Genomic DNA, 254,606 nt, shown 5'->3' with positions numbered 1-254,606 from the left:
ATATCAGTGTGTTATCAACATTGTTTTCCTCCTAGAACCAAAACATAGCATCATAGCAGACACTCTGAAGGAAACAATTCCATCCCAGCTGAAACTAAGACAAACGGCCATGATCCTGCGCCTTGGATTTGCTCCCAGGCATCAGGAGCTGCACAGTACTTGTCCTGTGTATGGCTACACAGGGCTTTTATAGAAATTACTGGTAAGAAGGGAACTGCATGTAAATCAGGAGGTACAGAGGTGCTGGAGAGAGGTATAAATGAACAACTACACAGCAGCACATTTGAATTACACAAGCGCTGTTTAAATAGGTTTGCACACATTTGAAACATTTTTTTTAGAGTTTTACACTAGGATGCTGTGAACTCCCGTAATTGTTTAATTTCTCTTTGATATAGATAGATGAAAAGGCTGTCTCCTCCACCGAAACCCTCTAAGCACTTTTCCATTGCATGTATCCATTATGCAAAACGAGCTTGACTACCATGTGACTGACAAATAAATTATGTATGGCTGGAGCGTCTGAAAACTTCCTAGTGGATGGAGTTGTGTTACATCAGAGCTCAGCTTCTCAGAAACTCCCATGGCTTCCCAGTGCTAATTAGCTGCTGAAGCTTGGCTATGACACAGCCTCACTTTCTTTGTTGTGACACGGCGACCAAAGCCATCATATTGGTAGACAGCAATATTAAAAGTGGAGGGGGACAGGGGAACAGAAAACACAAATTTCTAGTGGAAAGCTGCTGGTTTTCTGGTCTCTCTGCGTAGCTTTCATTTAAGGAGCAGTGCACACAGATGTCATGTATAATGCATGTTGGTTTTAATCTGTAAAGCCTCATGCTGTGTTGAAAACCCCATAGGAAGGTGCTGCTCATTCACAGGGCCCCTAACCAAAGCTTTGAAAATGATGTCTGCCTAAAACATGCAGACTGTTACCAGCACAGTGTCATGAATAAATGTACTCAGCTGCCTATTATGGAAGCTTCACTCCATTCTGAATTGTTGTCCAATGCTGTATCTCCACTTTGATGACCTTCTCTTTGGGCTGCTGGTACCAGGATACCTATGCACAGACTCTGCTCATTCAAGAGCAGCCATAGCAGTGACCTTCCAGGTTATGGGTCTGAGGAAGATGAAGTCTCACCTGCTGCCAACAACTACTTGCTCACATTTTTGTACATGCCTCAGTCTTAGTTACAGTTCTCAAGATCCACAGCCAATGGCTGACACTCTGGACCTGCCCCAAATCCCATAGCATTTATGAAGCTACATAGGCCCCAGAGCAGTAAAAACTTTTACAGCTTATCTCAAACTGAAAAAATGATAAACAGCCTGTTTCTGCAGTGACAGACTGAAAGCAAGGGCAGCCACATGGATCAGAAGGTCCCTGAACAGCACCTGCTGCTCAGAACTAAGTTTTGATGAGAGGAAGTAATGCTTCTCAAAGAGATTGCCCAATTACTGCCCAGGGCTTAAGATGCATAAAGAAGTAGGTCACAGAGTTTCCCCTGCCCAATTTCCAGGTCACAGTAATGAGATAAACGAGTGTGTCCTGTTCAGGTCTCTACACTCCACTATTATTTGATTGAAGTATTTTCAGTTTCTTAGAAAACGTCTCTTTAACCTTTCAATTAAATCTAATACTTCTCAGCAGAGAGAGAGAGGAAAAAAGGCCATATTTTGAATACCAAGCTATTAGTAGAACTTGGCTGAAACCTGAAATCTGTTCCTTCAGTTTAATGCAGTCAGATAGGACTGGGTGGATGTACACTAGGTCAAACTGTGGCAAGCCATTATTCTTGCATAAGGTGAATGTTGCAAGGCTGTTTATTGCTGTCATGGACATCCTCCTTGCATAAAATGAAAGGGAATGTAACGAACATGCACTACAGAATAAAGTTTTGACCTAAGATTAGTGTGGTTGAATCGGTTACGAGGCATGCTAAAGAGCCACCTTCTTCTGACATTCACTCGTAGCTAGGGTTAGGTGGAATCAGACATGGAGGTGAATCAAAAATCTCCAAAATGTTGTAATGAGTGCCATTAAAACAAAACCACACCTTCAGATTACACCCCTCCCTTGTCTGCCCATACTCAAGAGAAGATGGTATGCTCTTTGAGTTATTCTGCCATTTGGTGTGGGGCTATATGGTGCGTGTAGGAGCTGTCATTGGAGAGATGTCTTGTGAAGGAATGCAGGAGTCCTAACATCCCTCAAGCAGTTAAAATACTTAGAACAAGCACCATATAAGATTTTTTAAATATTTAACCTAAGGTATGTATAAAATGTGGTCATGAAAGACTGAATTCACAACTGCTTCCATCACTACCAACAACAATGGAAATATATTACTAGAATTAATTGTCTGTTCCCCTAGAGTTGCAAAGGCCTTTATGATATTTGTATCATTCTTTCCTCTGTAGAATGACATTACAAAGAAATTTGAAAATTACAAACAAAAGACAAATTTCTCTCCACCAGCCACCCAATCAAAGACTTTTCCTCTTCCCTTCCCTTCCCTTCCCTTCCCTTCCCTTCCCTTCCCTTCCCTTCCCTTCCCTTCCCTTCCCTTCCCTTCCCTTCCCTTCCCTTCCCTTCCCTTCCCTTCCCTTCCCTTCCCTTCCCTTCCCTTCCCTTCCCTTCCCTTCCCTTCCCTTCCCTTCCCTTCCCTTCCCTTCCCTTCCCTTCCCTTCCCTTCCCTTCCCTTCCCTTCCTCTGAATAACACCAACAACCTGGTGTTATCTCAGCCTGATCAGTTTACCACAAACGTAGCTCTTCAGAGCACTAGCTATGTTTTGAACTTTAAAATAAATCAGCCAGACAGAATTCAGAAAATATAAAAGGCTCAGTTTGGTTGTGCCAAGACACAGAGCAACAGCATAATCAAAACAGGATTGCAGCCACCATCTCCTTGAGAACAATGCTTTGACTCCCCAGAAGACTGTGTCCTTCACAAGCCACCCACTTACACATGAATGCAAATGAGAAGAGGAAGGCTTCTCTCCAAACTGCTTACAGCAAGTGAACTCTGTAGTGCATGGAAACCCAGTTCAGCAAAGCAAGTCAGCATGTGTGTTAGGCTGCTTCATTTCAGCAAGGCATTTAAGAATGTGCTTAACTTTAAACGTGTACTTAGCTGAATGGTTTTGCTGAGTGGGGATTGATGGCTAAATTAAGGCATTAAACATTAATGACAGAGCTGGGAACACAAAATAGTATGTAAATGAGGATTTGTCGGGACTAGAACGAACTGATTCCATGATGCAATCATTATATGATTAAGATCTCTTAGAAGATGTGTACCGATTAGAAAGGCTTAGGGCCTGCTGACTTGAGGTGGGTGACAAATCAACTGAGAGTCAGCTCAGTTGCCTTTAAAGAGCCTGGGGGGGAGATAGATGGGAATCTCTTTCACACAGCGGCTGAAGTGCTTAAATCTGTTGGAATGACTTTAACCAGAGCTGTTGCCCAGGGCAGCCCTGCAGTGTTGGCTACCAATTTCCTTCTGGCTAAGATGAAGAAGGCCCTTACCATGGCCATATTTCCAGGTGTCTCCATGTTCCTTGACATCAGGGACTTCTGGTTGCTCTTGGTCCTGCCATGAGTGGTAGCAGGTTCTACTCAGGCAGCTCTGTTCCTCTCTTCCTAAGAAACTCTGGTCTTTGCCAGTTGTCCTTCACACTCCCAGTGCCTATGAAAGGGTGGCCATGGAACTATGGTCTGTTCTTTACGCTGTGTGCTGATGACATCTGCTCTTTGTATTTCTTTCTTCTCAGATCCACTCAGGGCAGCTAAACCATTCACACAGTGACTCATGGAGATGGAGATGTGGATAAGAGCTAGCTGCCCTTCTGTCCACAAGTGACTGAAGTAATGCCTGCTGGAGAAAGCAACTGGTTCCTTTCTGCCTGACAGAAAATGTGTTTTTTCTCCTCCAAGTCTAAGCAGTATTTGCTTCCCTTATTCATTCTTTTTGTGATTTGAGTCTGCTTTGATGGCTCTGCTATAAACTGTGAAATAATTGCGCTGATTTTGCATGTTACAGTAATTTGAACAGAAACATTTTTTTTTTCTTTGCCAAAAAAAGTCACAGTGAGTTGTTCAGTAAAGTTCCACCTATCTCAGAGACTGGATAAACCAGCAGCTCTGCCATTAGTTCTGTGCCCAATTTACAGACCACCTGCCAGTGATCTCTGGCTGTGTTGGTGCATCAGAAATGTTTGTGCATAGTCAGTCAGTTTAAGAGGAAGGAATGGGATCAAGGGCAGCTTTGAACTATGATCAATGTGAAGTCCATTTATGGAAGGTTTGAGAAAAGAGAAAACATCTCCTTCTCAGACCAAACTGAATATACATCTTCACTGTGAAAAGAAGTGCTTCCAAACTTGAGTCTCTCCTTGAGTTAGAAGCCAACTAAAAAGTCATAGAAAGGATATTTGACATCTAGAAACCAGAGCAAAAAAGCTTTTATGCCAGGGGACTTACAATCTAAAGCATCTGAACCTTTCTTCTATGTTATAATAGAAGTGTTATAATGTTATAATATAAAATAAATGTTATAATGTGAAATACTACACTACTTCTTGATCACAAGGTACATTCCTAGTTTTGAAAAGCATACATGGCTTGTGTAATATGGGAGTATTACATACAGGAATCTGGACTTCCCATTATTCTTGTGTTCAGGTTAAAAATGAATCACATTGAACGAGCATCTCATTTTTTGTTTGTTTGTTGTCTGTTTTGTATTTGTTTTGTAGAACACTGGGAAAAAAGTGAATTAAAAATGACAGGTGAAAATATTCTATTTAAATAGCAAGATTGAGAAATAATTTTCTTGGAAGTGTTTGTTGAAAGCTTCAGTGTAATAAGTTTGATGTAATTAAATGATGATGGAGTTAGCAGTTAATCTCCTCTGAGAATGACTTTTATTATAACGAATAAAAATCCTGTCCCAATTGTTCTCTGAATAAAAAGCAAGCATTAGGTGACTGACGTATCTCCATCTTTCAACCATTTGAATTTCTCAGACCGAAGTGGTACATCAAAACAAAAAATGTTCTGTACGTTTAGAGTGAGAAATTACAGGACTAGAACTAGGACTAAGTATTCTTGACTTGTCTGTCTTTGGCTTTTCTTCAGCAGAGCACTCCTTTACACTGTAAGTAGTATATATAACCCTAAGAGGCCTTATAAAGAGAACAAGTATCTTTTTTTGTAGACCATCTGACACAGCTAGACAAAATATCGCTATCAGGAGCCTATATACATTTGTTGTTCTGATCCTAAAAAAGCAGCAAACACCAAGATGAATACAGGTTGGGAACAACTGCTCTGTTAGAATGAAAGCATATTTCTTTTCCCAGTACAGGAAATTGTGTTATACTGACACAGATTAGCATGTTAACATGCCTTTTAAATAGATTTATAGTATAAGTTTCCAAGAGAATAAATTAAAAATTAAATATTTGTTACAAAATCCCCTTTGACCAGTGTGTGTGCTTGTACTCCTTATTTTCTTCTACCATTCTGCACTGATATGAAGGAGTTCTGAATAGCTTTGCAGTGTGAACAGTTGTGGTGGGCCACTCTGGCCAGCCAACATCCTTCATTTACAGTCCTGATTTGTGATCCTGATCTTCATAGAGCCATAGAATCATTAAGCCTGGAAAAGACTTCCATGATCATCCAGTCCAACCGTTCACCTACCATCAATATTTCCTCACAAAACCATGTCCCTTTGTACAACATCTAAGACTTGTGCTCCTATAGCCCTTCACAGCTCCATTGCCCTTCTCTGGACACACTCCAGGGTCTTGATGTCTTCCTTGTAGTGAGGGGGCCAAAACTGAGCACAGCATTCAAGGTGCAGCCTCACCACAGCTGAGTACTGTGCCTGACACAAATGTATTCCTTATTGCTAAACATTCCTTGGGTGGACTACATAGAGCATTATAATCTCAATTTCAGTCTCTTTTAATCTCTTCTCAGACAGGAGAAGGCTCTGAGGAGACCTTATGGTGGTCTTTCAGTACTTGAAAGGGGCTTACAGGAAAGATGGGGAGGGACTTTTTATAAGGGCAGGTAGCAGCAGGATGAAGGCAAATGGTTTTAAACTAGAAGAGGGTAGATTTAGACTAGATATCAGGAAGAAATTATTTCCTGTGAGAGTGGTGAGACACTGGAATGGGTTGCCCAGAGAGGTTGTGGATGCCCCCTCCCTGGAAACATTCAAGGGCAGACTGGATGGGGCTCTAAACAATCTGAGCTAGAGAGGGTTATCACTGCCTATAGCAGGGGCTTGGAACTAGGAGATCTAATAGGTCCCTTCCAATGCAAACCATTCTATGATTCTGTGAATCTCTGTAGACTTCTTACTTCATCTGAGTGCTATGTGTAACGTGATGACCCTGTGGTTAGCACTGCTGGAGCTCTGCATGAGCAAGAACTGGGGCTGAGTATATACTCTGAATGTTCATTTGCATTCAAAGGGGAATTTTATGTAACTGTGGCCATAAACCTTTCATATTTATTCTCTATGAATATGTGATCTTTTGAGCTTTACTCCCATATGAGTGTGTGGGAATTCCTTTATGACTTACTCATGAGAAGCAAACACTTAATTTGAATATTCGGTCACTGAAAGGTAGTTCATATTTTTCTATTGACTTTGTTTGCATTACTTATTCAAAGCAAACATTTTGATCCTTGTGACAAAGCACAGCTTGGCAACATTAGTCTGTGGACAACTAACATCAACACTCTCCTTGTCAATTTAAAAAATACACCAATGTAGATCAAAAAGAAGTGTACATGCTATAGATTAAAGTTACTACACCTATTGCAGAAGAGGCAGCCCCAGATGAAATTTTCTGAGTGGGTTACAAGAGTAACAAACTGGGTGATTTGCAAACCTACGATTATTCACTGGAATAATCCATTCACGATTTTATAACGAGAATAATTCAGACATAATTCAGCTCTTCAAATGACTCAAGGCAAAATTTGCCAAAGAAAATCCTCTGGTGAGATCAGCACGTATGAGCTAGAGATAAGGAGATGGTTGCTTGGTTACTAAGTAGCAGTCCACCTGGAGAGCACAGCGCGGATGTTCATCTCGTAGTAGTACAGGGATGGTTTGTGAATAGCATCACTGCGGTGTGTTAAAACCTGAGCCATGGAGCTGGGCAGCCCCACTGAGCAGTTCCTCTGCTCAGGAGGTGCTGTGGCTGCAGCCAGCAGCAGACTGGTCCCCTCCATCCTGTGGGGAAAACAGTAGATCCACAATTATTTTAAGAGGCTTTTTAGAGAGGCTACCTAATATGCTATGCTCTCAAATGCACTCTTCTGCCCTCAGATAGACATTTCACAGTGATTTTTCATCTGCTTTAATATCTTCAATATATACTTGGATATTTTAACTTACGGTTCTTAAACCCTCCATCGTGCTTGTTGTTTCCCCAAAAGTCAGCTTATTCTTTTGAAAAAATAACTTGTGCTTGCCGAAATAAAAACATGGAGATAAATACTAAAGAACAAACACATACCACAGATTCATTTTTTTGTTCTGTTTTGCCAAAGTGAGTTTTTATAGAACTATGCTTTCACCGAGGTCACGTGTAACTTACCTTTCAGTGTATAAAGGATTGTCATAAGCTTCAATCCATACAAAATCACTCAGACCTGAATTGTGGGGTCTCCTCCCTGGGGATCTCCAGCAGCCTCCTGGCCATGGCCCTTTTCATAAAGAAATTCTTCCACATGTTAGTACAGAACTTCCTATGTTCAAATTTTAGGCCATTTTCCTTGTTCTATTGCTACACATCTCTGAGAAGAGCCTGACTTCATCCATTTGTCTCTCAACTCCCTCCAGATACTCATAAACATTTATCAGATCCTACTTTTTCCCATTATTGGGTAGAACAACCTCCAAATTAAAATTTAAAAACTATGTTATATTTACAAAATTCAAATGTTCATTTTAATATATCTTTTAAATTGTCAGATGTGTAATATGTTTTCACAGCTGCCTTAAAAATATCAAGTAGATAATGGATAATTCCCCTTTCAACTGTGTAACACTAGATTAGTATCAGAAGTATTTTTAATCATTTGAAGCCTCAGGGGACACAGAGAAAAATATTTTTAATCAAGTCTTTAATTGTTCTCTTAATTGAAAGATATGAAATATATTATTGGAAATATACAAAGCTTTTGTTTGGGAAGACAGACAGTTCCAGCTATGAGTGAGTCTTGGTAAACAGCATCATTGACATAGATTGCTCCAAAAGTAATGCTTTCTCTTAATTTCCATGGAAACTACAGCAGATACAAAGAGCTCAATAGCATTTCATATGCACTTCCATGCCAGATGCCATTGTGTCGGATTGTCCCTCTGCTGCCATCTGTCACATGGCAACATCATGTAATGGAATATTTGTAAGAATGTTCACTCTGTACTGCCATCCCACCAACATAGTAAAATAGGAGGCATTATTTTTGGAGCAACCCTCATAATCTGTGAGTGACTTCAGATAATCATGGCAAAATCTTTATGTTTCTGCAGCAGATGTCTTTATTCAATAAACATATTTCTTAAATAAATAAATAAATAAATAAAAACCAACCGCCTGATTTCAAATGCTTTGTTTCCATAGATAACCCTGGAATTGTTTTATTATCCACTCCATTTATGTGCAGTAGTTTATTTAAGGATGCAAGCAGTTAAGAAACTTCTCTATAAACTGCATTTAGCCTGACAAGAGTATTGTCAGTTTACACAGTCACTTCCTAACAAACTCTAGATAAAGTGCAGAAGGTTTTCTTTTCAGACATCGCACCTCAGTGGGAGGTTACCACCACACTCATGACCACAGACTGTAGAAATGTAACCTGGCCAAGTGAAAATACATAAATACAATGTAGAGTTGACCTCAATGCAGTGTTACCTGCCTATGCAACATCCATCGCATAGCTGAGCCCCTGATGTTGTTTTCCATGCAGCTAATTTTCACCTGTGTCGTATGGAGATGACATCCAGTCAGAATCTGATTTCACAGTGGAAGGAGACCTGGAGGGATGGATGTACCAGCAACCCCGTGCCTTATTCCTTGCTATGTGGGAGCAGGGCAGCAGGAAAAGGACAGCAGTGGTGTACCCTGGTAGCTGAAGGATGAAGGGGCCACCATGGCCCTTGCAGATGAGCCTCAGCTGCTCTGGAGGAGTGAATATCCACAGTGTTTTCTTCCCTGACTCTTGAGTCATGATGGTAGGTAATTGTAATAGTAACAGTAATTGTAATTGGAGGCCATGGTGAAGGGGGGTTCTCCACTCCACTTCTTCTGGAGGAATCTCCCATCTCTGAGATCCTCATCCATCCACTCCTGTTCCCATGATTTTTTTTCCTCTTTCCCATTCCACCGTGGGGTGTCTTTCTGCTTCCCTCCTTCACTGTCCATTCCTAGCACACAAACAGAATATCACAACAAAAGTGGATCAGGGTGAAACCTCCTTTCCCGCAGATTGCTGAAGCCTGGCTGGAAATTCACATGGACCTCCAGTAAGCATTCTGCTGAGGAACTCCCATACCCAACGGGCTGCCTTGCCAGCATGGCAATAAAGCACACCAGCAGCCACTGCAAAGCTTTGTGGTGTTCTGCCTTGTACATCAGCTCCTTCACCAAGTTAAAAATGTGGCAACACTGTCCTGGGTAAAGTCATAATTTAGCAGGTAAAAAATGAAGCCATATCCACAGACTTACTTAATACTGAGTAATTTAGTGCTGCCTCACAACTACAAAAAAGAAAACTTTTCTCTCCCTTAGTCTTGTGTTCAGTTATTATTGAAATTCTAACTTTCTTTTGGTCAAATTCTACTTTGAAAACAAAATTTAAACGAGTTACTTCAGTATCGCTTTGCAGAGGTCTGATTGATTCATTCATTTTTTACTTATGCACCAATGAATGGAAGAAGAGATGGCTTATATTAAAGAGTGGGTTATTACCTTCAGGGAGAAATAAAGGGAACTAGGAAGAGCTTCAAATAAGGGATGGATGAACACACTAATGACAGAGGGCTTAGTGTTTGCTGTCTACTAGTTTGAAAGAAAGGAGGATCATCTGTGCATGTGTGTGACAAAGCTCCTATGGTCTCCCAAATTCCAATTTGTTAGCTATTAGTGCATTCTAAAAAACCTTAGCCTTTGATAAAAGGATGGGAAGGAAGCTGTGCATGGATAAACCTAAAGCAATTTTTCATTATTAGTATTTTTTTTTCATCTATAGCATATAATAGCATTAAATGCAGCATTTCACTCTGTCTGTTTCAGTTGGTAGGCAGCTGCTCATGTTCTGCCAGTTCATCCTGTTCTTTTGTGTACTGTAATTATAAAACATCTAGCACTGTGGTTGACTGCTTCTAATAAATTAAAAATATCTGGATAAATAGGGAAGTGTTGTTGTCTACTAGGTGCAATATCCGGGTTTGGCTGAAAACAGGGAAGCCTGCAGAAACTCTCAAAGTGGAAGGGTTTTCCTGCGTTTTAACACTGGTGTAAATGACATGCTCTCAGCTCTAGCTGATATTCCTGAAGTGTAAGGATACGGGAGATTATGTTCAATCACAAAGGCAGTCAGCACACAACTTCAGACTTTGTTCAGTCCTCATGTATACTGCTGATAATTCTGCATATGAAAGTGAAAAGCGTTTTGCAGGGTAGTGAGGACTTATATTTTCATCTCAGTGCGGTCTAACCACAGACTTAGTAGCCTAGAGAAGAGCAATCTTATTTGTGCATTCCCCAGAAGCCAAGGCTCTGCTGCAGAAAGGACAAAACATCTGTGCTGTGACCAGTTTCAATGCTTGCCTCATCAGTGGTGCTGCTAGTCATGCTGCAAAGTCAGGGTGGCTTTCAGTCACAGTTGTTTCCACTGACTTCTGATAGCCTGAAGCAGCAGGGACCTGCTGTGTTTTTTCAGTCAAGCCCTTCCTTGTAAGCACCCTTTTGTGAGTCCATAGGGCTCAGGTGCTCTCAAGGCCTGCTTTTAGCCAGTCTTTCTGGATGGAGTGTCAGTGAAATTTGGATTGTTCCATATAGGTGCCTGTACAGAAACAGAGCTCTTTTGCATGCCTAATGATCTTTGTTTTGTATGTCCTGATCTTTCTGTGTTCATGTAACCTTCTTGGAGACCCTCTCATTGGAGAGAGAAACAACCTGAGGGGAAAAAAAGATGAGGATAAAGCACATTACACTAACCCTTACTAACAAATGAATGCATGCTCATGCATTCTTCAGATATCTGCTTTGTTATCTAAATATGATAGAGCTATAGACCAAGCTCAGATTTGGACCTTCAGTCTGTTAATGCTACAGCATTCATTCATGAAGTGGTTTCATTAGTCTTATGATGTTTTCCTAAGCTGTGCTGGAGTAGTGAAGAAGCCTGGTAAACCCTGTGGTGCTGGAGGAGATTGTCACCATCCAGTGCTGAAGGTGTGAAGCCAGCACATCTGAGCCCAATGTAAGGTAATGTTTTCTGCCCCTCTTTGTCATAAACAGCTTTGCACAATTCCCTCTCTCTCTTTTTTTTTTTTTTCTGGCAAGGATTCCTTTTCAATGGGTGTGCCAGAGAGATCTGAACAACAACTAGCCCATCTTAGTCATGAAATACTGTATTTTGCTGAGATGTACAGGTTGTATAGCTAAGACTATAAAACTTGGTGAAAATTCCTTGAAAAGCCATTTCTGCTCATGTCCACTTATGTCTTTTTTATTACTTTTTGTCTTTTATATTATGACATATATCTTTCTGCACTATATCATAGTTCAAAGTTTCATTGGAGGGAATAACACTTAACTGTTCAGTTGTGAGTTCTTGAAATGCAAGAGTTTATTTTTGGTTCTGTTTGTCATCCAGACATACATACATCAAATTGACTGATGAAAGTTACTAGTATGGAGGTGTATGGGAACTGTTGAATCACAGCCCGAACCACTGATCGATCACCTGAGGGGAGCACTGAGTCAGCTGCAGGAGCACAGGTGAAGGCAATTCACCTGCATGACCAGGAGTGGTGGAGTCTGGCTCCTCCTCTCCCAGACCCCATTTAAGGGCTGACCAGCACTGGGGAGGGATTTCTTGTTGGGAATCCCTCCTGTGTGGAATTCTAGGTGAGCCTCAACCTTCAGTGACTGGTGAACCCTTCCTAATTTACTGGTTGTCTTTATGCTATCTGGATAAACCATACAAAACTAAACTGTCTGCCTTTGCTATTTTGTGTGGGTACTATTGGTGCTATTCTTTCAGGGTATTTACCCTACAGGAGGATTCTCTGTCCTAAGAACAGTACTTTGAACAATACCGAAGCTATGTCCCTTCCCCAGGTTGAAAGGTTCAGGTGTAGTGCACTGTTGTTTTGGCAGAATTTTTATTTGAACTGTAGATGCTGCTGTTTATGTGCAGCAGACAATGTGAGGGAGGCCTAATGAAACATAAATCTTACACAGGTTATGTAGGTTTATGCTGTTCTTAGATTCTGAGGGAGTTCATTCCCAATTGATTAAGGTCTACCCTCATGGGATGTTCTCTCTCAAGCGAGGACAAAGCCAGACGTCGTCACCGTTACGCGAGAGCTCTGGGAGAATTTAGGACCCAGACCACTGAGTACTTTGAAAAACAGACTTGTGCTGGACTCATCAATTTAAAAAGCCAAAGAAGGAGGGTACTTGTCATAGCCTGTGGTGGTGAGGAGTGCTACAGCCTGCTGTAGGCACTGGAATTTCCTAAGGATCTATGGCTTCTTGCTCATAAGCATGGCATTGCTCTAGTCTAGACAAGAGTTGGCAAAAACACATACAGTGGGGAACAGATCACCTTCTGTGAGAAAAGGGAGAAAGTATTTGAGAACTGGAAGCAGCAGGGTGTGGTAGAAAGCCAGATCTTGGTGCCTGTCAGGAGCCCTGCTGAGCGCTGCGACAATACACTGACTGTGGGTTTGCAGTTTCAAACAAAGACAGAGGGAAACCTCTGAGAGTTCTTCCCATCACAGACCAGTAGAAGGTCTTTCTGTTGGAGGAGATGCTTGTAAATGTCCCTACAAGCTCTTCTGATGGTGATGACATTGTTGTACAGAGGTAGAACTATTTCATATAATCACTGCTAACATGCAAATCCTATTTGGCGCCATCCAGAGCTGGAGAGGGCTGTGAAAACTGCAGTGCTCCACAGGAACAATGAAAGTGGCCCAAAAATGATCAGATGAAGAGGGCAAGTCAGTAGGATCCACACAGTGCCCACTAGTGTAGACCGAAAGCAAATTTCAGGAGGCTCATTGTGACTAACAGTCACAATAAGCATTCAAATATCATACTGGGTAGCTTACGAGCTGGATTTGTCACTGTTCCCATAAAGTTAATTGGTACTACTTGCTGAGTGCATTCTCCCCTCCCACATAGATGAGGAATATAACGGACAGCAAATCACGCCTCATCATATTAAAAATATATTAGTTATGCCGTGCTTTCTGCAGGAACCAAATGGTCACCAGTTAAAATATGAGAATGTGATCAAAGGGCTATAACAGGGGTACTGCCACATAGTCGTCTCCACAGGCAGTTTTGTTATCTGGGATTTCAACTTCAACCTGAACTTGTCTCTTCCCCAAAGGGATGGTAACTTGTAGCAGCTCTACGGGACGCTGGATGGCCTTTTCTCTGACCAGAAAATGACATTTTTTTGTCTAACAATTTTAAATAGCATTTGCTATTAAAAAATGTGACAAGATGTCTGTTATTTCTGGTTTTAACTTGAAAGAAATGTGTTTATATAACTCATGATCAACTCAGGCTACAAGGTTCTGCAATGGAGCTTTCATAATCAAACTGTTTTGCTACAAGTTGGGGGGAAAAAAAAAAGAATTATCTTCTTTGTCAAAGAGGTTTAAAAGCTCATGTAACCTGAAATAACCAAGAGTGTTTTACAACCCAACAGCAAAAACACTTCAGAAATTGTTAAGCCTCCAGACAAAGTTAACTCTAAAGTGATGACATCACACTTTTATTCTAGATGTCAGCATCTCTCAAATGAATACACAGCTAGTTGGATGACTAGATAAAGTACATCAAGACCTAAAAATAGGAAGTAATGTGATAAATGAAAGATTTAAAAACAAAAAACAACAGTGTTTGGCTTACACAGTGAATTATGTCCCTCTCATTGTAGAAAGTATATAGTTTGGGCTGCACTTAGGTTTGCTGCAGAGAGGAAAGGACACGAGTGGTGAGATTCCCCCTCAGGTAGGAGGGAAGCTGGTGCCATTGTCTCAGGGTGAGCAGCCCATTTTCCTACATACCAGTCTGTGAGCAGCATTTCTCAAGAGAGCAGCTTAGGCACCAAGGCTCTATGGAAGAATTCTGGCCTCGTTCATAAGCTCTGTTCATTTCTTAGAATAGTTCCTGGTTGGGTGGTTTGGCCCAGGGTGACCAACGCTCTGCCAACAGATCTAGTCCAGGTTCACTTCTCAGTTTGCTCACTCTTCGTTATCAGGTTTAATCTGATCTTCACTCATTGAAAGCAACTGAAGTGGAAGCTACAAAATAATAGTCAGTACTGGGGTTGGAAAAATATTTTTCTAAGCAATGTTTCTAAATCATTTTGGTGTAGTACTGCCTTTATGTTGATTAACACTTTTTAATTTTTCTAATTAAACTGCTTTGCTTTGCATAAAACTCAGAATTTATCTGCTTTCTTAGGAAAAAAAAAAGTGCTGATTTGTGATTTTTCCTTAAATGGGCTGCATATGTTTGCACACAAGATGTCAGTAATGAAGGAGTCCACTAAATTTGCTTGGTGAAATTCTATCAGAGCTTGTGAAAAACAAAATAAACAAAAAAACAGCCTATCAAATAAAAATGGATTGACTGATGCAAAAGGAAGCACAGATGGAAGTAATGGGGTTTCAAAAGAGGAATTAGAGAAGATCGAGCAGAGGCTCATAAATCTGCAGCAGTTCAACTTTGCCAAGAACTGCAGTGGAAATCCTCATTAGGGTAGGTATTTCCACGCTGCGCACGCCCATGAGAGCTTTGCTCGGGCAGCCGTGGGGAAAGCATTACCTGGTGGTGATGGCAAGACCTGGCAATCAGCATTCCTGAATCCTGTTGGACCGCGGCTGCTGACTCATGCAGCGGCCTTGGGTTAGTCACTCATTGCCAGATAATTCGTCCTGACCTTGTCAAGCTGCCGTGAACAAGGAAGCAAAACAGACTTACCTTGGGCAATGATTGCAAACAGGTCTTATCCTGCCGTGCTGCTGCTTCCCCTGTGTCAGTGGATGAGCAGCACGGCAGAGAAAGGAGCTTTGGGACATGTTGGGTTGTTTTTGGGACAGGAGAATTAATGAACTCTTCCCTGAGGGTGGAAAACTGGGGGATTTTTCTGTTATATTTCAATAGATTCTTGCTGGTAGATTGGTCAGGGCTGATTTCTTTCCTGAGGTTTTCTCTGTGTAGCACCTCTTGAGCACCACCTCTGACTAATAACCCTGGGCTGGACTGTTTCCTGTTTCCCCACAGGAGACGGCAATCCTTCAGGAAATCCACCTTACCCTTTCTTGTGGCCAGACCCACTCTCAATCAGCTTGTGTCCATTCCTAATGAGTTTCTCATGCCAGGGTGAAATTTAGCTTAGCTAGGAGTATGTTAGGTTGGCTATTTGGAAAAAATTCTTCTCAGAGTGGTGAGGCAGTGGAGTCACTGTCCCTAGAGGTGCTCAAGAACCGTGTGGATGTGGCACTGAGGGACGTGGTCAGTGGGCATGGTGGGGATGGGCTGAAAGCTGGACTAGATGATCTTAGTGGTCTTTTCCAACCTTGATGTCTCTGATTCTATATGTTCTTTCACAGACTTTTCTGGCTAAGGCCCACAACAAAAATATCCTCATGAATCACTGTCATTCATCACATTACTGCATCCAATATTTCACAGAACTGTAGGGGTTGGAAGGGACCTCTAGAGATCATCAAGTCCAACCCCCCTGCTGCCAAAGCAGGTTCCCTACACCAGGTCACACAGGTAGGCGTGCAGGCAGTGCATAGAAAACTCAGCCCATATTTCAAATTACTGAAAATCATTCCTGGATGGCACTTTCTGGGTGCAGTTGCCCATATTCCATTACTGGTAGTGACTTCTACGTGTTGGCTGCTCGGGAGGATTTGCAAAGAGGAGTAATTGAGTGGCCATGCTGCAAAATTACAATCAGGTCTTTGGACTTGTCATCTGATATTGCTAAGCCAGTCTGTATTAGACTCAGGCTACACCTCATGAAGAGCTACCACTAAATTCACCCTGAGACTCTTGGCAGACGTAGGCAGCTTAGATTCAAACACAGTCAGTGAGTGGTGCTCTGATCCCCAGGAGGGCTGGAAAACGTTGGTTTGGGGCTGGTCTCATCTTTGCTCTCCTGAGCAGAGAAGGGTAAGTCATTTTGAGTGAGCCCTATGGTCACGATTTTCTATGGCTGTGACCCTTCAGTGATACCAGAAAAGGGAGTAATCCAAGAAACAATGCATTTACAATACACTGGTTGTGCTAGTAGGGTTGCAGGAAGTGGAGTTTAGAAATCTTTGTAGGTGCTGGCTCAGCCTGGCTGCATACTACGAGCAGCTCAGAAAGCTGTCTTGAACCATTGACACTTACCAACGAGTCAGATGTTCATTTCAGAGGTAGTTCTGTACTGGTAGCTCATGTCCTGAGCTGCACCAAAAGCAGCACTGACTAGAAGTCCGAGGGAGGTGGTGTTGCCCCTCTACTCCACTCGCAAGAGACCACACCTGCAGTACTGAGTTTAGCTCTGGGGCCCCCTGTACAAGAAGGACATGGAGCAGTTGGAGCTTGTCCAGAGAAGACTGTGAGGACAATTAGAGGGCTGGAGCACCTCTCTTGTAGAGAGAGGCAGAGAGAGTTGGGGTTGTTCAACTTGGAGAGAAGGCTCTAGAGAGACCTTATAGTGGCCTGCTGGAACCTAGAGGGGTCTACAATGGGGAGGGTCTATCACAGAGTATAGCAGTAGAACAAGGAGTTTTAAACTAAAAAATGGTGGAGTTAGATTTGGTATAAGTATGTCTTCACTATGAGGGCGGTGAGGCACTGGTACAGACAGTCTGGAGAAGCTGTGGATGCCCCATCCCCAGAGATGTTCAAGGCCAGGTTGGATGGGGCCCTGAGCAACTTCATCTAGTGTGGGACTGTATGGTTTTAAGTCCCTTCCAACACAAGCCATTCTGAGATTCTATGGTTCTTTGAACCCCAAAGCCTCCTTTGTGTGCCAGCAGAGATAGTGTGTTACCACATGATCACCCAGGGAAGCAGTTGATGTCCTACCTGTGAGGTCTTACACCCCAAAACACCCTCTAAGGAACCATCCTTCGTCCACGGGAGTAGATGCCTCAGTGTAGGAAGTGCCTTTCTTGTTTGTGCTCTGTGACTCTATTGGAAAACCAGGCTAGTGGAATATGCCTATTTTAATCCCCTGATAGTGTAGCAAGCCCTTATTTCCTTTGTGTTGCTTCCAGGCACAGCACTGCTTTGATAAACATATTAAGTGTTAGAATTTTTATACTCTTTTGGTAGAAACAGATAAAAATAATGATTCTTCTGAAGCTGGCCTGTTTGAGTTGGTGAAATGTTGAAAATTCCCAGTTGTCTTTGAATAGATGTATTTCAAAGTATTGCCCAAATACTTTGGAACAATATTTAAACCATGGCTTGTTTATGAAGTATTTCATTTGATGTTTGCAAAATATTTGATATCTGCAAGCTATTGGATTTGACACTCAGCTCATGTGGAGTGCTAAGCAACAAGCTTCACAATGGTAGGGCTGAAACTTCCCCGCTGGCAAAGGGTGAATTGCACACCTCTGTGCTTCTTTTTTGACTTTTCTGCAGATAATTCATGTAAGTTCCTAAAGCTTTTGCAGAATGGCTTCTAATCTTTGATAGATAAACCATTATGTTATCCTGCAAGTTGTAGTAAATTATAGTTTTATTCACAGCACACCTAAATCTCTTATTTACTCTTTGAAAAGGCCTAAAAGCAAAACTCCTCTTTCTGGAACTATTAGTGGGCGTATTTTCTGTCACAGCCAGAGTTTTGTATGTGTTACTTGATGAGCTGTGCAGTTGAATTCCTTTGAGCAGATCTTCAGTGGGTACTGCATATTCTTGCGGGGTCAGCAGGAGCAGTGAGCGGACATCTGAGAGCTGGATTCTGTCTGTTGAGTCAAGCCACACAAACTCTCAGATGGCCAAAGTGGTGATGGAAAAGATGTTAGTGATAAACTGTGGTACTGTAAAGACACGGGTATGCTGGAAGGATATAGAGGGACATGCCTATAGGGACACATAACCACTTTCCAAAGACGAGGAAAGCTAGGGAAAGTGTGGATATTGAGAAGCTGGAAAAGAGAGAGAGTAATTGAAGCTAGTGGGAGAGCATGACTGTACCCACTGTCAGAGTTTCAGTGCACCAAAACCAGTGTGCCTCACCCCGTAATGACACAGCTAAATGGAAAGATTTTGTTTCTTTTGTCTCCACCCAGTTAGATAAAGGTATAGCTAATGAAAGCTAGGTCACACCTGTCTTCTGGCATCTTTTCCTCTCTCATTATGTGTGTTACCTACCGAGATAAATTTACCTCAGCCATGGAGATAAAGGGGGTTCTTTTTATTTGTTTTCTGTTTGTCTTTAGTTTTAGAGGAAATGTTTCATATTTGAAAAGCAAAGATTACAAATGCCTTTATTCTCTCCGAGTTCAACCCTGGTTGGTGGCAGGATGGGAGCTGCAGAGCCTGTGCATTTGATCCATTAGAGAATAAAAATGTAAATAAAAACTTGTGCAGCATAGAATACAGCCCCCTGAAAACAGCCCAGTGAAATGAGGAAGTAAAGCCAGGGCTATCGTAGTCAATTTCATGTGATAAAAAAAAAAGATTTATGGTTTCGTTTTCAATATTTTCATATATCTTTAAATCCCTTTTGAAGGAATTTTGGTTTGCTTCAATATGCTTAGAGTAATTGAAGCACTTTAATATTTAGTGTGGTTTGTTCTAGACCTGCTTCTTTCATCAGTAGCTTCCTAAGTGAAATCCTTCTTACATCTAGTAGACAGCTCAAATCAGGATAATAGAGGTGGACCTACAGTATATAAGGGATGAAGGCATGGCTCAGCACCTTAAGGAAAACAAAAGTTTCAGTTAAGCTTTGAATTATCTGTCTTGAAGCTAAAGTCCTTGAATATACTGTGTGTTTAGATAGAATATTTTCTCAACTTCACGTCTCTAACAGAGCGATAAACATCCTACTGTTGGAACATTTACAGGCGCTTCATGCAACCATGCAGCGTTGAGTAAACTGCTGCAGAATGAGTTTGGCTGGGGAGAAGTGACAGTGCTTTTGTTCATTGCACAAGCTCCTCAGTCAGTCTGTCTGCTTGGGCTTCTGGAAATCTCCATGGTCTGATTCACTAATTCCTTACTGTTTGTTCTGAGACTGGGAGTAACTATGCAAACACAATGTTGATGCAATATTGTAGGGAGTATCTGGGCTAATCCCTTCCATACAGCTTCTGAACATGTTTGTTGTGAGCAAGGGCTTGGATTCCTTAGTGTCTTCTATCTTGTGCTGCCTGTGGGCCAAAATGGAGCTACATCCACACTGTGAAAAGAGTTTAGCTAGAAGGCTAGCATGGGGCCAGGAAACCTGCCTTTAGAGATCTGTGCCACTTTTTGTATGCATTTTGGGCAGCATCCATCACAGTAACATTATGTTCCTACAGCATCTACATCTGAGCTGGTTATCTCTCCCTTTCTGGTAAGTGTGAGAAACATCTGACCCTCCCTTATGAGGAAAGGAATTGCATGCCAGGAAAGCCTCCATCAGCTGTGAGGAGATACAAGTAATGTGCTCAGATGTAGAAGCCTACAGATCACTGGACATGGTCTTCCCACTCTTAGTTGCTGAGCAAGAAGCAGAGATTGTTACAAGAATTAGCTTATTTACGGTAGCAGAACGTGTGAAGCAAGTAAAAGCAGCAGACTTTCAAGTCCTGTTTTCCAGTTCCTGATTCAGCAGGGAGTGTTATGTTGTTTTTGGAGATGTTCATAAGGGAGGAGGATTTAATTTTTCCTTTAAGGACTAAGAGAGGAGTAGATGGTGGTGGTTAAGCCTTTTTAGGAAAGAGAAGGTTGACTTCTGTCTCCCTGCAGACACTGCCACTTTTAGTTGCAAAACAGCAGCATGGAGATCACAGTGGTTTTCTGTTTCATTTCCCATGACAGAACTACAGAGATATGAAAAATTCTCTAGAAAAACACAGCTAGAAAATTGTGTTTCCTGACATTGGCTGTTTAAAATCAATTTGTTAGGTGGATAGGGAGTTCTGGCATTGTAAAATTTGTGTGATATGATGCTTGGCTGAAGACAAGCAGGACAGAAGTCCAGGGGACTTGTGATGCTTCTGAGGGTGTTTTCTGCCAACTTTGAAAGGCTATGGGGAAGATTTCCAATGAATGGAAAAAGAAAAATGATGAATCTGAGGGGCAAGGAAGGATGCAGGGAACTGCAGGCTGGTTAGCTTAACCTCTAGCCCTGGAAAGACAGTAATTCTGGAAGCTGTGACAAGACACATGAAGAACAGTGGGTTTAGTGAGGGCAAATCATACGTGACCAACCTGATTGCCTTCTGTGAGATGACTGGGTCTGTGAACAAGGGGAGAGCAATGCTTGTCAGCAAAGATGTTATGCAGCACTGGCCCCAGCACTGACCCCAAGGGAGGCCACTAGCAACCAGTTCCTTACTGGATCTTATCCTCCAACAAACCTTTGCGTTCCAGCCAGCTTTCCGCCCACCTCACAGTCCACTCATCCAGCAGACATTTCATCAGTTTGGCTCTAAGCATCCTATGAGATACTACAGTAAAGGCTAAGCTCCAGTCAAGAGGCAACAGGCACATCTTGCAACAAAGGATATCCCAATCATAAAAAAAATTGGAAAAACAAGTCTCACAGGGAAGGTAGTAAGTGCTGGAATGGGATGACTGGACAGACTCTGGAATTCCTGTCCTTGGAGATGCACATAACACAGCTAAACAAAGCCCTGAGCAACCTGATCCGAGATAGCCCTGCTTTAGTGAAGAAACAGCAGATGAATGACAGGCAACTAAGCAGGCCACCTCTAATCAAATTATTTCGTGGTGTATATGTTTATACGTAGGTGTACAGGAGACTTTCAGAACCATGTCTAGCTTTGCATGGGAAGCTAGTTTGGGCCTTAATTCAAAACAGTCTTGTCTAGCTTTCTCCAAGAGAAGAGACAACGCTGCAAGAGCTGATGTTCTCATTCCCAGTTCTGTTAGGGAGCTGCCAGGATCACCAAAGCTACTACTGCGTGTAAGACTAATCACTATCTATTTGAGAGAAGAAATATGTATAAGGCTGTACAGTCCTCCTCTGAGGTCAGGTGTGGAAGCTGTTTGAGCAGTGGGAGGGTACCTGAGCTATTCAGCAGAGGAAAGGCTCTGGCACAGAGCTGTCGACCTGGGGCATATCACTCTCAATACATATCTCTGTTACTTGTATGTTTGTTGTTTGTTCCCCTGGCCCCAGCTCTAGCATTCAAGATATTAGGAGTCTGTGAAAAAATATTTCAACATGGCCTTGCCATGCAGAATCACCTAAGGAAAAATAGCAGCCAGGATAGACTCAAGGGAAACAGCAGAGAGTGGCAGCAAATAACCTCTCTGTGCTTGGGACAAGAAGCAGAAAAAACTTTAAGGGCCTGGACAGACATACAATATTTTCATGACATCGTCAGTATCCAATCTAAGACATCTACGTTAATTTTGTTTTCAGTGTTGCAGTTGAGATGTCAGTGGATAGGAAGACTCCACATTATGAGGCTGCATCTCTGTGTGCTCTTTTCATCTGTGCCCATTCTCATTCTGGCTCTTAAAGATGCATCAGGCAGTGTTCATCTGATCCATTCTACAGCACGCTATTCTACGCTGAAAGTCCTTTTTGTGGTGAAGGAGACATACGGGTATCTTCAAGGCCTGCTATCTCTCTTTTGATAGCATACCTTCAGAACAGATAATACAACTTCCTCGCAGTGTCTGCTTCTTTCCAGGTACTAGAAAGGAAGTGTGGGTGGCAGGCTCAAATGTGGATCTCTGTGCTGTATAAACACCAATGTTGAAGATTCACCTCACCCTGATTTTTCAGATGATAGGATCCTGCAAAGGTTTAAACTACTTTGATCAGCCTCTCATGACACCCTCAGACAGGCAGCCCCCACTCTTTGCTTCAGTGCCTGCGTGCAGGCTCCAATCCTGGCACCAGTTCTTGCCCCCATCCCATGCTGACCCTGACTTGCTCCTAGGCTTTCTGGGTTGGCTGCACATCCAGCTCTGCTCTGGCTGCTCCCTACTGAAGGGATTGACTCACCATTTGACTTGACTTAGGGTCTCCTACTTAGCTTTGGGCTGCCACTCCAGAAGTTTCCCACTGGTCCTCCATTAGCACCATGGAGATGTCACAGCTACTCAAAGGGATCTGACATGACATGAGACACCTCTGGGAGGCAGTTGAATTTTGCTTCAAGAGCTTGCATGGGAGCTAAGTATCTAAGCTCCTGTTACAATCAGTAGGGACCTACACCGAAGAACCAAGAGCTCAGACTCCTATGGCTGCTGTGGGAGTGCCTACACTGCAGTATCTCAGGTCCAGGCACCCAAATTTAGGCAAGCTGAATCCCAACCTTGGTGACTAAAAGAAGAATGAATGTATATGTAAATTTATTAGAAGAATATGAAAATGATCAGGCTTTGTGCTATCGTTTGTCATTGTCATCTGGGTTAAGGTATAGAAAGGCATAAGCCTGGTGGATGCATAAGATCCAATCTCTGCCTGTCCACATGAAAACACGTACTCCCTTGCATCATATCCTATTGTGTTATATTACATACACTCTCGCAAAATGTATGCCTTGTGTATAGTCAAATGGACCTACAAACACTCTAGATGAACAAGAATCCACTCATTATATAAAATATTTTTTTGCTACGCTAAACTAGAAATGTGGAGACATAAATAATTCTTAATATTTTGTCTATGGTTTTCTGTATTTTTTTTATTCTATCTCTACAACGGGTAAATGAAAGTATTGGTAATGTATAATAATGATATATTTTTTTCTGCACAGTCTCCTCTGCTCAGTTCTACAGTATTGTTACATCCTCGCCTGTTGCCATAGAAATGATTGATATGTCCAATCACAGCCTTCTTGCCATACCCTCATCTCTACATATTGTGTGCTTTGTTCTTTAAACCAGACTCTCACTTGGCTTTTTGATATTTTGGATTAGAAGGAAAAAAGATTGAGAGGGGAGAACTTTGGCGTCCAGGAGGCTGTAACTAATCCAAAAGACAAAGTTACATATATTAATACAGTGAGCCCGCATGATTTTACTGTAAGTCTTGTGACATTTGGTTCTTTTATTAACCTGACTCCAATAAGCACTGACTTTGGGAGAATGTTAGCATCCTTTCATGCAATATTGCATGCAATAAACAATACATGGATTCATAGCCAGAGAATTTGAAAAATCAAAAGCAAATCTGAAGAACTGTCTTTTTAGGTATGAGCTGACGTTAGGGGGGAATAAATCAGGGGTTTTGCAGCTTTGGGTTTCCCTCTTGAGAAAGCAGAACAGAAAAATAATTAGTCAAGATATTCCTTGACATGATGCAATGAGCAGCGAGCGGCCAGAACAACCAATTTAATTTAGTAATGTGGGCTGGCTCCTTCCAGGCTCAGATGTCCATTCCAGAGCAGTTTATCACCCTATGGAATACCCCAGGGTTGCCTTTGCTCAATTTCTGCACAGCTTCCCCTTCCCCCACAGCAGTGCCGGGGGGGATATGGCACCAGACAGAACTCCTTTTCCCCTGATGCTGGACAATAAGCCTTTTTTTTTCCTTTAATTCCTTTGCCTGCAGCCACATGAAGGCAGCTACTCAGTCCCTTGGCTCCACTATACGGGCAAGAAGACTTTCTGTTCATCTAAGGCATTCTCAACATGTGAGCATCTTCAGCTCTGGGCAAGGAAACCAACAGCAGCTGGGTCTCAGGAGAGGGTTGCGCGGCTTTCACTCCCTGCTTGCTGTTCTTGCATTGATCCTCAGCATTTGGTCCATGCCCCGATAGATGCTTTAGCAACAAAAGGGACTTTCCCGTGCAATTTCGAGCAGAGCTCGGAAGGACTACGATGCTGCCAACAAACCTCTTTCTCCACCTCCTGCCTTTTGGGGGTCTTTGTAGCCTGATGTTGCCTGTTCTATCAAATGCCACTAGGTGGCTCAATGCTGAATTCACTCCGGGCAACTACTTTCAGTGGGACGGATGGGGGGGAGGAATTTAGGAATTATCCTTGGGCGATGAGCACCACCCTCATTGCTTCTGTAATTTTCAGATCTCGGTTGCAGATGCTGGAGGAGGGAAAGGGGCATCCCAGCAAAAGAATGAAATGGGAATGAGCTCATTCCCTTTTCTCACGTGAAATGAAATGGGGAGTTTTCTCTTGATTTATTCCTTGAGAATTGGGACAAGGGATAGCCTGGAGCCTAGTAGTCCTCCATAGAATACCAGTCACTCTTTTTTTTTTTTTTTTTTTTTTCCTGATAAAAGAAATACGTGTATTGTTCTTTTCTTTTAACCTCTACCAAAGGCAACTGTTTGCTCATTAAGAGCTTAATTTGACCCGAGTTTACCTTGAAAACATGTAGTTGATGAGATGTCTATCCAACATACTGAGGAGAGACCTTTCTCTGGCCCACCACATGACAGAGCTGATCCCCACAAGCTTTTATGACTGACACCCTCCTGATCTCTTTTCCAGGCATGCCCTAGAGGAAGTACTAACTCTCAGTTTTCTTGCTTCTCTGCATCCCAGACTGCTGTTTTCCTCACATTCCCGTTTCCTTTTCCTCCTTTTCCTCCATGGTGCTTCTTGGGTTGCCCTTCACTTTGTGTGCAGAGCTTTATGTAATTTCCTGTACCAGGAACTCTGTACTCATCTCTTTTTCTCCTTTCCCAGACAGTGCAATCCACATTCCAAGAAGGCTGTGTCCCTTTCCTTGTCCCTTCACAGTTACTTGTCCATATAAAAATCCTCTGGCTTGGTGCAAGCCTTGTTTGGTGGTGACGGACAGGGCATCTCCCAGCACTCCCTCCTGTCTTCTACTTGGGATACTCCAGCTTGGGGTGTTCCTTGGGGAAAGACTGAGTTTGTCAGGGTGTCAGCACCTCAAGGGCAATGAGGAGGAGTAGAAAAGTTGAGATGGAAGCATTGTTGAGCAGGAAGGTGTAAGTTGGTGCCATCAGCCAGTTGTTTGAGCTGTGAACAACTTTAGAGATGCTCAGATCTGAAGCTGTGCTAAGCAGCTGGCCCATCCCCCTACTCTGGCTTTCCCATTCCCCTTTCCTTCCCTCACAGTCAACAGGGTTTTGGCCTGTGATACCCTCCCTGACATTTTGGATTTGATTAGAAAATAATCATATGATGTGCAGGCAGGCAAGCACAGAAAACCTATAAAGTCAAGCATATGGTTTCACAAGCCCTGACAACAAGTCAAATATCCCCTCCTTTTACCCCTCTTATGGGCCTTCAGAATTCCCCACTTAGAGCCATAGAAAGAAGTGTGAAGAGCACCAAAACACACCAGGGAAAACGCACTTGCCCGTGTCTGCAGCTGAGTGTGGGGAGGCACTGGTTTCTGCAAAAGGAGCTTCTGCTAACTACCGACAACTTAGATGTTAGTCTCAAAGTGTAAAAAAACGCTTCTTCTGAACTTTGCTTTATTATGAAAAAATGGCTGAGAAATGAATCTGAAAGCCCCACCTAAAGATTTGGCTCTCCCTTAGCTCCTGTCCCCACCAACACTGCTTGCCTTCTCCCCAGAGGGCTCCTCCTGTCTTCCTCATTTTTAGGGCGGAGGCTAATGAGCCTCCTCGGCCCTGGTAAGTCAGGATTAATTAACCTACAGATCCCTGCAGGCTCCCAACACCTGCTAACTGAGAGAATCCAGCCAGTCTCTCACGGTGCTTTTCGGCACGCAACAAGCTTTAGCACCTGGGATAAGTGAGGGCTGCAAGCTCTGCTTTTGCCTGGATGTTTTTATAAAGGTGGGGGGGAAAGAAAAAAAGGAAAATAAGAAAAAAGAAAAAAAAACCAACCACTAAACTTCAGAATATTTTGCAGGATTTTTTGGGGGTTGAATTTAGATCTGCAACCTCTTCCGCATGGGAGGGGGCGTCTGCTATTGGGCAGCTCTGTTTCTCGCCATTCCCAGGTTGGGGAGACACTTCCAGCTGACTTCTGCCTCTCTACTAATGGGCACCTCTCACTGCTGGCTGGTGGCTGCCATCTGTGGCAAATATTGTAGAGCATGTAGTCATTCATCGTGGGATGCAGTTATCTGATGCAATGGCTCTCCAGGGACTGATTCAGGACCACTATAGTAAGGATAGTTGGAGCTAATTGGATTTTTGTTTCCCCCAAGCTGGGTTTCCAGATGTGACACGGCAGCGTTGCTTTATTAACCCAGCAATGCCCACCTACACTCCCTGTTACAAAGGAATGGATTTCTTTTTCTCCCTTGTTGTTGAATCACAGCATAGTGGGGGTGCTTCCTGCCAGGTTCTGAGCAAGAGCCAAATGGCTGTCCTTGCCTGCTGGAATTTTACAGCAGGCACTGAGCAGGGCTGCCACCCTGCTGAATGCTGGCATTTAGTATTTCGGGGAAGACTTTCTGCTATCTCCACTTGTAACTGACTCGTTTCAGAGGACTGGGCAAACCAGAAATAAAAAATCCCCAGCAACATTCTTCAGTGACTCATTCAGGTGCACAAAGCCTTTCCAAATGCTCCCCCATAGCTAACAGGACAAGCATTTTGTCTGTGTTTTGCTGGCTCCCGTCCCACCAGAGCCTCAGCCAAGCTACTTGTGAACTGCCATCATGTAGCCCTCCCCTGCTCTGGCCTACGTGCTCCGCCCCATCTTTGTGCCAGCCTTGGTGCTCTTGGGCCCTCCCCACAGCCGTTCTGTCACCCTTATCCCACAAAAACACAGAACTGGTTTCCACTAGTGCTTGGGCTGAACGTGGCTGGGAAGCAGTTACACGGCTTTGGGCCATCTGCCCATACTGCTCACTGGCTGTTTGTTCCTTTCCACAACATCTCTTGGAGGGAGATGAAAGATGGAGGCTCAAGTGGAGAAAAAATGACCTGCTTGAGGTTGTCATATAGCAAACCTAGCCTCTCTCACAGTTTTGCTACATTTTTATACCCAAAGTCTCCAGGTCTCTCCAGCTGGCCCCCCAGTCCCTCTGCTAGTACTAAAACAGTAGTCCTTCTTATGACCTCCCTACCTGCCTTCCCACACAGCTCCCTGTGAAGCATCCTCCTAGCATGCTGTACTTGGCTTGCCTCAAGGCTGCAGCTCTTTAACTAGAAGATATGCTTCTGGCATTACTGGGAACCGAATTAAAGTCACGCTGGCAGCTGCCCTCTGCCCTTGTCTATTGCAATAGCTCAAGATGATGCCAGCAGCCCTCTGGGCTGCACTGTGAAGACGGCTGCCAGCAGGTCGAGGGAAGTGATTATTTTCATCTTTTCAGTCCTGGTGAGACATGTCTGCAGTGCTGGGTCCAGTTCTGGGCCCCTCACCCAGCACAACAGAGACAGGGACTAACTGGAGCGAGCCATAAAGATGATGAAGGGACTGGAACTGCAACACAAGGAGAGGCTGAGGGAGCTGGCACTGTTCAGCCTGGAAAAGAGAAGACTTGGGAAGGATCTCACCCATGTGCACAGATACTCAATGGGGTGACTAAATTGTCAGGCTAAACAATTCCTAGAGGCACCTTCCAGCTGTTCTGTGATCCTGCTTGCTGATCTTCATGCCCTACAGTCAAGTCCCTCTACCTTTACTCCTATTATCCCTCAACCATCTTGATGGCGTGGTGTTTGCCACTCCTGGGGGAAGTGACAAATTAACTCCTCTGCAGCAGATACTTAGAGACACCTGAGCAGCTGAAAAATGCACACCTGGTTTAGGAGTAGATGAGAAAAAAAGTCCTTCCATAGGGCATTAAATCCAGGCAAGGCATGTGGGATTCATCCCATCTAACTCTGTGCATTTACAATATAACCATTGACGTGTGAGTTGTGTATCTTAACTCCTTCAGAGTCAGTACAGAGAAACAGGCGCTTCTTGACAGTGATTTGTGTGACCTGTTTTACATCATATGAGATGAATCATGCTCAAGAAGTGCCTTTCTTTCTCTCTGATGGCTTTCAGCAGAGATTGTATGAAGAAGGTGAAGTTTGGACTTCCACACTGTCTATATATTATGACATTTAGGATGATTCCTATCTATGAAATTTGCACAGAAGTACATCTGCTATTGCTTAAAGTTTTACACATCATAAAATGCAGTCAAATTTGATGAACATCTCTTTGCCTCAAAATAGGACTAAACTGGCAACTAAAAAAGACAGGCAAGCCACAGAATGCTGGAAATGCATGCAAGCAATCTAGGAGAAGAATGTATCCCTTTTTCCTGCTTCCACCAGTGAGTATTGTAGGGGTACACCTCAGAAGTTGGAGTAATGGGACCTTATGGGACAAAGCTAAGGGCCCCAAACACAACAGTGCATATTCCTTGTGTGGCTGGGCTTCTCAGCCCTGAGTCTGTGGGATTTTAGGGAGCACATTAGTTGCTCAATCCATATTACAATCTCTAGGGTGAAAGAAGAGAATTGTAGAAAACTGCAACCAGGACAAGGTGTCCAAGTACAGAGATATCTTAGCTCCTCCTTTGAAACTCTTATCTCAGATGTCTTTGCATACACATATCAGGAGGATCTCATGAGGGCAAAAGATCTTCCCCTCATCACGTTGTTGACTGAACTTACAAAAACAAGCAGCAAGGAGGTAATGGCTGTCCTCAGCAGTGTTAGGCCCACTCTGGAGTCTCAAACGATTGAAGGACACTGCAAGATGACACAGCCTGTCTTATCACAGTATTTGAAGTATATAGAGGCAGCACAGCATCAGACTATGCTTTTTGAACTCACTGGCACACATCCGGAGAGTGTTGACAGAAATCTGATCAAATATGGCAGAAGTAGTTTGCCTATACAGCACGATGCCTGCACATGCTATAGGAAGCCAGATTGCATGAGCGTGCTATACATAAGCTGAGGTGGCAGTGTGGTGGGTGTGTGTGTAAGGTGAGCCTGGGTGCCTTAATCAGTCAGAATTGCTGCAAGGGTTGTGTAAAAAGACAGTGTAGCTGCAGATTTCATTAGGCAAAGTCCTCTTTGGGCCAGACACAGCCCCAGGATTTTTCAAGGGAAGTGACAACTTCTATATACCTGTATGCATCAGGGGGCTGGAACTAGATGATCTTGAAGGTCCCTTGCAGCCCAAACCATTCTATAATTTTTGTGACTCTATGATTTTGGAATACTGGGATTGCAGAAAGGTTTTAGACTGAGAAAGACTATACAAAGTCAATTGCTGAGAAAAAAGACACACAAGGAGTCATCAAGAATACAAGTTAGGAACCTAAAACTACTTCCTGGTTTAAAGGAAATTGTGACCTGCGATTTCTTAGCATTTGGATAAGACAGCAATATTTTTTTCAAAGTGCATGAGACCTCAGATAACTACATAAGATTTGATGACAACAAGGGTAGATATTATATTTTGTTCTGTAAAATAAAGTATGCAAACATTGGAAAATGCTGTATGATGCAAGAAAAGATTCTACGTCTAAATAGAACAGTATTACCTTGCCAGTGTAAAATTTAATCATAAAAAAATTATAAAGTATTTCTATCCTATGTTATTTTGGTGGTGAGAGGAAAAAATGTTTGGAATGCCTGACACTAGGGTCCTGGAACCTTATTTAAAACTGTAATTTCACCTACTTGGTACTGCATTTTTAATGGCATGAAAATATATCTACATATTATTTCTCAGGAGAGCTGAATGAATGACAAGGCTGAGCCTTCTTTTCCCTCTGCTGCACATGTGTCACCTTGCCATTGCACATTGCCACCTTGGCAAAACAAAGGGCCACTTCCAGTGCTGGTGTGATTCCATAGAGGTCAAGAGCATCCCGGTTGCAGGGGCTTTTGCCCAAAGTCTTTCTAAAGTTCACGTGCAAGAGAAAACTAGTTTGGAGAGCTCACATTCATCCTCAATGAGCAGAATTTCAGATCATGACAGTAGTAAAAATATGTCCTTAATCTCCTGGAGGAAATCAAGGACTTGATCAGAGAAAGAATAGCAGGTAGAGTTTGAGTACATCTGGCAGTATCCTGGGGAACTCTGCACAATGTTCTTTCCAAGTGCTTAGGAAATGACACAGGGAAATGTCCTTCTGCAGAAGTATGCATTTGCATGCTGTTAACGTCCCGCTGCCCTCAGTGCTTAAGCTTAAGCTAAACTGGGCCTTTCTCTTGTGGTGCACATCTCATCATTTGTCCTTATGAACTTCCACCTTTCTCAGGTAACTGTTCCAGTCTGGGCTCGTGAGGGCAGGGGACAAGAACAATCAAAGTAGCACAGAAAATTTTCAAGTGCTGTTGGGAAGTCATGGGCTGTTTCTACTCTTTGTATACATTTTCCTGCTTTTTCCATTTCAGAGCAAATTGAGCAGAGGACAGATTGCATATTCACCATTGCCTAACGGCATACTTGCTTCTGATGACGAATGCTTGTAGTAAATACACCAGTCTGAAGTGGGAAAAGTTGGTCAATAGAGCTGCTGTGAAATTTCACAAGGAGAGCTACACACATTTGCAGCAATTAAGTACCTTACCCATCGGCTTCACTTTGCTAGTCCGATGAGTAAATGTTATTTACCAAGTATTCCCAAGTATGCAGGACTGTGCAGCTGAAAATCTTAAAAATTAGCATTGAAAGGGCACTGACCAGCTGCCCAAGATTGATATTGCTAGCCTGATTTGTTTTCAGTGCAGTCTTCAGCATGTGAACTCACCATGCCAGATCCTTCTGTGTAATCAGCGCTACGACACCATTCTTCTACCTTGCTTTAGCTGTGCCCTGGAAGTACTTATTTCTTTCTGTCAGCTGTTAAAGGCAGTCAGCTTAGACAGATATCCATAATGCTTGCCATGTGTGGACAGGTGAAGCCCACAACTTTTGTCCTGAGATGATAGTTCTTTGTGAACCTTCTTTATTCAAGTGTTTCTTTTGCGATCAGAAGTTCCCCAAACCCTCCATATTTCAGAAGACGAAAGGATTGCATTGATTACAAAGTTCTTGTCCTAACGGCTATAGTGAGGCACTCCTGTGTCACAGCATCTCTGATATTTGACTTTCTCAAAATCGAATCACAGAGGGTAAATGCATTTTACAAAAGAACCACCTGGCCAGTCATCATAATTGAGAAGAGGAACAGAAATTGCCCTTTCAGGCTAAACTATAGCTAAACTCCTCACACCAAAACCTAGCCCAATACATAACATACCCATAACATTCAGCCTTTTGCTATATTTTGAATACAACATTTTGTTTTTAAGGAATTAATACCTGGAGGATTAACCTGTGTCAATCACCATCCCAAGGGTGACTAATACTTTTCATTTCAACCATCTATTATGACCAAAGGGTGTCTTCTGTTAAATGACATGCTGCATGGTGGTGCCTGAAGGCTTTTTCTCTTCCCATAGACCTTTCCCCAGCATTTCTATTGACATGTCAAGCAGCAGCTTTGTGAGAGCTTGGCTATGGAGTCAGAGGTAGCTCACAAATTTTCAATGCTATTTTGCCATCTCAGTCTTCCAGCACTCGTGTTTCTTGTCGCCTCCACAGTCCCTTCGGTGATAACACTGCTGTTGTCTGTGGGACCGCACCAGAAATCAGAACTGATTCACACAAAAGATCACTTCCTCTGGGGGTTGTTATTTCTAACCTGGTGAAAAACCCTGAGCACTTATCTTGCTCTGGAGATGGGAGATGCCCATGGAGAGGGCAGTGTTCTGTGGTGGGAAGCCAGCTATGAGGCACCAGGGAAGGGACGACAGGGAACATTTTAAGCTAGCTTTCCAGACAAAGCCAGAGATTCGTGAAAGTGTGGCCTCTGTGGACCTTGTGCTGTATCAAATGAAAAGAAAATCAAACCAACTAAGCCAATCATTTTTTGTTCCAAGTTTCCTTCAACGACACTGGGTTTTTAATATTTCATTTGCGAGGACAGCCAATTCTCACCTACTTTCTTCCCCCCCCCCCCCCCCCCCCCCCTTTTCTTTTGCATTTTGGTGATCATTCCCACTTCATTTTTAGAGTTACTTTCAAAATGTAACTCCCTACTGATTGTACAACATAACTAAATAAAAATCTCTTCAGCGTTCAAAATAAAAGTCACCTGGAAATCAAAGAAGAAAGCTTTCAAGGGGCAGACGTCGGTAGCCTTAATATTTGTTTAAAATATATGCTTTATACTTTAATTTCTATAATTTACCTCACTTAAGGCACAGTCCTCAAAGGTTTATGAATTCATAGGGAGTTCGCACAATGCATGAAATTAAGTAAAGGGATAAATTTGTAGGATTAAAAGCAGCTGTACTCAGAGCAGGAGCAATGTGGGACTTTATGCCCCCACAGGTTTCCTGCTGAAGTCTGCTTCTGGCAGAAGTGCATTGGCTTTCTGAACCAGCTCAGGCCTTGGTGACAGGATGGTTGTTAGCAGATCTGTCAGCTTTATGAGACAGATTTCAACTTTCTCTGCAGCAGCAGGGAGCATACAACAGTCTTCTTTCTCTTCAGTTAGTCCAGTACACAGAAATATTTCTGTTCCAGCTTTATGATTTTTTACCAGATTTAGGCTGGCTACAGGGAAAATGACAGAACCTGCTCCAACTAAAGATGTTCCGTGACTAAATGAGTTCTTCAAACACACTTGAATTGACTCAGAAAGTCTGTAGAGCTTAGTGCTTTGTGTCATGTCGTTGTAGCATCTCTGACTCAGCACATAAAGACTGTATTCAGACCCATGTCAAAACATGGCCTAAGTGTATGAGAATGAAACTCCGCCTACCTCCTCAAAAGCCTAGTGGACTTGCAAACTCAAATTAAACTACATATATGTAAGGTGCTGGACTATGATAGAGTAATCCAGCCACCTCCATGCTCTCCTCTTTCCTTGGTTCTGCTCTTTCACCGCACTGTAGGCACAACTGAGCACAACACAGCTGAGAGCAGTGGAGATGCAGGTCTCAGCAGGGGCTGGGGAAAGGCAGGCATGGATGGGACACATTTTTCCAAACAGTACAGGAAACACATGTCTAACATTTCATACTATCACCAAAATTAGAAGAAAGGGGTCTATTTCTAGCTCTGGTGAGCACCCCCAAGTGCTCCTGAGTGAGATAAGGGACATCAGGATGAGCATGTGGAGGAACAATGCTCCCTGAGGAGGTCTGACTCAGAGAGAGGATGTTTGGTCAAAGCTGCTAGGATATGGCTCAGGGCCCTGTATGAGAGGTGAGGTGCCACAGCTGGGTCACGGGAAGATAACCAGAAGGCAGCTGAGTTGCAAACACAGATAGCCTGGGACAGCTAGCCAAGCTCAGTAGTGGCATGCTTTGTGTGATGGATAGCAGGACCAGAAACAGCTGGCTGGTTAAAAACTCAGAAAGTGAGCAGTGTCCGAAAATATACCCAGGATCTTCTCAATTAGCCCAAGCACGCAACAGTATTTTTCTGCCAAGTTTACGCATTTTTGCCAGCTTTAAGCTTGGCTGCAGGACTGGAGTTGCCCTTCCTTGTCCTGTTCTGTTGGAAGGATGGGAGCAGTCTCCTCATATAGGCTGTAGCTTCACTGGCTTTAAATCTTGTGTGGGCATGTTCAGAACCAGATGCAAAATGCCCCAGCTATCTGATGCAAATTGGTAAACTTCACCCTGCTGGTTCAGATCTGCTCATCGATTTCTCTGACAGCATGACTGTCCTGACAAAACTTCATTTCAGCCATCAGCTCCTCATGTCCTACAGCTTGGATGGACCTCCAGCTATAGATGGACCAGATCCCATCTTCTTCCTTCACAGACAGCAGGAAGGTGTTATAAACACTGCGTTATGTGCCCTGGTTGTTTTCATACGAACACTGTCCTATGCCCATTTATGATATGGATAAAATTAGAGCTGCTGGATGCCCCAGTGCTGCACTGATGAGGTATCAATTTTTACAGGACTAAGGTTACCTTGTCTCCTCGCTATGCTGCAAAGCCATCTGAGGTAACACTTTCACCTGAAAGTACTTTTAAGGACATAGCTTCACAATACCTTGGTCTCTTGTGATAACTGGAGGAAGTCCTGCTTTCACCTTGCTGCCTACCACTCCTTCAAGGCAGGGTATTCACAAGAGGCGAAGCAAACTCCATAAAAAAATAAAAGGTGTGTTTTCTTTTTTAGTTCATATCACCCAGCTATCTGACCACAGCAGAGGGGAGCTGCTCTGGCACAGCTGAGAGAGCAGCAGTGACGTGGATCCCAGCAGGGGTTGTGGAAAGGTAGGTACAAATGAGGTGAGAGCCATTTCTCCAGACAGTGCAGGGGGCACATGTCTAACACTTCACACTATCAAGCAAGTCAAAATCACTCCCGTTTTCCAAATAGTGAAAGGGAGGGGAGGCAGGAAATGAGATGCCCCTGGGCTACAGGGTGAATCAGTAGTGGAAACCAAATGAAAATGCAGAACTTCCTGTCTCTTTACTCATCTGCTTGAATACTGTTGATGATTAAACTCTTAGAATATTAATGTAGTTGGTGACCTCTAGAACTCTGGTCAGAGATCAGGACCCCAGTGTATTAAATGTGGAATAAAACAAAGGCAACTTTAAAGAACTGGGAAAAAAATAATAGATGGTGAGGAATTTGCTTTGTGACCAGAAGTGAGTGCTGGGCTTCCATTACCCCACAGTGCCTCTTCCAGAAAGGAAGGAAGTTTCTCCAGCTCTACTCTGATGGATCCGTTGAGAGCTCACATTGCTTCAGCTGCAGCAACCTCCACAAGGCAGTGTGATGGCTGCCTTTGCTCCCCTGTACACAGCTCTGGCCCCTTGCACTGCCCTCCCTCTTGTCAGTGGATGCTTAAGCGGGTATGCAAATGAACCACCAGCCTGGGGAACTAAAATATGAAATTTCAGCGCTAAAATTCAAAATTCATTTCCTTTCCTTGCTTTACTATGAGTAAGCCCTAGCTCACCCCACAGCCGTATGAATGCTGATGCAGGGGACAAGGTGTCAGAGTATGGGAATGGATGGCCAGGGACTGGGAGGCTCAAGCTGTCTCTTTCAGGGATGCTCAGAGTGCCTGGGAAACTACAGCTCCCCTGCTACCTCCACTTCTGTGAGCACATCGAGCAGGAGGCAATGTAACTGTGTCTGCGTGTCACAGGGAGCAGCACACTGGCCCCACAGCTCTTTCCAGCTCAGTTCTGAGCAGCTGGAGCTGACTGAGAGTTCTTGATGCTGGTACTTAGTTTGTCATTAGGAAACAGTCACTCGCTGTTTGAGGAGGGATGGATGGATGGATGGATGGATGGATGGATGGATGGATGGATGGATGGACACTATGCATGGGGCTGAAATCACCTTTCCATGGATTTTAACCCCATTATGGTTTCTGATGGCCATACTACTTCAAAGAATCACAGAATACTCCAGGTTGAAATGGACCCATGGGGACCGCTGAGTCCAACTCCTGTCCCTTTGCAGGGCCACATGAAAGATCAGACAATATGACTGAGTACAATATCCAAATGCTCCTTGAACTCCAGCACTTGGGGCTGTGCCCTGTGCAGTCCGTCCTGCACCCACCGCGCTGTGGTGCAGCACTGTCCCTACCCCAGCTGCCCCTGCCCTGACAGCTCCATGCCGCTCCCTCGGGCCCTGTCGCTGTCACACAGAGCAGAGCTCAGCGCTGCCCCTCCGCTCCCTGGGAGGAGCTGCAAACCCAGCAGCCTCAGCTGCCCTTCATGTGTCTTCCCCTCTACAGCCCCCACCATCTCTGCCTCCTTTAGGTGTCCTGGTTAAACTCTGTGAGGAAGAGCTAAAGCACACTGCTCATTTTCTTCCCAGTGGCTTTAAGTCCTCATGTAACCTTTACGCTTAACAAACTGGGCAAGCTCACCATGCTGGAGAAGAGCGTGATGAACATGTGAACCAAGTGGTTTTGGCCACAGCCAAAGAAGCTTCTTTCTCAAGAAAGCAGTCCCTTCATCCCTCAGCTTGTGCAGGGAGGAAAAGGAAGGTGAGGCAGCACGGTGCTTCTCCCTGGGAACCAACAGGAAGCAGTCACGTGGCAATTAAGGACTCACCATAGGGCGATATCAGCATGGGGCTGAAATCATCAGCACTTCTGCTTCCTTATCAGTCTTCTGGTAGAATACTAGAACTAAGTACAAAAGTCATTATAGTAAAATACAAACTCAAAGCAGCAAGAGGCCACTATGGTGGAACCGCATCAGGAATGCGAGGGCTGCTCTGAAAATAACACTTCTTACTTCACTGGAGTGAACTAACACTTCTTACTTCTTACTTCACAGTTGGCTCACGACTTCAGAGGCAGATATTGGTGGGATGGCATCAGAGGTTGAGCCCTCCTGTCAACACACTGTAACAATGTCATTGTTGGGACGGGGCAGAGGGACAGTCTGAGAGAATGGCATCTGGTATGGGGGTGTGGATGAAGCAAACATGTCACTGAATTCCTCCATGCAGAGAAAAAGGCACCCACTGACGCTCACTGACTCTTGCTGAACACTTCTGGAGACCAAACAGTGGATGTGAGCACAGTGAGAGGTGGGTGGTGCGTTTCAACAGCAGTGATGGTGAGAGTGGGTCACCTCCACCAGTGCAAACTGTTGCAAGTGTGGCATGTTGCTGGCAAAAATGCATACCTAGTGGTGGTGGCTATGTTGAAAAGTAGTGCTTTGTAGCTGAGAATTTCCTCTATCAAACAGTGCTGTTGAGTTCTTTGTTATAGCATGTCATTTCCACAGAAATAAATGTGAGGCATTACTTTCAGAGAGACCTGTGTTCGTAAGGGAAAATGTATGTTTGGGCTCAGTTCTATAATACTCACCATGAGCATGAGAGAGGTGTCACACTGGAGGAGCACACAGAGATAGCCTCTGGGGTAGCATTAAGAGAGAGATCATGGCATTCTGACAGATAGATGCCATGGAAATGTCATTTTTGTACTGGACAACAGCAAGAAAGGGGAGTACTGGGAATTATTAGGAAGGGGCTAGAAAATAGGGCAATGCCCTAAGACTGTATGCAACACCCCATGCCACAAACAGGGCACGGAGATCCATTAAAGCTCACTGCACACCTCTGATCCCACCACCCCTGCAGAGTACACAGGGGTCTGCTCCCCAGCCTAGCTTTGCCATCATGGCAACAACACTCAGTGAAAACGCAGCACACCATTAAAACTGTTACGGTAATTTCACCTCACACTTTCTGCTCAACAGGTTTGCTCTGTTTTAAAAGCGCGTTTCTGTGATACTTATAGCTATGTATATGTAATCCTGTGGTTAAAGCCGAAGAGACAGGAAAACCTTGGTTCCCACAGGAAACACGCCCCAACCTCTTGCAGGCAGGTAACATTTTTGCCATATCAGTGCGATAAAGAACTTCAAGGGGAGCTGAATCCTGCCAAGGTTTACACCTGCGTGCGACTGCTTGCTCGGGAGAGGTTACTGGGAGTTTTCCACGTGATGCGGGTGCCGCATCTCCCGCGCGGGCAGGAGGCCTGAGCCAGCGCTGCCGGGCGGCGAGGGGCGGCCGGGAGCACGGAGCCGAGAGGGGCGGCTCGGCCGGGTGACGGAGAGGCGCCGGGTGGGCACGGCGCACAGCGGGAGGAGCGGGGCCGGGGCAGCCCGGGTCGGCCCACACCGCCCACGTCCCCGCCGCGGACACCCGCGGGCAGCCCGGGCGCTGCCTCCGTCGCCCGTGGGGCGGCTGTAGGCCGGGCGAGGCTGCCGGTCAGGGCTGCGGGTCCGTCCCCGCCCCGGCCCTCGCCCTCTCTTTCTCTCCACGAATTTACCCAGAAGTGCTTTGGTGCGGGCGCGTTTCCGCCGGTTTTTCCTGTTGGAGAAGGGAAGGGGGAGCTGTTTTCTCTCTCTCTCTCCCTCCGCTCGCAGTGTATTTTGTATCCCTTTTCTCCTCCTCCTTCCTCCTCCTCCTCCTCCTCCTCCTCCCCGGCTATCTTTGTCTGGCTCGCAGCACCCCGCTCCCGGTGCCCGCCGCCGTTTCATGCCAGGGCAGCGCTCCGGGGACGGCTCGGAGGCGGCGGCAGCTCCGCCGCGGCGCTGGGCGTGAGCCCCCCATGCGAGAGCGGGGCCGCGCCCGCCGCTGCCACCGGCTGCCGGCGTGAGCCGCGCCGGGCCGAGCCGTGCCATGCCCGGCCGCGGGGAGCACCGCGACGCTGCCACTGGCTGCCGGCTCCGGCGCCGCTCCTGCCGCCGCCGCCGCGACATGGTGTGAGCGCCCGCCCAGGCACCGACCGACCGACGGACCCAGGGAACCGGGACACCGCCGCCTTCCTCGGGGAGCCCGCTGGACCGCAGCACCCCTGCTCCCTGCCTCCTTCCCTCGCTCCCTGCCCGCCTTCACCTCCCGCCCCCCCTTCTCCCCCCCCCCCCCCCCCCCTCCTCCCACCCGGCAGCCATCCATCCATCATTCCCCCCCCCCCCGCCAACCCCTCCCAATGCTGAAGAGTTTCAACCCGCCGGGGCTGGAGTGAAGAAGGGAAAGGCAAAAAAGGAGGAGAGGAGCTCCGCGCCATTCGCATCGTTCTCGGGGAAGGGGGGGGGGCGGGCGGGCGGCCTCGCTCTTATTTGACAAAAAAAAACCCCACACACAGAAAAAAAAAGGAAAGAAAGGAGGAAAGAAAAGAAAACAAAAACAAACAAAAAAAAACCCAGGAAAATGGCGAACGATTCTCCTGCAAAAAGTCTGGTGGACATCGACCTTTCCTCCCTGCGGGTGAGCGGCGGGGCGGGGGCCCCCCCGGGGCCGGCGGGGCGGAGGCCGGCGCTCCACGGCGTTGCGGCCGGGCCGGGTGCGGGGTGCGGGGCTGGGGGTGGGGGGGACGGGGGAGCGGGAGTCGGGGAGCGGCGGTCGCGTGGGGGGCGCCCGGCGGGGGCGGGCGGGGGGGAGCGCGGCCCTGGGCCGCTTTCCTTTGTTTGCATGCGTTGGCATGTGCGTGGAAAAGCAGGGCGCAACAGCTGCACGCCGCCGGCAGCCCGGCTCGCTGCCTGGCTCCGGAGCGGGCTGGCAGGGATGTGGCAGCGGCCATCGGCTGGCAAAAAAAAAACAAAACAAAACAACCAAACGTGACCCCGCTTCTGTTCTGTCCCTCTCCCGACCCCCTGCCCCTTCCCCTTGCAGGACCCCGCCGGGATTTTTGAGCTGGTGGAAGTGGTTGGCAATGGCACGTACGGGCAAGTCTACAAGGTTGGTGGCGGAATTTCTGTTATCTCGGTGTTGCTGTTTTGTCCAGACGGGAGCCGGGTCCTCCTCCGCCCGGCTGATGATGAGGGGTTAGGGTGACAGAAAGGCTGTCCTTGTCACTGCTGCAGCCCCTGACAAGTTTGCCGGTCTCTTGGCTTTGCTTTCAAAAAGGTGCACCCGTCCTGAACAGCTTAACAGCTACTCCCCCTCCCCCCCAAAGAGGAGACCAAACCGCTGTCAGTGTGTCCGAGCCTTAGAAATAGCTCCTTAGGCTCATTCAGAATTATTCAAATCCTCGTGGAAGTTACATCTGCTGCCGTGACGGGAAACAAAGGCTCTGCCCTTGGTGGGAATTGTCACCCAGTTCCTTGTTGGGAAGCCTTCACAGGAGCCTGGCGTGCTGAGTGCTGTTCTGACAGAAGGGCACACAATGGCCATCGGATCAGCGATGGAAGCAGGGAGAGTTATTTTGTGAAAATCACAATTCCCAGACGAACCTGTTCGACAAGTGTATGCCTTTAAAAAACAGAGTGCCCATGTGGGTGTGAAACTAGCCTACTTTATTTTTTATTTTTTATTTTTATTTTTATTTTTTTCCCCTCCAGTGTTCAGTCAGTGGAACAAACAAATCTCGAGATTGCATGACTTTGCAGTGTGTGGTAGCGACCAGGATGACTAATTATTCACACAGTCTTAATACTTGGCTGAAGATGGAAAGATCTCGCCTTGAACTGTGTGGAAATGCAGGCAGAATGTGCAGAAGGAGGGCGAGATAACTGGAAGAAGCTGAACATGCCCAGCTGCTTGGGGTTTTTTTTGTGCTTGTAGATAAGGCAGTGCGATTTTTAAGCATCCCTGATGGCGAGATGCTGCTGAAAATGAAACACACGTTGGTTTGTTTTGAGGGCGTGAACCTCAGCCTTTGTGCTGGAGCAGGCAGCGCGCAGCATGCGCGGTGCGAGTGGTGGGATGGTCGGGCTGCTGCTCCAGGCACGAAGCTGGGATCCCGGGGCTGAGGGAAGGGGCAGTGGGTTGGGGCGGTGCTCTGGCACTGCCTGCTCTCGGCAGGCTGGGTTTTTTGCTGCAATCCTCCTGCTCCAGAGCTTGCGTCACCTGAAGCCTTTATGCAAAAAATCGTAGGGCACAAAGGTGTGACTTTAGCCTCTTCTGTTAATGGTTGCAATTTAGCGCTTTGTTTCTCAGCTTGCTTGTTAGTGCTGTGACTTAAACCAACCATGACTTCGTTACTTAACTGTCTTGAGCCTAGAAATTGTGAATTTACTTCCTCCTAACTGTGCTGCAGCTCTCCCAGTAAAGTTACTATAGGAACCACCCTCAGCACGTGTGCTTGTTGCTGTGGAAGAGCGACCAATAGCCAGAGGTGCTGTGGGCATCAGTGGCAGAGGCTGCAGGTGGCTTCTGTTCTGGCCGTGATCTGTGCCTGTGTCTGTTCAGATTTCCTCCGGCTTTAGAATCAAGGAATCACAGAATGTTTTGTGTTGGAAAGGGATCATAAAGCTCACCCAGCCCCGACCAGCCGTGGACAGGGCTGACCCCCACCAGCTCAGGCTGCCCAGGGCCCCATCCAACCTGGCCTTGAGCCCCTCCAGGGATGAGGCAACACAGCTTCTCTGGGCAGGCTATGCTAGGGCCTCGTTGCCCTGAATAAAGAATTTCCTCCCTCCCTGTTTAGAAAGCAATGAAACTGTTTCCTCTTGCTTAGTTACTGAGGACATGGCAGCCTGGGCATCAGGCGTATGGGAAATGGTTAATACTGGTATGCTTGCAGGAGTTGCCAGATGTTGCTAAGCTGTCAGGTGTGAAAGTTTGGATTTGCACACCCACTTCTTTGCTTTGTATGTATATATGAGAAGTGTACGCATAGCAGGATAGCACAGCAACAAAAACTGTCCTTTTTGTGATTCAGACTCAGTTCCTTTCTTCCTCCCAGCACCTCAATCTGGGAGCCCCACTCTGAGCCCCTCAGCCTGATTCTCTGTCACCAGCGGGCATTGGCATCACTGGCATGGCTGTGATGTCACAAGTGCTGGCAGCAGGATTGGCTGGCGAACTGCCACCTGAGGACGACGGGGGCAGCAGCGACGTTATTTCTTTGTCTGACCGTGCGGCACCAGGGTGGCACGGGCAGTGCCCGGCCCTCTGGGGCCGGTAGGCTGGTGGGAGGCCGCCCTGGCCTGGGGGAAGGCCACACGTGGGCAGGCCTTTCCCTTCTGTGCCTTGGCTGGGTGAGGCCTGGTGAGGTGATAGCTCAGCTATTTTTTTAACTCTGTGTATGTCTAGCTGTATATGTACACCCCCACAAAATAAAGAGTTTGGTCCCTGGCTGCCGCTTGGTACCTGAATGCTGCTCTCTGACATAGAGCAGCATGGACCCCCCTGGGATTTTAAGCCATTTTTAAGTGGGTTGGCTTCTTGGAACCTGCAATAAGGTGGTCAAAAATGCTGAATTTTGGACTGCTCTGCTTGGCATGCATAAAGTTTAAATAATTTTTGTTGTCACAACCCTGCTATGTCTCTCCTGTATACATGGAAGTGAATTGGGACAAAGATGAGCTGAGGATCCCAGGTCTGTGTTGCCTATAGATCAGCATCAATCGCTAGGTGGGGGGGAATGTTTGATGCATCCCTGTGCAAAGCTGGGCTCTGAAGCTTGTCATTGCAAATCCTGGGCAATGGAAGCCCAGCTTGGAAGCAGTTTGCTTTTTTGGAATTAGTTCAAAATCCGTGAGCAGCAGCACAAAGGGAAGAGGGAAGTTTTTCAAACTAGCGTTTGTTTTAAGTTAGACAGCAAGTGGTTAAGTTGTGTGGGATGCAGTCAGCCGAGTTACCTTGAGGTTGCTGCAGCTGCAAGTAGCCAGAGACCCCTGGTAACTTCGCTCTTGTAAAGAGCCAGGCTCTGACATTTGCTGGAGTAGGGAGGAATTTTCCCCTCCACTCCACAGGGTGCTCCTGGGCAGTGCTGGCTGCTTGGGGATGCCCCTTGCAGCCCTCCTCCAAGCAGTGGGGCAAGGGTTGCCATGTACAGCTCTGAACTGCAGGCAATGGGGGATTTTGCAGAAAAACAGCAGTTGGGCTTTTGGTGCCTGTTGCTGTCTGGCAGAACAAAGGCTGTGCAGGCAGTCTTGAAGTCCTTCCTGCTTTATCACAGCACTTCAGTATGACTGTAACTTGGGGCCAGCTTGCCAAGTGATTGACTCTGTTAAGGACCCTGTTTTTCATCTTTTGCAAATGGTGAAGGAGCATTTTCAGCATTGCTTTGATTATATTTTATTTTTCCTCATGCAACGGTGAGCTTAATCTGAAGTTTTGCTCCCATGGAATGAAAATGCACCCAAATTTTACCTTGAGATAAGATAATGTGGGTATTTGCTTCACTTTTCTTTTTTTCCAAGCAAAAATGTGCATAAATTAAAGATGTTGATTGACATTGTGCAAATTTTAAAGACTGTACCATCTGATCATTCACAGAGGTGCAGGGCTTATTAATATCACTGTTAAGACTGAACCAGGTTGACTTGCTCAGTTGCTCTTCATTTTTTTACGTGTGTATATGTTTTTAAGTCAGCTGGACCCTTTCCACTAACTGTTCTGAGTGTGCTATCAGGGCTCTCATGTAGGCACCATAATTCTCCCTTAGAAATGATGGGGGAAGGTGGCTGCCTGGGAGTTCTGACATGTGTGTCAGGGGTGCCCTGGAAAACTCAGGATTAGGGGTGATGCTCCTGATTGCCCCTAACGGAGTCTGGTGTGTCTCTCCAAGAGCCTCATAATAGTTAATTCATAGTGAAGGCTTCTTTTGTTGATTTGTGTTGCAGCCTTCCAAAACTGCATGTAAATGATGTGTATTGTCTTAACTGCTGGCGCATAAAAGGAAATGATGTAAGATGTGATCGTTTAAATGCTGATTTGAAAATAAAACTTGGATAAATATTTTCCCACACTAAGGATACTCTATTTTTGATTTAGTGGACTTTCTGTCCTATAAGGTGGCTGTGTTGGGGTAGGAAGAGAGGACAGTGGTTGGTATTCTGCGTGAAGTCAGTTGATTTTTTTTTCCCTTCTCCCCTTTCTTTTGCTGCCAAACAGCCATCATTGTGGATTGAAATGATTTTGTTAAACATGAATACAATTCCAGCCTTATCGCTATAAAGACAAGCTGTGCTGAGGAGCAGTGAGGTCACTGGCTTTTAGGAACTGGTCCAGACCAGCTCACTGTGAACTTCTCCCCTTCCTTCGCTTATTTTTTGGGATATTCTGTTGCAAACTGGGAATTTTCTTTTGTCTGGTTCCAGAGTAGGCTGGAGAAGTGGCATTTCCCTGGGTCCTATGGTTAGATGCAGCCCTTAGGCTTCTAACTCCACCGTCCTCCCAATTGACTGAACTTGAGACCAGTTCTTCATCACCCAAATCTTTCCTAATTAAATATTCAAAAGCTAGACAGGTGGCCGGCAGGGATCACTGATACTTATTTTTACTTTAAAAAAGAAAAAGGGAAAAGAAAGCAACCTGCCAATTGTGGGTAACTTCATGTTCCTCTCGCTCTTCCTCCCCCAACCCATCTGTCTTTCTGTCAAAGTGTCTTTTTTTTTTTTTTTGTGCACCTTGTCTTAAATCCAGTGGCAGACTCTTGGGGCAGGGGCTCCATTAACGTAATTAGACCAGGTTCCAGCACTCTGGGACCTGGATGTACACAGTGTTTCAAGGTGATGGATTTAACAAAATGCAGCCCACAGTCTTGTGCTGGCTCATAGGGAGGGCCTTTTTTTTTTTATTTTTTCAATTTTCTGTTAGAAGATTTCTCAATTGATGTGTATAATATCAGTGCTGAAGTTGTATTGCGTTCTCTCTCCTAGTTGTTTGTGTGCATGCACTTCCTTTTTCCAGCTGAGTTGTTCCTGCTGCCCAGCTTACCCCTGTTGACATAGGTATGGGTCATGCTAAATGCTGGTAATGGAAATTATGGTGACTTGTTATCAACTTCCAGGCAGTGGGGCCTCCATGGCAGCATGCAGAAATGCATCTTTGCCTCTGAGGTGATGACAAGTCTGTGCCTCTTGTCCTGGGGGATAGTACAGAGGAATTTTCATTCCCAAATAGGGTCCCTTGCTAGAAGAGGCGCTCACCCTTTGCATTTCCCTGCCTTCAGTGTATATGTTTTTTAGTATACATTTTTGGACCAGAAGGCTTTTCTAATGTGGCTGTGTATATATTTCTGAGTATGCGTTATGTTCCAGGCATTTTCTTTTCAAGTGGTACTTCATTTGCAAGCTTGACATCAGCCTGGTAGGTTATGTACCTACTTTGTCAAGGTATATTTTCCATGGAGGAAAGTGGCATTTTTGTTTATCCCTTTACGCATTTTTGATAGTATGCTCTGGGTCCTCCAGAAGTATCTCTGTTTGCCTTTGGCTGACATTGATATTTAAGCTCAGTAGCATTGCCTTGCACAGTGTGAGCTTGACTGTATTCAAAAGTTACAGTAAGATCCTTATCTATGGTGTTATTTTAGATCCCTGTCCAACTCCCACTGGAGTTAGTGGAAAGAATTCAGTTCACTTGAACAAGAGCTGGATTTGGGAGGGGATCTCATATCTTTGCACAGTTTTTTTTTTATCAAATACCTTAGGTTCATAGCATTATGGGTTTCTGATTGTTTCTCAGGTTGGCACAAGCTCGTGGGCTCTGTAAGTAATCAGCTACAGGAAAGGGGAGGGAAGAAAAAGCAGCTGCTTGGGAATTTTGAGGTAACTCTCGATCTAGGAAGTGTGGAGATTTTCACATTGCATCTCAGTACAGGCTGGAGTCACGACAGTCCTGCGGCCAAGTAAAAGTTGCTGTTCTGAATGTGAACAGTAGCTGTGATCTGGCCTCGGTGGCATTGGATTTCATGTGATGCTAACTGGGAAGCCCTTGAAAATCACCACTGAGGAAGGCTGAAATCCCAGCAGCTGGGAACTGGGGGTGCCCACTTTTGCAGAGGACTGGAACCATCGCTATGCATAGGGATCAGGTGGACGTGAGAGAAGCTGTGGTGCCCTGTCTCTGGAGGTGCTCAAGGCCGGGTTGGATGAGGCCCTGGGCAGCCCTGCCCATGGCGGGACTGAATGGTCTTTAAAGTCCCTTCTAATCTAAGCCATTCTGAGATATGAATGGAGTAGGCTTGTCTCCATTTTATTTAGAAACTGGTGCAACTGACTCCAATCTGAAGTTCCCTGTGCAACTCAGGGGAGTGGGCATGAAAGGTGTTTGTTTTCTCCCTGGCATTTTCCCATACTCTCCTCCTGCTTGATCTTGCCTCCAGTTGATAAGTGGGAAAGCTTGAAGAAAAGCAATATAGTGAAGGTGAATTTACTAGTGAAGGGAATTGGAGGCTGTTGAAGGAGATGCTGGTTTGAATGTTGAGAATGGGATTAGTAGACAGTTACAGCTTGGTAAACAAAGGTACTGTAGAGTGAGGAGAGTGGTTAATATAAGAAAAAGTGAATAGGATGACTTCACTGTCAGTAGAAAGACATTATAAATTATATGTATTTCTGTATTATGAAGCAGATCAGCTTTTACCTCTGGTTGCTTTCACTAGCCAACCAAGCTTTGGGTTTATGTGCACCAGGTGAAGGTTTATTTACAGATATGTTGGTGCTGACCAAATCTCTTTCATGCTACCTAGCTATGTTGTGTCCATGTTCCAGAATGAGAGATGTCTTTCTGAGGAGGTGGTTTAACATTGCTAAATGCTCTGTTCCCATGAAGCTGCACCTCCCTGGGTTGCTCTGCCACCATAGGTGTCACAGTAGGCATTCAGGCAGGACACTGCAAGTGCCAGCAAGCCCTAGTAATAAAACAACTAATGTGGTAAAACGCCTTGCGTGGATGCAGTTCTACTGGTCTTGTAGAGCTTATCTGGTGCGTCTCAGTCACCTCCCTTTGGAGCTGTCCCATTGCATGTCGATAAGAACTTCTCTCTGTGCAAGGATCATGGTGACTCACGGGTTGGTACCTGTTGCATGGGCTGTGGACACGTGCATCCCAGAGAAGGCCTGCACTGGGTTGGGAACAGCAAGGAGAATCATTAAGTTTTAATGGCTGGGGTGCCCTTTTTATTCTGTACCAGTCTGTGATACAGACTTGTTGGCTCTGATTTGTGCACATGGCAGCTTGACATCAGGACAGCAGTAAAAGATGTGTCTTAAGAAGGTGAGAGTGGTAGCAGCCTGGAATACTCGGTTGTAACAAATCTGATCTTTATATGAATGATTTGGAAGCTGCCTATGCAATGGTCTGCTCCTGCTGATTCACCACAAAATTGATGCAGTTTCTGGGGAGATTTTTGCACCTGAAACTGTTAAAACTTGAAATTTTAAAAATACAACAGTCATTTTTAGTTAAGCCTTGGTGGTTCCAATCACATCTTCCCAGGATTTTGTGAGAGTAGCTGTAGGGGGTGACAGCAGATAAAAGTTCATCATTCTAATTTAAACAGTAAGCTCAAAGATGAAGAAACCTATTGTAAAACCAACCCCCTGCACTTTGAGGCATCTCATTGTTTTGGGTTGCTTTGTTTTCAAAACTGGAAAGCAGAGGTTAAGGTCCCTGTTTCGTAATGTGTTATGGTAACGTGTTCTGTGCCAGACTTGGTTTTGTGTATTCTTAATTTCAAAGTCTGGGACCCCAACAAAGTGATTGCAGTTCATTATTTTTCTTCATTTTTTGTTCTTCTTGAGGCAAGCTCTATTGAATACCTAGAAGGGGGAGGCACAGCTGTGCTGGTATTACAGGGCTGTTGTCAAGAGGAAATACTTAAAGCTGAGTTATAAACCCTTACATGTAGGGGTACAGGAAGAAAAAAAGGAGAAAGCTGATAGGCCCTTGGCTGTAGTGCTGCTAGCCTATGCAACTGCAATAATCAAACCAATTCTTAGGGGAATTGGGATAGTGGTGTCTGAATATAATGATGAGGCATTTCCTGAGTGGAAGCTTTAATTGAATTTATTTCGTGCTTCTCCAGGAGCTGATAGTGCTGTGTATCTCCAGTTATTTTATGGTGGCCTTGTAGGCAAAAAATGCGCTCTGTGGTGTGAGGTGCAGATGTGCCTGACCTGTTGTTAATTTACAGCTTGCTTCTGTGCACTGGGCTTGGAGTGTTTCTTTTGAAAGGTGCTTGTGTTGGTAGGCTGCCTACTGTCTTTTCGATGCCCGAATCTGAACTGTGAACTCTAGGACTCATAGAGGAGAGAGGCAGATCAGGTGGATGGTCTCTGGAGATACATACCTTAGGATGAGATAAACTGCTCTTCACACGAAGCTGCCTGTGCCCGTTAATTATAATGGGAGCCTAGGATGAATGTCTTAGATGCATATCTTCTGTATGTCTAAGGTCGGACAGATTGACCCCTGTCTGTACCATGCATGTGGTAGTTCCTGCTGTCTGCTGTCTTTGAGGGTGCACAGTACAAGGGCAGATGCCTTTAGTTAATGCATGAAAGGGAATGAAATGTAAAAGCCCTCTTTTTCCATCACTGGAAAGGAATCATCCCTTTTCCCACAAGACTCATAAATAAGGGACCTGTTTTAGCAAATGTCTACCAGGAAGTGAGTGTGCTTACCTTGCTATCCAACTCCACATCTATACAAAGCCAGGGGACTTGAATTCTGGCAGTACTCCTGCTGTCTTAGACCTGCACGAAAAGGGTTGATTCTGCAGAACTTCTCAGGGATCTGGCTGGGAAGAACAGTCACTGTGAGAAGTGGGCAGTACCTTGTGTCTCTTTGTGTCCTCCGATGTGAGCACTGACATCTCTTCTGTTCAGATGGATTACATTGCTCTGAAGGTTACTGTTTTTCAGGACAGAGTTAGAGAAATACTCTGTTTTGATGATGTTGATAAGGGCTCTGGGATCTGTGCTGGTTTTTTTTTTTGTTTTGTTTTTTGTTTTTTGAAGGGTGTTTCTTGCAAGTTATTTTTTCCTATCAAACCTTTTTTAATTATTATTTTTTTAATTGCATTGCTCTCTGTAGCTGTAAGCTTGGCTAGTAGGATTCAGTCTTGTTGTGAATTTTATTTTTAAATCTCAATCTGTTGTAAATCTGAGTATCTTTTCTCTAATTAACACTTCCTTTTGGAGGCAATATACGTCATGTTCCTTCATGGAACAGAACAGCAGACATTCCTGCACTGTTTGAGATTTCAGATTCTGCACCATTTGTTAAACTGAGCCACCAATTGCATGGCAGTTCCTGGTTATAAACACAGAAGGAAGTGGAGCTCTCCAGTGCTTTTTCTCTGATATCAAAGCCATCCACTGTGCTTTGCTTCTGAATGAGGATGTGGGAGGGAAGTACAGCAGGGAACTGGTGAAACTTACTCCCAGCCACCCAGGAAATACATAGCAGACATAAGAACCGGATCTCTGGATGTGAAGTTGCGCATACTTCAATCACATGGGATCCCTTCTTTGTCTTAATGATAGCTGACCTCTGCTTCAATGCTTGCCCAGGCCTAAAGGAGGGGATGTTCTGCATGCTGGCCTTCAGGTGTCTTAAAACACCCAAAGAAAGGCCTACAGGTTCTCGGGCATTGGACAAGCAGATCTTGTTGTCCCCCTGCATGTCTTACTCAGGTTTGCAGTGGAATTGCTATGTGCTGCCTTACAGGTGTTGGAGTCTATATATGTTTAAATGGCATTTGCAGGAAACCCTGAGCTGAATTGCTCACATTTAACTGTTCTGCTGTCTGTAGTGGGGGTGGGGCAGGCAGTAGGATATTTTACCATGACTAAATGACAGCGTTAATACCTTTAAAATTGGTATCCTGATGTTTATGAGCAGATACCACATTACAGTGATAGCTTCAGGGGCTTTCTGCTGTGTATGAGAGCTCTTGGTTGATTTAGAGAGCAAATAAATAAAATTTGAAAGCCAGCCTAAAACACAGTCATGCATGCTAAGCTGAAAATGCGAAGTGTTGTTATACCCTGAGCTTACCTTGTACCAAGAGTTAAATTCTGGAGCGATGACAAGTGAATATCAAGAATATGTTTCAAGTCATGTGAAAGAAATGTGAGTTTCTAAATAACTTAAGTATTAAAAGGGGTAGCTGGGAAAAGCTTTCCTTAGCCTTTGTGGAAGTCTTATATGGCAAGGAATGAAAATCTTTAATATTGACCTAATTTTATTTGTATTTAAGATCAAAGAGCTCTTGTGAATGAGTTGCTTGTTTCATATGTCACTGGCTTTATGGTTTTATGAATGGCTGGAGGCAGTAAATCAGTCCTGAGTAATGCTACCTTTCCTTAAGTTTCCTCTGAGGTAATGGAAGAGCGCTCTGGTTTCCTCCTCAGGAATGAAAGTGTCTTAGTTATTGACCGGACTGCTTTCTGGTTAAGTTGCTGAGTTTGGACATGCCTTCTCATGGGTGGAGCACAGTGGCAGTGCTCGTATTTGACACTGGGATGGGGGAAAGAGAAGTGGGCAACAGAACTGCTGCCACTTCAGCTCAAGTCCTTGCTGCATTCAGGGTAGCATCTGGGACGTGACTTCGTAATCTTTTGCTGCTGTGTACTTTCTGCTTTTTTAGTAATAAGTATGTAGTCATTGCGTGTTCTTGATGTGAGCAAATCCATTTTGTGTCCATAATGTGGTTGCACTGGGCTGTGTGGGGAAAATGTCTTACCCCTCTTAATATCAGCTCACTCTGCCATGTGGGAGAGGAAGATCTGAAGCTCTTGTTGCAGGGTGCCGTTGTCCAAAGTGTTGTCTGGTTTGAGATGGCACATAGCTGTGGTAGGTGGGAGTAGCTGTGGGCCTGCAGAGCCACTGGGTGCTGGGGGGTCTGGAGCTCCTCAACATAGCAGCATGCAGCCTGTGCTCCTTGCTAGGGTAGGCCTCCTCATTTTCTGAACTTGTCAGGAGCTGGCTTTCAGTCAAGACTGGCTGAAATGTCCAGAGGGTGTTTTCCCTCCAGGAGTTCTTGGTTTAAAGCTCCATTAATTGTACATCAGTTGCCATATGTGTTATGATAATAATTAAGAGAGGAAAGGACTAGATTTATTTTGGTAAACATTTCACCTAGTAAAAATTTAATAGCTTGTCTGCCTTCAAAAGCTATTCCTCTTTTTTCTGTATGGATTGGGTATCCAACAGCAGTGCTGAGCATTTACCAGGGATGCTCAGCCCCGGGATTTTCTGCAGGGCACAGATTGCTGGGCTGAAATCTGTGGGTTTCTTTTAATAGTGACTGTGAACAGCTTTGAAGGATGATAAAAACAACACGCTGCAATGACTAGGAACTTGAGTCTGAATCACGTCCATCAGCAAAAACACCTAGTTTTGGGAACAACTCTGTATGATGTCAGAAAAAGTCTTGTGAGGGCTTGAGCCAGCCCTTCTTCTCCAAATACTTGATTTCATGATTTGGGTTTTTTGAGGGAAATGTTCTGAATACTTCTGCTGTCTTAGGCCTATGGGAATGATATCCTTAAGAAATCATGCCTATGATGTAAGAGGCATAAATGTCATTCGGGAGAAAAAGAGGTGTGATGGAATAGGAGTATGGTAAAAGTAATGCTGCTTCTTGCAATGTTTAGGTGTATATTGGTCTGGTTTAGGGTATTTTTCTGAAGCTAGAAGAACACTGTAATGGTATCGGTCTGGTTCTGCAGTTTGGGAGTTGCAGCTGTGGACAAAGGCTCCCACAGTTTTGGTTGGAGTTCTCTTACTGGACTTTAAAGAAAAGAATATTCTTTTTAGAAATACCAGCTTTCAGGAGTGCCTCATATATGTAGGATATCTTTAATTCTTTAAAAATAATTAATTTTATTCTCAATTTTTGGCTCTTTTTAAGTGGTGGCAGGCTTCTCTCCCTTTGGATGATTTGTTTTGTCCTTCTTGCTCTTCCCTCATACTCACGTGCCGTGGGTGAATTCCTCCTGCAGTTTTCCCTTCTCTAAACTCTACACTCATCTTTTGCATTTCTTCCTCTAGGCCTGTTTGTGGCTTTTTCTTCTTCTTTTTTTTTTTAATTGGCATGAAAGTAGCTAAGAAATAGAAGGGATATGGTAAAATCTGTGACCTCTGGTACTGGCTGCAGTTCTGTCAATAGGTTTGTTTGTTATTTCATTAATGCCTTTCTCCACATGCATTCTGGTACCTCCTTGTTGGTTTTCTTTAGGCAGTCTCTTACCCTGGCTTTCTGAAGAAGTGAGATTTATAGAAGCATAGAATCATTCAGGTTGGAAAAGCCCTCTCAGATCAAGTCCAACCCATTCCCACCATGCCTGCTAATCGCGTCCCTTAGTGCCACATCTGCCCTTTTCTTGAAAACCTCTAGAGATTAGTCACTTTTTTTAACCCTGTCCTCAAGAAGTTTTCAACCTCAGGGCTGGCTTCAGCTGCCTTTTAGGGCAGAGGTCTGACATCCTTGTGTGCCTCAAGACAAAGAGGTGCCAGGGTGCGAGGGATGCTGGCTGCTCTTTTCATACCCCTGGTTCACAGAGCTACCAGGATGCTCCATCCCAGGGCCGGAGGTGGGAAGTTTGTGGATGCTGTCTGAAGGACACTGAAAGTCTTTGTCTAGACGCAGCAGGCTGCCCTCCCTTGGTTAAGTTAAAGCCTGGAGTGCTTAGTGTGTGCTAACCTCAGGTCTTAAATCCAGGGCGAGACAAGCCCCTGACCTGGTAGTGGGCGAGGTGAGGATTTCTTGTCTTTGCTGTCATCTCAGCGGTGCCTGCACTCCAAACTGCTCAGGAGCAGCTGTAAGAAGTGGATGTCCTTTCTCTTGTCAGCTCCTGTTTGAATAGGGGCTTTTTCATGACACACTCTTGTTTACTCATGTTTCTCTTTTAAGGAAAGCAGTTAAACGAGGCAGTAACCACCAGCAATTGACTGCTCCATTAAGCGTGTCATAAACCAGACCCCAGATCTTGAGCTGCTCTTTGTTTCTCTATTTTGGGGGAGGAGGGAAGGAAGGCGTAGCACAGGACGAAGGTTTGCTGTGATGCTGCTGTATCAGCAAGCCCCCTGAGTGCACGCACCTCACAGCTTGCTGTCCTCTTCTGACTGCTTCTGATCCAGGTGCAGCCCAGCTGTGGGAATTCTGACTGCATCCACTGCTGAAATATAGGATTCTACCGAATTGCCAAATGGACTTGTGGGGATTTTTTTTTTTCTTTCAACAGAGCTGTTGGATAGTAGTGTGAGCGCAGGGTGGGAGCAAAGGATTCTGTTTAACCAATTTATGGAAGGATGTTTAGGACAGGTGTCTTACAGAGTTCTGGGAAACTCTTCAGGTGAAAACCAAACCAGAGCACAAGACCTCGCCAGCTCTGAATTGCCCCTTTCAGCCCCCAGCCCTACCTCTGCAAATGGGTCTGCTTTTTGATTTCAGAGAGAGTGGCTTCGTGTTACTTCTCTGGATAGTTCTGCAAAAGGCATTTCTAGAGAGGAGCCTCATTACACACTTGCTGAACAAATTTAGTGACAAATTTCACTTTCTTGTGTCTCCAGACTTGTGAAAATGAACTCACTCATGACTTTGTCGAGTGTGGGTTGAAGCGAAATCTTCTTGAGCTTCACTGCTGATTGTGCTGCAGCTGTTTGTGTAAGGCATCTCTGTCTAAACTGGGGGTGGCTGTTAATTTTATTCGGGAGAATGTTTGCGCTGCTGAGCTGGATGCACTGCAGCTCAGCTGGCTTGCTCTGAGGCAGGGCGTGGCAAGTGAAAAAGGCCTTCTGTCAAGGAGACAAAAAGGAAAGGCCTATTTTAGATTTGAATACAGCTCCTTTTGGATAACCTTCCCTAAAATTGTTTCCTTCTACAGCACATGCGCTTCACCAGTGCTGTGTTCTGTGAGGGCACTGGGCTGTGTTCTGTGAGGGTCCCGGTCTGTTTTGACTGCTCTGTTTTAAACCATTTGGGTGCTTCTGGCTTTCTAAAACGTGACACAGTTTGTCGAGTTTCAGCTCCTTTAGGTATAAAGAGCGGCCTGATAGCTCCGTGAGACCTAAACAGCGATGTGTAAATCTACAAGGGATACATGTGGGCAGGGCCTCCAGACCAGGGACTTGTGCCTTGCTGCAAGAAAGGGGGCATGAAGAACAAGCTGATGTACATCTCCTCTCCAGCACTGTGTTTGCTGTGTCTTTATGCAGTCCCTCAGGTGCTGGATGATATGGCTCTGTGTCCTGGTAGCATCCGGTAACAAATTACATGGCTGCAACTTGGAGCGTGCTCACATAGCCTTATTTCAGAAAAAACCCACAATTGTGCATGTTCTCAAGATGTTTTTTAAGATAGCCTCCTTCCTTCCTCCCCCCACCTCCCCCTTTTCCCCTTACCTCCTCTGCAAGGAGGTAACAGTTGTGGGAGGATTGAGCCAAGTCTGTTTTTTAGGTATTAGGGGTTACTTAGAGGAGTTTCTGTGGAGAACACCATCTGGACGTGGAGATTCATTTGCTGAGCTGATCCCAGAGGAAAATCACTCGAATGTGGCGTGTTTGTGGACATTGCTGTAGGCTGAAAAAGGATTCATGGGAGGTATAGGCTTTATATGGCTACTGTAGGACTTTGTGTTTCTTGTCAAATTAACTGGATGAAAATTAGCAGGAATGCCAGACAAGTGGGCATACCTGGTTTTTTGGGGGGGGGACTGGTACTAACTAAGTAGACAAATCACTGTTGCTTGCTCCTATATGGCAAATTCAGTAGTAATATTGGTGCTTAAGTTCTTGGGAAGCAATTCCCTCCTCTGATTCCATCAGGAGTTGGTGAAAGTGGGTTGCATTCTTGGGAAAAGTATAAATTTGAAATAAAAGAAGCGCATAAGCACATTTCCATCTCAACCCCTTTCAGTGTTTGGATTGCCAGAGCAAACTATGAAGAGGGGACTCTTTTGCCCTTGGATAGGAATCCTGTTTGTCCTGCTGTGTTTCATGTTCTCAGTGTGGGGCCTGGTTGCTTATCAGAGTGGGGGCATGAGGTGTGGGGGGCATTGCACTGTTGGGGCCCTACATTCAGGCACCAGGAGGATTAAAGGGCATGCTCTGAAAAGAGGCTGCTTCATGTTGCTGATAAGTGGTGCTGGGGTGGGGGGAGAGGAGGTTAATGCCCCTTTCTGCCCAGGGCCTAGTTAAAGAAGGCAGTCATTGAGCTAAAGTATACATCCACAGTTCATTTCTGTTTGAACTGAAATTACCGAGCAAAGAAATGCATCCTGGGAACAGATTAAGCCATATACTGGGAAAGAAGCAAATTTCTTTCAAGCTCAGTTGACAGTGGCATGCTTAAGGGTTTTATGTATTAAATATTTGATAAATCTGTAGCAGACTTGAATTCTGCTTGGTTTTAATTACTTTTGATTTTTAAGCCTGCAAGATCCTGACATTTTTCTTCATCTTGCCTTTTTCCTGCCCCCCACCCCCACACTGATCCCATTTCATCTGGGAATGAGCTCTCGGTTATAATAGGACATGGTCACGTCCCAGCGATGGGCAAAGCAGTCCCTGTGGAGCTGGTGTTAAGGTTGAATTTCTGACTCAGGGAGGTCCGATGTCACTGAAAGCTCCACTCTTGAAATTTATTGTATCAGAAGTATTTGATTAACTGTATTCTGTTAGCACAGGTTTTATTGCTACTTCCTATATTTTATTAAAAACCTATTATTAAAAGCGCCAGCATGTGTATTGTTTCTAATGAACAGTTTCTTTCTCTGCTCTTGGCTGCAGTTTGCTGTGTTAGCAGTCAGAGCATGGAAGATGGTGGGGTGGGGAGGGAAAAATGGGAGGGAGGGAGGGGCAAGCGTTTGCTCTCCCTTTGAAAGTTTTTTCTTTGATATTTAATTTTTTAAATTGTTTGTCAGAAACAATTTCTTCTTCATGTCAGTGATTGATTGTATGTAGATTTTGTGCCTGTTTGCTTTCTTCTGGCTGCTGGCCGAGCAAAGGTCGCAGCAGCGTTTACCTGCTCAACACTGAGCAGCCTCGTCCTGTTTCCAGCCTTTGCATCAGCCCCTGTGTTGTCTTCCTTTATAATCTATGCTGAGCAGCATGGTGTTGTTCCCAGTGCCCTGAATCGAGGGGGAGGTCAAGGATAAAAACAACCAACCACAAGCAGTTGCTTGTAGCTGCTTGATTCAGTCTATTCTTGCTGCTGCTTTATCACTCACGTGCTTTGGTCCGGCAGACTCTGGACTGCAGAGGGTAAAAAAAAAAAAAATGTTTTGTAAGCATTGGTGTGCTGGATGGAAAGTTTTGTTGTGAGGAATCAGCATGTTCCTGTGCAGAGAAGGGTTGCTAAAAATATTTTCAGCCAGCTAGGGGTGCAGGCCAGGGGTTAACTTGACAGTACTTCCCTTGTTTCTCCATTTGGGCCAGGTCTGCAGTTGCTTGTTTCTTGAGAGCCCCTTCCTGGTACCCTCTTAAGACATTTTTCGGAGATGTTTTCTGCAATTCCATTTCTTACAGTGGTGTTTGAGCTTTGAATGCTCTGTCCTTCAGAATAATGAGTATGTGGGAAATTTGTCTTTCTTCAGTCTGTTTTCCATAAGGCTATAGGTATTTAAGAAATGCTGGAGACAGCTAAACCAAAAGACCTTACCAGACAGAAAATATAATACAAGCCACCTGACCAGCCCTGTCTTTCCTAGTCTCTTGTTAAGAGCCCTCATTTCCCTGTGTCCTAAGGCCTGGACAAAGCGTCTCATCTCCTTGCCAAGAGCTCAGTTACGTATTCATCAGCTGTAATAAAAAGCATGCTTAGGATCATCAGGCAAGGACCTAATGATCCAGGCTGAACGTCTCCTTGGCTTGCCAACGGCGATGGTGGCTGGAGCTGTGCTCACTGTGGTATGGGTCACTGTGGTGAAGTCCGGTAGGTGATAAGGTGACATCTGCAGCAGGGCTTAGTCTGGCCACAGATGTCCATCTGTCTGGAGACAGGTTTGGAAGCTTAAACTGAGGTGAAAGGGCCTGGTGGTGCCACCTAGCTCCTCGTCAGCACCTTGGTGTTGCCCAATGCTGATTTAACTCTTTGTCAATTCATCTCTGTTATACAAGTCATCTGCTGACAAAACAAAGATCTGGGTCACTGCTCTTTAAATAGATTCAGCATTAAGCAAATTGCTCAAGCACGTTCTCCTTTACTCTGAGAAGACAATGTCAACCCAACCTCACAGGGATACCCCTGTAACGAGCACAACATCCTTCTTTAGAAGAGGCCTTGTCAATTTAACTAACACTTTCCTAATATGCTTTTGAAATGCAGTGTCCAGGTGTTTGCACAGTTTGACTTTATACTAATTCAAATGTGTGCATCAATACAAGCTCTTCTAGTAAGAAAGTGGAAGATTTGCAAATCTTCTGTTTGTGTTTTTGTGCCTGTAACTGCTGTGACTGGTGCATTTAGCTTCCTCTGTAAGGGCTGTGGTAAATCACACCCCTATGAGCTGCTTATTGCTCTTGCTTATAAGCAGAGTTCAGTGGTGCCAATTCCATCTTGATAACAGTCATCCAGCAGCCACTTTGACCACACTGTGCCAAGCCTGTGGATGAATGTGCAGCCAGTCAAGGCTGAATTACTCATGAAATCCATTCTTAAGGTCGTAGCTGTTGCTCTGTGGACTCTGATGCTGAATTTCTAGGACTTCCTGCATGGCTTGCCCTTCTGGGCCCTGCCTGGGCCTGGACTGTGAAGGGTGCTGCCTGCCTGTGTCCTATTCTGCTTGTCCTGTGGGTATCTTTAACGCTCAAGTGTGCTACAGCTGCTGGGAGCACTGCTGGAAAATACACCGTTTGAAAAAGGGGAACTGGAAAGTTGGTTGTTGGTGATTCTTGCTCATCAGAGTCCATTTCTGTCTTGAGTATATTGCCCTTTGCTGTGTGCATGGGAAGCAAGGGAATTCCAGGTAGAATTTCCCATTATGAGGCAAGCTAACTGTGGTTTGGTGTCCCATGAATGGGTTCTCTGCTTGACTCTGTGCCAGCCTGTGCTGGTGGTAGCAGAAAAGTACCTCTAATGATGAGAGAAGTGGAAGTTTTCTAGTTATCACCAATAGAAAATGGTGACCTTCTTTTTGAAGGTGTTTGGGCAATGTCAGCCCCATTATGGGGCCTCATAATTCTTTCCCCTCTCTTTCGGTTACCATTACTTGCTGTCTGCTCCATTTTTGGGATATACTACCAGTAAACTCTGGGCAAAGTTATGGGCAGTACCTAGTTATCTTCTGGAACCATCAGCGCAAGCAGTGCATGATTTGATAGCTGTGTATGGGTCAGTGTATCTTGTGTTCTGCAGGGTTCTAACGAGCTAGAGGAGGTCTGTCTGAGCAGAGAAATTGCTGTTAGTTGGTACCAGTTTTACCCCCCAGTGAGGGACTGAGGAACATGGGAGCCTAATTCTTCTGTAAATATCATACTTGATGAGAACAGAAAGCTTGTTTGCCTCCTTTATCAGGCTTGCACGTCCCCAGTGGTTTTTAAGTCCAAAACATGTATGTCAGCTGAGAACAAATTATTTCCTTTCACAGGACACTGTGATAACTTCTCTTAATGCTTCTCCACTTTCCCATCCTCAGAAGTACATGGGGGTGGTGCTTCTGTTGCCTCCTTTACCTGGCTTATCAGAAATAGCTTAAGAGGTGTTTTTAGTTGGGTAAGAATTTGGGTGTGCCCTATTATGTGTATATAGTGATGAGGTGTTGCATTGTTTCCTTTTTGCTTCTAAATCGTTGCACCTCAGAGGAAGCAATGATGAGAAAACAGAAATGCGGAGCAGTGACTTTAAACAGCCTGCTGGAAGGGAGGTTGCTGCTTTGAACATTAACTCCTGTGCTGCTGCTGAGGTTAATCCTGACCTGGAGCCTAGTGCTCACCTTTTCATCTCAGGTTCTTCCCAACTCCCGAATCACAAATCTAATCACCTTAAACAGAAATTAAAAATGCTAAACCTGGAGAAGGCTGTGTAACTGTTTTCCTGATGATGCTGTTGCTTGCCCTGGCTTAGCCTTTGTTGCTGATGTGTTGGGAACACAAAACTCTAGAGTTGTTTGCCTGAAATCATTAGTTTAGGGAGGTGAACTGAATGAGGACCAGCAACGGTTTCAGGTTATTGCCACTCTTTTTACTTCAGCTGTTCTCAAGTTTTGTTGGGCTGAACCCAGAACCAGCCCAGAGTGACCTTCAGAGGCTGCTGAAGCTGAGTTAGGATCAAAGCTCTGGGCTTGGATTTCCTGCTTTTAAGATTGGTTCAGGAAGGATGTGAGTTGGTAGAGGATGGTCTGCAGGCTGAAGTGGGGTAGTGATTACGGCCCCAGGTATTTTCTTTCTAAGGCTGAGGGTGAAATATTCTTGTGGATTAGAAAACAGCAAAAAGCAAATGAGAGTTTGCTGGAAATATCTTGTTTGTGCTGTGCTTTTAGCTGCTCTGCTCTGTGCTGGCAATGTCGAGTGAAATCTTACCAAAGATTTGAATGGTGGGGTCCTGTGAAGTGCTAGTTTTGTCCAAAAGTTTATCTCACCACAGTAGGTAAGGTGACAAAAAGAATAGAAAGGTGAACCTCGTGTAAAGATATTGAATTGCTGTGTGGAATTAAAGCCAAATGTGGAATATTCCTATTCAGGTGTTTCATGCAACTCCTGACTAAGAGCTGCTGCATTGCTGCTTGGTCTCCTCTGTGTAGTTAACATGAATTTTTCAGTGTGTGAGAGAACTGTGTGAGTTGTGCACATCAGAATAGTATAAATCATGCATGTTAACGTATTAAAGAGGTAATGCTAACTTCTGGCAGGCTGCTAGCTGCTTGAAAACCAGGACTCCTAGATTGAACTCTCCCTCCTGCTTGGATGTGGATGCATGTATATTTGTTGTTAGATCCCTGTCTCAGTCAGTAGCTTTATGTGAGGCTCAGCCAGGTTGATAGAAGGTGAAAAAGGATCCTGTCTAATACAGCTTACGGTGAAAGTGGCACAGTAAGTTCCCACTGCATGAACAGCAGTTCCCTGCTGCATCAGCGAGACCTGATTACACAACAGAACTAATCAGCTGCCATGAATTATGGGTTGGCTTAAGTGCTGTGAATACACGTTTCTGCCTTTATTCTGTTTTTCTGTTCTGCTTCCACTGTCAGTAGAAAGCCCAAACGTTGAAAGGGCTTATCTTTCCCACGTATACTTAGGGTTAAAGAAGAGGTTTCTTAATGTAATTATAACCTGCCTCTTCTATCCAGGCTAGAAAGAACAAACCAGGTTATATTGGAGCTCTACTCCATGATGTTACACAACCGTGCTTATTTAAATGTGGCTATTTTTGTAATGTGCTCTGTGCCTTAATGGGAGTAATGGACACAGATTGTTGACCCACTGAAACAGCTGAACACAGAGGTGTGCAGTGTTTGTGGAAGTTCTCTGACTTCTTCACATTCTGTGTAATTTTGGCCCCCTATGCACAGATTCTCCTCACTTCTGAACATTGTACACCTGCAGTTAATGCCTAAGGCTTAACGTTTTTACTCAGACGTTGTTCCATCTAGAGCTGAGAGAGGAGGATAAGCCCTTTGGGCTGATTTGTCTGACCTGACTTGGACCCTGATCAAAAGGTGTCTGGCTGAACGGAGCAGTTTGATGCCCTGTATTGGCACAGATGTGCTCCCTCCCTCCTTCCCTCCAGCCCCATAACTTCATCAGCTCAGCTGGCTTTGTACAATTGAGGAGGAAGGGTCACTGTGGACTGCCCTAAGGAATTTGCCCAGTCACATTCACAACTGCTAGGTGAGGTGTAAGAGGACACTGCTTCAGACTGACTGGCTCTCAGATACAGTGCCATACTGACACTCAAGTATTCAGCTGTTTCTTAGATATGCAAATCCCCTGCTTCGATTTGTCTGGGAAGGATGGGTATCTGGGTCTCCTAATGATGAGATTGTTTGTTTATCTGTACGGGGTTTTCAACATTATTATAATTATACTTGGAATTTATAATAGATTGTGCGGTTATTTCACAAGCAGTGTGCCCTCTGCTGTGATCAGCTACTCCACTCGAGGCCTACGTGCCTGTCCGCAGCTTCCTGTCCCTCATGTTCCGGTTGTTCCAGCTTTCCCTTCCTTGAAAACAGCTGAAGTTTTAAAAGATGAGAATATCCTGCAGGATTGCTACAGATGTGATCTAGTAAGGTTCAGACTGTCAATTCACTCCTAAGAAGCAGCACCGTGTATCTGTTCATGCTTGAGGCTGGGAGTTACATAGCACCTAGGAAGTGTGTCTGGGGAGCAGAGCTGATGCTTGCCTTGTAAATCAGGGCAATCTAAACAAACTTAGAAAAGGGGCAGAGTGCAGAGAACAGTTTGGTTTGTGAGATCTTCGTTGCAAAATAAGGCTGACTTCACTTGAGTTCACATTTAGATTTTCTTCTGGGGTTTTACCTGTGCCAAGTTTGAGCTGCAAGCACCAGCCCTAGGCAGGAGGGAGGAGGGGCACTGGGCTTGGCCCCATTGCTGAAACAAGCACTTGGGAAAGGGTGGTTGGAGATTGACAATTTGTGAAAGCTAGTTTTAGGGCCCTCCTATACCAAACCTAATGTACTGAGACCTCACAGCTCTGACTCATCTGCTGGTTCAAATCTATGCGTGGCTATTTAATTATCTATTTATCTGTCTTTCTCTCCCTTTAATCTGCTATGCAGAACTGGTCTTGCTGGGAGCCTGCACCCCGCCAGCTTGCCCACCACTAGGACTGTGTCACAAATGTACTTACTTTGGCTAGTTACTGTGTGTGTAGGTGCAGCCCTGGCTGCCTTCTGGTGGGGCCTGAGTCATCTGAATGCTGAAACTTTCCAGATAGAGTGCTGGAAAGCGTGCAGAGCTTTGTTAAAACGCCAGACTGAATTGTTTCAGGGAGAATCATGCAATCATAAAATGTTATGGCTTGGATGGGACCTCAGAGTCAACCCAGCCCCATCTGCTGCCATGGGCAGGGCTGCCCCCACCAGCCCAGGGCCCCATCCATCCTGGCCTTGAGCAGTTCCAGGGATGGGGCACCACAGCTTCTCTGGGCAACTGTGCCAGTACCTCACCGCTCTCTGAGTAAAGGAGGTCCCTACACCTTCACCTGGGCCAGGGAGAAAATGTCTATGCCTTTTTCCACAAAGGACTGCTTGGTCTGGAGAAATGGTTCCAAGTGTTACTGGTCAGGGGTACCATGCAGCTACCTCATCATCCCTAAGTTGGTTCACGTGGCTTCTCTTGCACTCATTGAGCTTTGTATTGTGGTGGTACACTCATGCTTTCAGTGGTACATCAGTGCTTCTGAAGAAACTTTGTGTAGGGTGTGCCCTACAAGGCAAAATTAAAATCTATTTAGGTGATACCTTCTCTGTGCCCTTCCAAGAACTGTAGGAAAATCTGCTCCCTGCTTCTCCCCATCTTGCCCTGTGTCTGTGGGATAGCTGATGTACCAGGCAGTCCAATACCAAATTCACTTTTTGTTTTGTTGTTACTGTTACTGTTTCCTTGGTGGGAAATGAAATCAACGTGTAAAATCCACATCAGAAAACTGATATATAATTTCACTTTACCCCAAGGCTCTTGCATGGGTGTGTGACTTTCTTTATAGGTTTTTCACTGAGATTGTATTTTGACTGTGGAGCCTTTATTTTTTTGTTGGTTTTTTTTTGTTTGAATTGGAGATGCTCTCTATTTACTGTTTCTCCCTGTGCAGGCTGAACATCTCAGAGGTGTCCAGCTGAGCAAGCATCAGGTGGATGAGTCTGAAGGCAAGAGGAGGACAAGTGCATGCAGGAAAAAGAATAATCTGGATTCCTGTTGTGGAAATGGGTATTTGCTGTAGGTTAAAGCAAAACAGAAACACTGCAGATAGACTTTTGTCTTCTTTTGCAGCTCTTTTCCCTGCCTGGGAGTTGTGTACCTTTTGGTTATTAAGTTCTAAACAGGTGAGACTGAGGGCTGCTGAAAAGGTGTGGGTTGTGGTTTTTAGTAGTGTGGGAAAAGCTTCGCAAATTACTGAAGTATTCTTTTTTTTTTCCTGTCAGCTTCAAAAAGCTGTTGCATAGCCAAATGCTACAGATTCTTACAAAAGGGATCATATAGTATTCATCTAACAGGGTTAAGAGTGCTTGTGTATGGCCTGGATGTGAGGTTATAAAAAGGTATAGTTTGCCTTTCTAGGCTTAAATTTGACTACTGTGTTTTGGGGAACACAAGGCGTAAATGGAGACTACAAGCACAGTTGTACAACCTGGCAGTGGCAAAGGCTTGGTGTATGAGACCATGAACAATGGCTCTAAATGTAATGCTATTGATTTTTTTCTCCACAGCATTTCATAAATACTGTGCAGTTTAACTCAGCTTTTAACCTTGCACACGGGTTGAGTGGTGGGGCTTCTGATCTGAGGTTAAAATAAATAAATAAGTAAAATGGCAGCAGCCCTACAGCCCAAATTCCACGGGCACATGAAAAGATGCCTGTTTTTAAGCTTGACTCCCCACAGAAGCATCCAGGATCCGGTCGTGCACTGAGGTGCTGCCTGAAGGTCTCGTGGAAAGGAGCTCCAAGGCTTCAAACTCCTGACCTTAACCACAGCTTGTTTTTCACCAAATGGGTGCTATTTCACTTAATGTTGTGTTGGACATTCAAGTGGGTGAGCTTCATTCTTTCTTGGTGTTTTGGAAATGTTTCCATTGTGCTAGATGTTCAGGGGTCTCATTTACGTTCCTAGAAACACAGCTTTCGTGTTTTGTGTTGCTTTTGTTTTTTAAAGTCAAGGTTTCTAATCTGTTGTACCTAGTTACTTCAAGGCATCTTTGGCATTGCTTTTGGCTGGTCTGCCTCAGAAGTACCTTCTGGAGTGCATTGTTTTGCAATGCTGTAACTGCAGGTAGTGACGTGGTACTACCAAAAGGAAACCAGTCAGAAAAGGAAAACCCTTTGAGCGAGGTCTCTCCTGCAATATGTCACCGGTGGCTGTGTATGTGTTCTTCCTTATGGCTGTGTGTCTGATCTGCACCCACGTGATGTGCCTGTCCAATAGCAACCTTTGTGCAGGCTGATTGTGCAGTTTGCACTTGGAATTTTGCAAATCTGGATTTGGTTAGCGCTGCCCTCCCCTATCTGACTTACTAATTACTGTTTCGTATGACGGGTCAATGAACGCTGCTGAAAGATGTGCCTGAGAGTAATAGGAGAAAAGGCAGCGCTCATCTTGTCTGGAGGTGGAGTGACTACTCCCCATAAATAAGGTGATTAACACTCAGACCCACACACACACCAGAAAAAAGGAGCCAAACAAAAAAGTTCCCTTCTCTGAGTCCCGGAAAAGGTCTTGAAATATTCCCTTTTCCATTACGCATCATGCTTAGGGCAGTGGCCCTGTGCTGCAAGCCTGAGCTGGGTGACTCAGAGCGAGATGAGACCAGGCTGCTGTTAGGAGTTTCTGGTTGCCACATTGTCACCCCACTGCTTGTCACCTGCACCTTGTCCTTTTAACTGGAAGGGAAGGTGTGATGTTTGCTTGTAGATGCACTAACCAAATACTGCAGTTGCCCCCAAAATGATTTAGATGCTGGACAAACGGTGTAAATGCAAGCATAGTTTTTGTTTTCCAGAGTAGTCTTCACTGAACTTTGATGAGTAACAGAAGTATTTTGTAAAAGGGATTGGAGGCTCTCAGAAAGTAGCACGGGGAATGTTTTGCTGTAGGATCAGCTAAAGGTGAGGCTGGTTGAAGCAAGCCTTGGCTAAAACTACTCCCTGGAAGTTTACTAGTAACTCCCCTAGGCGCAGTACTGGAAGGGATAACATTTGGAAAAAACGCTGTTTTGAGTTGTTGAGTCCTTACCTAATCTTTAATTAGAGGTATCTCAAAATGCTGCACCTCACAGTGTACTCAGCGTGTGTGGGGAGTGGCTGTGATATATCAAAATGTATGTGTCAGAAGCAGAAATGCAAAAAAGCCTCACAATGTGCAGTTGTATGTCTTTGTGTTTTACACCCGTGCCTGCTTATACCTCTGCTTAAGCTCAGGTTATCAGCACCAGCGTTCAATTGCAGTCATCGCTAAAAGATCCAGGTATTGAATGCAGCTTTTAACGTTGAACTCTTCCAGAAGCCAATTTCTTTCATTTTAGGCGAAAAGATTTTAAGCAAGGCCGAGTGCTCCATCTGTATTTTTTTTCCTTTGTGGTGTTTTTTGTTTTTATGGTACATTTCAAAATACTCTCAGTGCCGAGGCGCACTGCTGTGGCCATTAGGGCTCTGGTAGGTTCCCCTGTGCACCCAGCAACTGCATTATAGATGCTGGGTTCCTGCCCCATGCAGCAGTTCCATCCCTGCTGTGGACAGACACACAAAAGGGATTTCTGCTGAAAAATGGTTCTATTAACCCCGCCCTGTGGAAAAATACAGCACATGCACATGCTGGAGATGACTGAATGCTTGCCTTGCAGATAGAGGGTAGACTGCAGGACCTTTTGTTAAATCATTCTCTAAAAATGTTCTCAGAAAGCCTTCTGAAGAGTGGTGGGCTCAAGCTGTAGGGATCTTGCCTTACGACCCTGCTGTTGCGAAGGATATCTAACTGTAGGAAAAAATACAGCCTAAATGCCTGAGGTACTTATTTTGCCTTTCCATTGCACAGAGCTATCCTACCTCCTTGGGCCAGGGGTCAGGAGGTGTGTGGGGTGTGCTTTGGGCGAAGGAGCCCCACCGAGCTGGCACCTGTGGGCCTCCTCTCAGCTTCTGCTCTTTATTGTTTTAACAATTAATCTTTCACCCATTTATAATCCAAAACACTAATAAATACACTGCTCAAATACACCACATTCTCAGAAATCTGTGCAGTCTCCTGCTCAATTACGTATCTCCAAGCTTACACAAATAAGTCCTCCTGTGGTATCTAGCCAAATTAAACCTTGAAGGGGATGCGTTTGACCTTGGTTTGTGCAGTTACTGTACCTTACCCACTTGATCTCAAGACTAAGAAGAATGTTGACATTCACGATGTGAAAATAAATATTTGAAGATAGGTTTTGGTCTGCTCAATTTGCTCCGTCAGCATAAACAAAATCTTTCTCTTGTTTGCATTTTAGGAGTTCTTACTGTAGCCTTCACAATACTAGCCTCTATGAGGCTTTGTTTGCGGTTGTTTTCGAGGTACTTCCACTGGTGCCGTGCCTGTGAGACGTTTTGCAGACCTTCAGGATTTTCTGTGAGCTCCAGCAAGACCAGTGACAAGCAGTTGTCCTTATCAGTTTCTGTGCCGAGAGAATTCTCTGAAAGTCTGGGTTGCGTGCAGTGACCAGATTTATTTTTGATCTGATTAGCTTGATTATAGCTCGAGGTAGAGGGGCTGCAAAGTGCCTGGAAGCCACTCAGCCATCCTTTGTTTTCCCTGTCTGCTTCACCTTGCTGTTGCATATTCTGGGAGTGTTTCTCAGTCTTGGTCCCCTCCCTGCTTGAGCAGCATGTGCCTCGTTTAGGTGGGACACAGCAGTGTTTGTGTAAAGTGTATCGGCAGCAGACCATGATGTATTTAAACAGCTTTCCTTGAAACCTCTTTGTCATCTTTGGACTTTATGGCAGGCTGACTGTGTGCTGTGGAGCAGACGTGTGAGATCAGATCTCTTGTTTTGGTTAATTTGCAGGTCACTGAGAGCAAAGGGTAGTGGGGGGAAAAGACAGCAGGGCTGCGTGAAAAACGTGTGTTTTATCACTTGCTTTGATTTTTTTTAAAGCTTACCCAGAGGAATTAGTTAGGGGAGTTTCTCTTACAAATTTCAAAGTGAAGGAGAAACAACATTTTACAAAAACAACACCCTACCATGTTTTAGTGAGTTGCATTGGCCTGCATGATTTAAGAGGCTTATATCCTGTTCAGGGTGGAAGAAGCCAGGCTGAAGTGTGAAAATTCAAATTCTTGCTTCTGATGGGAATGTGTTTATTGAGTTTGACCTCACTGCTGGCGAGAATGCTGGGAGCCCTGTGGCTTCAGTTCATGGGGGAAGGTTCTGCCAAGTTTCTGTTGTCTCAGAAAAAAAGCCCTGTCTGTGGATAAAGGTATATCTTTATTGCAGGTAATTATACAGGAATGTTTGACTGGCCTTAAAAGGAAGCTGTGCTGAGTAGGAAGCTGTCCCCTTTGAGGTATTGCGTAAATGTAGGACCATCGGGCCGGCTGTAGTCTGTGATGGGATTTCGCAGTCCTAAAAGTCACTGCACTGTCAAAGAAGAGATAAAAGTGTAGTCAGCAGACCTGCTTCTTTGTTTGCATTTGGTTATTTGAAAGGAAGTTTTAATTCTTTTTAAGATTTAGGAAATAAAAGGCTATGTAACCCATGCTTATCAGTGCTCCTTCCAGTTCTGCAGCAGTATCCTTGTCCTAGCAGCACTCAGCTAAAAGTGATGTCCTGATGGGACTGAGACCATGGCAGGATCCCAAGGGTGAATAAAGCTATATAGAGTTCCATCTGTCCTATTGCTGACTCTGCTGTAGCTGTGCTCTGGCAGTAGAAAACTACAAATGTGTTTCTCCGTGGCGTAGGTAACCAAATGCAGGTAGCAAAGACAGAATACCAGCTCCTTTCAGAGTGTGGATCATCTTTCTGGTGAGGTGTACAACATTGTAGATGACAGCTCCTTAGACCCATGCCATATATGTTTGTTCATTTTTTTCACTGCCAAGGTAGAAGTAAGGCAAAAAAAAGTAAGAATTGAGAGCTAAGTTAGAGTGATGATCCAGAACTGGTTCTCTGTTCTCCCAGTGCATTATTACCCTTGTCATGGTCTTTTGGGTAAACAAGTGCTGGGTCAATGATTCAGAAGTCTGATGACTTTAACCAAATCCACAGTTGGAAACAATGACAGACAAGGGGATGGAGCTGCTGTTTGCTAAGCTGCTTTGTCTGCCTGGGGAAGGGCCCTGGTTAATTGGTCACTCCTTGGGTTGCCTGCCAAGGTGCTCCTCACTGGAGTTGTGGATGAGCTGCTATGGCTTTACGTGGATCATGGATGGGATAAGTCTGGAGCAGGAAAATCCTCGCTGGCTGCAGACAGCTCCTGAAACAGTTATATCAGGATGCCAGTGTCTGGGCAGTGTTGAATCATTAGCTTACTAATGCGGATTATGCTCTGTAGAAAGGCAAGGGGAAGTTTATGTGATAGAGCACCAGTGGCAGCCGTTAAGATGGAAAGAATGACAAATTTGCCTTTAGTCAGCTGGTGCCAGGGGAAAGCTCTCATTAATTAACAGAGAGAAGAACCATTTGTGGGCTGCATAAGTGGCACAGACCTTTCCCAGGCAAGGACAGGTCAGTGGCCCCACTCTGCTGGTGTGGGGCATCTCCTCTTGCTTCCACAGTGTTGAGGTGCAAGCCTTTTTTCTCTTGCTTTCTGTTCTTAACATGTTTTCTTCATTGGCATAACATGAAAAACTGGGAAGAATTCAGAAAGCAGTCTTTATCTGAAGAGCAGTCTTTAGACTACAAGATCTCCTAGGTGCTGCTTGCGCCAGTGGCTTTTGCCTACAGGGAAGCCCCTATGGGCTGTGATAAGCCCCGGGGAAAACAAAGTGAATCGAGAACACTTCAGCATGCCTGTGTACTGTTTCAGGCACTTTTATATGTGATTGTTATTTGCTTTACCAGAGGAGTAAGTATTCATCCTGCTAATATTTTTCCTTAAGTATAGTGAAGGCCTGAGATTTCCAGAACTGAGAGGAAAATAAAAACCAAACCAAAACACGGACACGTTTACATGAAGGAAGCCTTCAGCAGCTTGGTGCTTGTCTACATGGGGAAGTTAGTGCGCGGTAAGCTAGGGTGTGAGCTGACAGCACGCTAGCTGCTCTGCACTGACTGCCCCTGTGGATGCTGAGTGTGCACTGCGAGCGCCCGCTGCGCCAGCTGCTTCAGTCCGCTGAAAGAAAGTGTGCTGAAAATTCACACTGTGGCTTCCTTCACTCTGACTTTCCCATGTAGACAAGCCCTTAGTCAGCTGAGGATAAAAAAGTCCTTGTTGGGAGTTCTGGCTTAGATTCTTTCCTTTTTCTAATTCATTTCATTTTTCTGCTAGATTCAGTGCAGATTAGGTTTTAACGGGGCTTTGTCATCCTTGTGGCTGGCCAACAGTTCCTGTATAGTCAGATGTTGGGGGGAAGGAAGGAGTGACTTCTGATGGAGACCTAAACTTATATCACGTGTAAGTGTAAAATACCTCTGGACCAGGTGTGGAAAGGTGCTTGTCCTCCAGAGCAGCCTAACCTCAGCCTAAATGCTGTAACTAAAAGCATCATGATTTTGAGGAATGTCTTACCCTTGCTTAGGCAGTAAGGAGCTGTTTTTTCATTAAAGTGTAGGTTTTGTGCGTGTATTGAATGTGATCAATACTAAGCTGACAGGGAATCCTTCAAAAAAATCAAGCGCAAGTAGAGGCAGTAATTCTGTTTTTGATTCCTGAGATGCTGGGGTAGATTAGTGTCATGGAAATTAAAGAAACAAATGAAACTTTTTATAGGATGTACTTACTGATGGTTAATTCCCTCATCATGTTTCGCTGCCTGGTATCTGCTTATTTTCTCTTGGGAGGTAGAAAATGTGAGAGGGAAAATTGTGTGAGGTAGTACAAAACATGGAACAATGAGGCTTTGGTTTGTTGTTTTTTTTTGCTGTGGAAATTTTGGCTGTGCCTTACTGATTTTTCACTGTAGCTTTTTGGAGAAACTGGGGGGTTCTGGTGACTTAAATGCTGGAACATGAGTCTGAGTTTCTTCCTCTTCAGTGGGTTGGTGAGGATGCAGGTTTATGTACGTGTCTTAAAAAGTACCCCTTTTTAGCCATCCCATTGGTAAATAAGCATGGGGGTGAAATGGCCCAGGTTGGGTCTTGTGCCACATTTGCTCTTTGGATGTCTATCCTCGTTCAGTGTGGAGTTTCAAAGAAAGCTTGTTTGTCCAGGGCTTGTTTGTATGTTACAGATCATCCCCTTAAGACCTGCCTATGCTGTCTTAATGGTCCTCTGTTGTAATGGCTTAGAGGCACCGCCACAGGGGACAAGGGATTTATGATGCTTTTCCCCATCCCTCTTTGTGCTGTGCTTAAAATCAAAGCAGTTCTGTCATCCTCTTCTGTTCCACAGCGTGCGTGTTGTCCTTGATGTAGTCTGTCTTTAAAGCATAGGCGTTATGGTGGTGGCTTCTGGTTGGTGTCCCACCTGATGCAACACTGAGTTCCTAAAGCTTGCTTTGGGCTCCTGGAGCAGAGGTTGTGAGCAGTAAATGAAGATGCCACCTCTTTGTGGTATATTGACTTAATTCTTTCTATTTCTGCTGTTCGCTGCAGTGCATGAGGCAGTCACTTGTCAGCCTGCTAACATGCACATACTTTTTTATTTTGTGGAGGACTTATAGAACGCAGGAGAAAGTTCCTGTTGGATTTGGAAAGAAGTAAACCCCAAGCACATCCTTGCAAAGGAGCAAAAGCTGTGCTTTATATACAATTGTAGCATATCATTGATGGATATCTTTTGTTAAAAAAATAAAGTCACAGCCTTGTGGATGCTCTTGTTGCAGTTTCCCTTCCAAACTAGGCTGATCTCATGCCCTTTTTTTTCTTTACTCAGATTGCTTTGAGCACTTTTTTTTTTTTTTCCCTGGCTGGTCATTTCCTTTCTTTTCTGGCATCTGCGATGGGAATATGTCTCTGCCCAGACATCCCCCCCTCATTGCTATGTTTGGGGGACCCTTCTCCTCCAGTGCCTTTGGTGCCGGCTCCTGGCCATGCCAGGCAGCAAACAAAGCTGAACTTGAAGCAATCTCCTGCTTGCCAGGCTGTGAATAGTGGCTGGGGAGACTGATGGGGCACTGTTCGCTTCCCACTTGGCTGCTGTTGGCATAGTGAGACGGGGCGCGGGTTTCTGTGCCCTCACGGGCTGATGAAGACATTAGTTGCCTTCTTTTGTCCTGGGTTTGGGTTTGAGAGGCTCTCTTCATAGCTCCCCAGGCACAGGCACAGGATTGTGCCGCTGCTGGAAGCTTGGGCCCCGTGGTGGCTGGAGGCAGTTTTTTTCTGGGCTGGGAGACTTATTCAGAGCGTAGTTTTTCAGCTTGAAAGGTCTCAGTGCAATTGCAGAGAGCCAACAGAAAGGAAAAAGGGGCACCCAGCCCTGTTTTTTTCACACGGAGCTGGAGTTGTTGGAGATGCTGCGTGCATTGGGGCTGACAGGCTTCAGGGACAAAGCTTGGGTGCGAGTAACCTGACTAATAAAGGACTTATTTCAGCCTTAATAAGCTGCTTGGACAGATGGATTCTGTTGGACAGATGGGTGTAATCTGGAAGAATGATTACATGGCTTTCATACTCATTAGCGCTTTCAGTCTTTGTATTTATGTGTTAATATTCTTTTGGTGGCTTGGTGAAGGTGCTGGTGGGCAAACCTACGCCATTTTGGCGTGCAGCAGTGGGGCAACGTACCTTTATGCCCTTGTCACTCAGCACGTGACAAACGTGTGCCTGCCTATAGAGGCTCCATACATTCACGTGATTGTCGCACTGCTGAAGTGGCAACTTTTATTTTGATACTGTGCTGCAGTCATTCATCTCGAAGGCACAGCTGTAAATGATTTCCCAAACAGGACCATTTGCCCTCAGCTCCTGGGCAGCCACCTCTCTGCAGGAGTCTGGGCAGATAGTCCAGATAGCGAGGGAGATCAAAGCAGGGGCTGCCACTTTGTCCTGGGTGCCCTGATAACGTGACAGACAGCCCTGAAGCCCAGAGAGAGCCACAAAACCTCGTGGTGTCTGTACATCAGGGCAAAGGGCTCACGCCGAGGTGGGTGCAGACAGGGCACGCTGATTGGCACCACCTCTCCCTGGGGCTCAGTGAGAGCGAGATGCTGCAGAAGCACAAGGGGAGAAAGAAGGTGCCAAATGTTTGGGAGTTTTACTTTCGTTGACCTGAGTGAGAGGTGCTTAAGCACTTAGTTTTCTGCTGGTGGCTGGGTGCTGTTGGTAGCAATGAGCCAGACGGGGTTGTCTGTAATAGTCCATACATGATGAAACTTCAAGTGAAGTCAGAAACCGAAACTTTCAGTGGAAACTTTCTTCTTATATTTAATTTATTGGCTCTGCAGCTAGTGGAAAAGGGGTGGGGGCAGAGAGAAAGGGAAGAGTGATGCTTGTGAGCTGTTCCTTGAGTGTGCCAGTGGGTGTTTTAATGAAACAAAAAGAACCAGGAAAAGCTGATTTCACGGGGTTTATAAGTGCACTGAGCTGTAAACTGAAATGGTCTATGCCAAATATTTATTTTATATCTACTCAACCTTTAATTTTTCTGTGAGTACTTTGCAAACTCCACCGCTGGTGGAGGATTAGGGGTGGTAGCTGTGGCCTCTGCTCTACAGGCTTGTAGGGGAGTGAGCCAGCGGCATCGGCAGTCGCAATGCTGGACAGGAACCAGGAGGATGGACACCACACTGGATTGCCATGGGGCTGCCTTCCTCTCAGTGTTCATACTGAAACTGCCAAAGTATTTGTTCAACGCTCTGAATTTTTTGGTTGTGATGGTGTCTCCAATGTCTTGTTTGATGCTTGTAGAATCATTAGGGCCGGAAAAGACCTCTCATTTTATCTAGTCCAACTGCTGACCCGTCCCACACCATGCCCACTAACCATGTCTCTCAATACAACATCTAAACGTTGCTTGAACATCTCCAAGGATGGTGACTCGACCACCTCCCCGGACAACTTGTTCCAATGCCTTACTGCTTTTCCTGGGAAGAAATTGTTCCTAATATCCAACCTGAACTTCCCCTGGTGCAACTTGAGGCCAGTATCTCTTGTCCTACTGCTGTTACGTGGCAGAAGAGGAAAAACAGAGGTGGGAGAGAATACTCTTACAAATGATATGCTCATGATTCAAGGACTTTAAGGCTGCATGAGGGAATAGAATAGAGTTGTAAAGCCTCAAGGAATTAAAAAGCTCTTGGGAACAGAGGATCTAGCTATGTGATTAGAAACAGTGGCCCATTATGAACGAGCAGAGGAGAGCAGTGAGCTGCTGTTGAATGCAGGAGCCTAGTGGCCTGGGAGCACCTGGTCAGAGGGACAGGCCCATGCCATGATGGGGTCACCAAACAGGTGGGTGTCCGCATGGTGGCCTTGCTCCAGGACAGTGCCCTGTGCTCCTTGCCGGCTGCTGTGGCATCTACAGGCCATGGGACTTTCTGTAGTCCAAGTGGTTTTCCAGTGCAGTGAATACCACCTCATGCATTTTATTAATAAAATGTAGCTTTAGATAACTTCCTTTACTTAGGAGAACTGTCTCTCTGTCTTTTTAGTAATGGCTTCCCTCAGCTTTCTGACTTCTGCTGTGAATTGTATGAATGCTAATGCATCTCTGTTCAGGTCTGCTTGCTCACAGAAGTGAGAAGGGAAGCACTCAGTTAGACATCCAGTTGGCAAAGAGATGCAGTAGCCATGCTATGGGGTTAAAAAAAAAAAAAAAAAACACATAAGAAGAACCCCAAAGCTGCTAGCTGAGGTTTTTCCTGTGAGGACAGGTGATTGAAAAGACTATAAGAAAGCAAGTCAGGCATAACTTGCTGCCCTCGGGTTTTATTCCCTCTCATCTAAGTGTGTAAAGCAGTGCAGGTGGCATCAGTGGCCTTTCTGACCGAGCATTTTTTTTTTTTTTTGCTTGCTTGCTTGTTATGGTTCTTCAGTGATATTTGCATCCTTTGCCTGCAGCAAACCTAAATTTGCTTTTCTGGTGAGAACTGAATGACACAACAGAATTTCTGCTGTAGTCTGATTTGAATTCAAACCACCTTCTGCTAAACTAAATGAAGAGGAATCCTGTGGCCAGTACCCTCTGTTTTGATAGGGAGATTACTGTGCTTCCCATACTTACCTCCTGCACTGCTGTATGAAGAAGCTGCTGGTGTGCTGAGCCATTGGTATGTGGCTCTGATGAGCATTTGAGAGCTGCAGATTGAAGAACTTTGTGCTTCATTCCTGCACTCACCTGGCTGGCAACACTGCTAACCCAACCAGCACCTGCAACTGCTGTTTGAATTTACTTATAAGGCAATCTCAAATACAGCGATAAATCCACTTGGATATCTGGGTATTGGTGTTGGATTGATCTCACACAAAGAAAAAAGTTCCTACCATAGGTCTGGATGTCGAGGTATGTTTTATTTTTTGGCAATTGTAAATGGATCTGGCACTTCTTGAGATGTAACGCTGTCTTGCTGCATCACCGTTGCATACTTTTGTTTTTTCCTGCCCTCTCAGAAATAATAATTCTTCAGGCTGATCTTGCATTGAAGGCAGGCTTACAGTTCCTATCCAGCTCTGCTGTTGTCCGTATTGGCCAAATCCCAAATAATTCCCAGATTTAGTGGGATCAGGGCCCCAGTGCTGGGACTCAGTGGCAGGTTAGGGGTCATGCACGAGCGTGCTGGGTGCTGGAGGGAGCTGGGGCTGCTCTTTTGAGATGCTGCGCTTAGCACTCATAAGCTCCTTGCCCCCCGACCCCTGCTCGCTGTTTCGGGGCTGGCTGTACATTATTGCTCCCCTTGGAGATTATTTACAGTGCTTTAAGCTATGCTGATAGCCACAGGTTGAGGCTATCAGTCAGGGGTTTTATTTGGGGTGCTTTTGGAGCTTAAAAATAAAAGATAAATATTTTGATCCTGTTCTGGATTCTTTGCAACTGCATGCACATGTTAACCATCCATAGAAATACCTTCCCCTGGCAGGCATGGCTAGGTAAAGGTTATAATCACTGTTAAAAGTGGAAATTTTAGTCTCTTATTCCTTCTCCCTTGCATTTCTCCTCCTGGTGCTTGTTCAGCTTGATTGCTCCTTTGGGCTGGTTTGTGTAGAAGGCTACAGTCTGAGGAGTTATCCTTGTTTTTTTGATGGCTGTGCCAGAGTATTGATACTGAGGAAATCACAGGCATGCTCTTGAGTTTACTTTTACAAATCATTTCATTGACTGGGGGCCTAAAGGAACAAATTATTCCAATTTATTCATTATGCTTTTGTAATCCTTGGTTTGAAGAGTTTCCTGTTTGAATGAGATGCATCACAAATGTGAGAAACCTGTGCGCAGTTAATTTTACATAGCAAAGAACCAAGTAACAGTTGGGTTTGGATTAATTAGAGCTAGAAGTAGTAAATCTTTCTACCCATAGATCTCACATGTCTTCTTGAGCAGATTTGTCTCTTTGATGGGAGATGACATGAGAATTGAGTCACAGACTTAACCTCAGCTAGCATTTGCATGTAATACATTTTAATTATTCTAGCATTTGGAGAATAAAGCAAAACATACCCAAACCACCTCATGAAAACCTTTATTTTTTTGTTAAGAGCATCGTGTTTCAGTAGAAAGACTGCACTTCGGGTGTTCGCTGCATGATGTCTTAGGAATTTTTTCTATAAAAGATTTGATTTCTAGTTTTGCATGCAAAACAAAACAAACCAAAACAGTTTACAAGACTTTAACTTCTAGTGTAACCTAAGAAAAACTGGGTGAGAGCTTGTCTTCTCTTCGCAGCATTCTTACGCCCTATCTCAGTTTTGAACAGTGCTGCCTTTAGGTACATGGTGAAGCTGATGACAGATTGCTGAAGCACGATGACAAAGTCAGGCTTATATTTAGTAGATTTCATACTCAGAAGGTTCACCGAGTTCTCTTAGAGGCTGATTTAAATGCATCTCAGAGTTGCAACCCAGTCTGAAGTGGAAGGAGGAGCTTTCTAGAGGGGCAGAATGTGTAATCATGGAAAGTGAATAACAGCATGTAGTGATGGAATTGGAACTTCTGGTGGGAATTTTTATAGTGGCATGTAGTTTATGTAACCAACCGAAGTAACATTTAACAGTCTGGGATTCTCTTCACTCTTATAGAATACATTTATGGAGGGTGGGAGGGAGAGAAACAAACCCCAAATTAATCCAGCAATTGCGCTGAATGTGTTGCATTTGAACTCCTCGGTCTTTTAATGACAGTACTTTGGAATACGAATTTAATCTTAAAACATATGTAACTCTTTCCACTTGCTCGATTTGGTCTGACACAGAGCAGCAGCCAGTGGCTGTGCTATTGATACCCAGGGCTGGGTGCTGCTGGGCCTGCACCCCATCTCCTGTGGGGCAGGATGGTTCAGGGCTCCCAGAGGCTGGTTGCCTAGGGCCATGTGTGTTGCTGCATTCAGAGAGATGACATGTTAAAAGGGGTGGGCAGTGAGGGAAAATAAATCTGCTTTTTGCATGGAGCTGTGGAGCTCCACTTAACAAACTTGATATTAAATCCTGCTCCAGAGAAATTAGGCTAATTCTCAGTTTAGTTACTTTTTATCAGCAAAACATCCTTTCACGGGCACCTCGTGTTGGGTCTGACTTTTTAAGATGCCAGTGAACAGCTGTTCTGGATGTAGAACTGTGTTTCCAAGAGAAAATCTAGACAAAAAATTTGGACTAGCCAAAGAGCTTCTGTATGGGGTCTGACTTCAGGCCTGGATAGTTTGAAGTGATGGAGAAAAGAATAGAAAATTAAATATAGAGAAAGAGATCTCCACGCTGATGTGTACTAATTTCTGGCGGCTGATAGCGCGTGTATTTTTTTTCTCTGACAAGGGTTACACTCTGTTTCTCATGATCTGCAGCCATCATGGTATCACCATGGTTCTGCCTTCTAGCTTTGGTGGCATCCTGTGGCTGTGAGTCTGGCTGTGGGGAACTGCGCCAGCTGAATGGGCTGCCTGGTAGACAGTGACAGAAGCACAGCAGCATGGTCTTGATGGGTAGATTTTGTTGCCCAGTGCCTAGCATTGCTTGTCTTGCTGTTCCAGTGGCCTCATGGAAAGGTGACACATCTACCCCTGTGCTCCCTTGGAGCTGTCTCCTTGTTGCAAACTTCACTTCTGGATTTGTGGGCCTGTTCAGTAGCATATGTAGGGTTAACTGTTTCTTTCCCTTCAGAAAGCTATGAGAGAATCCTTCTGATGAGAATTTCTCTCTTAACAGGAGGTTCGGGGCTCAAGTGAGTGTTATTCCAGCTTTAAAGATACTCTGTTTAGCTGCGAAAGAGGTCTTGCTCCTGAATTTCTGCAGTTAATTTCACACTTGTGAACCCAATATATAATGAGTTTTTTTATTAAGAAAAAAATAGGCATTGCTTAAGAATCATATCACATGTTAGGCAGTGCTAGCTAGCCACGTAGTGCCTGATAGCTCCTGTTGGATATAGCTTCTCAGCTATAAGGGTGATCACAGAACCACAGACTGGCTGAGGACCCTGGCAGGAGCCCTTGAAGCTCAGCGGCCCAACTCCCAATCCAGCAGGGCCACCCAGAGCAGGGTGCCCAGGGCTGTGGCCATGGGGCTTTTGAAGATCCTCAAGGAGGAGACCCCACAGCCTCTGGAAAGCCTGTGCCAGTGCTTTGTCACCCGCACAGCACAGAAGTGCTCCTGGTGTTCAGAGGGAACCTTCTGTATGTGCCCATAGCCTTGTACTGTGGCACTGGGCACCACTGACAGGAGCCTGTCAATGTCCTCTGTGCACCCTCCCCTCAGGGATTTATGGATGTTGATGAGATCGCCCTGAGCGAGCTTCCTTCTCCAGGCAGAATAGTCCCAGTTTATGGCTTTAACCCACGTGAGGAGATCTGCTCTAGTTTTCTAATTTGGCCTTCCTAACGTTACTCTGAATTTTATGGATTTTTCTGTAGATCTGCATTCAAGATTGTGTGAAGTTCAGTGCTTTAGACCATTTTTACCCTCTGTGCTATATTTAGGGAGAGGGAAGAACAAAGCAGAAGTTGCACAAATAAACATTTCACGGTGTCTTCTTACATTCTCAAACTCAGATGTGCATCAGATCAGTAGGGAGCAGGACTTGTTCCAATTATGTTGTCCACTAAGAAACAGCTCAGCAAATTTGAATAACCCAAGAAGACAGGAACAAAAGGATGTGACTCACACAGTTTGTCTTCCAGGGAGGCCAACAGAAAATGTGAAGGAAGAATGTGAAATTTCATGCATGTTGCTTTTGGCATGTATTTAGACCTGCAAAATATACAAGGAAAAATGCTTCCAGTTATCTGCCTCTGTCTTCTGAATACTTGCAGCGACTTTGGAAGCCAATACCAATAACAAAATAAATTAAAATTTTTGATTATATTATTTTGCTCTTTTTAGTATACTCGGAGCAAGAACTATTCTGATTTCACGTCATAAATATTTTCATAATACAGTAATCTGAAATGAAACATTTGATGCGTTTAAGATTATGCTAAGTATGGAATACATTTTTCATATTTTTCAGAGAGAAAATAATCCTTTTTTTTTTTTTTCCCATGATGGGGATGTTAAAAAAGCCTATTTTTCCACACCAGCAGTTGGTGACATAGTTTACAGAGCATGCAGAATATAAACAGATGAAAGCTATTTTTGATGTGTCATTGTCTCAGCAAGATGGGAATTGGCAGCACTGATGAAATGACAAGTACTTGGCCACGTTGAATTTACCACATGGCTGTCAGTCTAGCAATTAAAAAGAACTGGCAGGAGACGATTGCTGTGGTTTAAGCAGAGAGGCTGATTTTCTATCTCAGCCTGATTCTGCACATCTTGACTCATTTTATACTTTTGAGGCAGTTGACTTGCTCAGGTGAGGGCCACAAAGATGATCAGAGGGCTGGAGCACCTCACCTAGGCCGAGGGAGTTGGGCTTGTTCAGCTTGGAGAAGACAAGGCCCTGGGAAAGACCCCACTGCAGCTTTGCAGTACTTGATGGCAGCTTATAAGCAGGAGGGGGGCTGATCCCAGCCAGGCCTGCTGGCACCTTCCTTGTTGAATGGTGAAGGGGGAACATTGTGGTATGAAAGGATTTTTATTTCAGTGTCACGGTTTAAAGACTAATTGGGAAGATGCTGCGCGGGAGTCCTTAAAAGGCTCCTTGTGGACTTCCCAGCAAAGGCCTTTTGTTTGCCCTGTGGGCTCTGTTTTGCTTCACGTGATTGCAGCAAGGGGATAAATAACGACGAGCCATGTGCTAGGCAAAGGGTTTCCTTATCTGTGCAGCCCCACATCTCCTCACCCTGCTGCAGGCCCTTGGCTCCTTCTGTGACTGTGCGGGATCCAGCACTGTCTTCTGCAGCCGTGGCTGGGGGCGGGAGGACAGGGAAGCCACGATGAGGTTCAACATGACTTAACGCTCCAGAAAGCCCCGTTCTCCAGACGTCTTTAGTATTTTAATGAGCATAACTGATGCTTTGGTTAGGGCTTTGCTTTCCTTTTCTGACAAATTGCTGATACTCGGCCAGGAAAGCCTCAGTGCTAAACTCATTCGAGGTCTCACCACTCTTCTCTCCTCCTCCTCTCCAGCCCAGCTGTGCTCAGTCCGAGCCGGCTGCAGGCAGGGGATGTTGGCGGCTGGGTTTTCCCTCCTTGGTTGGCTGCTGCAATCACTTCTGGCCACAGCCACGCTAGAGACTCGTCAGGAACCAGCCCTTGCAAGCAGCTCCTTGCCAGCGATGCTCGCCCCATTTTGGAGGAGGTGTCATGGGGGTGCACAGCACACTCTTACCAGCCCCATTCATGAGCCGTCTGTCTTTAATGACCTCTCCAGCCTGTTTTTTTTTTTTTTTTTTCTCCCTCTCAGCAGACAGGAAAACTTTCAGCATTGCGCCTGATGGTTTTGTGTTACAAATCCTCTCAGCTGGCTTCTAATTTTATTGGCCACTTTGCTGACCACCTTGGACTGGCAGCAGAAAGCTGAGGCTGTGCTGCTCCCTGGGGTGTTGAGCACTGCCTGTTCCTGCTTTTGAGGCTCAGGTTTAACTCCCAGCTGGCAAATGCAGAAATGAGGTTCCAGGACTTATTCAGACTTGAGCTTGCTCTGGTATTTTGTTCTTATCAGAAAGATTTTGCACATATTTCAGAAGTGTAGCCAGTATTAATTCCCTTTCTCAGTCATTAATCTTCACAGAGGGAGCTGAACTGCTGCACATTCTTGACCTGTGTTCTCTGTACCTAATGAAGACAAGAGGAGGTAAAGCATGACACTTGGTTAGCGCAGGGTCTCTTTTTTTGCTGTTTGTGTGAGCTCCAGGAGAGGAGAGGAGGCTGGCACTGAAACTTCTTAACTTTTCAGAACAATAGGCACATGAAGGAAGTGTGAATCTTGACATCACCTGTCTCAGGCTTTGGCTGGCAATTTACAGAGCTTACAGCATTAAAAAAAAAATAAAAAAAACATGTTCTAGGTTGTGTGTGTTTGTTTTAATCCTTTTTCTAAGACATCTTCACTTTGTTTTACTGAAGAAAAAAAGTAAACATTAGTGATTAGCCTTTTCCATGCTTTCTGTAACTTTTAAAAAGTTATGTAAAGCTCCTGTTTATTGTCTTTTTATTAGAATGGGGCTCTGACCACCTTCCCCTCCTGCTTTGCCCCGTAAATTTTGTGAGGAGTTTGCAAGGTGTAGTACTGTTTCATAGCCAGAGCTACAAGTCACATTTACTGCCACAACACGAATGGTGGGGTTATTTTGCTCAGCACATCCCTCTTTTGTCCAGGGAGCTGAGCTTTGAGAGCATCATGATCTCACATAGTTTGACACATCCCCACAGCTGCTGCAGCTTTCAATGAAAAGAGACCTGTTTCAGGGCTTTTTATATTAAAGTCGAATTTCTTGCAACTTAAGCATTCGAAGTTTGCAGTTCTCAGATGAAGCTTTTTGTTTTCTGGGGTGAAGCAGTCGGCTGACCCTGGATGTTGTATAAAAATTCTGTCTCAAGAGAAAATCCTTCGTGTAATTTTTACCTCAGTATGGCCCAGAGGCAGTTGTTACAAATGTAATATTACACATGATTATTTTTTTGGTGCTCTATAATTGTTACCAAAACTGCAAGTGTCAGGGACACTGCGGTGGGGCTTGAAATAGCTCCTGGTGGTCCTTCCCCCTCCGACTCAGTCTCCAGCTATTACCACATCACACAGCACTGCTGAGGTCAGCAGATTTTGGCATGTGCGGTCAGCTGTGTCCAGGGGAGGCTTGAGGAGGTCGAGTATTTGGGGCTAAGCCCAGGGAGGTAGAAGCAAGCTGCATTTTCTTGACCTCTGGTTGCTCCAAGCCGGTGTTTAGGAGGCCTTGGCTTCCATTATGGGTAAATTCTATTAAATATGTTCTTTTCACCGCTGTCTTCGTGTTACGGGAAGAGGAAATTTGTGCCAGATAAAATAACTGGTTTTAGAGGGGAGTGGAGGAAGCCGACTGAAGTAAGTATGGTTTGTGTGTGCTTGGCTTTGAAACCTTTTGGTCTCTCTCTTAGGTTTCTCAGTTCATTTCTACCGAAAATGCATTGAAAACTTTCAGGTGTAACAGGGTTGACTTTCCACATGCCCTCAGTTTTTTGGGGGGCTTGGAGTAACTTGGTTTTTTCAGAGTGCACACAGTACCTGTCTTCTGAAAATCCCGGACTGCATCGTTTTCCTTTTTTATTTGTTCAAACGACGTTTAACGTCTAATATTAACTATCACCACCGTGATGCAATTCCTCTTGCTCTGTGTGGAGGCAGAGAGGTTTGGGGGTGCCTATTGTGAGGGCAGCATCTCATTCTCACTATCTCCAACCTTCCCACTGTGCTCTTGCTGGGGCTGGTGACTTGTTCCTCCACTCTGCTCTGTGGGGTCCTCGATCTGTAGCATTTTTGCAAGCTTTCAAGCTTCTAGCAGACTTTCTCTAAGTGTTTCTTATAATAGCCATCTAGCCTTCCTCATGGGGGAGAAAAATTGCCCAGTGGCTTAGGAGTAAAAGTCTGGCTATTGTAAAAGGAAATATGTTGGTAGAGCAAGCGGGTGATTATCTACTAGAGTGTGGTCTTATCTGTCCCCTGTTCTCAAAGGATCCAGTGATAGCATCTTGCTGGCATTTCCTCAGGAAAGCTGGTGACTCCCCACTCCCTGTCACCACCCTGACCTTGCTGGCAGCACTGGCCCCACTGCCGAGAAGGGAGTGTGAAATGGCACTTGTACCCATGAGGAGTGGGATAAGTCAGGATTGTTCCTGAGTACACTGTTAGCCACAAGGGGCAGTGGTGGTGGCTTAATCCATTGTGTGTGACTGTTCCTGTGAGCATCTGGCCAGGGTTACTTAATGGCCAGCAGATTAGCTCTGTAGAGGTTTCCTTCAGCTCAAGGTGGAATTCTGGCCGTTTCTCCCAGGAACGGGGCTGAAGCCTTATGTAAGTGTCTGACTGAAGGCCTTAGGCATAGGGCAGTTGGCACTGTCCTGCCTTGTCATTTCTTTTGTGTAGGTCATTCTTAGAGTGGTTTTGACTTGTTCTTTTCTTCTCTCAGGTAAGAAGGGTCAGTGCAAACCCTAGTGATGAAATTACATGTGATTTCTAGCTGATAAAATGTTACCGCTGTTGCTTTCCTCTCTGGGTGACTCTCTCTTCCCATAAGCAGCACCAATCTTTTTATTTCCCCAGCTTCAGGCGAAAGGATGAAGTCAATCTAGGAGAAAATGGCCTGTGTTGATCTGGCTAGAGTGAAAGAGCCTGCTTTCAGAGAGGCATGTTTTCAAAAGGCTTAAGTTACTCTTAACGTTGTCCTCAAAACCAAGGATTTGTTTTCATAGCTGAGAGCAAAACAAATGGATTTCTTTAAATGACAGTATTTTAGTAAAAATGTGGGGAGTAGAGTAGTAATAAAATTGTCTGCAGCTGAGATAACATTTTATTTTATTTACTCTTCTGATTTTTTTGTTGTTGTATTTTTTTTTCCTAGTCCTTAGCTTGCTCAAGGCATTGTCATTGCCTGAGCACAGTGAAGGGGTGAGGTGCTAATTGCAGTTCTCCAAGTAAAGGACAACATCTGGAGAAGCTCCACTTCGCTGTCAAGGTCCTGTTTTTTATTAGCAGCCTCTCAGTTAAGCTGGTTGCTTGTCTTTGTGACATGGATCTGGTTCTCCTTACTACGGTAGGAGATTGGCCATCCATCCATCCATCCTTGAAGGATGTAAGTGGGGGAACAGAAGCAAAAGTCACGGAAGCAAGACTCTGCCTCAGCCCTTCCAATTTACTTCTGTGTTCCTTGGCACTTTACTGAATACCTTCTGAAAAATGCCTGGAGAAAGGCAGTTATTTCTGTTCTCCGGACAGACCTGATCACAGCTCCAGTCACACAGCGCAGCAGTAGTTAATTGCAAAGCTGTGCTGAAAGTGATGTCCTTGGCAGCAGTAAGTTTTTCATGTTGAACTTGTTGGCATGGAAGTGGCTTTTAGCAACCCTGTACTCATGATCCTACTTCCTTAATTTATAAATATTAAATTAGAAGAATTAAATGTCTTCTGATTTCAGTCTTTAAGCTAATGAAAGTGAAGTAAATCATGGTTATGATGAACTGCTATGTAAACGTGCTGCTGTAAAATACCCTGCCAAGTAGGATGCTATAACAAAACAAATCCTATAAGCCCAAAGCTTAATTATTGATTTGATTTAGGCATATATACAAGGGCTAAGAAAATACTATAAATTTGACTTCCAGTGTAAGTTGTAATTCAAGTTGTAAAACAGTTTCTGTTCTGAGCCTCATGCTGGAGACCCTGAAGTTAACTGATTTTTCTTTTTCCTCTTATGGCCAAAAATTTGCGTTTGGCTCATTTTCCCATAAGATTGTTTTGAACACTTGTGCTAAGTGATTTTGTCAGGGCCTCTGAAATCAAGAGGGTGATGGGAGGAATTAGTTCCCCCCGTCTGATTAAGTTCTGTATTTTGCACTGGGTTGGAGCAAACGTTTTAAACTGCAGGAAAATTTGGCATTTGGTAGATTCTAAATTCTGTTAAGATGTGAAAATTTTCATGTATTCCGAGAGTCCTTCAGTATAAGGAATGAGAAACTGCCTCCACCAAAATCTCACAGTACGTTTTTAAAACTGGGGGTGTATGTAGTATGGTGGTCAGAATGAAATCCCGTGCCTGGGGAGGCATGTAGTCCAACTCTGACAGTGGTCAGAGTTTTGCACAAAATTTTCTCTGAGCTCTAATAGATAGGGAGCAAACTTAGAGCTAGGTGGAAGCTGGTTCGTTTCGCATCTAAGTTTCTAGGAAGGATTTTTTAAATACTGTGTCCTCTTTTTGAATGCCAAAGCTGAGTTTTGCCTTCACTTCTGAAGTGTTTTGACTAAACCTTTGCAGCTGCCTGAGGTTTTCCCTTCCAGTTTAAGGATTGACTAGCAACTTAGAGGTGCTGAGCATTAGAATGTAGCCAGGATGAAAGAGCTGCCTTTGCTGCAACAGTTGCTCGGTTGTTTTCAGACTGGCATTTCTGCACAAATCAGGGCAGGATTTAGCTCTGGGAGCATGTGCTGCTCTGGGTAGCTGGGGTGCACATGCTCTTGTGAATCAGGACGTCAGAGCGTAAGCTGTTTGGTCTGAGTGCTTTGTGTGTGGAGGCAGTTAAGCGGTATCTGATACAATGACGCTTTGGTTGTGATTTGAGGCTCCAAGTGGTACTGCAGCATAAATAAGAAATAAATTGTCGCTGAGCCGCACTCCCACGCTGAGCCTCTGTAAATCCATTCACTTCCAACGGGTTGTTGTTCCGACTGTAATTAGCCTCTGGTGCAAGCATCCTGCAGGAATCAGGCCATGCCGGTGGCACATGGAGAGGCTGCAGCTGTCTCCACAGGCTTTCCTTGCAGCCTTAGCTCCTCGATTGCTTCCTGCTCCCAGTGGAAGAGTTCCCATTGCATTCAGTCCTTCTACGCTTCCCTGTGCATTAGTGTGCCCCTGCCTCAGCCAATGATACAGCACATACACTTGGTGATGCAGAAACGCTGCCTGGCATTCCCCCAGGTGGCTTGGACCTTGAAAATAACCTGCAGAACTTCTGCACACAGGGGTGCATTTACTTGTGCTTTAGACTGTCCATAGCAGCTGTGAAGTGCCTCCCATCTGTGCCTCTCCCTAGATGACTTAATTTAATTTCTGGCTTGCTGCAGCCGTCTATCTGTGGATCTAGTAGCCTGGCAGTTCCACTCAAATAGCCAGAGTAAGCTTTCTCTCAAGCTCTGCTCCTTTTCCTATTTTTTTTTTGTTTTTGTTTTTTCTCTTTTTTTCAGCCTCTGAATCCTCTTTGATCCTTCACCTAAGAAGGAGTGAACTGTGTCAAGCTGGAAGTTGGGTGTTGTTCTCCTTAAAAAAAGTGATGACAAAAAAGAAAACACACAAACTGAAAAAGCAATAGCTGCCCTTTTTGTTTTGTTTTGTTTTAAAATTTTATTTTTGCAGAAGAGAAGGTTCAAGGGAGACCTCATTGTGGCTTTCCGGTACTTGAAGGGGTCTTATACGTAGGAGAGAGAGCAACTTAATACATGAGCAGATAGTGATAGAACAAAGGGGGAATGGATTTAAGCTAAATGGGAGGAGATTTGGGTTAGGTGTCAGGAGGGAATTTTTACTCAGAGGGCAGTGAGGTGCTGGCACAGGCTCCCCAGAGAAGCTGTGGGTGCCCCATCCTTGGAGGTGCTCAAGGCTAGGCTGGATGAGGTTTGGGGCAGCCCTGCCCATGGCAGGGGATTGGAACTGAATAATCTTTCAGTGTCTTCCAACCTAAGCCATTCTATGATTCTGTTTTTGCCACGGGTTTCTCCCTTGCTTTGTTCCAGCCACTGGCATTTGGACATATTCATATCAAGCAGATAACCCGCAGGTTATACAACAGTTACGTAAAAATACCACACGTAACTTCTGTGTTCTCTTCCACATCTTGCTGCGAGCTTAGAAAGGTCTTGTTTCAAAAGGCAAGAAATGCAATTGTTGAAGGTAAATAGGTTAAATCAAGATGTTGGTATCGGGACCAGCTTCAGGAGGAGCATGGAGAGGATCTGCTCCGGGCCTTGGCCTGCTGCTGCTCTGTGAGGTCAGGGATGCACTTATGCTGGCTGGTGCTGCGGTGACCTCAGCTGCTCTGCTGAATGACTAATCACACAGATAGTTAAATGCCCCCGCGTCCAACTTGTTAGTTGTCCTTGCCCAACAAAGAGAAGAATAACAGAATTTCAGCCCACTGTGCTGCTCCCTACTGTGCTATAGTGCTGCCTCGCAGAGAGTTTTATTTGAAACTTGGCGTAGGGAGAAGATAATTGGAACGTTGCTCTTTTTATAATGTTCTGTTAAATTCATGGTGCACTTGTGCACTTCCCTTTAACTGATACTTGTTCTATGTAATCTTGTAATCTGCCCTGCCAAGGGCGTGATTATCCTGAATTGGGCCCTAGTAATATTCTAATGAATCAGAGGCCCACAGAGTGCCGAGCAGAGGGTGAGCTGAGAGCCTAATTAATGGCGCGCCGAATGTCTGCTGCTGCTTGAGGAGGAGGGCTGCAAGGTCCCAGTGGAAGGTAACAAGTGTTGGATGTGCTGCTCTGTCCTTAAATAGCTGCAACTCTCGCATCTGAACAGCTGAAGAGGACTAGGAAGGCTGGCCACGGAAGGGTCGAGTCATCCACAGAAGGGTCATCCACACCCATGTGCTCAGTAGGTCTCGGTGGTGATGCTGATTCCGTCCTGCCTGAGGGATTTGGAAATCCTTCACTTCGGAGGAGATCCTCGGAGATCCTACCCTGCCCTGCAGAGATTGTCCTTTTGAGGGAAGTTCTAAACCTGTGGCAGGTTGTGGGGCACAAGAGTGGATGCCTGTGGGCCTAAGAAGTGGGCTGCATGGTTCTGGGCTGCTGCTCCTTTCTGGAACCTTCCTTCTTGCGTTTGCATGATTTTCAAATGATTTGGCATAGAGTGAGCCATCAGTTGAGGAGTGTGGGAGGAGTTGGCCCATGTTAAAGGCAGTCTTTTCTCGCCACCTCTGAAACAGAGAGCCTTTGGAGGATTTAGTGATTTTTTAATTTGGAAACAAGAACACCTTGGGTTTGAAAGCACACCATCAGCTGCAGCTCTCAGTGGGGCAAGGTGCAGAAGCGACAGCACTGAAGCAGCCGAGTTCTGTCCTGAAGGACAAAATACTTCTGCAGAGAGGGAATTCAGAAAATTACTGTATTTTGCTTTGCTTTCGGGCTTGCAGATAAAGATCTGCATTTCCTCTGCATCAGCAAATCTCGGATTTACAGTCTCTTGAAGACTTCCAAATGATGGTCTTCATGTTTATTCAACAGATCTTTCTTTAATAAAATATCTACTTGTTCTACAGACTGTCTTAACCTGCTCTTTCGCCTTTGCTGTAATGAAGGGTAGGGAGAGTATTAACAATAATTCTTCTTCTAAATCCTTTCTGCTTTTCCAAATTTAACATGGAAATCACTTAATGTCTGGAAGCTGAAAACTGTAATGCATATACTCCTCCTGGGTGGGAGAGAGCTGCTGAGGTCAGGCTGGCTGGCAGTGGCACTTCATGGGTGGTAGGATGGAAGCTGGCGCCTGGTGGTGTCCAGCTCCTATCATCTCTGCTCCTCTCAGCCAAGTGTGGCTTTCTGGGAGGGCTTTGCCTGCTTCAGGCTGTGGAGGTACACCACGAAGCTGCTTGGGATGTCTTCACTAAGTGGTGGCCTTCCTTACTGCTGCCTCTCAAGGGGCTGCGAGTGTTGTATTGGAGTCACAGGGAATTGCTTTGACTGTGCAAATGGCACTAGTTTTTCTTCTGAGGTACATCAGAGCATTTTGCCAGCACCAAAAGGACAAAGGTTTGTAATAGGTCTTACACTCTGTCTGCCCTGGGATGTCCCACCAGCCATCAGTCACCCGTATTTAGACCACGTGAACGGACTGCTGGCATCCTGTGGCTCAGGTCTTAGTCACTTGCTAGAGGAAAGGGAAGTCTGACTCCGTTTCCTTGGTTTTCCCTGAGCACACACGATCCTGTTACTTTGCTTCTGTGGTCTTGGCTGCTCTTGCCCGGATCTTGCAGGGCACTGAATGTGCCTGATGCTTCTGCTGGAAATGTTGGCTGCTGTTTCTTGGTCTCAAATGGCTGCTCAGTACAAGGAACAGCAAATACTTGTGTTATACACCAGTTCTAGTAATATTTAGTTGTTTTTTAATATGTGATCTATCTTTTACCCAGGAACATAAAAGCACTTTATTTTTTTTTTAAATAAACCGTAATTAATTATGCCTGACAACACAGCTCCAAAGTTGGATGGTGTTTTTGTAGATAAAGAACAGAATAAATTGACTTGTTTAAAATTGTGTGGGAAGTTAGTGGCTGGAGTGGAAAATACGTCATCTTTCAGACCTTTATCCTTCGCATGCTTTCTCCTACCTCCCAGTGTTTTGAGGTGACAGGCATCCTAGATTAGTGTTTGTCTTTTGTGGGTCTCAGCTTCCCCAAGATAGCACTTTTCTCGTGAACTTTTCTTCCTTGGACAGTTTTAAAGCATCTGATAATTTTTAAGGGGAAAGTAGAAAAATTGAGTTGCTGTTGGGATTGGGGCAGCAAAAAGTTTATCCTGAATGTTAGCTCTCTTCCTGACCCAGGAATGGACCTATCTACACGTTGTCTTCCAGCTTCAAACCTGCTGTCCAGTGGGGTTACCATTCTGATATTTGTGTATTTTCTTGAAATCGGACGATTAGGGCTTCCTGCTGGTTTTAACAGGAAAAAGAGGTGGTTGGCATGTTTTGTCTTTTGAAGTAAAGGCAAGATGCAAGTGTATGATTTTAGTCTCCTGGATGCTAAGGCTGTTTTCCCTGAGGAAGTGAAATGTGGTAAAAGAAAGCCATTGCTTAGCTCTTGGACTGGCAGACTTCGCAAGATGTGACTTGAAAAGAGAAGAAAGAAATATTTGCAGACTGAGAAGTGTCAGAGAAGTGGTCATAAGGGTGGAGATATAGGCACTGTGTGGGTCAGATTCATGCTGCATGCATGAATTGAAGGAAAAATAATAGTGATGCTAACATCTGTGTACTTTGAGAAGTTTTTCCACAGTTAATTTGTATGTCCAGAAGTCCTCTGGCACAGCTGCTGGTTTTAGGAATCATTTGACTAGGAGCCTGTGGGTCTGTTATAGAGCTTTGCAAAAAGAATTAAAAAGCTACTTCTTTCTTAAGTTTTATCTTTATTTATTTATTTTTATTGTACAGAAACTCATTCTTTCTTTGTCTGTGTCAGAAGTTTCATGTTCAGAGGGAAGCTCTGGTTACATTCCTTCTAGGTTTTTGTTTGGTTACATTCCTTCTCGGTTTTTGGTTGACTGTCACTACTGGGTGATCCAGAGGGCAGCAGGCCTGTGAGTGTCACTGCGATCCAGTATCAGGTAATCACAATTAAAGAAAGAAAGACTTTGCTCATCATTTGCGAGGTGATTCCAGCTGGGAGAAATGAAATCCTACAATCCTACCTATACTTGAAGTTATTAGCTATCTCCAGTTAGGATCCTATTTTCTGAAAAGAGTGGAGGTGTTGTCACAGTGAGTGCTTAAGGTCTGACAAGAAGAAAGAGATGAAGGATAAGGCTGTACTTGCTCCTACATGTCATATCTCCAGCTCTGCTACCATTGACCCATCCACCATCCACGTACTTTGTTTGCAGTCGTTACTCCCTATGCTCTTGGGCTCTTCCAGAACTGTAGTGCAGCTTGTTTCCTTGGAAAAGCTGTCCGGGTGGGATGTGTGGACCTCCACGCTGGCTCCTTGCTGGGGATCACCCATCCTCTGCCAGCTCTCTACTAGAGGACAGCGTGGGGAAATGCAGCCTGAAGGCTTCCTTTTTAAGTTGATTTCCTTGAAAAAATCAGACTTGATTTAGGCATATCATGTATCTTATTGTTGGTTTTCTTGGAATATCTTGGCACACACTTGCCTGTGTGCTTTGAATGATTTTCTGTCTTGAGGCAGGGGCGAAACTTGTCATTGGAAAGAGTGTGCTTAGAGCTGAATGTGTGTGTATGCATTCATGAGAGGGTCACAAAAGCATGGCAAATGAACTTTTGCCTGTAATCAGCATAAAAATGAAGACTGAAAAGCTGGAATGATCTACTTCAAATTTCCACCAGTAGGTTTTCCTAATAATTTTTGATAGCTTTTCCTGCAGCCAGGGCTGGTTTTCAAACATTTTCATGTAGCAGTCACATTGACTGTTTGCTTTTTCCTGCTTGCCACTTCTTGTTGAATTTCACCCACTGATTTCAATACTAACTATAAATGCAAGTGGCAAATGGTATTATTAAATAGATTAAATCTGTTTTAGTTACTTGCTCATTCATGTAATGCAGAAGTGTTGGTTTTCTTTTTTTTTTTCCTTTCTGTTTTGGAATAGTCTTTTCTGAAATCCTTAAACTTAGAGCAGACTTAAATGGAAGCAGTACATTATCAGGTTTGTAATGTTCACATAACGTGGTTTGCAAGCTAGTAAAGCATCAGTAAAAAATGAAAATTAAAAAAAAAAAAGAAAACTCATCAGAGTTAATTAAAATTAAGCACTTGCTAATTTTGTTAAAACAGTGTTAGCATTTGCCAGTAATTTGCATCTGTTTGTTTTCTCTGCCCCAACCCTGTGGTTGCCTACTTAGGAACCCTTTTTGAGTGCTTCCTGTAGAAACCTGGGTGCTGCAGTTCATCAGTTTTAATCTTTCTGATGAATCTTGGATGATTTTTCCTCTGATTCCCTTAGCCTTCATTCTTTTTTGGCTGGATTTAGAGTTTGTGGCAGAAATGGGAGCAGGAAGCCCCTGTAGCTTTCCACCTGTGGGAAGTATGAGCTTTTTCCCGCATTCCATCATTACTGGGCATCTTTTATGCTTCTAGTTTTGAATTCTCTTGTTTATTTGAACTCGAGCCCAGTGCAATATCAGATGAAGCTTCTGGGGTTTTCTGAGTGGAAATTCATTGGAGGCTTTGGGTTTGGTTTTGTTTATTTGTTTTCTTTCCAGGCATCTCGATTTCAGATATGCTGTAGCTGTACGAGGAGTAAGAGTGGCACCCTCTTCTTTTTCCTCGTGTTTACTAAATGAAAAGCATCTTCCTGGTCTATAGTGAGCCCTTGGGGACAGTCTCATCTGCCTGAAGGGGTGTGTCTGTCCTCTGTCAGGCTGTGTGGCTGCAGAGAGTGGGTGCTCATCACCTGGGGTTGGTGATGTTGTGATGCAGAAGTGTCTGGTGCCCAAGTGTACAGCATAATGCTGTAATCCAGTCTAGAAAAAATCCACCCATCCCATACCCATCACCCCTGAATTCAGTGGTGTGTTGGGGGGAGGCTGCACCTCATGTGGCAGTAATACACACATACACACGTGTCTGCAAACACATCCCGTGTTTGACAGCACGTTGTGCAGAATCTCATCTTGAGTGTGCTTCTCCTGGCGGCTCCGTGGTTCAGTGAAATGGCTTGAAGTGTTAAGTATTACTTTTGTTTGTGTTTTGAAAGACAAGCCCACAGACTTGTTATGAATTCTACTTTGATGGCAGTTGCAATAGCTGTGCATTGTGTAATTGAGCAATCAATTCTAGCATGCTATATTGATGTTTTGAGTGCAGACACATGATTATAATAAACTGGAATGCTCTTTTGGTAATTAGACAAGTGGCTGTGAATGTTCAAGGCAAACTTTAAAAGCATTGAATCTTTTAAGAAATCCAATTTTATGGCAATTTTAAAAATATTTTTTTCTTTCGGCTCTCTTCAGAGTGCTATAATTTGGGGCTGGTGCATGTAGGACCCCCCAGAACCTTGGAAATCCAGTCGTGCTGGTGCTGCAGCTCTCAGCTGCAGCATTGAGAGGGATGGCAAGGGTTTGGGTTTCCTTCCCTGATGTGGGAAGAAGGGAGGAGAAGCTGTAGGGTAGCATCACAGCTGATTTAATTTTGTTTTCAGTGTGTGGCACTTAATTGAAAGATTGCTTAATTCTTGGAACTGCTGTCCTTCACCACCGTACCACATGATGTATTTAGGTCATGGCTGTAGCGTTCGGTCAGACTTACCTGGTTGTTTATCACGACTGTTTTCCAGATTCAAATGGTGATTTGTGTAAATGGTAGGTAGCTTTTATGGCAGCAGACCACAGGCGTTCCTCTCTCAAGAGGTTTGCATACTTCCTAGAACAGTTGATGGCACAGATATCTTAAAGCAAGTGGGTGGCTCCTGCTTTTTATTTTTTTAATTTATGTTTATTTTTATTTTTTTTTATTCCCCCTTCCCTCTCCTTTTTAATGAGATTTGAAGTAGTGGTAAGTAATAGTAAGAGATTGTGTGACTATATCAATGCCAATTAGGGCATTTGTGTTCACAGAAGTAGAAGCTCTCGAGGCTACATTCTGTTTGTAAATGACAATTTTTTTTCCACCAATGAATCCAAACCAGAAGATATTCTGTGTTCTGGAGGTTTCTTGGTCATTCCTGGTCTGTGTGCATCTCCAAGCTGTGCTGGCAGAGGTCATATTGTGAAGACCCAAGTGGCAGGAGATGGTGTGCTGGCTCCAACTATGCTGAGAGTCAGTTGTGGCTGGGTGCATCCCTTGAATCAGCCTTACCTGCTCTTGGAAACACCAGAGTGTGGGCAGATGTATGAGAACTTTCACAATTATCTCTTTGGAAAACACCCAGTTGAGTATGGAAACTTTGGGTGTGTAGGGGGCTCCTGAGACAGTCTGGAGCAATTTGATTGTTTTGCTGGGACTGGGGCTACAGTCTAAGATGGTTTGGGGCTCCTCTTTCCCCTACCTGTATTTACTGGAGGTGGGCCAGTCAATGATCAGTTTGCTGTGGTCTTCAGGGGGGTCAGCCCGTTGCTTGCTTCTTTAGATTGTGCATCCAAGACAGTGCTTCATAAATGGCAATGCCAGGATGAGCTGCTCAACTGTGATCAATCACAGCTGGCTTCAAAACACTGATGGGCCTCCGTGGTTGAATTTTGGTACTCACTGCTCTTCTTCAGTCTGGGGCAATACTGTGTTGTTCCAGTTTGCTAAGTGGTTTGCACCCAAAACTTTAGCCTTTCTGACTAACCATTTTTATGTTACATCTAATGACAGTTCTGCTCCACATTGGCAACGTGTGGTCTGCAGGAACAGATGGTTTTGGGTCACGAGACAAATACTACTTTTGTGCAGTGTCACGAGAGGTTTTATTTTTCCCAAGTGCAATTGTTATTAGGTTAAAAAGTCTGCAGCTTGTGTGCTACCTACAGTTACAGAAGGTGACTGCATTTGTGGCTAAAATCTCACAAATCCTTTTGCACTGAAAAAAACAAAACTTTTGCTTAACCTGCATTATATTTGTGCTGTAAGTGCACTGTGAGGAGTGGTCAGGATCAGTTTTGGAGGAAGCAGCACCGTGTGCCTGTTTTAGACGTCCTCCTGTGGAATTTCTTCTCTTTTTAGTTCGCCACAGCTTGGTCTGCTAAGGCCCATGAAGTGTTATTTCAGAGCATCGTACATGTTTTGACTAGTTTTTGCGAGGCACTTGGTGTGTTCTTGAGCACTTGGTAAAAAGTAATAATTGGAGAATGTGCAGGCTCCATTTACTTAATGAATACTGTTCTCATCCGTGGATTAACCTGTAAGCTGAATATGTTGCATAATGGCTTTTCTGTTGAGTGGCCCTTTCAAATAATAAACACAGTGGCCACAGGCTTTGGGAATGCAACTTAAATACTACTCAGATGGCAACCAAGAGGAAATTGTGTTACTGTGGATCCTTCCCTCCACTCTCCCTCTTTTACAAGATAAATAAATAATAGGATCAGAGTCTTTTTGGGGTTGGGGTTTTATTGTTTCCAAGTCTGGTAAAGAAAGGATTGTTAGTATAGGCTGGAGTTTCTGAGTCAGGCTGTAGTGCTGACAATGCAGAAATAGTTTGAGGCCTGAAAATACTGTGTGAGTATTAGAAAATAGTTCTTGTGGACAGAAAGCTGTTTACAGATCGCTCTGGCTGCTTGCCAGTTTCTCAAGGACAAGGTGTTTTTTTTGCTTTAGAATCGTAGATGTACTTGGCAGGGTATCAGAAAATTAATAAAAAAATTCTGGAATGAGCCTTAAGATGTAAGTCCTCGTTAAATTAGAATACATATGACTTTAGGCTAAATGTGTGTTTTGCATCTTGCAAACAAGTAGGGAAAATATTTGTTAATTTGCTCATACATAAGGGTCACAGTATAAAAGCACAGTCTGAGTCGGTGTGGCTTCTGTGCTGGTTGGTGTGATGCTTTATGAACAAGCCTCCTCTTGTGCTTTCCAGGCTATCTTGTGCCCTGGAAACTGCATTTCAGCTCCAGCATTTGCTGCCTGGTGAATTATGCCTCGCTTCTCCATTAAGACTAGGAGATGTGACTACCAGGAAGTGGCACTGATTAGGTTTGTAACATCTGGTTAAAAATGAAGGAAATACCAGCTCGAGTCTGCCCCCAGTATAAAATGCAGAAGGTTTCCAGCACTTCTTTATTGTGCCTTGTGGCAGTGGTGGTGTATTGACACTTGGAATGGAATTTCATTATACATATGTATTTTATATATTTAAGAGTTTGTTAACTTTTCCCCTTCAGTGCCAATGCTCTGGAATTTTTTTAAAGTTTGTGGATGTGACTTTTTTAATTTTATTTTAGCTGTGTTGAAACAAACCCCATTACACAGTCTTAACTTGCCTGCTCTGTTTGGCTGTATTGTTCCACTGGGTAGCATAAATGAAAATAGTTCTCCTTTCCCTTGCCCCTCTTTAAAGTTAAGCTGGCCAATTAGAGTTTCAAATCCTATCCATAAGGAGCATTTGTAGCATCTTAGCTGCAGCGAGGCAGAGACCTCTTGGTGGGGATACTGGATGCTGTGCTATGATGGATTCCTCCTTTTTGAGCAGGCCAGACAAGCAACAGCAAAACCATATTAAAAATGGAAATGAAAATGTAGAGCCAATCTTTCTCCTTTTTCCCTTTCCCTCACGCCTCTTCTTTTTTCAGCCTTTATCATGAGGTTTTGTACCTTCCGAAGTAATCCCCTGAAAGAGCCAAAGAGAAGTTGATTTTTGGGTCCGCTTCTCTTGAACCTAAGGATTCAACTCTTGTGCTTTTATCCTACAATCCGTAGTGGAACCAAATAGCAAGCCTTGAAAAAGGCAGGTAAATGTTTGCATGGCTGCATTGGTGCTCCTTGGGAGCTGTGTCTGGGAGGCTGTCACCTCCTGCAGCACCGCCTGAGGAGCTCCCTCAGCAGTTTCTCAGTGCTGTGCTGGGAGAATCAGGCCCAGGCCTGTTGGGCTTGGCACGGGGCCTCAGTCACAAGGTGTAAATTGCTCCCTTCGGTCAGAAAGCTCATATTTGCCCGTCCAGCAGCGATGACTTCAATGTCGATATGAATTCATTTTAAAAACAAACAAGGAGAAGAGGCCTCGGGGCAGCTAGTGCTCACAGAGGTGGACTTGCACACGGACCTGCTGTCATCCCCATCAGTGTGACCAGCTCCAGCCCAGCTGTAGGATGTTTGGTGATGAAAGTGGCTGGCCGGGTGCGAAATAAAAGAGCATGTGCATCTCTAGCCCGTGTCTGTACCTACATGTATGTGTTCTGTCATTTCGATTTCAGTTATTCTCTTCATGTTCCTGCTTACAGGCTTGTTTTCAGTTGTACTTACAGAAATAAATTGGTCAGCATGAAAGAGGCTGTTGCAGGGGAGGCTAGGGAAGAGAAATCAATGTTAGGCAGGGTGGATTTACTGAATGCTGAAGCCTTAAGGTGGGGTGAAGAACTGTTCTGAGTGCTGGAAGCAGCAGGTTTTAACTGATGTTTCCAGAGGAAGACAGAGGTCCTCTGAGCCAGCTGTGTCTGTGTGGGAGGTATTCCTCTGCTCCATGTTTTCATTCTTTTCTTTGTTATAGAGAGTTTGAGTTTTCTTTTTTATTTGTTTTGTTGGTGTCTTTCAATATTGACCCAACTAAGTTACTGCGATACGTTTAAAACCAAGGAATAATAAAGTTAGAGACAGAGAAGTAGATGGCAGTTCTTTTTTAGAGAGGGTGGAGGGAAGGGACTCCCTTGTAGGAGAAGAGCGGTGACTGCATGTTTGGTGAAGGTCACTGAATCCAGGCAGTGGTTGGGAGGAGGGAAGGCAGAACTGTTCTTCAAGAGGGTGTTTCCCAGGCCAGGGCCTCAAACGAGCTAACTCAAGCATTTATTCACCTAGTGCCCAGTCAGCTAGTAGGTGTCCCAGTGGCCAACAACCAAAATGGGCATAAATGTCAGGCTTGGGCACAAAACTGTGTTTCTTGGTGGCTAGGGGTTGAGGTGGCCTGTCAGGCAGGGTTCTGGTATGCATCGTGACTCTGAGCTCTGCCACTGACCTGCTGTGATCCTGGGAAAGTCAGAGGATGGCTCTCTGCCATGGTTTTCCCACCATCCGTTTTCTTCTTTTCTTTCCTTTTTGCCTATTTAGGCAATGAGCTGTTGGGAGAAGGAAGTGCCTGTGGTAATGTACATCCAGCAGCTTTGGGGGTGGGAAAACTACCACAAAACTAGTAATTGAAATAAAAAGTACATAGGGCTCTCTTTTTTTTACCCTGTTTTATAGTGTTGCATCTTTTTCCTGCGTTCCTGGAAGTACGGAACTGATAGTAACTGCGTCTTTCATACTTTACAGAATGTAGTACAGTGAATGAGTAAATGGTCATTATTTCTTCAACAGACTGCTAGGGAGCCTGTGGATATCTAGAGAGGGATAGAGGGGGTGGTGTTTTCTATTTTGCTTTCCAGGCATTTGATGTTGAGTGCTAGACAGAGGGAAAACACAGAACCTTGTCCTGTCTTTTGACTTAAACAGTGGAAGTCTTTTAATAGCTTCTGGTTGGTTTGGGCTTAGAAGTCATCTAACAGGAAAAAAGGAACATTGATTTTGGCCTTTTTTTTAACTCTTGTGCATTTCTGCGGTGGCGTGCCAGGTCTTTGTACTGAGGTTGTTTGCTGATTTTCATTGTAGAAGGAGCTTCTGTGCCAGACAAACTTTATCTCTTTTTCACAGATCTATCTCTATAGCTGGAGCCTGTAATTATTTAGGTTGCAAAAGGCTTTATCAGAAAAGCATTAGTTTGGCTACAAATGCAATGAGGTAGGCTTCTTGCTTAATGTTTTATTTTTTTAAGTGAAGATTTTGCTTTGTTCTGTTCAGTTTTTGTTTTTGTTTTCTTTTTTCCCCCATTAAAATGTGTACTCTCTATTCTCTGCAAGCATCTCTTGCTGTTTTTCATAGGGCAGACCTAGTCTTTTTTTGAGAGTGGGAAGAGGTGCTTCACAGAGCCTGGGTGTTCACAGCACAGAGCTGGTTGCTGTGAAACTGCCTGTGCTGGCGAGTGACAAAAAGAGCTGGTTGTAAACATGTGTTGGAACAACACGGTATCATTCACTGCACCAGGGTGTGCAGCCTAATAGCAAAGCATTGCTTCATGGCCTATTGCCTGAGGCGGGTAGGAGCTTAGACTCAACCAAGTGAGAAATAAATTGAAAAGTTAATTTTGGCATGGGGGCATTGTGCTTAGAGGTGGTGGAGCTGTATGTTTTTACTAGCTAACATGTTTAAATCTGGCCTGCTGCATATGCATGCGTCGTAGCAACTGAAATGTGAATTAGTAGGGTTTTTTTCATCTTGCTTGTCTCTTCCTATTTGTCACCTAATGAAAGGTTAGAAAGGTTTCCAAAGACCTAGTGGTTCATAGCGCAAAGGGTTATCCAAGTTTACTAGTTAATGAGTTACGTATACTGTCTTCTTCCAAAGTTGTGATGTTGCTCCACATTCTACTTCCATATCATTCAGATGGGGAGCAGATTTCCAGGAGCAGTCCCCCAAAAGGCACATTAATACTCAGGCAAGAGGTTGTGTTAATAGGAGAACTGCATTACTGTGGAATATGTGTCTTGGTTAATTAGAAGGGGGAGCCAGTAAATGAGCTGATATAGTTTCCTTTGTGTTTCATCTGCATAGTTCTTTCATAGCATTAAGGCATCTGAGAGGAAAAAAGCCACCTATAAGAGCATATTACACTACTTCACTTCTAACCTTCCTCAAACAATACAGTAATGATGTGTGAAGGCAAGAAGTAGGTGTATTAACTGACTGGGAGAATGTGGGTAGGCTTGGAATTCATAATGTTCTGCAGATCCTGGCAGTCCACCAAGGATTCCCCTTGTCCCCCCTGCTTTTCAACATGCAGGAAGCCCACTGAGTTGAGAAATAAACAGCACATCGCTATCAAATGTGTCTGGGAATGTAAGTAGTGGATCCAGTCTGACATCCAGTTAAATGTTGCAGTGTTGATGAGAAGAAGAGCTGTGTTTCAAAATCCTCTGCATGTAAATGAAAATTCTGTAACCCCCATGAGAAGACACAGGACAAGATTTGGGGTCAGTGAACTCAGCTCCATTGACTTGCTCATCCCAGCTCTGTGTTTGCCCAGATCATTTATAAATAGAAAGAAGCAGTAGTTGTTGTAAAAATATCTTTACATTCCTTCCTCGGGAGGATAAGCAAGTGCTTTATTATGAATAGATGGAAGGAAAGAGGGAAGGGAGCGAGGGGAGGGCATGTTTAAAAAAAACAACAAAAAAACAACCCATCAAGCAGTTAGGAAATTCTGGCTATTAAGCTTCCTAAGATGGCCTGAATGAATGGAGTGCATCAGTATGCTCCTAGCCATGAGGCTGGTGGCCTGCTCAGCTGGCAGTGCCAACATAGAAGGCCTTGGGTTAGGAGGGATCTCAGAGATCATCCATTCTATCATAGGCAGAGTTGCCAACCTCATTTGGCATCGTCCCCATCGAGGGGATATGTGGATCCAGGCTGCTCTGGGGCCAGGGCCTCACAGCACCAAATGTTGTCCTGCTGGCAGATTGGCTGTCTGTATCACTGAGATGATGCATGGCCAGGCCCTGGTGCCTGCCACCACCATAAGGTGCTCAGGGAGATGGCTTTGACTAAGTTCTAACCCCTGGACATCAAGTCCCGAGGATGTCTCCTCTTTGGTGTATTCAGCCAATGAGGAATTTATTTATTATTTTTATTGTTAATGCGGACAAAGTTTTACAAAGCGAAAGCCAGCTATTACTGTCCAAATACCGGTTTCCAAACCAGGCTTACTTAGCCATTTTATCTTGCAAGCAAAATTATACCAGCATGCTAATAGTTTGACAAGTCTGTTCTTGAGCAGAGCTGTGAAGCAGATAAACAAACAAACAAAAACTCTGCTCCTGCTTATATGCTGTGCCTGTGATTGTTGTTTTTCTTTCTCTCTCTAAAAATGTTCTTAATAAAAAGAATGTGACTTGAAAATGTGCTTTTCTCACATATAAATCGATTTGTCATGCTCCCCTCACCCCCTCAATTTCTGTCGTGGATGCTTAGAGTATGAATGCTCCATACGTTGTGAAAAGGGTATCTGGAGTAATTTTTAACAATATTCTGAAATGACCAGGCTTTAAATTTGGCCTGGGATACTGAGAAGCCCACGTTTCCCACAGTCTGCAATTCCCCTGCTTTCCAGTCCCTCAGGAGGCCACGGGGAGGCTTTTCCCCTCCCTGCTGCTGAGGCAGTGAAGTGAAGCACGAGTGATGGCCACGCTCTGGGTTCACTCGGGAGGAGCGGAGGCACTGGTGGGATGCTGGAAGCTGGGAGAGTGTTGGTGGGGCTGGGGGATGGCCCATCAGAGTGGGACAGCCTTGCAGGGAGGAATGTTGTCTGGAGAAAGCTGGGAAGCTGAGTGCTGGGAGGTTTCAGGCTCCTGTCTGGAAATAGTAAGCCCAGCAGTAATTCATAGGCTTAAAATGACAAATAAAGCAAACGTTTTCTTCCTCATAAAATAAGTGGCACCCTGGAGATTTCTTGCTCCTTCCTTCTTCTTGTGTGCCACTTTTGCAGTCTGGCAAACCGTGTTTCACTGTTTTCTTATAAAGTTTCCTCTTCTTTAGTCCTCCCTAGGAGAGGAACAAGGACATCTCTGAGCTTTAGCATGTTCTGTTTGTACCTCAAACTTGCCTGTGTACGTGGACTTTTTAATACTCTGCACAGAGTAGTGAAGAGCAAGGGCAGAGCTAAGAGAGGAGGCATCTTTCCAGCTCAGTGTAAGGCATTTTCTCCTCATCCCTTGCCAGCATGGTAAAACTCAGCAAGACCACCACAGCTTTTGTCATTAGGCAGAGGTCCAGGGTGGGATGTTGGAGTTGCAGATCCCCCAAGGCTTGCCGAAAGCCTCGAGAAGTAGCAGGGTCAAAGTGAGGTCAGTCTTGGCCATCACATGTATGTTATGACCCTAATTTTGTTTCGAAATCCAACTTAGCTTGAGACCAAACTGTAAAAAGAAATGCATGTAATAACGAGACTTTACAGAGCAGGCAGAATCCCGAGTACAGTAATTTATTTATAGAAAACACGTGGATGGTTTTAATGAGGGGAGAGAGCAGCACAGTGCAAGTTGTAAAAGAAGCTGGAGGCTGTGAATTCTGCAGCGTTTCATCTGAGTCCTTTGTCATGCAGCAGAAATACCTGGTCATTTCCTCTGCAGAGGGCATGGCAAAGTGTGAAGGGGCTGAGATTTCTCCAAAGGGACTGGTGGTTTGCCGTGCTGTTGTTCTGGGGTGCCAATCTTGAGTATGTAAAGCACTGTTGGACTGTAGAGCTGGACATCCTCAAACAGACTTAGTGTGGAGGGCTGGAACCATTGCTAAATGCCTGTTAGAAGAAAAAGAAAAGGAATAGTTAATTGGTGTGGCCCCAGTCTCTGCAAAAATGTACCAGAAAAAAATGTTTTTTGTCACAAGTCAGCTGTGCTGAGTGCCAGCTCAGCAGAGCTGGACGGGGGCCGTTGTGCTCCTGTCTCCCCGCCACGTGGTCTGCCCTGTGCCAGCTCTGGCTCTGCTCTGCTTGCAGAGCAAGCCCATTTAATTTCCTGATCTGCATCCCTCCTCCTCCCTGCCCCGCAGTTTGCTTTTTCTGTATTAACTTTCTGCCATTTTAGTGATCTAAATCAGCTTATCATATGATCTGATGAGTGCCAGAATGAGCTTGATGCTCATGGGAGAAATATGTGACAGGAGGAGGGAGGGAGGCAAGGGAAGGAGCTCCCCACTGCAGTAGCTGGGATCTATTAATTCAGCTCAAGCTGTACTGAGGAACCATACCCTTATGGTGGTGTAGCTGAAGGGAGATGTCTTCATCAGGAGACTGGTGAAGAGAGCCCTGCAGGTCTGATAGAACACTTGAAGAAGCTCCACCATTTCTTGTTTTTATTTTTATTTAATAGTGAAGACCAAAGCAAAGACAAATGTACTTTTTTGGTCACCCAGTTTGTTTGCATTTATCCAGTAGAATAGCACCCAGTTAGCAGGCATGATGCTTACCAATAGGATACGTGATGTATGGAGCTTAACATTCTGGTGTCTCAATAAATGCTCCATGCTGACTATGAGCTTTGCTGAAGAACAAAGGAAAGAAGCAAATGGAATGTCCGTGCTTACTCTTAATGTTCATCCTCTTAATGTGGAGATAAAGAGTGGGTTCTAAGATTTCCTTAAGAACATTTGAAAAGGAATCTCTCATCTTTAGCTATCTAGCGTGTTTGTTGTTTTTACATGAAATAGCAGAAGAGTCCAGCACAGCTGGGCAAAACCCAGCAGCTGGAGCCCTCCAAATGCTTTGCTCTGTGAATGCTCAAGGGATTGGTGAAACGCTGGTGCTCATGCCTCTCTCTCTTTTCAGGGTCGACATGTCAAAACGGGCCAGTTGGCAGCCATCAAAGTCATGGACGTTACCGAGGTGAGTAGAGAAACGTTCTGCTTTGTTAGTAATGTGAGTACAATTCAACAGCAAGAGATGGCATGCGGTTTACCTCAGGTTTGTGTGGAAAGGCACGGTCCTTGCAAGTGAACATTTGCTTTCTGTTTGCAAGGCCTGACCTCTTGAGTCCATCTGCCCATTATGAGGTTTCTGTGTGTTTGTGTGTAGGGGCCTCTGGCCTTTCACAAATTGCCGTGGCTGTTCCTAGGAGCACATGTAGCCCTCTGTTATCTGAAACTTCTCAGGAGCGGGGAGGAAAGGCACATTCCCCACTTCCTACTTTTTTTACTTTTTAAATGTAGCATCTTGTGTCTGCCTTCCCAAAAAAGAAGGTGAGGAGGCTGCTTGACAGTAGTTCCCCTGGTACATTTGCAGCCTAAAAAGGGCGTACATTTATTCAAAGGAAATGGGTCCAATAAAGTTCCCAGAAGCCTGAAAGCAGAAACATCTGCAGGAATGATGAGCAGATTGCTGGCAGAATTCAGCAGTGTAAAGTAGTAGTTGTAACTCACCCTGGGGGATCTACTGTGGAGCTTTAGATGAGAAAGATGGGAAATTAACCCAGCCACAGAAAGAAGAAATATATATCCATACTTGAATCCTTAGCTGCCTCGTAGTTTATACTGTTCAAAAAGCAATCAGTTTAAATTAAGTCTTCAAAACAGACCAGAATAAGCATGGATTTTCCCTGTTTATTCCAGTTGTGTTTTACCAAGTTACGTCCTCAACAATGGCTTGAGATTTAAAATTGAATTAAATCCTGTTGTGCCATATCCACAGTGCTTGACCGATACTGCACTTTTTGAAGTTCATCCTGAAGCCAAGCATCTAAATTTTCTAAACTCCCCACTCTTGCATACATGTTAGGGGAAAAAGTAGGTTAGTGTGCAGATGTTGCATAGAGCAGGGGTCCTTGGTGAGCTGGTTATATTAAGCAAAAAGCTCCTAACAAGGGTATTGCTGCAAAAAGTTATCTGTTTTGATAGTGTGTGCACAGGCCCCAGCAAGTCAGAATGGACTTGGACAGAAGCTGCATGGCAAATGGCCGAGGTGTGATGGGTGAGCAGGCAGGATAAGGAGGAAAACAAGAAGGCAGGGATGGGTCAACTGATAGGACCTGATTCCTATCTCTCGATCTCTCTGTGATCGTTGAGCAGTGTGACTGCTGATCTCTGACTGAAGCTATTGTGTCTGCCAAGAGCAAGACATTCTTGCTTTGTAAGATGGCCTGATAAAAATTGATGTTCAGCTGGAAATTTTCAAAGGCTTCCATCTCAAGAGGCAGTGCTATTTTTCTGCAGTTAACGTGTAGACAAAACAGAGAAGGACCAAGGTGCACTGACATAAAGTGAATGGTCTTTGCTCAGCAAATGTTTCCATTTGTGCAGCAGTGTGAAGTAGGGCGGCTTGCTGGACTGTAACAGCGAAGGTTTCTTCCATAACAGTAAGCCTGGCTGTACTGCACACTCTCTGTTTTTAATAGCATATATTAATCACAAACAGTTGTAATGGAGAAGTTGCACAGCAGAAGGCAAACAATTGAAGAATGCTGCATATAGTGAGGCTGAGCTCATGTTGCAGGAGGTGGCTTTTGTTTTGAAACTTTCTGCGATTTTTGGCTGGTTTTTAAAGTTGTGTATTGGCACTATCTTCTACCTCACAAGCTCATTCTTTTTTAGGCGATGCATGGCAGTCAGAGGGAGGATTGGGAGATGTTAGCCCCACGCAGTGTAAAAGTGTCGTCGTTCCTACAAGTGGAGCTCATGTGTTTTTACTTCAAAGTAACGAGCCTGTGGAGGCCAAAAATGTGGTGTAAATTCTTCCAAGTCATGCTAAGTCACCTCCACTTTTTAACACCAGGTGTGGATGATGTTCCCATAGGATTATCCTGACCACTCCTGCTGCCATTAGTGCTTGGCTCCCTATCTGCATCCCTGTATTTGTGCTGGCACCAAGGCCTCGGGGCCAGGCAGTGACCTCCATCACTGAGGAGGTCCTGGTTCCACTTAAAATTCCCTCATTTTTCCCTTCCTATAGTTACTTATAACATGGATGAGTTTGCTGTTCTAGTTTAGCACACAGTCGAATGAATGTGGCATGAGATTGGGAAAGAGCCACTGATGGCCGTGGAGGAGAACGGGAAGAAGGAGCTGAAATTAGTGTTGCTGACAAAGATGACCGTGCCATCCAGCCATGGCTTGGCTTCCTCAAGGAATGGTTTCCTGAGCATCTCTTTTACTGGCAGATCACGTTTAAAGCAGCTCCATCATCATGTTAGCTCACTGCAACTTATGCAGACAGTCAAGAGCAGAGAACATAGGGACCTTCGCTGCTTGCTTTCACAGCTATATTTGCTTGTACTGCTCTTGTGAACTAATGGTAACTAATTGCATAAATGTGGGAAAAGAGGCTGGAATGGAAACTCCTGAGAAACTAAAATAGTCATTTTTTTTATGAGCAGCTACTGAGGCTGTAGGCACTTTGTGCCTCTGTATATGTATTGCTGGCAGTGTTTAATGCTTAAATGGTGCTGTGGATGATATCTGATTGTTTTGTTTAACTGGTGCTAAGAACACACACAAGACTTTCTTTCTTCTTAGGTACCTCTGATCCAGAGCTCGCTTTGCCAAACACTTAAAAAATTAGAAAGCCTAATGTGTTGGCAAGCTGTATAGGCACGCCTCACATTTTCAGTTTCCAGGGCCCAATTCTGCCATTCCTGCATTGCTCAGGATCACCAAGGGTACATCAGCTCTGTAAAGCTTTGATGACCTGAACAGAAGGAATGTCCAGGTCAAAGTGAAGACTTCCCCTAGAAAGTTTTGGTTGGCAGAAAGAAAATGAGGTAGTGTTAACCTCCAACTAGCGATGCTGGAAGAAACATTATAGCTCAAAATGTACATGGTGTTTTGGAAATACTCTTTATCCTTCCCAGCTTTTCTTGTGGTTTTCTATTCAGATTTTAATTTTGAGAAGAATGGTGGTAAGGATGAGAAAAGAGGAGGTGGGCTGAAGATATCAGCTTGATCTTTGAATGTATTATGACTCGTCAGTACTGCTGCCTGAAATGGTGGGGGATGTTGACGTGCAGCTTCACTGTCTATTCCACTTTTCTCAAAACAAATTAAAGAATGCTCTGTAAAATCATGTAGATTTGTATAAATCCACAGATCTACAGCATTCAAGCAAGCAACAGAAGACCTAAAGGCCTGCAAGGCTTCTTATAGTATGGCATGCACGTAGATGGTGTTTTTGCTTTCTGAGAGTGAAGCTAGAGCACATGTAAGGGTGAAAAAATGTCACTGGAGCATAGAGCAATTAACAACAAAACACCAGTCTTCATCAGTTGAAAGCTGTTTTATTGTTGAATGAGCTATCAGCGTATACGCACTTGAAAAATTATTTTCCAAACTGTATGTATATAGGCTGAATCTCAGGCTGCACACGTGTTGGTGGGGAGGCATTATTTGACAAATTCTCGCAGTCTGTCTTAAATCATTTTATGTGACTGTTCCTTATGGGGCAGTGCTTTGGAAAAGTCTCTGTTGAGTCAGCGTTGACCCCTTCCCAAAAGTTACTCCCTGCCCATGCTGCTGGGTTTCCACGGGCTGCTTGCTCCGTACCGTTGTTCAGCTCTGTAGCACACCAAGTGAGCCATGACTGATGTTATCACAGATGCAACACAAGTATGCTGTGAGATTTGGCAGCAGCCACTGGTTTGTTAGAAGAATCCTTTTTCTTTGTGAAGCAAAAAAAAAAAACCAACAAAAAAAACCAAAAACCCCAAACCATTTAAAACCTTAGAAAAGCTTACTTGGCAAATTTGTATGCATCTGAGCTCGTTAGCATTCTGTCTTAAACATGCAGCTTGACTCTTTTGGAGACCTTATTTGCAGCTGCACGGTTGTTTCCGGTGTCAGTCCTGTGTTCCACTTCCAGAGATGCATTTCTGTTTGAAATCTTGCATAGCAAATTTTGAGGAAAAAACACAAATCACTTTTTCTCTGTTTGTTATAACCCCTGACGCTGCTGCTTCTTCCTCCTACCTCTTCCCACACATGCTCTTGGCATCCTCTGGGAAAGTTTTCCGCATGCCTTTTTAATAGCAGCATTTCTCAGCTCTTGTGCCCAGTGTTTCATGACTTGTCCAGTCTAGTCTGTGTAAGATTATGCTAAGTAAACAACTGGGTACTGTATCCTGCTGATTTATGAAAGGGGCTGCATTGCTTTTAGTGCTTGCCTGTCTTGCCCTTTCTGTACGTGGTATACAGAACAATGAAAAACCCCAAACCAAAACCTCCAGGCCTGCACAGAAGTATGTCTGTCTCATCTGCTGTACCGAGGTAGGGGAGGTTACCAGAATTATTCATTGTTGCCTTCCCAGCTCTGCTGCGTGGTTATGGTAGATAAGTCACTTTGAGTCTCCTCGGTCTCTGTCTCATGGTCCATACAAGGTTACAAACTGTGACATTATGGACTCTCTATCCTTTGCATTTGGGCACCCCAAAAGTGATCTGTGGAAAGACTACAGACGGTAAAAGTGTTCCGTGTTCCTATCCTGATTTCCCTGACTTAGAGCAGCTTCCTTATAGCACTAGCATATCCTTCCATGGCTGTGCAGGTTTCTAGGTTAGCCAAAGCAGATCTGAAGCCAGCAGAGTTGCCAAAGCCTTTTGGTCTTCATATGGATTGGTTGAAAACCTAAAAACACGGGTCATTCCCGTGGGGAGTGCTACTGCTCTGCTTGTGTCTCCCTTAGATGTGAACTTGCTCACTACTGGTAGGTACAGAATTCTGCAGTCTTTGGCAAAACAGTTACCTGGCACAGCAAATAACTATTCTGTGGAAAATGAATGAATAGGAAATGTATTTACAGTGTGTACAGCCCTACTGTCTAGTCCCTCCTGGAGCTGATTAACCTTTGATCTCTTCTGGAAATTAAGTTTATATTTAAAAAACAAAACAAAACTGGTAACTTTCTATTGCAGATCAGAGGGAAATGAAGCTGAACAGTGTGATCCTTTGAGCTGTAATACTTGGTTTGGAGGAAGGTTGAGTAGAGCTACGATAGTCTTGCAGGCACTGTGGCGGTCATTTTGCAGCTGCAAAGAGTATTTTTGGACATAATCCAGTAAACTTTCATGGAGCAGTGCTGGCATTGGGTTGTACAGGGGGCAAACTTCCACTCTGCTCATCCAAGGTGGTTGATGAGACTTTCAGGCTGGAGAAGCTTAATTGGGAAGTGGGGGGTATAAGATGTGGTGCCGTTACAAGAGGGAGGCTGAACGTGCTTCTTGAAGTGGGGCTGTTCAGCAGTTTGGAAAACCATACACAACATGGTTTGAGTGGAGAGAGCATCTAGCTTGACTGCTCCAGTAATGGGCAACTTCACACTGATACTGCGCGGTTGGGTGGAAAATTGGCAGCAGAAGGGAAGAGAGATGTGAAATGTTCATACACGTGTGTTGCTCTACTTGCTTTTTCCAGCACATAGTTTCTTAGTATAAGATTTCCACCTTAGCAAAAGACTGCATGCGTGGTCTGTTGCCAGCTGTCCTTGCGGGTGGATCTCCCTCTATATTTTAACATGCTTGTTTTGGAACCTGTTTCAAGGCTGGAAGAAACAGATGTTTTCCTTCTGCCATAAAGATCCTTGAGGGTGCCACTGCTGCCTCACCAGCATCTATTACCTGTTAACAGCCAAAGAGCTTTGACTGTGAGAACTTAGCTTGGCTCATTTAGTAGCTTTCCTATTGGGCTGCTGTATGAAGAAGATGCAAAAAATGCTGTGTTGGCTCTTAGCACAGCTGGTGGTGGTCAGGGTGTAGCCCTTAGCTGAGCTGTGCTAGCTGAGCTGTGCCATGGAGGTCTGTTACTGTTGATCAGTGAGTTAGAGCACTTGTCTGTGTACCTGAAGCATGGTGCCCCATGCTGTGCCATCTGCAGCTGACTTCCACTGTCAGATGGGTGGCAGTGCAGCTGTGTGTAAAGGTTTCTCAGCAAGTCTGGAGCACTTCAGACAAGTCTGGACTTGTTCCTTAACACTTTTTCCTTTGCTCTTTTGGTGCAACTGCCCCAGCATTCTGAAGCAGAGAATGGAAGGGCTGCTGATGGTCTGCTGCTATCCCTACAGTGAGCGGGACGGGTGCTAGCAATCCAGTTTTTGGCTGTTGTTTATCAATCCAAGCAACACTGACAATGCAGTTTAACTGCAGGCCTGCAGCCACACGGATACCTGCTGTACTGGCAGTGACAAGGATGCCACAAATGGCAGCGTGAATTCCATTAAAGGAATGACTGCTGGCATCCGTGGGAAGGAAACCTAGGTTGGCCCTAACATCAGCCATGGTGAAGGCTCAGTGTGGCAGCACACGGCTGTTTTCACAACCACAATATCCAACCCTTGGTCACAGCTGTTCTGTGTTGCCATAAAGCTGAGTACTGCTGCAAGCAGGCTCTGCTGAGGGATCTGCTGCCTGGCTGTGATACCAAGTGTGTGTTGGAACTGTCTGAGGGGGGTCAGCTTCTGTTGGGAAACAGAACCGTTTTGTGTGCAGATCAGCAAAAAGCATGGGCTACATTTGGGATATTTTCTGTCAGATATGCAGCACGGCTCAGTTTACCGCCGGTGAATCAGACACACTGTCTGCTCAGGGGAAACAAGACAACTCTGTCAATGCACTGTTAGAACATGTGTGCTCTTGTCAGTCTGGGCTGAAATAAAACCCAGTGAGAGCTGTGACAGAGCACTGTGCTTTAATTTTAGCAAGTACCCAGGCTGAAGTGGGCTCTGCGGCAGATTTCTACTGCCTGCATAGGCGGGTGGGAGCACAGCTCCAGCTCCCGTCTTTCAAGGGTGAGCTTTGCATTTTGGTGTTAGGATCAAAGACAGAATTAATTTTCTGTTTATGTTAAAGGGGATATAGCTCCTTGAAATGTAATCTTTCCTGACTGTGTTTAATTGTAGTTTCATCAACCCCACCTGCCTGGGGGCTCCCTCTTGTTTCTGCTGTGACATTCCGCATTTTTATCTCGACTTCCGAAGGAAATGAGGCTTCTCGGTGATAGCATGTGTTCCTCCTTGTCTGCTTTTCCACCCAGTGCTGTTCAGGTCCACTGGCTAACTTTGGCCAAGCTTAACGAGGGAGAAATTCCAAAGATATGAAGTCCCGACGAGTTATGTGAAAGCTGGCAGGCCGCGTAGAGAGGAGAGCAGCTGGAATTTACATGCTGTGTGCCAGGTATGGCAGGCAGACCTCAGCCACTGGCTATTATCAGCTGACTGGCCACTGTTCTGCAGTAAATCAGGAGGAGAAGGTAGATAACTTTTTTGAGGAGGAAGGTCTAATGCTTGGCTTTCAAGTGGATGCTGCAGCTACAGGAATGCACGCAGGGTAGTGCATGCAAACTGCTCTCAAGCATTTAAAAATCTCCCTCTGATTCCGTCTTTAGTTCACGGGTCTGCAAATAGAATTGTACATTTGAGATTATCCCGTGTGATCCCTCTCTCGTGCTCCGTTTTTAACATGTGTGTGTGTATAACCATAAAATAGCCATGTTGTTCTCTAATGTTTAATGAGAGAGAAATGTTTGCTCAGAGTCCCTCAACGGCACTCCTTTTGCAAGACAGAAAGTTTGAGTGATGTGTAGGGACTTGTTGGCCAAAATATGGTCTTAAAACCCAGCTCCTAAAACTGGAGATTATGGCAGAAAGTGCTAATGTGCAAGGACATGGGAATTCGTTGTACTCCAAGCTGACTTATAACTGTGATTAACACCCCCCTCGTGCCTGACAGGAAAGCATTCTCTCCCCTGATGCCCAGTCTCTTAAATACGCAAAAGGAAGCACATGGCTGAGCTAAGTGTTAAAAGAGCCGTGAAGATGCTGTGCAAACTAGTTTAGCTGATCGGTCTAGAAGCTGCTTTTTGTCTCCTGAGCCTAGAAACATCTTTTCCAGTAAGGGGCTTGTGTACATTCCTCTGGATAGGTTTAATCCAGAAGGGATTAAAGCCCAGGGTGTGCTTTGTGTAGTCTCCCCTGGCAGATAATGATTTCTGCTGCTAAATAAATCTGCAGAGGTGTTGCCAGTAAACTGCAGATTGATTGTTCGAAGACAGGAGAGTCTTTGCTTTTTCTTTTCATAGGATCTTGCTTCAAGCAGGATGGTGGGAATCTGGCCAATGGGGTGTCTTTTTGTGCTGATTCCCAGTTATCTCTTCCGTGTAAGGCTCTTCTTCTCAGATGTTTTGATCTGAAAGAGATCTGTCTGAGAACAGAGAGAAAGCTGGAAAAGGAGCTGCTGTTCCTGTGTAGGGAGCACGTTACTCTTGTATTTTGCATCGTGCCCATGAGGTAAAATGCTAGCTTCTTCACCCAGCACCATTGATGCAAAAGGCATGGTGAGAGTTCTGCAGCCTGGTTGCATGCACAGGGCTCCGCTGGATGACTTTCCAGGAGGAGGCCTTTCCCTCTGCCAAGTGTCAAGGTCAGTTCCAGAAATGAACTTTCAGTTCTTTGCGTGTCGGTGGATGGATGAGGTGTTTTTACAGTTTGTCATCAGAGCAGGGATATTTTCCACTATAGCTCTTTCTTCCTGAACTGAACTTCAGTGTTTGATTCTAGTTTTACGTGAGTTGGTAAGAATTAAGTGGAAATCCTAGTGTAAATGCAGCAGCCCCTGTACGTTCAGGTAACTGTTTCCAGCCTGGCAAAGCACCCTGGACTTGCACGTGAGAGCGAGACAGGAGAATGCACGTGACTATTAAAAATGGCTTTCTGATGTGGAATATTTGACCAAATGGAAATGTAACAGGGTGTACAGACCACGGGCAGAAGGAGGAGTGAGCACCCCAGCTGCCTGCTTGGCTCCCCTGTGCTAACCTGTCCAGGCTGTGGCTGCAGACAGAGAGGCCGTGCTGACTGCTGCTTTGGAAACAGTGAGCAAAGGCAGCACCACTAGGGAGGGGTTTCTTTGTCTCTGGCCTATTTTACTTCGGTAGCCCTTTCTCAAACGTTTACTTAATTTCCTCTCTTTTTGTCTGTGAGAGAAAGCTATATTTTTTGTAAGAGTTAAGTGTTTTTCAATTTAGGAAGTGTACCTAGCCTTGATTTGCAACACAAATTGTTAGCATGCTGTCATTTGTACTGTTCCTGTAGAAATGGAGGAATCAGCATATAAATTGGAAACTCTTTCCCTTTCTCCGTGCATACAAATGTAAACAAACAAACAACAAACACCCCTGTAAATGAATGAATGGATTTCTACTCTCAGGGGGGAAAGGAGGAACAGTTTGTTTTATATTTATAAATATTCAGATAGCGTGGTCTTCACAGAACCACAGGGTGGCTGAAGCTGGCAGAGACCTCTGGGTTTCTCTGGCCTGATGCCTGCTCCAGGAGGGCCACCCAGAGCAGGGTGCCCAGGATTCCTTACAGCTGCGGGGCCATGTGGGAGCCGTGCCCACCCAGCTGTGGCTTCGCAATGCCTGGAGGAAAGGTGGTCATGATGTCTTCCCTAGGGCCTGACTGCATCCTCCGCAGCCACCTGCGAGTGCTGTGAGGGAGGGTTTGCAGTGCCGCACACCTGGGGGCTTGAGAAAGAAGAGCCAAGATCTTCTGCAGGGATTCCCCCACCCTCTGTTTCTTTCTGCTGTGCAACAGGCTATTTTTAGGCTCCTTGCTTGCCTCAGAAATGACTTCACTTTTTGTGTTGGACCACTTCCATAACATTCGTTGTGATTCTGAATTCAGCATTCAGGATTATGTTAGAGCAGAGAGTCGCAGGGTGGTGAGTTTGACTTGATGGTAGTGCCAGAAACCTGCACTGAGGCAGCGTGCATGCTAGCGGCCTCTGAGCTGGTGACCCACAGCTCGGACATGCTCTGTATTTGCCGGCAAAGAATCTTCTTAATCCTGGGTTTAATGGTGCCTTTGCTGGCAAATGCCAAAAGGAAGCAACGCAAGAACAGCTTGACCTAGGTAGTCAAAGCAGATCTACCTCTGCAAGACTCCCATTTGCTTTAAGTACAAAATGAAAAGCCCAGTCTGCCCTTGCTGTGTATGCTTACTGCTAACTCACTGGATATTGCTGTTTCTTCTTCCAGGTGTTAGTTAGATATGATTTAAGTGTATTTCTTTGATAGTAAAGTGATCCTGAGGTACAGCAGTACACTGTGGGAAACAAGGCTTGTTTTAACATTGCTGCATATGATGCATCCTAGCAGTTTGCTGCTCTGAGATGCAAAAGCCAATACAGTTAGATCTGTTATAGTTTAATTTCCTACAGCTGGTGGGTAAAGCAGAAGAGTATAAATAGTGAATTTAGGCATAGCATTGTACAGTTTCGTAGAAAGACCTTCTGACACAGTAGCATCCCTGAGGCTGTGCTAGATCTGGAGGGTGGCTGAGACTTGCTGGCATTCAGTTGGAATTTTTCTAAGGGAAAAATGAAGATGTTTCTTCTTTTACTGGTCTTCTCTGCAGTTTGCTAATGCATATGATGAATATAGCTATGGGAACTCAGTAGTGTTCAGGAGCTGTGTGGTTAGTTGACAGCATAGTATGTGCCTACTGCTAAGGCTTAATATATATGGAAAAGTTGGATTCCAGTATTTGAGATGGAAAAAATGATAATGATGGTTAGTATCAAGCCTACATTCCTGGGTTTTCCACATTTTTTTTCTGGGTCTTAATTAATAACAGTTTCTAACACCCTATTTAGCATGACTTCATAAGCTGTTGCATCCTCCCTGAGAAATGGCCATCTTGATTGTCTGGAGAACAGTGATTTCTTGCTCAGTCTATTTTTTTTATCTAAATCTGTGTGCTTGTTCAGTAAAAGTGACTGCTGTACTTCTGGCCATCGCTAGAGGGCTTCACATTGAGAAGGTGATTTGCCTACAGTATGACAACAGGAGCCAGAAGTTTCCTATGAAATCTATACACAGCAATGCAACACTGACCTCTGAATTTACACTTACTGGTGTTGAGTGGTGCTTTGGGAGACTTCTATTCAGATAATCTAGTTTCACCCTTTTTTTAACCTTGTTTGTTAACCATCTTTACAGTATGAATGGTCAGACAGGGCCTGAGCAGCCCTTCCAGGTGTGAAGGTGAGTAGGGCTGTGGTTATAACAGCAGAGGGACAGTTTTGGAGTGTCCAGCACTTCCCGGAGGGAACAGGATGTGCCATTGAGGTTACCAGAGTGGTACACGCGTATTTTGAAGGTTGGTGCTGCAGAAACGTTGTGTGGTGGTGGTGAAAACTGGGTTGTGAGGTTGTGACTGCAGCTAGGTACAGCTTTTGGAGAAACGTGCTTGAACCAAAGGGATGAGGGAATAAGGGCTGTATTGTATGAAAAAAAACTTGAGCTGGATGTGTTGCTTTGAAGATGTTTGCCAGTGAGTTGGAGAGTTGCCCTCGGCCAAGCCTACTTTTCAGTGAGGAAGTTTTATAGGGTCATGAAAAGAGGCAATGTCCTTTTTTCCACAGTGCCTTGTTGAAGCAGCTCACATGCACTGTCGTCATTTCTTGTGCTTTGGATCGGAGACTCAGTGTTCACCCAAAGAGAGTTCCGACTTTCTTCGATCTCTCTCCTTGGTGTGTGAACTTTGGAGTGCATAATGGGTGCGATTCAAAGCCAAGTGTGAGCTCTTTGCTGCTGATCACTTTGGCAGAAATTTCTAGATGCTTGGAGACTGCAGATGAGGCTGATTTGGGGAGAAAGATTTTCGAAACAAGGAGGAAAAAGAAGAAGAAAAAAAAGCACCCACAACCTTCAAAATTCTCCTTTTTCTTTTAATGGTTTTGCTGGCTTCATAATAGCCTGCCTGTTCTTCCTTTTCCTGTTCTGCACCCCTGCCCCTCACTCTGCCAATTCCTGCCAGCCGAAGTGCCATTTTTTAGTAAACCAGCAAAGACAAGCTTAAGCAGTTTAACCAGTGCTTTGTATGAGGCTTTCCATTTCGATCGGGCTTTGGGATTTCCACATGCTCCTGTTGGAGCGACGACACCGCAGGAGAGGAGCCTCTGGCCACGAGGGGCTTTGTTTGGAAGCCTGTAGTCTGGCAGAAGCTGACCTCCACAACACATGGTCTTTCACTTAGCTGTCTCTCTCCGGCTATTGGAAAGATCTGATTGCTGTGTGTGGGATTCCTCCTTCCGCGATGCTTAGTAATGTTTCCAAACCGACTCCCAGCTCCGTTCCTTGGTGGCGGAGCTGGAGCTGGCACGTTTGCTGCGGTCGGTTCCTTTGTGCACGGCTTCATTGTCAAGACTTCCCTGCTCTGAACAAATCCAGTGCCTTAAAGCACATCCTTCTGAATTTCGAAGCTCTGCACACGATCCAGGTTTCCTCGTTCAGATGTAAATGGCCCCCTCCCCACCCCCCAGCGTTTTGGCTGGGCTAATTGCTCTTTGTTCGATCTGAAATCGGGGTGATTAAAGAGATTTTTCAGACTGTCACTTTATTGTGTTACAGGACTAGCATAGTAAAAAGTTGTAATATCTGTTAGGGTGAGTACCCCAAGCATAGAATTACAGTCCTTTTCCTGCTTATGAATCATCTTCCCAAGAGACCCTATGGTGATAGCATTTCTTTTGTTTTAAAGGAAAAGTCCCTGAGAAGGAGGCTATTTATTCAGACAAGAGAGGCCGTCTGTTTTTGTTTCTTTTTAAACATGCAACTTTCAGATTTGTTCTGCATCTGTTCCAGACGCTAGCCTTGAGCACGGCTCCCGTGCAGATGTCAGTGGGCTACAGATGTGGCCACTGGGGGCTGAGAAGACACATCCCTCCAGTACATAAAGAGAGCTCCTAGACAGGAGGGAGACTGACTTTTTACACAATCTGATAGTGATGGGACAAATGGGAATGGTTTTAAACTTAAAGGGAGGAGATTTTGATTAGGTATTTGGAAGAAATTCTGTACTCAGAGGGCAGTGAGGTGCTGGCACAGGGTGCCCAGAGAAACTGTGGTGCCCCATCTCTGGAGGCGCTCAAGGCCAGGTTGGATGGGGGCCCTGGGCAGCCTGAGCTGGGAGGGGGGCAGCCCTGCTCATGGCAAAGGTCGGGGCTGCGTGGTCTTTATGATCCCTTCCAGCTCAATCCATTCTATGATAGTCTTTCCAAGGAGGTCAGATTGTTCCTGTAGAGAAGGATTTCAGTGAAACACATTTGTTTGCAGCCAAGTTGCTGAGTGTCACTTTTTAACAGTGGAGATGAGGAGGAGGAGTGAGCTGGTGACTACATCTGAAGGCTGCAGGTGCTGGGAATGAGGGCGTGAAGCTTCCTGCTTGGGAAGTGGCTCAGCAGAGATGTGCGTGTATTCCTCTGGTGTGAGGACCAGCAGGCAGCCATGCAATAAGCCATCGTGTCGTGATGCTTGCCAGTGAGGATGCTTTTTGTCTCTGGGCGTGCTGTATAGGAGCAGGCTGCGCAAGACTGAGCTGCCTGAGGGATGAGGAGAAGAGACCAAAGCTCCAGCAGACCTGCTGCGCACACATCCTCTTTCTGCCTGCCTTTCATTTTGAATACTTGGAGCACTCAGGAAATGGAATAACTAACCAACCAACCCACCCATCTACACCACAACACCCAGCATGCGGTGCTCCCACTCGCCACAGGGACAGCCCCTCTTAGTGTGCGTGTGGATGTGCACTTCTACCCTGTAAAGCTTTTGATTCTGTGTGGGATGTCCCAGACTCAGAGTTTCTTTTAGAGGCTTTGGAATTGACTTCGAGCCAGCCTGGGGTGGGGGATTTGGGGCAGGGGCTTTTGGCAGCCCTGGTTTTACAGGAAGGGTGATGCAAGAGGCTGGTGGCAGAGCTGGAAGGGGGTGGGGTGGAGGAGGCTCCTGTCCTCCTGTTCTGCTGTGAGCTGGGGCTCAGGGACTTAGCTCAAAAGAGAGAGCCTTGTGCTAGGATCGGGGATGTTTGTTTTTAAACTGGAGAGAAAGATACTACAGCAGCTACGATTTTTGAGATGAAATACTGTTTAATAATCACAAGCTTGTTTGCAGCCCAGCAGCAGAAACAAACCCGTTCTGTAATATTAGGGCTGTCCATGTTTGCTCCAGTCCTATTTTCTTGGCTGTTAATCATGGTCTCTTTTTCACCTGCCCAGCTAAGGGTAAATGCAGCTTAGGTGTGATATTTTCTGCCAGCATTTATTGCTTTTATTTATCCCGATGGAGGCAGAGGGAGTTTTCTTCTCGTGTAGATAATAATTAGCTGGTTATCAGCAGCTTCCTTGCTTGAGAAGGGGAGGAGGGGGGATGAGGAGCTGTGTCACCCTGCCTGATAGATGGACACAAGCATCTTGTGGCTCTGTTCATTGTTAATTCACTCCTGCAGCACCGCTCAGCTGTGAGGTTTCCAGGCGTGCTTGGCAGCACTGACAACAAAAACATCTGGTCCAAGAATATAGTTCCCTTCTGCTGGCAGCTGCATGAAAATGATTTTGTACATAGTGGCGTCATGCCAAATGCACTTACTTGTACACTAAAGTGCACAGCCTTTATAGTGCTTTGGCAGCACAGGGTGGTTTTAAATACTGTGCGTAAGTCAGCATGAATCTACCAAAGAAAATCAAAGCCTCAGCAATTGGTTTTTATAAAGAACTCACTTATCAAGTGTGCACAGACATGGATCTACCTCTGTACCTGCCTTGCAGCTGCTTCTGTCCGGTTATGAAAGAAAAACCTTTTGGTGACAGCCCTGATTGTCGTCTGTCCTCTGGAAGGGTTTGGCACGAGCACGAAGGGAAATGTGCCCCTCGCAGATGTCCCTGAATTCCTCCGTCGGCGGTTGCTTTATTTGCTGCTGATAGAGAGATAGTCTGCCTCCTCTCTTGTTTTAGAAAGGGTGCAGTGCATACTGAAGAAAATGTTAGCTGTGAATTGAGTAGTTTGTGTGTGTCTGCTGGTAAATTATAATCTGAGTGATTGGACCTAATAATTATAGAGTCATCATCATCATCTTGTCAGTCAGATGTAAATTACTCTATAATGGATTTCCTTTTTGAAAAGCTGTATTTCCGAGGGCGAATATATTTTTGAGTTAAATTTTAACACCCTTATTCCCTCCTGTCTTTAAAACCTTTATGGTCTCTATCTTATGTGACCAAACAAGTTATAAACAGATCTTAGCTCCAGTGAAACTGCTCTCAGACTGTATTTTTCTCGTCATATAACAAACTTTCTGCTTCTGGCTTGACATGTGGTCTGTGCTTGCGGCGTTGATTTTTTTTTCCCCATACTGAACAAAGGTATTTTCTGAAGTAATTTTTTAGAGAAAATGGAATTTACACAATCAGAATGGCTGGGGCTGGCAGGGCCCTCTGGCTCAGCCCCTGTTCCAGCAGGGCCACCCACAGCAGGGTGCTTCTGCCCATGGCCAAGATCCTTTTGGAGATCCCCCACAGAGGAAGCCCCACAGCCTGGCAGTACTTCCATCACTGGCAGGGCACAGAAGGGCTCCTGGTGTTCAGAGGGAGCCTCCGTGTGACAGTCTGTGCCCATGACATCCTATCGTGGCACTGTGCACCACTGAGATGAGCCTGGCTGTGTCCTCTGTGCACCCATCTTTTGGGTATTTGTGGAGATCCCCCTGAGCTTCCTTTTCACCAGGCTGAAGAGTCCTGGATCTCACAGCCTCTTCTCATAGCAGAGATGCTCCAGGTCCCTCATCGTTGTGGTGGCCCTCTACTGAACTCTCTCCAGTCTGCCCATCTTCCCTTGTACTGAAGGGCCCAGAACTGGGTGCAGTGTTCCAACTGTGGCCTTACGAATGTTGAGAGGAATTTAACAAGGCTTAAAAGGGAAAGAAGTAAATAAATAAAAAGTGACTTGGTAAATTTGAGGCCCACTCATTTGATCTCTGTAATTTTATTTTTGTATGTATAGTCATGCTTTCAGCTGAGATATAAATTGCTGGTCACTTCATCCCCTCTGTGCCTTTCTTTCCCTGTGCCAGCCAGGCCTTGCCACAATATTTTTTTGCCAGTGTCACCTTGGGCAGGTTTCCCAGCCTCCTTTCTCCCCCTGGCACGCAGCGCCTGCTCAGCCTGCTTCACATGCTCTGCCTTTTCCTCTTGTAAGAAGGAGGGGCAGTTGGCCAGCCTAGGTCCTCCACCCACTGCTGTCACTTGTCATGGCCGGCCCTGTCCGCACGTAGAGCAGAGGAGGAGGCTGCAGTTTACCTGCACAGACTGAGCTGTGAGTAACACTGGTCCAGGGGAACTGAGGTGTTCAACCTTCAGGCAAAGATTACCTGAAATTAAGGCTTGTAAAGGCTTGTGAATTCTCACTGTGTCATTCAGTCAGGTTTGTAAGACACATGTACAGATCGGACGATTCATTTTATTCCTGTGTAATTTACATATTTTGGCTGGCTCACAAAAGAAACTTTGTGTTAAATGTCAGATCATGATCTCACACTAGTCCTTGCTTACAAGGAGATTTTTGGAGACTGTGCCGTAGCCCAAATTTTCCTTTTGTGGATGTAAAACAGAGCGTAGCTTAAGGGTGACTTGTGCAGCAGGCTTTAAACTTGCGTATGATGAGTTCCTAGGCCAATGTATGACCTTCGATGTTTGGGGAGATGTGATGGCAGTCTGTTCAATGGTGTTTTATCTGGCAAGTGTACTTCAGACAGACTCCTCTAAAAAAGAAGTGTCCAATCTCTTTCTTCGTAGTATGGGATTAGGGAAGTGTTACGTGTCATAGAGGTGGATTTGTGGACTACAGCGAAGATGGAATTATCCTGTGTTTAGGGCTTTCCTCAGTACTCATTTTCTGATAAATTGCAGGGCTTTTTAGTGCAGCTCTCAAAGTTTTAAATATTTGGAAGGAAAAATTGCAGTACTTGCAACATTTTAATGAGGAGGGTTTTCGTAATTAAAGCATGGAAGACTTGGGGAATGCAGACAGCTGAAGGATCGGCAGTGTGTTGTGAAGTTCTTCCTCCTACCAGTTGGTTTGGTTTCAAAAGCTAGTTGATAGTAAACCCTGCAGTTTTCCAGCACCTGTTTGCTGGCATTTCAGAAAATGGATGATGTTAGTATTGACCAAAGTGTTGATTCATTTTGTCTTATTTTAGGCACTTAGTTATTGCATTGAAGCTTGGTGCGCTGGGTACACACAATGTAGTGCTGGGTAAACGGTGCCTGTAAGGTGACAGGTCTGTCCTCCTGAGGTAGGACACAACCTATAGAGGGGTGAATGTCACCAGCAGGACCGTGTCTCCTGGAGGTCAAAGGTACTTGCTTCATGGCTGCTGACAATTGAGGTGGTGTTGGTTCGTGCTCACCCATCTTTTTTTAATTTATGTTTTAACATATAATTGATTTGGAGTACCATCTCCAATCTGCTCTGCTAAACACTGTTACGTACTGAGCAGTGCATAGCCCTTCGTTGCTGTCAGGCACGTGATTGAGCTTCTGGATTTCTTGTCAGCTACTTCTCCAGCCCAGTCTCTTTAAATAAAATACCTCTGTGAAACAGCCCCAAGGAAATGATGAAGTAGGAGAGTAGGGTTACTTTTCCTTGCTCTCCTTTGTTCTGCTCCTGTTTGGGTGTGCACGGTGACAGCTTTTAGTTTCATGGTTGCAAAATGCAGGTTTTCTTGTGGGGTTTTTTTGTTGTTTGAATGGTTTTTTTAACAAAATGAAAGGGGTTGCAAAAATCTCTATGTACATCTCATCTATAGGACTTACTGGTTACTTGAGTATGAAGCTGTGTACTGAATGAATCTGTTCAGTAAGGAGATCAGTGTGTTCATTAATTTATAGGTTATTGTGACGTACTTGCTACAAGTGCATTTGTGTTAGGCCAGACACACTGTTTTTTCTTCCCATCTTAGATTTCTGTTAATATAGCTTCTCTGTAGTGTTTTGTACATTAGAAAAGCACTTTCAGTTGTTTCAACCTTCTGTTTTCTCTCCTCTCACAGGTGTTTGCCTTCTGCTCACTCTTCTCAAAGTTAAAGCCTAGTTTCCCTCTAGAACTTTAATTTATCATTGAGTCTTTTCATCTGTATGAAACCTGTGGGACTCAGGAGCCTTTCCCAGGTCCAAGTTGTGTTCCATCAGTGTCTGGACTGCACACCCAGGGAAGGACCCATGTGTTGTTGCCCTTTGGGAAGGAAACCTGCTGTCTGAATCTGGGTGGGAGGGCAGCAGCTGAATGGTGTGAAGACATCTCCCATGGCTCTGCCATCACCCCCAGAGATGCTGCTTTCCTCGTTGTCAGATATATACTGAGATGGGATGTAGAAAAGCCACGCAACTTTTTTGCTTTGTGTGTGAAACTGTTTTCTCTCTGGCATTTATGTTTCTTCCTTTTCCCTGAGCCCCAGGCCTTTGCATTAAACAAAATGTTTTAACTTGTTTCCTTCACAGACAGGCTTATTTTTGATACCTGCTAGCAAGGATTTAAATCTTGGACTGGATGTAGAATTGTATGGCAACAGGCCTTTGTCTGCACGAATAATCCTGAGAGAAGTAGCGTACTAACCCTTTCTTTTTGGGGAGGAGCTCTTGGGATATCAGTACAAGGATAGCTTGTTTCATAACTTGTAAATAATTCAGGCTTGATGAGGATGGGCAGTTCAATTGTGTAGATTAGAAAGCATGCAGTGTGAGCAGGAAACGCTTTTAGGGAACCATGACCAAGGATCAAGGGACCAGCCCTGAAAATATTTGCAGGCTTTTGCCCTTAGGAGGTTCCTCTCTGGATTGCCTTCTGAAAAGCTTTTGGTGCCCTGGGGTTCTGCTGGAAGAGGTCAGCAGCAGTGCCTTCCCTCTGTCTTTAGCACAGCTCATTCAGTGCCCGGCAAAGTCACCAGGGGCACATCAGGCAAGAAAGGAAATATTGTTGTCGTCGTGATTGGCAGAGGAGGTGGCTTGGGGAAACAACAGACAAGTATTGTCTTCACGTGACTCTTGGCTCCTTCCTGTGTGCACGTGATTCCCTCTTGCTCGCCAGTACAGTACTACTACAACAGGCTCCTTCAGGCAGCACTGGGACACTGCTGAAGAGCTACCCACCCCTTGTGCTTCTTTGTCCAGTTAACTTTATTGCTGCTTTATAGTTGCATCCTCAGTGATGGCACTGTTGCAAACAGTTTGGCTCGTTTTCTCTCTTGTTTCAGATGATGCCTTAAGTATGCAGTAGAGAGGGTGTTGTGCCAAGGGGAGATGAAATGCTCTGTTTCGTATGGGTTGTGAAGTGTGTTTTTACAGTGCTTGACAAAATCTAATGACCGAAAGTAACCAAACATGGTCCTAAGGACAGCCGTTTTCTCCCAGACATTTCACAAAACAAAGATTTTTTTTTAACCTTGGGAAAGTAACCTAGCTGCCTTTAGCCACTGCACTTCTCAAGCAAGGGTGCTGCCAGTCTGCTACCTCTGGCAGCTTTGAGGCTTATATTCAGCTCACAGCATCAAGATGGGCTCTGGGAGGCTTGTAACCAGCAAAAACCACAAAGGGCTTTCTCTGCAAGGGCTGCCCATGTGGATAAGGGACAAAGTGGCAGCAGTGGTGGGAGGGTGCTTGCTGCTCTCGTTATTGCTTGCTGGATGTCCAGTGCTCATGGAGTATCACTGAGCATGTGGTGTGACAAGCCCTTATTCCTAAGCACAGCTTTTGGCTTTTGGAGAAGTGCATGCTTAGAAAAGACTGGAAGAGAAAGGAAAGGCACCAAGCTGGAAGCAGCCTGTGGGTGAAGGGTCTGTGAAAGAAGGACTCTGCACATGCAGTATGTCAGACACAGGGAGTAATGATGGTGAAAAAATAATAGAGGAGTTAGATAGAAGGCAAACAAACTTGCATGAGGTCTTTACTTTGAGGCTAACAAAGCTTAAAGGCTCTGTAAAATATAGGAGAGTTGTAGTAACATATTGGAGGCTTTTGTATGTTAAGATTTAGGAGGCACTGCATATGGACTTGTTAAATGTTTACTGCATGTCTTGATTAAAGTCTTTTCAGCAGCTTAGGCTTTCCCTCCCAAGAAGCCTGTGCTTGATTTTTTGTTTTTTTGTTTTTAATTTTTTGGAGAACTATTTTATATCTCATTCCCAATTCTGACACAGTTGTGGGGTTGGAAAGGATTATGTTTCTCCACGTAGAATTCTCAACACTGTAAGTTCTTCTGCTTTGTATGAACTTCCTACCTTGGCAGGCTCTGGCAGGGACTTGCCCAGAGTTTGGAATCTCATTTTTATTGTGGTTAGGTTCCTCCCAAAATTGCAATCTCCTTCCCGTCTTGAAGGCAGTACCACAGCTCCTGGTTTGAGTACTGCTCTGTGTGCAATACAGCCCTAGCTCCTCTTGCCAAAACTTCACTCTTGTGTGTGAAACTTTATTAATGACTGTATATATTATGAATTCTAATACCAGAAAAGGTCACCTATTGTGCTAGGCACTATTCAGACTCTCCCGGTTCTGGACAGATCCTTCTTCAAATGGATGCAAGCCAGACTAAGGGTGTGGGGAGGAGGGAGGATGTGACACACAAGCAGAATGGTGGTTTGTAAAAGTTGATGTGATTTATCCAGGAAGGTTTTTGTTTGCATTTGGCATCTTTCATGACTTTTTTTTTTTTTTTTGGCGGGGGGTGGGGGAGCAGGGGAGATCAGAAATTGAAAGGGAAAGGAGGGGGGAAGGAAAGCAAGCTTTTTTTAACACTCACATCATGGTGAGATGGTGAAAGAAAGGATGAGCTGTCCTATCTCTGGTGCCTGTTGAAGGTGAAACATTTCCTACCATCTTGGGGCCCATGGTTTAGTGCTTCCCTTCTTCACTCACAGAGAAGCTGGGCTGATGCTGCTCTGCATCTCCCTGCATGCATCTGAATTCTCTGGTAGTTGAAAGACTCCCAAAGCCCACAGGCTGCTGCTGGAGCTTGTGGTTCATAGCCAGCTGAGCTCATTCTGAAGTCCTGGGTATGGTGCAACCAGAAACCATTCTCCAGGCAGTGCAGTCCCTGGATATGGGCAGGCAGAGCTTCGTGGTGGCATGGGAAAAAGCAAACCAAAGGAGACTTGGAGAATCCCTTTGCCTGAATATTTTGGTTTCCATTGCTGGGTAGTGTTATTAATTAAAACACTTGCTTATAGCTTAAAATCGTTGCATGGCGTTTGCAATGGGAGATTTTTTATTGTCTCACTTCTTAAATCAAAAAAGAAAGGTGCCAAAGGAATGAATTTGCATTCCACTGCAAACTGACGTAGGACAGTGTGTAAACTACTTGGAAGCACAGATGAACTTGGTTTTACTTTTGTCACAAAGCACTGTTTTGCTGTAACCTTGCTTGGCCATTGGTTTCTTCATTCATGTTACCTGTTGTCCTACACTAGGGTAAATTCAATTTTCTGTAATTCTCTTATGTTTCTCCTCCCCTACCTGTGTCATCCCTTGAGATACGAGCAAAGCCTGACAATCACCACAAGCTGCTCTTTTGAGGCAGCCACAGAGGCAACTCTTCCATCAAAGGGAGAGAGAACAGAAGACCACTACAAACATGCCCAGGGGTACTTCCTTGCTGTACCTTTAGACTGTTGTCTTCCTCTCAGCTCCTGAAATAGTCTCCTTGTGTTAGAGAGCATGGAAAGCAGTGTTACTGCTCATCATTCCCAGGTCTGTTTCTCAAAGGTGGATTCTTCTGGTTCAGACTGCTGGTGGGCTCGTAGCAGCTGCAGAGCAGGGACAGGTCAGGTCTGCATTCTTTCGTATCTTGAGGTGTCTGGACAAAATGTTTGGTTATGTGAGACAGTGGAACAGGTTGCCCATCATGGCTGTGGATGTCCCCTCCCTGGAAGCATTCAAGGCCAGGTTGGATGGGACTGTGAGCAAGCTGGTCTAGAGGGAGGTGTCCCTGCCTATAGCAGGGGGTTGGAACTAGATAATCTTTAAGGTCCCTTCCAACCAAAACCATTCTGTCATTCTGTGTTTCTTTCCATTCTGTCCTCGGTGTTGTGCCAGTGTGTATGTTGAATCGTGGAAAGGAAACAAGTGGAAAAAGAGAGGAAATCCACTCCAAGCCTGATTTAACCACGTGACTCCTCCAAAAGTACAGATTACTGCAAAAATTGCTGGTAATCAGACGTGCTGTCACAAACAGACAGCGAATGTAGAAGTACAGAACACTTGCAGCAACCCCAGCGCAGGCCCAGACAAAGAATGTTTCAATGGGAGTTTGTATCTGCAGATAATGGCTTAAAGTGGTAATTGATGCCAGCTGCACAAAATCACAAGGAAGGGCCCACCAGCTGCCTCTCGCCTCCAATGGAAAAAAAGCCACACTTCTGTACCCCTTCGTGAGAGTGCCGTCTCTCAGTCGGATTTAATTTTTCCCTTTGTGATCCTGGAAACTCAGCACACCCAGGAGGCGGCACCAGGGGGGTCAGCTTTGAAGGCCAGAGATGAGGGAGCTTCCTTCCCTCATGTCGGTCTCTGTGTCTGAGTCCTGGGATGGCCCCACGGGTGCTTTCCTTGTGGGGCGGCCTCAGGCTGCTCGCACGTGGCTGCAAGCAGGGCTGTGCGGAAGTGCTCTTATCCGGTGACAGTTTTGGGTGGGACTCATCTCACCCGAGCGAAGACATCTGCAAAGTCAGTGTCTGGATCTTTGCTAATGACCTCATCCTCCTTTTGTAGTTAGGGGGAGAAGTAAACAGCCGTACGGTTCATATTATTTGGCCTCTTCAGATGTCCACATTGGAATGAAGTCAGTTCTACCCTGAAAAAAAAAAGGTCCTGAATCTGGAATACAGCAATTTGGGTCTTTTTCTGTTTTATTTTTGTACCAATTCCTATCCTATAGCAGTACTGCAGCGTTCTCCATGCTGATTAGGCCTCACTGTCCCTCCTGTCTGTTGTTAGAAAGTCTTCAGGACTTGGTACTAGGGAGCTATTGATCCATGCTAAAGTAAGTGGAGTCCTCCAAAGGCAAGGGTTACTGAATCTGTTTATATCTGTAAGCTGGCAATCAGACTGAACTGAACCATAGGTGAGACATGTGCTGTGGACAAATGCTCAGTGACAGCTCATGTAGCAGTTTAACACCATTCCTGGTTTCAGCTAAGAGTTGCCACAGGCTGCTTGCTTGTGTGTTTTGTTTTTTTTTGTTTTGTTTTGTTTTGTTTTTTACAGAAATGGATCCTGTGTAGGCATCATCATTTTGGCTGCTGTCATTACCATAGATAAGCACAATACACCTTTAGGACATCCTGCCCGTTGTGTTGTAAAAGCCATTGTGTTTATGTGCTGAGGGTAGGAAATAATTTTCTTACAAAGAGTGAATACAAAATGGCAGATTAATCCAATTATACCTAGTAATCTACCAAGGATCAAGTCCCAAACTGTTATGTTTAACAGAGTCCCCAGTGCAGCTTTTTTTTTTTTGCCTAAATTCAAAGCTCAGCATTGTAGTTTCTATTTCTACTACTTTTTTTTTTTTTTTTTTTTTTTTTTTGCATATGGACTAAATAAAAAAATTCACACAACAGCAGTGACAGCAGAAACAGCTGAGGAAGCCCCAAGTTAGCTTTTGGCTCAACAAGCTATGCTGATAATAATGCTTTCTCCCAGGGTTGCTGTTTGCTGGGAACTTTGATTTACTGGATGATTCTACTGTTCTGTTCAGTGTTCCAGAAACGCGCAGTATTTTACTTATAGAAGCATCATGAGAAGATTTAAGAATAGTCTATGCCTTGTGCATTTTGGGAATTCTCTCACAGTAATTTATGAGTAAGCAGTGCAGTACTAGTGTGTTTCAAACCATTGTTTCCTTTACGGCACGCAGTGGTTTCCTTCACTGAAGCCATGTGTACCAGTATAAATAGTTAACGCGTAGTTAGTATTAACATCTGCGTATGTCGTGAATGGGATGTTTGATTGCTAGTGTGCTGCAAATTGCAAGGAAGTTTAAAGCTTAAAATGTAATCAGCTTTGACATACAGGATAATCAAAACACTCGCTGGTGTCTCAGCCAACCTGCTGCCCTAGGGAGCAGGGGTAGCAGCTTCTTCCTGGAGTCAGCTTAAGGCAGACAAATGCCCCCTGGGTAGATAAAGCTAGAAGGTTGTGGAGCAAATAGACGCCCCAACTAAACTGGGAAATCAGCTCTTTTTTAATCAGTTGCCTTGAGTTGGGCTAAGTGAGGACTCCCACTGCCAAGGTGTGCCTAAAGAAAGGCTGGGGAGTGTGTTGGTGGTGGTTGGTGGTGTCTGCTTCTTCTCCCCTGTCTACTGTCCTCATGCATGTACATCATCGCCATTGTGTTGTCCCAGAAGCACACATGGATCCTTCCCGTTCCTTCCTGTTATTTAAGACACATACTGTTGTTGTTCTCAAGAAGTGGTTGTATAGCATTGCCTCTTTAAGACAGCTGCGTGGTTTGATTCTGATGCTGATCTCATGTATGATGGGGACAGCCCCCTCACCTGAACTGCTCTCTGCTTGGCACTGCTCTGACAAGGCCGAGCAGGGGGAAGTCCTTCCTCTGCCTTTGTATTGCAGCATCCTGTTTACGGGTTGGGCTCCCAGGCCTCTTTTCCTGATGCACTTGCTTTTCCTCTGTCAATCCGGATGGAGGAGGAGGGAACCTGTGTGTGAGGCGAGCGCCTTGTTTGTGCAGGGAGGGGAATTCCTGCTGCACTGAGCCCGTCTGGTGCATTTAAACAGAATAGGTTGAAATCTTCACAGTAAACAAAACAGAACAAAACAAAGAGAGAAAGAAATAATACTCCTTGTAAATAAACAGATTTTTCTGTTTATTTTTCAGTTCTCTGGGTTATACAGAATAAAAGTCTGTTACATGCATATTTGTTTAAGGTACTATAGTTATCAGGTTTTTAAACAGATCATAGAATCATAATATCACTCAAGTTGGAAAAGACTTTAAAGATTATCAAGTCCAACCATCCGGTCCTGCTCTGTCACTCATTGAAATCCAGTGCATCCTTCATTTACTTTTTGTGCTACTGTGAACTTGGAGAAGTTCGAGTCTGTTTGAGACTATCTCAATAAAGAGGATTTTGTTGGTGTGAACCTGGGTTGTGTTAGTAAAGAGTATGACACTGATATAAATTCAAAATTAAAAAAAAAGCGTAGTTTATGCACATGGTATATTAAACATACTTTTTTTTTTTGTTCCTCCAAAGGACGAAGAAGAAGAAATCAAACTGGAGATTAATATGCTAAAGAAATATTCTCATCATAGAAACATTGCAACTTATTATGGTGCTTTCATTAAGAAAAGTCCTCCAGGACATGACGACCAACTGTGGGTAAGCAGATGTTTCTAAAGTGTGTTCATAAGCCTTTCCCTTTTGGAAATCATTTGAGGATTATAGAAATGTCATTATAGAAAGACTGCGTAATAGAATTCAGTGCTTGCTTGAACAGATAGAGAATTGAGTAATGTGGGCTAATGTGATGGCTGAACTAAGATTTGCTATTAGCAGTGGATTTGCTCTTTAAGTAATTTTTTCTCCATTTCAAAGATGGATAGTAACATGCTTCATGGGAACAAGGCAGATGAGCTGAGTAGTAGCGTGGCTGTAAAAGTAAAGCTGCACTTGAAAATTCTACCCATTTTTCATCCCATCTCAGCTATTCCCTCTAGAGGACTGAAGTTTGGGTTTGAAACGGCAGCATACAGACACAAGTACATGCTCTTGTCTCCCTTAAATAAGTAGGAATTATAGATTAAGATGTGTTGCAATGGTGTGGTCAGCTTGATTCCTTCAGCGTTGGATGTGCTCTTACTTCTGTTACTGCTAATGCATTTTGCGCAGCTGAGCATATCCAGATTCTCAGTATTAAATTACAGTGATTAAATCAGTCCTTGAAAATGTGGTAACTAATGTGAGACATATTCCATGTTTGTCTGACACACATTGGAGACATTTGTTTTGGATCTGCTTTCAAGGCAGAGAGGTAAAGTAAATGATATTCTGTGCTTGGTGAGGGTTTCCCAAATCAGTGCTCCAGCGTGATTATTTTACTTTGCTAGACAGCTGGAAACTGTGTTTAATGTTGGTTGCATGCTGGTATTTCTTTTGCAGCTTGTTATGGAGTTTTGTGGAGCAGGCTCTATCACAGACCTTGTGAAGAACACGAAAGGGAATACTCTGAAAGAAGACTGGATAGCATACATCTCCAGAGAGATTCTCAGGGTAAGGAAAATAGCTCACTGCACTCAGAGACACAGAAGCAGTCTTGAAGATGAAGGTTGTGGTTCTGCAAGAAGTCGTTCCTATCAGTCCCATTAGCCAAGTCATTGTCTGAAGAGCATGTAGGAGTGGATGGATGTCTGCTGTGCATCGTTTAACTTCTGTCTCCTACACTGGCAGTGAGGACAAGACCACAGATGCTCACGTACTGTGCGAGTTGTGCTATACTGTAAGAGCAGCACTGCATGAGAAGGCAGCATAAGAACCAGAGTCCTTATCTACTGTAGAAGCTGAGAAACAGTGCCCATGTGCCTGTAAGATGCTTTTTTTAGAAGGTTTTTTTTTTCAGAAGGCCTGCTTATCACAAGAGGGTGCAGAATGGGCTTTTTCAAATGTGCTTACAGCCCTCTTTCTCTGCTCCTAATCAAGCTTGTGGAGGAAGGGAGGTGTTGGCTCAGGCCAGCCGTCGGGACTTCTGTGCTGCGATGTGCTCGCATATTGCTTATTGCTGCAGTCTATGTAGAGCGAGCAGATACGTCACATTCAGTTGTGCGCTGTGGAGTGCTAGCATACGGCACTGCAAAAGTTCCTCAGAAAGAGGGATGCCACTTACCAGTCTTTGTAAAACTGAAGCTTTAGCTAATTACGCCTCATATTTAATTTCCAGTTGGTACAGTCGAAGTGCTTTTTGAATTGGCATGTTTGCTGTGCTAAGTAAATCTGGCATGATTTTCCTCATGCTTCTTTGTATAACAAATTGCCTCCTACCCGTTCCATTACGCAGTGTGTCTGTTCAATTGCCTCATCAAGACTGAAGTTCCGAGGGCTTTATGTTAAAAGAAACCACCAGTAGCTCTCACATAAGTCAATGCTGCTGTTGTCTGTGTTGCACATTGGCTCTGTCTTGGTGATTTTTTAAAATGATGAAGACGAATGATTGTGGTCTCTTGCTCAAGCTCCATCTGCCAGGAAAGAGTTTGGCTGTTGAAGTTTGGGCTGGCACGTTTTAAGTTGTTGTTTACTAGGAGGAATAAAAGTTACTGTCATGAATACCTACTGATGGTTGTATTTCCAGCCAAGTGGATAGCATGCTTTAGTATGGAGAAAGCTAACTGCTGTAGTACAGAGTACCAATCTTATGCTCGACTTGAGTACAAATGTGCAGCCCTGGAGGTATTGCATGCTACGTTGCCTTCATCGTAAATTCCTCTTAAGGTGGTAGGGTCGTGCTCACTGGGAAGGTGAAAAAAGGTTTTACTTCAGAAAAGTGTCACAGCTGCTTTCTCGTTCTTGTGAGACATTTGTGATAGGAGCCTTAATTGTTTACTAGAAGGAACTGGAATATCTGGAAAAAAGGAATGCAAAATTCACATTACAAACAGGCATTGCAAAACCTGATTTGACATTGGATTTGTCAGTGATGAAAGAGAGAGACTGTATAACAAGAAGTTAAACGAGCTAAAGTGCCAAAGATTTGTACAGGTTGATGCAGGCGAGAGCCTCCTGAATGCATCTCTATGTGGTCAGAGGGGCCTCAGAGAACTTAACCTAGGGACCGAAGGAGGGTCAAGCTGCTGCCCCTCATCCTAACTCCTCAAGAGCTTGAATGTGTTTTTCCAGTAAGATCAGATTGTACTCCAGAGAGAGCATATGATTCATATGATTATCTCCCTGGCTGAGGCAGTGTAGCATGAGGCTTTGAAAAGTATCCTGTGTGAAGCTGTGGAAAAGCCTTCATTCTTGCAAAAAAAATAAGGCCACACTTAGTGTTAACAGCCAGTGTGTGGTACTAAGGACATTAACTGTTCATTTTGTTAGCTTGTGACATATGCAGGGAGGAGCCGTGGATTACATGTTTTTTTGTTCTGCTCATTAAGTGTTTCAAAAAAAGAAAATAGTCCTATGGTTGTGTAGGCAAACTGATAAATGATCGTTTAATGAAGAACACGTGTTAGAAAATATTTCTGTACAGCAAGCACTACTCTCTTAACCTTTTGCAGCTGTAAAGGTTCTATTGCTTTATTTTTCATAAAACATTAGAAGCCTGTGAGGGCAGCACAAACAGGCAAGATGATCCCACCGGAGACTGCAGTTTTCCAAGCAGAGTGCTAAGGACAAACCAAAATACGGGCAGTTGCTAAGAGGGTTGCCTATTGTTCTACCGATTACATTAGGTACTAGAATGCAACATATGTCTTCTCCGACCCTCCCTCCACATGGCTAATGCTTTGGGGCATGCATCCAGGTGCTGTCTCAACAAAAAGCACCGTATGCCAGGAGGTTTTGTTTCCTTTGGAAAGTACAGTGCTTGCTGTTCTCTTTTTTTTTTTTGTTTCCCCTCCTTTCTTTTTTTTTTTTTTTCCTGAGGAGCAATTATCTGCCTTCATATTTATGGAAGATAAGTTAGATAAGAGAACTCCATCTTTGCAGAAGCATTTTTTTTGCCATCAGTATTCCATCACCCTCCAGTATAAATGCTAGCACATCACCATTCTGCCTCCTTCTCGTAGGGTATACCTGCATCATGCTGCTTCCTCCTTTGTCCTTTCTGCCCCGTTCCTGAACTAAATTTCTCTTCCTATAAGTGTGATCTGGTGCATGTCAGATGTCACCAACTATACTGACACTGCTGTTGTTCACAGCGTAATTGTACTGAGACTTTCTGGTTGCTGAGCTTCCTCCAAGTGACAGCTGAGAAGTGTTTGCACAGTGCAGATGCTGAGCTGTGTGTATGCACAGCATGGATACAACCTGGGGCCTTATTCCCTGCTCAATTATCGAAGCTGAGCGGGTGGTGTGCTGCTACAAGGCTCCTGTGGATTGCATCACATGTGTCTGCTGAGCACAAACCCATGCACTGAGGCACTGGCTACAGGGCTTCAAGGCATGGATTGCCTGCTACTGGACAAAGAGCCTAACTCTAAATGTTGTCTACTTCCTCTCTTTTCCCTACTGCAGGGGCTGGCGCATCTTCATGCCCACCACGTGATTCACAGGGATATCAAAGGGCAAAATGTTTTGTTAACAGAGAATGCAGAAGTGAAACTCGGTAAGTAGGCAAGCACAACTGCTTCCTGATTCATCTAGCTTTTGTTGTTTTTCCTGATGTTCCCAAATTAATTTCATTCTTCAAGAGCTCTGCAGCGTGTTCTTTGGCATGTACGCTCTGCCACTGCTTTCACATGGATTGAGGCTCTGGACAAATTTCCTCCTGCAAGTTGTTGCATTTCATTCAGGGTAATTTGACTTCTTATCAAAATTAGTGAGTGGATGGTTTTGTGTCTACATCAAGTCATGTGTGACACAAGTTGATTCTAACCCTTCATCCTGGACTTGGGAGGTGATGGGAGTTGTTCCAGTATTTGGCTTTTATTAAAACTGGCACCTGCTGTTCAGATTCTGAGCACAGGAATGCGATCTGGATGGTACTGTTGAGGGAGGGCATTCCTGACAAAAACCATGCTTGTTCCATGACTTTTCTCTCCTTTGCAAATGGACATTCTCCTTTTCCTCCAACCTGTCTCTTCCAGTTCCCGCACACTTTAACCTTCTGTGTTTGCATCACACTACATTCACCACCTTTTTTCAGTTAAATATAGAGCCATGCTGAAGGCCTCCCACCCAGCCCACATCCCTTCTGTTTTGCATTACACCTTCCTGCAGCACAAGGCATAGAAAGATGTCCTGGCTGCTGGAGGAGGAAGTTCTCTGGAGAGCTTTCCTTCTTTTGGTCCAAAGTGGAGCACAGTAGCTCCTGAATTGTTGGTCCCACAGAGCTTGTCTCTACCAGTTTTTCTGTGTCACTCAAATGATGGATTTTGTGAAGTTGACACAGCCTTCCTAGGCAGACAAAGTTACTGATATGGAAAGGTGTGTATCATTGTTGTGAATGTGATCACATCAGTGGAATTGGCAGTGAGGAGAAGTAAAGGAAGGAAAAATCTCTTGTAATGAAATAAATGTCTTTGTTGCAACCTGTGTGCAGATGTGCTCAAAGTTATCACCTCCTGAATAATCTTCATCTTTCCTTCCTATGATACATCTGCTCTATGCATTATAGAGCAGACAGCAGTTAACTGAGCAACAAATTATTTTTGCTGTCCAGCTTCAGAGCAAAAAAGGTAGACAGCCAAAAAGGAGTCTTGTTCACACGTGGTTTTCCCATAGCATGAAAGGTACCGTTGGGAAGCAGGGTCCGCCTGCGTAGACAGTCTTGTGCTTGGCTTCACCAGTTAGGAAGGGAATAGTCCTTCCTCAGCCTCCTGGATGTTTTTTTTTAAGCCATGCATTCCCTTCTGGGGAGGTGATGCTTCACAGATTGGAGAAAGGTGAAGAGACCCCGCTGTGTCTATTCATGAGCTTGTGGCCTGAGTGCATTGCAAGTGAAACACAAGGAGTCGACTGCCTCTGTATGAATCATCATGTTTCTCTTCAGCATGGTCCTCCCAAGTGGAATATTCACCTGGTTTTATTTCCAAATCACCATACAGAAGTAATCACTGCATTATTTTTCCCCTCTGATTTTATTTTAATCTTTTCCCACCCACAGTGGATTTTGGTGTGAGCGCTCAGCTGGACAGGACAGTTGGCAGGAGAAACACTTTCATTGGAACTCCATACTGGATGGCTCCAGAAGTTATTGCCTGTGATGAAAATCCAGATGCTACGTATGATTACAGAGTAAGAGAGTCATGTTAACAGAAAAATAATACAGAAATGAACACACAGCAGCTTATCACTGTACTGTGAGCATCCATGAATGCCAGCAGTTTTTGTGACTTACGCTTTGCAGGAGTAATTTTGTTTTGTGTAGGTACATTCTTGCTACGGGGGCATGAGGTCATTGCTGTGACTTGTATTGTCTTAGCTTCATGTCACAAGGTGTAGACTTCAAAGTGCTGTAGGTACTCAGGAAAGCCAAATTAAAAAAAAAAAAAAGAGTGTAACTGTAGGTGCTTGTGTTCTCAATTTGTATAATGCTTTTACTATAAATTGTGTTTGAATATGCCCCAGTTAATGTAATAATCCAGAACAGTGCATTTTCGGTGTTGCCTTAAATAGATTCACTGTCTGGAGAGCTAGTGAAGGGCAGGAGGAGGTATTTACACTGTGTCTGTTCCTGATTTCTAGACACATGTACATCTTGATAGAAGATTTAATTACTGCAGAACCATTAATTGGCCTGATGATATTTGCATTACCCTTAAGATTATTATATATGTGTATTCAGAGTTAAATTTCTTTAGTCAAAGCATCCTGTAATCTTAAATGTGTTTTCTCAGCTTGCTTTAATGAAAGCAGAAAGAAAGAAAAAATGAGAAAATAAGGTCTTAGATTCATTCTACTATTCAAGCTTTTAATGAAAAAAGGCATCAAAGAGATCGAAAAAGCAATGATTGGGGTGTTATATTGAATTTTGGGGCTGAATATCAATTTGCTGAGACTGATAGTGATGTTAGATATTGGTATATATGAATTTAATAAAAAATAAAACACGGGAGGTTTGATTTGGTGTTTTTATGTCTTTTGATTATCAGATCATGTTGATCCTATTTCTCTTGATTTAATCACTTCTTATGTCCAGCAACTCATTGAAATAAAGTCAGTGCTTTAGATCTTTATAGATGGAATAATTAGGAAGGTAACTATTATATGATTTAGCAAAGAACTCTCTGCTGTAGTCATTAGTGTAGCAACAGTGAGAAAAGGGATTCCTTTCACACTCGTATGTCATTCTTGATGGACCCTGTAGGGGTGTTAAAGCAGTAGTTTTTTCTAGTTATTTATTCTTTTCTTCCCTTAAAAAATTCATGGCTGAAGCTTCCATAAGACCATGAGGCTGTGCAGTTTAGCTTAAATTGAAGGATTGCACCAAAACGATTGCCCTGCTGGGCTTGCAGGTGCAATTGCTTGACCATTAGAAATTCTTCCCTGCTTGTAGTACAGAAGAGCTTGTTTGCTCATCAGTTTTCACTAATTTGTTAAAAATCAGTATTGCTGCCAGAAATGAATGCAGCTTTTCATAAGAACACATCTTTCATAAGAGTGGCTGTACTCCATTCAGCAACCTCCTCCACTGTTTTTCCCCATAAGGAATCACTTGATTTCATTCCAGTCTTTTCCAGCTACATTTGGGCCTCCTAGGTCTCATTCAGGTGCAAGTGCAGTTAGCTCCCAGCCAGGAATGCTCTCTGGAGGTGACATCTTGAAAGACTCACACTGAAGGATTCTTCTTTCTTGATGTTTCAAGCAAAACTGATGTGAAAGGGAAGGAGCATTTGCTTTGGCTGCAAGTATTGAGGCAAACAGAGGTTTCTTACCTTTTTAGCAGTAATGACTATTCCTCTGTATAGTATTATATGCTTATATTATTATCCAGATTCCACTAACTAGAAAAAAGCCAAGGAAGGGCTATATTCCACTAATCTTTACTTGTTTATTTGCTGATTTAGACAATGAAAAAGACTTGCTAGGTTTTTGGGTGTTGCTCCACGGCCTATTTAGTGCTTCATTTCCTTTGCCTTGTGCCTGGAGAAATATCAAGAGTGTTTTCCGTGAGTTCATTACAGGGGAGCGTTTGGTCCTTTGTAAACAAGGAAGTATTGAAAAATATTGTTGTTCTGTAGACTTAGACTTAGGGCAAATGTACTTTTGTTCGTCCAAATGCAAATATATTTATGTGTTATTAGAAAGGATCGTTTGCATGCTCTGAATGTATATGCAGATGAATTTGTGTATAATTGTGTATGATCTGTCAAGGAACATTTTGTGATACTGTTAAAGAAAAAAGTAGCTTATTATTTAAACAACCTTGTTATTTCCTTAAAGCCTCACCTACAGGGCCTCTGCAAATAGCATTCTTACTGTCTGAATGGATAAATCCACCTCCTAACATATGGTGTCTGTCTCTCTTTATGCAGAGTGACCTCTGGTCCTGCGGCATTACAGCCATAGAAATGGCAGAAGGAGCTCCCCGTAAGTGATATGTGTGCTTTTCCAGTGGGTTGAATAAGGCTGAAACTTATACTTAAGAGACACTTGTTGTAATCTAAACCTAGTTTTGAGGTTTCTGAAAGTGTCCTCGTGCTATTTCTATTCTCTTTGGTTTTGCCTGCCCTACAAATATAAAATCCCCTAAATAGCAACACTGCTGGTGTAGTGCTTAAGCACTACAGCTCAGACTGCAGTAATTTAATTTCTATAGCAGGAATATTTGGAAGCTAATCAAGCATCAGGCTTCCTTCCTATGGGTAATATACTGTATTTTGGAAGTGTGTCCCAGTTTGTGTATGTTCTGGCCTGGGATGCTGTACTTCAGCTAGGGAGAGCTGCAGTGGAGCCTTGAGAAATTCGACCATAATGAAAAGAGCACCTGTAGCATCTTTTCTGTGTTGCTTTTCTACCAGGCTGGGTAAGGCTAACATTGCTTCTCCTTTTGTTTCAACTCGTCAGTGGGCGGTGTTGATCTTCTTCAGGAGTGACATGACTTAAGCTGTAAATCCATCTTCAGCACATAATGTTGAACTTTATTTATACTTACTGCTTGGGAGCACTTATGAGTTGGTGCTGATATTTTTGAGAGAGCAACCTGGAAACCAAAATGCACAACTTTTTACAGCTTATTTTCCCTTTACATGTATAATCCTTGTGAACATCAAGGCAAAAAGCAAGTGCTCAGAAGGATTTGTAAAGAAAAGAAATAAAGCATGAGGTTCTTGGTTTTTTGTTTTTTTTTTTCCTTGACTGTTGGTTTTGTGGTAATTTTTTTAAAAAATCCTTAGAATGCAGGAAATATTCTTACCCCCCACTCCCAGCTTTGGCTCTGGCTTTAAAAAATAGCAGCCAAAAGTACTTCAGAGTAAACTACAATATTAAGTTTCTTTTTTAAGCATAAACAAATGCCACCACTGCACAAGAGCCCAACCTGAAACTTCTCTTCTTGAAATGATTGTGTTGAAATGAAGTACTGACATTTTCCTATCAGAAAAAAACCCAACAAAAAACAGTCATTTCATTTGCAGCCTCTGCCAGATTGCTGCTGCTGTTAATGTAAAATTCATAAAATGAAGCGTGACATTCTTGCTTGGATTCATGTTGTAGGAGGTCTGATGGCTTGGGGTTTTTTTCATTTCTAAAGGTTTGCACGAATGCCCATATGAGAGCTGCTCCCAGGACACCTCAGCCAGCTCTGTGCTAACAGCATTTGAGCTACCACTTGACCTCCTTTTTGCGTTACCGTTTTGTTCAGAGCATTGAGTTGCCTAGGAGGCTCTCAATTAAAAGCTGTTTCAGTGGGTTTTGTAAGCCTGGAATTGGACAGGAATATTTTTTCATCACCACACTGAAGCAGAGCTTGGCCCCTCTTCATGTGAAATGAGAAGAGGGGCATTTGGAAAGTAAGCAAAAATCCTGTATTAATGCTAAATAGCTCTTGCCTTGGATGTCCACTGGTCCTTGGGGTCTGCCTCCTCCTTGAGAGGCAACTGAAAAGTCAGTCCTTAAACTTGGTGATCTAGTAGAATCCATGGGCATCCAAGAGCATTCTCCACCAGCATTGTGGCCTCATCTCAGAAACCTGGATTCCTGTCACGTTCAGTCCTGAATTTCTTGTGCATGGAAGACATTACCTCTTCCTGCAGAGACCATTGGTGCTGAAATTGGTAGTGCAAATGGTCAAGCATGGGAAGATGATCAAAATGGAGGATTTGCTTTCAGTTGCCTTTCTTGGGCAACCTCCTTCCCTGCTCTGTCAGCTCTGCCATACTTGTGATCGAGAGCAGCAGGAAAGATTGTGTGGCAGAAATGCCAGACTCCAATTCCATGCACTCTTGAATTAAGGGAATTCAGGTTAGCATTGCAGTTCTGTGGGGAATCTTTTTTTTAATTTATTTTTTCCATATTGACACTTCCATGTTTCAAAATCTGCAGGCCTGGGTATATAGACAAACGTCAAGTCTGGAGAGTGAAAAAGAGGCATCCTGCTTTAGTTGTTTATGTAATGGGAGGGGAGGGCAAATGAAGAATTATATGTAACTGTCTTTCTTCCTTTCTGCCATCATCTCCCAGTATTCTCTTGAGCAAAACTTAAGTTAGATAACTTGGAAATGGAGGAGGGGCTGTGCACAGATGTTCCTGTTGTGGCTGATTATGAAGGTTAATCTGTGCCTTGATTTCTGGGGCTGCTCATAGCACATTGAGCTGCAGAATTGATGTCATTGTGGTCTAATTCCATCTAGCTATCTATAGCTATGGGATGCTGTCTACAATTCCTGCATGCGTGGTGGGGACTGTGGGATTGTCAGTGGGAGCTGAAGCCATGGTATTGACAGAGAGCAACTAAGCAAATGCCTACATATCGAGTTATGTTTTGTTTTCTGTCCTCCAGCACTTTGTGACATGCATCCCATGAGGGCACTCTTTCTGATACCCAGAAACCCTCCCCCACGGTTAAAATCCAAGAAGTGGTACGTATACATTGCCTCTTGCTTGTAACTTCTGCTGTAGCATGGTATTTTGTCTTAGTGGTTACTGTTCTGTTACCACTTCCACAGAACTGTAGGGCAGTTTGTTACCTAAAATCACTCTGTTGTTGCCTTCTATGCCATAGAATCAAAGCATAAAATCAAAGCGTGCATTGTTTGTTAAGTTCTGTTTGTCCCAGAGATATGGTATCAAATCCTGTGAATATAAAAATGAAGCCTGCTTTATCTCAACAGAACAGCATCAGTATTAAGGTGACAAATAGAACGGTATTTTAAAAAATAAACTCCTGTAGCACTCTTAATCAGCAGCATGTTTTCTCAGATGTATCATAACACAGAAGCAGAGCAGCACTATAGTGTACTAGTTGCTAAGTTGAAAGGAGCTATTAAAAGTAATGAAGGCTTTTACTGTAATTATTGTAAACGATTGAAATGGAGTGTGCACTTCTTGCCAGCTGAGAAGAATCCGTTAGTATCGGAGGATTTCCTTACAATTACTGGTTATGACTGGCATGTATGAAATGAAAATACTCCCTGGAAAGAGGTTTTGGATAGGTTGAATGTGATCACAGGATGCTGTGATCCTGTCAAAATAGTGATTTGCCTGCCTATTCAAAATTAACATAATATGAGCGTGGTTTGCTTGCTGGACTTGGTTTTTGCCTGAGTTGACTTATTTATGCACTTACTCTGTCAGGGTATATCTCTCCCTCTTTCATATCTGCTTTCTGCATGTGTTGAAGTATTTGTACAAACATTCCATGAACCTTTTTATACATTTTTATTCAGAATCATATTCTTGGTGTGAGTGATAATAAAAAGTGAAGGTATTGAATTCAGCCTCCTACACGGCAGTAGGAAAGTGAAGTAGTGGATGGAAACTATTGTTACTTCTGTGTTTAACCAGTTGATAGAAGCATTTGCCCAAGCAGGGGAGCAGCTTGAAAGCACCAAGCAATCAAAAAGCAAATCTGGCCAACACTAGTGACTCAACTGTTTTTATTTACTGTAGTCAGTATCAGGTTATGAGAAAATATGCCAAATGGTGAAAAATACAGTTGAGAATATTCTCCTTGCTGACGTTTTGCAAGGCAGCTTGTTTGGTGACTTAGGTCTGGAGAGATCCTCTTTTAAGAGTTCAAATTAAGTGCAGATTGAGAAGGGCAGTGCTCCAGTTTGACAAACTTCCATTCTCTGGCACTTTTTGCAGTATGCAGGAGGAACTCAGTTCAGTTTACCTCCCTTAGATTGTGCCAATGAGAGATTGCCCCCAAGTGCTGGTGTTGAATGGACAGCATTGTTCGACACTATGTGTTGTTCTGTGAGAATTGCTTTGTGTGAGTCTTTGGGTAAAAAAATAAATAAGCTTAAGCTATTACAGACCTTTCTCAGTGAGGCCAGGTGCCTGTAAAAGCAGCAGCATGCATGGTTCTGCTTGCATTAGTGCAGTGTTGGCAGCAACTCTTGCGGCTTTCCTCATGGCTCGTGTGAAGTAGACATGCCCTTAGATAGCATGGGCAGGTGGAGACACACCAGAGCTGCCCTGCCTGTGCTCCGAGCAAGCTGGATGCAGGCCAGCTCCAGCCTAGAAGTAGCAGAGCTGGGTTTGCATGGTTTGCTTTCAATAAGATATCCTGCATTTCAGGGCAATTATACCTGTGTAAGAGGGCACATTTCTGCAGGGCTGTGCCAAAGCACTGCAGGTATGTTGGCACTGCCCTGTGTCCGCCCAGCCCGGTGTTCAGCTGGAGCATGCTCGGCTCTGTTTTGGAGACACGCTTTCAGACAGCACTTTTACCATCTTCTGGGATGTGATACTCTTTGAGGAAAGGAGTTAAACTTTGGGGAAGAACAGAATAAGATGTTTGAGCTGAGTTGCAGCTGTGATCTTATTTTGTTTTGCTTTTTTTCCCTTTCCTGCTTTCTCAGGTCAAAAAAGTTTTTCAGCTTTATAGAAGGTTGTCTAGTGAAGAATTACATGCAGCGACCTTCTACAGAGCAACTACTGAAACATCCATTTATACGTGACCAACCAAATGAAAGGCAAGTCCGAATCCAGCTTAAGGACCATATAGACAGGACCAGGAAGAAGAGAGGAGAGAAAGGTATGCAGCTTCTAAAATTCCAGTTTTGTAACTCATTAAAAGAAGGTATTTTTATCCTGCTTTTTGGTCTAAATCCCCATGCCTAGAAAAGCTCCAAACAACCCCATACCTTTGAGAGGATCTTTTTTAATTCACGTGTTGACTCTCAGCAAGTTTTTGATTTCTTTTTCTGTCATTATACAGAGAAAATAACAGGTGCAGGCATCTCATTTTCAGAGAAGTTGCACTTACTCCCTTGTGAGCTACTGCCTCTTCCATCTGAGCATTAAACAGTATTCAGGAGGGTATTGGCATATATGCCTTTCACTTTTTCTGTTCTGTGGTAGGTTCGTTCCTGGAATGATTCCATAAATCAAACTCAGGAAGTAACACATCACAAGACCTATGAAGCAAATGTCTCGGGCAGCCTATTCTCTTTGTTCAGGTGGTGCCAAGATTCCCCAGGTGTTTTGTCTTACATAGAAAACTTGGTGTCATTCAGGGAATTTGCAGGAAGTTTACTGCAAAACACTGTGTTGCTACCTGTGTGGGAAGATGGGCTTGTTATATGTGAAATAAATCCTAGGGTCTGAGGTGGACCTTCTCACTGAAGAGTTTAGGAACTGGTTCATTAAGGCACTGTTTCAAGTCTGCACTGTCCTGAAACTTCAGATAAGCACTATCTAGGTCATTGTTTCTTTCCTTTAGATGAGACTGAGTATGAATATAGCGGAAGTGAGGAAGAAGAGGAGGAAGTGCCTGAACAAGAAGGAGAGCCAAGGTAATATTCCCTCTTTGGAAGGTTCTGGGCAGTCCATGCTAAGCAAGTCTAAATGCCCATGACTGTAAATCAGGAGCATGCTAAATTTCTGTTTTCTATTAAGTGCATGCATAAGCCACACAAACCACCCGAAGGGTTTGAATGCCTCTTCTGTGACTGCTGAAGATTTTAAAGCTCCCTGTTGTATGGCTTAGAGCCAGAAAGCTCTGGATGGAAGGAGATTTATAGCAAATGTGATTGGTCAGGGGCTCCAACGTGTCAGAGCTGGTCCCTACTTTGCTTGGCCTCATTTCACGCCTTTCACTGAGAGCGTGTATTTGATGTGCATCCAGTGTCATTCTGAAAGAAATGAGATTAAAATTTAACGTCATTATATATTTTATTAATGTTTCCTTGCTTTGGAAAAGGTATTTAATGGCCCATCAGGTTTTATTATATGAGAGGCTTCAGCTTCCTTTTATTGCAGTTCCATTGTCAATGTGCCTGGAGAATCAACCCTCCGACGTGATTTCCTGAGGCTGCAACAGGAAAACAAGGAACGGTCCGAGGCTCTTCGGAGACAGCAGCTGCTGCAGGAGCAGCAGCTCCGTGAGCAGGAGGAGTACAAGAGGCAGCTACTGGCAGAGAGACAGAAGCGCATTGAGCAGCAGAAGGAGCAAAGGAGGCGGCTGGAAGAGGTAGACACAGGAGACTGGAACTTCAGGGCAAGAGCCCTTCTTCCACTTGAGTTTCCCATCTCCACACCCATTTAGAAAGAGTTCTCTGTAGCCCTAGAACATCTCAGGAAATAAAACGTACAAATCCACTGGTAAATGTAAAGCAGAAGGCCTACAAGTCTGCCTACGTGAATGTGAGCAGTCTTCCAAAGTATTGAATTTCCAGGAGCTCCTATGAAGGCAAGAGGAGCAAAAGCCTTAGTCGTGTGAGGGTATCTGGGGAAGGCTGGGCCTTAGTCTCTTCCAAAGAAGAGGCTGGTGTCTAGGCTTCAGATAGCTGTAGAGAACAAGAGACATAAGTTATACTGTGCAGATTTATTTATTTATTTTAAGTGAGCAGTGCATCAAAATGACTTTTGAGGGGCCATGATGTGCTTAGAATTTCACTGGAAAACTTTCTCAGACAACCATGTTTGGCGTTCATTCATGTTAGATAGAAACCTATTTTTTCATATGTTATTCCCTCATACATAGTAGTGTGATGATTAAAAGTGACACAGATAAGTATGATTTAATAGTCAATGCTAAAATTATAATTGTACGAAAATTATTAATACGTAAATTACACTTCTGTAATATGGTAGGTATACAGTTAGCATATGCAACCTGGAGATTAGGGGGGAAAAAAATGAACATGTGAAGTATCGTTCTGTTGTACGTTTTGTCTCATAAGATCTTGTGTGTGTTTATTTCTAGGTAGATGGAATAGTCAGTGTAATCTTCAGAGGTAAAAGATTTCAGAACAGCTCTTCAGCCAAAGCTGGGCATGAGAGCTGCAGTGAAACCAATCATCTGGCTCTGCAGGAAATGCAGGGTCAAACTCCAGTTGTCCTTAAATGACCTCTTATTTGAGTCGCTGTTTCTACTGTTCACTTAGCAGTGGTGAAAAAGCTACACCCAGTCTGATTTTCCAAATCCTGGTCATGTTTAACGAGGAGGCAACCAGTACCAAATGTTAATTTGCATCTTGACTTCAGATTTCATGTGATGTGTTTATGTAACAAATAACAGAAAATTCCAAACGGCTTTCCAGGTCACGCTATGCTCCTTATCCCTCCTTTTCAGTGTGCCAGTGAGTTCAGTGCTGTTATAAGCAGGGACTGGTAGCAAACGCTCAGCCACGCATGCAGCCAGGAGGAGGGACAAGGGGGAGACATATAAACTCAGTTTCTACTCTGTTTCTTCCCCACCCTTCTGAGATTGCCAAGATAAACATCATTGCTCATCCAGCTGTTTTTAGACTTTGGCTGTGTAGCGATTTTGTGGGTGGGGGGGCAGATAACAAAAAGACACTATAAAGAGAGAGTTATAAAAAGAGAACAAGGGGCCAATATGAAAGTATTGTTTTAAAAATTTATATTGTCAGGTATGGGCGAGAAATACCACTTATGCTCTTAAGCTAGAGCTTAGTTTGAGAATCAGTGAATTATTTTAAATGCCTGTTTAATCGCTAGGGTTCTGCGGGGAGCAGTTCTTTGGTGAGGAGGGGGATTACAATTGAATTGCCTAGGTCATTGAAATTTAGCAGTGAGTACAAACTTTAATATCTGGAATTTCATTTTAAAGTAAAGGAGGTGCAGCTACTAATAGTGGAAAGCAGTGTGCCTCTTTGCTGCACAGAGTTGAATGGTATTTGGGGTGTTGCAGAAGTCCTAGGTTACTGAGCATCTGAAAAAAAAAGGCAGTTACCTGAAAGTTATGTTTAAAACAGTCTTGCTGCTTCTTAAAATACAAGACAGAACTAACAACTTTATCAACCACAAAACAGCATGTAATGTAGGTTGATGTATTACTGGATAAGGTCGTACAGTAAACCATGTAGAGTTTGAAAGAGAAAAGTTATTACCTTTTACTGAGTCTGCAACATCTGCCTGGTTCCTTTAAAGACATAAATATGAATGATGAGCTCTAAAGGTTTCCTTTTACAGGTGATGGTTGGGGAGTATTGTTCTGGAAGTGAATTAAAACTGGGTACAGAGCTTTTTAAAAAAACAACTTGCTTAATTTGTTGGCTCTTCTGCTGGAAAAATGGACGTTCCCCAGTGATTCTTAACAAAGCAACAGCCAAAACAAGCTCTTTAAGATGGGGGAAGGGTAGTAGACACACATTTAGATAAACATCAGTGTTGTGACACAACTGAAGGCTAAAACACTGAAATGTTGTCACTTTGTCCTTAACTCACCCGCTGTTTGATGAAGCCAGTAAACAATGAGAAGCTTGGTAATGTGAGTTATGATTAGTATCAGGCATTGAATCTCTGAATTTATATCAGTTTTTGGATTTTGTTACCAAGCACTGCTTTCTTGTAATTTTTCCTTGTGTACAGCATATGTTTAGGTGTACCTGTTTGACATTGTTTGGAAAGAATTCTATGTATTAGATAATCTCCCTGGCCTACTTACTTGTCTCCCTGTTCCTAAATTAAAATTGAGGGCTTGTTCTTACAGTGCTGACATAGAGCCTAGATGGTTTTGACTAAGACTGCAACAGAAACAGTGCTTAGGATATCTGCCAAAAACTGCAATTCTCAGCAGTGTAGGAGAAAAAATTGCTTTTTAAAAGGCATAAAGGTGACTTTTGAAAGTTGCTGTTGCAGGAGCCTGATAATTTATATATTAGGAGTTGGAAATCATACATGGTCAAAGTGCAGGAAATTACTTGAAACATTTTGAGAAGAGGGTTGCAATTCGTCCTCCCTACCCTGTTTTAAAATGTGAAAAAAGCTTCATTGCGTAAATATCAGCTATATGATATATGAGTACTTAGATAGTTAAAACCTGAGTTGTTCTAGGCTGTTCTGACAGGTGTCTGTGCTTCTGTTCATCAACGTGGATACCAGTGCTCAGTGTGATGCACATGGAAAGGCACTGGAATTTGTACTTGGCGATACTGAGTCTGGTTTGTCAAATTCGGAATTAGCTGTACTGAATCCCAGTTTGTGTGGACCTCTGCAGGTCAGGATAACCAGGTGAAATGATATGCCTGGTTATGAGAACCTAAGATGGATGTTCCTGGGGTGTTAGGATATTGCTCCAGTAGAAGACAGATTTGTGGAGCTCAGTAATTAGAGTGCTGAGGCCCAAGGACTTCACTACCAGCGTTTGAAGACAGGAGGAGTTACTTTGGATTAGCTGAGGTCTAGACTGCCTGCCTGCTTGTGGTTGGAGCACATCTGCCCTTTTAATTTCATCCAAAAGGAGTGGCTGGCGCTCTGAGACCTCTTTAAAATATGAAACAAAACCTGGTAAGAGGAGACGATTGGATGATTCACTTCAAAAGAGCACTCCTGATTTGAACTAAGACGCTAACGTACTTGTTCCCGCAGGTGATTTTTGCCATGGCTTTGTTTCTTTTACGTAAGAGGAGATTATTCATATCTACTTCATTTGAATTGCCTGCACTTTGGACTGGTACTGAATGAGAAGTTCTACATCTGGAGTATCTGTTGTGTGAGCAAATCAAAAGTCCCTATCAGTCTTAATAATTCTCTTCCTAAGCTGATACCAACCTTCCTAATTCTCTGTGAAATAAATCATTAACATACATGTTTCTCAGCTTTTACCTGAGAATAAGACAGCATAATAATATTCTATGAATATTAAATTAGGAGGTCTGTGTTCACCTTAGGAATTCCGTTGAATGAACTGGGTCCTAGATTTGTTGGTATATACCAACTGCATGTGTAGTTGCATTGCCCCCTCCTGGTATATCATACTTTACTGCGTGGTCTTCCAGCATGGAGGTGTAGGGTACCACTATGACATCATCTTAAATGCACCCTAAAGCTAGCTAAAGAGGCAGAATATTTACACTGTGTTTTCTGTAGGTTATTTATGTCTCTGTATGTTTCTAGTGTTTTACCAAATTCAGAAATCTGAGGTTGCATGTGTTCTATCAAAATTCTGTTTCATCATCTCTGATATTTCTTTGAACAGTTCCTGTACTTACCTTCTGTTACATTTCTGAAAACAAAATTTTCATCTGATGTGGATAAGAAAGTCAGTAATACCGTATCCAGCTAAAGAAGACATATGCATCCATAATTTCAGTGAATCCTGATATTTATTTGATATCTCTTGGATATGTAGAGGAACCATGTTTTACACCAGGACTGTTTTGTAGGATAAAAATTAAAGCATCTGACAACCACCCTTACTGAAGTCAGAAGTCCAAGTTCTGTAAACAGAACTGACACTAGTTTTAACTTAGGCCACAGATTTTAGTGTTTTTTTCCTCCTTAGGACAAGCCAAAGGAACTTGGTGACCAGGGCTTTATTTTTGTAGAAGGATTACTGCAGGCAGTTGGGTGACCTTGTGCCAACAGAAACATGGTAGGAAGTCATCTAAAGGGCTGCTTCTGAAGCTGTCTTGGGTCAACGGCAGCTTGCATCTAACCAGCTTTGCCATTATTTTTGACAAAATGTAGAGTTGGACCCGAGAGTTGCTTGTCACTGTGGACTTCCTTTCCCTGTGATTGTTAAGTCAGTTCCACTTCGTTAAGTCACTGTTTTGATGTTCAGGTTTCAAGGCAGTGCTCAAAAGAAGGGGAATTTTTCTTCTTCGGATGGACAATAAACAGATCATGTGGGGTATCTGTGAATGTGCATGTGGTGCCAGGCCCTTGCTTTCCACCTGCATGACTCCTGAGTTGAAGGGATTTCTGATGGGAAGGCAGAAACAATGCACTGGAACAGCATCTCCCCATGCTCTTTGTTGCCTGGACAATAACATGTTTGTGCTTTGTGGAGTTGACTTAATTGCACACTGGTGGCAGAAAATCTACCTTTAAAAAAAAAAAAAGCTCTTGCTGCAAAATAGATATTCAGCTGCTAAAGGATTATTCAAAATTGGCTTAAAAATCTTGTCTTGTAGCAACTGATATTTTTTTCATGGTGCGGTGCCAGCTTTCTCTTAGTCAATTTGTAACTTGTTTTTATACTGTTAAGTTCACTTTATTTATGGTTGACTATTCCTTTGTTGGTTTAAGAAGCGATGAATTTGTTTTGTCTGAAAGACTTAAACTCTGCCCGTTTTCCTTGTACTAAGAATGATGCCATCACAAGATTTGCAGTATATGCACATGACAACATCAACACGATGTTGTTAGACAGGCAGGCTTCATATGTTTAAGAAGTTTGAGTTGATAAATGTGCATATTAACCAGCCAACAGTATGTTGTCTCTCACATCCACAGGGCAACAGAATTACTGCACTTCGTATCTTAGTTTTCTTAAACAAAGAGCCTGTCAGACTTGATTAGCCAAGAGGCACTTGAATATGTTGACTTAAATATAGAAATTGTTTGACACAGATGTGTATATTCAGAAATAAAAGTGCCTGTTTAATCCCTTTAAAGAGCTTATATGTCAAAAGGAAGGATAGGGAACAGGGAAACCTATAAAATGCGCTGTGTTTGACAGCTGCCTTGCAGCACTTCAGCTATTTCTGTATCTATGTTCATTGAAGAGAGCTTGCTTAAACAAGAAAGACTGGTAGATGCGTTTAGTTAGGATAGGATGTGCAAAGCACAGAAGCTTTGTTTCTTAGAAGAACATGGGGGAGAGGAAGACTTGTGTTTTATGGCATAGAGAGGTCGTAGTAAATCTAGGAAGTCTTTTTGGGTAAGGAAGAAAGGGGTCATAGTAGAGAAAGGTATATTTGAACAGTGATCTTTGAGAAAATCGTATGTTTTCACAAACAGCATGTAGTTAAAGAGAAGCGAAATGCAGCCCATTTTATTTCTTACTAACTCTTAACATGCTGGAGTTGTGTCAGTGTTAATTCCAGAAGACAAAAAGACTGTTGAATTTTCAACTGTTTTGTAGGTATGTGAGATAACATACTGAGCAGAGGAAACCCGTCCCAATCCCATGAAGTAACCCAGGGAGCGTAGTTTGGCCTTTGCTTGTTCAGTGAGCAAAGCACATTCAGTTAAAAACGCACCAGTAACAGATGTACCTCCCCAAAAATCTTAATCAGAGTGCTCTTGGAAGACTTTTTGCCTTAAACTAGAAAGTCTGTGGCACCTTTGCATCAACAAAAAGAAGTAGTGATTATATTAATCGGAATATAAAAAGCAGTAACCAGTGTAGGGTTTTAGGGTTTTACTGTTTGATTTGGGTATGCTTTTTCTTCTTTAAATGTATTCTCTGCTTTTTATCATGTTGTAGAAATCTATAATAAGACAAAAAGTAGAGAGATGGTTGAACAGGAGACAGCTGAGTCTTTTGACACTCAGGCAGTTGTGGGAGGCTGCCTGGGATATTGAGGTAGGTGGACAAACTGGATGCTTCTGGAGAAGTGCTGAAAGAGTTGGTCACGACTATATGGGCATTTAAAATGCCTTCTCTGAATGTCATACGTGGTTGTATCTGGACGTAAATGAGTTGGTTCATGCTTTTTAGAGCTGTTTTCCAAATTCTTTTCAGACTTGAGCAGACTTATGGGCACCAGTTTGCATTTTGGTCATGTGTGGAAGCTTATCTGTGTAAGCATAAAAGCTTAACTCAGCTCTTCTATGTCTTTTACATATAGGTGCTTTTGATGTTCTGGGAGAGGCTGAGGTGCTGTTGGTCAGCCTTCATTCTCTGTTGGGCAAAGTTTTGGGCAGTACATTAAATCGAGTTTGATTGTTGACCCAACACTACCAGATTCTTAGCAGACCATGAGCTAGTCTTTGAAAGAGAAGCAACTTACCAAAAGCTCAGATGGCTGTCATTTGAGTTTTAGCTGGGGTTGATTGTTTCCTTCTGGAAACAGCTAGATAATGTGTTGAAGCACAGAAAACTGCCCCTCTGCTTTATAATCAAGTTCAACAATTTCTCAAAGATTGAGATTTCAGCGTGGGTCCTCTTTGTTTTGATGAGCAGAGGTGAGCTTCTACGCCACAACTACCAAGAATATAATATGTGACTTTGTATATAAGAAACCTGAGAGAGTAAGTGATGCTTTTACAGATGGTTGTACTCTAGGTACAAGTTAGTTTCCTGATGGAGCACTTGCATAAAATGTTTTGTCACCCAGTTGCAGAGCTTGCCAGTCCTGGTAAATCCTTCTCTTCCCGGCAGAAAACAACCCCACCTCTTTCTTTGATAACAACAAAAGTAAAACTTTGTGGTTTCTTTTCCCTTTTTGTAGCAACAAAGAAGAGAACGGGAAGCTCGCAGGCAACAAGAGCGTGAGCAGAGGCGGAGGGAACAGGAAGAAAAAAGACGTCTGGAAGAAATGGAGAGGAGACGTAAGGAAGAGGAAGAGAGAAGAAGAGCAGAGGAGGAAAAGAGGAGGGTAGAAAGGGAGCAGGTGAGTCCATGATACAGATATATATGTAATAGGTTTGTTTATTCTTGATTCTGATTTTATTTTCTAAAAAGTAATAAGGCTAAAACAAGTCTAGAGGCAGCCTTATGCTGGCATTTTCATCTTTGTTGTCTCTGACAGCAAAGGCACTAGCACAGATTGTAGGGCTTTGTGGAAAATCGTGGCAGCCTCAGTATTCCCTCAAAAAAGACAGTTTGTATGTGGTAGTTAACTCTAAATTCAGCTCATGCCTCTGGACTTGACTAAAAACCATCAGAACTGGCAAAAATCTTCCCTGCCTGAAAATCATATATAGATTTGTCTTGCTGAATCCATGGTTCTTGCAGGACATGCCCCATGTTCAGGAGGCCTCCAGGAAAAAGGCAGCTCTGTTGCCTGTCATCTTTTGGCACCCAGAGTGGGTCAGAGGCTCTTTGTAAGTTTTGAATATTCTGAATTTGTGATGGAACCTTTGAGCTGCAGAAGATTTTCCTTTCTAAAACTGTTAAATATGCAATCTTACTTCATTCAAAATCAGTTACCATAATTTATGCCGATTGAGGCAGCAAATATATCTGAAGTCACTGTGTTCTTAATACGTTGAAAGTACAGGTGAGAAACCTTTGAAACCATACGAAATTGAGCTGCCGTATTTATGCATGGAATCTTCATGTTTTTAAATATAAAAACTCTAATCAGGTTGATAATCAAAGGTAATAATTACTCTGCATTGCTGTGATCTCAAATAAGAAGCCAAAATTCCGCTCCTAGAGGCTGATAGTAAATTTCCCATTACCTTCAGGAGTGTTGGTTTTGGCCTGACGTACCTAATTTTTCTTACATAAAGTCACGAGGTTTGAGATCATTGATGATCATGTTACTGGGGAATTTTATTGTGTTTGTATACGTTTCAAAGAATTTTTGAGTCAAAAGAAGAGAAGACTAACCGGTGGGAATAAATACAGAAAATCTTTAATTACAGCACAGCAATTTGCTTTTGGGCAGACACCGGGTATTCCCCCAGCTGCTTTTTAAACTGTTGAAATGCTAATTACGCACAGTGCCAATAATGAGAAATGGTTAATTGATGCAGTCCAACAAGTACAAATTATTTTTTATTTAAAAGAGAGAAGACGTGCCCCCTCTTAGATTTTTTGTTCCCCTCAACAATGGCTCAGCCAGTGTGCGTAATGACAATATAGTGGATGTCATCAGTCTGTCGCGAGACTTTCTAGAGCTCCCATCACTGTATCACTGAACCATTAATTTCTTTATGCATACACTGTAAACGTATGCGTGCTTGCGTGCGTGTGCGCGTGCTTGTGTGTGTGTGCGCATGCACGTGTTACGTACTTCCATTAATTGCATGACAGGATGTTACCAGCTTGGGTTCGGTGCTTCAGACTTCGAGTTGTTGTAGGGGGGTTAGGCAAAGCAGCAGGTAAATGTCTTGAGCTGTGAAGGCTGCAGGCGAAAAGACGGCTAGATCGCAAGAGCAAGCGAGTTTGGTCTAATCTCTGTTTCCTGGTGGATGTTTGTTTGTGTCATAACTCATCGCATAATTCAGCGAGGCTGGCAGCGTCTGCTCAGGAGAAGCTTCTGGTGAGGGCGGCAGGGGAGAAGGCAGGGCAGGGCTGAACTGCATTTGGCAGTGCCCCTTTGGGGGAGCTCGCACCAGCTCTGCCTGCACTAAGCCTGGCTCTAGCTGTTGCTAACAGTTCATCGCACCAGTGCAACAAACTAATGTTTAATACAACTTGCATGTGACTTTGTGTTGGCTGTGTTGAGTCAGACTTGCTGTGTTTTAACTTTACCAAAACCTTCAAGTGCATCGTGCTGCTTCTTGAACTCCCTTCCAAAAGATGTAAATGAGCTCTGGCCCGTGCCGGCAACATTTGCAGGAGTCCCAAATTTTGGAACGGAAAGGGCCAAATGACGATGCTCAGGAGACAGGGCTTCCTAAATTGTCCCGCAGGCACTAATCCACCCTGAAGTGCATTTCTCGTTAAAGCTGAACTGGGGAAGTAGCGTGCGGTGTGCCACCCAGGGGGTTCTGATGCATTCCTTTTGAATAAATTCATTGCTGGGTAATTTCTATGTGACAGGAGTATATCAGGCGACAGCTAGAAGAGGAGCAGCGGCACTTGGAAATTCTACAGCAGCAGCTGCTCCAGGAGCAGGCCATGTTACTGGTAAAGCACTGTATCTGTTTTGTTCAGTAGCTATAGGATCCATTTATCTGGCCAGTGCTAGGCTTCCCTCAGTCGGGCACAGCTGCACTGACAGTATGACGACAAAGGAGCTTGTTTAAAAGGCCATTTATGCTAGCGTCGTGGGCTGACAGGCACCTCTGAGAAGTGCTGTGTGGTCACACTGCTTTCTGGGTTGTAAGAGGAGGCTTTATGTTAAAGTGGAGCAGTTCTGGTTTGGCGGTCGAGTTTCTGAACAGACCTTGAAGAACTAGAGTGCTTGTGTTGCAGTTCAAAAGCACACATGATATGTAAATCCACCCTGGGATACAATGGCCTAGTGTTGTTCTAAATCATTGTTTTATGAACTTACACTGAATCTAGTATAAATAACTTTGTTCTTTTTTCATTGTCAAAAAGTCAGTTTTACATAGTTCTCCAACCACGTGAAGCTTAGCAGTATACTCTCAACTTTCCCAACATGAGACGCGTGTCATATCGATCCAACTTAGCTTTTGGTGACACTTTAACAATGAAATAAATAAATAGATACATAAACAGCAAAGCAACAGCAACCAGAAATATGCATTTTTAATGGGATGGATAGGGACATGGCTGCCATATATTCCATGTCATGTCTTGAATTACTCACACGTTCTCTCAAAGGAATACAGATGGCGAGAGATGGAGGAGCACCGTCAGGCCGAGCGGCTCCAGCGCCAGTTGCAGCAGGAGCAAGCCTACCTCCTGTCACTGCAGCATGATCACAGGCGGCAGCAGCAGCAGCAACAACAGCAGCAGCAGCAGCAGCAGCAGCAACAACAGGAAAGAAATAAACAAAGCTATCATACCCCTGAGCCAAAATCCCACTATGAGCCTGCTGAAAGAGCGCGTGAGGTAAGTCCTGCTCTTGGACGGGGATATGCTACTTGCTCCCTTGTGCCCACACATGTTGGCATCGTGGTAGCTGTGGTTGTGCTGCAGTATGGTTGGAGACCATAGTGTCTCGATTAAGGGACAGGATGTTTTTAAATGTTGGTCGTTGGTTTCCCAGCCCAAGGAGTACTTCTGAATACTTCTGCTGTCATTGCTGACAGTTCTCAGACATAAAAGATAGAAAGAATTTCTGAAATGCTGCAGACTGAAGGGACCTGATAACTGGAAGCTTCCAGTCAGGGGAGTTAGTCTCGCCAGAAGTTTATCAGATGTCTTCACAGGAAGTACTGGTGCAGTAATTAGTCTGTGTTGTTGGCAGGTACTGAGAACTGGAAATTTGGAGAGAATTGGAAAGCACGAACCTATGAGGGTTGGTTGCAAACAGCACCTGTAGGTGCTTTAGCCCATGCTCTTGGAAAGCTGCTTCTGATAAATGCAAACCGGAATGTAGTTCATTTCATTTTTGATATGTTAAGTATTCCCTGCTGAGATCACAACCTTTTATGTGATCACAACCTGAGATCACAACCTGAGATCAACCTTTTATGAAACTCGTGATGCTGCCGCCTTGGACTTCAGGCACTCACAAGTCAATCTGAAATGATCAGAGTACTTTTTGTTTCACTGAGTGGTACTGTTTGTTTCACTGAATGGTCCCTTCACTTCACTGGTTCATGGTTAACATCCCTAAGCAGTAACTACCTTTTTGGTGCACGCTTTTTCAGCAGTCTTTTTCTTGTGTTTCCCTTGAACATCCTGCTTGCCTGTAAGCCACTAGATTGGGCAGTGCTGGTCAAAACTCCTAGTGGCATTCATCACCAGTGTGTGGGAATGAGGTAAATACATTTTGGAACAAGAACAGAAAAAAAAATGCTTGCGGTTGTTGAACATTATAAAATAGCTTTCAATCCACCTATGTCCACTAGTATTTTACTGCCTTTGAAGTACTGATGTTGGGACTTAATGAGCAAAACCTAATTTTCTTAGAGATACTATTGGCCAAGTTCTTCGTAAACCACACTCTGCTATCTCATCTGTTCTTGGCTGAAATATTTGGTATGTGTATCTCTTGTGGAAAAGGTTCAGACTTGTCCAGCATGTTGTGGTGCAGGTGTGGAGCCCGCCCTCTTCTCCTGGTGTGCATTCCTGGCCTGCCTTGGTGAAAGCACAATTCCAGTCCAACCCTCCTGTCCATCCAGAGGGAGGGCTTTGGAGGGGCAGAGAACCATCTTTGTTCTTCCTCTCCCATTTTCCTTTCAGAGCTGAAAAGGAAAAAAACTCCTAAAGATTCAAAGTCCTTTAATGGAACTGCTGACTTAGCTCATTTAGTGTCAGCTTTTTCTGTTGTGATTGTGCTAGCTGGAAGGAATAAAGTGAAGGTAAAGAAAGAAATGTGTTCCTAGTCGGATTTTCTTGGAGATTGCTATGTAATATTCGCTTCTAAAAAGTGCAGTAGAAGTATAGCCATAATATCTCCTTGTCTGGGAGTGGGAGTGACACCAGTTAGTCTTAAAAGCAAGCATCAGCTGATGCAATTTTTGATGTGACGTAGTGACTCGGTGCAAGTATTCTGTGCCTCATACTTTCACGAAAACTTCTGTATAGAGAAAGTCTTCATCCACTGAGATGTTGACCATAAATATGATAATCCAATGTGAGCTAACTTTCCAATTCTGGCAAAGTCTAATGGTGATCGTTTTTTATTTTTCCCCTTATTCCAGCTCCAATGAATATGTAAGGAAAATGAATTCTAAAATTGGCTCTAGGAAACAGAAAGGAGCTTAGAGCAAGAAATGAAACTTAATACCATTTTCTAGTCCAGACGGTCAGATGAGTACAGCAGGGATTGTTTCTATCCAGGGATGAACTGTCTCTTTCCCATGTCTTGCCAGTCTTTAAGGACATGTGGCTTGTGCAGTTTGTGTTCTTTGTGGAGGGAGCATCCTGTAATTTATAGCTAGAGACATGAAAGCCTATTCCTTCAGACAGAAGGGCTTGGGGCTTTTCCTTGTTCTATTCTTAAGAGACTGCTGAAAGGAGTTTGACCTGTGAGACGCACATGGTATTGAAAATGATTGTATGGTGAAGATACTTGTCTCCGTTACTGTTGTGTTTCTCGGGACATGGTGTATTTTGTGTGGACTTGGCAGAAGCTTGTCTGGTTGCTCACATAGGCAAACTGTTACTGTCCTCAAATTTTGTAAAGAAGAGTCAGGTTGGGTTTGTAAAGCACCCTTGCTAAGGAGTCCTGGAGGCTCACATCTGTCTTCCAATGTGGATTATATAAGTAATTTCATCATGCCATTGTTGCTAGGGGACAATTAGGAAACTACCCCGATAATGGTTTCAGGCTCCGGGCACAAGGGTTAAAGCTTGTATGAATAGCACCTCAACAAATAAAATCAGCCCTAGCTTTCAGTTTGATCTTAAACACTTAGTAAAGTGCTGGGAGTTTAATGTTCCTCAGTGGCAGCTCCTCTGGCAGCAAGGCACAGCACATGCTACTGTGATTCCAGCAGTGGCCCGTTGTAGGAAACGGGAAAATATTTCCTTTCTGCCTGTAGCTTCCTTCTGTCTCTTTCCCTCCATACTGCTCATTTTGTTCTCAATGCCACAGACTTTAAAGGGGGGTGACATTTCTGCATGGGAAGCTTACTTGATGTTCTTTTGAGGACTGAGCACTTTCTGATAAATTCTTCCCTTCGAAAAACTCTCTAGGTTAGTGTACAGTCACTTCTACGTGTCTTTGAGAACCAGAAATAAGTTGCAGGGGCTGTTCTCTGCAGTCTGAGGTCAGAGTGCAGCATTTTGATGTTGTTTCAGGACTATCTGATAAGAGGGAGGTTGGGTAGTCCTACAGCTTCATACGTAAAGCTGAACTGCCTCAGTTATTAACAGATAGAGAAGCATATATCCTATCTATCTCTTCTTGCATTGCCAAAGAGACACATAGGGGAAAGCAGATCACTGAATAACATACTTCCCTTTGATTTAGTAGGGTTGCTACTTTTAGTAAGGGATAGCAATAGGAAACATACTTCTAAATTGTAAAGTTGTTTCTGTTTTCACATATCCCTTTTCTTGTCAATGTCTGCTGATGGGTGTTAGCTAATCTAGGCAGAAGGAAGTACCCTGATGGTCTTTATAACTTACTGCCCTGTGTAAGCTCTTTCCTAGTATGGATTTCCCATGTTGGCGTACTTGCTCACTGTGTGCTTGACATTGCTGGTGAAACCTGCAGGGACGAAAATCCTGCCAAGCCTCAAATAGGTTTTGTCTCTTTATGGTAAAATAAGTGGGGTAGTTACCTTCTTATTTCTACTGTAATTGATTTTATTGACTCCAGGTATAACCTGTTTGGTTTTTTTTCCTCAGGTGGAGGAGAGATTTAGAAAAACTAATCAGGGCTCCCCTGAAGCACAGTCTAAACAGATGGGCAAAGTGTTGGAGCCACCAGTGCCTTCAAGATCAGAGTCCTTTTCCAATGGAAACTCAGAACCTGCTCAGCCTGCCCTGCAGAGGCCAATGGAGCCCCAAGTAAGTGCCCAGGAAAATACTGGTGAGCCTGGAGGAAGTGCAGAAGTCCTAACATGTTTCCTTCATATTTGCAGGTCCTGGCACATAGCAAGTCTTATGTAAAGAGTATCGCTGTTATGCAAAACAGCTTATTGAGTAGATTAACTTTGTACTCTTTTGCTTACTGTATTGATAAAGGATTAGATTTGTGTTTTGTTTTTAACAAAAACTTTCACATTCTGTTATTTGTGCAAGAGTGGAATAGTAGGCTAAGCACTGGTCAGTTGCAGTACGCTTCTACAATTCAGAATTTGATCTGTGCAGAATATTTACTATCAAAAAGAATGTTCAGGAAAGAAGCGAGCTGATGAAGTCTTCTCAGCTCTTTGGGAAAAAAAGCAGTCTGAAAAAATGTTTTTTAACAGAATAAGCACTGCTTCAAAGAAATCCACAAAACATGACTAAGAAAAGCACGTTTGCTGTCAGTAGGCTTTTACCTGCTAAATAAAGCTCTGTTACCACCCCTGGAAAATCAAAAAGAGGTTGAAACCACTGAGCTGTGCGATTGCCATCATTCTGTTGTTTGCTAATGAAAACCTCTGGAACTTCATAAAAACATCTCATAGGAGTTACAGTATGAATTTAAAAAATAATCTGAAGTCTGAAACTTATAAATAACCTATACATTCTGAGCAACTGAGATATGCTAAATTAAAAGTATGGTTCTATATTAAGTTCGTCTGTTTCCATGCAGAATTTCTTTCTCCCAAATAAGTCAGTTGATGACAGTGCAAGCTAAACCTGTTCCTGATTGTGACTAGGCATTGCAACTCTTTAGGGTGACAGGAGAATTTGAGCAGACGGGAGAGTGGGAGAAATCAGGACAGAACTTCATCTCTGACTCATTAATTCCTGGCTTGTATTCAAACCTCTATGATTATTTTGAAGTATTACACTTGTATTTTCATGTTCTCTGAGCCAGTTACTTTTAAAGTCTGGCCTTCCACTCACATTAAGGTCAAACAGGCTCTTCAACAGCTGTATGTATAAGAATCGAGGAAATAATAACCATTTAAAAATACATACAACTGACCTACTTAAAATGAAGTTGAAAGTAAAGTTTTGATTAATAAATAGGTGCAAAGGCAGCGTGTTCCTTAGTTACAACCTTTCCTCGTCCTTGGCTTCAGAAATTAACTTTGAAATATGTGTTTATGCACAAGGAGGGAGTAGTCTGAAGGGTCAGTATGGATTTCAAGGAAAAATCCCAAAGGGTTTTTACCTCTGGAGTCACTGCTGAGCCTTCTTAATACCTGTGATCAAATATGTGTGTGTGTACGTGTGTGTTGGTGTATAAATATGTATATATGTACGGTATATGGTACATATACGGTATATGTATAATATGCATTGTCCATATGTATACTATATACAATAATACGATATATATTATGGGTTTTTTAATATATATGGCAATGACTATAAAGGAATAAAGGCTTTTGTGTTATGGTTATTCTCCAAAAGTTTGGAACTGTACCTAGTTTCCAAATTTTTTAGATAACGTAAATGTCTGTTGGTTTGCACACTTTATAGCCTTCTTTAATTTTGTATATTTCTTTAATTGGATATCCACTTCAAATTTCCCAACCCATCAGTGCTGCCGTGAGACCTGGCCAGAGCCCACTGAAGACTGGGGAACAGAAGATGACTCCATTCTTGGGTGGCCTTTGGCCCCAGGCTCATGGTGCAGATATTAGGTCCTTTTTTCTTTTGGGCACTAGTGTATGTGTATGTGGAGAGCGTATCTCACAAAAATGCATATGTGCTGTATTTTCAGTCTGTTGCATTCTTTGGGCGCTTGCCTTGCTTTTAAGTGCATTGATTCCACCCCACGCTTACCTAATGCCATAACCAATTTGTCTCTGCCCACCCCACCTGCCTTTATTCTGTGTTAATTGGACAGCCAGTTATTCTGAGCGCATTGAATGTTTTATGTTTTGTTTTCTTGTAAGGTACAGTGGTCCCATCTGGCATCTCTCAAGAACAATGTTTCCCCTGTCTCGCGATCCCATTCCTTCAGTGACCCTTCTCCCAAATTTGCTCATCACCATCTTCGTTCCCAGGACCCATATCCACCTTCACGCAGTGAAGTGCTAAATCAGAGTTCTGACTCTAAGTCGGAGGTACCTGACCCCACCCAAAAGGCTTGGGCTAGATCAGACAGTGACGAGGTGCCTCCAAGGGTAAGGAGTAGAAAGACAGATGTATGCTATTTCTTAATGATGATGATTTTTTTTGAAGGATGTCATAGCCTGGGCACTGGGAAGACTTCGCCCTCATAACCACGGTAACAGTATTTTAGAGGGCAGATCATTGTGTAGGTGTTGAGTCAGTGGGCGAATAATAATGAACCTGAAGTACGACAATTGAAGCTTCATTTAAAATTGATGATTATTTATAGAACACAGCTATTTCAGAGAGAGAGTTGATTATGCAGAGTTAACAAATCATTGCGTTATTCCGGAACGCATTTAAACTATCCCTCAGGTTATTGCTCAGAGTTAATTTTCTCCTTCATCTGGTAGCAACCCAAACTATGAATCATACACATTTAGAATTGAGATGGAACTGAACAAAAAAGAAACATTCAATATTTCCTCCTCCTCTCCCTATAAGCCCCCTCCATCCACTGGGATTTGCTTCTTCTAAGTATATTCCTGCTCCCCCACCAGTCTTTGCCTTCTGCTGATCCATTCCCGGGCATTTGTTTGGTTCCCCTGAGCTTATTCTCCTAATTCTCATGCTGTTTCAGCAAATTGCTTTGTGCCTCCCCTGCTTCAGTCAAAGTGCTGTATTCTTTTCAAATGTCTCACTAGTGGAAAGGTAGTGAGGTGTGTATGTGTTTGTGTGGTAGCTATTAAACACTGCTTAATGTTAAAATTGAACTTTTGAGTTCTCTTCAAAGTCTGAACAGCATCCCAATGGAGGCTTTTGGTTTTGTGGGTATTTTGTTCTATTGCTTTTAGTTGCTGATGCTAACTTGAACTTAGTCTAAGTGTTGTTAAAATCATAATACTATATTCTGTAGCAGGAGGGGTGTAATCTTCCTCTTCTTTCTCTCCTTTTCATGGACATAACACAGTCTTTTTTTCTCCCAAGGTACCTGTGAGAACAACGTCCCGATCGCCAGTCCTGTCCCGTCGTGATTCTCCACTGCAGGGCAGTGGGCAGCAAAATAACCAAGCAGGTCAAAGAAACTCCACGAGGTTTGTCAGCTTGTCCATGTCCATGCCTTTCCTCTCTTGGAAAAAAAAGGTTTTATGGGAAGCTAGGCTCTTTCTCAGAGAGCTTTTGGCATATCTGTTAGATGTGAAAGGAAGAACATTTTCAGTTTTTCCCCTTTTCAGTAACAGTTAATTTCCCTTGGTGCTTCACGTGTGCCAGCAAACACTGGATAAATTTCCTCTTGCCTCTCCTTAGTGTTTCCTGCCCTGTAACTTTTGCAATAATTTCAAAGTATCCTTAATATTACTGAAAAATGTGGCTATTGGTGAACGTCATCCCTTCTTGAGCAACAGGTCATCTTGGGTTACTGTGGGGTTTACTGGCAGCAGTAGTGTTTGTAAGATCTAAATTGAAGAGATCTGAGAAACTTTCCAGCCTCTCAGCCAGAATTAGACTTTAAGAGAGGCAGAAGCATCTGTAAGCTGTAACACAGAATGCTGGAGGTCAGGGGGGAGGAGAAAGGCACTGCTCCTAAATCTCAGTAAAGCTTTATGGACAGGCCACACCAGAACTGGCTCACTGGGCATGGCTGAGAGTATTCTAAGAGGGACAGGCAATTCCAGCTTTCTGGCTTGTACTTGGCCAGGACCCTTCTGAGCCAATGTTAAACCTGCTGCTTCCAGCCTAAGACATCCGGTTGCTTTGGGTTACGTGAGAATGACAGGTGGCCAGTTCTTGATAAAATGAATAGCTAATACCTACCTACAGGTTTTGGGGGGACTATCTCAAGTAAGGTGATAGTTATTTCAAAGGGAGCCACTGCTTGAGTTGTGAACTATCATTGGTGCTCTCAGCTCAGTGTTAAGCGTTCTTATATATCAGTTATTAGCAGAACACTGTGGAAGAATAAAGTTAGCATTTAAAAACAGGAATCTGAAGTTCTGAAGTGCATGACCAAGTGCGTTTTCTCACTCCTCTTGATACAGCAATATAGAGCCTCGCCTGCTGTGGGAAAGGGTGGAGAAGCTCGTACCAAGACCAGGCAGTGGCAGTTCTTCAGGTTCAAGCAACTCCGGCTCACAGCCTGGTTCCCACCCCGGCTCTCAGAGTGGGTCTGGAGAGCGGTTCCGGATGAGATGTAAGTCCTTCCCCACCCACCAGAACATAGGGTTTTTTAACCTACTGAGCCGTGTAGCACTCAGTAATGAAGGATTGTAAGCATTGCTGGGAAAGGCTTTTGAATGTACAGTACTGAAGATAGTTCAGCTTCTAAAACCCCCCTAGTCTATGCATGCCTGCTTGGGAAAGGTGGACAATACAAATGCATCAAGGATCAATGAAACACCTTCATAACAACGTGTTCATTCACTGCTCCATCTCTTGATGTATGTTGTCTATCACCCTAGTGGTTATTGAATGGGTGCGGGCTGCTAGGGATGGGTCTTAGATAGGGGCACATAGGGTGCCAGTGCAAGTTATTCAGCCTTTGGCTTCAGTCAAATTATGCAGTTTCAGTCATTTGCAAACACGATTTCTTGCGCAAATGAGACAGTATTTACAACTGCTTTGATTCACAACTGTGTGACATTTTATGGTCATAGGTCAGCTGCACCTATGGAGGTCAGAGTTTAGGAAGAATTTTTTGTATAGTCCTTGAGAGGAAATGTAATAATGAACAAGTGAAACTGATGTATTGCTGTCACACCCTGCCTTGAAATGCCTTCTCACCTCTCTTCTTCACTCAAAAGTAGAATAAGAAAACATACTGTACCTTTCTGGTGAACCCCTGTTTTGTTCTGTTTTCCTGTCCTGGAATGTACAGCATCATCCAAATCAGAGGGTTCACCGTCACAGCGTCATGAAAGCGCTCCTAAAAAGCCTGAAGAGAAAAAGGAGGTCTTCAGACCTATCAAACCTGCTGTAAGTTGCATCTACTTTCCCCTGTCCTCCCTCACATTCAAATAGACCCCAAAAATACTGTGTGAGCTTCCATTCCTGGTGTCACTGAGGGTGAACTTCAGCTTGAACTGAAGTTTGCACGCCTGTGGGCCTGGCAGTACTTTCTTGGCTATGCAGTTGCCTTTATACATCACAGTACCTTAAGCAGTAGTGTTCTCCCTTGGGAATTTATTTCTGCTCTCTCAGTCTGCTTCCTTCCTAACCTTCACGTTCTTTTTCTTTCAATCCTGTGTTTCCTTGCTGTGACTGGACCAATGATAATGCATTTGACGTGAATGTACCAATGCTGTGTTGAATGGTGCAGGGAGAAGTGGTAAGACCTTAAAACTTTGCTATTTCCTCTGAAAAATTTCTGATGATTTCTTCATCTGCTTGCTGCTATGGTTAATTGCAGTTCTGTGTATACTTAGGTTCACAGGTTTTTGCAGTACTTTGAACTTTCCCTACAACTTCTTTCACTTGCTATCATGACTCTAGCGCCTAAATCTCACAGTTAACACTGTTCTTTAAAGAAACATAGAGGGTTGGTCTTTCACTTCTGGGAGTATAATATGTGAAGTATTTGCCATAAACTGTATTCAGCTAAATAAATCATAGCTACACAGGTTGTACTGACTGCAAACCTGTTTTACTCACACCTCCCAGTATGTCCCATACTGTTCGACAGGTATTTGTGACTAAGTCAGTGCTAAAGAACCTAACTGCTCAGATGAACGAGGAGCAGCAGATCCATGAACCTGAAGATGAGTAAATAGTTGATCAGCTACGTGCAGTTGACCAAGTACACTGTGCCTTGTGTGGCCCAGTAACTCTTAAACTCTGCTATCTCACTGCTGAGAGTATCTTGTGATGGATGGCTATTAACCTGTAGAGTTAAGAAAAATGAACTGCAGCAGTCAGCCACTGTGTCAAAGTAGATCTGGGTGCTTATGTAAGTCTTTCATATGGTGTAGTGGGATAAAGTGAAGTCATAATCAGGATAGTTTGGAGTCAGATTTTATTATATACATATTTTAGTAATATTGTAAGATCTTCTCAGGTTGACTCTTTAAGTGCTTTAATTTCTCTGAAAGTGTGTTTTGATGACTGTCAGGAATTAATAAATCAAAGGAAACAGTACTGCTGTGGAAACACGGCAGTGGACAAATGAGCGAAATCGGGCTCTAATTCACTGGGGCTGTCTTGCAAACTGTTCTCTGTTGACTGCAACACAATTGTTTCCTACTTTTCCTGTCAGGATTTAACTGCGTTGGCAAAGGAGCTGCGAGCGGTAGAGGACGTGCGGCCCCCGCATAAAGTGACGGATTATTCATCCTCAAGTGAGGAGTCAGGGACGACAGATGAGGAAGATGATGATATGGAACAAGAAGGAGCAGATGAATCTACTTCTGGACCAGATGATGTCCGAGCAGTGTTAGTTCTGTGCTTTGCTTCTGTTTTTCTACTTAGGGGGTTGAAGGAAAAGAACGTCGGACATATTGTCCTGTGCATTAGTTCTTTCAACTTTTAGCAGCCTGTAAACAAGGCATAGCAGCCTTATGCATTCACAATTTCAAAAATCTTTTCAAAATCAAGCTATGTATTTAGGAGCAAAGTTATCAATATAAGTCATTAAGTTATTTCTGCAACTGCAAAATAAGTTTCTCAGCTCCTCAGGAAAGTTCCATGGCCCCACAATGGAGTAGGCTGGACTGTGCTTCTACATATAAATTATATCCTTTCCCCCTTCACTCTTTGCATTTGTAGTTTCAGCAGTGTTTAACAAATTCTAACTTGTTTTTGACAGAGAAGCTTTTGTAGGCAGGTTATGTAAATATTCCACTCTGGTCACAATCTTAAATTAGTTTTGACTGTACCTCAGTGTGGAGCAGTGGAAGTTGGGACACAAATACTCTTATCTCATCCTGATTATTTTTTTGTCTGGCAAATAGGTCAACACTGAACTTGAGCAATGGTGAAACAGAGTCTGTAAAAACTATGATTGTCCATGATGATGTGGAGAGTGAGCCTGCCTTGACTCCTTCTAAGGAGGGCACCTTAATTGTCCGACAGGTATTGCTTTTCCTTCTCTGTGCAGTGTTGCACCTTTTCTGTGCTCATTAACCCACTCGCTCATTCACCCATGCTGTTTCTACATTATATTCGTTGTTTGTATTATCAAGACACAGCTCTAGTGAATTTCAGATGAGCAAGATGTTCGATGCATGCCAAGAGGAGAGTAGCCCTTCACCCTTTGCTGCTGTTTTGCATGCTTTCCAGTGACACCCATGGCAGCACCATGCAGAGTACCTCAAAGTCTGTGGGAGAGAATGGTAGAAAAGCTGCAGGTGTATGGAGCTGGTACCTGGAGCAAGAAATTTAGTTTAGTTTAGTTTTACCATAGAATCAAATGCGACTCTCAGGAGTGGGGCTGGGAGGGAGGCTGGAGGGGAACTATACAGGGCTGTAAAAAAATTCTTCCATAGTTGAGAGCATACAGACCTCCCAGATAGTGCACGCACTCACACACACAAATTCAAGTAGGGAAAAGGAGAAGCAAAGGAATGGTGAAGCAAAGAGTGTGGACAAATCTAGAGGGCTGTGTTGTTGCCTTTAATCGTGAAAATATTGCATTCTTGTGCTTGTGAAAGATAACAGTTCCCTGCCTTTAAATGAGCTTATGTTAATGAGCGTGTTAGCTTATAGGAGTTTCTCCAGTAACCACATTTTCTGAATTTCACAGTTGAATGCCAGTTTCTCCATTGAGCCCTCTGGTTTGAAAATTAAGATTTCATGCTTATTGTTTTAAATAGTTAGGTGAAGTCATTCACCAGACAGTCAATGTTCATATCTCTGTAGGATTTAAGTTGATTTTAGACAAAACGGTAAGGGAAGAAATCCTCCCTCACCCCCCAAAATGTGCTTGTCTGCATTGTGGCAGAATACTTACCAGTGCAGTTCCTTTCATGTTAATTTCTAGAACTGCCTGCACAAGTCCACCACGTGAGCTAAGCTTCTGCTGCCAGGAAGGGTGAGAATTTGCAGAAGTCAAGTAATGCTGCCCACTTTCCCCTTCAGTCCAGACATCAAAGCATAGATAATCAGCTTATTTAAAAACTAAATGTAAAAAGGTAGGAAAAGAGCGAGGGAGAGGAGAGAGGTTGTTAGGGATATAGACCTTTAAGCAGCACTTGAGCAAGACAAGTGTGCCTGTTTTTTCTACAGAGTACAGTTGACAAAAAGCGTGCCAGCCATCATGAGAGCAATGGCTTTGCCGGTCGCATTCACCTCTTGCCAGATCTCTTACAGCAAAGCCATTCCTCCTCCACTTCCTCCACCTCCTCTTCCCCATCCTCCAGCCAGCCGACACCCACCATGTCCCCACAGACACCCCAGGACAAGCTAACTACTAATGAGGTATGTCTTACACCACAGCTGGCTGCTTTCGTAGGGTTATAGCAGCATTGCCTAGTAGCTAGTTTGCAAAGGAACTCCAGCCAATCTCCCCTGCTTTTTTTTTCTGTCACCTTTGCTCCCACTCCCAAAATAACACATTTCAGTTCTCTGTAAAAAGCCCTTAACTCTAGAGCAGTCCCACGCCAAACTTGCCAGTTTACTATTTTTGCTTCCTCTTAGCGAGTCGTTAATTGCATGGCGTTTGTTTTAATCTAAACTTGACTGCTGTATATTCTAGACAGTATTCTTTATTTTTTAATTCTGTTTTATTCTGGGAGCAGGCTAATTGTGAGCAGTGTGCCTCTTAAAATTAGCAGTTAATTCTTTGTCAATAGAGGCTGGGTTAGTAACTGCGCACGTATAAAATCACTTGTGGAAACTCACCCTTCGGGAGAGGAAGCCACCGTGGAGGGATTTTTAAAACTTTATTGTTACCACGTGGCATTGAGTGAACACATCAGGTGTTACCCAGGAGGTTTTAAAATCCTTAGCTATTATTGCTTTGGAATAATGAATGAGGAAAATGTTTGTGCTCCGAGATGCAGCTGTGTAAATGTTCTCTCCACCAGTACTGTGTCTTGTGTATGTTGGAGAACTGAGGCTTTCCCACTGGGAAAGCTCCCTGCTGCTGTCCTGGGCTGGCCCCAGGGCACTGACAGGAGCAGTGCCTTCCCTCAGTCACCAAGTGCTGCTAGACAAGCTCGTCCCTTCATTATGTGTGTGGCCCCTTGCAGCACAGGAGATGCACACGTGAACAAAGGGCACTGTTCCCCCTTTACTACCTCCAGCAGTCAGCCTGGAGCCTGGAGTGGCTTCTCTGCTCCCACTGGGTGGCCAGCCTGGCATTCAGGGAAGAGCCTCTGTCTGTGTGCAAACAACAGTGGTACAAGGGGAGAGAAGTTTGTGGAGAGGAGTGGCTCCTTCTCAGTCTGGAGCCATCCTGCCCTGTAGGTATTGGAAGTGCTGGGATGGGAGAAACGGATTGCAGTTAGTTGGGTGGGCCCTTGGCAATGCACGTTTTTACCGTGGGTTCAGAAATGCTTCTGAACTCTGAAACAGGAGGGTGGGTAGGAGGGTTTCCTCCAGGAAGTTCAGTTAGCGTAATATTTCATTTTCAGCTATGCTTTGTCCGTCTTTGATCTATGTAAAAGCACACTCTTGTAGGTTACAGAGATCAGGCGATGGATCCACAGATACGCTTGTTCCTTGCTTTGATCTGAGCAGTAAATATGCAGGGTTTGGTTAACTCAGCCTGGTAGGCGGAGGCAGTGACAGTGGCTGGTGGTGAAGGAGCCTCTTGGTATTTAGCTGTGCAGGGGAGGGATGTGCTCATAAGACCCATTGCTATCTTTTTTTTTGTGCCACGTAGAGGCTTAGGAGGATCAGAGGTTGAAGATGATTGTTGATGATGAAGTCTCTAACTGTATTTGCATAAGACTGAGCAAAAAACTCAGTACTGCTTGGTATAACTCACCCACATGCACACCCTTCGTATATATAATACATCTATATTTTAACTTGTCCCATTCTGCTTCAGTGTGCAATGTCACTGTAATACTAAACTGGCAAGAGTCGTTAAGTTGTTTCATTTCCACTTTTAACAGTTCATTGTTTTCACTTGTCTTCTTCCTTTCTTTATGTATTTTTTGTGTTTTGACCATATAACTCAGCAAGCACCAGTGATTTTGTTCACTACATATTCATAGCTCCATATCACCGTTTGCTACACCTTCTACACTAATGAGCCCCTTTGTTCGATACAGGTTTAATACTTTGCTTTGTCAAGTAAAGGTGGAAGAACCTGCTGCAGCTTTCTGGCAAGAGGCTCAGGTTAAACAAAATAGGGAGATCAAACAGCAGCAGACAGTGAAACATAAATCATCACAGAAGTAAATGTTTGATCGCATATGGTTCTGATTTTGTTGCACAAGCCAAGAGATCAAATTTCAAAACTTATTTCCTAACTAGCTCATTTTAGGAGATTCTGAAGTTGAGTATAGTGGACAGCTTGAAGTTAAGGTAGTGGACATATATTTAAGCAGATTTTTAAAGAAGAGGCATTCCCTTGCTTTGTGCCTGATCGTAGGGGCCACTCAAAAAATCTTTACTAGCAGCTGAGGTGACAGAGATGAACATTTAGCTAATTGCATTTTGCTGTAACATGTGCTGTGTGCACATGTTCAGGTGCGGTGCCTGCAGTGCATTATGTTTCTGTAAAGGAAGTATAAAATCTTGGGGAGGCTCTGTGGAGTAATTCTGTAGTGGCTTTAAAATGTTGGTTGTTGTTATCCTTGCTTTCTATTGTCATTAATATTAATAAAGTTGAAATTTACATTGCAGACTCAGTCCGCTAGTAACACACTCCAGAAACACAAATCTTCCTCCTCCTTTACACCTTTTATAGACCCCAGATTACTACAGATTTCTCCATCTAGTGGGACAACTGTGACTTCTGTGGGTAAGTAAAATAGCTGAAGACCGCAATTGAAAAAGGGTTCAGTTACTTCAGTGGCTCTTTAAAGTACTTCAAGTGTTACCATCGTGCTTTTTATTTGATTTGCAGTGGATTGCATAGTTTTATTTCTTTTTTCTCATTTACATTTCTTACAAAAAGAAAGGCTTGCTCTGTATTCTCAGCTGTCAATTTGGGTTGTTTGTTGTAAGGAATGTATGGCCGGAATCTACCACTTAAGGGATACTACATGCACTTTACTTTTTTCTTTTTTTTTTTTTTTCAGTAGGATTTTCTAATGAAGCAATGAGATCAGAGGCAATAAGGCAAGACCCTACACGGAAAGGATCAGTGGTCAACGTGAATCCTACAAATACACGACCACAGAGTGATACCCCAGAGATTCGCAAATACAAGAAAAGATTCAATTCTGAGATACTGTGTGCTGCCTTATGGGGTAAGAAAGCCTGTTCCTCACTTGCCTCCTGCAGTGCTGAAGAGCAGACATGCTATTATGACCTTATGGTCTTGGGAAGCACCTCTCTCAAGCCTTAGCTATTTCTTTGCATTTTTTCAATGCTCCTTTACATCTTTTCACTGCAAAAATGGATTGTTTTATGGTGTGTTGCTTCTGCTTTGATACGATTTCTTACTTCTGTATAAATGCTTCTAATGGTCTCTCCCTAACCACCTCTAGTACATTTCTTACCGCTTTTGGGAAGCTTTGAGGAGCTTGTGGTGGTCTTTGCATTGTAGACCTGGTGCACATAGGGTATTCCCTTTCAAAAAGAGCCATCTTGATGCTGATATCACAGCACTTGATGAAGATGTGTTTCGTAAGATGACTTTCTGCCTCAGTCATCAGTTTATGTAGGAAGAGAAGTGTAGGAGGAACACTTTCCAGCATAGGACTTGGCTTTGTTTCTTTTAAGGTGGTTAGTGGCACAGAGAAGCTGGGTGTTGGAATATCAGCTGACCCAGTATGTCTGGCCTTCTTAGTCACAGGGGCTAACTTTTAACAGTATCAGACAGTTAGTCACTATTATATGCTGGTAAAAGACTTAGGGCAGTGCCTGTGTCCTACTGCAATGTGAAACTGCTGCTACGGGGCCAGGCTGAAAGCTTTTATTTGCTGTGTAACTTCTCTGCCAGGATCCATGGGGTCACCTGAGGTTTTTCATTACCTAGATGTTAAGTAGTGATGCTTCTGTATCTTATGCAGATGTTTATATAGTATTCTTAAAGTGAACACACTATTGGTGAGTATGTGTGTAATTTTGAAGTTTATGAAAAAGAGGTTTGGCCATTCCCCAGAGATGCATGGTGTGTGTATAGGTAGAATGGGACACTTTTCTCTTCTACGTTTTCAAAGCAAAATTTCAGTCATCTTTTGAGGTTATCTCCAGCACTTCTTGTTTTTCAAAACAGAATTGTTGACCTTTCCCTATTGCTTGCAAAGCCATCTCAGTTAAATACTTTTTGTGACACCTTATCCACTTCCTATCTGTGTTTTTTATTTTCTGAGTTTACTGTTAAGAATTTTTGCCCCCATGCTACTTCTGCGTGTATTCGTATGAATAATTTTCTGGTAAAACAAGGAAACTTGTGCAAGTGTAAGCTTTCAGACTCTCAGAGGCAAAGAGAAGTCATACGGGATCAGTAAAGATGACTCACTGTTTCTCTGATCTGGCTTGTTTCGCCAATAGCAATTTGTGTTAATGGTTTAATATTTCTTTGATCTATATATCTGACTGTTACGGTGATTTAAAATGTAGGTGTTAAATCTAAGATGTTTTTCTTTAGCTGCAACAAAGCACTTTCTTGTTGAACATTTATTGCTAAACTGATGGTGGTCCAAGCTTGGTGCACATGCTTATTTCTTGATAAGTTCTAGCTTCCTTTTCCCTTAAGCAAATTAAGTCACTTTGTAGTGATGCTTCTTATTAGAAAAGAAGAGACTTGCTTTGCTTTGTTTCCCTTTACCAACGCTAATGCCAGTGTCTGGTAGATTTCTGGTTGTATTAGTTCTGTGACACTACTTCTTCTAGCACTGAGTGGTGAAAGTTAATGACATGGAAGTAGTAGCACAGACTTTTACACCCAGGCTCTGCAGAGAATCTGTGCCTTTTCAGGAAACATTTCCATGTTTGAAAAATCAGAACTGTTTAATCATAGAGTGGAGGTAGAAGAAGAGCTCAACTGGCTGTGAATAAAGGCAATGTCTGCATTTTAAAATGCAGGTGCTGTTTGCCACCAGCATGGTACCTCATTAGTTTCATCTTGATATAGCTAAGGGAAGGAGTTAGGGATGGGCACACCTGTCAACTCAGAGCAGAAACAACTGTAATGCAAAGGCAGCAGGCGAAGAGGTGAGGGTGGAGACACCTCCGTGGTTTCTCTCTTCCATCCAGAGATTTTTGAGAGTGTTCCAGCGCCATCATCACCTCCTGGCTGTGTCTCTGCTCCCCCATAAAAACTTGTCTGCCTTAGGAAACAGTTGGTGCACCACAGTACAGGGTGATTGTGCCCTCCTTTTTGCAACTCTTCCAGTGCATGGTAGAGAGGGTGATGTTTAGGTGGCTTTCCCACATGCCTTGGAGGTGGGCTGTTTTGGTAAGCTTCTTCAGTGCTGTGAGAAAGCATATCATTGCTGTAGATGCAGGCTATACTGAGATGCAGACTCCCATGGGTCACATGCTTCATTAGAAAGGGTTTGTTATGTGATCGGTTGGTGTATGACCATTGGCACTTCTATAGCTATACCTAGGGATTAATTGTCTGTCTAGAGATTAAAGTATTAAGTGATATAATTATGATTATCTTGTGTGAGTTTCTCTTTTATTGCTTCATTATTCTAATATGCTTATATTGAGATTGCAACAGAGAAGTCTAATGGAAAACAAACCATGCATGTGGTTTGCTTTCCATTCCCTGTACTGCATTTGACCTATCTCTGCGCAGTTTGTGGGCTCTGGGACTAAAACACTGTGGTAATTATTGAAAGTGGTTATGAAATTTAAAAGTAATTATATATTAATAGATTTTAAAGCCTTTTGATGTAATATATGTGTTGTATACACATATACATTAAAAGAATGCAATTGTTTTTAAGTACTAAGGTCCCATGTACTGTTGAAAAGGTTTCCAGTGGATGTGTGGACCTTTGGAAGGTGTCCTGTCTTTTTCATTTATACTTGCTTGACCTGTAGGAGAGATCAATAGAAACATTATAATTTCTCTAGATTCAACATTCAAATGGAAAAGGTTGTTGGGAAGATGTGGGCTGGCCCTGTGTCTGTCCCTTTACCAGAAGGGCCGTGCTACAATTCAGTCCTACCAATAGAGCCCAAGCTCCTGACAGTGCTTTTTTTTTGTCCTTATCTACAACATCCTGTTTCCAACCCCCTACTAAACAGTTAACACTTCCTTCAGCATATATATTCTTGGATATTGTTTCATGCCACCCCCCCCCATCTCCAATGTTAGCGTGACTTTTTGTTTGGGAACTGATGCTCCAGAAAGTTCCCCATGGTCTTCCAGTCTTCCACTCTCTTATATGCTATAATTTGGTGTCAGCAGTCACTGAGCCCAGATAATGTACAGTAACTTGAGATCATTCAGGTGCAGTTAGACTTGCTCAGGACAAGGCAGTTGCTACATAAAGACATAATTTCATCAGAGCATGTGGAAAATCTATCTACTAACTTGGATCTCTTTTTGTTTCTTCTAGGAGTGAACTTGTTAGTGGGCACAGAAAGTGGTCTGATGCTGCTAGACAGGAGTGGTCAGGGGAAGGTTTATCCGCTCATCAATCGAAGAAGATTCCAGCAAATGGATGTACTTGAAGGGCTAAATGTCTTGGTGACAATTTCTGGTAATGTTAACTGTTCTGTGTGATTTTTCTTCCATCTGGCATGGCATGGCATGAAGCTTTTCTTGGCAGACTGTGTGTTGAGAGGGAAAGTCTTAACTTGAATGAAGTCAGTGAGCTTTCCATCATTTTGTTCTCTTGAATCTGCTATTTGTTTCTGCAAGTGAATCATTTTCTCCATGTACCCTGTGCATGCTTGCCCTCTGTCCTTCCTCCTAAATTTGTTACAGGTTTAGAGGAAACATTCTTTTGTCAGAGCTGTATGTTAATGTAGTGTGATGCTTGTAGAAATGACATTTCTTCCCGTCTTCTGCAGTTTCTTGCAACCTGAGCTGTTTCTAACCAAAACATTATTTGCTCCTGGAGTTTAAACACATCTTGTGTGTCTAAATATGTAGAATGAGAAATGCTCTTACAAAGTAGAGAATTAAGAATAATGAGAGAGAGAAGAAGAGAGAATGTTATTTGTGTCTAACGGGGCGTGGGGAACTCAATATATATGCGATGTGGAAATTGCCAACAAGAGGAGGTGGCTTGATGCTCCTTTCGTCCTTTCCTCTCACTGGATGCCACTGCAGACAACTCAGCAAAGAGGGATGAAGGGCGGTGGTGATTGTTGTGTTTGTTTTGTGTGCACTGTTGGAAAATGTGTTTTATAAAGCTTGAGGTTCCAGACTCCTTGGCTCCAGAGAGTTATTGCGTAAGGTTATTCTGCCATTAAGTAACTTGATGTGGTGCACTGTTAATCTTTCTTCACAGGTGGTGTTCAGCCATTTACTTCATTTTTTGGTTTGGTTTGTTTGGGAAATCAGTCATAGCTATGCTGTGCTATTGAGAGAAACAATATTGAATGTCATTTCACAAAATGGTCAGTGTTATTCATTGAAGCCACTAAAAATGTTGTTGATGCTTCAGAGCTCGTCTTACCCTGTTGGATTCTCTCCCAGCTCTTGTACAAAAGGACACACACCTAGACCATGTGTTAGATGTATTACAACTGAAAAGAGCCGTGCCCGTGCTGGTGTTGCAATGCTTAGTTCTCAGCTCCAGCTATGCCATGAAGTGTTTAAAAAGAGAAGGTGAATCAGGGAGGGTTTAAAAAAAAGCAACCTGTTGTGTGTCCACAGTATGTTAAAAATATAAGCTACTTGAAAAGCTTCATTTGATAGTTTATTCTGTAGTAGACCTTATAAACAAAAATACTGTGTAATCCAACTTGTGCAAAATCTGTTGATTTGAGGCATACCCTACACAGACAGAAGTGCCTGTGATTAAATCTTGTGTGTAATTGTTTTAGGTTTATTTATGTTCGTGTCAGTCATGACTGGAGAACCCTGACACATCCGTTTTCTTTGTTTCCTTCAGAACTATTGCTTCCTCTGTTGAGACACGCTACATTAACCCTTAAGAAATAGGCTGATCTTTGTTTTATGCCTTTGTCTCTGCCCCGTACCCTGCATTTTATGGGAGGATAGTGAAGTACGAGGTGGGAAAGAGCTATTTCTGCTCACTCTACATCTCTCCCAGACATATGTTCCCTCTGCTTTTTCAGGAATCAGTGTGTTTCTGGTGGCAGTACTTGAGATATGTCATCACGCTGTAAGAAGTTGTAGTGCACTAGGGTTTTAGGGGGATTGTCACCTAAAATTTTCTTATAGTGTATCCTCTTCTGAGTTTGAAAACATGAAACTAATTGTTCCTGCAACATAGTTCTCAAATTCAAAGCTTACGTTGACAAGAAAGCTTTTGTTACTGAGCTACTATAGCTGGTTCAAGAAAACTGCAGGTCAAAGCAGGGTAGCTGCACAGTTGTTTAACTCATACTGTTCAGAGGCACAGACATAATTTTGGAGGCTCAGGTAATATACAATGCAAATATATACAGTAATAGTGCTGGAAGAGACTAATGACCTGCATACAGATCACGGTCCATTTGTAGCTCCCTGAGAGCTTGTAGGCACAGCTGGCTGATCTTGGTGCTTGGGAATGTAGGAAAGGATGATGGTGTAGAAGAACTGGTTGGAATCTGCATGCCTGGTAATTAAAAGCCACACAACAGTAAAAACAAAAACTCAATATAGGAAAGGAGGCTTTGCATTTTTGAAATAATGTTTGTGGGAGAACCAGAGCTGGGAGTTCTCAGAGTCACTACTCAGCTTATTTAATGGCTGGAGCAGTTTTCCTTCTTATTTTGTGGCCGTAACAGTTAGACAAGGGGGAAAAAAAGGTTCCAGATATTTGAGAGACCATTTAAATTGAGCGGTGCAGATTTACAAGCAAAAGGATCTAATTCCCCTCTCCAGTATGAATATTAAAAGCGGTGTAACTTAAAATACACACATAACTATGTTTATTTAGCTGACCAGTTGTGCTCTTTTCATGTCAGCCTGCTGGGTGGCTGAGGAATTTCCTGTCCTGTGACCTTCCTTGTGGTCTAGACGCTAAAACACAATGGGAACACACTTCAGATATTTTTCTGTTGTTGTTTTGAAAAATGTTTCCAGCTGGAGAGAAATATCCCACTGCTTATCATGTGAACTGGAAAAAAAAAAAAAAGCCACGTGCTGGGAAATTCCCTTGTGCACTGTTTGGTCTGAATCTTGAGGTTTACTGAGCTGTGGGGAAGCTGAAGCCATATAAACAACTGCGAGATAATTTGCTCTCCCTATTGACTGGAACTTGTGATGGTTGTGTCCTGTGAGCTCTTCCTTGCCCACGGTGCTTTCTGATTTGGACTCTGTTCCCTATTCCAGTATTTCTAAGTGGACCTCTGTAGCTGTCATTCGCAGTATTTTTTTTTTGGGAGGACCTTACTTTGGTTGAAGTCAAATTTGAAGTCTCTTTGTCAAATTTGATGAATGCAGAGTCAGACAATGAATCATATGTTCCCTTTCTGCCAAATGAGCAATAAGGGATAAGCAGAGGTCGGCGTGATGTTGCTTCACATTCTGTTGGGTGCCATCAAAAAAAGAGAGGCTTTTAATATTAAGGAGCAGGTCCAGTAGTTGAAAGCAGGTGTCCAGTTCCTCTTTAAGCTCAATGAACAGATTTCCACTTAGTAGCTGCCTCTTCTGTTTCCCCTGCCCTTCCCCATCAAAGTAATCCTAAAGAAGACTTTTCAGACTGTGTGTCTTTTATCAGGGAAAAGCTGGAGTCAATGGCACAGCCTGTTTGCAAGCTGTGCATCTGCATGTGCTGCCCCAGCCTTCCCAGATGCTTTTCCTGAGGAGCCTGGCTGTATCAGGGGTATCTGCCATAGGGCAGGGGCTTAGTGCCAGCTTTAGGATTCAGCCAAGTGCAGCAGGATGCTCTCAATGCTCAGACTTCATGTCCTGCTGTAAACTGCATCCCCTGATGCCATGTGCTCCTCATTATCAGCAGCTGGAGCCCTGGCTTGGAGCAGCACCTGTGACAAGTTGGGACCCTGTGAGCATTTCTTATTTCTTTTTCTTGCATAGACATTTCATGGAGCATTCCATAGTCTCTCCTCATCAGAGTAGAGATGATCTCTGTTGCGAGCCTTTCTCTGCATTTGAGACCTTTTCTTATTGCAAGTTACATTCTGAACTGTGTACAATACTGTGCAGTACTGTTGTAAAGTGGTTAAATGCTGGAATCATTTAGCACTGTTATTGGTGTATTTCTCCACCAGTTGAATGATAAACAGCCTTAGTAAAAACTTGATCACTTTGTATCTGAGGATGGTGTAAATGATGGGAATGTCCTGGTTTGATAACTGTGCAAAAGTTGTCACTTATGTTCCCTCACTGTATTTATTCTTCTTTGCTGTTGCTTCCTCCTTTCAAACCAGTCCTAATCTCTTCTGGTTTCGCAGTTGATTTGGAACATTGGATTCTACCCTGCTGCTCTCCTAAAGTTTTGTGCAAATATGAACTGTTGTGACTCAGCCAGTACCTCAGTGCAGGAATCTGTTGTTTTTGTTGTGGGATTATAACCCTGTTCAAGTAGAAGCTGTTTTTTTTTTCCTAAGAACCAAGCAGCCAAGGAGTTTTTCGTTTTGTGTTTGTGTGCATCTCTTGCATTTCTTGTCATTGATTATCAGGAAATCATATCTTTAGTTGGAGTCTGGAGTAAAGCTGTTGTGGACATAAATATTGCGGGAGATCTCAATGATTGCAGCAGTTTCTCCTTCACAGTTCTTTTGGCTTGTTCTGTGGGGTTTTCTGTTTGTCAGGGCAGGGTTTTCTTTAGCACTTGTCTTCTTCTGGAGATAAACCATTACTTTTCATTTTGTGGCTAGGTAAGAAGAACAAGTTGCGAGTTTACTATTTGTCCTGGTTAAGAAATAAAATCCTTCACAATGATCCTGAAGTAGAAAAGAAACAGGGTTGGACAACAGTGGGCGACTTGGAAGGCTGTGTGCACTATAAAGTTGGTAAGTAACAAAGCAGTTCATCAAATTGTCTGATAAGAGCTGGCTGAGAAAGAGAACTGCAGTACACTTAGCTGACGGGTTTAAGAGTTGTCTCTGACTAGCCTCCTTATGCCTAAGGACAAACTTTTCTGTTAAAGCATCAGAATAGGTGGCAAGCTACCGAGTTAAACCAAATACGAGATGCTGGGCTGTGAACTGGTGCAGGCACAGATCCTTCGTCTGTCTTCTTCCCGTGGTGGATGCAACTTCCAGGAGAAAGCTGATGGGGACAGTAGGGGCTGGTGGCATTTCACCACCTCTGTTTAAACCCTTTTGATGATAGTGGGAATCATCAACCAGCGGCTGCTCCCTCTCCCAGCAGGTTTCCCTGTTGTTTTGCATGCTGAAATCAAATTCTGGAATTGAGTGAAAAACATCTCATTTTTAATGTCGATTTTTAAGCCTAGTGGAAAAAAAAAAAAGCGTGGGAGGAAAAAGCAAGCTCAGCTAGTGCACGAGCTTTGGGGAGGCTTCTGGGAACAGAAGCATATGTTTAACTTCAGGATGATTCATTGATTCCCTTTAGCTCATGAACTTTCCTAACGCTGTCTCAGATCCACTGCAGTACAGTTATGGGATTACAGGGATGAAGTGTGTTTTCACTAGGCAGGTGCCTTTTGAGTGCCCTTAAGTTGCTTGAATGGATTTGGCTGTAGAAGCTTCCACCACAGCTAGTCGAAGATGTCATGTTTTTGCCATTTGCAGTGAGCCTGCTGCCCTGCAGGTGGGGGTATGAACTAGGAGCTCTTTCTTACACTTCAGTGTCATGGTGCATCTTAATGCACCCTGGGTGTTGCACTTGGTTTGATTTTCTCCTAACTGGCCCAGTTCCTTTCCAGCTGTATCAGTCAATGTACAGCAGAGCAGTCAGACTGAGCTGTTTCTTTCTGTCATGCATGCGCTCTTTCAGAAGAACATAATCAGTAACTAGTGCAGTAAGTGACTGCTGAACCTTGAGCTTGACCCCAAAAACAATTAATAATGTACTTCCCTGGTATCATACCCCAGGGTGTCAGCAGCATAATGAAGTGGCCTGTTAACAATACATTAACAGCTATTGAAAGGAGGCTTTCCAGTAGGGAAACATGAGAAACAAAGAGCATTCTCTTCCAGATGAAGGGTGATTTGTTGCAGCCTGGCATTGAACTTCTCTCTGAACCAGAAATGTACAGTAGACTTCTTCAGGTAGTGAGAGGCCCCTCTGGCAGCTGTGCCTCAGTTCCCAAGAAGGATGAGCCCTGTGAATAGTTGTGCCTGCAGTCTGGAGGTTGCCAGTGAGGCAGCTGGCACTGGTTGCTTCCTTGTCTCTTTGATGCAGTGGCGTTTCAGACATCAAGCTGAAGTGGTATTTATGGATCGCAGTTGCTTCAGGCAACTTTTGGCTCCTCTCAATGATAAATTACTCTTTTGAAACTTAAGATTTGGGTGAATTCCCAGATAGCACCCAGAGAAAAGAGTGAGGATTATCAAAGGTTCCCTTTCACAGATAAGGTGGTTTTGTTCAATATCCCCTTTTTCCCCAAGAAAATATTCCAAGGAGTCTTGCAAGCCATACAAGACTGAACAAAAGCTCTATTTTTCCATCGATACAGCTGTGGAGGTTGAGAGGCTTTTTTTGTCTGCTGAAGTGTCAAGTCTTCTAACACTTAAAGCTCAGTATTCTTTCTTCCCTGCAGAATAAAATGTGGAGCAAGTAGTAGCTTTGTCTCCCTACTGCCTACCCAGAGATAGCAAATACAAGCTTTTACAGTAGGCAAGATATTTGAAATACATTAAAATAGTATTTATTAAATAAATGTTCTTCTCACAAGTCTGAGATTTTTCATTCCAGCCCTATTTCAAAATCAATTTTAGTTAGGAGATAGTAACAACAGGTGGAGATGCAGGGATTTACTCACTGTTTTCAAAAGCATTGCACTCCTCTAATACTTAAAGAGATAGAGGAAGCCTCCTGAGATGTGTCATCAAATAATGACCTTTTTTTTCCCCTTCTCCTCCAAAAAGAGCACCAGAAACAGGTTAACAAACCTCAGTGTTCTGGCAGTCCCCACAGTCTCATCCCACACCAATGAAGATGGCAGCTGTAAATGCAGATCCAGCCACACTACTTGAATATATCTATTAACTGAGGAAGAGCTTTTTGGCAGCCACCTAGTCATTTTCTGTTAAGATTTGGTAACAGTTTTTTGTTTTGGCAATGAGCAACAATAAAAAAAGTTGCCTTTTGTTTTTGAAATGGACTTGTTTCTCAACTTCTCACTTCAGTTCCCTTTTTTCTCTCCTTTTCTTTGGGAATTTTTTCCATCAGCTCAAAATACCACTGCCAGTGCTGTGATTGTGACTGCCAACGAACTACCACAGTCATTGGCTTCTTTTATTAGAAATGTCCCTGCCTGAAAACTGATTTCTTGATGAGCTAGCACAGTCTAATGGGGAAAGAAAAGTGTAAATAAGTGTGTACTGGCTAGGTAATTGAAAGCGTGATGACAGGTTTGGTTGCTGACAAGAGCAACAATTTTTGTGTTATAAATGTGTCAAAAAACTTAGCTGCTTAAATCAGCAATTCTAAAATGAAGCTTTACTAAAATCCTTCAAACACGCTTAAGTATGGAGAAATACTGTAGTTTTCTGGTTACTGAATTAATTTTTGTTTTGGTTTAATTTCAGTAAAATATGAGAGAATCAAATTCTTGGTAATTGCATTGAAGAGTTCCGTGGAAGTCTATGCATGGGCACCAAAGCCATACCACAAATTTATGGCCTTTAAGGTAACTGTATATTTCAGCCATCTGTTGGGTTTTCACATATCGGGTTACAGTTACCCCTTTTACCAAAGTGCTCAGACGTTTTGTCATGGTTGTGGTACAGGTTCTTTGGAAAATCTGCCACGAATTTCTTGTTATGCTTTCATTTATGGATACAGGAGGGTTGGTTCTGAGTGACAGTGTACCTAGAATGCTGAATTGCGACCGAGCATAAATGAATGTTTGAAACAACACAGTATCACAGCAGTTTGCATCCTTGCTGTAAATAAAACATGAAGCCAAGAGAAGTGAGCTGAGTCTAAACATCTTCATGTGAGCAGAAGATGTCATTGGATTATGCTCAGCTTTGTTATATTTTGAATACATCGAGAATGAAGTTAACTGCCTTGGTCCAATTACCAAACTGATTTCCAGACAATCAGTCACTGCCGGTTGTGCAGATTGAAGTAAATACTACACGAGTATCAAATGGCTTTCCCAAAAGTTCAAGGCAATTCTTACTGAAAACAAACAGACCAATGAAAGTAAACCCGAGGGAAAAGAGTGTATAATATTACATGATTGAAATGCAGCAGGGTACTGAGCGATCTCTCCTTTTCTGTGGAAGATGTTAGCCTCTGACTGCTCTGGTGGATGGAGGCCAAAGACATGCTGGAGGAGTAGACTCATCAAGTGTGCATTAGCAGCTTTTATGAAACCTGTCGAGGTTCTGAACAGCAAAGTAAATCTCACTGATCGTTGTCTTGCAGTCATTTGGTGAACTGGTACATAAGCCACTGCTGGTGGATCTAACTGTAGAAGAGGGTCAGAGACTAAAAGTCATTTATGGCTCCTGTGCTGGCTTCCATGCTGTTGATGTGGATTCGGGATCAGTCTATGATATTTATCTACCAACACATGTAAGAAATTTTCCTGGTTTTTTGTTTTGTTTTGTTTTGTTTGTTGGGGGGATTCTTTCCTTCTGGTTTTCCCCTCCCTCCTTTTTCGGCTGTCCCTAGGGACAGTGGGAGCAGGTGGAGGGGGACAGACAAATGTGGCTTAGGGCCTTGGGCCCTGCACTCTGTCCTGTCCTCGAGGTCATTGAGTCTCCTTGGCTGGGAGCTGCAGGTTCTGGCTTTCAGGGATGATAGCTAGATGGCTGAGTGCATAGGAAGGGGAAGCGGTGCAGTCAGCTGCAGGGAAGGTGGCAGTATGGATGATACGAGTGCTCTCTGATAATATTCAGCAGTTTTGACAAAAACCAGGTGGCTTCATCTCTGCCCATGGAAACAAATGGGCGCTCCTACAGAGAAGTTCATCTTTCCTCTATTTAGATGTCTGCCTTAAGATGTTCCCTAAAGTTTTCTAACTACCTGTTATCGCTGGGTAGAGTGTCTTAAGTTGGGGGGGAGAGCTAGCACTTCTGGTGTGCATCTGTGATCTGCTATCAGACAAAAATAAGAATTCTCCCAGCACAGGCTCTTCAGTATTAAAATAAAAAGATGACTTTGTCCTCACTCCTGTCTCTTTAGATCCAGAGCAGTATCCAACCTCATGCAATCATAATTCTCCCAAATACTGATGGAATGGAGCTACTGGTCTGCTATGAGGATGAAGGAGTTTACGTAAACACATACGGAAGGATCACCAAGGATGTGGTTCTGCAGTGGGGAGAAATGCCAACTTCAGTTGGTAAGTGCCCTGAGAGAATGAAATTTAATGTGCCGTAAGAGAGCAGGAGTGCATGTGGGCAGAGAGAAAATGCATCAGGTTTGACCTCAGATTCAGAAACAGTGATGCTGTAGTATTGCTGAAAAACAGCTGTGCGAAGTTCAGAGGAATCGTATGAATCCATTTCATGTTTTTTTAGAACAAAATCCAAGCAAACATTTTGTAGACTTAAGGGATAAAAAACTCCTTTATCATACAGCACGATCTTTGCAGGCTATTACAGATTTTTTCCTAGACAGCAACAAAATTATGAAAATGATTAAGTATAAAGATATGTAAAGTGGCACACAGGATATTATTACAGGTACTCTGTGCTGATAACAGCCTGTGTGATTTGTTGGGTTTATTTTAATTCATCTGCAGATTGCTGATCTATCTTCGCATGACAGTGTAATGGCCTGTTGGTATGGGTGCTCTTGCTGCCTATGCTGCCTTATTTCAGTGCTGAGCATGGCATGGGCTGTGGTTACACCTTTGTTTTGTTGTGCAAACACATTGAGTTTTCTTGCTTTGGAGTGGATGCATATTTCAGTAGGTTACTGCTCAGATTTTTGCTGCTGCTGTTAGAGCAGTGTGAACAAGAAAGGAGTTCTGTGCATGGCATGTTCGCTCCGCTGCAATTAACTCTTGACTAGATCTGAAAGCAAGCAGATTATATCAACTGGCAAATTGTAGAGCCCTGGGGACTGAAGTGGCTGTGAAGTAAAGGGCAGTGAGGCAGTTGATACCATCAGAATATATCTCATCTGACAATTCTAATAAAATGTTTGGCTCAGTTATCACTAGTGACATATGTAAAACTATTTTGGCACGACAGTGTATGTGTTGGTATAGACGTGTGTTGTACCATAGCAGATCATTTGGTTTGATTTCACTGGAAATTAATTTGAAAAAAAACAACAAAATGGAAAAGTATTATGAAATCAAATCTTTTTAATTTTTCCTTGTTAAGATCTGTTGTGCTTCTTTTTTTTTTTTTTTTCTGTTTGGTATGCATACAAATCAGAGGCAGCAGCTTATTCTTCACTAAGTTCCCATATGTTGTTTTTGGCAGCATTCCTGAGGCTATCCATCAAATTGCTTTTTGAATATACCTTTTAATAATGTTGGCGCCTTTCTCCTTCATTCAGTTTTTAATGCCATCAGGAACAGATTTTTTCCTCATGCCAGTACTAATCTGTTTCCCCCAGTGATTCCCTAAGGAATAAATGCTCGCTTTTAATTTATTTGTGTGCGAAGGAAGGCAGAAGGACAAATAATAGTACTTCCAGTTGGAGAGCTTAATATGAACCTTCTTTAAAATATGCAGAGTACTTGTCAGGCCAGCTGGCTTTCTCAGGAAGGAAAACAGATTTTTGAAGTATTATTCCTATTAAAAGCAGTTAACTGATTTTATCTTTTTTTTTTTTGCCTAATTTTCCCACTCTGTCTCCTTTTCTTTTGCCAACAAACTCCTGCAAAGTGAGGAAATGACACTGTAAGACACAGAAATGATGCTGGGGATGTTCCGGAGTGGATAGGCTTTGTCTGTTTAAACTTTGGGTTCTGTTTTCTCTTTGTCAGCACCTAATTAACCTGTCTCCTTGCCAAACTTGGGAGGAAAAATCTGTGTAAAACTCAGTGTTTCTTCCATTTAATTGAAGGTTGGAAAGCTTCTATTGTGCCATAAGTGCTCAGGCACAAAATACGTTACTAACATGGACAGCTCATATGGTAATAAAAGAAAAGAAAAAAGGTATTTGGGGGCACTGTGAAAATGCTGAAGGCTGAAATAGCACTCTGAGCATTTGTTGTTTTGTTTTTACAGTATGTACATACAGGTCATTTTTTATTACAGTGTTTAAGTGAATTCCTCTGCTTTTTTAAAAAGTTACTCTGTGTTGCCCTCTACCTGTGATAACGGGCTGTGTTGTGCTGTGTTTTCTCTCCACAGCGTATATTCGATCCAATCAGATTATGGGCTGGGGAGAAAAAGCGATCGAAATACGATCGGTAGAAACTGGACACTTGGACGGTGTGTTCATGCACAAAAGGGCACAAAGACTCAAGTTCTTATGTGAACGCAATGACAAGGTATAATCCACCCCCATCCTGTTTCTTGCCAAGATGATAAACGTGTACTTTAAGCGGGTACTTGCAGTGAGTTGACCCCAACCAGCAGCCAGACACTCCTTTCTCATGTGGAATGGGGAGACAATACAAGGAGTGTGAAAAGGCAGCTTAGTAAGCTTAATGAGGATGGTGCAAGCTTGGCTGTGCAAGCCAAGCATAATAAGGAATTCACCAGCTTCTTCCTATCACAATGATGTCCCCATTCCTCCCCCTTTCTATCAGCTTTTCATACCAAGCATGCTTTCATACAGAATGGGCTATCTCTTTGGTCTGCTGGGGTCGACTATCTAGGTGTTGTCCCCTCCCAGCCCTTTGGGGGTGAGGGGCCTGCTAAGAAAGCCTTGATGCTGTTCAAGCACTGTTTGGCAGCAGCCAAAGCGCTGGTGTGTTAGCAGTGCTATTTTAGCCATAAGTGCAAAGCTCAGTACCGTGTAGGATGCTGTGAAGAAAGCCAGCTCCATCTCAGCCAGACAAAGTACAGAGCTGTAATGGCATTGTAGATGTCACAGGCAGCAAAGACACAGGGAATTCTCTGCTTCCTGACCTGCTGAATTTCTCTTTTCTTCACAGGTTTTCTTTGCCTCTGTACGGTCGGGTGGAAGCAGTCAAGTTTATTTCATGACCCTTGGCAGGACTTCTCTTCTGAGCTGGTAGAAGCAGTGGGCTTTGGCGAAGAATTGCTGACATCCAGAGTCTGAGATCTTCATAACTCGGAATTATTTTCAACTGGAGTACAGACCTGCACTAATGCAGCACTCTGTGTAAATGTGTGTGCAGGCATCACTGGCGTTAGGTTTCTTTTTGTTTTTCGACTGAGGCTGTGAGGCAGCTGGTGCTGTAAAGATATTGCCATCAGGTGCTACAATGTCTTTGAGGTTTGGGATCACGCTAGAAAGCTACAGGTCTTTTTTTGCCTTCAGCTCCAGGATTCCTAGGCTTTGAAAGACTCTGTTTGTTAGTGTTAAAACAGAGAGGGAGAAATAAAAAAGGAAAACAAAACAGACTTACCATGAACATGCTGTTGAGTGGAAAGGAGGCAGGCAAGAGAAGGTGAGAAGTGGTGTAGAGAGTCAGAAAGGCTGAAACAGAAGGGCAGATCTAGTCTATCTAGTAACGTTAACAATGTATTTAATTGACATTTCTTTTTTGTAATGTGACGATATGTGGGCAAAGAGGAAGGTGCAGGTTTTAAGAAGTTAATATTTATAAAATGTGAAAGACACAGTGACTAGGATAACTTCTTCTTGGGGACAGGGAGGGTGGGAAGGGGTCGGGGTGGAATTCTTGGTTGTTTTTTTTTTGTTTTGTTTTTTTGTTTGTTTGTTTCTGCAGTTTTATTTTGGCCTGGCCAATAACTTTAGTCATTTTCTGTGTACCAGGTATTGCCTGAAACATGTGCAGATGATTGAAAAAAAAAAAAAAAAAAAAGGAAAAAGGAAAAAAAAAAAGGAAAAAAAGACAGAAAAAAAAAAGAGAAAAAAGTTCATTTTCTATAATGATTCTGTGTTAGGCCAGAACTTGGTTATGTCACAGTATTAGCACTGCCTCAGTTAAAGGTTTAATTTTTGTTTAAACCTAGAAGTGCAACAACAGTTTTACCACAGTCTGCACTCGCAGAACTAAAAAAAAAAAAAAAAGAAAAAAGAAAAAAAAAAGAAATAAAATCCAAACTACATATGTTTATTTTTTTGTGCCTACCTCATTGTTTTTAATGCGTAAAATAAAAGAGGTGGTTTAGTTTATACATTTTTAGATGAAAACCATTAATGTCTAATTTAATCTTAATACCAAAACTACCAGATTTGAAAGGTTTCTGACTGTTATTGTGTAGCAAGTTTCAGCAGGAGGAGAAAGTGGGCCGTTGGGGCAATAGTGGTAGCGTTGTGGCAGTGAGACACTGATTATTGTAATTTGCTGACTAAATTTGGAAAGCAAGCATTTTTCTGAACCAGTTTCATCCGTAATAGAAGTCTGAATTTAGCCTAAAACCAGAGGTTTCACTCTTCTAACATGTGGGCTTAGCAACAGGCAGGTAAATAACTAGGCTAGTTCTATAAACTGTTAAATGTTGTAGGAAACATTTTGGGGCGGTGATGTTTTTTCTTTTTTAAGAATGCAATGCACTAAAACTCTTTTAAGAATGTAGTTAATACTGCTTATTCATAAAAACAACGTATACTTGTGTTTAGATGTAAGATCCCAGCTCTGGCTTTTTTCTTTCTTTTTTTTTTTTTTTTTTAAGTCAGTTTTATTTTATGAATAAGTTCTGACATTTGTAATAAATGTCTTGAGAGTAATAATTTGTTTAATGGCTACACGTTCATTACTTGAGCAAACCTTTGAGTGTATAATAATCTGTTGGTGATGTAATAATGCACAGTGTCATGATTCAGCCGTTTTTATTTTCGGTTTTGTTTCTTTTTTTTTTTTTTTAATTATTATTATTATTATTATTCCTTCGGTGGGGTACTTTGTTGACAGCTGCCTTAAGCTGTTCATTCAGTGAACAGGCTCTCAGTGTTCCGTGGGCTTTGTCTTCTGCTGCGTTGAACTTTCTCTCCTGGCATGGCAGGTAGGGCTTTTCCAGCACGAGCTGTGCGGAGCTGAGACTCAGCCAACTTTCCTTTGATATCAGTCCGACTGCTGTAAATCCTTCAAACCCAAGCAGCGTTTCTGCTCAAGGCTCCTTCGAACGTCACAGACAGTGTGAGAGTGAGCGGTAAATGCGTACCACGAGTGCATGTACACACACACCCACACACCCCACACACCAAAAGAATTAAAACTCAAGAAAGCCTTACATTTGCTGGCAGAGGAGTACCTAGAAATATTTTTTTTAACCGTGTGACTTTTGGATAGCGTTGAAGGTGAAGGATGTGTTTCTTTTCGTGCCTGGCACGGTCTGCCAGAAGAACGATGAACCTTTTGTACTCTTCACGAACTAAAGGGGACTCGGAGAAGCAACGCGGGTGTAATCACACGTCGGCCCTGTAGTGTAGCTTACCCAAGCTGATTTGATCCAATGTCAGTCCGCGTGATTTAACTCTTCCGGCGCTCTGTGCTCCGAAATCAATGTAGTCCTTGAAAGCTGATGCTGTTCTCTCAGAGGAAGATGCTCCAGTGCTGTAGGGATTCCCAGGTCACAGATGCGTGCTGTTGGCGTTGGGAGGCTCCCGGGGGGAAGCTCCCTCCATCTTCGCCTCCGTAGAAGTGCCGGGACAGCAACACGGCAAGGTAAACCCAGTATTACAAAACCACTACGTACACAGACATCGAACTCTAAACAGTGCTTTCGTAAGCAAAGAAGAAAAGAAAAGCTCCTAGATTTAGTTTTAAGCTTTAATAAGTAATAATTTTCTGTATCTTTAAGTCAAAGTAACCCTAACTTGTATGACTGCAGTGTTTTTATTTTTTATCTTATGCACATGTTATGTTGGAGAAAATGTTTACAAAAATGGTTTTGTTACACTAATGTGCATCACATATTTATGGTTTATTTGAAAGTGATTTTTGTGGGTTTTTTAGTTTTTCATAGTAGTAGTAGTACACTTTTTGTGATTTATAACCCCAGACTCTGCTGATTATAAAGATGCTGAACAATACTACAAAAATGACAAACTGCATTAAAATTACTAATCGTAGAGCTGCAAAGCAGACTGGTGACAAGTAAAACACTCAGCCTTTTTTTTGCAGTGCTATCTAACTTGTCTTCTGTGTATTATGGAAATTACTGTTTTTTCCCCGTTTTTCCTTAAATAAAGTCAAATTGACACCTATCGTACGTGGAAAGTATTTTGAATATCTGCTGGCTGCAGAAGTCAAGCCGCACATTGCCCAACTGCTTGTGTAAGAACAAAAGCCTTATTGTCAGATCTCAGTTTTATGGAGACTTTGACAAGAAACTTGGGCTTTTTAAATTCTTTTTTGCAGAAAGCCCTATCTCCTCTGCAATTGCTCTTTTGAGAATTAGTCGTCCTTTATAAAAGAAAAATAAGAAGCTTAGGAACACTGGTAGGTATCCAGTGGCTCAGGAAGAGAGGTTGCCTAAAGGAGAGCCTGCAAGTGCTGTGAACGTGCCCTCCCTCCTCCCTCCAGCTGTCAGCGTTGGTGGCTGGGATGAGTCGCTGCTGAGGGAGCACCATGAGCAGGATGGAGACCTGGGCCAGGTTCTCGTGTGGTCTAAAAGCACGGATCCAAGAAACGACCCAGGCTTTCTGAGCACCGAGCCGTGAGTACTGGGCAGGTTTGATGCAAGGCTGCTGTGTGTGCCAGCAGAGTTGTCGTTAGCCTTTGTGCATGTTTCCCACCATGGACCGTGTTTGTTTTCTTCAGTGGAGATAAGCAGCAGATGTTTCCTTCTGCATAGGCTGCTCTCTGCTGGAGGAGGGGGCAGCTTGTGTTCCCAGCCTCCAGCCTTCCCAGTGGCCTTCTCTTGAAGACAAAAGAGTGTTTGTGTGCTGAAACACATTCTGGGGTTTCATTTGCTTCCTACAGACAAAGGTGACTGAAACCCTTGAGCTTTCCGCTTCTGTATGTACCAGAGACTGAGAGAACTGTTGGGGCCAGCAAGCAGCTCTTGCAGCTGCCGGCTTTCCTCTGTCATCCTTCACCTGCTGAATACTGCCCTGAGTTAGAACACTTTTTGGATAGTCAGGCACCTTAGCTAACAGCGAAACAAGAGCTTGCTGCAGGCTAAGGTACATTGGATCCAGCAGCCCCAGGGGTCTCTGGTGGCACAGGCCGTAGAATGCAACACTTTCCCACTCCTGTGAAGGGATATGCGACAGGAAGGTGGAGATGAAGGCATTTGAGCAGCTGATCTCAGTGGGACTTGGATTGGTGGCAGTGGTGAGACAGACCCAAGTGAGGAGCACAGAACACGAATGGTCAAAGGCATCAGCTTTGCTAATGGAGTGAATGGGCGCTGGCCCATTTCTCACCAGAGCTCAGCATGGAGAGTTGCACCTGATGTGAGGAGCCACGGGTTTGTCTCTTTTACCCAAGTCAAAGGCTCAGAGAATGCCTTCTATGATTAAAACAAACAAAAACGCTCCTACAGTTCCTTATTTTGATGCTTAAAGTGTAGCTATTTTGATGTATAGGGATCACCCAGCTGTAGGCATTAACTCCATTGTGGCCTTAAGCATCTGTTTAACTTCAAACATAAACACAGCCATGGCCCCGTTCTCCCAGGCCCTCAGTTGTGTCCTATAGCCTCTGTGGAATGCTTTAGTCCCAAACCTTGAGGCAGACTTGTGGTGGGGCCCACACTGATGCAGAGTTTGCATGGTGGAGCTGCAGCTGCGTGTGTGTGGAAGCTCAGTCTGAAGAACTGCCTCCCTGGACTTCATGAAGTCCCAGACCTTCCCAGATCAAATCATAAGAACTTCTGGAAAACCCATGTGGAAATTTTCTCCATGTTTCAGTAATGAAATTAACTGAAAGAGAAGAGAGCATGAACTGGCAAAGAACATTAAAATGCAAAGTATGTAATTATAGACTCACAGTGGTAATGACTCTAACGGTTATCAGAGACAAGTATAAAACCAGAATAAATTATTTCAGGGCATAAAGAATCAGTTATGGGTAATTAAGCGGCAATTATCATTACTATACTGCTATGATGTATTTTTTTTAAAGCTAATTTCTCTAAAACGGAGTAACACAGGTTAGGCATACATTCACCTGCTGTCTGCCATTCCAATAAAAGCATTTTTCGAGTGTTTTTTTAAAACGTGCCAGTGGAGAAACTGCGTTCCCTTTATGAAGTGTTTTATTTCACATCACACTGTTCGGTGCCATCATTCAAACTAAGGCTCAGTGAAGTGCATTAACTCATGCGTACTGTCAAGTGTGTAGGCCAGCAGCCAGCTTCAGTTGAGTTCTTCACGTACTTAACATTGAGTGATCTGGTAAACTGGCTGTTCCAGTTTCTAGCTGAGTGCAAGGACGTCACAGATAAGAGTGGCTAACAGTGTCCTTGGTTCAATCCACAATGCTCAGATGGCCAACCTGGAAATCAGCCTGGGAAAAGCTTCAGTTTACAGCATCGAGACAAACTGTTGTTGATGGCCATTAGCCTTAAAAGGCCCCTTATGAAACATGGCAGGTAACAGCTGGCTCATGAGCAGCTGCCCTGGAGGCTGTGCTGAGGGCTAGCTGTGCTGCTGATGGAGCCAGAGATATGTGGGGTGGCTGTGTCCTACAAACAACGAGCTGAGAAGTCAGCAGGCCGCCTTATCGTCATCTGGAGGCACTGAAGACTTGGCAGCTGGTGAGTAACTCCCTGCTGGTACCAGTGTACAGACTCAGAAGTTCGGCGTCCTATCTGGCTTTCATCTGCTGCCAAACTGCTGGGGTTCTCCAGGCAGTGGGGTGTCTCAGAGACTATGGGAAGGGAACTGCAAGCTGAGGTTTAGTGACCTAAATCCCATGTGAGGTTTTAATGCATTTTGTCATGACGTCGAAATCTTCATTGCAGGACTTGCCATCTGTTGCATGTTTTTGTGTACTGCCTTGCGTAACGTAACCAGTTGATACTGTAACATGAATCTGTAGAAAAAGGATTCTTTAGCAATGCTGAAAATGGAAAAACACCAGGGTTTCATGTTCCAAACTTACACTTAACACAGATCCCTTTACTACTGTTCACAACTTAATTACGTTTGTAGGCTTTTCCTGAAGTGTCATATTCAGTCTACAGCAGATGGTCCTCATGGGAGGGATAAGTAATTCAGAAACCCTTATCCTTGTTAATTAGGTTGGGAGCCTTATGTGAGTCGTACTCGGTGTCATCCAAAGTGCTCATTTTATCATATGGTGTATCAGCTTAATACAGGTCCCCAATAGTAATGAACCACTCTACATTCCTGGAAGGCAGGAGAGGCTTAACATTAGAAGCACATTTTTTTTTTTTTTAATAATAATTACTATTTTAATCTCATAATCTCAATTTGAAATAGAGAACAAACAGGTTTGGGGGCTTTTTTTTTTAATAGAATTTCAAAAACATTTTGTTTCAGAAAAGTCGAAGCAGTGCAGTAGTTGGTCAAAACTGATTTCTTCAACTTGGGTACTATAATCTTTTGTTTTCTATAATAACCACCGTTGTGTCAGCACATGAACTGTAATTCGGATTATAAAGGTATTTTCACATGGTTATCTATGTCCACCACGCTCAGATGCTGGGCTTTTTGAAAGCACTTCTCTCATGGTCTGGATCACAAAGTTTGTCTTTGAAGAGAAAGTGTTGTGTGAGGCTACATTTATGCCTCCGAGCAGATGAGAGTAGCTCCAAAACCCATGTATTAAGCTGCAGCCAGTTGTGTGTGTTTTGAGTAGGTGCCTAGAAGTGATGTTTTCTGTTGGAACAACTGAGATTTGGGTTTCTTCAGGTATGCTAAACACAAGGAAAGAACAAGTTCTTTGTGTTCAGCCAATCACATCCATGGCTCAGTGAGGGAAGAGAGCTTGTGATGGATGGATGGCTGTTAGAGTGGAGATAAGATGGGTATTACCTAAGCAAAAACGTGTTTCCAATAGAACAAAGAGAAGAAAGAGCTGATTGTGCTATGCTATAAAATCTGTCCTCAGTGGGTGCCTGATTTCTGGTGTCTGTTTTCCAAGCTTGTCTATGGGATGTGATTTCCTGTCAGTCTTGAAAAATGTGTCGTCTGCCCCCAAAGTACCAAGCACGTACCATGATCTCGTATTTGTGAACACAGCATGAAATCATTTTTTCCACTCATCCCTCATGGCAAAAAGTTGCCCACTGCCTGAGGGCTTTTAAAGAGAGATTCATTGCACCATTCATGACACAGACACGAGCCGCCAGGCTGCAGCATATGGGCATAAAGAACAGATCCCCTCTGCTCCTTGAAGCACATGTGTGTGTGGCTACAAATCACACAGCGTTATTCAGCACTGCTGTTCACACATTCACAGAGAATGCCTCACAATTGCATTTCTCAGCTGAGATCGATCCAGATATTGCTCCCTTGAGATCAGTTTGCAGCTAAGATTCATTGCAGGAGAATTTTTCTTCCTAAAAGACCAGTCAGAATAGACAGTCTGGAGAGTGACTAGCAGATAAAGCATTCCCTAAGGTTTATTTCCCAATCAGAAATGCTGTCTGGAAGTGAAATGTGTGAATCTGGATTCTGCGGAAACTTGGATGGAGTGTGAACTGGGAGCAATGCGTAAATCTCTGCTCCTCTCTAAATTCAACCGCATCCAAGGTGCCTCAGAATGGGGAAAGTTAACTCAGATAAATTGTGAGGTCATAGGCAATGAAAAGCAACCTTCTAGTGGTGGGGATAGGTGATGAGCCCTTCTGATGGGGCTGGCCAAGCACGGCACAACAGCAGGCCCTCCCTTTCAGAGGTGTTAGGCTGCCCAGGGTTTTAGATGTCTCTGTATGTGGGACTTCTGCAGTGGCTTGGGATGGAGTGAGGGCCTTGTCCTTGCTGCTCAGTGCCCTAGGGAGCCCATCCTCACTTGCAGCTCAGCCATGGAGAGAAGGAAGAGGAGAGTGAGGTCACGACAACAATCAAGTGAAGTCATTGATCTCTTTTTACCACCCTTCCATAAATAGCCTGCCCTTTTGGTTTCAGTTTTATTTCTAGTCATGAGGAGAGCACCACACTCTCATTCCTGCTGCTGGAACAGCTGGCTACTAGGCCTTCCTGCTGTTCCTTGCATGGCAAGACCAAGTACACGATAGCTCAAGTTCCTCTCTTCAGTTTCTGCCTGAAGCAATGCTTGTTTTGCAATATAATGGGTTGAGGATTTCAAATGAATACAGCTATTGCTCTGTCCAGCAAAACTGTGACTGTGTGATACTGGGATCACATTCCTGCTCTGCAAAGTGAACCTGTGCACTAATTTCAGTGCAAAGTGGCTGGAGATGGGATGGCACTCCAGCTTTTAAGCAAACAGGTTTGGGCTAATGATGGATGAATGATCTTCTTTGTAGAAGATTTGCACAAAGGGATGAGGCTGCAAAAGATGCTTTGAGCAGGTCAAATCCTGTTCTGACTTATAAATTTGCCATCTTTTGGCAAAATATGTAACAGAAAATGCTATCGTTTCATGTACGTGACTCAGTTTCCAGTTGGCTGTGGTAAGTGAAGTTTGACTAATAACATTTTGTAATGATCTTTTTCACTACTTACTCTGGAAAGCGTTTGTGCTGACATTTCTCAAACACTGAATGAAAAGGCCTTTGAGTTCCCTCTGGATTTGAAATAGGGTATTGTTAAGCAAGCTTGTTTTGCAAGTTTTAATCTCACTCCAGCTAGCACTATTCTCATGAAGATGTGACCATCAGAGAAGTACATACAGTTTCCTTCCAGTAAAATATGTGCTGAGCTGGTGTCCCTCAGCAAGGTTGTCAAGTTCTTGCTGGTGTGCAGGGTGAGTTCCTGTGGGAGTTTTGTGCATTGGAAATAGAATAAGAGATGCTTATAAGTCTAAATTGTGCAGAGGCATTGGAACTAAATACATTAAGGTTGTCAGCTTTAAGCAACAATCTAAACAGGTTCACATTTTCAGATTTAAAAAAACCAAAACATTTTGTTGTAATTTCACAGTGGCTTATGGAGACTTTGGAGATGTTTTGGGAGTGTGGTTTTGCTGTCAGGGTATATGGCATGTGTAGCACACAGGTAAGGGGAGGATGCAAATCTCATCCTGAAAAGCTTTAAATATGGCTGTGTTTATTCTTGGATTCATACTGTTTGGGTTTTTTTTTACATTTAAGCCTACTGTGAAAAGGCCTCTAAGGAGAACAAAATTTCATTTGCCCACAGTTAGAAAGTAGTTTCTAGCACTCTCATGATGCTTGTAATTTCAGTTCTGGTTTTCCATTAGTAGAGAGACTTTTCCTGGAAGGACCAGCAAGGTTTCTGCTGTACTACTACTTTCGTTGTTAGTTCAGGCAGACTCCTGGAAGCAGAGAGTGGGAGGCGGTCCATTTATCAACAGAACAAGCCGTACATTTTGAATGTAAAGTCTTAATCCCTTAGATGGAATCTATTGGTCTCCTTGCTATATGTCTGAGATCTTTAAAGCATGTGTGTACCCAGGTAAGGCTGAAGGAGGCACCGGGGAAGGCTGTAGACATGCTTTAAATTTCTCCATCAGGTTTTCTGTCTTCACAAAAATAATAGAAATTAAAAAAGAAATATAAAGCTTTTGTCTAGGTGGTATCATATAAATGTGTTTTGAGCCCATTTTGATCTCTGTTAAGAGATTGGAACTCTCACATTCGTCGCACCTACAAAAGTTCAGACTGCTTCAGCTGAGTGTGATTTGGGGGTGAGCTCAACCCATTGTGGAAGTGCATATAGTCTCATTCTGTTGAGGAAAACAGGTATGCTCTTGATTTATTGGCTCACTATGTTGTTCAGAGCATCATGTTGTAACTGGGCTCTTGCTTTGGGAAGAGTGCTTGATACTTGTGTTTCTCCATGATGTGAAACAGAGGATTTGTAATGCACGTTGTTATCACTTACCAGAGGTCTCCCTGAACTACAGCGATCTAGCGTTCCATTCTCTGCTAAGTCTCTGATCTCCAGGCATGAGCAGCAAGCATGTCTGTTATTTCTCAAGTACCATAAAAATGTGAGCATGTGGTTTCATAAATTCATCTTAAAATAGACCAAATGTAAATGTCACTAGCTTTTCGCATAGATATACTGCACATCTTATATTGCTTTGCTTTTTATAGCTTTTTATAGCCTTTTCATTGCAAGAAAATTGCTATTAAGCTTTTACTATATTTAAAAGAACACTTAAGAACACGAAGTAAAATGAAAACAGTACCTTAAATAAACTTTGCACTGAAAAGTAGTCTCTTCTTTGAGAGAATAGGTCTGAACTGTTTAAGCCGCATGACAAGGCCTGGACTTGAGAAGCAAAATGCTTTGGCCTTGATTGTCCAAGACTTGACATTCCGGGGCAGCTTCAGGTTCAGAATTTGTCAGTCCTCAGATTGGAGGTTGTTTAGGCCCAACGTGTACGTTTAGGTTGTCTCTAATCTTTTTTTCCTAAAGGTGAGTGAGTATGAGGATAGGCGAATGGGCTGTTGTTGTTCTTTCAGTCTGTGCTCATGTGATGAGACTCAAACTGGTTGACTCAGACTTTGTTGCCAGTTTGCTGTTGGGCATTAATTTTAAAAAGTGACACACTTCAGTTGTATTTAAAGCAAGAACGGTATCCTTGAAGTGAACAGCGTGTGATATGAGAAAGGAGAGAACAAGCATCTAAAAAAGGAGCTAGTTAAGTTAGCAGTGTGAGTGGCATTATATGCAGACAGATGGATGCCAGCTGTCTTTCTGGTAAAAAATAAGATATACTGCATGAACTGGGGAAGGAGAAGCTACTTCAACTGCTCACTGTTAGAATAAAAAAAGATCTATGCAGACCTTCTTGAAGCCTAGGTGAGTTTTTTTTTCTCTGAAATAATCCGGACCACAAGGTGTATGTATTGTTTTTCTTCTAATTAAGAAAAATGTTATTATTTGAATAATAATTCAAATGGAAAAAAAAAAACAACCAACAACATTTCAAGCTGTAAGCCACCAGTTCCTAGGGCTGCTGGAAAACCTCTGGATACATGATAAAATGAATATTTATTGTGCATCGCGGATGGAGAAGGGAGTTGTTATTTTTGGAGCTGGAAAAAAACAATGAATTGTTTATCTTTGTTGAAATTTGAATTAAATCTTTCAGGAGAAGATAACTGGCAGCGGATCAAAGAAAAGTTCAGGACCAGCCATTAGAGTCTATTAGTTTTGTATCACACATTCAAACTTGATAAGTTGAAGTGAAGATGTGATTAAAAAAAAATATATATATATATATAAAAGAAAAAAGAGTGAAGAGGCAGGGCTGAAAGGAGAGGTAAATTCAATACTGAAATAATAAACAGCTCTAGTTGTGTGATAATAAACAGTGTGACTGCCTCTGCAGTTTCTTTTCGTGATGTACTGGAGTTCATGACATGGTTACATTTGCATTGGTGGGATGCATATGGACATTGACTCAATATTCTTAACCTTAGCAGCTGGAGTCATTAGAGAGCAGGACATTCCTTCAACTTCAGCCGCTGAGAGGAAACATGTTACAGAAAACTCAGACTATAATTTTTTCAGTTGTTTATAACAGTTAACTGCAGAATACAGTGATGACCAAAGTCATCAAAAGGAAGCGGTCCCAAAATCCAAAATTGGAAGCATCCCACAGAGTGGAATGAGTTCCTTGTTGTATTTGCTAAGGGGAAAAGACATGCAGGTAGTGCTAGTCATTGTAGATGCCCTACCAAGCGTAATATTCAGTAATCTGAGCCAAGATTTCCAAAGTCTCTTATCCTAGAGAGTGAAGAAAAAAACAAGCATATACATCAACAGAACACATTAAACTTTAATACGTGAGTCATTATAATGGCCATTTGGCCATATATCTTTGAGGACATATCTACAGAGTTAAATTCTAATTGTTCTCAGGTGCTTTCGTGCCATCTTGTTCTTCAGCGTTGTTCATTTGCCCTGGTTGAAAATGGAACCGTGCCAACAGGGAGAGTTTTTCATTGCCAAGTGAGCAGCAAACTTATCAGTCAGGTTCATAAAGAGGAAGCAAGTTCAAGCCTCTCAGTGTGTGGCAATCCTTCCGGAACAAGGCCGGCTATACGCAATCTGGGACAGCCCCCTGGCAGACAGATCAATGAACACTTACACGGAGATGTTGCCTAAGTAAACACAGTCACAGGGTCTTGTTTCACAAGTATTTCTTCCTTTTGCTTGAGCAGTAATAGGATGCTTTTTGTTGAGTGAATTCTGGGCACTTAATACACCTAGAAAACCTAAGACTACAGCCTGACGACCTGGAAAGCATCATGTTTTGCTCAAAGTGGATGCTAGCGCTGAGTTATTTTCAAACACGAGGTTAACCTTGGTTGCATATCTGCATTTTCAGCTGCATATTTGTCCTAGAGCTCCATGTGGTTGTGTGAGTAGAGCACGTACTGTACATTCACTGCTGCAATCACTGTCCATAGGTTTCATTTCATGGTGTACACCTCACATGAATGCCGATTGCTGGTAAATGCTGTGATTTCTGGTCAAGCTCTTCATGATGCATTTCTGCAGAGTAGTCCTGGATGTTTTCAGGAGACATTCAGACCTACTGTGCAGTGCCCTGAGAAGCACAGGTCATCTTGGGCCCTGCAACTCCACTGCTCCTGCCTTTTTCAAATTTTGCCTTGTTGCATGGAGAAAGCCTTGATGCACTCTGTGGTCTTTGCAGCCAGGCAAACAAAGAGGTGGGCAGCTGAATCTGAATGTAATGGGAAAGTTGTAAGCAATCAGCCCACAAGTCCTACCTCTGGAGGAGGACCAACCAAGAGAATGTCCGGCCAGCAGGCAAGGGGGGCAGTGCTGAGGACCAGACAGATGGAGTGGCAGGGAAACACCTTCATTATATCAAATGGTTCTTGGCTGTGGGTGCATCTTGTTGCAATAGCCTGCCAGCATAAGGACCCCTGCACATAGACTTGGCTGTTGGCAAGCTTGCTGTCTGTTGTTTGCTATTCCACTGGTAGATGACGATGATGTAAGACAGGGATGTGCAATGCCACCATAAAGTGACTTCGCCCAGTATTAAGACTAAGAGGTAAATGGGAAGTTGTTAGTGACTTGGCATGTCTGGAATTCTGGGGCTGGACAGTGCTGGGTTCAAAAAGTAGGAAGAGAATTAAGGACACAAGAACTCCTTTCAGAGTTCCTATAACACACATATGGTTGTGGCCGTAGTACCTCCAGAGGAGCATAAAATTACAAAATGTGCATAAATAGGCAGTAAAAATGACAGAGGGTCTGAAGCCGAACCCCTCCATAGCAAGGTTAAATACTTGATAATAAGAGAAGAGTTGGCAGCTGGAAGGCATTGTTAGGGATAAAAGCCTGGGGTAGTACCGAGTGTGGGTGTGGTAAGAGGCTGGTGATGTTCTTGGATTCAGTAAATTCGCAGAAGCCAGATGGCATTGGGATCAGCCCTTTCTTGAAGCTCTGAAAGACGTTAATTACTGGTTGCCACAAAATACAAGGGTGAGGGTCACACTAGGCCTGCTGCATTCTTATGTCTTCTTAAACATCTACTGCGTGTTACTAACAAGATCAGATTGTGGTTTACATGAACTTTCAGTATGAACAATGACTCTGTATTCCTGTGGTTTCAGACTCCACAGCTGCCATGGATACTTCTCTGTGATGCTGTAAGTCCTAATCTGCAGCTGTTGGATGGCCATGATTGTCTTTAGAAGATCTGGAGGTGTCTTCCAACACTTTGCCTACTAAGAAGCTGTTCTCCATACTTGTTTGTTTAGTTCTTCTTCCCTCTGGAATGTCCAGAATGCTTTTTACAGGCAAAAGAATGAACTATTTACTTGATAAACATGCACACAATAAAAGTGCATTTGCGATGCAGTGAGGTCTACAAAGAGGTGAGAGTTATGAAGGGTAGCGGGCTGAGACACAGACAAGAACCCTCATCAAAAGCACAGCAGATCTTGGCTTAAGGTGCAGATCAACTCACATCTGTTTTGCTTCAGGGACACCTGTCCCCTGTCTCTAAAAATCTGCTTTTGAAATGGGCTTGATAATGGGCATAAAATACTACAGGGTTTGCAAACACTGTGTTGTGTTTGCTGAACATGAAACATGAGGGACTCATTGTCAGGGCACACAGGGACAGGGCAGAGGGGAGTGGCTTTAAACTGATGGGTGGATAGGCTTAGATTAGACATTAGGAAGGGTGGTGAGGCCCTGGCCCAGGCTGCCCAGAGAAGCTGTGGGTGCCCCATCCCTGGAAGAGGTATGGGGAAGAGCAGGTTGGATGGGGCCCTGGGCAGCTTGAGCTGGTGGAATTTATTCCTACTTGTGGCAGAGGGATTGGAACTAGATGATCTGTAAGGTCCTTCCAACCCAAGCCTTTCTATGCTTCTACTGAATTTTTAGTGTTGCAGAACAGTGAAAAACAAATATGTTTTAATACAGTCTTCCATTTCTCACTATTCTTGTAAACATCACTAAAAGGCTACTAGTTGTGTTATAATAAGTAACCTTCTTCTGGCTACTGTTTGGCTGTCAAATCGTTTTGTATTTCCCCAAACATTCACTGGTTCACAACAGAAAGTTTTGGTCAGACTAGTCAGGAGTCCCCTCTTGTGTGTATCCATTATCCTTTAGCTGGTTCACCTTGCGAGGCACTGGGCAAAAGTGAACACAGCAGTGAACAGAAATACTGCAGGGCTTTGGTTTCCACTCCTCTTTTGAGGACTTTTTTACTTGAAATGCAACTCTTTCCTCACAGCAGGTGGCAGTCTATATTCCTCTATGGACAGATAAGTATATTTTTCTCTCACTTTCTTCTGATCTGTGTATAGAAAGAAAGAGAGATTTTCTAGTCTAAAATTTACTTGGACTGCTGAGGAGTATGCACTTTTTTACCATAACTCTTTCAGGACTTCTCTTGAATCTTTTAACCTGTGAATTCTGTGAGATTATGTAATCTCAGCCTGGTCAATTTCATAAACATGTTGCAAAGCAAGTGGCAGCTCCCAACCATGGAAGAGCAGCAAGATAGCTTATCCCATGAGTGCTGTGCCCTTGCTGTCCAGAGCCGCCAGTTGCAACTTCCAGGGAGCCCACCATGGTCAAAGTTTTTCCAAACAGAGCTGCCATATTGTTATGGTATTACAGGGTTAAATTCAGTTCCCCATTTTGGTTTTGTTTCCGTAACTATGGTATCAAGCCAAGATCTGTATCAATTATTTATGCACTGTGCTGGAAACTAGTCTCCATGGAAAGACTATTCATGAGTACTTGTACATTAATCAAAACAGTGACTTGTGAAGGTCCTGACATTTTCCAGCTTTCCACAAAGACAAAAATAACAGTTCAACACTTCTGAGGAGGTGAGTTTAGATGAGCTGTCCTTAAAGAAAATGCAGCATCTGTTGGGTCCCCAGTGAAGTAACTGCCCTTGAGATATCAGAATCTGGACTGACAGCCAGAAGAATCAACAGAGTCTCTATTTTGCTGGGGAGCTCTGAATGCAGGGATGTTTTGGAAGAAAAACAAACAAATTGCTGAAATGAAGGGTTTCCTTGTCATGTGGGACAGAACATCATGTGCTGGAGAAGGTCTTAGCACAGTGCACGTTAAGTATGCCCCTTGTGTGTTTGTGCTCCTCTTATGTGGTCAACCATTATGAACACATCAGAGTTCACGCTCTGCTCGTGATAACTGTTTTTTATTAAAACTAATGTTTTAATGAATTAATGGTGTCAATTCTTGTTTTATTTGGACCATTATGATGTACATATACCAAATGAACAGATGAAAATCTGCAAGAAAACGTGATCCTGTGGCACCAATCTGAGTTGCTCTTGCATTTCATCTTCAAGAGTGCAGTGGTGATGCTGGGATTTGCTTTTTATCTTCTGAATTGGTCTAATTTCTCCTGAGTCCTTTTTTAAAACATCCTGAATCTTTCCTCCCCTTGAGAAAAATGTGTTTGTTTTTTTTTTTTTTAGATTGGACATAAGGAAAAACTTTTTCTCTCAGAGAATGGCTAGGCACTGGAAAGGCCTGCCCAGGGAGGTGGAGTATTTCATATTCCTGTTTCTTAAAACAAGTGTGTGAACTATACCATAAGAAGGATACTAAAACTAACACAAATGAGAAAATTACTGACTGCATTAAATAAATAGCTTCATCTTTTGGATGAAACAAAGTGTTCCTTCAGGGACATTTAATAAAAAATAAATGATCGATGTTATCCTATAGCAATCCATGTTCAACACTATCTCAGTCATTCGCTACTCATAGGACACGTATTTGTCACTGTTTCTCAGAGTTAAAAAATTACTTTTTATCTATTGAATTTGAGTTCAGCTAACAAAAAAAGGTAATACTGAACAAAAATTGTTATCTGTTTTTTGTTTTGTTCAGCTTCTGAAATTCTTTGTTTTCTGCATTGGCTTCTTAAGCTATTCACCATAACAGATTTAGAAATCTTACATTATTCCTATTGTTCTGGCTCGTGTAACTCATGCACCTTGTGTGGACACAGTGTTCCCTGGTCTGCTGTTGCCATGGGCTTTTCATAATTGCTGTTGTGGTTTTAAATTCCCATATACATTTCACATGCAAGTCCACAGATCACATTGTGTTGCATCATATATCAAAAACGGTTCATGACTGCAAGCACCACTACAGTTTTGGGAGAAGAGGGAAATAAAGTTACTCAGCAATCTCAGGTTTGCTTTGCTGTCTTTCAAAACATGTCCCCTTCTGACTCAACGCCTGCAGTCTGAGAAGATGCCACAAGAGGTGGGAAATGTCTATTCACTGTTTTCCTTGGCGTTGTTTGCTCTGCTAGTCATTCTCAGTGCAGTTGAGTGACCATGTTTGTGTTCAGGTGTGCTTAAACCCTCACACAGAGGTGTGGTAGATGATACGTGCTGTTGGCTTACTCCAAGTGAGCAGGGGGGTGACTGGTAGCAGAGCAAACTGCTCAAGCTGAGCTGCTGCTTGTGGTCCATCTGCCTTGTCAACCATCATCTGTAGAACTGCAAATTGCTCTTTACAACAACCTGAAAGGAGATTGTGGCAAGGTGGGGGTTGGCCTTTTCTCCCAGGTAACAGTGATAGCATGAGAGGTAACAACCTTAAGTTGCATGAGGGAAGGTTCAGGTTGGATACTAGGAAATATTTGTTCTCCAAAAGAGCGGTGACGCTCTGGCACAGGCTGCCCAGGGAGGTGGTGGAGTCCCCATCACTGGAGGTGTTCAAGAAAAGGGTAGATGTGGCACTGAGGGACATCGCCTAAAGCGGTCACAGGCATGGGTTGACTGTTGGACTGGGTGATTTTGCTGAACTTTCCAACCTTAACGATTCTATGATTCTCTGAAAGAATTTCTTCTGTCCTTGCATTTCAACAGTGACCTGACTGACTTCACTTGCAGCAAACAATCTGCACTGGTAAAGCTGCTTTTTGACACGCCATGAGTACAATTCAGCATATCCATATGCACTTTTATCCATGGATATGGAAAAGAAAATATGAGACTTTTTTCAATTTTTATTGTAATTTCAGAGAGACATTCAGATGCAGTGATGGTGAGACTGTTACTACTCAGCAGCTTGTACTACCCGCTCCATTTCAGTGCACAGGGACAGAGATAGCACTTTACCTCTTCAACTTTCAAGATTCAGCTTTGCAACAGTCTGACTTTGCTGCTTGCCTACATTACACCATATGTTAAATAGAGAATGCCAGCAAACCCCACCTTTTTAACAATCTTCTCTTTATTCCATCACTCTACGGTTGTGTGTCTGTGCAGATGATTTGACCTCCTGCCAGCAGCCTATGTACAGCACCAGTGGGCAGAAGACCTCTCCATTTCCCAGAAGGAAACCAGGGAAATCACAAACCTTGGTATGATGTGCGCAGTGATGAGGATGGCCAGCACAGGGAGAGTCTCAGCCAGCTCTCCTGTGTTGGCTCTGACTCCATTTGGTCTGAGGGCAGAGGAGGCACTGGAGAGGATAAACACAGCCTTCTGTTGTATGAAGTCCCTCTGGCTTATTGTTGATGGCTCTGGGCCTCCCCAGCCCCTTAGTCCCTTGTTGCTTGTTCAGTTCTACAATGAGGGTTTCCTCCTCCTTCTCCTCCTCCCCATTCCCCCTTCAGTTTCCAGCTCTTTCAGTGTAATCAGTCTTCCCAGGCTGCCAGGTTGAATTTGCAGTGAAAGAAGCTGTTGAAAACTTGGGAGCCCATGGGACAGCAGGGAGGCAGCCTGCAACCAAGCTGTCACTGCTCTGGCAAAACAAGCACCCCTCCATGACAGAACGTGTGTTTTTTGGCCTGTGTCTCCCTGTTTCTCCTATGTACCATGTAAAATTAGTGTATGAAAGCACTTATTTCTCTGCAAAAGCCTGCAAATTTTTGTATTCTTGGCATCTGATGCACATCAGGCTAGTCTCCCTGCTCGGTTTTACTCTTTCTGTCCCATCTATTTGGTGTTTCTTGGATTTGGACAGCTTTTCTTCCCTCTCCATTTCAGTGCTCCTCAAGAGCCCATCTGGGAACTACACACAAGGACATTATAAATTATTTAAACCAGATTTTCTTATATCAGTAAGACCAAGAACATGTGTTGGTGCAATAGCTGCGGTTTATTTTGCGTTATTTTGCCAGTCAACTTTCAGCAATCAATATTTCTTAATTCTTCACCACCTTATTCTCATGTGAACCAGAGCAATTTACTCCTATTTTTAATCACATAGAGCTGGCTCAGCCAAGCCCAGTAACAGGAATAAATGGCAATATCCATGTGAGTGCAGTTCCTGGATGCCAAACAGCATCAGTCACAAAAGCACTTGGATAAGTTCCTCCATCAAACACAACAGGACCTGGGAGTCACCAGAAAAACCTAGTGCTTTTAGCTGTCCATAATACAGATGGTCTCATTGCTGCTCCATGATGCCTGAATTTTCATGAACTACAGATAATGACGTGCCTTACTTGTGAAGGTCTTTTGAAACCTTGGTTGGAAGAAATTGCTAGAATATTAAATATTATTTGAGATTTTGGTTATTTTATTACAGAGAAAAATCCACCCGAATGCTGCAAGGCAGCTGCATGTTGTGGGAAATGGTTATCTGGTGAGATGAGCAATGAGTGAGACACATGGGGAATAGCCTGGTCTTCAAGTCAGGAATTTCACAGCTATGCTCCATCATCTTGAGCAGTATAAATGAATCATCTGCAGAGCAAAACCACAGAATGACACCAGCTTCCCTAAAAGTGCCTCTATATATGAGACTGCTAGACTTGCACATTTCTGTTTATAAATAATAACAACTGACCGCAAAGTGACACGGTCTTCTCAGCAGACAGGTCCTAAAAAAAAAGCTTACTGTATCTTTCATTTTTTCTAAACTATATTAAACTAGGCTTTTGTACTTCCAGATAAAGTATTTTGACTTTAAGTCCTGATAAAGGTATGTGTGATCACAAATAAAGTGATAAAAGACAGCTAGGATCTTTTCTGAAAAATGCTGATTGAAGTTGTTAATCCTTTTTAGGACTGAATCCTTGAATCTGAAGACATCATGTTACCTGAGGGAAATGCACTGCTACTCTGCAGATATTTGTTTTAGTCTAGTTTTCAAAAGCAGGACAGCATAAGTTATTGCACTATAAATTCACTTTGAATCTCACAGCCCAACCACTTCAGCTATATTTTCCAAGGCATCATGTTTTCTGATCACCTGGATTTGTAAATGTATGAGGAAAATTGGTCATTGATGGCATGTACAGATTGGAGACCCAAAGCATTGCCTTGTGGAGGGAAGGCTAGGCAGAGCCCAGTCCCAGTGTGTGCTGATGGGCAATGACAAGCTGCCCAGTTGGCACCAGTTGTGGTTGAGCTGAAGGATGTGCTCCACCTTGTCCGGACAAGGTAGTCACAGGTGAAGTGAGAGTAGAGGATGTGAAGTGGAGGGAAGGAAAGGGCTGGGGTGACGCAGAGAAAGATCATGAGGGTTAGGAGCTGAAGTGGCTGCAGCAGAGGGCTTTGTGAATGTGTATGTGTGTGCATGTCAAGGGCATGGAACACATACCTACAGAATAGCAATTGGTGCTCATTATGCTGCTCACTAAACGGCTTGCTATCAGGTGGCTTTATTCAATGGATGTAATTAATGCAGGTTAATTGGTAGGTGTGATCTTTTCAAAGACCTCAAACATAATTTCCTACGTTTTGCTCTATTTAAATACAGTAAATGTCAGAGTTTATTCCCTAGGAACATGTCTGGTTGCCAGTAGCTGTTGATTGCATCCCGAGGAGGGCTGCAAAGATCATCAGAGGGCTGGAGCACCTCCTCTACAAGGACAGGCTGAGAGAGCTGGGGCTTTTCAGCCTGGAGAAGAGGCTCCAGGAGATCTTGTTGTAGCCTTCCAGTACCTAAAGGGGACATACAGGAAAGCTGGGGGGGGATTTTTATAAGACCGCGGAGCAACAGGACAAGGGAAAATGTCTTTCCTCTGGAAGAGAGTAGATGTACACTAGATACAAGGAAGAAATTATTTCCTGTGAGGGTGGTGAGACACTGGAATGGGCTGGCCAGTGAGGTTGTGGATGTCCCCTCCCTGGAAGCATTCAAGGCCAGGCTGGATGGGACTTTGAGCAACCTGGTCTAGTGGGAGGTGTCCCTGCCTATAGCAGGGGGGTTCCCTTCCAAACCAAACCATTCTATGATTCATTAGAGATTCTCACCTCCATTGCATAAGACCATTCTATAGTAATAGCCTGAACATACATCTCACATAAAATGGATCACCTTATCTGACAGATCTTCTGTTTGGTTGCCATACACTGACCTGGCAAAGGAAGGGCTATAATCATTTTAACTAAGGAGTTCAGATACTCAGAATGCAGTGCAGGGTCTCCAGAAAGCCAGATTTGTGCTTTCGTCGCCCAGACACAGGCATATAGCATTAACAGAGATGAGTCCTTTCTCTTGACCATGAGATAGTAGCTAACATTATTTGCATTATCAGCCTTTTTGATTTATGGATAGCAGAATTGTCTAAGGAAAGTCAGACAGCCACAGGTCAGCCTGATAGCTATGGAGATCCTTGCAATGACCATGTTGATCAGAATATGGAAACTATAAGAGCACTGGATCAATATGGAAACCATAAGACCATCCCAAATTGAAATATGAAGCTTCATGATTCTTTTCCTGTTGTTTACTTCCTGAAATTACAGTACTGTGTGGGATATTGCCTGAAGAAAAGAATATATGCAACCCAAATTCATGACACATCCCCAAAAGCCACAGTTTGTTGATAGATGTCATCAGCTATATGTTTCTTTTCCTTGTAGAAGATGGCAGTATGATCTCAAACATGTATTCTGTATTCATTTTTGAGTCATTATTTGGATAGTGAGAGCACCAAGAAGCCTTAACATCAAGCTAGGATCCTGGTGCTCTGGACCAGGGCTACTCAGCTGAGGTTTGACTGAGATCTGTGGGCAGGGACTAGTGTGCAAATTCCAGCTCTAGGAGGTCAGCTAGACCTCACACATTACCCTCCTGGGCCAGCAGTGACACACTGCATGACGGCTGGTCTCCCAGGGATCAAGAGGCTGGGAGAAATACTGAATCACCCACAGGAGGCATCACATGCGCAGACAAGGCAAAACTGACCTGTGGTATTGATGTTGACTGAAATCTTCCACTTGGTTGCCCTCTTCTAGAAAGGCAGATGTCAACATTACCACAGTTAATAACCCTTATCTAACCATTCTGCTTATGAGCCCTGAGCCCTGACCCACCTACATTTGTTAATTCTTTGTATTCCACTGTAAAGACAGCCTCCATGCGAAGTGTGACACTGAGATGGGTGTCATGGAACGAAAGAGGAATCAACCCATTCGTGATTCATAAGCTATCTGAGAAATCACAAAAGAGGAAAAACCTGCCATCTTGTCCGCACGAAAACTTGCAAAACACACTGTGAGAAGGCTGCAGTTATTTTGCTGCTGACTGTGCAGAAGGACACCTTTTGTTACCCATGAGAAATTTTATCTTAGGCAGAGTATAAAGTAGTCATGCAGAGACACATGTGAAAGCAAACTACCATTCGTCAGAAAAAAAGGGAAATTTTGTCATATATTTAGCAGTCATTTCCCCTTTTTTGGGAAATCCAAACACATGTTTTCTTTCTTTGTCTGTATTTCTCTTGTCCTCACTCTACGGAAGGAAAGATAGACCTAAAATGTCACTTGGTTTTGACACAGAACTGATTGGGCAACGAGAGACAAATTTCCGCTGTGCCTTGAGTTAAACTCTATATAAGGTCCATACTAGCAATTTCTCACACAAACTCTCACATCTTTTCACAACAAACTAATGGCTGAAAGGATGCAGAACCACAGGTAAGTGAATCTTACAGAAATCTCAGAATGAAAGCTATCCCTAAAAACCTCTGTTTGTGTAGGGCTTATGGAGACTGCCTGATATTAAAATGAAGGGGTTGAACTAAATAACCAAATATTTTGGTTAAGTGAAGGATCTAAAAAGAGAAAATCTCCTCTTATAGTATGTTTGGTGTGTACCTTGGGGGCCATTCATGCAGCAAAGGGACTCACTAGTTCCAGATCCAGGTGTTGCCCTGAGAAGAGATTCAGCACCACACCAGTGTGCTGGAAATGACTGGAGACCTTGTCATATGGGAGGAGAGTCAGTGTTACAAAGCTGTATTATTAAGTTAAGAGATTGACTTTGTGCTAGCTGTTGTGTCCATGCCCTGTGATAGCTAATGAATGACTTGCAGCAGATAGTTTTGGTTTCCCCTGTGCTGGATAGCTAGCATGTTGTTCATCCTTTGTTTGCACAGATGGTTATGATGTTCACACAAGGAAACTCACATGCATACCATACAAGGTGGGTGCACATGCCATGGGAGTCAAAGCTGTTGTCCCAGGAGATAAATCTGTTGGAGACATTGAGAGTTTGGCTCTGGTTAAATTGTTTGCCTGCAGATATGTGCTGCCTGGCTTACTTTAGCAGCCATAGAGGAGAAGGTAATGTGGCACAGTATTAATGAGGGCACAGAGCCTTGGCAGAGACATGAAGTGACTTTACTGCCTCTTTTCTCCTGTGCTTATCCAAACAAGTCACACTGCAGCTAAATTGAAGCATCTGGCCTATGCCTCAGTCACAGTTTATTGCAAAATACACAGAGCTGTATTTTTCTACCCTTCTACCATGGGGACAGCAGCATCTTGTGGTGTGTTCTTTGCATGTCCCAGAGTGACAGGAAAATGACAGATGAGAAGTGTTCGCACTAAGCCAGATGCTCTTGTTCCACAAATTATTTTCCATCAGCTGGGAGTGAAGAAGCACTTTTGTTCACTAAGGAGAATCAAAGCTCACCAAGTCTGGAGTTAGGAATAGAATGGTTAACTCTTTAGTTAATGTCGAGTATTTTAACTGTATCTTCTGTCTCATAATAAACTTGCCTGCAGATTTCAAGACACTTTCCCTCGTTCTTCTTCCTATTTCCTCTGGGAAAGAATGCATGGGTTCTTCTTTGCCCTGGTTACATACACAGTGTGTGCCTCTGCTTTCAAGCTCCAGCAAGGGAAAAGCACAGGTAAGGGCAAGGGTTTGGTTGGATTTTTTTTTTTCTGTCTCCCTTTCCTTCTTTTTAATATGCCCAGCCAACAGTAATGACAAAATGTCTCTGATTCATATAGAAAACTGCCCAGATCACACCATGTTTTTCCAATACTACTATGAACTGCACGGAGAACCTGTGGTTCTGAAATGCCCTTCCCCCAGATACAAACATGTGGATTTTTCTGCCTTGACACATAATATCACATGGTACAAAAATGATTCAAAAAACATGATATTAGGAAGAGACGAAGATCTGAGAATCTGGGCAAAAGGAGATGCACTCTGGTTTTTGCCAGCAAGGCAAGAAGACTCGGGAGTATATACCTGTACCAGAAGGTAGGTGTTCAAAAGAAAGTTCAATGCACTAACAAGGTCACTATGCCTCAAATAGATTAACTTGACTCTAAAGTCCAGCTATCCTCAGAGTTTATTTGGATAAAATAATATCCTTACTGACTTCATTAGATAAAAAATGTGGAAAGTTAAAAATGTTAAATAAGTTGTGTCTCCTGTACGTATATATATAAACTCTTATCTCAGCACATCATGGCATAGCATTGTGTTGAGAGACATGGTGTAGAGAGGTCTATCAGTGGTAGGTGGAAGGTTGGACTGATTGATCTTGTAGGTCCTTTCCAACCCTGGTGATTCTCTGACTGTCATTCTACAATCTCACAAGGAAGAAGTGTACATGGAAATTTGCTTTAGCTTATTTATCGGTCAGTCAGGGCTGCAGTGAGCAGAGGTTTCCTGCAGACAGGATACTCTGCAGACTGCAGCCCCTACATCACAGCTTTAAAGAAGCTGATGGTATTGTTTGCATTTCAGATTGCGTTATAAAGAATATACCAAGGCAGTGTTCTGAGGTTCTTTCTTCTTCCCCATTCCTTTTTCCTGAACTTTACTTTCCTTCTACTTCACATTCTTAATCAGAATTGGATTGCCTTGGCTTTGCTGGAAGATCTCACATGAGACCTAATGTGCATTAATGGGGCTGGGATCACACCTGTGGTACTACAGAGGCTTGCAACGATCTTTTCAGGTCATTGTTTTCTGCATGTTTACAATCCAACAGCCTGCTGTACAGTTTCAAAAGAGGAATGAGTGGTGGTGGAGCTTGTGGTGGAGTGAGAAAGGCAAAACCACCAGAGCCATAGGGGCTTGAAAACAATATGATACAGGGTCCTTTTCCCTGCCAGCTCCTCCTTCCTGCCACCTCCCAGGGCACACCAGGCAGTGGGCACCTTGCTCCATGTTATTCAGTATCTATATGCCTCCATATATTCCAGATGTAGATCGTGGTTTCCCTGCAGAACAGCAAGAGGCACACAAGTTAATAAATCATGCTCAGCATATTAGGTTTGCCTTTCGGCGTCTTATTAGAGATCGCCATGCTGGGGAAGGAGAGACGACTTCTATAGAGGCCAGAATAACAGAAGGTTGTAAATATATAAGCCTTAGAGCAGAGCCTGAGAGATGGAAGTTGCTTTTAGCCCTTTTCTGAACTCTTCTGCCTCGGTTAATTCAGTAACTAAAACCGTGAAAATGTTCTTGCCAGCTGTTGTGAGATGCTGTGAAACCTGTTTGAGAAAGATATGCAGAGGCTGTGTGCATAGTTTCACTGTTAACATTATCACAGCACTGATAGAATCGAAACAAACCCTGTTTCCATCTCATCTCATCAAAGTAGAACATTTCTTCAGCATGCTGTGAAATGAGGATAACAGTGGAAGAGGATGCAACTCAAGCACCAGTGTCCCCCAAGTGACTTGTGTGTTTTGTTCCTCCCTGGGGCTGGAAACTACTGCCACTTGGGGCCAGGAGAAAGAGATAAATATTATGAAACTTTGAAACCTTCTTCTCCGTGTAAATTAACATGTCCCCAAGGAAGTACCTGCTGGCTGCACAGTAACAGCTGCAGATGTATTTCAATACATGCTTTAAGCTTTTCATTTCTTCCTTACATTGCAATCATTAGGGTTTTCACAGGCAAGATCTCTTCTGAAGAAAGGAATGGAGTGGTACACTTGCTACTGTTTAGGTGGACATGTCGTCCCTCCTTGTAAAATCAAAATCATGACTAGGCCAGGTGGTTTTCTCAGGCCTGGGAAGACAAACTTAGAGAGGAGCCCAACAATCCAGCTCATGCCAGCAAGATTGAGTACTGATTACAAATCAGCTTGAGCTCATGACTGTCAGCTTCCAAGTTCATTTGCAGTGGGTTTGAAGAGCATCTCTGAAGCTCCCCTCACCACCACTGGGTGCTCATGTCTACCTGCTGTCTGCAGGAACTCCTCCTACTGCGCTGAGGTGTCCATCCACCTCACGGTGGTGCAGAAGGCAGCTGCTCGGGACATCGCCTATCCCCAGGTCCTCTTCACTTTCACCTCTGGAAAGATCATTTGCCCCAACCTGTGGGAGTTTACAACAAACAGGACGAACGTGGAGCTCCAGTGGTACAAGGTGGAATTTTCAGTTTCTCTTTATGCAAAATCTAAAATGCTGTCCCATTTGTAGATGAATATCTATCTCTACTTTCTGTTTCTCCAGAACATTATGTTGTTAAATCATGAGCAATCTAATGTTTTAGCATAATATACTGGAAATTTATGGGACAGGTGTATGTATTTTAGGAAAGGTTCTCCGGGGTGGCTCAGTGTGGTCTGAAGTACTCCATGGGGGGTGTTTTAAAGGCTGGCTCACTTAACCAGACTCCAGGGTAGCCATTTCAGATTAAGCTTTTCTCCCTGCTGCTATGTTTTTTTAACAGCCCCCGTAGGGAATCCCATAAAGTGGGACCTCTTGCGTGAGCAGTTCAGAGAAGGTGGTCTTCAGTGATCAACGTTAAGGAATACTGGGAACAGGATCTTCACTTAGAGCTTATCATGTCCTCCTGTCTCACTTGTTGGTCCATGTCCTTCCCCCACAGCATGCTTTCTGCCACAATTGTCAGAATAGCTATCCTGCCTTCCAGAACAAGGGCTCCTGTCTGTGTATGAGCATTAGTGGTACACAGCAGGAATTTTTCACAGTTTACGACATCTTGGATCAGTGATAGTGCTGTGAAAGACTGCATGACACGTAATTATGCTGAATAATACTTAAAGGGAGCTTATAAGCAGGAGGAAAATCAAATTTTTACATGGGTAGACAGTGATAGGACAAGAAGGAGCGGTGTTAAACTAAAGAGAGGAAATTTAGGTTGGATGTTACGGATAAATTGTTTACTCAGCAGGCAGTGAGGCACTGGCACAGGGTGCCCAGAGAAGCTGTGGTGCCCCATCCCTGGAGACACTCAAGGCCAGGTTGCATGGGGCCCTGGGCAACCTGAGCTGGGGGGGTTTGCAGCCCTGCCCACGGGGCTGGGTGGACTTTGAGGTCCCTTCCAACCCAAGTGACTCTGTGATTCCATGATGACTGAAACATACTTGTCTTAGAAGAATGCCTTGGCATATTGCCTTTATGAGGTCATGTATGGAAAACAACAATGTGAAAACCTTTACGTTTACCATAATGTATTTTTCTTAGAAGAACGTCTGACATGATTGCTCATAACAGGACTCAGGAAGTAACCTAGTATATTTTTCCATCTTAAAATATGTGACTTACTGGAAAGACAGGTTAAAGTAGCAGTTCTTCATACTTGATATAACGCCTCAGAAGTTCTTTGTGAGGAATACATGTTCATAGAACTTCCTTTATGGTGGGAAAGTGAAGCTGCACAGAATCAACAGTGATCAGCAAACTTTTCATAACAGAGAGACAAAGATAAATATTTTTGTCTGGAGGTTACACAGGGTTTAACCGCACCTATCTGAGCTGTAACATCAGTTGTCCTTTCTCTAGGATGCTCTGCCCCTGGAAGATGACAATGAAAAATTCATATTTCTGAAAGATTCGTCTTCTCTGTTCTTCACTTCTGTATTACCAACAGACTCTGGCTACTACACCTGCAAAATGGCTTTTCCATATGAAGGTGTCACATACGAAGTCACCAGAACAATTAAACTGCAGACTGTTGGTAAACACTGAGAACACTTACGAAAGCCTATTTTATATCAGGGGGTTTGCTGGTGAAGTCAGGGAGGGGAGCTGCCAAGAAGGGGAGTGCACACGCTGGCTTTCGATGCTGGAGCCGTGGGTTTTCCAGCAGCACAGCTGTCACAGCATTTGGCTTATCTTATCTCTTTGGCTTATCTTATCTCTTTGGCTTATCTTATCTCTTTGGCTAACTGTAGCTCCTTGGCTAACCTCAGAGCTCGCCCTGGCATTCAGCAGCACGTTTGCAGGAGGCAGAACTCGCTGTCGCAACTGCCTGTGGTTGTAAAACCGAGTAATTTATTTCTCAGGGGGGTGGAGGTCGCTACGAATGACTTCAGAGGGTTTAGGCAATAAAACACCGAATATTCTCTTTGGGGTTGGGGGAAAACCGCTGTTTCCCGAGGCGGGGAGAGACGCTGGCCCGGATGCTGCTGCGGGGCGGCCGGCGGGCACCAGGGGGCGGCGACACGCCGCTCCCCTCGTCATCCCTGTCTTCCTCATCTTCCTCATCATCGTCACGACACAGGCCTCTGGATGGGGAGTGTTGAGCCACGGGGTTTAGTCACAAACTGCTCTGATGTTGAGCCAAGCAGCACGTTGCAACACCCGTTTCTGTTGTGCTGGCACTGACTCCATTCTCTCTCTCTCTGCGCAGAACAAGAAAAGAGAATTACCCCCATAATTGTGTATCCAACTCAAAAGGCAACATCAGCTGCTCTTGGTAAGGCTCAGTATTGTTTTAAAAGCGTCTAATCAGAAGAAATCAGAGCAGGTTCCCTTATTCGTACCCTAATTTGTTGGCATAAGCTATTATGGTCTTGATTATATTAACTGAACACTGATGCTGTAGCAGGTTTTCCTCCTTATTGTCTACAATAAGAAACCATTTTCATAACATCATAGAATTAGTAAGGTTAGAAGAGTCCACTAAGACAGAAACATAGAAACACTAGGTTGGCAAGGACCTACAAGATCATCAACTCATCCAACTGTCAGCCCATAACCAGCATGCTTAGGAAACATATCTCCTTGTTGAAACCAAAGCAAAATAGCTGTAGATTTTATCAACAAAGCATGAAAAGTATGCTTGCATCCTCAGATCAACTGCTCAGAGTTCCCCTTCATCATGAGCATACCCTTTTCAATATTCCCCCAGACAGCCGTAGGTTGTCGGGTGGCTTTGAATGAGCCACTCAGCTCTTTTGAGAAGAAACATTTTTCACTGCTTCCTAACATTTGAACCAGACAGTTATCACCAGTTAGAATGTGTCAAATTAGAATTTTTCCTTGAAGATGTTGTTGTAACAATGCATTTCTGTTGCTTTCCCTCATTTTAGAGAAAATCATGTATATTTGACACTAAGCTCTCTTAACTCGGGTGTTATAGACCTGTGAGCCTTAGTTTTCACTGCCACTTTTCTCTCTGCAAGTGTGACATTTCCTTTTTTTCTTGTCTGTCTGCCCCCATGGAATGTACTACATTCTCTTCATCAACTCTGTATGATTATGGAGCCATGTGTTTTCCATACGAAATAAATATCCACTAGTGTGAGGGTTCCTTATCCTCAGCTCAGAGTTGCAGTAATTATAGCAACATTTCTGGATTTCTGCTTGGTCATGTTGTCTCTGGAGGTCTCATCTAGAACTGAATGTCCTTCCCCATATCACTGTGGGTAAGAGTAGTTGCTCTGGAGCAGCTGTGGTCTTTGAACTGCAAAACAGCAGAAGAAGCTGGGACATAGGAACACAGCTGTCTCCTGAGAAACATGTATTTTACAAGGATTGATAACTTCTGGAATGGAAAAGTAATTTGCTTAGTAGTGGAAAGGACTGCCAAACTGAATGGTCTTGCTGCCAAGGAGTAGGGGAACAAATGCAATATGGGGCTTAACTTCAGTTTTTAATGTAGCAGTGCTTGACATGCGTGGGAACTTGATCTCCCACCAAAGACGCTGTATTCACCAGGAGAAAAGTGTAGATCTCAACATGATCTGAATGGTTTTTTTTTTAATCTTTTCTGCCAACAGGCTCCAAGATGACTCTCCCATGTAAAGTGTTTGCTGGACCAAACAGCAACATCTATACTGATGTGGAATGGTTAGCAAATGATACCACGATCGATGTGGTTTACAAGCATAACAGAGTTACGGAGGGGGAACGACAGTAAGTCAGGCAAAAGTGTTTTCTTGTGGTTGTGGTGCTACAGGGGCTTTCAGCTGGATGCCAGATAATAGAATGAGATATGGAGAGTTGAGAAGTAAAGGTGAGAGCTGAGAAAAGCAAACAAATGAAAACATAAAATCAACAGCACAAAAAAGTGCAGGACAGCCCAAACAGAGTGAAGTCAATTTTTTATCTCTAGATTTTATTCCTTTTATACTATAAATGCGCTTAAAATGAGCCTTACATTGAAGCACAGTTTTGTGGGTAGCTGAGCTGATGTATGAGCTGACTGCAGTGGAAAGCAATGGGCCTTAATCCTTCCCACTGCCTCTCTTATCTCTCTCCTTGCCCTGTACCAAGGAAATGACAACATCCTTGCCTTTGCACCAGCCCTGGCATTCATGAGCTACTTCAGTGAACCTCTGAATACACTGAAATAGCAGAAAATTATCTGTGTTTTGTGGGTTTGCATTTTTTTATTATTGTTATTCTAATTACTGTTAATTTAATTATTGTTATTTTTTCCCCTTAGGACTGTTACTTTATTGTTAATTCTCAAGGATGCCCAGAGAGTGCTAGCACTCGCAGCAGGGCAGCAACCAAGCAGGATGCTGGTGGGAGGGAAAACATCCTCTTGCCATAATCCATTGTCTCTCCCTATCTTGTGCCATTCCCTGAGTTGCCTCATAGCTGCATACTTTTGACTTCTTGCCTATGCTGTTAACGGTTAAACTAGTCCCTCACCAGATATGATCTTCCCAAACAGCTCTTGGCTAGGGTTTAGAACTTAGTATGGAGCAAGAGGCATTGGCAACAGGATCTGGGGATATGGTATCCCTGTTTTGAGGGACAAGAGTGTTTAATATTTATGGATGTGGGCTGTTTTCAACCTCAAGGCTTCATAACAACCTGGCCATGTTGAGTTTATTGCACAGTTACAACAAGATGTAACATTGACAGCCAGGGATCTTAGCCTTTCTGAGTTTTGATATTCCTCACAGCTTGACTGAGAACATTAATTTATAATGTTGTTTACACGGATAAATGAGAAAACAAACTCATGGTGAGGGGCCTTAAAATATGCTGTGGAACAGCTAGAGTCACTACAGGATTTAGAATAGAATAACAAATGCTTTCTTACTTAGGCCTTTATTATTGCCACTACTACTACTATTGTTGCTACTACTACTACAGTTACATATTACTGCATAACTGTTTGAGGAGGGAGGCTACACCAGCTATGGGTTACACAGAACCCATGGTATGAAGCTGTCTCAGTTCTGCTGGATGCCTTCAAAAAGAGATTAGGTTAAAACATGTCAAACACCACTGGAAAAAAAAAATTATTCACAGAAGTCTCTGTCAAAGCACTCACAGCCAAGTTGCTGCCTTCCTGTGGTACTGACCCAGGATGTGTGCACAGGCAAATCCATTGTCATGGTGCATAGCAAACCCATGAACAAATCATTACAGAGCATCTGGATGAATTCTCCACCATTGACTAAAAGCTATCCAGAGTTAAATTTGCGCCTAGAAAACCACTTTTCTGTAGTTGCACTGATGAAGCAATCAGTCTGGAAACCTTCTAGACAGTCACTTGTACTGAAATCTTGGGTTTGGGTGAATGATAAGCAGGTATGTTTGCTCAGTTTGCTGAGAGGGGGTCTGAGGGTTTGTGTTCTACATGTCTTCTTCCATATGATAATAAGAATTAATATCAGAAATTAATAGGTAGTGAGGGAGAAGGAATAAAATCCTTCCATGAAACTCTGTGGGCAGCTTAGTTATACACAATTCTGCTTGCATTTCTTCCCTCCCTTCATTTTTGCAGGACAAATCCAGATCATTTTTTCCTGGAAGAATCAGCGAGTGCAGCAGGGATACTAAATGGAAGGAGGAGACTCAATGAGTTGGTAGAACTAATCTGGGTGACACAAGTGTCCTTTAATGCAGAAAGATGAGTTCAGAAATGAGTAAATATCTAATGCAACATCTTGCAGTGTGCTGTTACAGTGGGCTCACCAAACTGATACAAGGAACTCAAATTAAATTTTCTTTTTTTTTCTTATAGAGAAATCACAGAAAATGGTGAGAACTTCATTGAAGTGCCACTGATTTTTGAATCTGTGGAAGAATTGGATTTTTACACAGATTTTAAGTGTCTGGCCCAGAACAGATACGGATCCCAAGTACTGCCAACACGGGTCAAACAGGAAGGTAACTAGTTTGACTACCTATCTTGGAGAGAAACAGTCTGTAATTGTTATAGTTGTTCTAAATCTAAAGTATAATTGAAGTGCCTTATGCTTTCAGACCTAGTATTAGGGTGAATTTTTGCTTGGGAAAAATTGGTTGCCTCTTTCATATGTAGACTTAAAATGCACAGTGTTTTAGAATAGTCTGCTCACAGAGAATACTTTCTGTAGGTCACTTGTTGACATTTTCTGCAGGCGTAAAATCTGTGCTGATATATCTGTTCACTGGATAAGTCTCAAATGTAGATGCATTTTGTGAAATGATGGCTCCATTGAGACTACTGGCAAACTCTCACAGGTTGCAACAAAGCCAGATCTCACCCAGTTCCTCAATAAGTAGAAAAAAAAAAGAGACAATAGCAGAATAATGATCAAAAGATTCTATTTCCTTGTGCAAACTGCTGCCAAAATAACAAGAAATATAAATAATGGGGGCTGTTGTTATTTTGGTTCCTAGTGATGGAAAGAGAAGCCCTAAACTCAGTGCGATTCCTGTTGTGATGTGATGGGCTGTTGGCTATGAACCAGCTGTAAAAACAGTGTGAAGCAATGCTAATTGTTTCTTTGCACAGCACTGATGAATCATCAAAGCTTGCTCACACTGTGTTAGAAAGATAGATGAACAGTTATAATCTTCATTATGAGTTATATCTCATGACTCACACCAGAATCTTATGAGGGACTTGTAATCACTTATCTACATGATGTGCGGCCCAGGTCTTCATGAGCTACACAAGTATTGCTACAGAAGAGGAAAGCCATGAACCAGTGTTGGCATGCAAAATACAAAATTGAGAGAATTAGGTGTATTTTGGGAAGAAGCTCACAGTCTTGGCTTGATCATTAATAATTTTTCAAGTGTTCTGTATGAGAAATATGTTCACATATCTTGACAGAGGACTAGCTATTATTATGTACTCTTTCCATGTGGTGCCTTTATTTCCTGCTTGAAGTGTCACTGCTCTCACCAAATTAAGATAGAAAGTATACAACCACCCCAAGAAGGGAAGAGCCATGTGTACACAAAAGAACTGAACTGTAAATTCTCGTCCTCTATTGTTTTCCAATACTTTCCTCCCACCCTGATAAACATATTTCCCAGAGCACTGAACCAATAGACCTCTTCCTTTCAGAAGCACTTAGCCCTGCTGAAAGGTTAATTTGCAGACATCCTTTTCAATGTGGCTTCTCCTCTTCCTCCTTGAGCATAGAGCACTACGTTTTCTGATAATATTGCATTTCTTTACTTTTCCAGCTGTCGTCTTGCCCTGGTACATTGCAACAATTCCAGTTGCATTGGCTTGTGTCATTCTGGCAGGAATATGCATACAAAAGCGTTGGAAGCAGAGAGCTGATAAAAGATACACAATAGCAAAGGTTTAAGATTTTCTTTATTCTCCACTGCCAACAGTGAAAAAAACATCCTGGCTATCTTTCACGTGAGACACAGACATTTTGGACCAGATATGCTGCTTTCCCAGCAGATGGATGTATAACAGTTTTTTTTTTTCTTAGTGTCTTCCATGATTCAATTAAATTAGGAATGTAAGTTTGTGTAAAATGCTGCTTAGAAACAGGGAACCTACTTCTATTGTTTTTCAGCTAGGTGATGACTTACAGCATTTTGAAATAGTGTCCCGTGTGCATGTTCATGTTATGAGACAGGTAAGGAAAGTTGGATGGTCTTGTCCTTTGTAAAATGTGTAGAGAAAGCTGAAAATGTTAAAAAAAAAAAATCAAAGAAAAAAAAATCAAGAAAGCTTTCTCCAAAAGCGGTATTCTGCACCAGTGTGAAAATGTAGTTTCCTTCTGCACTTTATTTTTGTTTAAAAAAAAAGCCAGTCTTTCCTTCTTCCCAGAGCCTAATGCAGTTGTCATGTCAACTGTAAATCTAAGAACTTTTCCAGAGAAAATAAAATTTTATATTTTTTTTACCATTCAGACTGTTCTTGGCTCTAATTTGTTGTTTCAGATTATCCCTCTTCCAGAGATAACTACCTCAGTGTAATGGAGTAATAATAGTGTACACAGGAGAATTCAGTTCTCTTGGATCTAGTAACATCTCATATCCAGAGATTTATAGGCAGCTGTAACATTGTTATCTTTGCCAAGAAAAGAATTTGGGTGATGTTTTAGTGTTTAGAAAGTCATATGACTAATAGAAATAAACTTTTATTCCTGTAAGTGATTGGGCAGATTATCAGTAATAATGGACATTCTTGTCCTTTGGTCTTCCAACTTCTGTTGCTGACCTACTCCTCCTCTCTGATAAGAGTGTAAAAGTCTTCAATAGATTCCTGTAAAATGGGTCTGCACCAGTCTCAAACTGATGCAGTTTTGGGAACTGTGCATCCTTTACATTGAAGTATGCAGTTTGATTACTTGTGATGCCTATGTGTTTTTGTCTAACTGGATTCAAGTCTTGTTAAAAACCAGAAGGAAGCAATAAATGATCAGTAAGCATGCTGCTCTTTGAGAATCAAACTGAGTAGAAGAACTTGGTTTTTTTCTCTTCCAAGCAGTAAGATGACAGTGGAGAAATAGTTCCATCATTTGTATTATCTTCATCTGCATAGACAGGGAAGAGATCCAACTTTAATGTTTAGATCATTACAGATCCATTAGTGACACCTCTCATGGACACTGGATTAATTTTGGTAATTCAGTCCACACATTTCTCAAACTTTAAGAAAAAAAATCAGGAAAATGTTGGCTTCAAATAAAAAACTGTGTAAAGTAAGAATTGCATGTAGTCTCGCAATCTACAGAGATGAACTATTCCCATTTGTCTGGGAGAGGCCATAATAAAACTGCTTTCCACTGCCACTTAGAGCTGGCTCAGAATTTAGCCCCCAAAGATATTTGAAACATTTAGAAGGAAGGATGTGGCTTGAATTAAGAAATCCTTACATCTATTCATGGGAATTGTCATGGCTTATGAGATTCAAGCCAAAATTTCTCTTTAAGTATTCTAAATGTTTTCTGTGAAGATATAGGAGTTGAATTTCTGACAGTTTGATTCAGTGACAACCAGACAAGACCACAGGAATTATTGTTTCCGACTGCAGGATATTAAAGACGATGAGAAAGGATACACAAATTTTATGGGCAGATGTGAAAAGGTGTCTGAGTGTGTTGGAAAATGTTAGTTCACTTGCAAGTCTGTTCTTTGAAGGAAGAAAAATACTGAATGTTGTTGAAAGGAACATGAGAAAAGACGAGGATTTAGATACATCAGGAATGTTCTTTTTTAGCAATTGCTATTCTATAACTAGAGAACAAATTAGTTTTTTCAGTAAGTGTAACCTTTCAAAATGTAGTTTGCTCTTCCCATCCATCTGCATCCTCTATGAGTAGCATGATGACATATCTGGCTGTAGGAGCATGGTTGGATTTCACTCAGCAGTGGAAAAGAAGTAGAACTGAGTATACAGAGTGCTGGTGCCAGAGAAAGTTAGTACCTCAGATTGTCCTCCAAACTGAAGAAGGAAATACGAATGTGAGATAAAATTTGGTCATATGGAGATTTGTGGTTAATCAGTAGTGTCTTGAATACAAGGGAAATATAAAGGAACAAAGGATTGTCTTTTATGAAGTAGTTGATTTTTGCTCATTCAAACAAACTACACAATATAGATGTTTTATATTGTTGTAAATAATTGTAATAAGGTCTATACTATTATTGAAAATATAACATGAAAAAGGAAAATTAAACAAAAAGAAGTGCCAGTGGTTTGCGTGGGAAGGAAGGTGTGCAGTGGCTGTCTGAGAGTGCTGTTTTTTCCCAGAGAGAAGTTTACCCCCTGGCAGCAGTGGCTCTGTGGGATCGCAGAGGCTCTAGGATGGGCTCAGTACTACAGCTGCCTCTGCTCTTGCTCTGCAGTACTTCCTTTTCACACACAAAGGCAAATGAATCTTGATGGATCAGGTTCCATTCCTGACGGTTGCCACTGTCAGGGCTGATAGTGCTGCTCTGTCTCCCAAGGGATTTAGATGGATATTGGGTGATCATTCTCCCTCCTGCATGCAGACTTTGTAGTATCTGGCCCCTTCAGTGACCCCTGAGGCTGAATGCATGCTAATGCAAACTGTTATTGCAGGGATGTGAATTTAGCATGTGCTCCTCATGCTTTGAAGTTTGCATTCTTCATCTTCCCAATGGTTCTAGTTGCCACTGGAGGTATAGTTGTTTGGGTGGGTCTCTCCCAAAAACTTCGGTCTCCAATTTGATGCATGAGTGTCCAACCTTTTGGCTTGCCTGGGCTGTACTGAGTGAAGAGATGTTGTCTTGGGCTGCATACATGTAAGTTACTCTGAAACTAATGCTTCCTATTTGTTTCCATGGAAACTACAACTGCCACGAAGAGCACAATAACAGTATTTAATAGAGCAAATTCTCAGCTTCAACAGTCATCACCATTAACTATGCTGTGTTCATCACCAGTGATGAACAAGAGCCTGTGTGCCACACTTGTAACAATCTGCACCAGCAGAGGTGACCTGCTGTCACTGTCCCCGATGCTGAAACACCACCTCACTGTGATCACATCCACTGTTTGTTCTCCAGAAATGTTCAGCAAGCATCAGTGAGTGTCAATGGGTGCCATTTTCTCTGCATGGAGGAGTTCAGTGACACACCTCTGCTTCACCTGCAGTTCCATGTCAGATGCCATAGTGTCAGACCACCCCTCTGCTGCCATCTGTCACACAGCAACGTCATGTAATGGGATATTGGTGGGAAGGTTCAGCCTCCACTACCATCCCACCAACATCCACTTCTGACATCACGATCCAAGAAAATAAAACAGGAGGCATTACTTTTGAAGCAGCTCTCATAAAATATGTAACAATATCATTACCGTATATAAGTAACGAAACTTATTTTAGTTGCTAATATAAGTATATATATATATTTAACATAAATAGAGAGCAATAAAAGCATAAAACCAGTGGGATATTTGCTGTGACTGCAATTCTTAGGTGTTCATCAGAGTATTTCTGATGAATTTTTTACTCTTGTGCTTCATCCATGATAATAGTTGTTCACAATTGTGTGTACTGCCAAAAAATGATGACAAAAATAACGTGTGACTGTGAAGGGAGGGGTGTTTTTCTCTGGTAAGTCAGGTCTTTTAAAAGAGACACATGTAGAGAGAATCAGATTTTTGAGTTGAATATCTGATTACAATTCTATACACTCCTGTTGAAAATTTTTAGGTAATGCATTTATGTCAATTGAAAATGGAGTTGCAAACGTATCAAAAAACCTGATGATTATTTTGTCAGTCTTGAAACCTATTCTCAAATTCCTTTATCACAAAGGAAAGTACAGCTGCATACTTTTTGCTGTTCACAGGACTGTGTTCAGACAGTATGTCAAAATCAGTAACTTTATTTGCCATCACTTGAGTTAGCACTGCACTGTGCCTTCCCCATGCCCTGCTTTCAGCTCAGATGGTGAAAACTGCAGCAGTGTATGGCTGTTGCTAAGTGATGATTGCATAGTTAGGGCTGGGCTGGGATGCCTCACAGTGCAGGATGACTGCAGGATGGGCTGGTCTGATCCACATGTGGCATTGGGCCACACATTGGACATGCCTGGTCTGATGAGATCTAATGTGTTTTGAGGAGAAAATATCCTGAGTTTCAAGGTAGTCTGAGGACTTAGTTGTACTGGCTTATAATAAAACCAGAAATGAAACACACTGTAAGAGAAACTCACTTCAATTCCAGGACCTGGGGCTCTGCACCACGACATTTCTTTTCAGAAAAATCAGTGATGCAAGGAGGGCAAGGCTACCACATTCATGGGACTGTGTGGGTCTGCAGCATTCATCAGTAGAGCCCATCTATCTGCAACAATTTCAAAGCAACCCCTACAGAGGGGAAAAGCCTGGTTGTCATGTGGCCTTGGCATGAGTTAGCTTCCAGGAAAGAATGAAGTCCCATGGAAATAGTGATTTTCAAGTGAGTTTAATTAACAGAGTTTTCTTGTGTTTCCTAATGCACCTTGATGCCAGCTGTCCATTTAGATAGAAAACAGAACTACTGTTTCATCTAAGTAGTGACTAAAACAATGTGAACACAATTTGGAAAGCACTGAAGAGGTCTGCTGGTTCTCAGGCAAAACCCTTGAATAAATGTACAAACAAGTGGAAATAAAAATTAGACCTGTGCACAGAGCCAATTGTGGCAGATCAAGACAAGGGGGTTACACATTTTGATTTTACCAGCTGGGAAGGGGAGGTATACAAAAGAAAGCACAAGAAACATGAAACACCATTGCCAGAAATAAAGCTTTAAAGACAAAAATAACTGATGACAGTGTTTGATGATTATTTCCAGTTTGCAAAACAAGAAACCCAAGAGAGCAAATCCCTTGTTTATAGAAAGAAATAGTAGATTTAAGCCCAGAGTCACCCTTTCATGAAGCCAATGTTGATGGACTTTCTCAGGAAATGACCATAATGCTGGCAGCTCCCTGTGCAGAGCAAGGACACGAGCTCATGCCAAAACAAAATACTGCAAAAAGTTGGAAGGGAGACGAAGACGGATGTACCCAACAGAAAAAAAAAAAAAAAGAAAAAAGGCCGAAAATACCTGGCTGATGGAAAAGAAGTTTGCAGCTCATGGATAGCAGTCCATGGCCTGGAGAGCAGCCATAGCTATTACAGGAAGAAAAGAGCCGCGGGGCAGAAGCAGAGTCTCCCTGGGTCTGGAAGGTCTGCTGCATGACAGCAGGCAGGTCAAGGTCTTATTCTCCATGGTAGTCTATACGATAGCTGATATACGTGATGACAAAACATTCAATAATGCAGATCAGATATAGCACCAGTCAGTTTACAGGAAGGACACACTACACACTACTCTCTTCCCGAAGTTCCTCAAGGTAGGGCTCAACACCTAATAACAATGGGGACACATTCAAAACCTTACAGAGACCCACTATCAAAACCTGGAACATTCACCCACTGCTGAATCTTTAATGACAAAGTGTGGTTTGGCTCATTTGATCATGGCCTGAACCACTGATTAGCCACCTGAGGCGAGCACCAAGTCAGCCATAGGGCCACAGGTGAAGGTGATATACCTGTGTGATTGGAAGGGGTGGAACCTGGCTCCACCTCTCCCAAACCCCATTTAAGGGCTGACCTCCACCAGGGAAGGATCTCCTCTTGGAGATCCCTCCTGTGTGGAGTCCATGGTGAGCCTCTATCATCATAAAGATGAGCCACTCTCTTCCATACTATTTTCACTGAGTACTATTCTTGAGGGTTGTTTACCCTACAGTGCCTCTCCTTCCAGTGTTGGGTCTTCACACAAGTTGAAATTATCTCAAAATCTGATTACAGCTTCAGGCAATTAGCTCTCTTGCAATGTGCTAACAGAGTTTTTTCACTTTCAGTACTGATAAAAAGTGCAAGTTCTCTATTTGCATTCTCTCTCACTGCTTTTACTGTTTGGTCACCTGATGCATAGCACTGTGGAAACTTTATTTCTGTGTACTGAAGTCTCATAGAACTAAAAGTCTTAGTGGGCTCTGGTTTCTCTGTGAACAGCGCAGTGTGACCAGACCTTCTGTCCTTTGGGGCTTTCATGGTACAGATAGAGAGGTCTTGTTTTGCCTTGGTTATAGAGACTTCATCCATCTGCTTAGCTGCGGGCTAAATGAATCATCCTGTTTGCTTGTTTTGCTTCCTAAATATGCTTTGCCGTAAGTGCTAGGGAGGCCAGGCTATGTCTGGAAATAGTTGATACCATGGTAGTTCACTAACAAAAAATAACTCCCGACTAATTTATGGTTTTCAAGCTGGATGAACTGTGTAAATAGAGACTATCATTACAAGTATCCTGAAACTGTTTCTATTGATCTTTTTCCTTTGATTAGGACTTCTCATGACTGATTTTCAGTCAACTCAAGTGCTCTTCAGAGGAGTGTGTCAGCAAACAGTGATGGTTTCTCAGCTCTTGTCTCTGTATCCTATCCAGACAGTGGATGGTGAAAATAAGAACATCTTTCCTGTGGTAGAAAGGAACCGTCTGCTCAGGAGAGAAATAGATGTCCTGCCTCTGGCCACAGCTTTAAGCTGACCTGCTGAATGTAAACCAGTAAAATGCCTGAAGATGTACTGTAGAGAAAGGTCATAAACTCACATCTTTGCTTATGAGTGTCAGAGTCCCACATGACTGACTGCTCCTTACAAGGAAAGAATAGAGAAGCAAATCTTATTTTATGACACAGACACAGTGCCATTCAGGAAACATGGCATGGGAGAATGCAAGCCATGGCAGAGGGCTGTTTTCCTGTGGGGAGCGCTGTGAAGTGCTGTGAAGACACATGAGGGTTGGAGATCTTGTGTATGAAAATATTTCCAATGAAGAAGAGAATGGGATGAAAAACGCATAACCAAAATTACCTGGCCACTAATCACTACACAACATTGCAGTCTTGAAGGAGCTTCTCAGCAGGAGTAATGGAGAGGAAAATATACAACTTTTAATGTGAAGCTGGTGATAAAGATGATTTAATGCATGTGACAGCAAGGGGTCTTCCCACAAGGCTACATTGTCTTCAAGCTTTGTATGCTTTATTTCCATTTAAAAAAAACACCTGCAGAGATGCAGATGCAAAATGTCATCTAAGTGTTTAATTATTGTGTAATTGTCATTTCCTCAGCTGAATCTCCACTCTCAAATGTATACAGCCCTTCCAAGCTTTTAAGAGCTGGAAGTAAAAAGAATTACATGCTACGCACGATTACTGGATATCTTTGTAGTCATATCCAATGACCTAATCTGCTTTAAGATCTTCTTGGAGATGCCAGCTGCCCCTGGAATATAGCCCTTAATGAGTCTTGGTTTTCCTACTGGAGGGACTGATCCAATCTCTAAACAAAACTGTGTTGTAAGAGGTGAATTACCTCTTCCTATGACCCAAATGCCTATGTTATGCAAGGATGAGGAAGCCCTCAAACCCTTTTGTGCTCTCCTTTGCTCCATCTTACAGATATTACTTTTGGCTTGTTTATTTTAAGGCTTAATGTCTGCGCCTGTGGCTTTCACACTTCTCAGTGCACTTCAAACCACAATAAAGAAACGTTGACTTGCTGAGGGTTACCAGGAGCTCTCAGTCAAAGGCCAGCAGTGTCAGCATGCTGTGCAAGTAACACTGAAGTCTCTATCAGTGATATCAGATCACTAGAAACAAGGAGAAAAGGGTGCAGCAGTGGTAAGTCACAATAGCACTGGGTGTGCAGTCCTGGCAGGGAGCCTCCGGGCATGGAAACCAGCTGCTGAAACATCACTGCTAGTGACTTGGCAGAAATATTTTACAGCTCCTGGGATCACATTACAGGATTATTGCCTGTGCCAGGATATTATTTTTTAAATTAAATCAACATTCTGTTTTATAATTTATACAGACGTAATGCTGACCCTTAAGTCAAATTTGAAATCATCTGTCTAATCAGTACAGAACACACTGGCAATCCAGAAGCAGCCTGAGACCTTATGTGAATACCATTCACTAGTTTTGCAGTTTAGGCATAGTTCTTGCACTCATTATATTTCTTCCTGATTGAGAAAGCAAATTTACATTCTACTTCTAAAATGATTTTTCTAAGTGTATCACGGGGCTTTAGTCATGTTATTCTTATAACCCAATTGTCGTTATGCAACACTTTCAAAAAGTCTGAGCATGTTACAGCTTGTTTGTACACACAAAACAGTTTCCAGAGATTATCCTTCAGCTCACATCTCTCTAGGGATCTGCTTCAGTTTCAGCAATTACGCTTTTTCATCTTCCTTTCATTTGCTGTTTTTATAGCATGTACTGCAACAAAAAAAAGATGTGAGGTGACCAAGCTCTCAAGGAACTAGGCTCATTCTCTCCAGCTGAATACCCTCACCAACATTATAAATACAGGTGTCTCTTTCTGGGTCATTGAGCTTTACCCACAGCTCTGAGGCCACTTCCATGTGGTGGGTGGGTGGGTGGGACTCTTACAGGTCAGCTTAGCAGGTCTAGGAGTGGGTGCTACCCCCATTTACCCACCTTCCAGTGAAGGATACTCATTCAGGAAGCCCAGCAGATACAAACAGGACTTATGCTTCCTCATAGAGAAGGGGAAGAGAGCAGAGGCCTGTCCTAGAACAGCTCTCTTGTAAGCACTAGCCTTTCTCCTTTCTTCTCTAGGTACCTTGCTCAAGAATGGCTAAAAGAAAATTCCACTGCATCTCCACATGTCTCACCTGCTAGGGGAGGTTCAGGTTGGATACTAGGAAAAAATTCTTCTCAGACTGGTGAGGTATTGGCACAGGGTGGTATTGGAGTTACCATTCCTGAAGGTGTCTGAGAAATGCACGGATGTGGCTCTGGAGCACATGGTCTGAAGTAGTCACAGGCATGGGCTGATGGTTGGACTGGATGATCTTAATAGTCTTTCCAGCCTTAATGATATCTTAATCCCTCTGCTCCACAGGGGGAAAGAAGAGAGGGCATGTGGTGGGGCCTGACCTTCTGCATGGGGGAAAACCAAACAGAGCAACCTGAATGGAGGTGTCAGGTCTTGGTGTTTAGTGTGGTGCAGAACAGGACCTAAGAGTCCCAGACTTGGTAGCCTTACTTGGCAGCAATCTGGAGCATCCATGCTTTCAACTCTTGCCTTCAAATAAGAGCAGTATGTTCACTCACTGAAAGAAACATTGGAGGGGGAGAAAAAGGATTTTAAAAGTAGCCTTCTGTCATAGGTTTACTTATTAAAACGTAATTATAACTTGAAATAAACAGGTTTTTGTTTAGGGAGAAGTGCAGCTCCCCTAGCTCTCATTCTCTTAAAATAGTAATTCTCATAGTGGCCAGGTAGCCTAGCCTTCCTGCCCTCCATGCCATGCCTCTCATATTGCCTGTTGTGAGACAGGAGAAACCCTCGTTACAGCAGCTACCTGAGTAATCTCTGCTTTGGACAGACTTTTTTTTCTGGTTAGTTGAAGTCCCAGGTGGTGCGAAGTCTGGCTGCTCCTCTGTGCATATATGTATTTAGTTGCAATTATTTTGACTTCAGATCCTAGAACCTGAACATACCTAGGCAGGTATGTTCTTCAGGGCTGAGGCAGTGCACCTTGGGTCTTGAGATGTGAGCCTCTGACTCCTTGCTGTTTATCTAACACCGAAGTGCCACATAGTTCAGTTTTCCAACACAAAACAAAATATGTCACTGAATCATGCATGCCTGTGGCCATATCCTGTCGTTCAACATTTCCATGTGAGTTGAGTGCAGTTTCAATGCATGTGGTCAGAGACCACAAATTATTTGTGGATGACTACAAAACACTGTGAGATGAAGTAGTACTGTATTCTCAAACTTCTACATTTCTCATGTCATTTAAATGATCATGCAAGTAGTTAAATACCAAACTTGTCATGGAACACAGTATGTTGTCAAGAAGTGACTAATATAATTGCAGCTTTTTTATCTTGGTCTGAAATATACATTCAGGACTTCGAGTATGTTCTTGTTGAAAAAAGGGGCAATTCTAGAGTTTGTACAGTTTTTTTTTGCTAGATGTTAATTGTTTGGTCACCTTTTGACCTCCTTGTGTTCAAAATCCATTGGCTTTGATTACAGTGGTCTTTATGCACGGAATTAGACTAAAACCTAGTATTAGGAGAGAGTTTGTATCTTACAGTTGGCATGCCATTAGCCTACGGGACGTATGCTTCCCTCTGAAGTATTTTAGACTTCTGCAATTTACTATTCAGCAGTTTCATATATCCTTACAGAGTAATGATAATAAATGAATAGGAGTTATTTGCTGCAGATCCCGTGATGCTTTACAAAACATGACAAATGCTTGATTCTCCTGAAGCCACTGCTAGAAACCTGGGGCTCTCCCATTGTTTAAGGGCAGGGTCTCACACAGATTTTTCAAAGCGTGTTTGCACTGTGGGGTTGAGGATCTACTTCCTATACTTCATAATGAATACACATAAGTGCAGGATGGAAGGGAAGAAAGAGTATGTACAACGTGCTTGTATATGTGTAAGTTTTCCTAAAACAGTCTTTTATTTATTTATTTATTAAAGCTCTTGGTGGTAAGGTGAATGTTAGCCAAGCCAGGACTAGCTGAAGTCCAAGGGATGGAGCATACAGACTATGGAAATAGTGTAACAGTGTATACTGTTTATTGTGGGTGGATACAGAAGAATAGCACCATTAAAAAATTGTTGATTGTGGTTTATGATTATTTCTACTGCTCCCCTCTTGTGTGACTACTTTTTCCTACTTCCCCCAGTTCCTCCCCTGCTCTCTGTGACTCCCTGTCCCAGTCCCCTCTGGTTACACCCAGGCGCAATCTGTACGCAAGCATCTTTCACTTTCCTGTTTCTGGGCTAGCTCTTTCTTGCAATTAGGCTATAAGGAGGTAAAACATGAAATCATGCCATATGTTCTCACTCATTATCTCTCCACTGCTTTCTTGGACTTGGTTGAGAAGGAGAGCTTTTCCACAAACATCTGCCAGCTGATGACTGCTTAAGCTGGGAAATATCTCCTCTATTCCCATAAAGAAGTATTTTTCCTTCCCTTCCTGAGAACAAACCTGTGTTTTCAGTTTATGGCATAAGCTACCATTGAAGGCCAGTTGAATCACAAGCTGTTTTGGCAGAAACAAGTATTTTATGTCTTAACTTGCATCCTTCAACAGTGCCTATTGGTACATCTCTGCTCATTCAGGGTACAGAGAAGAGAGATTGAGTTTAGCTTTGAAACACTTCCTCTCACCCACAACTCAAGCCAAAGACTCTCTGCCATTCTCCTCTAAGACTTATATCAGGCAACCACAACCTAAAAAAGCCAGAGATTTCCTTCCATATACAAGGATGATTGCTTTCTTCACATCAAAGATTTTCTCAATTTCTTTCAACTTGTGGTACTGATTTACTTGTGTCATTCCTGGTACATAAAGACACCATTAGAGGAAATAGAAGAAATGTGAGAAATATATTTTGTGTTAGATAATTTCCTGCTCGCAGATTGTGTCAGAGATAAATATGTTCAACATTACAAAGGTCTTCCAAAATAAACATTAAGAAACTTGAGTAGTTAATATATTATTTTGAACTAATATTTGCTGTTCTTTTATTTCGAATAGATTACTTCTGAACTTTTCTATTCTATTCTGATCTATTCTATATATTCAATTACACATATATATAAAGTATACTTTCTATTATATATTTATATATTTAAGGCATGATTTATCCCTATAGTTTTGTCCCATGCTCTTTGTTATGTTATCCTCCATTTTCATACAATTCATTCTCTACTCTTTTTAATATCGTACTGTGAAATACTTTAGTGTAATTTGTCCACTTAATAATGTTGCTAGATTATGCTGGCCTGCTGTTGTTTGAAGATACAGGAGAGTTGGGGAAAGGTGCAGGAGATGTCTGCACATTCAGGTTGTCAAGGATCTTCCTGAAAATCAGAAGGAGGCTGAAGAGAGTCCTGTCCAATGTTTTTAAGCAAAAATAAAAAGGGAAAAGTATCATAAAATCACCAATGTCAGAAAAGACCTACAAGATCTCCAGTCCAACTGTCCATCTATCACCAATTATTCTCACTAAACCATGTTCCTCAACACAATGTCTAAATGTTCCTTGAATACCTCCAGGGTTTGTGACTCCACTGTTTTCCTGGGCAGCTCATTTCAGTGACTGATCAATCTTTTGGAGAAGTAGCATTTCCTAACACCCAGTCTGAATTTCCCCTGGGGCAACTTGAAGCCATTCCCTCTAGTCCTATCACTAGCTATGCCAGAGAAGAGGTGGACCCCTAGCTCACTACAACCTCCCTTTGGGTAGTTATAGAGAGCATTAAGGTCTTCCCTGAGCCTTCTCTTTTCCAGCCTGAACAATCCCAGCTCCGTCAGCTGTTCCTCATAAGACTTGTGCTTCAGATCCCTCACAGCTTCGTTGCCCTTCTCTGGACATGCTCCGGGTCCTTGATGACTTTCTTGCAGTTTGGGGCCCAAAACTGAACACAGTACTTGAGATGTGGCCTCAAAAGAGCAGTTTCAGTCTCACTGTAAAAGCGGAGATCAGGATTTGCTGGTAGAGGAGGTCTGAACTCTTCAAATGACTCTTGAGAAGGAAACAGAGGAGAATGCAGGTGATTCAGCAAGTTCTGGGAATGTGTTAGAGGCAAATTTGTTTTGTAGAAACACAGGAAGTTAATAGATAATGGAGATTAATTAAATTTGTTTGAAATTCAGGCAGTGGGTGGATAGTAATCTGAGTGATAGGAGACCATAGAACAATAGTATCATAAATAAGGGAAGGAAGCCCTGACTGAATGTAAGACAGACAGGTAGCTTGTCTTTGGAAGCACTTCCAAGGAATATCTAAGGAAAAAGAACACAAGAGATAAGATCTGATTAAAAATAAATAATAATCATGTCATATCAGTTCAATTTCCCTTTTTTTTTTTTTTTTGAGGATAAGTGGCTTCATGTTAAAGAGGAAACAGCATCTGTAATGCATCTCATATTTAATGAAAGTTCTGAGGATTGTCTTAAGTAAACTAGGGAAAAGCGGATAAAATGGCAGTAGTGTCACGAAAGAAATTCTGTCATAATTCAAAGCAATGTTGTAAATTTAATCCCTGTAAGTGTTTTAATTCTAACTAATCTTATGGACTAGAGAATAGTTTAATGAATTTGTGTGTCAGATAAGGTAAGAGAGAGTGGGAGCACACTGAGGACAAACAGAAAAGGTTGAAGTTACACTGACTGGTATGTGGGGTAATGGTACAAGACTGATAAGTCCAAGAAATACTTTTGTGGTATCTGGGAAACTGATTAAGCAATAGCAGCTTTACAAGAAATATGGAAAATTAAGTTCAGCAGAAATCTAAATGAATCAATAATGCAAAGCATTGCTGTTGAAGCACATGCAATTTTTATTAACAAGTACTAATAATATAAGCGGTATTTATTCCACTCTATTCTTAGTGGGAAGATCTCATCTCATCATTGGCATTCAAACTTTATCCAGTTTTGGAATCATACTTTTGGAATTTTGCATATGAATTGAAGACAATCCAAAACAAAGATCCATGAAGAGTCATGGAATATAAGATTTATCAGCAATGAATTTAAACAACTGAATTTGTTTATGTAAGAGAACACCAAAGTCAAATTGATGACATGATAACATGCTTCAAAAAATGGCAAGAAGAACAATAAACAGTTGTTTTCCATGTTCACTGGATTATGACATTAATCTCTTCAGTTTAGCACTGGAAAATAAATGTCTAAGGGAAAAAAAAGTTGACCTGACACAGGGTTTTTTTTAGTTTAAGTACAGAAAGACTCTATGGTACATGGACTATGATGTCCTTACAAAAAAGTTGAATATTCCTCGAGATATGGCTTTGCGTCAGGACAAACTTATCAATTCCACAACTTCATAAAGTCTCATCCCAACATTTTCATCCAAATTCCTGTGCAAGGGTTTGTAGATTCTATGGCAGCAATGTACCTGTGCATGAGTTTAACACAAGTCCTTCTTTGACAGGCTTCTTTCTGTAGCTCCAAAACCTTTATCAGAGCTCTTCTAGTTTATTTTAAAGCAAACTTTTTTTCTGTGTGCACCTAAGTAGAGAAAATTTTGATTCTTTGTTTACACTATTAATCTGAGTTTGCCTACTGAGCTGGAAACGTTCCTTAAATAGAAAGCTTTAGATGAGCAAAAATGATTCTAACTCTGCAAGGGAGAGCTGAGTACCTTCCAGCAGCCCTCACTCTCAGCTAGGGATGGATGTGTGTTTAATCTCTTCACAGAAAGTTTATAGGTATTTTTGGTAACCTGAGACTGCATTTTGCTGTTGAATGTTTGAACACAGTGTGGCTCAAAATCCAGTTCTTCAGGAACCTTCAATGGCATTCATAAAAAACAAATATACAAAATCAATGCTAGTGCCTCTTCTGTACACCACCTCTGTAAGTCTGTGGACGCAAATGCACATTATGTATAAATATTTAATTCAGTGTTGTTTCAAGTTCACAGACCAAATAACAGTATAGTTATATATAAATATATATATATATATAACCAACTTTGTGGTTTTGCAGTTGCAAAACTCACCTCTATTTAACTTTTCTTGCATGTGTGTGCGTCAGCTTCTGATGTATGTTACTTTTTCTTTTTCAAACCATGGAAACACTGCTATTTCTGCCTTTCAACATTTGGATGTTTTGGCTGCAGAAGTTTGGACGTCAGCAGCAAGCTAACAAACAGTTTAGGGTATTTACATTCACACTTTTACAGTCATGCAGCCTGTAAAATTGCTCAAGGTTTCCCTACTGAATTTGGCTACTGCTTTTCCTACTGTAACTTTGTAAAAGGTTTCACATAAGCTTATTTGTATTTTCAGTTACAGGCACTGTAAATGACCCAATATTACATATTATTTGCAAGAAATGAAAAGGAAAAGGAATTTAAAACTTAAAAAAAAAACCAAAAAAAAAACCCAGAATCTGGAATTCATAGTTCAGAACTACAAGGCCACAGTAAATGTAATGGTTATGCAGCCATAAGAAATGTCTTTGCTAATTAGATGTTTGCAGGAACTTTATCTAATGAACCTAATTTTAATGCAAAATCCTTTAATAAAAATCATTTTTTCCTCTCTCTTTTTTTTAAATATAATTATCACTTTTAGTTGATTTATGAGACTTTTACATGCTAAACTTGAAAACAAGCTGGAAGAAACTCAAGTTTTGCTTTAGGGACAAACACAATTGCAATGGGATGAGAAAGAAGAACTTTTCCTCTGCTTTTCACCAATGTTCCTGTAGGGTTAAGTGGCAAAGACTGCCCTGTGGGTGTAAAGTTGCAGCTGGCACACGCCATGTGAAATCCTGTGCCTACAACCAGCATGTTGGACTGAGGGGCCAAAAGACACTCTTCTGGAAGAGCTCTTCGGGAGGAAAACGAGAGATGGAGCCTGCTACCACACACACACTTTCCCTGCATATCCTTGCTGAGCATACCACGGATTCAACAGTTGACTCGGCATCCACACATAGCTGAAATGCCCCTGAGGATTAATCAAAGGCTTGGTGAATTTTCTGGTGATGGGCAGACAAGATTGATCCTGTGTTCCTTCCACCATCGAAAGAGCAAGGTGTGAGAGCAGAGAGCAGCTTTTGACTCAGCGGCACAGATGGCAGTGAATGATGTGCTGGGAAACGATCCCAGAATTTTCATCAACTTTTCTCCTAAGAAAGGCAATAGAACCATGACCATGCAGAAAAAATGTTCAGTGGTAATTTGACATAAGGCTGTCTGTTGAGGGAATTTGGCCTGAGACTAATTGGCTCAAACCAGAAACACACTGAGATGAGAAAGTACTCTCTTCATTTCTGAAGAGAAATAACTTGAATCTATTCCTAAGTGCTTACATTCACCTCTCCAGTTCACTCCTTGTCTGCTGACTGCCACTGACCAAAATGTGCCTGTCATTCAAGCACTGCTCTACTCCAACCCTGAAAGACTCAGGGGCCTCTTGGACTGTGTTTTTCAGAAGCTACATTATTTTTGAAGGAGCTGAGACAGGGACACATCGCTTTGACAGCTTTGGAAGTAGTATCTAGTTAAGTACTGTACTGTTCAAATTGTGCTAGTTGTGTCTACAAGAAAAGCAGCCCCATTCTAAAGCAAAATGAGACTTAGAGAGGAACACAAAACAAGTTTTAGAAACTTGTGCCTGGAACTGTGATTCTGGAGAGAGAATGCTGGCTTCTTGAACATCAGCTGAAACATCTCTGTGCACGTTTCCTGCAGAGCCTGGGATTCTAAAGAGCAACTGTGGATTGCCATTGTGGGCTGTAGTGCATATGCGAGTAATTGTACCATTGTACAGTATCTGTAATTGCTGGTAACTGTGAGCAGTCTCACAGTTCTATTATTTCTGTTAAAACCCCAGGCGGGATCAGTGCTTCCTTCTGTTCTTTACAAAGTATGAAGCAAGGGAGAAACTGATTTTCCTTTATGCAAATATGCGTACTTCTGGTTCTTGAAACCTTACTACAACATTAATTATTTTCCAGTTTTCCATCAACACCTCCCTGCAGGTGATGGGAACCTTTCCAATGCTGTCAGGCAGAAGCAACTCAGCTCTGCAAGCAGAAGCAGCCATGTGGAAGCCATGCCTGCCTCACTGGGGGACATAGCATCCTCCAGCGTGAAGAGGAGCTGAGGAGTGAGCCTGGCTTTCAAAAGTGAATAAATAAATGCAAATAAAGTTTTGAGTGCAATTTTCCTAAAGAGCATTCTGCTGTGACCTGTGACTACTGCTATTGCTTTGAATGGCTGTTTCTGAGAATCGTAAGGGAGCCCTGCTGCTCTCTCTTCCAGTAAACTCATTTGCCCAAAGCTCTTGCACAAAAGGCACAGAACAATCACGACTCATGTTGGTGAACAGCTTGCCAAAGCAGTTCTTGTTATATGGGAGTTCTCAGTGTTGATCTCAGTTGTTAGGATAATGCAGTCAGCAACGTAGAAGAGAGTCCTGTTCCTGCATGCTGGAATGGCAAATGCCACACTGAACCTGGATAGGACACATTTTTTAAGGGAGAACAATGCTTGAGGCTACAGCAGGGTGCAATCCTATCTGCACTTGAAATGAGTAAAGTTGCCATCATCTTCAGGCTCTTATTCTGCATACATATGCACAGTGATATTTGCACTGTTAGCAGATATGTATATGAATGGGATATGTGACAATGAAATTGCAGAAAAGCAAGATTTCACTTGACTTCTGCTCCCACGATGTGGGTTTGGAAGCTTCCCACTTTTCCTCACCAGCCCTTGAAATACTTAACTCTTAAGCTGCCACCACGTTTATGTAGTTAAGCAAGAGGATGAAAGATTTCTTCCTGAAGGACAGGTGGCTGCTGCTCCAAGGTAGGCTTTACCGGCTGCAACACGGACTTGTGTATGTTTTGCATGTTACTGCAGAACAGAACTTTGCTTTGGTTGCGGCCCATTTAAGGTCTTGGCAATTCATACTGGAAGCAGCAAATCAGCCCTCAGTAGATTTTCTCTCTTCTATTTGCTCCTATAAAATCAGATAAATGGTAGAAATACAGATAAAACTTTGTTTTGTTTGTTTTAGGAGGCTCTGCAAAGGCACACAAAGTAGACTGCACTGGTTATGGTGTTAGGATCATGTCCTATAGTGCAATGAGTAAGCATTGGCACAGCCAGGCTTAAATTAGTGCTGTTCTGACAGTTATGTGTTTCACAAATGATGGAGAGAAGGAAAGTTACTTAAGTAGGTAACTTCATAAAATAAGATATCAAGGTGGTTTTTTTTATATTTTATTTTTATTTTTATTTTTTTTCACTATGGGAGGGTCCAGAATAAGTGAAAACGGTATTCATGGTTAAAACTTTAGTTACAAGAAAATGTCGATTTATTAAATGTAAACTTATAATAGAAATTAATTCATATTATCCAAATTAATTTCCAGAGAGAACTTTTCCCTAGAATGTCACTAAGTTTCTTCCAAAGCAGATAAATCATGAGATTGAATTCCTCCCACTCCCGAAATTTTGGCTTTTCTTCACGAGATAACATGTTCTTTAGGCTTCTTGGTGAAAAACTCACAAACTTTTCACATTCAACCCAACATACAAAGAAAAGAAATATCAATGAGAAAGCTCATTGATACCTTCAACAAAAGGAATTTTTTTGTTTCCTTGTAAATTCTCTGGAATTTGCAGTGACACTCCACAAACCTTTCATAGAAATTCAGATAGTTCTCTGGTATCTGCTCTTTCAGTTCATGTCCAAGTTCAAGGAATTGTTAGGGGTGTGTGGCTTCTCACAGATCTTTTTTCATTTCCTCCCAGACTGTGCTGGTAACACAGACAGGAAGAGCAACATTTTTGCAACTCACTTGGCCTTTTCAAACTGGGAATTCATCCACAGCTTCTAGTATCTGGAATATTGATGATATGGAACAAGCTAGTGCATGTGAAACACTGATTAATCCTGCAACTTCAGGCCTGGCACTTATGTGCACATGAGCCACAGGATGGATACAGTTCTCATCAACAGGGCTTAATTGTCACAGGTCTCCAGAGGTGCCATGGAAATGTGATTTCTGTGATGATTCTGACATTGCATGTTACCCCCTTTCTTTTGTCTGTTCAGCAAGAACTTCCTCCAGGAAGGTATCTGAAAAGTAACGCTGATTTCCAGCTGAACCTGAGACCTGTAGCTTTCCAAAAAGAGTCATGAACAGTTGGAAAATGACCAACTTTTCTCCTGCTACAGTTACTTAGGCTGCTCAAACTCACAGAAATACACTAGGAGAGATATGGAAAAACAAAACTGTCTGATGAAATGAGAGATTTAAATTCCAATCTCTCATTGAATAATGTTAGGTGGTTACATCAAATCAGGCACCTCAACATCTTGGAAAGAGCACATAGATCATGTTCTTCCATGCAACAAAATGTTGCACTGAGGATGTCTCAGTAGGGGCTTTGTTGTAAGGCTCTTTCGCTTGGAAATGATGAGAAGTGCCTCTGAGTCATGAACAGTACTGGAGAGAGTGAGCAGCAGCAGATGTGTTTGCTTCTTCTCACATAAGGAAAGCACAGGGACCCTAGCTGAATAATAGAGAGGTAGATAAAGAAAGGGTAGTATAATGCTCCTTTTTAATTACAGTGTGTCTTTAGTGCTTAGTGATTAATGTCCAAGTCATATCCACTGAATGATGTGGAAGCAAGAAAAGATAAAAAGTTTAGAAAGGATCTAGACAAAATGATAGAGGGAAAGTGGATTAGTCACTACTGAATATGACAATCATGGCATGACCTTTGACAGAGAGGATGCCTGAAACGCTATTACTGGAAACTACAATGGCAGATGTTTTTACAAGTATCTGCAGCTGGCCAGAGTCACAAACACGAGATTTTGGGGGGGCTGGGTGGCTTTATATTTCTGTTCTCTGTCACGCTGGCTCTAGCAAGTGATGTTTCTAAACATTCCTGTTTTGTTAAGCTACTCACTTTAAGCAGCAACTGTTGGAAAAATGAGGATTAGCTTCATTGAAACGAGATATAAAATCAGCATGAGATCAAATAATGTCCTACCTTTATCATATCATATCAACATGAAGTAGGAAGGCAACACAGCAGAGAGAAGATATGAAAAGATTTCAAATGCACTTTAAATACCAAAGCCGTGAGTCTGTGCTTAAGCCAGACTCATGTTCAATTATTCATGGCCAAGTGAGAGAATGAGGTTAAAACAACCCAATGTGGCACTTCCTGGTTATCGTAACATAACAAAACAGTTCTACTGCTTCATAGAAACACGGCTGCCTCAGCTTCCTGTTTGGACTTCCTAAAGGATACAAGCAGCCCATGATGCAGCACAATGAAGGAGTTATCATCCAGACAGTGCTCCTGGCTCTTTCCCAAACACAGCAATAAGTTTTAGGAATTAAAAAAACGAGACACTGTGCTGCGTTTGTGCTTCAGTATTGGCCACTGCACAAGATCGTACACAGCTCTTTCTAATCTTTACCAGACAAAGGGGCTCCAGTCATGAATTCAGTCTTGAACTGACTTTAAAGGACCAGCCACAGCTGCACATGCTTTGCTAGAACTTGGACTTGCCACCCAAGAAAGAGACAGTGAAAAGAAGGTAGGGATCCTGTTCTGCAAGTAAGAAAACAATCTTTGCTTTGGGTAATGTTAGCCAAACTTTTGTCATTTTGTGAGTGTTTCTAAGCTGAAAAGCTTTCTAATGATGTTTTCTCATTAAGACTTAAACCAAAGCCTTTGGAAGGCAGCAGAGTTCTCCTCTGATCATAGATCATAGATTTGGGATCAGATCTGCAAGCAGTAAATATAAATACACAACTGAACTTATATTTTGGAGGGATTTCTCATCCGTGCAGTCATTGTAATGGGAACAGACAGCCAATTGGCTTAAATTGATGTGTGTGACTATTGTACGGGGAAACTAAACACAGTCTCTATATCATACTGAGGTATGAATACCTGATAAATACATGGACAGCTGGAATTATACCAGATAAGCTCCAGACATCTTCTGGGGTAAAATCAGCTGTGACCTCCAAGCGATGACAGCTACTGACCATATTTTTTTTAAGTTTACCTCTCTAAAAAATGCACATGTAAGACATTAATGCTTTTTCTCCTCAGTACAGTGAAAATTAAACAAGACATGAGTCAACTCTTCTTAAAAATAGAGCAAGCATGCTAGTGAGCAAAAGATGGAAGAGATTTGTGGTGTAGCTGTTGGACACACTGACCAATGGGTATTACAGAAACTGCCTTATGGGACAAGATTTAATGCCAACTGTGCCATGTTAAACACCAAGTCACACATGGGATAGTCCAGAACTTTAAGGCTACTTGACTTCATGTAGCCCATACTGTCAACTCCGATTTACTCTCTGTATTCTTCTAACAGTAGACACTTCAGTGTATTTAAATTGCGTTATATCATAATCTTGCAGCTGTGGTATTGAAACACACAGAACAAGTCCATGATACTGTTCAAACTCATAAGCAATTAACACTTTGTTTTCTGGTTCTCAGTCCCCATCAAGTTACTCCACTGTATGTGTGAAAGTGTGAAATTTCATGTAGCATAATAACCAGAATTCAGACAAGTACTTGAACTCTGACTTAAAACTAATCTTTTCAGTCTCTATACACTCAAAGAAAGCATGAGCTGAGTCATTCCCTCCAGTTCTGGATTTCTAGTCATATGGTGAATCTAAAGGATATAATTTTGATGCTCAAAATGAGGTTTATTTTCCACAGAAAAGAATGTGGGAGTCCTGACATGTTATGAGGTGTCTCCCTGGCATGGATTCGGACCTGCAGCTCTTGGGCCCAGAAACCTGGGAGACAACCTCAGGATAAGAGGACATTTGAATGATCAGTCTCCTTTCACAAAAGGAAATGCAAAATGATTATGGAAGGCAAGGGGAAGACAAAAGTAGTTGGAAGCTTGGTATAAAATCATTTCACAAATTGTGGTCCTCCCCACAAGAGTCAGCCTGCACTGCTCAGGAAAAGTTAAAGGCCTAGAGCTGTGATGTGCTCTCGGTTGTCATGTCTCACAGAAGAGGTTCTGTTTCTACAACACTTTTTTTCCTGTGGCTTATGTGGTTCCATTACTGTAATATCTTGACCTTATCAAATTATACCTTATAAGACCTTTGTGTAGAACAAAATTCTGCCGTCCTCAAGGAAATATGAAACACAGGCTCATGAGCAGCACCTGAGCCACCTCATGGGGTTTTCAGGTCCATTTTCCATCCCAGTTTTGGGGACTCAAAATCACTTATCTCTTTAAACTCCAAAAATAACCTATGTTATCTCCCACTTCTGTTGATTTTTTGACCTACTTGGTTAACCAAAGTTCGGCATCCTGTGGGTTGTTTCTAACTGGAGGAGAAATTGATGTTGGCCTCAGATATCCTCGGTTTGCTTCTGTTCGTTCAAGTTTTGCAAATAAAGCTTTATTTCCTGACCACAAAAAGCTTTGCATAGGAAACAGAATTTTTACTCATGGGTTCAAATCCTCTTTCATTGAGTTTTATTACATAGTTGGTTAGCTTTATTATTAAATGCTAGATTAAGAAGTGATTCTGCTTTTAATTACGTTGCATATCTGCTATATATAGCACCTTAAAAATTAGCTGAAATTTGGTCTTTGAGCAGTTTGCAAGACTTTTCAGTACAAACGACCATGGTTTTTGATCCAGTAAAAACACAGAAAATAACATCATAATATGAAAATATCTTTTGCAAGCCTACAAAAAACTTCTCCAAAAGAGTGGTTGGGCACTGGAATAGGCTGTGCAGTGAGACTGTGGAGTTGCTGTCCTTGCACATGTTCAGGAAGCATGAAGATGTGTTACACGGGGACAGTTTAGTGAGCAACACTGGCAGAAGGTGGATGGTTGACTGGATGATCTTGAAGGTCTTTTCCAACCTTAATGATTCTATGAAACGAGACTGCCCAACAATTCTGTGTTGCAGAAGAGCAGGAACAAAAACACGGTTTGTCATCTAACAGTATTTTTATGAACCTAAAGTAGAAAAAAATATTACGTTTGAATTTCTCCAGTTATTATATGAAAGTAGGGATACTGAGTCTAATCCGTTTGTTTGTAGTGGCCTGTAGACTTCAAGCACTTCTAAATCTGATTGTTGTTCTTTCCAGACATATGTTGTGTCCACTTGGGAAAATGCATGGATTCTGTGGTTGTTTCTAAGCAGTCTGAGCCCCCACAAGCTCTTACGGGCTCTGAAGCACTGAGTGTGGGCTGTAAATATATTTTTACAAGCAGCTAATATGCTTCAGGCTCAGGATTGTGAAAGAGGATGGAAGAGTTCCAACAATGAATAATCAGAGAACTTAAAGCATACGCTGTCTAACAGGAAGCTCCAAAGCTGAGCCCGGGGGAGGGAGAGACTAAAATCATGAGCTTTTTGGCTAGGAGAAAAATGTGCTCAAAGGTCAACTCCAGAAAGAAAAGAAGCTGAACATAACATAGTAACAGTTCTTCATCAGACTCTTCCATGGGGCTTCTGCAAGCAAAATCCATGTATATAGGCTTTAGAGAATACGTGAATACATGGGTATGGCAGAGCAGTTAGGGCTTTTATTTTTATTTTTATTATTATTATTTTTTTTTTTGCTGAAGGATGCCATAGTTTGTTCAGAAGAAAAATCCTAAATCTCTGGATGAAGTCAGAAGAAATCAGATGAAGTATTGAATGTTTGTAGGGCACAAAATAAAATACGTATGACAGAGAGTTGCAAAATGAAAAATGAAGAACCTTTGGTTTGGAGTTTGCTAGATCCAAAGTTTGCCTGCCTAGATGCAGGGGCAGATATACAAAACCTGTTGTTCCTAAGTGTCCGCACATTCTGTACCTCCTATTCCTTGATTACTGTTTTCTCCTGACTTCCAGCAAGCTGCCCGCCCACCTGAGTCCTTTAAGAGCTTCCCTCTTGCCTGCATAATCAAATGAAGTCCAGTCATCACCTTGAGTTGAGGCAAGGAAGATTCCAAGCTATGCTTTTTGTCTGATTCCAAAACAAAAGCCAATGGAGACCACATACTCTGTTCTAGGAGGCTTGCTCATCAAATTTTTTGCAGCAGTGTACCACAGGCAATGAGCTGCAGCAGGAGTTAGTTTGCAAGTATTGCCTGTTACATCTTAGTTTGAACAGTAAGAGACAAACAAGATTTAAAAAAGTAGGAAAAAAATGAGGTAGAAAACGAACACTTTACAGTGCAAAGATTTTAAAAATATTTTTTTTTCAATACATCTGACAAGGAGCAGGTAGTGAAGAAACAACTTATTTTGGTGAACTTACTCAAATTGTTATATATATATATGAGTATATTGTTCATAAGCTTGTTCTGTGTATGCAGTAACTCATATTACAATTTGTAATTAGGTCATTTATATTGTAATTTATATTAGCTCTACCTAAATATGCATTTATTTTTAATGTGAATCAATTCTAAAAAGAAAAAAATTAAAGTTCGTAGCCAGGAACAGTGATATCTGGCACTGTTCTCTCAGATGAGGAGGTGCTATCACCCAACAGTCCTATGTCTCACCTGATGAATGTGCAGCCCTTCAGATCACCCCTGCCAGTGTTTTAATCACTGAAGTAAAAACAGTAGAAGATCGTAATTCATTTATACTTTCTGACTCTGTTTCCAAACCTCTGTTAAGATGATTCAGAGTTGTCTAATTTCCATTAACCTTAGTGATCTCAAACAGTAACGCAGGTTAATCTAGTGACTCATTTCAGAGAGCTATTTTGGGCTCTAATTGGGGAAATCAAGCTCAACATCCAGTATCTCAAACACGTCTGTTACAGGTTTGTTATCTCTGCAGTATGCACACGCCGAATAAAATCTTGGTATCTCAGATGCAGCTTTTTATATGACATCTTCAAATCTATTAAAATAACAAAGCCTAGTGTATTTTCTGCTATGGGAGCAGATGGGATAACTGGATTTCTTCCACTTCTTTGGGAACGGGTTTTGCTTTATTTTGTTTTACAGTAGTCCTGAAGATGACATCAGCTCACTTGGAAATATTATGTCACATGCAGAGCAAAAGTATTATCTGTTGTATTAAGCAGAAGTAAATTAATAATGTTTTTTCTCTAAATTCCTCTTACTGAAGGGCTCCTGAACAGTACAAAGAAGTCTCTTTCATGCTCTGATGTGCTTGTTTTAAGATGTATAAAGCCCTTGGCAAGTGACAAGGAAGAACTCAAGAGTTTTATCACTTCCTATCATTTTCATATTCATCCAAGTAACTCCCTTCCTGCTCTGTTTTTAAACAGGCTGTGGAGTGACCTGACTCCTTGTTCCTTCAAGAAACACATGGGAGTTATTTTTTTAATTTCTGCTACTCAATGAGTTTTCCTGTTTGTGACTTTCTCTACTGTAGCAACACAATGGGTTATTGCTGTTCATAGCTACAAGAGTATGGCCGTTAGCTTCAGTTGCTTTAGATGATCAGCCTACAAAAAGCCTTCAGACTCCAGTAAACCAAACATCAAAAAGAAAACTAAAAACTTCTTAAAACTGTAGTACACAGTTATTGCTCTTCCTTTTTCATTCTCTTGTGTATGGAAGCACTTAAGATAAGAGTCTTTGTCTGAAAGACAACCTGATGGCGTCTTTTGAGGTACGGAGTCTACACGTGTACATGCTTGGGAAGGAAAGTGGTTCACAAGCACCATCTCACAAATGTCTCCTCCACCTGCATGCTGCCTGGCACACTTCTGCCTCATGCCAGCCAGTGCCCTCCAGGGAACGTTTGGCTGTGGTACAGGGACAAGATCATTCTAAGGATTTTTCCTACTCAAAAGCGAAGCTGAGGACATCCTTGAGGACAAAATATTAATTTATCTGTCCGTAAAGAGACTCCAGACAACCTGGTCTCTGGCTCATTCTTTTTTTTTTTTTTTTCTTTTTTTCTTTTTGTGGTTGTATAACTTGGGATGATGAGCACTTTTCAGTTTTGCTTTTCAGTTTTGTTGTGAAAGCTGTATTGTTTCACAGCAGAAAAGATAAAATGAACAGAGCATGAACATGGCAAAGGGTGAGAAATGCAGCTTTGAATCCTACAACATGATTCTCCTCAGATTGGACCAAACTGTAATATTCAAGTTGGAATGCAAAAAAAAAATTTTTTTTTCCACTTAAAAATCATTTGTTCTATGTGCAAACAGGGTCACATCACACCATTAATGAGAACAGTATCAACCAGGATTACCATAAAATACAATCTGCATCACTCTCATTTACAGCAAGTTCATCCTTTGTTAACATTCATAAAGGCTAGAATTACCTATATTATCTTAGTATTTCAATTGGAGAGAGCCTTCAGACATCATCTAGTCCATTAAGGCAGTCACATAATGACTATGGTAAGGTACACCTTAACTAAGCACATGGTAAACTTGACCAGTATTGGGCTATGAAAGCACAGAAGATATTTTTGCTCTGTTGCTTTGGGTGTGTACACAAACTCTTGCTAGGAGGAGGAAACATTCTCATCAATTAGGTCTGGTATTTCAAAGGCAAGCTCAATTTCTCTAAAACAGCTCAAGCAGGTTCTGGCAAAGGGTGAAGTGATGCCCATGTGAAGGCCATTGAACTAAGAAGGAAAGATGGGAGCACACTCAGATGGCAATTTTGGGGCAAGCACCTTGAGTCAGCACAGAGCCATGGGGCATGAGGTGACGTGGAGCTCTGAGCCACCCTCCTGAATCTGAAGCTGTAAGAAGCCTAATGAAATATCTATGAGGGGTGTGAACATTGTGCAATTTTGCAAAACATTTAAGCCCACAGGCTTAAATGTCAGTCACCCTGGGAATTGCCCTCAAGTCAAAAGCTATTGTTTAGATATAAAAATATACACAGCTTGAAAACAGAGGAAGATGGTTTGGCAGCATGTTCTCTTTTCTCCATGTCACACTTGAACTAAGGAGATAAGACAGGAATCTCCAGCACATCCCTTTGTTGTTATATATATATCTTTTCACTTAGCTGGAAATGAGGGAGAGGAGGACCAAGAGTTAGAGCCAACACAATCTCAGGAAAATTGAAAATAGTTTTACTGTTCATAATTTGACACACTTACACACGCCATTTTCAACTTATAAGGAATTTATATTTTGAAATTATAAGTTATGCATGTGTTAATAAACTCCAAGGCATGAAGGAGGAAGAAGATAGGGTGGGGAAGGAATAGGTTCCATTGGAGACTAGATGATGACAAAAAGTTCACATTTAAAGATCTAGCCAAAACTGGTTGAGTACTGACAATATTGTTGCATGGTTTCAGTAGTTCCTGTTACAGTTTGGACAAAATCCCTCTCTGCTGAACAGCTGCATTTTATATTGGATAAAAATGATCTCATTTAATTAGCTAAAACTATTGTCTAATTTGGCTTGCTGCAATTTTGGAAGAAATTTCTAGATTGAAATCATAGTCATAGTTTAATTTTTAATTATGAAACTTTGATCTTATGCTCCCTGGTACACAAAGGAAGAGCATTTGAAGCTTTTTGAGGGGAGTTTTGCTCTCCTCCTGGGTTCGGACTAAATGATGCCATTTTTCAGTACCGTCTCTTGTAAAATAAAGGTAAGAAAATATTTATGTTTGAAACTGACTCAGCTGTTTATTCACCAGGGACCTACTCAATGTGAAAAAGGCATGAAAATCTGATCTATAAAACAAGACCTCACAATGAGTATCACATAATGAGAGTAGACTGTTATTTCCTTTATGAGGAAGCACTTATGTAAATATACCGGCTAGTTTAGCACAATGTAGAAGAAAAATGTCCCAACAAGCCATTTTCAATAAAAAGCACATCAAGCATCAAAGAAAGCATAGTTATATCATTACAGTGGCTATAATATTAAAAGATATGCTGAGATAGGCTATGATAAATGAAAGAATATCTCCTGTTCACCAAATCAGGTCAACTTCCATCACTAATTGGGTCAGTTAACCACAAGGGCAGATGTTGCACTTCCTCTTCAGATATGTCATTTGGTGGCTTCTCAGAAAATTACAGCCTGTATGCTTTACAGAAATACTTTGAAACACTTCAGAATAATTAATGTTCCTTTTGTAGTCATCATCTTCCTTGTATTCTGCTTTTTTTCCCTTTTTCTACAATATTAGTACAAAATTCCTTTTTTTTTCATCTTTTGTATGATCATTTGTGACTTTATGTGAAAAATCAATTATTATTATTTTCTTTTAAGGTGAGATATCTTTTTCAGTAACTTCTTTAGCTTTGTATTCGACTTCCATCTACTCTTGCTGTATGGGAACTTCTGAGCCACAGCTTGAGCCACTGAATGAGCACCTGAAGGAAAGATCCGGTCAGCCCTGGGAGCACAGGTGAAGGTGATTCACCTGCATGACCAGAAGGGGTGGAGCCTGGCTCAACCCCTCTTAGACCTCATTTAAGGGCTGTCTGTTGGAGTTCTGTCCTTTCTGGGGTTTCTTCTCTGTGAGCTTAGATCTTTGGAGATGGGTGAGCGTTCATCTTCTTTCTTTTTGTAACATTTCTTTGTTTGCACTGGTCTCTTTGCCTTTACCACCCTTACACTTGCTCATTTCTCTTCCATGTCTCAGTTTGTTTACTCGAGAAAGTTACATGCATGGCATTTCTCTACTCACATCCTCAGTGCTTTACCAGTTCAAATGCACTTTTTCTCCTCTTCCTTTTGACATCAGGTTTGACTATCTATTCTTGTTTAAATTCTTTAATCCAGCCTACTTACTCTGTTCACCATGAGAAATCAGGACCTTTAAAACTAAGGTATCATAAAATATTCAGTGTTGATAAGTAGTTTATGTGATATCAAATCCTTGCTTTTATAGGGAGTGGAAATTTCCACAAAACAGCATTCAGAACAGTCTTTTAAGTTTTAGTAATATACCGAAGATTTTGTTCTTACTGAACAAGCTGCATTGTTTTATGGCTGTTAGCCCTGAACACAGGGAACAAGCCTGTGGAGCAATGATACCCTCTGGTCTAGTAATAAAGTTGAACACTGACTGTATTTGTTATACTACCCTACAATGAAGCTGAATGCTACTAAAGTGAGAGAGAAACCTGTCTCTCCTTGGCTGACCATGCTTATCCTGCTGTTGATGATGGGGATCCAGGAATAAATCTGCACAAGTGCACTGGGGACTAAACTTGGGCCAGAGAGAAAGAAATGGAGAAAGAAAGCACACAACAAATGTTGGTGAAGAGGTTGAGAGATGTGTCTGGGGATTGTGAGGGCAGGCTGGGCACAGTGTGTAGAACTGAGAAGTAAACTAACCCCAGGTAAAGTTTGATTAGCCACTAGTGGCTCATATTCAGATGAATAGTGTGAAGAAAATAAACAGAACATAAACAGAAAATAAAGTAGATAGGAAAGAATATCTGATAAGACAATCTGAAAAGATGTTTTTGAGAGTTGAAGATTGTCTAGGCAAGGAGACTAGTTTTAGTCAGATTTGTAGGAAGGAAGAACATGGGCAGAATATGGCAGGAGATGGATATACATAAAGCCAGAGATGAAGAAATGCATTTAAGAGGTGGATAGGCTGGAGAATGAGCAGTAATTAGTATTCAAATTAACTTCATATCCTTTAGTAGCATCTCCCATGGCCATTGATGGAGATGGACTGCTGAGACAGATGGGACATTTTGGTGTGGTTCAATTGGAAATTTAACTCTCAGGTATTGTGTGTGGTTCTGAACTCCACAGTACAAAAAGGATGCTAAGGAACTTGAACACTCCCAGAAGATGGCAACAAAGCTGATGGCAGGGCTGGAAGATGTGTCCTATAAAAGAGGCAGAGGCTACTCAGTTTTCCCACTCTGGAGGATGCTGAGAGGCAACCTCACTGCTCCCTGATGCCTCCTGAGGAGGGGAAGAAGATAGAGGTATGTGGCTCTGCTCCTGGAAGCCAATGGCAGGATGGAAACGGCACAAATATGCACCAGAGAAGAGTCAGACTGGGCACTGGGAACATTTTTATTGTGAAGGTGGTCAAACACTGGAACAGGTTTCCTATTGTTGATACCTTGTGACTGTTAGTGTTCAAGAGGCATTTGGACAATGCCCTCAGTAGCGTGCTTTTAACTTTGATTAGCCCTGAAGTAGTCAGGCAATTGAATTCAGTGGTCTTTTTAGATTCCTTCTAAATGACTTTATTCTATTTGTGACTCAAGGAGCATCCTCATGCCTTATTTCTAGTCTTCAATTCAAACCTAGCTCAGAGAATATCTGTTTCTACATTAATTTATCCCCCCCCTTTTTTTTTTAATGTAGTTTTGCATAATAAAAACTAGAGAAGGCTGAACAAGTGTGAGGTGTATTGAAGCCTATGGAGAAAAAGCAGAAGCCACCCAAATGGGGGACGTGCAAGAAATATGACTTCGGGAATGAAACGGAGTGTCTGTCCATGGGTCCTAGATGCTACTCCTTCCATGGGTCATGTTCATATTGTGCACATTTGCTGGACCCAACCTTGCCCCAGGAAACAGTGTAGATATGGACTAATATGCATCTACTGTAGACAATCAGGACATTAGCACCCTGTTTGATCCAGGCTGACAACTATTATCAGGTATCTGAAAATGTGGAACAAAAGAAATAAGATTTTCAACAGAAAAAATATTTTTTCAAAGGAAAATATTGCAATGCCTGCAAGTGCTGACACCACTGTTATTCTGTGTCTATTACAGTTCTTTATTGAGTGTAACAGGCAGGAAGCCTGGAAAACCACAGAACTGTAAGCAAAATGTACTGGTACCATTTGAGCGCTGTTCCAGAAACAGTCTGAGCTGCCATAGTGCTGCACTATTAGCTACTATGTTTTATATTTGGTGTGGTAAATAATATTACCTTTGGTGTTCTAGTGATCCAGTGATTATTTATTTATTTTTTTTTTCTGAATACAATGAGGAGCTGTTTTCACTTTAGGCTCCTTCAACTTGTTGCATTCTTGAGATATAGCAACTGTTTTTTTTTTTTTTTAAGCAACTGAATTAATATCTAGCTTACTTCAGTGCAGGCTTTCCCAAGAACGTTTCCCAGAGACTGTTTTCCCACTAGCCACCACAATGACAACATGCAGAACGAACATCTATCTTTCATATGCATCTGATTTGTAAACAAAGTGTGCTTTGGCCAGTTTTCTTCTAAGCTTTTATAACTGGCATGCATTAAGCTGTTAAAATTCTGCTTCTACTGCTTTCAATGCTAGGAATAGGAAAATAGTCTTGATCATTTCTGTGAAGCACTATGCACACTTGGCCAATTTATGAATTGCTATGTATTTCATCTCACACGTTCATATTTGCTGAATATTATAAGATAGGGCCTTTGAATAGGTTTCTTTTAGGATTTTCTGTTTTATGTATATGCTCCAGAAGATCAGTATCTGTGACACAAAAAAGGTGGCATGTTTTTGCATCATCCCCACTATAAGTCATTGATGTTGTCCCTTTCAATAAAACCTAGAGAATTCTAAGTCCTTGCCATTGTAGATGTCACAGTAAGAAAGGTGAGGAGAGCTTGTGATGGGTTTGCCCAAGGCCAGCTGGCGCCATTGGCTAATTTCTCGCAGTCATTAGGGTGCCTCTGAAAACTGCCCTAAGCTGTAGGTCCTTCAGAGCAGTCCATCAAGGCTACTATATAACTTTGCTTTGCTTATGCTTTTTTTTTTTAATGCTGCTGTGCTTTCTCTACTCTGGCTTCCTAATGCCAACATCATTAGGGCTGTTATGTCCTGAAAAGTTAGCACTGCAGTCAAAAGGAGGAACTTGCCCAACATGGAATCCTCTGGATGGGCATGAGGCCTCCTCTGTGTGGTGCCCAGCATGCAAACCAAGCTCCTTCCTCTTCCTGCCACTCATGTATGTATATCAGTAAAAAAAATATGACTAAGCTAACAGAAAAGTGTGGATCATCTTTGAGATGTTTTCACTAAATACAAGCATGTACTATCTGCTGTCAAACAAAGAAAAAACTGCATGAACTTTGTTTATAAAGTGTGCTTTGGCCAGTTTTCCTTTAAGCTATTATAATTGGCATGCATTAGGCTACTCACAAAGAAAGAAAAAACTGAGGAATTTCTATATAGTGTGATGACATGGGAAAATAACAGTTGAGTAGCCTGCTGGGCCTCTCTGCTGAACATCTAAAAATGGAGAAGTCTGATTGGTGAGAATATGAGACAGCTCAATTAAGGCACAGATTTGGCATCTTTCCTTCAGATCTGCTCTTTCTCTTGCACTCCTTTGTATCCTTTGCCTTATATGCTCCATCTCCCCAATACGTAGTCATTCTCAAATAAGTTGCTGCAATACTGCTGAGTAACATGGTGCAAACACCAGACAAATAAGGGAGGGGGAAGTAAGGACAGCACTTACTATTGAATCACGTAGATGAAGATTATTTGTCTCTACAGTTTGCCTGTATGTAATGTGAATTTTCACCCTCAGTGTGTCCTGTTTAAGAAAAAGAAAAAATCAAAGGCACGTTATTGTAGTTTGATTTCTCTTCCCTTAATTTGGACTTCTTAAGAAGAGCAAGAAATGGAAATCAAAAGGAAATGAAACTTCTCACCAGGCTGCAGCATAAGGGAAGCTGGGAGAATTCAGAACTACTTCTCCCATTTGATCCAGGAAGGGAAGGAATTGATGCCTACCATGATATCACCTTCCCAGCTCTCCAAAAAAATGGCCAGAGATCTGTCCAGAGAGTAGGAACTACCAGTTAATGGTAGTGCCTAGTTGAGATTTTATATCTCCTCTTGTGTCAGACATTGTGGTCATCCACATTATGGTAATAATCACTCTGACGGTGAATTAGCATCAGCTTTAGAGAATGTCCCAAAGGAGAAAGTATTGAAGTCATTTGGGCCTTCTCTTTGGTTGTTCTCTTAAACTGGATGTATTGTCACGAACTTGGACCATCCTCACCTTTTTACAGCTGCTTTTAACTGGAGAAATGCCATGGCTGCTACCATTGTTGGTGAATGAGGTGGCTCATTCTTATATGAGGTGGTCATTACTTATAAAAACAAAGCAATCAGTAGAAGCTCATTCCTTAATAAAAATAAAAGGTAGCAACTATTGTTCAGTGAAAGGAAGTAACCTGTTGACAGTCTTTCAGGTTACATTCTCATCCAAGCTTTCTTTGCAAAAAGAAATGCAGATTTGTCTGGAGTGTTTTTTGTAACATTGATTTGATGCCCTTTAAGCCACTTGGGAATCTGTAAGTTGAATTCCTTGGTATTTGCTCCTATTCAATCTCCTGAGTATTTAATCCCTCTTTACTTAGAGTCATAGAATATCCTGAGTTGGAAGGGGCCCACAAGGATCATAGGATCATTAGGTTGGAAAAGACTTCTAAAATAATCTAATTTATCCATCCTCTCCTGGTGCAACTTAAGGTTCATAGATTCATAGATACATTAGGTTGGAAAGGACCTACAAGATCATCTAGTCCAACCATCCTCCCATCACCATCCCTACCCACTGAACTACAAAATCAAATCCCTTAGCACCTCATCTAAATGCTTCTTGAACAATGCTAGGGATGGTGCTTCAACCACCTCTGTAGGCTGTTCAATTCCAGTGCCTGACCAGAGTGAAAAATTTTTCCTCAAATCTAATCTAAATCTTCCCTGGTGTGACTTGTGGCCATTCCCTCTTGTCATTATTTATCAGGGAGAAGAGGCCGACCCCCTCCTCACCTCAACCCCCCTTCAGGAAGTGGTAGAGTGCAATAAGGTCTCCTCTGAGCCTCCTTTTCTCCAGACTAAACAATCCCAGCTCCCTCAGCCGCTCCTCATAAGACTTGTGCTCCAGACCTCTCACCAGTTTTGTTGCCCTTCTCAAGGTCATTACCTCTCAACCCATCGCTAGTTATCTGGGAGATGAGGCCAACTCCCACCACACTACAACCTCCTTTCAGGTCACTGCACAGAGTAATAAGATTCCCTCATGAGCATCTCTTCTCCAGACTGATTCCGGTTCCCTCAGCCACTCTTCATAAGACTTGTGCTCCAGACCATTGCATCATCAAACCCAATTCCTGACTCCATCCAGGACCACCTGAAAATAAGACTGTGTGTCTGAGAGCAGAGCCCAAATGCTTCTTGTAAGCTTGATGTCTGACAAGCCTGTTTCAGTGTCTGACCACCCTCTTTGTGAAGACTGTTTTTCTTTTTTTTTTTAATACCCAATCTGAACCTCCCCAGTCAAGCTTTGTGCTGTTCCCTCAGGTTCTATTGCAGGACACCACAGAGAGGAAACCAGTGCTATCCCATTGTGAGGAGCTGTAGGCCACCGTGAGATCTCCCCTCAGTCTCCTCTTCTCTGTGCTGAACAAACAAGGGACTTCAGTTGCTCCTTTTATGTCTTCTGCTACACCCCCCAACCCCGAGACTCTTCACATCTTTGTAATACCCATTTAGATACTCTTTTAATAGTTTTAGGTCCCTTTTGTACAGCGATGCAGAAAACTGCATACAACACTCAAGCTGACGCTCAAGGTGTCTGCTCCATGTATAAAATTTGCCCCAAATTGAATAAGAAATGGGAAAAAAAAACAAAAAACAAAGCTTGGTAACATATTTCTCCATCTCTAGCTCTGCTTCTATGTAAAATCATGGTTAAGCTGTGAGTCAAAGCTGTGGTTACTGTTTGGATCTCTCCACCCCTGCATCACAGTAGCCACTAGATACTGGAATGACACATTTGTATATAGATTCCACTTCAACTATGTCATTAACATCTTAAAGCTTTCAGTTGATCTTTTTCTGTGGATTGCAAACAATTTTTTTTTACTTGCAAGCACAGCCTTGCTTTACTTTATGATGGTGTTTCCCTTCACTTTTTTCTTTGTATATCCCTATAACTGGCCACAAGTTTAAATGCAAGTCAGTGGTTTTAGCTTACCAACTGGATTTCCTTCTCTAAATCCTTCTTTTACTCCTTCCTCCCTGCTGATACAAACTCTTTTCTTACCATTCACTCAGCACTAGGCCATCTTTTCCAAAAGGCTTGCTCTGACTGTCCCTAGTACATGTAGGTCTTGCTCAAATTTTCCCCTTTTCTTCTTCACACAAATCTGTCTTTTTTTAATAGCTTCAAAGGTCCAAGACAAAGGCTGGTACAATAATACTTCCTATATGTATAAAATTATCAAAATATAAATGCACTGGGAGCTTGGAACAAATTGTGTTGTCTGCCTTGAAAGACCCTATGGAGAGTCCTCATTTATTGCTATTGTCATCCACGTCCTCCTATATGAGCATTTCTTTTTTAAAAGCTTTCAATTTTAAATGCATTTCATCTCTTTTGGGCAAATATGTTTATTACAATTGCTTGCCTAGTATTTTCTGTTATGGGACAAGAGTAGGATGCAATATTATGAAAATGATGATCATAAAAGAATACAAATAAAGGTTAAGCCTTGTTATAAAGGCAAAGAGCAGCAGAATCAACAACCTGTACAATAAAGGGCACTCTAGAGCTTAATTCCTTAAATGTTACTTTCTACATTGTTGACTTTAGCTCCATACTTTGCAGTAGACAGGTCTGGTTGTTTCAGGGGAAAGTTTCCTCTGGTAGGATGCTGGAAGACAGGAAGACTGGCAGCAGCCTTCTTCCACTATTACTATCTACTGCGCCTGACATCTCAAGATAAAAGCTCTGTCGGTACTGCAAACAACTCAACTTATTTGAAGGATTTTCAGCTGCTGTCAATATGAATTATTTGGACTCACAACGCATGAGAAAAATATCCCCTTTCACTTCTGAAGTTTGAACAATATAGGAACTTGGTACTTGATTTCTCAAAGGGTTGTAAATTGTCTTCATACTATAGAGAAAAAATGAAATTATTTAGTATAGTATCAGATATGTTCTTAACTTGAACTTTGATCCCTTTCTCTGAAAGAGAGTTATTTTGAAAGGTCATAGCACACTCAGTTTGTCCATCATTCTGTCATTCTGTACAGCCCCTAGATATGCCTCTGAGTTTATCTAACGACATCTGAAGGTACCATATATACTTAGTCTTGAAGAGTTTTGTATGCTCTGAACAACACCCTTCATCTGTGAAAGATACCACACTTAAAATTATGGTTTCTGCAGGCTGAGAAGCTGGTCTGGAGAATCGTCGTGGTAGGACCTATAAAATGTAGTATTACATATACATGATCTCCTAATCTAGTTTTGAATAGTCTTCATGGTTTCATCTCCTGTGTGAAGACTAAACGTATTTTACATTTTTTGTGCTCCTATCTTTGCTCTTCTTCACCTCATGGCAAAATGGAATTTCTGAGAGTCAGGTTAAGTATCCATTTCTGCAGACGCAGAGAACTCACATGCAATCTAGTAAAAAGACAGAGGAGATGGGAACACATGGAAATCAAGAGAAGGAATGGATCTGATTTCAATGTCAAAACAAACAGTTTACTGTGCCATCTGCTGTTTATTTATTGTGGGTGGAGAGCTGGTTATGATTACAACAGCACAGGCAAAACATAAACCCTAGCCTGATAATTCAGTGATCATAGTAGCAGTATTCTGCTATAGCTTGCATATGAAAAGTCAGCTCCTAACACAAAAGAAAAAAACAAGGACTATGGGAACAGAGGTGACTGCTTGGGCAAAAAGACATGCACTATTTCTATTTCTATTCCTAAACCAAAGTAGCCCTTGAGTATAGAAAAATTATTAAATCTTAATTAAAATACAGCACAAGAGGCTCTGTGACTTGAAAATAACATTTTTTTCCCCTTTCATTTCCAATGCCAATGAATGGCTGTAGTCCAGCTGATTTATATATGTAGATATACATATATATATGTGTACACACACAGAATGAACGTCTCTAAGGGAGAAAACATAATGCTAGTGGGAGCTGGGATTACTTAACACCACTGTCTTCATTTGCCAACTCATTTTTAACGATTTCACTGACAGAAAACCAGCTCATAAACTACTTATATGTTCCACATGGTTACTTTCTTCTGGCTGAGGAGAATGCCAGCTCTCCAGGCAATGGAAAGTTTCAGAGGAAAGCAAAAAAGCTACTGCAGGTACTATTGGAGGCAAGAAGAAATTACTAGTTCAAAATGAAATGTAACCCATGAGAGAAATTGTATTCTTTCTCTTCTGTAACATGATCCAGTAATGGAAATTACGATGAAATGAATTTTGAATGCACAAAATGTATTATAGATGCTGTAGTCTGTTAAGACATGTCTGTGGACTGGATTCATCTCTAGTGCAGACATCCAGAGCACAAATAGACGTCTATGGCTTCATGCCTGGTGACTGGAGTGCAGTTTGTCTCATTTTCTAGTGGCTTTTGGTGGCCCCAGTTGGAGCCTGTGCTGAGATGAGCTCTATCCTTAGTGCTCAAGTCATGATTTGGGAAAGGCTGATGGATATAGGGACCAAAAGTCCTGAGGAGCTTCCCTTGAAAGGAAGGTTGTAAGAAAGAATATGGTGTACAGCTGGGAAATAGGAAGGAAGAAAAACAAAGCAGAAGGGTGTGGTAGTGAAACACTGACACCTCGATAGTGAGCAAATTGTTTTTAATTTCTACTGAGTGTTGTAAGGCAGACAGGATTTAGGAGAAATTGTTGTACTTCAGTGAGTTGGTTCCTTGCGCTATGATTACAGAGAATAGCAAGGTTAATCTTACCAGGTCTGAGCTAATGTTTGCATTTGACAGACGTGGAAGGAAAAGGAAAGAAGCAAATCTGGTAGTGTTATGTGTTATGAATGCTGCTGATGACTAGAAGTCTACTGGAAATAGGTGTGTCCCGACTGATGCGCTACAATGAATGACAGGGATGCCTTAGGGAGGGCCCCACCATAGTAAAGCTTTGTTTATGTGTGGGAACTACAGTTAAACTGTGCCTCATAGGTTTTAAATTGTCTGTTTTGATGGTGAAACAATTTTAATTACAGCTAATATTCTGGCACTGAGCAAAAGCTGTGGCATGACACAATCATAAACGTCTTCCACTACAAAAGTGTTTGTGTTAATTTCTTTCCACGTGTGCTGCTAATTAAATGAATGAAATCCAGTTTCTACTTCTTATCTGATTCTTTCTCTTGTCCTTCATCTTTGCCCTTGGCTCTTCTTTTTGCAATCTAGGTTTCTGGTGAGTACATAGTGTATTCTAAAAAGAAAAACCTCTATGTCAATAGCTACATTTTGGATTTCAGAATAAGCGCTGAAGACTAGTGGATGTGGATGTTATTAGTATAGAAATACAAATCCAACAAGAAGTATAACTTCTGAGCTATTCTTCCTAGACAGCCTGAAAATACCACATTTTTAAGTGAAGGAGTATGCTGTAATTTCAGCTGTGCCCACCACTCTAGATTATTTGGTCTTTTCCTAAGGGTTCCTTGCAATTCGGCTAGCATTGGGTCCCTATTCAGTCTGTACATAAAGCTTCTATAGACTTATCAATTAAAAACTTTGTTTTGCTTGGGCAATCAACTTGCTTGGCAACTTCAGCATTATCTGTCAAACTGTCCTTACCTCAGCTCGTGATTTCTCATTTTCACCTTTCTGATTATCTCCCCGTCTCATCTGTTAGAGAGCAGCTGTATGGTGCTGAGTTCCCTACTAGGGTTAAACCACAACAAGTGGCAAGGTAAGAAAACAGAATAGTTGAAGATTTTGAAATAACTCAATGACAATGCCACCACAGGACATCTGGAAATGCATAGAAAAGACAGAAAATTGTCTGCTTGGCAAAAATAAAAAAGGAGGCAAGTATTCTGCTGAGTGTCTGGAAGCATCTGAGGCTTCCTTTAGCATAATGATTTATGTTCAGCCAGTTAAAAGTCAGACCTATGAAATACAGTAAATTGTACTCCTAAGGCAAAGAGTTCATTCTCCAGACATGGGAAATAAATTGCTGTACAGTAGTTTTTAACCTATTTTCTCATGAACATAATCTTCCACACAGATGCAATTTTAATTTTTCTGTCCTTTTGTTTTTCTTATTTTACTTTTCTTTTTCAGCAGGAAATGTTATAGCTCAGGCAAAAATAGCTCAGTTTTCTTTTCCAGTGTCTCATGCTGTTCCAAGGCCACAGCTTTCATAGATGGTAGGAGAAAACAGCTGTACTGTCATTTCTACCAGCTTCTGAGGCAACACATCCTTCTTTCTAATTTGTCTAGAAATTACCAATAATCCTTAGTGTCTTCTAAGACAGAGGTTTATTTTTCAAAACTCAATCCACTGCAAGTTAGTGCTTCCAGAGATTCTTTTCAAGTATCATATTTCAGAATCTGCTATAATTACGTATATCTTTTTCTGCATTCTCCTTGCAATTTATAGAGATTTGTCACTCCAGTTCACTTGTTTTGCTTCTTCACATAATTTTAGTGGTATTCTAGCAAGGCATTAAATAATCTGATCTTGGACATGCAACCTTTTTACACTTCATGCAGACCTTGTTACGTGCTGCCTGTTTCTGGCTGGGGGAAAAGGCTAAATTGAGGGATACATCTGCTCACAGTTCCAGGTTCCTTTTCAATATGTTGTTCTTTACTGCAGGGTTTTTAAGAGCAAGTTTTGAGTGCCCATTGTACATAGGAATTTCCAAACGCAGATGTGATTTTTCACACATTCTAATAGAAATAAGAGGAATGGCTTTACACTAAAAGAGGATAAATTTAGGTCAGATGTTAGGAAGAAATTCTTATCTCAGTGAGAGATAAAGCCCAGGCACAGGCTGCCCAGAGAATCTGTGGTGCCCTATCCCTAGAGGCTCTCAAGGCCAGGCTGGATGGGACCCTGGGCAGCCTGAGCAGGTGAGGGAGGGGCAGCCCTGCCCATGGTAGGGGTTGGGGCTGGGTAGGTTTTGAGGTTCCTTCCAGTGTAAACCATCCTTTGATTCTATGAAGTTAGACAGCTACTTCATAACAGCAGACAGATTGTAGTCACTGCAGCTGAAGACATTTCAAACAATAGCTGGATATGAAGGTTAAATTGCTGCATTCATCTAAAAGACTTCATAGCAAATTACTTACTGTCATTTCAGCTGTACTTTTGCTGACTCCAAGAGCTCTAACCCACAAAGCAGGATAACATCTTGAGGTGGTTGTGTGTCAATCAAGAGAGATAAACTTGTGAAACCTGATTTTCATTTCACTGACTCATCTGCTG

At 42.9% G+C, this 254,606-nt stretch overlaps 2 protein-coding genes across 8 annotated transcripts; both read left to right on the top strand.

The window, feature by feature from the left end:
- Positions 1-39,032: 39,032 nt before the first annotated feature.
- On the top strand, positions 39,033-182,198 carry MAP4K4 (mitogen-activated protein kinase kinase kinase kinase 4). 7 transcript variants are annotated; one of them, XM_065741130.1, is made up of 32 exons: positions 39,033-39,148; positions 39,554-39,619; positions 101,316-101,372; positions 126,556-126,681; positions 127,462-127,572; positions 130,528-130,618; positions 132,119-132,249; positions 134,490-134,544; positions 136,955-137,033; positions 138,981-139,156; positions 139,844-139,916; positions 140,383-140,593; positions 147,771-147,932; positions 150,035-150,121; positions 150,785-151,015; positions 154,430-154,591; positions 156,583-156,813; positions 157,730-157,836; positions 158,782-158,933; positions 159,618-159,715; positions 160,992-161,167; positions 161,686-161,806; positions 162,959-163,150; positions 165,530-165,647; positions 165,931-166,098; positions 169,372-169,515; positions 173,774-173,908; positions 176,615-176,715; positions 177,462-177,611; positions 178,224-178,383; positions 180,356-180,495; positions 181,105-182,198. In XM_065741130.1, the coding sequence occupies exons 1-32, from the start codon at positions 39,092-39,094 to the stop codon at positions 181,186-181,188; spliced, it is 4,152 nt and encodes a 1,383-aa protein (XP_065597202.1). In that variant the 5' UTR covers positions 39,033-39,091; the 3' UTR covers positions 181,189-182,198. The 7 variants fall into 7 exon arrangements, with proteins under 7 accessions (XP_065597202.1, XP_065597201.1, XP_065597203.1 ...); XM_065741129.1 differs by having other exon boundaries at positions 165,928-166,098; XM_065741131.1 differs by lacking the exon at positions 150,035-150,121 and having other exon boundaries at positions 165,928-166,098.
- A 21,324-nt stretch (positions 182,199-203,522) lies between these two features.
- LOC136053094 (interleukin-1 receptor type 2-like) lies at positions 203,523-214,683 on the top strand. Its single transcript, XM_065743719.1, has 9 exons — positions 203,523-203,548; positions 204,641-204,768; positions 204,872-205,130; positions 207,083-207,257; positions 208,641-208,815; positions 209,491-209,556; positions 210,863-210,998; positions 213,070-213,215; positions 214,509-214,683. Exons 1-9 carry the CDS (start codon positions 203,523-203,525, stop codon positions 214,634-214,636), a joined length of 1,239 nt encoding a protein of 412 aa, XP_065599791.1. The 3' UTR covers positions 214,637-214,683.
- The last annotated feature ends 39,923 nt before the right edge of the window (positions 214,684-254,606 follow it).

This window comes from Cyrtonyx montezumae, unplaced genomic scaffold, assembly GCF_038088225.1.
Source record: "Cyrtonyx montezumae isolate F1298 unplaced genomic scaffold, pur_monq_1.0 scaffold_3, whole genome shotgun sequence".
Taxonomy (NCBI): Eukaryota; Metazoa; Chordata; class Aves; order Galliformes; family Odontophoridae; genus Cyrtonyx; species Cyrtonyx montezumae.
Note: the sequence above shows the minus strand (reverse complement) of the source record. Positions and strands in the feature narration are given on the sequence as shown.

Excerpts from the sequence above, each read along its gene's own strand:
- MAP4K4 (XM_065741129.1), top strand. The coding sequence starts at position 39,092 with ATGGCGAACGATTCTCCTGCAAAAAGTCTGGTGGACATCGACCTTTCC. Across the intron at positions 130,619-132,118 it reads GAATGCAGAAGTGAAACTCG|TGGATTTTGGTGTGAGCGCT; the intron begins GTAAGTAGGCAA and ends TCCCACCCACAG. Across the intron at positions 158,934-159,617 it reads AGAGCGGTTCCGGATGAGAT|CATCATCCAAATCAGAGGGT; the intron begins GTAAGTCCTTCC and ends TGGAATGTACAG.
- LOC136053094 (XM_065743719.1), top strand. The coding sequence starts at position 203,523 with ATGGCTGAAAGGATGCAGAACCACAG. Across the intron at positions 205,131-207,082 it reads GTATATACCTGTACCAGAAG|GAACTCCTCCTACTGCGCTG; the intron begins GTAGGTGTTCAA and ends TGCTGTCTGCAG. Across the intron at positions 213,216-214,508 it reads AACACGGGTCAAACAGGAAG|CTGTCGTCTTGCCCTGGTAC; the intron begins GTAACTAGTTTG and ends TTACTTTTCCAG.